At 49.8% G+C, this 280,461-nt stretch overlaps 9 protein-coding genes, 1 long non-coding RNA gene and 1 pseudogene across 19 annotated transcripts; 4 read left to right on the top strand and 7 right to left on the bottom strand.

Annotated features, from left to right (window-relative positions):
- Positions 1-5,727: 5,727 nt before the first annotated feature.
- LOC119536239 lies at positions 5,728-6,468 on the bottom strand. The gene is made up of 2 exons (XR_005217371.1): positions 6,205-6,468; positions 5,728-6,090 (listed from the first exon to the last, which is right to left on the bottom strand). It is a non-coding gene; the product is annotated as an uncharacterized LOC119536239 (long non-coding RNA).
- A 19,480-nt stretch (positions 6,469-25,948) lies between these two features.
- Positions 25,949-26,425, top strand: LOC119536238 (annotated as a pseudogene).
- A 19,009-nt stretch (positions 26,426-45,434) lies between these two features.
- Positions 45,435-88,976, bottom strand: CD6 (CD6 molecule). Of its 7 annotated transcripts, none has more exons than XM_037840448.1 (13): positions 88,790-88,976; positions 57,986-58,054; positions 56,677-57,024; positions 55,660-55,971; positions 54,640-54,942; positions 53,448-53,513; positions 51,128-51,268; positions 50,743-50,838; positions 49,549-49,671; positions 47,908-47,979; positions 47,436-47,630; positions 47,030-47,134; positions 45,435-46,458 (listed from the first exon to the last, which is right to left on the bottom strand). In XM_037840448.1, exons 1-13 carry the CDS (start codon positions 88,848-88,850, stop codon positions 46,391-46,393), a joined length of 1,959 nt encoding a protein of 652 aa, XP_037696376.1. In that variant the 5' UTR covers positions 88,851-88,976; the 3' UTR covers positions 45,435-46,390. The 7 variants fall into 7 exon arrangements, with proteins under 7 accessions (XP_037696376.1, XP_037696375.1, XP_037696374.1 ...); XM_037840447.1 differs by having other exon boundaries at positions 47,030-47,131; positions 47,436-47,690; XM_037840446.1 differs by having other exon boundaries at positions 47,436-47,690.
- Positions 88,977-103,427: 14,451 nt separating this feature from the next.
- SLC15A3 (solute carrier family 15 member 3) lies at positions 103,428-116,134 on the top strand. The gene is made up of 8 exons (XM_037838393.1): positions 103,428-104,040; positions 107,559-107,848; positions 109,680-109,827; positions 111,770-111,880; positions 112,564-112,732; positions 113,891-114,049; positions 115,183-115,338; positions 115,827-116,134. Exons 1-8 carry the CDS (start codon positions 103,510-103,512, stop codon positions 115,979-115,981), a joined length of 1,719 nt encoding a protein of 572 aa, XP_037694321.1. The 5' UTR covers positions 103,428-103,509; the 3' UTR covers positions 115,982-116,134.
- TMEM132A (transmembrane protein 132A) lies at positions 116,057-126,481 on the bottom strand. Of its 2 annotated transcripts, none has more exons than XM_037838392.1 (11): positions 126,242-126,481; positions 123,593-123,807; positions 123,188-123,406; positions 122,173-122,504; positions 121,829-121,978; positions 120,723-120,918; positions 120,475-120,618; positions 119,177-119,379; positions 118,384-118,657; positions 117,761-117,952; positions 116,057-117,357 (listed from the first exon to the last, which is right to left on the bottom strand). In XM_037838392.1, the coding sequence occupies exons 1-11, from the start codon at positions 126,339-126,341 to the stop codon at positions 116,308-116,310; spliced, it is 3,075 nt and encodes a 1,024-aa protein (XP_037694320.1). In that variant the 5' UTR covers positions 126,342-126,481; the 3' UTR covers positions 116,057-116,307. The 2 variants fall into 2 exon arrangements, with proteins under 2 accessions (XP_037694320.1, XP_037694318.1); XM_037838390.1 differs by having other exon boundaries at positions 120,723-120,921.
- Positions 126,482-127,522: 1,041 nt separating this feature from the next.
- On the bottom strand, positions 127,523-135,554 carry TMEM109 (transmembrane protein 109). Its single transcript, XM_037838394.1, has 4 exons — positions 135,409-135,554; positions 130,637-130,857; positions 129,608-129,710; positions 127,523-129,130 (listed from the first exon to the last, which is right to left on the bottom strand). Exons 2-4 carry the CDS (start codon positions 130,847-130,849, stop codon positions 128,739-128,741), a joined length of 708 nt encoding a protein of 235 aa, XP_037694322.1. The 5' UTR covers positions 130,850-130,857; positions 135,409-135,554; the 3' UTR covers positions 127,523-128,738.
- A 3,817-nt stretch (positions 135,555-139,371) lies between these two features.
- Positions 139,372-150,102, top strand: PRPF19 (pre-mRNA processing factor 19). 2 transcript variants are annotated; one of them, XM_037838669.1, is made up of 17 exons: positions 139,372-139,592; positions 139,832-140,025; positions 141,220-141,369; positions 141,564-141,640; positions 142,400-142,541; positions 142,624-142,697; positions 142,805-142,867; positions 144,576-144,617; positions 144,749-144,823; positions 145,227-145,302; positions 145,463-145,572; positions 146,866-147,021; positions 147,219-147,288; positions 147,515-147,600; positions 147,944-148,114; positions 148,238-148,343; positions 149,948-150,102. In XM_037838669.1, the coding sequence occupies exons 5-17, from the start codon at positions 142,409-142,411 to the stop codon at positions 150,043-150,045; spliced, it is 1,260 nt and encodes a 419-aa protein (XP_037694597.1). In that variant the 5' UTR covers positions 139,372-139,592; positions 139,832-140,025; positions 141,220-141,369; positions 141,564-141,640; positions 142,400-142,408; the 3' UTR covers positions 150,046-150,102. The 2 variants fall into 2 exon arrangements, with proteins under 2 accessions (XP_037694597.1, XP_037694596.1); XM_037838668.1 differs by lacking the exon at positions 139,832-140,025.
- An 8,664-nt stretch (positions 150,103-158,766) lies between these two features.
- On the bottom strand, positions 158,767-166,618 carry ZP1 (zona pellucida glycoprotein 1). Its single transcript, XM_037839442.1, has 12 exons — positions 166,387-166,618; positions 165,207-165,328; positions 164,548-164,911; positions 164,243-164,386; positions 163,156-163,343; positions 162,986-163,083; positions 161,207-161,334; positions 160,934-161,123; positions 160,696-160,840; positions 159,406-159,487; positions 159,198-159,317; positions 158,767-158,940 (listed from the first exon to the last, which is right to left on the bottom strand). The coding sequence occupies exons 1-12, from the start codon at positions 166,616-166,618 to the stop codon at positions 158,798-158,800; spliced, it is 1,956 nt and encodes a 651-aa protein (XP_037695370.1). The 3' UTR covers positions 158,767-158,797.
- Positions 166,619-185,674: 19,056 nt separating this feature from the next.
- On the top strand, positions 185,675-189,293 carry PTGDR2 (prostaglandin D2 receptor 2). Of its 2 annotated transcripts, none has more exons than XM_037841155.1 (2): positions 185,675-185,728; positions 187,938-189,293. In XM_037841155.1, the coding sequence occupies exon 2, from the start codon at positions 187,952-187,954 to the stop codon at positions 189,167-189,169; it is 1,218 nt and encodes a 405-aa protein (XP_037697083.1). In that variant the 5' UTR covers positions 185,675-185,728; positions 187,938-187,951; the 3' UTR covers positions 189,170-189,293. The 2 variants fall into 2 exon arrangements, with proteins under 2 accessions (XP_037697083.1, XP_037697084.1); XM_037841156.1 differs by having other exon boundaries at positions 185,678-185,728; positions 187,943-189,293.
- A 1,227-nt stretch (positions 189,294-190,520) lies between these two features.
- Positions 190,521-207,777, bottom strand: CCDC86 (coiled-coil domain containing 86). Its single transcript, XM_037841157.1, has 4 exons — positions 206,961-207,777; positions 193,640-193,769; positions 191,561-191,635; positions 190,521-191,350 (listed from the first exon to the last, which is right to left on the bottom strand). The coding sequence occupies exons 1-4, from the start codon at positions 207,695-207,697 to the stop codon at positions 191,231-191,233; spliced, it is 1,062 nt and encodes a 353-aa protein (XP_037697085.1). The 5' UTR covers positions 207,698-207,777; the 3' UTR covers positions 190,521-191,230.
- Positions 207,778-247,733: 39,956 nt separating this feature from the next.
- On the bottom strand, positions 247,734-264,989 carry MS4A10 (membrane spanning 4-domains A10). Its single transcript, XM_037841833.1, has 8 exons — positions 264,962-264,989; positions 259,738-259,964; positions 259,213-259,332; positions 258,217-258,273; positions 256,273-256,404; positions 255,075-255,185; positions 252,806-252,921; positions 247,734-247,788 (listed from the first exon to the last, which is right to left on the bottom strand). The coding sequence occupies exons 2-8, from the start codon at positions 259,933-259,935 to the stop codon at positions 247,785-247,787; spliced, it is 738 nt and encodes a 245-aa protein (XP_037697761.1). The 5' UTR covers positions 259,936-259,964; positions 264,962-264,989; the 3' UTR covers positions 247,734-247,784.
- Between the last annotated feature and the right edge of the window lie 15,472 nt (positions 264,990-280,461).

The following is a 280,461-nucleotide window of genomic DNA, read 5'->3' on the forward strand; positions in this document are numbered from 1 at the left end:
TTTTGCATCTGTAAATTGGAGGTAGTAATAACCCCTACGCAGTAGCCTTGGTTTGAGGATTCGGGAGAGAGTGCCTGGATGTGCTCAAGGCAGCGTGCAGCCTTGTCCGCTATCACCCCCGGTGAGATGGTGGGAGGTTGTTGGACCTGGGCCCTGGGGCCAGGCCAGAGGTCACCCTCCAGAACATTTGAGGACTTCACAGCTGGTTCCCTTAGTGACTGGCTGTGACTTGAGATGACCTGACCAGCTTCTGGGGTGCGCGCTCCAGTCTGCCCGGGCCTGGGAGCACTCGGTGGGGTTGGGGTGGGCCCCGCTGGGGTTCTTTGTGTCTGCACCCGTCTCCCCGAGAAGGTGGCCTGTGGTTGAGAGGCTGGAGCAGGATGGTGGCAGGTTGGCAGAGACTCCAGTTAAGGTGCGTTTTCCCGGGAAGTTCTGTGGCAAGAGAGGCTTGAAGCAGGTGAGTGTGCCAGGGGCACGGGGCCGCTCGGACAGGGAGGGTTTAGGGAGTTTCTGGTTAATCCAGGAAACTTCAGCTAGAAAAGGCCACGTGGTGGGCTTCACGGCAAAAGAGCCTGAAATGCAGCCTGGCTTTTCTTCAGGGTCCAGAAGCTCATGACCTTGCGTGTCCAGGCTGCACCCCAGACCTGTGAAGTCAGGATTCCTGGGCTGGGCTCGGACATCTGGAAATCTTGGAGCCTGAACCCCGGTTAACACCAGGGCTTTGGGCCAAACCGCATGCTCTGAGCTCAGCTCTCATTCTGATCAGAATTTGCAAACCCATTTGTTACTGTGACTTCTGGCTATTACTGTGACTCCAGGGGGCTCTTGCTAGGAAAGCACTTTGTAAGCCATTAGGGGCCAGGCCAGCAGAAGGTCACAGTCATAAATCCATCCTTCTGGTACCTCAGGGCAACGCTCTGCAGACAAGTGAATCCGGCCAAGCCGCTCCCACGCTGTGGCTATTTATTCTGGGTGGTTCATGGTTCCCTGCCTGGTCATATATGGGAATAACAGAGTATTGACTCGATGAGGACAAGCATCTTTGTAGTCTTCGGGGTGTGAGGTGGGGTCTGCACCGACCGGAACTTGCAGACAACGGTGTAGGGACCTGCCTCACGTCCCCAGCCCTGTCGCCTGCCGGCCACGTGCCCTCCCCTCTCCAGACCTCAATTTCCTCCTCTGTACATGGGGACAGGTGCGCCTGCCAATGCAAGCTTGCTGCGAGGAGTCCGTGCAAGGCTTCTGCCCACAAACGTGTTCTGCAAGTCCCCTGTGCAGCCTGGAAGCCTTAGCTTTCCATTTATTTTTTTATTACCATTTGACTCAGCAAACTCATGATCTTCCCTGGACATCTGCATTTCTATTCTCCAGCTGTTAATTGGGGTGGTGGTTCTCAAATTCAAAAGAATTCCCTAGAGGCACTTTTTGATATGCAGGTTCCAAGTTTCCAGGTCAGAGGCTCTGATCCAGTTGATCTGGCAGGTGGCTCCCGGGAACTGCACTTTCACAAGTTCCCCAGAGCAAATCTGTGGTCAACTAGGGGAGTCTTATCTGGATGACACCCTGGGAGATGGGGGTGTGGGGGGAGGAGCACCTGCCCCCATCCCCGCATTATCCCAGCCCCCTCACTTGACACACCTGCTTGGACCTTGGCTTCAGTAGATCAAGTTTGAATCCTGATCTGCAGCTGCGTGACTGAGCACAAGGTGTTTGTCTTTCTGAGCCTCAGTTTCCTCGACTGTAAAGCAGGGAGGAAGCTCAGACCTCAGCCTTATCACCTTTCCCAGTTCCAAGTTAGTCCACATGGCTACACGTGCTCTCTGCTACACCCTTGGCAATAACCAGGACCAGTGTTTCCACAGCATGTAGCAATTTATAAAACACGTTCACACTCTGACATACTGTATCTTAATTGAGTTTTACTGTGATACTATTCACCAGATACTCTTTTTCTGTTTATAGCTTTGCAGAGGTATTAATTATATACCATAAAGTCACTTGTTTTAAGTATACGATTTAATGATTTTTGGTAAATTTGCAAGGCTGTGTAACCGTCACAGCAATCCAGTTTTGCAACATTTCCGTAGACTCACGGGTTCTGCTTGGATTTGCCGTTACTCTCCATTCCTTCCCCCAGCCCTAGGCAACCACTGGTTCACTTTCTGTCTCTAAAGTTGTGCCTTTTCTGGACATTTCATATGAATGGAGTCATGCAATACATGGTCTTTGGGGACTGGCTTCTTTCACTCAGCATAGTGTTTTGGAGGTTCATCCGTGTCCTGAATGAAGACAGCATTCTTTTTTTCTTGCTAAGTAGCATTCCATTGCATGGAAATGCTAGTTTTTGTTTATTCATTCACCAGTTGATGGACACTTGGATTCTTTCCACTTTTAGGCTCTATTGAGTAATGCTGCCATAAACATTTGCGTACAAGTTTTTGGGTGGATATATGTTTTCATTTCTCTGGTGTATATACCGAGGCGTGGAATTAAACTATGATTTCACTTTCTTGCTGGTTTCTAGTTTTCCCCCGGGGTTCTTCTACCATGCCATTTTATAGCTGAAGAAAAGAGACTCGGTGATTATCACCGTCCCCGTTTTACAGCAGAACATTCTTGCTGGTTAACCTGCCACCAAGTGTCACAGCCAGACTCGAACCCAGTCAGCCTGACTCCAAACCCATTCCGTGATCCCTAAAGCCCCTGACTTCAGCTGAAAGCCTGGGCAGCCATTTCCCACTTTGCATTTTTTTTTTTTTGAAAAAAAAAAAAAATACTTTTTATTGGGTCATGTTAGATTTCATATATATATTTACATTTTTATTGTGAAATATAACGTATATACAGAAGGGTGATAACTTTCAAAGTATACTTTAACAAATAGCTACAGAGCAAATTTTGAAGCATGTTATACGTTACAGTTCCACCATGTCAGTTATTTCTTTCTAGCTATTCTACTACCCTAGAAACTCCAAAAAAAAAAAAAAAATTATATATAAAGATTCAGTGTTCGTAATCCTTTGCTAAGTCCTATCCAGTTTACTTTTGAGAGTCCTTTCTCCTTCCACTCTTGCAGCCTTCCCGGAGCTGCTGAGGCCTTGCAATCAATTTAAATGGAATAATTGACTCTCTCTGGAGAGGCAGAGGCTAAATTCCTGCAGGCGGATGGAGGACAGTGAAGTGTGGTTTGGGCTTGACCCAGCTCCCCCAGGTAGAGAGCTGGGAGTGCACTGAACCTCACAGCTCTCTGATGTTAATTAAAAACCTTCCCAGGGGCTGAGAATCTAGACCCAGAAGTAAACTGCTCTGGGGCACACAGACTGCATTTCCTGGTCTCTGTTTCCCCTCCACAGCATTGGGGAGACAGTGCTGGGGACTGTTCATTGCACTGCCCCTGGGGACACTGTGGTGTCCCCTGGTCTCCAGCCCCCAGGGCAGGACCCGACCAGTGTCCAGGGGTCAGGCCACAGTTGGGAGGTGGGGGCAAAGCAGGGGCCCCCCATCTGTGGCCTTCCACCAGATCAGCTCCCTGTGGTTGTGAGCGTGTGCTGGGGGCTCAGGGAGGCAGGGCCCGGTGGGAACTGCAGGCAGGGTTATGACCTGGGAGCCAACCTCGGGGGTGGGATCCCTGCTCAGGAACGGGAGTGGGAGTGTGATGGGGTCCCCCACCCCCTGACCTCCAAGCATTGGCTGCTCTGAGCTCCTGTCTCAAAGCTTCTCTCTCAGGAGGACTCTCATCTATGTCTCCTGGGGGGCAACATGGGGCTGGAAAGTGCATCTGTCAGGGACTCGGCCACAGCTGGTTGAACTAGCTTCACCTTTTGGAACTTCAGGGTCCCCATCTGGGGGATGGGGGAGGACCCCCGCCCCACCTCCTGCCGAGTTTACAGGGCAAGGGAAAATGCCCAGGTGTGCTGTCGGTGCGACCCGTGGGGCGTAGAAGCCTCTCATTTTTCTGGATTCCTTCCCAGCCTCCAGAGAGAGGAAACTGCCCCACAGCGGGGCCTGCAGGAGAGCAGTGGTTCGGTCCAAGAGCTTGGCCTTGGAACGCTCAGGTGATTTCCTCCAGAGGCCATTTGCTCCTTTTAGCTGGTGATGGTGATTATAAATCAAAAGCCCGAAGGCCCAGGAAGGCACTTTTATGCTGATTTAATGAAGCCGAAGCCCTGTGGGGATGGGAAACAGCCTTTTCAGGGGCTGGATCTGGGAATTCTCAATGATTCCCCCATCTTGGCTGTGCCTTTGGGGCAACAAGAGGAGCAGTTGGTCCCCTTAAAATAAAAGAAAGTGACACTGTGAGGCCTTCCTGTGGATTTACCGTGTCATCACCACTACAGCCTGTATTTTAAGGGGCAATTATGATACCTTTGCATTTTAAAAATTGATAAAATGCTAATTATAAATCATATATGAAAATATCATAATTTTAATTGATCAACTATTGGTTACTAATGTTTACTTACGAAAACAAATGTATAGATTCAAACGGTTACCACTTAGTGGGCATGTGCTGTGTGCCAGGCCCTGAAAACTGCCGTGGCTGTGCCTTACCTTCTAAACCCTCTCAACCCACAGATAAGGAAAGGGAGCCGAAGGTTAAATGATTTGCTCCAGGTTATATGACCCTGCAGTGGAATAGACAGGCTGCCCCTGGGGTCTGTGACCTGGTTCTCGGGCTCTTTGTGTTGTTGTATGTGTCTATGCAGAGGTGACAGGAACGAGCTGGAGGAGATTTAGGAAAAATGACCCCCAAATGGGAGCACTGATGTCTCAGGGGTGGAGATGCTGATGGAAGTTTTTATTTTTCATCTGCGCATTTTAAAAAATGTCAGTGGATGATCGTGTATGACATTTTTTTTTTAATCATCATTTTATTGAGATATATTCACATACCACGCAGTCATACAAAACAAATTGTACTTTCGATTGTTTACAGTACCATTACATAGTTGTACATTCTTCACCTAAATCAATCCCTGACACCTTCATTAGCACACACACAAAAATAACAAGAATAATAATTAGAGTGAAAAAGAGCAATTGAAGTAAAAAAGAACACTGGGTACCTTTGTCTGTTTGTTTCCTTCCCCTATTTTTCTACACATCCATCCATAAACTAGACAAAGTGGAGTGTGGTCCTTATGGCTTTCCCAATCCCATTGTCACCCCTCATAAGCTACATTTTTATACAACTGTCTTCGAGATTCATGGGTTCTGGGTTGTAGTTTAATAGTTTCAGGTATCCACCACCAGCTACCCCAATTCTTTAGAACCTAAAAAAAGTTGTCTAAAGTGTGTGTAAGAGTGCCCACCAGAGTGATCTCTCGGCTCGTTTTGGAATCTCTCTGCCACTGAAGCTTATTTCATTTCCTTTCACATCCCCCTTTTGGTCAAGAAGATGTTCTCCATCCCACGATGCCGGGTCTACATTCCTCCCCGGGAGTGTATGACATTTTAATCAGAGAAATCGTAATTATGTACTAACTTGAAGGACAGTTTAAAGGGAAAGGAGCTGTGTGTTTAAAACATCCACCGAGACCTTATCTATTGGATAGAAAGCTGATGTGCTACCCAACCAGGGACAGGAGAGCCACTTGGGTTAAGCCACCATTAAAAACAAAACCTATAAAAATAGACTCACGATCTATATACTAATCTATATTAGCCCTTTAAAGAACTCTCATATGCATCTTGCCGATAGTGAAGGAATACAAAGACAATTCGATGTGCGTTGCTCTTCCTTGATTTTATTAGTTTCAATTCACACATCACAAGTAAGCCCCGAGCAGATGCCTTTGCAAGTATTGAGATAATTGTGAATTAACCACAGGTGTGAAATAATGCATGTAAAAAATGCAAACAGTATCATTAAAGACTTTGCAACTAAAACCAAACCAAACATCAGGGTCGAGGGTGGTGGTGGTAGAGCGGCTCCGGGACGTCCTGCACGGTGACACGAGGCAGAGTCCAACGAGGCAGCCTGGGGACGCAGACTCACCTGGAGCAGGAAAGGGTCCTGGGTCAAGGGCAAAGATGGTCCACGGGGGACCCAGTGTACAGCTGCGGGCGGCTGCTCTCTGCTTTGGATTCCTGTGGCAGACAAGGTTTCATCTGTGCCATTTTCAAACACAGAGGACCAAAGTAAAAAAAAAATCAGTCAATTCATTTAACAAAGGAAAACAAAGAAAATCAGACTAAACCCACGATTTGCCATCACAAAGCATGGCCTCATTATGAAGTTAGAGAAGAAAAAACAAGTGAAGCGGTGGTGTTTGTACAAAGAAAACAGGATTCGGGCGAACGTGCTGTGACAGTGTGTGACAAAGAGACGTGGAAGGCTTGCGAGAGCCCGGCGGCCTCGGAGCTCGCATTTGCTGAGCAGTAGCGTGCACTGGCATCTTTCTGGGTCCTAGAGGTCACCCCATCACCTTGTCACAAGGATTTGATGGTGATGGCGATGATGCTGCTGTTTGGCCAGGTAAGAGTTAGAAGCTGAGGAAGGTGAGGTGGCTACGTCCAGGTCACAAGGACACACCCAGGAAATAACTGTGTCGCTCAGCACATGATGTACTTAGGAGCATTTATTTAGAACTGTTGTTTGGTGATGCTGGATTGGGTATTGGGGATGAATCTCAGTCTGAGCCACTTAGAGACCTTGCAGCATGCAGAATGAGCTGTCACCCTTTACTCAAGGCCAGGTCTAAGTTGCTTTGGCTGAAATTTAGTTTAAAAAAAAAAAAAAAAAAAAAAAGGATGATGTGCAGCCGAGCAGATAGCTTTCTGGGCTCTTTCTTGAAACCAGGATAGTATTGTGAGAACAGGCAGGTGTTTAGCTCCAACTGAGGGCAGCAGCCTGGATTGCATTTTGAGGAGGTGGATTCGAGGCAATTACCTGCTGAACTGAGCTGAGCTTGCACTAGGTGGATAGGGAGTAGAGGAAAATGAGGCTACCTCCCCATGCCCCCAAGGCCTGGTTGGGTCAGGGAGGGGACAGTGGCCCTGCCTGGTGGATGGCCCGGAGCTGGTAGGGCCTGCCAGGTAGGGGAGGTGGCCAGCACAAAGGTTGTGATGTTTCTGCAGCCTGGGGCAGGTGTGCATCTGATGTGGAATTTTTGCCTGTGCCTGGGTAGCAGCCTCGGGGTGATGTGGTACTTTGTAGATGGTGGAAAGTTTTTCTTTTTTGTCTTTAAATCGAGGCTTTCTCTGGTGTCATTTTAGCACTCATTAGACCTCCAATTAAGCGTCCAGAATGCACAGAAGATGGCCTTCCAAAGGTAATTTTTTTTTTTTATCATCATTTTATTGAGATATATTCACATACCACGCAGTCATACAAAACAAATTGTACTTTCGATTGTTTACAGTACCATTACATAGTTGTACACTCATCACCTAAATCAATCCCTGACACCTTCATTAGCACACACACAAAAATAACAAGAATAATAATTAGAGTGAAAAAGAGCAATTGAAGTAAAAAAGAACACTGGGTACCTTTGTCTGTTTGTTTCCTTCCCCTACTTTTCTACACATCCATCCATAAACTAGACAAAGTGGTGTTTGGTCCTTATGGCTTTCCCAATCCCATTGTCACCCCTCATAAGCTACATTTTTATACAACTGTCTTCGAGATTCATGGGTTCTGGGTTGTAGTTTGATAGTTTCAGGTATCCACCACCAGCTACCCCAATTCTTTAGAACCTAAAAAGGGTTGTCTAAAGTGTGCATAAGAGTGCCCACCAGAGTGACCTCTCGGCTCCTTTTGGAATCTCTCTGCCACTGAAGCTTATTTCATTTCCTTTCACATCCCCCTTTTGGTCAAGAAGATGTTCTCCGTCCCACGGTGCCAGGTCTACATTCCTCCCTGGGAGTCATATTCCACATTGCCAGGGAGATTCACTCCCCTGGGTGTCTGATCCCACGTAGGGGGGAGGGCAGTGATTTCACCTTTCAAGTTGGCTTAGCCAGAGAGAGAGGGCCACATCTGAGCAACAAAGAGGCATTCAGGAGGAGACTCTTAGGCACAAATACAGGGAGGCCTAGCCTCTCCTTTGCAGCAACCGTCTTCCCAAGGGTAAAACTTATGGTAGAGGGCTCAACCCATCAAACCACCAGTCCCCTATGTCTGTGGTCATGTTAGCAACCATGGAGGTGGGGTAGGCAAATACCCCTGCATTCTCCACAGGCTCCTCAAGGGGGCACTACATCTTTTTTTTTTTTTTTTCCCCTTGTTGTCTTTTTTCTTTTTTTCTTTTTTTTTTTTTTAACTTTCCCTTCTTTTTTCAAATCACCTGTATGAAAAAAAAAGTTAAAAAGAAAACAAACATACAATAAAAGAGCATTTCAAAGAGACCATAGCAAGGGAGTAAGAAAAAGACAACTAACCTAAGATAACTGCTTAACTTCCAACATGTTCCTACTTTACCCCAAGAAAGTTACATAATATAGCAACATTTCAGTGAACTTGTTCCTACTACAACCATCAGAAATTAACAGACCATAGTCATTTCTGGGCATCCCCAGAACGTTAAATAGCTTATCTGTTCTTCTTGGATTATTGTTCCCCCTTCCTTAATTGCTCTCTACTGCTAGTTCCCCTACATTCTACATTATAAACCATTTGTTTTACATTTTTCAAAATTCACATTAGTGGTAGCATATAATATTTCTCTTTTTGTGCCTGGCTTATTTCGCTCAGCATTATGTCTTCAAGGTTCATCCATGTTGTCATATGTTTCACCAGATCGTTCCTTCTTACTGCCGCGTAGTATTCCATCGTGTGTATATACCACATTTTATTTATCCACTCATCTGTTGAAGGACATTTGGGTTGTTTCCATCTCTTGGCAATTGTGAATAATGCTGCTATGAACATTGGCGTGCAGATATCTGTTCGTGTCACTGCTTTCCGATCTTCCGGGTATATACCGAGGAGTGCAATCGCTGGATCGAATGGTAGCTCTATATCTAGTTTTCTAAGGAACTGCCAGACTGACTTCCAGAGTGGCTGAACCATTATACAGTCCCACCAACAATGAATAAGAGTTCCAATTTCTCCACATCCCCTCCAGCATTTGTAGTTTCCTGTTTGTTTAATGGCAGCCATTCTAACCGGTGTTAGATGGTATCTCATTGTGGTCTTAATTTGCATCTCTCTAATAGCTAGTGAAGCTGAACATTTTTTCATGTGTTTCTTGGCCATTTGTATTTCCTCTTCAGAGAACTGTCTTTTCATATCTTTTGCCCATTTTATAATTGGGCTGTCTGTACTATTGTCATTGAGTTGTAGGATTTCTTTATATATGCAAGATATCAGTCTTTTGTCAGATACATGGTTTCCAAAATTTTTCCCATTGAGTTGGCTGCCTCTTTACCTTTTTGAGAAATTCCTTTGAGGTGCAGAAACTTCTAAGCTTGAGGAGTTCCCATTTATCTATTTTCTCTTTGTTGCTTGTGCTTTGGGTGTAAAGTCTAGGAAGTGGCCTCCTAATACAAGGTCTTGAAGATGTTTTCCTACATTATCTTCTAGGAGTTTTATGGTACTTTCTTTTATATTGAGATCTTTGGTCCATTTTGAGTTAATTTTTGTGTAGGGGGTGAGGTAGGGGTCCTCTTTCATTCTTTTGGATATGGATATCCAACTCTCCCAGCCCCATTTGTTGAAAAGACCATTATGGCTCAGTTCGGTGACTTGGGGGCCTTATCAAAGATCAGTCGGCCATAGATCTGAGGGTCTATCTCTGAATTCTCAATTCGATTCCATTGATCTATATGTCTATCTTTGTGCCAGTACCATGCTGTTTTGGCAACTGTGGCTTTATAATAAGCTTCAAAGTCAGGGAGTGTAAGTCCTCCCACTTCGTTTTTCTTTTTTAGAGTGTCTTTAGCAATTCGAGGCATCTTCCCTTTCCAAATAAATTTGATAACTAGCTTTTCCAAGTCTGCAAAGTAGGTTGTTGGAATTTTGATTGGGATTGCATTGAATCTGTAGATGAGTTTGGGTAGAATTGACATCTTAATGACATTTAGCCTTCCTATCCATGAACATGGAATATTTTTCCATCTTTTAAGGTCCCCTTCTATTTCTTTTAGTAGAGTTATGTAGTTTTCTTTGTATAGGTCTTTTACATCTTTGGTTAAGTTTATTCCTAGGTACTTGATTTTTTTAGTTGCTATTGAAAATGGTATCTTTTTCTTGAGTGTCTCTTCAGTTTGTTCATTTCTAGCATATAGAAACATTACTGACTTATGTGCATTAATCTTGTATCCCGCTACTTTGCTAAATTTGTTTATTAGCTCTAGTAGGTGTATCGTTGATTTCTCAGGGTTTTCTAGATATAAGATCATATCATCTGCAAACAATGACAGTTTTACTTCTTCTTTTCCAATTTGGATGCCTTTTATTTCTTTGTCTTGCCGGATTGCCCTGGCTAGCACTTCCAGCACAATGTTGAATAACAGTGGTGACAGCGGGCATCCTTGTCTTGTTCCTGATCTTAGAGGGAAGGCTTTCAGTCTCTCACCATTGAGTACTATGCTGGCTGTGGGTTTTTCATATATGCTCTTTATCATGTTGAGGAAGTTTCCTTCAATTCCTACCTTTTGAAGTGTTTTTATCAAAAAGGGATGTTGGATTTTGTCAAATGCTTTTTCAGCATCTATTGAGATGATCAATTGATTTTTCCCTTTCGAGTTTTTAATGTGTTGTAATACATTGATTGTTTTTCTGATGTTGAACCATCCTTGCATGCCTGGAATGAACCCCACTTGGTCATGGTGTATGATTTTTTTAATGTGTCTTTGGATTCGATTTGCAAGTATTTTGTTGAGGATTTTTGCATCTATATTCATTAGGGAGATTGGCCGGTAGTTTTCCTTTTTTGTAGCATCTTTGCCTGGTTTTGGTATTAGATTGATGTTAGCTTCATAAAATGAGTTAGGTAGTGTTCCATTTTTTTCAATGTTTTGAAAGAGTTTGAGTAAGATTGGTGTCAGTTCTTTCTGGAAAGTTTGGTAGAATTCCCCTGTGAAGCCATCTGGCCCTGGGCATTTATTTGTGGGAAGATTTTTGATGACTGATTGGATCTCTTTGCTTGTGATGGGTTGGTTGAGGTCTTCTATTTCTTCTCTGGTCAGTCTAGGTTGTTCATATGTTTCCAGGAAATTGTCCATTTCTTCTACATTATCCAGTTTGTTGCCATACAGTTGTTCATAATATCCTCTTATAATTTTTTTAATTTCTTCAGGATCTGCAGTTATGTCACCTTTTTCATTCATTATTTTGTTTATATGGGTCTTCTCTCTTTTTGATTTTGTCAGTGTAGCTAGGGGCTTGTCAATCTTGTTGATCTTCTCAAAGAACCAACTTTTGGTGATATTTATCCTTTCTATTGTTTTTTTGTTCTCTATGTCATTTATTTCTGCTTTAATCCTTGTTATTTCTTTTCTTGTACTTGGTTTAGGATTGGTTTGCTGTTCATTTTCTAGCTTCTTCAGTTGATCCATTAGTTCTTTGATTTTGGCTCTTTCTTCCTTTTTAATATATGCGTTTAGTGCTATAAATTTCCCCCTTAGCACTGCTTTTGCTGCATCCCATAGGTTTTGGTATGTTGTGTTCTCATTTTCATTCGTCTCTATATATTTAGCAATTTCTCTTGCTATTTCTTCTTTAACCCACTGATTGTTTAGGAGTGTGTTGTTTAACCTCCAGGTATTTGTGAATTTTCTAAGTCTCTGATGGTTATTGACTTCTAATTGTATTCCATTGTGGTCAGAGAATGTGCTTTGAATAATTTCAATCTTTTTAAATTTATTGAGGCTTGTTTTATGTCCCAGCATATGATCTATTCTGGAGAAAGTTCCGTGAGCACTAGAAAAGTATGTGTATCCTGGTGATTTGGGATGTAATGTCCTGTAGATGTCTGTTAAATCTAATTCATTTATCAGATTGTTTAGGTTTTCAATTTCCTTATTGGTCTTCTGTCTGGTTGATCTATCTATAGGAGAGAGTGATGTGTTGAAGTCTCCCACAATTATTGTGGAAACATCAATTGCTTCCTTTAGTTTTGCCAATGTTTCTCTCATGTATTTTGTGGCACCTTGATTGGGTGCATAGACATTTACGATTGTTATTTCTTCTTGCTGAATTGCCCCTTTTATTAGTATGTAGTGGCCTTCTTTGTCTCTCAAAACATCCCTGCATTTGAAGTCTATTTTATCTGAGATTAATATAGCTACACCTGCTTTCTTTTGGCTGTAGCTTGCATGAAATATTTTTTTCCATCCTTTCACTTTCAGTTTCTTTGTGTCCCTGTGTCTAAGATGAGTCTCTTGTATGCAACATATTGATGGTTCATTTTTTTTGATCCATTCTGCGAATCTATATCTTTTAATTGGGGAGTTTAATCCATTTACATTCAACGTTAAAACCGTGAAGGCATTTCTTGAATCGGCCATCTTATCCTTTGGATTATGTTTGCCATATTTTTCCCTCTCTCTATTAATATCCTTTATTGTACCCATACCGAGTCTCTTTAGTACTGAACCTTTCTCCAAGTCTCTCTGTCCTGTCTTTGTTTCTCTGTCTGTAGGGCTCCCTTTAGTATCTCCAGTAGGGCAGGTCTCTTGTTAGCAAATTCTCTCAGCATTCTTTGTCTGTGAAAAATTTAAGCTCTCCCTCAAATTTGAAGGAGAGCTTTGCTGGATAAAGTATTCTTGGCTGGAAATTCCTCTCTCTCAGAATTTTAAATATATCGTGCCACTGCCTTCTCGCCTCCATGGTGGCTGCTGAGTAGTCACTACTTAGTCTTATGCTGTTTCCTTTGTATGTGGTGAATTGCTTTTCTCTTGCTGCTTTCAGAACTTGCTCCTTCTCTTCTATGTTTGACAGTGTGATCAGTATATGTCTCGGAGTGGGTTTTTTTGGATTTATTCTATTTGGAGTTCGCTGAGCATTTATGATTTGTGTATTTATGTTGTTTAGAAGATTTGGGAAGTTTTTCCCAACAATTTCTTTGAATACTCTTCCTAGACCTTTACCCTTTTCTTCCCCTTCTGGGACACCAATGAGTCTTATATTCGGACGTTTCATATTATCTATCATATCCCTGAGGTCCATTTCGAGTTTTTCAATTTTTTTCCCCATTCTTTCTTTTATGCTTTCATTTTCCATTCTGTCATCTTCCAGGTCACTGATTCGTTGTTCAACTTCCTCTAGTCTTGTACTATGAGTGTCCAGAATCTTTTTAATTTGGTCAACAGTTTCTTTAATTTCCATAAGATCATCCATTTTTTTATTTAGTCTTGCAATGTCTTCTTTATGCTCTTCTAGGGTCTTCTTGATTTCCTTCATATCCCGTACTAGGGTCTCATTGTTCATCTTTAGTTCTTTGAGTAGCTGCTCTAGGTGTGTCTCTTCTGGTCTTTTGATTTGGGTGCTTGGGCTTGGGTTATCCATATCGTCTGGTTTTTTCATATGCTTTATAATTTTCTGTTGTTTTTGGCCTCGTGGCATTTGCTGACCTTGATAGGGTTCTTTTAGGGTTTGTAGACCAGTTGAAGTCCTTATCTCTAATTTATCAGATCTACAGCTTCGTGGAGTACACTTTCTCTAACTAACCAGCAGGTGGCGTCCACGAGCCACCTGTTCTCCACAAGCCCGATCTCCCCTGCTTAGCCTTTTTGGTGAGTGGGGGAGTGAGTCTTGTGGGGCCCAATTGGTGTCCCAAGCTTGCGTGTGTAGTTGGTGTTGCCTGCCCTGTATGTGGGGCGTGTTTCTGGGCAGTCGGGGAGGGGGGGTGGCCCTAACAATCAAATCTCCCTGATGATCCTAGAGTTTTAAAGCTACTGCAATAGTCTAATCCTTCAGTTCAGTCCTGCCACAGTTTGTCTCTGCCACTGACCCACAAGTCTTTGGTATTGGCGTATGGCTCCTGAGACTTGCAAGTGGGCCCCTCTTCCAGGCTGTGCACCCTGGGTCCTCTGTTGAGGGATGACTGTGCTATGTCACAGGTGAGTGCCGTCCCCCCAGGGCAGTTCTGGGCTGCTGGGCTGTGTTGGGAGGCTCCCAGTCTGCTCAAATGATGGCTGAATGGGGCTCTGTTAATTCACACTGCTCCCCCTTCCCAGCTCTGGGACATTCAGCTGAGGTTGCAGGGAAGGCTAATGTCCACGCCCAGTTTTGTGGTGTGTGCCTGTTATTTGAAGCACTTCCGTCACACTGGGTTGTCTGGGGCAGCTCTGGGCAATGGGGCTGGCGATGGGCAGGAGTGTTTCCTGTCCACCAGGATGGTGGCTGTGAGCGGACACCCCCCTTTTCTTGGGAAGTTGTGCTGTTTAGTGAATTTTCTCAGCCACTGGATTATTGCCTTTTGTCTCAGAGCTCTCTTAGTTCTGCTCTTGACTTGACGTGCCCAAATTTCAATTCTTTGAAGCTTTCTGTATTGAGCTTCTTAGAGTAATTGTTTTAGAAAAAGCAAAAAGGGTTTAAAAAAAAAAAACAAAAAAAAAAAAACGGCCCTCCTCAGAGATCTAATGGGTTATTGAAATGCTAATAGACAAAGCAACCAGGGCCATTAAGGAAAGGTGCCCAGGGCAGAGAGATCAGCCTTGCTTCGGGATTTGCATATGCGCCTCAAGGCCTGATCTCCGCCCTTCCCCTTTCTGTGTTCACCAGAACTCCAAAAATCCTCTGCTTTTACTTTGGAGCTTCTCGTGTTGTTTTCCTTCTATGCCCGTCTCCTCTCTGCTGGGCTGGCTGCTCTCAGAGTCTCTGGTGTCTGGCCTCAGTCTATCTATGGTTGGAGTTTGAATCAGTAGAATGAGTTTCCGATAAGAGCAGCCACTGCAATTCTCCCTTCTCCTTCCTGGAGCTGACAGCCCCTCCTCCCCCGGGACTGAGCCTGGCAGGGAGGGGCGCGGGTCCCCTGGCCGCAAAAACTTACAGATTTCGCTGATCTCAGCAGTTCCACGTTTTCATGAGTGTTGTATGAAGTATGCCCAAAGACAGATTGCTCTGTGGTGTCCAGTCCACGCAGTTCCTGGCTTTTTACCTACTTTCCTGGAGGAGTAACTAAAACATACAGCTCACCAGTCTGCCATCTTGCCCCGCCTCCCAAAGGTAATTTTAACTTATTGACCTTGTCACCTTTACCTGGTGAGCAAGGAGGAGAACAGGTCTGTTTTGATGGGTAAGAACAAAATGGGCAGTGGTCAAAGAAGACATGGAAAGGCATGGAAAGGGCCTGTGATTTGTTCTGAAGGTCGTAGGGATTGGGAATGACTCAGATCAGTCCATAAAGATGACTCCCTCTTAGGTGACCCAGTCCCCAAAGTGTGGAAGTTGCTGGGAGCCAGAGAACCAGTCCTCTGTCCTGTCTCTGAGTTTAACTTTTATCTCTTCCCTTTTCATTCCATCAAGAATCTGAGGCAGCAGCCAACGGTGTATCAAAGGGAACAGGATCAAAAATAAGGAGAAAAATCTGGGTGATAGGAAAACAGTGGCAGAAAATAAGATGGATTTAGTGGGAAAGTTGTCCACCCAGAGTGTCATGTCATTCTGGCCATTAGATAGGTGGTGGGGCACTAGTTTGCTTCTGAGCTTCCTGGTTGTCAAAGCAAAGAGGCAAACTGGGCCTGAGGGCCCTCTCCAATGTCTCAGAGGATGCTCCTGTCACCTCTAGGAGCAATAATCAGCAAGTTTCATGGGGCTGTTCCTTACACAATCCCTCAATGCCTGAAGGCCTGCCCCAAAATACAATTCAGTGAAAGCAGTTCTTCAGGGGCTAAAGCAAGGTAATGCTTGTGAAGAGATTTGAAAACTGCTAGCTGTAATTACTGATGTAGCAGGGATTTATGCACCAGGGCTCGAGGGTTGGACATTTCTAAGCCTATTTAAAGCTGAGATTCTCGATAAAGATTTTCCTTAACTGCTCTCAAGGACTGCCTTCTCCTCAGAGATGAAGCGGTACACGAAGTATATTTAGCACAGCGTCTGGCTCATAGTAGGTGCTCAATTAATGTCCGTTGTTGCGTTTTGTTTAGTTTCCCAGCTGCTAAAACAAATAGCATGCAATGTATTGGATTAAATGAAGGGAATTTATTGGCTCACGGTTTTGAGGCTAAGAGAAATCCAAAATCAAGATGTCAACAGGTGATGCTTTTTCCATGAAGACTGTGGCGTTCTGGGGCTGGCTGCCAGCAATCCCTGGTTGTTGGCTTTTCTGCTGCACGGCAATGCACGTGGTGGCATCTTCTCCTTTCTCTTCTCGATGCCCTTGACCTCTGGCTTCTTGCTGCTCCCTGTGGCTTCCTCTTTCCCTGCCCAGTTTCCTTGGCTTATAAAGACTGCAGCCATATTGGACTGAGGCCCATCTCATTTAGTTTGGGCACAATAATAACATCCTCGAAGTTCCTTTTTACAAATGGGTTCCCACCCACAGGACCATGGTTTAGAACCTGAACATGCTTTTTGTGGGGGGCATGATTCAATTGCCAGCACTGTTGTTGGGTTAAAACCAGTCTTCCTGGGTGAACCCCACTTGTGAACTTGCTATGTGGCCTCAAAAGCAGAGGCCCATTATAAGGAGCCTTGGGGGGGAAGGGCGGGATCGACGGCACATGGATTAGGGAAGAGGTTCACTGCAGAGTGAGCAGACACGAAGCTTTAGGCACCATAACGTGTGTGTGGTTGAGGTTCAAGGAAAGATGCAGGTAAACAAGAAGAGCAGGATACTGAAAGCAGCCTGTAGAAAAAGAGAACCAGGTGCCTGTGTGCACAGCCTGGACTTCTTCCAGAGATGCTGGCCTGGCCAAAGGCAAAGCTGCATTTCTCTATGCTGAAAGCACAAAGTGGCATCGCTGACCACCTTCTAATCACCCCCAGGTCGGGAAATATGTAGCATTCCAGGCTGGTTGTTATTTGAGGACTTTCGTAGTAGCATTTTAGAGAGAACATTATTCTCAGCTGTGCCATTTATTTTAAATGGCACTGAGCACTCCGTATTCATGAAAAATTGGCTGCCACCTTGAGAAATCAGAGAATGCTGCAGCTAGCAGGCATCTCAGGGATCACCCGGTTTGCCCTCATTATACAAAAGTGGAAACTGAGGCCCCTTCCAACCTGGATAGGGAATTATCAACAGATGCAATACTGGATAGGAGGCTGACTCCCAGTCCAACTTCCTTATTGATAATGGAAATTACCTAGTGGAATGGTGCAAGCAAACTCGATGTGCTTCAATAGGGGACTGGTTAAATAAATAATGGTGCATCCGTACAACAAGATGTATGTGTGGAAGTCTTTTCATGCTGACCATTAAAAAGGAATGAGGTAGACAGACATTTACTAATGTGGAATGTGGAAGGATGTCCATGACATATTGATGAGGAAAGGAGCAGGTTGCAAAACAACATGTACATCTCTTCGTGTGTGCATCTCTTTTGTTTACCACAAAATGTTAGAGGCAGTTTATCTCATCTCCGGTCATGGGATATCAGACGACTTTTGCTTTCTTCTTTTAGTTTTGTGCAATGTTTAGCCTTTTTTTTCCTTTTCAGTGAGCATGCATTTGTTGTAATACAAAGCTATATTGATTTCAAAAATGTTAATGACTCATTTAAAATGGCATTTTAAAAATTATCAAAGAAATACAAATTCCTGGTGGAAAACTTGGAAAACTATTTTTTCAAAACTAGGAAGAAAAATGAATCACATCAAATCCTACCATCCAGACCACTTTAGGCAGCTGTCAGGTTTGTTTGCTGCACTTCTTGCAGGAACTTAACAAAAAAAAAATCGCTTTGGAAAATTGCGTAAAAGTCTATCTGATTTATATGCCAGAATATACCTAATGGTTTTCCTACCTGCTAGACATCTGGGTCCAGTTTTTTCCTTAGGATGCAGGTGGGGAAGGATAACTCTGTGCACATCTGTGTGCCCACATGATTTCCTTAGGAGCTGGGAAACCCAGGTCTCCTGCTTGAAGAAACAAGCACTGTTAAATTGCATTTAAAACCAGCCTACATTCCAAACCTGAAGTATGGGAGAGTGCCTATTTGACCCCAAACTCATCAGCTTGGCAACTGTCTTTTAAAAGTATTTACGGAGGCGGGGCAAGATGGCAGACTGGTGAGCTGTATGTTTTAGTTACTCCTCCAGGAAAGTAGGTAAAAAGCCAGGAACTGCGTGGACTGGACACCACAGAGCAATCTGTCTTTGGGCATACTTCATACAACACTCATGAAAACGTGGAACTGCTGAGATCAGCGAAATCTGTAAGTTTTTGCGGCCAGGGGACCCGCGCCCCTCCCTGCCAGGCTCAGTCCCGGGGGAGGAGGGGCTGTCAGCTCCGGGAAGGAGAAGGGAGAATTGCAGTGGCTGCTCTTATCGGAAACTCATTCTACTGATTCAAACTCCAACCATAGATAGACTGAGACCAGACACCAGAGACTCTGAGAGCAGCCAGCCCAGCAGAGAGGAGACAGGCATAGGAAAAAAACAACACAAAAAACTCCAAAATAAAAGCAGAGGATTTTTGGAGTTCTGGTGAACACAGAAAGGGGAAGGGCGGAGATCAGGCCTTGAGGCGCATATGCAAATCCCGAAGCAAAGCTGATCTCTCTGCCCTGTGCACCTTTCCTTAATGGCCCTGGTTGCTTTGTCTATTAGCATTTCAATAACCCATTAGATCTCTGAGGAGGGCCGTTTTTTTTTTTTTTTTTTTTTTTAAATCCTTTTTGCTTTTTCTAAAACAATTACTCTAAGAAGCTCAATACAGAAAGCTTCAAAGAATTGAAATTTGGGCACGTCAAGTCAAGAGCAGAACTAAGAGAGCTCTAAGACAAAAGGCAATAATCCAGTGGCTGAGAAAATTCACTAAACAACACAACTTCCCAAGAAAAGGGGGGTGTCCGCTCACAGCCATCATCCTGGTGGACAGGAAACACTCCTGCCCATCGCCAGCCCAATAGCCCAGAGCTGCCCCAGACAACCCAGTGTGACGGAAGTGCTTCAAATAACAGGCACACACCACAAAACTGGGCGTGGACATTAGCCTTCCCTGCAACCTCAGCTGAATGTCCCAGAGCTGGGAAGGGGGAGCAGTGTGAATTAACAGAGCCCCATTCAGCCATCATTTGAGCAGACTGGGAGCCTCCCAACACAGCCCAGCAGCCCAGAACTGCCCTGGGGGGACGGCACTCACCTGTGACATAGCACAGTCATCCCTCAACAGAGGACCCGGGGTGCACAGCCTGGAAGAGGGGCCCACTTGCAAGTCTCAGGAGCCATACGCCAATACCAAAGACTTGTGGGTCAGTGGCAGAGACAAACTGTGGCAGGACTGAACTGAAGGATTAGACTATTGCAGCAGCTTTAAAACTCTAGGATCATCAGGGAGATTTGATTGTTAGGGCCACCCCCCCTCCCCGACTGCCCAGAAACACGCCCCACATACAGGGCAGGCAACACCAACTACACACGCAAGCTTGGTACACCAATTGGGCCCCACAAGACTCACTCCCCCACTCACCAAAAAGGCTAAGCAGGGGAGATCTGGCTTGTGGAGAACAGGTGGCTCGTGGACGCCACCTGCTGGTTAGTTAGAGAAAGTCTACTCCAGCAAGCTGTAGATCTGATAAATTAGAGATAAGGACTTCAACTGGTCTACAAACCCTAAAAGAACCCTATCAAGTTCAGCAAATGCCACGAGGCCAAAAACAACAGAAAATTATAAAGCATATGAGAAAACCAGACGATATGGATAACCCAAGCCCAAGCACCCAAATCAAAAGACCAGAAGAGACACAGCACCTAGAGCAGCTACTCAAAGAACTAAAGATGAACAATGAGACCATAGTACGGGATACAAAGGATATCAAGAAGACCCTAGAAGAGCATAAAGAAGACATTGCAAGACTAAATAAAAAAATGGATGATCTTATGGAAATTAAAGAAACTGTTGACCAAATTAAAAAGATTCTGGACACTCATAGTACAAGACTAGAGGAAGTTGAACAACGAATCAGTGACCTGGAAGATGACAGAATGGAAAATGAAAGCATAAAAGAAAGAATGGGGAAAAAAATTGAAAAACTCGAAATGGACCTCAGGGATATGATAGATAATATGAAACGTCCGAATATAAGACTCATTGGTGTCCCAGAAGGGGAAGAAAAGGGTAAAGGTCTAGGAAGAGTATTCAAAGAAATTGTTGGGGAAAACTTCCCAAATCTTCTAAACAACATAAATACACAAATCATAAATGCTCAGCGAACTCCAAATAGAATAAATCCAAAAAAACCCACTCCGAGACATATACTGATCACACTGTCAAACATAGAAGAGAAGGAGCAAGTTCTGAAAGCAGCAAGAGAAAAGCAATTCACCACATACAAAGGAAACAGCATAAGACTAAGTAGTGACTACTCAGCAGCCACCATGGAGGCGAGAAGGCAGTGGCACGATATATTTAAAATTCTGAGTGAGAGGAATTTCCAGCCAAGAATACTTTATCCAGCAAAGCTCTCCTTCAAATTTGAGGGAGAGCTTAAATTTTTCACAGACAAAGAAATGCTGAGAGAATTTGCTAACAAGAGACCTGCCCTACTGGAGATACTCAAGGGAGCCCTACAGACAGAGAAACAAAGACAGGACAGAGAGACTTGGAGAAAGGTTCAGTACTAAAGAGATTCGGTATGGGTACAATAAAGGATATTAATAGAGAGAGGGAAAAATATGGCAAACATAATCCAAAGGATAAGATGGCCGATTCAAGAAATGCCTTCACGGTTTTAACATTGAATGTAAATGGATTAAACTCCCCAATTAAAAGATATAGATTCGCAGAATGGATCAAAAAAAATGAACCATCAATATGTTGCATACAAGAGACTCATCTTAGACACAGGGACACAAAGAAACTGAAAGTGAAAGGATGGAAAAAATATTTCATGCAAGCTACAGCCAAAAGAAAGCAGGTGTAGCAATATTAATCTCAGATAAAATAGACTTCAAATGCAGGGATGTTTTGAGAGACAAAGAAGGCCACTACATACTAATAAAAGGGGCAATTCAGCAAGAAGAAATAACAATCGTAAATGTCTATGCACCCAATCAAGGTGCCACAAAATACATGAGAGAAACACTGGCAAAACTAAAGGAAGCAATTGATGTTTCCACAATAATTGTGGGAGACTTCAACACATCACTCTCTCCTATAGATAGATCAACCAGACAGAAAGACCAATAAGGAAATTGAAAACCTAAACAATCTGATAAATGAATTAGATTTAACAGACATCTACAGGACATTACATCCCAAATCACCAGGATACACATACTTTTCTAGTGCTCACGGAACTTTCTCCAGAATAGATCATATGCTGGGACATAAAACAAGCCTCAATAAATTTAAAAAGATTGAAATTATTCAAAGCACATTCTCTGACCACAATGGAATACAATTAGAAGTCAATAACCATCAGAGACTTAGAAAATTCACAAATACCTGGAGGTTAAACAACACACTCCTAAACAATCAGTGGGTTAAAGAAGAAATAGCAAGAGAAATTGCTAAATATATAGAGACGAATGAAAATGAGAACACAACATACCAAAACCTATGGGATGCAGCAAAAGCAGTGCTAAGGGGGAAATTTATAGCACTAAACGCATATATTAAAAAGGAAGAAAGAGCCAAAATCAAAGAACTAATGGATCAACTGAAGAAGCTAGAAAATGAACAGCAAACCAATCCTAAACCAAGTACAAGAAAAGAAATAACAAGGATTAAAGCAGAAATAAATGACATAGAGAACAAAAAAACAATAGAAAGGATAAATATCACCAAAAGTTGGTTCTTTGAGAAGATCAACAAGATTGACAAGCCCCTAGCTACACTGACAAAATCAAAAAGAGAGAAGACCCATATAAACAAAATAATGAATGAAAAAGGTGACATAACTGCAGATCCTGAAGAAATTAAAAAAATTATAAGAGGATATTATGAACAACTGTATGGCAACAAACTGGATAATGTAGAAGAAATGGACAATTTCCTGGAAACATATGAACAACCTAGACTGACCAGAGAAGAAATAGAAGACCTCAACCAACCCATCACAAGCAAAGAGATCCAATCAGTCATCAAAAATCTTCCCACAAATAAATGCCCAGGGCCAGATGGCTTCACAGGGGAATTCTACCAAACTTTCCAGAAAGAACTGACACCAATCTTACTCAAACTCTTTCAAAACATTGAAAAAAATGGAACACTAGCTAACTCATTTTATGAAGCTAACATCAATCTAACACCAAAACCAGGCAAAGATGCTACAAAAAAGGAAAACTACCAGCCAATCTCCCTAATGAATATAGATGCAAAAATCCTCAACAAAATACTTGCAAATCGAATCCAAAGACACATTAAAAAAATCATACACCATGACCAAGTGGGGTTCATTCCAGGCATGCAAGGATGGTTCAACATCAGAAAAACAATCAATATATTACAACACATTAAAAACTCGAAAGGGAAAAATCAATTGATCATCTCAATAGATGCTGAAAAAGCATTTGACAAAATCCAACATCCCTTTTTGATAAAAACACTTCAAAAGGTAGGAATTGAAGGAAACTTCCTCAACATGATAAAGAGCATATATGAAAAACCCACAGCCAGCATAGTACTCAATGGTGAGAGACTGAAAGCCTTCCCTCTAAGATCAGGAACAAGACAAGGATGCCCGCTGTCACCACTGTTATTCAACATTGTGCTGGAAGTGCTAGCCAGGGCAATCCGGCAAGACAAAGAAATAAAAGGCATCCAAATTGGAAAAGAAGAAGTAAAACTGTCATTGTTTGCAGATGATATGATCTTATATCTAGAAAACCCTGAGAAATCAACGATACACCTACTAGAGCTAATAAACAAATTTAGCAAAGTAGCGGGATACAAGATTAATGCACATAAGTCAGTAATGTTTCTATATGCTAGAAATGAACAAACTGAAGAGACACTCAAGAAAAAGATACCATTTTCAATAGCAACTAAAAAATCAAGTACCTAGGAATAAACTTAACCAAAGATGTAAAAGACCTATACAAAGAAAACTACATAACTCTACTAAAAGAAATAGAAGGGGACCTTAAAAGATGGAAAAATATTCCATGTTCATGGATAGGAAGGCTAAATGTCATTAAGATGTCAATTCTACCCAAACTCATCTACAGATTCAATGCAATCCCAATCAAAATTCCAACAACCTACTTTGCAGACTTGGAAAAGCTAGTTATCAAATTTATTTGGAAAGGGAAGATGCCTCGAATTGCTAAAGACACTCTAAAAAAGAAAAACGAAGTGGGAGGACTTACACTCCCTGACTTTGAAGCTTATTATAAAGCCACAGTTGCCAAAACAGCATGGTACTGGCACAAAGATAGACATATAGATCAATGGAATCGAATTGAGAATTCAGAGATAGACCCTCAGATCTATGGCCGACTGATCTTTGATAAGGCCCCCAAAGTCACCGAACTGAGCCATAATGGTCTTTTCAACAAATGGGGCTGGGAGAGTTGGATATCCATATCCAAAAGAATGAAAGAGGACCCCTACCTCACCCCCTACACAAAAATTAACTCAAAATGGACCAAAGATCTCAATATAAAAGAAAGTACCATAAAACTCCTAGAAGATAATGTAGGAAAACATCTTCAAGACCTTGTATTAGGAGGCCACTTCCTAGACTTTACACCCAAAGCACAAGCAACAAAAGAGAAAATAGATAAATGGGAACTCCTCAAGCTTAGAAGTTTCTGCACCTCAAAGGAATTTCTCAAAAAGGTAAAGAGGCAGCCAACTCAATGGGAAAAATTTTTGGAAACCATGTATCTGACAAAAGACTGATATCTTGCATATATAAAGAAATCCTACAACTCAATGACAATAGTACAGACAGCCCAATTATAAAATGGGCAAAGATATGAAAAGACAGTTCTCTGAAGAGGAAATACAAATGGCCAAGAAACACATGAAAAAATGTTCAGCTTCACTAGCTATTAGAGAGATGCAAATTAAGACCACAATGAGATACCATCTAACACCGGTTAGAATGGCTGCCATTAAACAAACAGGAAACTACAAATGCTGGAGGGGATGTGGAGAAATTGGAACTCTTATTCATTGTTGGTGGGACTGTATAATGGTTCAGCCACTCTGGAAGTCAGTCTGGCAGTTCCTTAGAAAACTAGATATAGAGCTACCATTCGATCCAGCGATTGCACTTCTCGGTATATACCCGGAAGATCGGAAAGCAGTGACACGAACAGATATCTGCACGCCAATGTTCATAGCAGCATTATTCACAATTGCCAAGAGATGGAAACAACCCAAATGTCCTTCAACAGATGAGTGGATAAATAAAATGTGGTATATACACACGATGGAATACTACGCGGCAGTAAGAAGGAACGATCTGGTGAAACATATGACAACATGGATGAACCTTGAAGACATAATGCTGAGCGAAATAAGCCAGGCACAAAAAGAGAAATATTATATGCTACCACTAATGTGAACTTTGAAAAATGTAAAGCAAATGGTTTATAATGTAGAATGTAGGGGAACTAGCAGTAGAGAGCAATTAAGGAAGGGGGAACAATAATCCAAGAAGAACAGATAAGCTATTTAACGTTCTGGGGATGCCCAGAAATGACTATGGTCTGTTAATTTCTGATGGATGTAGTAGGAACAAGTTCACTGAAATGTTGCTATATTATGTAACTTTCTTGGGGTAAAGTAGGAACATGTTGGAAGTTAAGCAGTTATCTTAGGTTAGTTGTCTTTTTCTTACTCCCTTGTCATGGTCTCTTTGAAATGTTCTTTTATTGTATGTTTGTTTTCTTTTTAACTTTTTTTTTCATACAGTTGATTTAAAAAAGAAGGGAAAGTTAAAAAAAAGAAAAAAAAGGAAAAAGACAAACAAGGAAAAAAAAAAAAAGATGTAGTGCCCCCTTGAGGAGCCTGTGGAGAATGCAGGGGTATTCGCCTACCCCACCTCCATGGTTGCTAACATGACCACAGACATAGGGGACTGGTGGTTTGATGGGTTGAGCCCTCTACCATAAGTTTTACCCTTGGGAAGACGGTTGCGGCAAAGGAGAGGCTAGGCCTCCCTGTATTTGTGCCTAAGAGTCTCCTCCTGAATGCCTCTTTGTTGCTCAGATGTGGCCCTCTCTCTCTGGCTAAGCCAACTTGAAAGGTGAAATCACTGCCCTCCCCCCTACGTGGGATCAGACACCCAGGGAAGTGAATCTCCCTGGCAACGTGGAATATGACTCCCGGGGAGGAATGTAGACCCGGCATCGTGGGATGGAGAACATCTTCTTGACCAAAAGGGGGATGTGAAAGGAAATGAAATAAGCTTCAGTGGCAGAGAGATTCCAAAACGAGCCGAGAGATCACTCTGGTGGGCACTCTTACGCACACTTTAGACAACCCTTTTTAGGTTCTAAAGAATTGGGGTAGCTGGTGGTGGATACCTGAAACTATTAAACTACAACCCAGAACCCATGAATCTCGAAGACAGTTGTATAAAAATGTAGCTTATGAGGGGTGACAGTGAGATTGGGAATGCCATAAGGACCAAACTCCACTTTGTCTAGTTTATGGATGGATGTGTAGAAAAGTAGGGGAAGCAAACAAACAGACAAAGGTACCCAGTGTTCTTTTTTACTTCAATTGCTCTTTTTCACTCTAATTATTATTCTTGTTATTTTTGTGTGTGTGCTAATGAAGGTGTCAGGGATTGATTTAGGTGATGAATGTACAAGTATGTAATGGTACTGTAAACAATCGAAAGTACAATTTGTTTTGTAAAAAAAAAAAAAATAAATAAAAAATAAAAGTATTTACGAGCTCACCCTCAGCCTCTCTTTGCTCCTGAGAAGATGGCAGCGCAGCTGCCCAAGTCGGTGCTCTTTGTATGTTCGGGTAACATTTGTTGATCACCCATTGCAGAAGCAGTTTTCAAAACACTTGTAACTGATCAAAATATTTCAGATAATTGGAGGATAGACAGTGCTGCAACATCCACTTATGAGATAGGAAACCCTCCTGATTATCGAGGGCAAAATTGCATGAAGAAGCACGATATTCCTATGAATCATGTGGCCTGGCAGGTTACCAAAGAAGACTTTGCCATATTTGATTATATACTATGTATGGATGAAAGCAATCTGAGAGATTTGAATAGAAAAGGTAGTGAAGTTAGAAACCGCAAAGCGAAAATCGAACTACTTGGGAGCTATGATCTACAAAAACAACTTATTATTGAAGATCCCTATTATGGGAATGACTCTCACTTTGAGACTGTTTACCAGCAGTGTGTTAGGTGCTGCAAAGCATTTTTGGAGAAGTCACAGTAAAGCTGCATCCATTCATTGCTGAAGGCCAACAATGATTCACATCTTAAACAGTGATGTTCTAGGTTTTTCAGTCAATCAGTGTGTTAAAAGTGTAATGCCAAAAAAAAGGCCACAATTTTTTTTTCAATTGACTTATTGTTTTTTATCTTAAAAAATTAATTGTAGATGGAAATCAATGCTGTGTTTGGCAGAAGAATTAATAAAAATCTTTGATTCAGACAGTTACCAAAAAAAAAAAAAAGTATTTACTAGTTATTCACCCATCTTTGAGCTATCCGAGACACATCAGGCTGAAAATCGGGGGGCTGTGCTGGGCTCTGGGGGGGCTGTGGGTGTCATCTGATATTGGCTTCATGACCCATTAAATTCCTTCCAATGCAATCCAGCAAAGATCCAAGGGACATGGAGGGAAGTTTGCTGCAGAGGCATCCTGAGGTCCTGGATGGAAAGGCAAATATCATGACCTAAATGTTGTTAAAGAAAATGCTCCTTTTGGCAGGGAAGGTGCTTAAATAATCGTAAATCCTACCTAAAAGGTAAACCGGCAAGAATTACTGAGAAATTTTTGAAAAATAGGAGCAGCAAAGGTTTGTTTTTCTCCTTCCAGATATTAAGATTTAAGTGTTTCACAAAATAGAGCTAGAAGATAATGTAGACCAAGGTTTAGCTGATTTAAGGATGACGTGAAGACTTACTAGACATAAGGCAAGGAAGGAAACTCTGAAAAGAAAACAAAAATAGATTTAAAAATTCTGTAAGTTGAAAAGCATTGTGAGCAAAAAATGTAAGCTGTTTGATTATTAAAAATAATTTGAAGCATGTAGGAAAAAGGATTAAGATCCCTAGTTTTAGTCATTCATTTGTCGTTTATTGAGTACTTATGGTGGTTGAGGTGCAGTTATAAGTGTTGGGGATTCATAAATATAATTAATAAATATATTAAGTGCTTTTATGTTACTGTAAGAAAAAGATAAACAGCCTGATGGAAAAATAGGTGAAAATAGAAACAATTTACAACAGAAAAGATAAAAATGGCCAATAAACATATAAAAAGTTCAACCTCACTAATAATCATATAAATGCAAATTAATTCAACAATGAGGAGTAATTTTTCACTCTAATAATTTTTCACTCTAAAATTTTAGAATAATTCAAATGAGTCTTGACCCATTGAAGGGTAAATTGGTTAAAATATTTTGGTGACAACTTGATAATCATTTAAAAATTTTTGAAAAATGAATGTAATTTGATCTAGAAATTCCAGCTTTAGGACTTTATCCTAAGCAATAAATCAGAGATGCAACCAAGGTTTACTGACAAACTTATCATAGCATCACTACACACACAAACACGCACACACAAACGGACTCAACCGAAGTGTTCAACAATTAAGTGTTCAATAAATTAAATTAGTATGCGTTTATACAATGGCATGTTACGTAGACATTATGAATCTTGTTTTCTATCACTATTTAATGACATTATTGGGTGAAAAGTTAGCATGTAAAACAATATGAATTTTAAAATTATACGTATTTAAAAGGGCACAATTTTTATATGCATGTATACATTTAAAGAACTGGATAGATGTGAAAAAATTTGGAAGGATACATGGCAGGTTGTCAGTTTCTGGGTAGGAAACTCTCTTATTCCTGTTTTATAATCTGATATTTTGTTTTTTAATTTTTGCTATGAGGAAGTATTGCTTTTGTAAATAAGGAGATATTTTAGGAAGTTAACATAAGAGAAAAAGTACAATGAATATCATTAAACACACAAATTCATCTTGCAAAAATGCATGGAAGGAAACAGCCTAAGTGTTAAGAAAACTCTGGCTGGAAAATATATTATGATGATCAGGGTTTTTTGACTGTATTTTTAATTCTCTTCTGTATTTTCTAAATTTCCAACAACAAACAAATGTAGCTTTTATAGCTGGGAAGGAAGTCTCAACTATTACTATAAAATTCCTAAAATCTCAAGGTGACACTTTTAGTCATTTTTCCACTGTGGGTGTCTTCAAATTGATGAAATATAGGATAAATTCATTTCAAAGCATTATGTTAGATCCAAACAGGTTTTCTTCAACCTCCAGACACCTTCTCAGGCAAGGCTTCTCTAACTTTAAAGCAAAAAGGGTCCAATTGTCGCTCAGCAAAAATTTCAATAAGGATTTGCTATTTACTCATGTTTCCAGACTTTCTGGACACTGCAATGTGTTTGTTGCATTGGAAGTAAAAGAAAAACGTATTGAGCAATGGTATTCAAAAATGTAACATGCTGGTTGAAAATGTTTAGCTGGTGGGACTAAAAACCACTGCTTTGGAAAACAGTTGGACAGTTTCTTATACCATTAAATGCACACTTACTCTACGACCTGGTAATTCCATTCCTGGGCATTCACCCCAGAGAAAGGAAAGCTGTGCTGTTCTTGATAGCCAAGATGTGGAAACCATCCAAACGTCCATCAGCAGGTGAAGGACCAATTCATATATTCATGCGTCTCAGCAGTAAAAAAGAACAAACTACTGATAACAAAACAATGTGATGATTCTCAGAAGATGACTCTGAGGGAAGAAGGCAGAAACGAAAGTGTGCATTTTGTATGAGTCCGTTGTTATCAATTCTGGAAATGACAAAACTCATCTATAATGACAGAAAACCGAGCAGTGGTTGTCTGGGGTTGGGGGGTAGGGGTGGCAGGGTGGGGAGTGGCCACGACCGCAGGGGCAAGAGAGAATTTGGGGGTGGTAGTGGCAATGTTCTCTATCTCAATTGTGGTGGGTCTTAGTGGGTGTACCTATACATTTGTCAAAACTCACCTAGCTGTCCACTTAAAATGGAAGCGTTTTATCGTATGTAAATTATACCTCAGAGGTGATTTTTTTAAAAAAGCAAGTTCAATCTATACAGAACCAGCCTCATAATTTGCAGGACCCAGTGTAAACTGAAAACGCGGGGTCCCTTGTTTAAAAATGAATTTCAAGATGGCGGCAGCAGAGCATTAGAGTGCGGGCTCTTCCAAGATGGAGTCCTGTGTTGTTGTGTAAGTCGCACACTTACAAGATACCTTGAGTGCCCGTGTACACATGCACGTATTACCCTGCCTTTCATACATGGGATCGTATTATAAATGTTATTTTTGAGTTCACTTTTTAACTCGATAACATGTTGGGGCCATCTCTCCAAGCCTGTAAGTGTTGCTCTTTACCATTCTCTGCAGTGTTCCACGGTGGGGGATGCCAAAACGGATGACCCAGTCTCCTTTTCAGAGAGTTTCAGGATGTTGTCCATTTTCACGATTATCAGCACCCAGCTCCCCTACACCCTAGAAATTCTTGGCCCTCTCCCGGTGGCGTGGGCACCTCCTCCCCCAGCCTGCTTCTCTGGGTGTTGCTTAGAGGTTGTTTGTCTTCAGTGCTTCCCTTCCCACCTTCTGTTTTTCTTGAGCTTAAAATAGCACAGTTAGTTTTCTATAATGATCAACTTTCTTCAGCAAAGCCACTTCTGCCACCTCTGCTTCTTGGGGGGCCAGCTGGACCTGACCCCTTCACCCAAATGAAACCTTGTCACTCAGAGGCTTTCCTTTCCTCAAAAGAAGTCCACGAGGCTGGAAAACAGGGCTGGAGCTGGGGTTCCTTGGGAGTCAAGAATTCCAGGCCCCTGACCTGTGTTGGGTTGTCACTAAGAGTTCCCAACAATTTCTGAGCCTGTGGATATCCAGAATCTACCACGAGAGAGGTTTATGTCCCCATAAGGGAGGGACACTGTGACAGTTCAAGAGAAGGGAAGTCTCAACCTATATTGTTATCATACCCAGCTCGATGTTGGTTTCCCAGGCCTGGAGCCATCTGTTGGGCCTCCTGCTGCAGGCTTTTAGGGTCTACTGAGGTGAAGTGATCTGTGCTGGGAGAAGGACTCGGGGTCAGCCGCCTCTGTCAATTAGGCATTTATCCGGGGCCTCAGCGCTCACATCTGTCAGGGTTGTTTAAAGACAGTGATGGCCTCTGACCAGCTTTGAGACCGTGGGAAGATCTCCTGATCTCCTGATTCTCTCTTGGAGGTAGAAAGTGTCAGGGTCCTGCCTCTCCTCCTGCACAGCAGGTGGCATTTTCATCAGCCTAGAAGGATTTAGAAAGGTCTGTCCTGCCAGTGATCTCCAATCTGGGCTCCCCAGAGGGCCACCAAACACATCCCTGGCAAAGAGCAGGGGCCCAAGGAGGAGGAGGCTTTGGGGAGAGGGTGGTCTCAGTGGGGCTCTTGAGGGCGGCCAAGCCCAAATGGGTGGAGTGGTGTACTCTTGGCCGTATCTGTGGTCAGTGTCAGCAGTGGCCTCCAGCTCTCCGGAGAAGCCTTCAGTCTCCAATAGACACTGGATCTCTTGGAAACAAGCTCTGTAATTGACCAGCGAGGGCTGCGGGCTGGAAGGGGTTATGGAAACAGAGTATCTGCCCTTCCTTAACTTAGCACCCATCTTTAGGCTAAGCTAGTGGTCCTTGGGGCAGGCACATAGTGGGAGAGAGGCATGGCTAGTCCCACGAGCTCTTCCTTCTGCTCTCCTCCCTAAAAGCTACCTCCCTGAGATCCAGGCCAGGTGTCACAGCAGCCTGCTTCTCCAGTCCCCCTTTGCACAATGGCTTTTCTTCCACTCCACTAAAAAGATATAGACTTAACCCATCCCGGAACCCACTGGGTGGAAAAACTTCTGAGCTACCAACGAAGGGACAATTTGAAATGTCAGTGTTGATGCCCAGGAAGCAACTGACTCTATGATGGGTGACGCAATATTTTGCAACTCAGATGGTTTCTAATTTTTATTTTCAACAAAATTTTAAAAATGAAAAAAATAATTTTATGCCAGATTCCTTTGTTATTTTTGGCTTCTAACTTGAACAGAGAGGTGAAAAAATTGAGTGGCACACTATAGCAAAATTCCTGCAAGATCAATCTACTCAGAGCTCATGTCTACAACAGTGAAATACGGGGTGCTAAATCCTGCCTTATTCTAGCAAAAAATTATCCATCCATAGATACATTAACTAAATGAGGGAAAAAACCCTAAACACTTCACTGAGAGATGCATTTCCAATAAAATTGAGCTTTTGTGGTTAATAATTATTATTACTTATTATAATAATGACTGTAACATATTATATGGTAATACATATGTTATTTGAATGTGTATGCTAATCATAACTGTAATGACTACATAAACTAGGGGAAGAATTTATTCAGAGCCTTATGATCACAGGAAATGATACAATTTTAACATTTTAATATATATACATTTTTTTCTCCGGAGATGAATAAGATTACCCTAAGACTTAAAAGTATGAAAACATATTAGATAAGATAATGTGGAAAGAGAGGAATAAGAGTTGAAGGAGAAAAAGGAATGATGTAAAAGTACTCACCATTAAAGAATAAATTATTCATATATTTTTAAAAAGATGATGATGGATATCAAAATTCTCTTTAGTGGTAAGGTTCCACTGGGTTCATTTCAAAGGATGATGTAACAGTTTTTTTGTAAAGGTGAATATTTAAAATATGACATTGAATATGAATTACATCCTGTCTCGTCAACTTTCAGTGAAACGTTTTAGAAAACAACTTAAAAATGGGCGAGGGCCCACAACACCGTTTTCTTGAAACCGTTCCGATAGAACAGGGATCAGCAAGCTATGGTCACTGGGGCAAATCTGGCCTGGGGTCTGGTTTGGTATAGCTCTGTAAGCTAAGAAGGGTATTTCTCATGTTTTAAAATGGTTGAAAAAAATAAAACTCAGACTATTTTGTGACACGTAAAAGTGACAGAAAATTCAACTTTCAGCATCCATAAACAGAGCTTTACTGGAACACAGCTACACTTGTTTATATGTTATCTGTGGCGACTTCATTCTGTAACAGCAGAGCTGAGTAGTTGCAATAGAGACGGCATGGCCTGCAAAGCCTGAAATCATCACTATTTGATCCTATACAGAAAAAGTTTACTGATCACTGCCCTAGACCATGGGCTCAGGAGAGCCAAACTGGATCTCCAGCTCCGCTCCTAACCATGGATAAATCAGTCATTTTACCTCTTGGGGTCTCAGGTTTCTTGTCTGAAAAAATGTAATTTTTTTGGACTAAGTGATCATTGAGTCTTTTCCCAGCTCTAAAAATTTGAGAAATCTAAGAAAGCAATTCGTATTAAAATATTAATGACTGATACCTCCCAGGAGTACCTGCCTTTAAAAATGACCCCTCAAGAGGCAACACCTTAACCCAAAGGGGGGAAGCATCAATAGCGCCATGAGTTGGCGGTCACGATTTTCACAAAGATCTCTTCTTGGCACTGCCCCATTTCTATGTTTATGGTGAACAGCGGTTTGTACAAATCAGCATGTCCAGTTACAAACACCAACCAACTTTGCTAGAGGCCGATCCTGGCCCGTCCCAAGCCCACAAACTTCCCAGGCCCTGCAGATGCCTCAGGGCAGGCCAGGCATGGAACAGACCGGAAACAGCACTTTGCTCAAGCCAGCCCCACCCCTGGTGCCAGGCTGGGCGGTGGTGGCAGGACGGGGGTGGCATGTCTGCTTTTCATCTCCTCTGACTTTAACTCTGAAGAGCTCCCCTCTTGTGGGGGGGCTCTAAGGCAGAGAGGGGGTGGAGGTGCCATGACAGTTAGAGGCAGACAGGGGACAGGAGAGGCCCCTGCAGGCCCTGGGGCTCCAGACCCTCTGGAAGGGTGCTGTGCAACACCACCCAGGCCAGTGGGCTGTGCACCCAGACAGGGGTGCAGAAAACAGAAGGGGAGGCCTAGGTGTTTAGGGTCTCCCTCTGCCTTCCCCCAGCTTACCTGGGCCAGGACACCAGCTGCACCCCGCTCCCCCAGGGGTCAAATATGTCTGAGCTGGCCTTTGGGGGGCACAGGTGGCAAGCCCAGGTACCACCAGGATCAACCCTCAGGTGATGGGTGGCCTTGCTCCATCTGACACCGTGACCTGTCCTTGCTCCAGCCCCAGCCGATAGTAGCCCATTGTCGAGGATCCAGGCCCAGGGTTGCCAAAGTTTCCAGTTTTTCAAAAGAAATCAGAAATCTGGAACTTTGTGTGACATCTCCTGATTTTCAAGTATTGCCGGTTGCTTCTAAAATAATTAAAAACACAGTGTCAGCCCCAGAAAGCTCATCTGGAGGAAGAAATTGGCTCCCAGCCTGCCAGTTTGCAACCTTTGAAAGAGTAAGGCCTCCACCATTTCAATTCTTTCCTTCTAGCTATTTCAATCCCCTAGCAACTAAGAAAAAGAAAATTATATGGAAATATAGTCTTCATAATCCTTTGTTAAGTTCCATCTTGTCTGTTGCTACCCCTTCCTCTAGTTTAATCACTTTCCCGATCCTCAGGGATGTCTAGGCAGTGACCACCCTAATCTGTTCATGTTGAAAAGGGGTGTCAACTTTATGAGCAAAGGGGACACATCTAGTTGATGTTCTTGAAGAGGCTATTGCCTCTGGGTTTGGGGACTTAGCTGGGCATAAGAACTCCCTAAAGAATTTCAAGGTATCTTCTTTTGGGGGACAGAATTCCACCCATCACCTCGCCTCTTCCCCCACAAATGGAGGGCTGGCTGTACCCAGGGAGAGCGTCAATCAGCAACCGCATTTGCCCTTGTAGATGCTGCCACGGGCCCCTCTTGCTGCCCCTCCACCCTCCGCCCACCCAAGGAAGCCTCTCAGACCCGAGAGGCTCTAGATGCCGCCTATCGAGAGACCCTGGGGAGGGGGCGGCTGCTGAGATGGCGCCGATAAAGCTGTCACCGTCGCCTTCCGCTTTTCGCGTGGGTGTACTCCTCCTAGATGGCCTTGCACCCATGTAAGAAATGAGTCCACGGTCGCTTCCTTTCTATACACGCCGCGATCATGAGGCCACCCCTGAGGGACGCCCGCAGCCCCTGGCACCAGGCCCTGGCCGGTCTGGAATTCCTCATTTGTTGTCCCGTTGGCTTCTATTTTTGCAACCATAGAAAGGGGGTAATAGCTTAGGACTGCCGTGGGGATTCCTAACGCAGAGCCAGTCTGCAGACGGGGAGCTGTTGGAGCAGGCGTGCGATAAACATTTGCAAATCTAATGACAGCAAAAATGAATGAATAAGGACCAACATTCATTCTAAACCCGGGATAATTAAAAAAGTCGTTGATCTCTGCCTTTGGAATATATTATGACACCCCTTCCACCACCCCCCACCTCCTCCCCTGCTTCCCCGCTTTCTAATTATGCTTCATCTTTTCATCTGGTTTAATTAAGAAGCATTATACCAGGGGACCCCAGTGTTCAGAGGTGCCACTGCCATCTCAGGCAGGTCTCCCAGCCCCCTTGGGCAGGTGTGGGCTCCTACAAGCAAAGAATGGAGAACTGTGTCTGGGACTTTCAGAAAACCTGGGCATGTCTGGCTAGGGGCTGGGAGGGTAGAAGAGCAAGGCTGCCCTGACCCTTTATGCTGTTTTAAACTGGGACAGAAATGAGGGATGACGGCAACATCCATTCAGAACTTCAAAAAACTTTTTGGGGACGCAGATGTTCAGGCTGCTGCATAATCTATTTATAGAAACCCATATCTCAAAGGAGCAAGCCAGCCTCCTCAGCAAAGAGGGACCGTTAACCAAAGACCTTTCCACGTGGGATAAAAGCTGTGGAATCTATTTCTGGAAGGGCTCATCTGCCTGGTGTACCAGACTCAGAAGCCGGTCCGGGCCTCTTCTCTCCAACCCTTCCCTGCAATAAGGACAAAGCACACCCCGGCCCTGACAAGGGAGCCTCAGGATGTTTCAGGGATTTTCTGGAGAGCCTCCCAGAATGAAAGGGCCAACGGGTTTCTACTTTGTCTTAACTACATTGGATTAATGAGAACTGCTCTTTCTTGCCCTGGAATTGGCCCTTTTCTGTTTTCATTTCGCATTCATCTTCACAGAGTAAGACTTTGTAAAGTAGTAACCTAACTGCATGAGCAAACACTGCTAGAAAGATGGGTGGCAGGCAACAGTAGCTCCAATGTACTTCGGCCTGCTGGTGGGGGTGATTCATATTTAGCCCAGAAAGGGACTTTTAGGGGTATCTATGTATAAGGAACAAATGTGCAAAGGGTTTGAAAGGCACTCACAAAAGTTGAGGTCTGCTTCTCTCTCCTTTCTTCTTTCCTTCCTTCCCCCCCTCCTCTTCTCTCCTTTCTTCCTTCTTTCCCTCTTTCTCTCCCTTCCTCGCTCAGATATTTATTGAGCATCTACTATGCTCCATTCTGTCCTGGATGTTGGGGATACAGCAGTGAAGAAAGCAGGTAAAAATCCCAACCCCCATGGAACCTTCCATTCTGATTCTCCACGTGTGATGTGTGTGTATTGTCACCCCAAGTTGGTGCAAGACTCTTTCGTGTTCAACAGAATACTTACTGGCACCTGGGGAGTCTGCACCAGGTCTTAACCCTTCTTTGTGCCCCTAGAGACGAGCAGAGAAAATGCATGGTGGATACTCAAAAATACCAGTTATATTGCATTGTAAAGACATTCTGCTAAACATTTCACTGGAGGAAATGAAGTAGCTCAGGCGCTGCCATTGAGAAACTTGGAGTCGTAACAGAGAAAGTATGAAAAATAGAAAATGGAAAAGTGATATATGGAATTGGACAATTAAGTAAATGAGGGAGGGTGGGGGTGGGAACCAGGTTTCTCCCTGTTGGAGTGGGAAGTCACAGACAGACAAGAGCAGAAGTTTAGAATGAACCAGGTGGTAATGGATTGGAGATGTCAGGATGGAGTCCTGTTTACTTTAATGTAGATGTACATGGTTACCTATAGGAATATTTATAGATGTTTTATATTCATGGGTTAGGACATATACCTATGTTTCCTCGCTCTGTCAGCCAAGAAGGCTGACATCCCCACAGCAACAAGCACACCTGTTATTTCTAGTATTTTCCAATAAAAGGAACCAGGGCTCCTTGGAGAAATGGCTGATTCCAGGATTGGGGAAATATATAAGATGAATCTGGCACATCTTGTAGGTCCAGAAATAAAGGAGTTGCTTTGTAAAGACAAAACAAAACAAAGCAAAACAAAACAAAAACATGTCGATGGGGGTATGACAAACGGACAGGGACACAGGAACATAAGCATCAACTGAAGGAGCTCTTGATGGCCAAAGATGTAACAATTCAAGCAACAAAATAAAGTGTTATTGGATTATAACCCAAAGTATAAAATAAATATTCATGAGTCCACACTGATGTAAACAAATGAAAGGATAAATAAATAAAAGGGGGAGAGGAGACAAATCTCCCAGGCAGCAGAATTCCAGATAATTTCTGTAGATACTGGGTCTTCTTGGAGTCAGAGCATAACTCCCCACCCCTGGGTTGTGGGCCAATGGCGACTTCCAAAGAGCACTGCACAGAAAGGGTGAGCAGAAGGAACTTGACATTGGACAGGCCTGACAAACGTGACCTCAGCCAGGTGGTCGGAGCTCACATTTGCAGTGACAGGTCATTTTGACAGCGTGTACCCTTGAGAGGATGTGATGAGAAGGGCACATTCACCCTGGGATTTTCCTCCCCCAAACTCAGACCCCCAGTGTAATCACGAGAAAAGCGTCAGGCACATTGCAATTGAGGGACATTTTACAAAATGCCTGAGCAGCACTCCTCAAAAGTGGCATCGTGATTAAACAAAGAAAGTCTGAGATGCTACGTCAGCCAAAAAGAGCCTAAGGAGACAGACAGATGTGATGAAAAATGTAATGTGGGATCCTGGAACGGAAAAAAGATGTTTGGTAAAAGTTAAGGAAATCTGAATGAAGTCTGGACTTCAGTTCATAATAATGTATCACCATCAGTTCATTAACTGTGATAAATGTACCTACTCATATAAGTCATTAGTGGGGGAAACTGGGGCGAGGCATAGGGGAACTCTCTGTGCTATCTTTGTAATTTTTCTTAAGCTATTCTACAATGATAACTTAATTTTTAATAATGAAATAGGCCCTAAGAAGATGGGGTGAAAGCCTCATTTGCAACCGGAGCCTGGGAGCAGCTGGTTTTCCCAGACGTGATAGGCTTTGGGGTGGGGTCTGCAGCCTCAGCTCTTACCCCTGATGATGTCCTCTTTTCTTCACCAGCTGACAGCTCTGAGCTCCTCCTGCTGAGCACCCACTCCTGGGGCCCCTGCTAGCCAGGGCCTGCACCTCTGGACCCCAGCAACCCCGGAAACATTGGGATTTGGAGAAGCCAGCGCTGCCCTGGACACTCATCCCAGCACCACCCGTGACTGCTTCTGCCCCCGCTGTCAGTGTCCAGAGGACAGAGCTCCCGTCCTCGCTGCACCAGGGCTCCCAAGGGTTGCCGCTAAACTTTCCTGAAATGAGTGACCCTGAGCTCATAGGCAACTGGGTGACTGGGCAGTTCCCTAGGGGCCCTGTCTCAGCCTTCTGCATTTAGAGATCAGGAATTTCAAACCAGAAGCTCAACTTCCCCCCAAATTTTTCTCCCCTGCTCTTGGCCCAGGAGATGTCAAGTTGTTCCAGGATAAGGGCTCTAAATATCACTGTCACACATCAGCGAGGATGCCCTCTCCAACTCTCCGCTGGTCCTCCTGGGACATCAAGGGGCACATCCCAGGCTGGTGCCTGGCGTTCTAACACCCCTCCCACCCATGCCCATCTCCAAGTACACCCAGGAACAGGCAGGTGGCAGGCTCAGACTTAGCCGACAAATGTATCTAGCCAAAGCAACAACCTTGCTTTATTTTAGAATTACCTTCAAGTCAAAGCAAGTGATAACAGGCTTTCCATTTGTAACAGCAGTAAAAATTCCCTTTATGTTTGTTTTAAATTTTAGTATCATTTCCAACTTACATAAAAGTTGCAAGAAAAATGCAGAGTTCCTGAATGTCTTTCATCCAGATTCCCCTGATGCTAACATTTTACAGTGTTTGCTTTGCTTTATTCCCTGCTCCCCCACCCCCTTGTCTCTCTCTCCCTGTCTCTCTCTCTGCACACACACAAACACACACAGATGTGGAAGGATGCTTTTTTTCTGAAACATTTAAAAGTAGGTTACCCCATTACCTCTAAATAATTTAATACTTCAGCATCTATTTCCTAAAAGCAAGGACATTTCCTTGCATAACCACAGCCCACTTATCAAAATCAGGGAATTAATATTCAAACAATATTATTATCTAATCGACAGACCTCATTCATTCATATTCCAGTGTTTGTTCCAGTAATATGCTTTATGGCAAAAGAAAATCCCAGGTCATGCCTTGCGTTCAATTGTCATGTCTCTAACTCCTTTGATCTGGATCAGTCCTTGAGTCTTTCTTGGTATTTCGGGACATTGGCATTTTTGAAAAGTGCAGGCTAGATATTTTGAAAAGAAAAGTCTAAAGCTTCCTTTTAAAATGAATTTAATTTTAAAAAGTGAGTCTTTTTAAAGAAAACCTATTAAATAACCAAGAGAACGAGTGGTCCACAGATACAGCAAAACCATCTGTGGATAACTGAGGCTGGAGCAGTGTTGATTTAAATCAACTTAATTCTGTCCCTGCGTCCTCATTCCTCTGGGGTGGGAAGGCCCCGGATGCCTGGTTAAGGGTCATTGAAAAGAGGTGCCACGACATTAGCAGGATGTCCTGGGTACTTTTATCCCAGGTGGCCCTGGGGACAGACAGCCGTGGTGGCCTGGCCTGGCCCTCAACTCCAGAAGGGCCTTCTGGAGGGTTGCTTGAGTTCTTGCCAGAGGGTGAGTGTGGGCGTGAGTGGGGTGGTGCTGCCGGGGCACAGACCCAGCCCCTCTGAGCCCAGTCTGGCCTACTGGGGCTGTTCTATGCTTCTGAAGGGGACTAAATCGCTCCTGCTTCTTGTTGAAGCTCTACCCATCAGCTCTTCAGGTTGCCAAGAAAGTGGGGAAAATGAGGGCGAGAGCAGGAAACACAGAGCAAACTGTGGAAGTCAGGACACCAGCCACATAAGGGGCCACGGGTTTGGGGGAGAATGGGGTAACCCTATGGTCATGAGACAAAAGGCATCACTGGGTCCCTGCCATGGACGACACCACCTCCTCCTTCTGCATTTGGGGGGTGGCTGCCAAGGAGGTGCCAGGGTGGGGGTTCCCACTTTTAGCCAGGATGGGGCCCGGGTCCTCTGGGGGTGGGGTGGGGCAATCTCCCCCGAGAAAGGAGGTGCTAATGTCCTCCCCCAGCTTCCAGCCCACCCCCTCTCCCCTTCCAGCCTCTCTTTCTGCCCCACGTTCTTTCTTCTCCTTCCTGCCTGCTGCCTGGGTGTGAACTTGGCTCCCCCAGTTCCTGGCTGGGTGACCTTGAACTAGATCATGACTTCTTACCTGGAAGAGGGGGGTGTTGGGACAGCCCCCCTGCCCTGGGAGGTTTGGGGATTAAGTGAGGCCACACGTGTAAGGGACAAAGGTGGCATCCTCTGTCTTTGGTCCTTGCCATCCTTGCATGTCAGCTCAGATGCACGGTCCCCTCCCCCTTACCCTCATTCTTTCCTCTCTTTGTGTCTCGATAATCTCCCCCTTCCCCCCCTTTTGTTCTCTCTCTTCTTTGTCTTCCTCTGTTGCTATTTCTGTCCTTCCTTGATGATGATGATGATGCTGGCGAGGGGTGAGCCTCTTTTCATGTCAGGATGCCAGAACGCCGTCAAACTGGTAAACAGCTGAAGGAAGTGGTGGGAGACGAACTTTCCACCGAGGCCACTTTGAACTCGTCCTTTCCTTGATGGGTCTTCCCTGCCCCTCCAGGCGTTGGAGACCCGGAAGCCAGGAGCGGGTCCTGGGGCCACGGCTGAGAAGTCCACCCCGGAGGGCACCTGGGCTCCTGCCATCTCTGCCCATCCCCAGAACTGTCACGAGCATGTTAGCACTGGTCAGAAGTGGAAACCGCGGGTGGGGAGAGAGGGAGGGATGAGGAGCTGAACTGTGGCTTGGCAGATATGCCTTGGCGGAACAGGTCAGGAGCCCAGGAGATGATGACTTACCAGGGAAGGGAAGCGGGAGCCTGTGCCCCCTGCACTGGCCTCGCCACCCCAGAGCCATGTCCAGCAGCCCCGAGAGCAGACGGGAGCTGGGGTGCTGGGGGGAATATCTGCCTGAGCCCCACTCGTCCAGGTCCTGTCCCCTTGAACTCTGCAGTTGTCTGGAGGATGCAGTGAGGCCAGAAGAACAGTATGTCTCTCCAGCTGAGCATTCAGATCCATCAGCCCAGAAGTGAGCATTTGGTGTGGACCTGACCCCCCTTGGGGGGCTCCATGGATGGGCAGGCAGGGCCCAGACTCTGGGTGCAAATCCCAGACACACACGATGAGCTGAGTGTCCTGCAAAACTCCAGACCTTTCCGAGCCTCAGTTTCCCCAATCGGAAGATGGGGATAATGAGAGTATGTGAGCTGTGAGTGTTAATGAATCAACCCCTGTTACTCCGCTGTGATCAGGATGTGGAAACTATTGTTATTCGTATCACATCATCATATCTTCCCTGGGGCTGGAGGCTGCTATGTTGGAGAATCACCACCCCTGTAGGTGGTCACTCCCTCTCCAAGCTCCTCCTCTTCTCCATCCCTCACTCCTGGCCACCAGCTCTCTGCAGCCACCTCCCGCTGGCCTCCCTCCCTCCAGGCTCTAGCTCCCCCAGCCCACTTCCACTTCATAGCAGTGATCTTCCTAGAACATCCAACTCCTCAGGTCACCTCCCTACCTTGAAAACCAGTCACGGCATCCCAGAGCCTCTAGGACAACGGCCAAATCCCTGGGCAAGTCACAAGACCCCCAGAGAGCCTCCTCCACAGTCACCCACCCCAGGCTACAGCCAAGGGGCACAAGCTCCTACTGGGAACAGCCTTCACTCTCTTCTCTGCCCGGCAAACTCCTACACATCCTTCAACGGCTGAATCAATTGTCCCCCATTTGTCACATTCGCTCCAACAGACCCTGGCAAAGTTGGTGGCTTTTCCCCCTCTGCCCTTGCAGCCCTCTGAAGCAATGTGGTTGGGTCACATATGAGGTGGGATAGAACTTGCCTGTCATCAGTGTCACCCTTGAAAATCCCTTGGGAAAGTTCCCTGGGATACCATGAGAAGTAAAGGAGCCGGGAACCTAAGGGTGCAGAATGACTTTTTTATATGTGAAAGGGGGGAAAACAAGAGGTATTCATATATGTTTATATTTACATCAGAGAAACAATAGTGTTTCCTAGGGGTGAGGTGGGGAAGGAGAAGGAGGGGGAAGTAACGTTTTAATGATAAGCACTGGAATGTTCTTTGGAGTTTTGAACCACGGGAATGTATTTGCTATTTGAGAAAAAAGGAAAGAAGGCAGGCAGGAAGGAAAGGAGGGAGGGACGGAGGGAGACAAGGAGAGAGAGAGAGGGAAGAAAATAAGGAGGGAGGGACGTGGGAAGGAAAGAAAAAACTCCCTCAGGAAGGCTCCCGATTCAAGCCTGCCCAGCGTTAGATCTAGCAGGTGGAGCAGGGCGGGTGTGCCGGGCCCACCACATATGAAGAATGTGTGTCTTTAATAACTAAAATCACATCCCGTGTAGCAAGATACCCAGAGGGTGTGCAGTTCTCAGAGTCTGAGGGAACAGTCCCCGGCACCTCCCTCCCTGCTGTTTGCTCACTGAGAGGAACAGTAGCTTCAGTTGCTCTTTTCTCTTTCATTTTTTGCTGCTGAGGAGATGCACTTAACGTGCACAGGTGCCCATGCTGCACCCCCACGTACAGTGTGAGGGTTCCACATCGGGGCTTTGGGATTGGTCAATTAGTGTCCTGTCTGCCAAGCTGTGTGACCTCTGGCTGGTCACCTAACCTCTCTGGGCCTTGGTTTCCTTCTTTATAAATTAGGAATGACAATATCTCCGCTGAGATCTCTTGCGAGGATGATACAAAATAACACACTCTCAGCACATGGCCCAGTTCAGTAAATGCTGCCGCTGACAGCAGCAGCAGCGTAATCACAATCGTGAGAGACTTAATAGACACGTGGACAACAATGACCCGCTATCAGCTGTAATAAACCAGGAAAATCTGACCCACTACTTGCAACAACTGGTCCAGGAAGCCGGCCGTGATCTATAGCACACATATCAGGAACTCAAACCACAATCCCTATAATTGCCCAAAGTAGCTAGGACTTGATTGGCAACCGACAGCTCCCCTAATTTTTGTCCCCACTTCCAACTTAACACCCACCAGAAAAAGCCAAAGATGCTCCCCTAATCACACAGGGTGTCCCGCTTCTGGTTGGCCTGCCCCCAGCTGCCCCAGGCTAACAGCCTCCACTCAGGGCACACTTGACGTCTTCCTTTTTTTCGCTATTAAGCTTTCCCCACTCCTCTGCCTGACTTTGAGTCTCTGCCAAACACAAGGCAGGGTGGCTGATGCCCTTGCTCTAGCGGGCTCTGAATAAATGGCCTTTGTTCTCACTGGGTGTTCTCTGATTATTTCCACAGTCGCCACCACCACCTGCACGGTGGCACCCATGAGGACGAACAGCAATTACTAGTCTCTGTGTTGGACTTGCCAAGGGAGCCACGTTGTGCTCCCCTCTGCATCTCCTGGACCCAGCACGGAGCCTGGCCCCACACGACTGCCCCAGCAGCGACTGACCTTGCTGAGCCCAGAATCCCCAACGTGCCTCTGGGGTCAGACAGGCTCGTGACTCCAGATCCCAGAGCCAGGCTAGGGTTCTGGCTGTGCCCAGCAGCAGTGTGGCTCCAGTGGGCACAGGGATGGGATCAGGTTTCCATTGGAAGTGCAGTGGTTCAGTGTGCAGACCCTGGAGCTGGGCGGCCTGCATTTAAATCCCAGCATGGTCGTTTTTTTAGCTGTTTGACTTTGGGCATTTTACTAACCCTCTCTGGGCCTCGGTTCCCTTGCCGACTAAATTGGGTTGGTGCAAGAATTGGCTGCCATCAGCCTCCTCTCTCACCTGGCTGGATTTACTTATACAGCAGCAGCACAAAAGCAGGCCCTCGCAAGCCATGCAGTTTCCTGCTGTCTTTGCTTGTGCCATCCCATCGACTTGCAGTGCCTTTGCCTCTCCACTCCCATGGCCAGCTCCTACTCATCCTTTACGACTCGGCCCAGACATCACCTCTCCAGCTGGGTCAGGGGCTCACCTGAGCCCCATAAACACCTTGTGCATCATTCTCCTGCTTTGCTTGCAGAGCTGTAATTCAGAAGTACGCCCCTTTCCGCAATCTGAAATTGGTCTTCGGTTGCTGTGTTCACTTAACCACTTTGGATTTCTTTTTCTCCCCTGGATCTTTGAGGTGTGTCGTAACTCAAGGTCTCCTAACAGTCACGGGTAAGAAGGCCGCCTGGGTTTGTGACTTCCCTACCACACTTGGAGCTCCTTCCAGTCAAAGCCTAATGTCACCCATCCAGGGGCCTGGCACACGCTGGCTCCGTAAGGAACCGGTTTGAGTCTCCCGGAGGCAGAGAGACAGTGAAGGACCCTCCAAGCAAGCAGCCCCCACCCCCTCCCCAGGAGGCCAGCCGTGGAAGGAGTTTTGCAGTCGCCCTTCTGGACACAAGTCCTCAGACAGTCCCCCTCTGTGGGTGGCACTGGTGCCCCCTGGCTGCCCAGGGGTTGTGAGGGGGGCGGGGAAGACATCTCAGAGTTTCCCAATTTCTCCTGGCGGCTATGGTGAGGCTGGAGAAGTGACGAGGACTCACAGGGCAGCGGGCAGCCCGGCCTTCCTGTCTGAGCCTGGGGCGGGGGCGGGGGTGGGGGCAGGTAGGATGGTGACTCAGTTTCTCTAAGTGGCAAGTCCTAGGTCTGTGTCCTCATCTGTAAAGGAGAGATGCCCTTTCTGTGTCCCCTCCAGCACCAGTGCTCTGAGACCCCATAAACTGAGTCTTTTTTCTCCCCGTTCTCCTTTTAAGAGTGTGGCTCTCTATTGATTAATCGACCAATGAGATAGAGCGTTTACTGCCAGGCCTCTAACCCTCACCACTCCCTGCGAGGTGCTTACTCCTGTTGTAAGCGCTTTACAGAGGCTCAGAGACAGGAAGTGGCCTGTCCAAGGTCACAGAGCCAGGACAGGTGGGAGCGGGGATTTGAACCCCAGCTATCTGACAAAAAAAAAAAAAAAAAAAAAAAAGCAGTGGCTCCTCCCCCCAGCTATCTGACAAAAAAAAAAGCAGTGGCTCCTCCCCCAGGAATCCCCCGCAGGGACCCGGGGGAGGGCTCACAGGGCCCGCCGAGGCGGCCCATCACTGCAGCAACCACATCCTGTGGCGGTTGCCCCTGGAGCGCCTGCTCTCTCGCTCCACCTCTGGGACAGGTGAACGGAAGACAGGCCCCGCCCAGCCCCTGGGGGTGGGGTGGGGGAGTCCTCAGCCCCGCCTCCCCACCTGCCCCCAGCCCCCAGCCCTGGCCCTGCCGGCTGAGCTGGGCAAGTGGAAGAAATGGCCGGATTGCTCTGTGTGAACCCCTGCCCCCCATCCCCTCCATATCCCTCAGTAGCTACCAGCTTCATTAGGACTCCCCTGGGACCAGTGAGCTCACTACCTCTGGAGGCCGCGGTTCCTTTAACAGGCAGCTCTGAGATAAACCCCACCGCACCAGCCTGCCTGGCTACCCTGGAAGTTTTCGGGGGTACAACCCCGGCCCCCTAGAGCCAGGGCTGGTTTGGAGCAGGAGAACAGGGAGCAGAGCAACTGCAGAACGCTCACAGGTTTCTGGCTCCCATGTCCGTCTGTCTGTTGCCTCCAGGGGGCCAGGCCCTGTGTCTTCTTGTCCCTGTAGCCCCTCCATCGTTCACAGAACCGGGGCCACAGGTTTTCCAGTTCGCTCTAGCATTTTCACCTCAATAGATAGAGCTGCGTGCTGTTGCCTCACCCAACACACACACACACACACACACATACACACACACACACACTCCCCAGTGCATGCACACACATGCACAGCAGCCTGGGTTCTTCAAGATTTCAAGGACTTGTCACTCCACACTCTGGTTTCATTCAGCAATTCAGTTTAATCTCTGGATACTCAGGACACGAAGCCTGGTCCGAGCCCTTGGGCTTCTCTCTGGATTCACCTGTCCGGCCACTGGCTCTGGGTGTGACACTGCACATTCACATGTTCACCGCGAGCTTCCCATCCAGCTTTGGGGATGATGGGATGCAGGGCTTCGTGCAGCCTCTGGGCCTGCTCTTGCAGACATCTCTGTGCTCCTGCCCCAACAGGGCCTGGGTCTCCACCTCTGGGATCCGTAGGGGGGCCTGGCCAGGCCGTCTTTGTAAATCTTAGGAAGCTCAGAATAAGGACCAGCTCTCCAGGGACAGTCACTGCAGTGCCCAGTGGGCTCAGAGGGTCTCTAGAGGCAGGGCTGGCCTCCTGCTTGCTGTCAGCTGGCTGTGCCTGGGGAAGGCTGTGCTCCCAGCCCGGGGGCAGCTGCTAACCTTGAGGGAAGGCCTGTGTCAGCCGGTGTGCCACCTGTGTCCCCAGCCTGCACTGTCCCTAGCACGTGGGGCCACCTGGGCAGTACTGGGACAGAGGCTTGTTTCTGCCCCTCTCTGTACCTCTGGGCCCTGAACTGTCTGACATACAGAGAAGAAAGCCCAGACACCCATGGATCATCAGAAGGGGCCTCAGGAGTCATCCAGCCAACCCCTGCTGAGAGGCAGCCCACATTCTGCTTGTTCATCTCTGAGACAGACAGCTTACTACCTCTCGGAAGCAGCCCCCTCCATCTTGGGGCTGCTGGTTGGGGTTGGGGGAACACTGTGTCAGCAGGTTCTGTTGGGTGTAGGAAGAGGGCATGTTGGATGGAGAATGAAGGGCACAGGGTGTGGAGTTTCGTTTCTTCTCTCCAGGAGACGCCCCTTGGCCCCAGGGAGGATAGTGTAGGAGGAAGGGGGACATGGGTGGACAAAAGGCCAAAGGAGCCACCGGGTCAATGAGGCTCAGCCTAGGCTGCTCCGATGTCGTCGTAGTCATCATCATCGTCAGTGGAGCCGGCCTGGGGGCTCAGGGACCCTGTGGGGCCGGGAGGCTCAGGTCAGAAGAGGTACAGCCATGGCCTCTGCTTGACTTACGTGTCCCATGGGACAGAGTTGAGTGGCGTCTGGTCCCCACCCCCTACCACCCCATGCCCCCATGATGCCATCTGAAACCATCTCACCAGCCTGTCTGCTGCCATCCTTCCTCTCTAGAATGCCAGCCACGGGGGCAGAGCCTTGTCTTTCTAGTTTGCAGCTGTATGTGATGGGTGATGGAATGCTGGGAGCCCCTCTGCTACAACACCCTCTCCCAAGGGGGTATCTGGGTGCTTCTGCTTGAATGCTTCCATTAATGGGGAGCTCATTTCCTCCCAAGGTAGCCTGTGTCCATCCTATCTTATCCACATCCACTTTCCCTACCTTCTCATATTCTTTTTTTGTTAAAAAAAAATCTGTCTCTATCTCTGTCTCTATCTCTGTCTGTATCTCTATCTCTCTCTCTCCCTTTCCTTCTCTCTTTTTTCCCTTCCATCCCTAGGGCTGATAGAGCCAATCAGTCCAAAGCTCCCCCACCTCCACTCCCAGGATCCCTCCCCAGCCACAGGCACCTGGACACTCAAACTGCTCCACCGAAGGGGGCTGGGGTGGCGGCTGGAAATTCTGGTACCACTCCCCGGATGAGGTGCTGGAGCTGTCATCAGCTGAGGGCCCTGCTGGAAACCCCAGAGTCAGTTACCCTCCGGCAGGAGACAGCTCACAAACTGCCAGAGGGCGAGGCCTTCATGGTTCAGGGAACCTGAGTCCCTTGCTTGACAAGTAAGGAGGTGAAGGCCCAGAGAAGGGAGGAGACTTGTCCGAGGTCACACAGCAAGTGGCTGCAGAGCTGGGACTAGAATCTGGAACCCAGCCTGCTCAAAGGTTTATGGGGCTTCCAGCTTAATGCCTCCCCCAGCCAGGCTGGCAGCAGGGTGAGGAGTTGGGAGAAGTATAAGAATTCTCCTAGGCCCAGCTTACTTGAAAGAGTTGTCTGGAAGCCAGCCAGCTCCAAGTTAGGAGGCTGCTCCAGGAGAGGACCCCTCTCTGAAGGAAACTCCTGGGGGGTCCACGGAGGTGGCTTGATGCTGGGACTGTTGCAGTAGTCCTCTCCAGAAGACGTGCTGGACCCACTGCTACTCCTTGGGTGGTGCTGAGGGCCCAGGGATGGAGGCTCTGCAATGCAGAGTCCAGGGGTTGGCAGGAGGGACATGGAGACATGGACCTCTTCAAGTCCTGGGCCAGGAGAGAGAGAATGGTGAGGACAGAAAAGCAATGCAGCAAAGGGGCTTTGAGTTAGACTTGAGAAAGAACTTACTGCCAATAGGAATGGTTAAAGTACCTGTTGGGGGAGGTTGCTTGTGGTGCTTCTCAAAGCGAGCTGAGCTACTAAGTCCATACACCACGCTGGCATTTAATCACCTCCCTCCATGCCCCTCCCAGCCTGACTCACCTTCCTCCAAGGGGGGCATCTGGAACCTGCTCTGCTGGACTTCCTGATCTGTGACCCGGTGCCGCTGGGAATCTACAAGCAGAGATGGCAAAGGGGAGGGGTGAAGGCTCAAAATCCCTGTTCCTGGAGCCTGTAGGAGGGGCTGGGGTTGGGGGGCTTGGACAACCCCAGGGGTATTTTGGAGGGGCCTGGCCTTTTCCATCAAATCCCAGCTCATGCTGGGCCAGACTCATGTTTCCCCTGAAACCAGCACAAGGACAGGCTGCAGCTGCCCCTCCCACTACGTGGGAAAATATTAAGAGTCTGGGTTCTTGCCTCATGTCCTGGCAGCTCCCCTTCAAGGAGCCTTCCCAGACCAGAAGACAGGTGATCTGGGATCTTGACATCACAAGGTTGGAGGCACCTTCAGTTTCAGAGTCAGAGAGACCTAGTGTCATAGGGTCTTCAGAATTTGAGTCTCTGGGGTCTTGAAGTCAATTCTTTCGAACTTTGGAGTGACTGATCTTTAGTGTCAATATCATAGTTTTGGACTTGGCATCTTTTGAATCTCACACTCGTAGACTCAGGATCTCAGATTCTAAGGACACCTCTCTCCTGTGGCTCCCAAATGCTGGTACATGGACCAGCTGAAATGGACTCATCTGTGGCTACCACCAGAGGCCCTGATTCAGCAGGTGGGGCAGAGACGAGTTCCCCAATATCCACTCTCCCCTCCTCCTGTCTGGATACATGACCGCCCGGGATAGAAGCTTCATTTCCCTGCCTCTCTTGTAGCGAGTGTGGTTAAGTTCTGGCCAGTGGAATGTGAGTGGCAGGGCCGTGGGCATCTCCAGGACCCCTTCTTCCCTTTCCCTTTTCCTTGGTTGGCACATGGACCTGGCGGTGAGTTATTCTGGGCCACGTGGACGAGGGTGACACCTTTGGGCTGGCAGAGCAGCCAGGAGGAAGGAGCCTGGGCCCCTGCCACCTTCTCAGGTCACTGTCATTCGGGGGTCTCTGTCACACACGGCCAAACTCTCACCCTAAGTTACAGAGCATCTGCAGGGTGGGGCTCAGGGATTGGAATTTCTGACCATCTTGTGGGCGATTTTCCAATGACTGTGGGATTCTCTGGTCTAGGCTGATGTCCCAGCAACCCCTGGGCCCTGCCTCCAGCACGGTCTTCCCTCTTCCTACCCCGTAGCAGGCAGGGAGAAGAGCAGGAAAGCTGGGTGAGGCGTGGGAGCTGGGAGAGAACAGCAGGGGTGGGGAGTGGTGGGGTGGGGGGGTTCCACAGGGCAGGAGGGGCGCAGGAGGGGCATGAGTGCATGAGAAACCATCAGCACTGCACCTCTTGCCTGCTCCTCCGGGTGACCCACCATTAGTGACTGTCAGGGTGGGCTTCTGGCTTAGGAGCCTGCACAGCCAGAGACCAACAGGGGCGGGAAGGAGGTGCAAGGGATGGAGCCATCTCTTAGAACCTTTGAGAACTTCGAGTAGGACCATCTCCAGGAGATCCAGTGGGTAACAAGAGGGGATTCTGCCCATGTCGTGGTGGGGTCACTGGGTGAGGGGCTCCTGAAGATCCCCCGGCCAGCTGGGCCTGCTCCCTGGGGTGGGGTGGGGGCAGGGGTCTCTTGGATCCCGGGCCCAGGCACTCACTGTAGAAGGTGGTCAGGGCCACGGGGGGCTGGGAGCTGAAGTCATAGTGCTCATAGTCCGAGTCCGAGCTGGAGTCTGGGTCCTTGGGGGGCAGGCCCTGGACCTGGATGGGCAACTTGGGAACTGGGGAGAGAACAGAACGGGAGGCATGGCAAAATGATGGGCTCAGAGGCACAGGGAGAAGTGGCAGGGGGTGTGGATGGTGGAGAAGGGAGGTAGAGCAGCAGGAGAGTGCCAGGGGAGCCCATCCCATGTAGCCAGGACTGTCTGGTTTGGATCTTCCACCCCCATTGCAATTATGGGGAACTAAATAACCTTTGTTTGCTTAACAAAGACTTACACGACATTCGCTATGCGCCAGGCACTATTCTAACACTGATGAATGTTGTCTCATTTAATCCTCATTAGAACTCTGTGAGTTCGGTCCAGCAGGACCCCCATTTTGCAGGTGGGGTAACTGAGGCACAGAGAATTAGCCACCTTGCCCAGAAAAGTGGGCAGTCTGGTCTTGACCTCTACACCAGGCTACTCAACAAGTAGCTGCTCTGTGCATGGTTTGTGCTGGATGCAGTGCTCATATTATCTTCTCAAATATACAGAGACTGTGTGCAAAGAGCGTTTCTAATATTTAGCTGAGCTTTGCATGGGTTTTCGTGTCCCTGAACTTCTTCACATAAAGGTGGCTTCATATATACATAATATGATATGACTAAATTTAGACTCATTTGCAAGACTTTCAAGAGGTATGAAGTCTTACAATTTTGTTTTTCACTCAGAAAAGATGATTAAAATTATGTTCCAGGAACATCTTGATAGCAGGGAGGTGAGGGGCTGACTGAGCCGGGGAGGCTGATCAAGCAGACAACTGAAAGAGGCTGTGATATCTCAAATCCACTAGCCAATTAGCAAAGCAGGGCCTTCCTCCCAGAACCAAGATCCGAAAGGCTGTTGGCTGATACTGGTCCAGAATAGAAAACCTCAAGCCCCAGGACAACTGAACTGGAAGGCCATCCGCCCACAGAGGCCCAGAGAGGGGATGTGACCTGCTCAAGGTCCCACAGCCACCAGTGGCCTGGTCTGGGTCTTATTTCCAGCTGGGGCAGTGCTTTGGCCTCAGCAGTCCTGAGCCTCCAGAAAGTACACCCTTCCTGTCCTCCCCTGCCCTCCCCACCCCCAGGACGGGTGACATCCTACCTTCTTTGGGGATGGTGATGGGGACCTCTTGATAGCTATTGACCCCTGCTGGGATGGTGGTGGGTAGGTGCTGTTGGTTCACCGTAATGGGGTAGGCTGAAGGAGGGGAGGCAGAGGGTCTACAAGTCGTTTTTGGCCCTCTCCCAGCCTAACTAGTTCTGTTCTCACCAACACCTCCCTCTTCACCCCAAACCCCACAAGTCCCTCCCTTGGGACCACTTGGATGGGGCCACCTCTGCCGGGCCTGCTGGGAAAATCCTCTCCATCAGGAGGTGTCACCTGGGGCGAGTGCTGGCTGGGCTCACAGGCCCCTGGGAGGTCCCACTGCAGGCCTGCTCCTTCCCAGCCCAGGCCCCCCTCGTGGCTCCCCGAACTCTGCACCTACCGTATTTCCCTTTAACTTTCAAGAGGGTGAAGGCCAAGGAAATGAGTGAGGCAAGGAGAAGAATTCCCAGAACAATACAGCAGATGAGAAGCATTAGCTCCTGAGATTCCTTGCCCTCCATTTTCACTGTCACAGAAGATTCTGGATAAAAGCAAGAAAGAAGAACAGGTTTAGATTTCTCCTTGCTCTTCTTGTCTCTCTATCCTCTTGGAGCAGAACCACTCTCCCTTTTGACTCTCCTCCCTTCCTTTTTTTCAAAATTTCCCATCTGTTTGTAGGTGCTTGGTATATAATAGGTACCAAATAAATGCGTATTGAATGAATGAGTGAGCGATTGAATGAATTCACTGCCTGAAACTTTCCCCTGGCCACCAGCCCACAGGGATTTCTCTCCACCTTAGACTCTTTGGTATTTAGTGCTGGTTCCATGGACAATTATTGAGCGCCTACTGTGTGCCAGGCACCAGGCCCTGAGGATACAAATATGACAACATCATCACAGGCCTTGAGGGGCCCTGTCTAGTGGACGGGCAGGGGTGCTGACAAGACAATCCACTCCAGTTTGGGCAGATCCTGCAGTGATGGTCAGCCCTTGGGGGCACAGAGCTGGACCAGGAGCCCCCAATTCTCCCTGGGGGAGGACAGAGGCTGCCTTTCCAGAGAAGGTGACTCTGAGCCACTCCTGGCAAGTGAGCACATCAGGAGAGCTGGGTCTCTTTTCCAGGACCAATTCTTCCTGCCTGCCACGGGCTCCGAGAGGGCAGGAGTGGGGTCCCTGATTGCAGCCCCTCAGCTCTGCAGCCCCTGCTCTCTCTGGTGTGTCTTCCTCCCTTCCCCTCCCTCTTGGCCCCACCCCTGCCAAAAAGAACCCAAAGCACAAAAATGGACAGAGGCTGCCGTGAGGGCATCTGGAGCTATGAGGTGCACCTCGTTGGACAAGGGATGGGAACCGTCTCCTGCCCGGTGGGTAAGGCCTGGGATGTGCAGACCACAGAGCTGGGTGAAGGGCAGTGCCGGCATCAGGAGAGGGGTGAGATCATCCTGACCCCCTGGGAGGGGTGCGGGAGGGCTGGGTAGTGTCTGCTTCCCCTGGGAGGTTACCCTCTCTCTGCTCTCATTTTCTCCCTTCCCCTCTCTGTCTGCAAAGGGGGCAGTTTGGGCCAGGGTAGGAATCTGGCAGCAGGAGGAGGTGGGTGTAAGGGAGAGGCTGGACTGAGGGATGACAGATGGGATGAGGGCCTAGAGGGGCAGGGGCCGAGGGAGGGGCTGACATTTGTGGGCTGGGGTATGGCCCTTGGAGGCTGGCTCTCTGTGCAGCTAGGAAGGTGCATGGCTCCTCACCCTGACTTCAGGACGAGCGGATTTCCTCTCTGGCCCTCATTTGTGGCCAGGGCCCCCACTGTGCTCTCCCCAAGCCCCTTTCTACCCTTCTCTGGCGAATGTCTGAGAGAGGGTGAGCGTTTCACCAGAAGGCAGGGGAAGAGTGCACAGCTCCATGAACCTGGGTGGTCCCAGTGGGGGAGAAGGAGGCTGGGGCTGTATGCCTGCACGAGCTCATCAGGACAATTACTGTTGTCCACCTAGAGCTTACAGCTGGTAAGAGGCAGAGCTGAGATTGGAACCCCAAGAGGCTGCCCCATTGCCAGCCAAACAGCACGCGGCCAGCCGGCAGTCCAGGACCCGGAGCCCAGAGCCTCGGCTGCACATTCCAGAGGCTGCCATCTCACCCTTTGAGCCGCAGCAACTTCCTCTGTGTAAGGGTTATAGTGACCCTCTGCCATCGGGCTGCTGGGAGGATTAACAGGTTGGGAAATGATGGCTATAAAGGGCTGGGCATGGTGCCCAGAACATTCTAAACATATTGGCTATTATCCTTGGCCCCCATCACCTGGCTGGGCCAGGATCACTCCCAGCCTGAGGAGGTATCAGACTGGGACTCGGAACAGCTCTGGCTCTCCCTCCAGCTCCCCTCCTCCCCAACAGGAGTTCACAGGAGAGCCGGGAGTGGACCCCCGTCCACAGAACATTAGGAAGTGGTGAGCTGTAGGGCTGCTGTGGGGAAGGGGGTGGGAGAAACGCAAGGCACTGGCAGAGCAGAGCCCCGGGGAGGCCAGGCCATCAGCTGGAGATGGGACACACACACACACACACACACACACACACACACACCAGCGGGCCCCTCCCAATCAGAGACATGCATGCACATGCATGCACACCCGCACACCCACAGGTATGCATACACACGCGTGCGTGCAAATACACACGTGTGCATGTGCCCACGCCCACACCTCTGAGAAGCTGTGCGCCCAACATCACTCACCTACAGTGACTGGCTGAAGGCTTGCAGGAACTTCAGGAGTGGACAGATTGTGCAAACGTCGGGAACCTATCAGAGAGCACAGCTCGTTCATTCTACTGTTTACTGAGCACCTACTGCATACCAGGCTTTGGGTTAGAGACTGAAAAATGACCTAGGACTGGGGGCTGAGTTCCCATCAGGGGCATGTGGCTAAGGAAACGGGCCTTTCCCACCCCGACAATGAGGAGGAGCTCAGGGATTAAATGCTGGGAAGGTCTTTGGTTAGAGGAAGGGGCTAATGAAAGAATTAGCCCTTCCATATGTATAACCTGCTACCAACTGCAAATCCCTCTCCCGCTCAGACATCTTTGCTTTTCGTGTCAGCCTCAGGAGGTGGGGAGCTATGCCAGTAACATAATCAGCATTCCCACTTGACCAGTACCAGATCAGGTGGTTCTTATCTGATCTCCCAGCAGCTCTGTGAGGTGCCTGGTATTAGCATCCACATCTTCCTGGAAGGCACGGGAAGGCCCAGAGCCACCCGCTGGTAAATGGCAGGGCTGTATTCATAACCAGATACCTGAACTCCATCGAGATGATAATACCAGGTTTTTTCAGTTCTCACCCTCTCTCTTTCCCACTTCTAATCACCTCTGACATCAGGATGAGGGTTATAACTGATGCCATGACCAGAGTTTATTTTTCCTTTCTTCATGGCACATCAAATAATGATGTGACATAATCACTGCCATCTTAGATTTGGTAAAATACAATAGAACCCATCTCCCACAGTAGGTCTGAGGCTCGGCTGAAATAAGATAAACCAGGTGCTTGTGATGCCTTGCAAGGATTTGCTGATGATAGCATTACTGTCCCCTAATATTATTTTACTATGAACGCCAGCCCTGGGACGGCAAGTTGGCTTCATCTCCCAAGCCCATCTCAGTCACCAGGGACCCCTGCTTCACATTAAGAATGCCTTAGTAGACGCTCGATTCACGATTCTGGGGCCGAGTTGAGGATCTGTGGGGAAGAGTGGCCCGATCAGTTAGCAATGGGTGCCTGGGCACTGCAAGGGCAGCGGTGATCCTTAACCCAGGATTTGCCATTCCTGGTCAAGTCCCAGCCATGGTCTTCAGGGCAGTGAAGTTTTTCGGGCAGAGATCCTGGTGGGAATCCTGATCTAAATCTGGGGGTGGGGAAGGGGGCATACCTGAGCAGAGGACTCTGGCTGCCCGAGACTGGCTGCAGAGGTTGGAGTTGTTGAACCGCCAGGAGCACTCGGAGAGGGTGGGCTCCCCTCCCGTGCACGAGTAGTACATCCTGCCCGACAGGGAGTGGGGCAGCCCCTTGGGCATTTCAGTCGGGGTCCCACAGCCCAAGGCCCGGCAGAGCACCTCGGCCTCCGGCTGGTACCACTCACTGTCACACACCGTGTTCCAGACCCCCTGGTAGTGGACCTCCACCTGCCCGTCGCAAGGGTCAGCGCCCCCCGTCAGACGCCAGGACTGGTGCTCTGCAGGGAGAGGCAGGGTGGGGGTGGGGAGGCAGAGTCAGGTCAGGATCTTTTGGGCCGAAACCCGCGGCAGCCCAGACCCATGGATGCTGTCACCCACTGCCATGGGACCCCAGAGCCTGTGCATCCTCCTTCCTGCATCTCCTCATCTGCCACATCTGCTCTGACCCTGCCGCGGTACCCTCGATCCCTGCTACTCAAAGTGTGGTCTAGGGAGTAGTAGCATCAGCATCACCTGAGGTCATGTTAGAGAAGCAGAATCTTAGTCCCACCCCAGATCTACTGAATCGGAATCTGTATTGTAACAAGACCCCCAGTGATTCCTGTGCATGTTAAAGAGAAGCACCGGGCTGGACTGCAAACTCATGGCCTCTTATTTGGACCATCGACAGCCTCCTCAGGGGCCTCCCTGCCTCCAGTCCCCCCTGGTGCTTGCTGCTGTGACCCTGTGACCAACTCCCACTGGACTCTTGTGTCACCACCTCCAGGAGGTGGACGGGCTTATCCCTTCTCTTCTGGATTGTCTGCGATGTCTAAGCTGGCCTTGGGCATTTGCCACTTTCTCCCCCGGATTATTCTCATCTGGGTCTCATCTCCCCTCCTCCACTGTGAACCCCACCCCCACCCCCAGGGCGGGGACCCTCTCTCCAGCACTAACTCCAGGCTGCACCCAGTAGATCCTCAGTAACTGTTGGTGGACGGCCGCGGCCCACTGACCTGAGCACACCACGCCCGCGTCCTCCTTGTGGCCGCAGTACTGGTTTCCGGGCAGCCCCGGGCAGTCCCACAGGTAGGCCTCGGTCCCGGAGCAGTTCACCGCGTCCCGGTGGACGGGCCCCTGGCCCGGGGCGAAGTGCAAGCCGGGCAGGGCCTGGACGGCCCAGCCGCAGAGCAACTGCCGGCACACCACGTGGGCGTCCTCCAGGCCCCACGCGTCGTCGCACACGGAGCCCCACTCGCCGCGCTCCAGCATCTCCACGCGGCCGGCGCACGGGCCGCCACCGTCCGCCAGCCGCAGCGCGCGGTTCTCTGGGGGTGGGGGTGGGGTACCAGGAGGGGAGGAGTTTGTGGATGGTGGGGCAGAGGGCGAGGTAAAGAAGGGGTGTGTGTGTGGGGGGGCGTTGGGACTGGGCAGGATAGTCGTGGTGAGGCTGTGGACCAGTGAGGACTGGGGATCTGATGGGCAGAGCTGGGGGACCAGTCAAGACTGGGGACCCGGGGGCGGGGCTGGATACCGGGTGGGCGGTAACCTGGTGGGCGGGACTAGGGCGAAGGGCGGAGCTAAGGCAGGTGGGAGGGATTGGAGAGGTGAGGGACCTCGTCAGGAGGAGGACCCTGGAGGGTAAAGCTGGGCACCCAGTAAGAGGGACTCGAGACCTGGTGGGCGGGGCCGGGAGCACAGGCGTGGGGCAGGGGAGCGACCTGGTTCCCAGGTAGGGGAAGGGGCGGTGGGTGAGACCAGTCAGTGGGGCTAGAGAACCGGTTTGGACTGGGGAGAAAGTGGGCAGATCTGGAGGTCAGATCTGGGAAAATGGAAGGTGCAATGCCGCGGTCCTCTGGGGTGGGGACCAGTTGTGGTTGTGTTTGGGGGTGGGAGGTGGGTTGGAGGTCCCCAGGGCGCGGTTTGGGTCCAGGGGCCAGGGATGGGGACAGGAGTGAGGGGCCGTGATTGAAGGTCTGGGGGGCGGCACAGACGGGGGCCCGGCGGCGGGCGCGCGGGGCAGCCGCTGGTACCTGCACAGGTGACCTGGGCCGGCCTCCCGTCGCTGCTGCACGCGTGGTCCACCACCTCGCAGAGGCTCCACTCCGCGCCGCTGCACCAGATTGCGGGCGCCGAGGTCCGCGTGGCGTTCGGGGCCCCGCTGTCGTTCCCCGCGACGGGCCAGGGCCACCATGGGGTGGACAAGGAGGGCTCGGCGGCTGCCTCCGCCCCTCCGCAGCCCAGGGCGCGGCACACGGCCTCGGCGGCGCGGTTGTCCCAGAGTGTCCCGCACGCGGGCTCCCAGGACGCCTGGAACCAGACCTCCACCGTCCCGCCGCAGCGGCTGCTCCCGTTCACCAGGCGGACCCCCAGCCGCTGCCCTGGAAGCGCCAGAGGCCGGCTGAGGCCTTTGAGGCGTCGACTCTGCCCAGCCCTGGGAGAGGGGGGTGCGCAGCTGCCCGGGGCCCTGCCGCTGACCCTCTGAGTGACCTTGCACAGTGCCCTCCCCATCTGTGGGTCTCAGCCTTTCCATCTGCAAACCGGGGCTGGGCTGACTCATCTCCCAGCCCCCTTTGATAGTTGACCCCCTCTGTTTCTCCTTAGAGTCAAGGAAAGGTGGGGTTCAGGAGTGACCCTAGAGGTTGGGTTGGGTTAGGCCTGGGGCAACAGAATCAGCAGTCCAGTTCCCAGAAACCCCTCTCTCCTGCCCCTGCCTCCAGCAGGCACCCTTGCATGAAAGAAGGGCGGAGTTCAGAGTTCAAGGGCCCTGGCACAGTGGGTGCCATGCTTCCCCTCCCAGGCCCCTCTGCAGCTCTGAATGGGTGCTGCCGTGGGAGCCGCTAAGGTGACGGGGGACCCTAGAGGATGGACTTGGGGGAGACAGCTGGGGTTGAAGGGCAGCTGCTTCTGCTCATGTCGGTTCTCCCTTCCCTGGAGCCCTGTCTTTGGGGACCACTTGCATCCCCAGAGCCTAGCACAGCCTTGCACAGAATGGGTCCTTATAAATATCTGTTGAGTCAATGAAGAGCACACCTGGCGGGACCCCACTATCCCCAAGGGTTCTCTAGCTTGTTCTAGACAAATTCCCTTAAAGTGCTTGCTGAATACCTTGCCCAGGTGACTGACATTTGATCAGCAGCCTCGGAAAGATGGTAATTCTAAGATCTCAAAAGGAAACTAATGGTGGAAGATCAGGCATTGTTGCCAGGAAGGAGACGTATTGTCTGAAGGAGGCCCCCCTGGCACCCAAAAGTCAATTTCCCTTTCCCATCACCCTTGGGGCAACCACCTACTTGATCTCAGGGAGCTGACCAGGGACCCCCAGAAAGATCATTTCCTCACCTGGCTCCAAGGGCTCGCTGTCTGCCCTGCTGGTGTTGAGCTGGCCAGATGGGGCTGGAGATGAGTGACCTGAAAGTAACCAGCAGTCGCCATGGTGGGTGAGTGAGCTCAGGCATGGGGGTGGGGTGGGGAGACAGAGTCAGCGTGGCAGGCAGGGGCATTTTCTGGAGCCCACATGGCTATGAGGGGTCCTGGGAAAGATGTAGACCTTGAATGCATTTGCCTCCTTTAGGGTGGGGGAAAATCCTCAAAACTTTGGCGTTACAGCATCCTCTGAATCTTCTAGTACAGTGGGAGGAATGATTGTAGATTTGGGGTCAAACCCACTTAACTTCCCTCAGCCAGGGTCCCAGTGTGTTGGTGATAACACTTAGGAAAGTACTATGAGGCCAAAATGACAGAATATCTGTAAAACACCCAATATACAGAGGAAGTTAAACAATGATAGCTGTTATTAGGATAAACAATTTCATTTGGAGATTTGTTTGAGCATTTCCCATCAGACTTTAGAATAATCCTCGCATTGCAGGTTGGGAACCCTTGGATTGCCAAGTGCTTCCAAACACTGAGAAACCATCATTTGGTGAGGGCTTTAATGTGCCAGATCTTTGCCTATTTTATTCTGTTTGTCTTCAACAACACAATAAGGTAGGCGTTTGCATTTCCATTTTACAGATGAGGAAACAGAGGTCCTAAGAATAGGAATCGACTGCCCATGCCAGATAGCATCCGTCTGTTGCTCCAGAGCCACTGTCTGCTCTGCCCCAGGAAGCCTGAGGCCACCCAGCTAGCCAGTGAAGGGCCAGTATTTAAACCGTTTTCAAAGAATCGGCTCCACCCTGGGCCAGGACGCAAAAGCACCAAGGCAGGCTGTGGCAGGGCCCGCTGTGCTCCCAAATTGGCTCCTCTAGATTTCCGGCCTCTGTGGTTAGGTTGGGGCCACTGAAATCCAGGCAGAAGGACGTGTCCACCACTGGGCCATGGCCCTTAAGGGCTAGTGAGCTCCTCCATCTCTTTCTTCCCTGTTGTCGAGATGTTAGAGGCCATGTATTCCAGATGCAACAGCCACAAGATGGAGCCGGATGTTGACCTAGTTTATATTTTTGTGTGAGCAACAAGTAAACCTTTACTGTGTCAAGCCTGACAAGTAGGGGTGTACTTGTTACCACAGCCTGGCCTGGCCTGACTAACACAGAGGCTGAAGACTTAGGCACGGCTGCTGTACGTTCTCATAGCCTCACCTGGGGAGACTCCATGGGCAGACTCAGTCCTCCTGCAAGCATCACCCAGGCAGAAAGCTGTTGGGGCCGTTTGTTGCCCATCCTCACTCACTCCCGCTTGGCTGCCCAGCCTGACCCCCGAGGGGAAAACGACAGAACCCAGAGCCCACACTCCACGGCCAATGTCATATTCAGAGCAAGAACTCAGACGCCCACGAGGTAGAGTTTCAGAATCCCAGTTCCCACAGCAACCGGCCAGGCCCCACTGCAGTTTTCACTACCTCTGCATGCCCCGGGGAAAGACTAGGATGCTGACTGCAGTAGATATGTGTGTGAGTGCATAAGTGTGACTGTGTGTATGTACGTGGCTGTGACCATCTGTGTGTATGTGTGTGGGTGTGATTATGTGTGTGCATGGCTGTGTGTAAGTGTGTCTGTGTGTGTGACTGTGTGTGTGGGGGGTGACTGAGAGGGGCTGTTCTAGGTGAATTCTGTATCACTGAGTCTGGATCAGTTCTGCATCGATGCTTATCCCTCTAATCTTGGAACCACCTTCTTATGCATAGAGACTCACATTCACTTTTAAAGAGCTGCTGGGCTTGCTCAACCTTGCATCCCCCAGGGTGCCCCCACAGGATCTGTGACTGAATGAATGAATGAATGAAAGAGTGAGCAGGAGCTGCCATCCCCAAGAACAGCTCTCACCAAGGCAGTTTATTGATAGCAGAGGTCCTCGAGAGCTTTGCTTCCTCTGCCACTGGCATTTACACCTCCCCTCTCCCAGGAAGAGAGCCAGGTGGTCTGTGCTGCAGGGACAAAGGCAGAAGTGCCCTCCCACCATCCTTCCACCCAGGCCTCAGGAGTTGGAGGGGCGGGTGGGTGCAGAATGTGTCTCCCCAGACGTGGCTGTCACTGGCCACTGCCGCACCTGGGCTCCACCCTGGTCTCTAAATTTTTTGCTGCAATAAGTTCATTTGAAAAGGAAACTTTACCCTTTTCTGTGAACTTGCTTTGCAGCATTCTGATGCCTGAGCATAACGGTGTCTGTTGCAGAGTCAGAAACGTGGTGAATGTCCACCCGTGGGGGACGGTGGAATAAACTGTGATCCATCCAAGAACGAAACAGACCCACACTAGTTGGAGGGATTTCCATGCTGTGTTGAGTGAGGAAAGCAAGATGCAGAGGAGAGTACATAGTATGGCATGACTTTTGTAAAACAATGGCCAAAAGTGTTCCAAAACCCACCCTCCTATGAACTGTTGGTATGATTATATGAAGATGGAAAAAGATATGGAACACACACCAGATTATTAAAACTGGTAAATTAAGGAGTGGCCTTCAGGGGAAGGGGAAGGACAGAGCAGTGACAGCTTCATGGGGTGCACAGAACAGAAAAGGGGGTAGGAGGAAGCAAGCAACTGAAGAAAAAGATTAAAAGGCTGTGCTTTAAAAAGTCAGGTGTGCATTTGTGTAACAATGTAGTTTACAAGGGGTGACAGTGTGATTGTGAAAGCCTTGTGGGTCACACTCCTTTTATCCAGTGTATGGATAGGTGAGTAGAAAAATGGGGACAAAAATTAAATAAAAAATAGGGTGGTGGTGGGGGGGATGATTTGGGTTTTCTTTTTTACTTTTATTTTTTATTCTTATTTTTACTTTTTCTGGTATAACGAAAATGTTCAAAAAAAATAGATTGGGGTGATGAGTGCACAACTATTTGATGGTACTGTGAACAGTTGATTGTATAGCATGGATGACTGTATGGTATGTGACTGTATCTCAATAAAACTGAATTTAAAAGAAAGTCAGGTGTGGCATGACTCCATTTATGTAAAATTAGGTACTCGTGCAGTGGTGCAAAAAATAAGAAACTATGAAAACACAACTTTTTGTATTGTTTGCCTAACAGAAGGTAACTGTAAAAATAAGCCTACTTAAGCCAACTTGAAAGGTGAAATCACTGCCCTCCCCCCTACGTGGGATCAGACACCCAGGGGAGTGAATCTCCCTGGCAACGTGGAATATGACTCCCGGGGAGGAATGTAGACCCGGCATCGTGGGACGGAGAACATCTTCTTGACCAAAAGGGGGATGTGAAAGGAAATGAAATAAGCTTCAGTGGCAGAGAGATTCCAAAACGAGCCGAAAGGTCACTCTGGTGGGCACTCTTACGCACACTTTAGACAACCCTTTTTAGGTTCTAAAGAATTGGGGTAGCTGGTGGTGGATACCTGAAACTATCAAACTACAACCCAGAACCCATGAATCTCGAAGACAGATGTATAAAAATGTAGCTTATGAGGGGTGATAATGGGATTGGGAAAGCCATAAGGACCACACTCCACTTTGTCTAGTTTATGGATGGATGAGTAGAAAAATAGGGGAAGGAAACAAACAGACAAAGGTACCCAGTGTTCTTTTTTACTTCAATTGCTCTTTTTCACTCTAATTATTATTCTTGTTATTTTTGTGTGTGTGCTAATGAAGGTGTCAGGGATTGATTTAGGTGATGAATGTACAACTATGTAATGGTACTGTAAACAATTGAAAGTACGATTTGTTTTGTATGACTGCGTGGTTTGTGAATATATCTCAATAAAATGATTAAAAAAAAAAAAGCCTACTAAAAATAAAGCCCTGTTAGCGATGTTAAAAGACACATCATCTCCTTGATAGGATCAGAAGGAATGCTAATTGAAAAGAAAATAATTAGTTTACTTTTCTCACCATGTGATTCAGTGTTATTTAATGCTAAGTTCATTTATCACCTGAAATTAAATCGTGTGCCCCTAAAACTCATCTTGAGTTGTACCCCACGTTCTGGAAATTAATGGACCAAGAAGGGGAAGGAAGGGAGGGGAGTGGATTCCGAGGTGGGGAGAGGGCTGGGAAGAGGCGGTGGGAGTGTGAGGCTGGGAGAGAGCCACCTCCAGCCCAGGCAGGACGCAGGTGTTTCAGGCCACCCCACCCCAGAGGGGCAGGTGCTCCGATAGGGTAGCCTGAGACTCCCAGGGAAGATGCAGCCAAGAAGACTGGGTGGGACTGAAAAAGAAGAGCCCTGAAGGGCCTCCTTGCACAGAGCCTGAGCAAATGGGAAGAGGCCCTTTTCGTCTGTCACCCAAGGTTTCTGGAAGTTGGGGGACTTGGGGAGGGAGGAGGCAGTGAGGGAAGGGGAGGTGTTTTCCCAGCTGAGGCCCCGGCTGGCCAGTCTGGTGTCCGAGCAAGCACCGTGAGGAAATGCTGAGGCCCTTCACTGGGGGTGAGGGGAGGGCACTTCCCAGGACTCCCACCCTGGGTGCACCCAGTGCAGGCATCTGGGAAACCCCAGCGACTCCTGAGGGCATCTGCTGCCCCTTGGCTCCATCAGATGAGCAGAGTAAACCACAGGTGCATAATAAATACTTAATAGTGGAAGACGGATGAAGAGATACTGGCTGGGGGGAATACAGGGCAGACAGAGGAGGGAGAGCAATAAAAACAAGGGCTGGGACTCAGAAAGAGTTGGCCTGGGAAATGTCACACGTCTTAGGGGCCAAGGGCATATTTTGAAAACATCAATGGAAAGCATATGTCAACAGTCTTAAAAACAACAACCCCCGCCCCCCCCCCCAAAAAAAAATCAAAAAAAAAAAAAAAAAAAGAAAGAAAAAAACAACTAAGGCTTTTGATCCAGTAATTCCATTTCTGGGAGCCTGCCCTAGAGAAATGATCCAGAAGACCATACGATACACAGATTAGAGACAAGCTCTGGTGTTGGGTGAGCTAGGTTCCTTTTTCCAGGGTAGCCTCCTTCTCTTTGTGTGATTCCAGCAAATTGTTTAACCTGTCAAGCCTCAGGCACCCCGTCTGTAAAAAGGGGCTCATAAGTGCCCATTTTGCAGGCTAGTCACAGAGGGTTAAATGAGGTGACATATGCCATGGCCACAGGGGAGTGCCCTGGGGGCTGCACTGTTACAGGAAACAGCAACACCAACAACAACCAAGCAAAAAGCTGGAGGCAGCTAGCTGAAATGTCCATAAATGATTGGAGGGATGGTGAGGAAAACGCAGTAGGAGACCTTGTTTTACATGAACTCAATACATGTGGATTTAGGCATGCACTGATGGCAATCGAAAAAAATAAAGTCAGAGAGAGAATTAAAATTAAAAAAAATTATTTCTATGATTAATTTTGTTTACTTATTGTTACTAGGCTGTTTATTTGCCTTATTTATTTAAAAATGTGTGATAGGAAGGTTTGCATCAGAAATACTTATTAAATAATGGGGTTCGCTATTAGGCGTGGTTTTCAACTTACACCAAGGGCCTCGGAACGTATCGGTCATAATACAATGAGGTTCTACTGTGAGGCATATTAAAAATATTTACAAAGAGTTTTTAAAGACATGGGGAAATACTTCTGATATATTAAGGACAGACACGGATTAGGCTCACCACCCCCTCCACTGCCTGGTTTTGAACGTCTGCAGACCTTCTGGGACCCCCCTGCCACCATTATTAAATCCTCTCGTTGCACCCTGGGCTTTTTCTTCATGGCCCCAGCCACAACATAATTACATAGTTGTTTGGGTCATGAGTTGTTTAGACTCAGCATGTTACGGCCAAGGACTGTTTCTGTTTTGTTCACCCCCATAAGCCTAGCACCTGGCACAGTGCCGGGCCAGAAGAAATGCTGAAAGTATAAAAATAAACGAATTTCAATCTCTTCTACAGAAAAGCACTCATAGGAAAAATGAAAACACATGAAGGAAACACACCCTGATAGTGAGTTTTGTTGTTTTCTCTCTGCTTTTTCTTATTCCAAATTTTCCAAATTTTCTACCAAAAAAAAAAAAAAGTTAAAATTAAAGGTCTCCAAATAAATAAGCGGGACTTTTTCCTGGAGGGCCACGAGGCTAGCTCGCAGTTCTGCACAGTCAGTTTTCATAGCAACTGCCCATTCTGCTCACCAGGGTCTGTGGGGAGGGCCTGTGCAGGTGGTGTGGCTGTGTCAGCCCAAAGCCACCCCTGCTCCTGGGGAAGAAATGAAGAGCGCCGGTGGCTGCTGGGTCAAGGATGTTTCTTCTCCTGAACATGTCAGCACTGTTGGGGGCCCAGCGAAGGGGTCACTGGGCCAAGCATTAGGAGATGGGGGTCCCAGTTAACTTCCATCATTAACTTGCTGTGTGACCTTGGGTGAATCCTTCACCCTCTCTGGACTTTTTTTTCAGTTGCAAAACAGATTGGAGTTGACGGACTTTCTGAACACTTCTAGCCTATAATCCTACATAATAATAAATAAGATATGTAACGAAAGACAGCATCTGTTATGTATTGAATGCTTACTGTATGCAAACAGCCCCATGGGTGATAGCTGTCATCAGTGTGCTCACAGGACATTGTTTGTGTTTGAATCCTCACAGTGACCCTATGCATAGATGCCGTCATCCAGAAAACTGTGGCACAGAGAGGTTAAGTAATGCATCCAGGGTCACCCAGCTGGTCAGTAATAAAGACGAGATTTGAACCTGGTAGCCCTGCTCTAGAAGCCACCCTTTTTTTTTTTAAACTTTATTTATCAAAAAATTAAAACAAACAAACAACAACAAAAAAACCCCACCACATTTCAAACACAACAAGGAAAAGGATTAAGAAAAACAACCTAAAATAACTACTTTGCTTCCAACATGTTCCTACCACACCCCAAGAAAATTAATAAACCCTATCCAAGCAAAGGAATAAGAAAAACAAATAATCTAAAATAACTACACTGTAGAAGCCACCCTTTTAACCATGACAGTGCACTGCTTCCCACATCCTATCAATGTAGATGCGAAATTTGTCCTACATCCTCATCTACTGTTATAAGGTAGACTCACATATACAAGAAAATCTCATACGCATAAATGCAGCAGAGGAGTATAAATCCTGAGAACTTAGGGATGGGTTTGACCATCTTAGAAGGAACATCGTGGAGAGCAGTGCCATGCACAACGGTAGCCACTGGCCATGCGAGGCCACCGAGCCCCTGAAATGTGGGTTCATGAGAATGAGGAACTTCTCATTCTCATTCATTCTCAGAAAAAGGAATTTCTCCTTTTATTTAATTCTGTTCCTTTCTATTTCAATTTAAAAACTGATACTCAATTCAGCTGTTGCAAAACTTTTCAGAATGTTGGAACAGCTTAGATATGTGAATCTGCTTTTTCAATTGTACATTTTATGACATTGGAATACAGATCAAGTGTTTCCAATGAAACGGTGTCCAAAGTGAGGTGTGCAAAGTACAAGCTGTATTTCAAAGACTTATTAAGAAAAAAAAGAATGTAACATATATCCTTAATAATTTTTTTATATAGATAGCATGTTGAAATAACATTTTGGGCCAAATAAATATTGGTGAATTACCTTCATTTATCTAATTTTACTTTTTAAAGTGTGGCCATTAGAAAATTTAATGTTATAACGTGGCTTGCATCATACTTCTATGAGACAACACTTTTTTTTAGAGGGGAAAGACTATCGGTCTTACATCTAAAGGCTTGGGCTCCAGGCCTGGCTCTGTCCCTTATTAACTGTGTGACCTTGGGTCAGTCACTTAGCCAGGCTGAGCCTTACCTTTGGGGGTTAAGAAGGTATCTTGCAGAAGATTGTTTGTGAGCAAGTGTTTTGTAAAGTATTGAGACCATGTGAAAGGGGTGGTTGTTACTGGCCAAGCCAACGTTCTTGCTGAATTGATGACAAATCTGAGGCCCCAGGAAGTGGAGCCCAAGGCACACCGAGTCAGACTCCCAATGCAGTGCTCTCTCCAGCTAGTCCAGCCGCTGCTGTGGTGCACTGATGGGCAGGGGAGTGCTGTGCCCCTCTCCAGGATGGGCTCTGGAGCTGCAGTGAACTGGGGCCTTAGGGGGGATTCCTAGAGACAACTGGAATCTTGTTTATTCAGCAACGATGCGTTCTGAGTAACAAGGTAGGGCCCGTGAATCCTGGCTGGCCTCCCCTGGGCCCCCAGGACCTGGCTCAGGCCCCAGATATTCAAAAGGAGCAGCTCTGGTTCAGAGAGCTGTCCCTGCTGTCCCTGGGTTTCAGTGCGTGTGCAGTTGGACTGGTGTTTCCTGTTAGCAGGTGGACACTGGGGGCAGCCAAATGGTTGTCTGGTGTTCCCCTTCCAAACTGGCAGCGATGCAAACGGTTACTGTGATGGTTGGGCTCATATGTCACCTTGGCCAGGTGATGGTGCCCAGGTGTCTGGTCAAGCAAGCACTGGCCTGTTACTGCAAGGGCATTTTGTGGACTTAAAACCTCAATAAGTTGATTGTATCTGTGGCTGATTATATCTGCAATCAACTAAGGAGAGTGTCTTTGGTAATGAGAGATGTTTAAGCCAATCAGTTGAAAGCTTTAAAAGGAGAAGTGATGACTTCAGCAGGCAAAAGAGAGAACTCTCCTCTCTACTCCAGCCAGCCAGCCTCTCCTGGGAAATTCATCAAAACCTTCATCGGAGTGCCAGCTTGCAGCCTGCCCTACAGAGTTTGGATTTGTGCATCCCCACAGTTGCGTGAGACACTTCTACAAAATCTCATGATAGTTACAGATATCTCCTGTCGGTTCTGTTTCCCTAGACCCTGACTGATACAGTTACCTATCTGGGGAGGCCCAGGTCTGAAATTCAGGGAGCTGAGGAAAGGGGGCTCTGATGCTCCTCATTGCTCTGAGGGTGGGAAGGGGGGGGCCCCACCCTTTAAGCACCACCACAAGCCTCCTGGCACAGCTCAGTAAAGGCAGCTGACATAGATCCAGCACTTTTTATACCCCAAGCCCGTTTTTGATGCTTTCAACGAACCAATCCATTTAATTCTTACAGCAAGCCCACAAGGTAGGGAAACGAGGCACAGAGCAGTTTAGTAATTTACCCAAGATTACGGAGCCAGAAAATGACAGGGATGAGATTTGAACCCTGCCTGTCTGGTTCCAGAGCTCACGCTGAACTGCTCCACTGCTCGTGGTCTGAATCCGGCACCCGGCTCTCTGCTCTGGTGGCCCATCAAGGGTGAGAGGCGGGGGTGCCGCACCTGGGTGGTCTCCCCAGCTCCTTCCAACTCTGCAAAGCTCGCCCAACCCCAAACTTAGAAATGGGAACGCTTCCGCCAATGGTGACGCAACTCAACACGAAAGCCCCGGTGACTGATTTCCAAAACGGTCCTTGACTATAAAGGTCAGAAATGAGGAGAACTTCTTTCCCAGGTTGGCTTTTGTCCCACTGCCCTCACAACAGGGAAAAGGTGAAGTCCCACAGTTGAGCCACGAGCTGTCCCACACCCCTTCCCCACGGGCTCTCGCACAAAGCCTCGAGGCTTTTGCTCCAAGACTGTCTGAAACCCCCTGGGTTTGTTTCTCCAGCCAGGGGACAGACAGGCCAATGGGAAAAGGACTAAGGTTAATGTTTTTATTTTAAAAATCCCCTTAATGCTGTCAATGGTGAGCAATCCATAAAACAACTGGAAAGAAGGAAAGAAAAAAATCCCCAAACCTTCCCATTTTACCTAGGAGGGACTTGGGGACAGAGAAAACTCAATGCACTAGACTTACAAAAGAAGGTAGGTGGAAGGCCTTCAAGTCCCAGCCTCAAAGGACTTTAGTCACTCGGGTCAGAGAAATTCAGCCGTTTTTGCTATTTTTTTGTCACCATGTCACACAACAGAGGATGTTACCTGCATGACAATCCTCCGTGCATACCCTGATTTTAATCCCCTCTCCCCCAGCTAAATCCAAGAGGAAGTAAAGGGCAACAATTTATAAGCTCAACTGTAAAGAAGTTTAAAGATACAATCGATGAAACACGGCAGGCTTTGGGGTATGTTTAATTTTGGGAACTCCCTCTCTTTCTCCCTTGCTTGAGAAAGTGAGGGTACATGAGCGACATTCTCGTGACAGCTGAGAAATGAGCCTCTTGCCAGCCTGAACTCAATTCCATTAACATTTGCAGAACTCGCCCCACGTGCTGGGAAGTGGAGCAGTATCAGGGAGATAAGCGTAAACGGGGATGATAAAAGTAGAGGGTCCACAACCTTCCCAGGTACCAGTTCATCTGCTGAACAACTTCTACTGTCAGGAAATTCCTTTCTGCTGGTTTAGAACAGGGACTTTGGGGACAGGCCCCTCTCTGTGGTCACTAGCTGTGTGATCTGCGGAAAGTCGCGTAGCCCTGCTAGATTTTGGATTTACCCTGACCCTGGGTATACTACGCGGGCCACATAGGATTGTTTTTTGAGGGGTGAATGGAGAATGTGTGTAAAATGCTTAAGATTTGGTGAGTGGCAGCTGTTGCTATCACTGTTCCCCATCCTGAGATTTCTTTCTCCTTGTTCTTGGCCAGTCCCGAGGGGGATCTCGGAGAGCAGCTGGCCATCAACTCTAACAGTCCATCCTAGGAAGGAAATGAACCCATCAGCCCTCCTCTCTGCAAAGGAACAGGCCAGTTCCCCAAAGGCTCCATTCTGTCCTCCTCTCTCCCTGTTTTCCTTAAGAATCTTATCAAAGCAGCCTCATGTGTGCACTGGGTGACTCTGGGCTGCTACCCGCCAGTGGTTCTGCAAACACTGTCACCCAGTGATCCTAAAGTTAAAAGTGCACGGCGGTTGCTATGGTGACAGGAGTGTCTGTGAAAGAAGAGGATCCTGTGGCCCTGGCCCCAAGGCTTGCTCAAGCTTCCCTACTGGACTCTACCTTCTTTGCAGCTACTGGATGGTAAGATGAGACGCGACCAAGCACAGAGGGTGATGAGCTGCTCCACTGAAAAACCCCTGGATAAGACGAAGGACTTGGCTCCAAGAGAGTCCAGCAGACCAGACCAGACACTAACCCCCAGAGGCCCCCCACTCCTGATCTCCCAAGAGAATTCCAACCGTTGAGTGAAGGAGAAGGAGTTCCCAGTCCCTCCTCTAGAATTCCAATTCAGCAGCCTTGGGGTGGGTGTGGGTGGGGGGGCTTTGAATTGGGGAGGTCTTGGGCGTCGGGGAAGAGCACTGGATTGGAATCAGACCTGCTGGGGTTTGAAACTCAGGCTCCTCCTTATTGTGGAGGAACTTGGACAAACCACCTCATATGCCAACCTGCCTCCCTCACCTCACAGGTGAGGAGGGTCACAAGGAAATCCCAGGGCTTGGCACCCAACAAGTGCCTAAGAAGTTCTTGTCGAATCAGTGGGTGCAAATGTGTGTATGTGACAGCTGTGTGTGTGTGTGTGCGTGTGTGCATGCGTGCACACACACACACACACACACACACACACACACATATATATATACATATATATATATTAGGCAGGAAAAGCAGATTACCAAACAAAATACACAGGATGCTTATATCCTTGGAAATATAGTGCATCGAGAATGGTCAACTATACCTCATAAAGTTGAAGCTACTCATACCTTGACATCCCAAATTACGCTCTACATATATATCTTAGAGAAGAGTCTCTGGTATGTGCCCACTGAGACATGTATGGGGTTCTTCACTGTAGCATTGTTTGTAATAGGAGAAAATTAAAAATAATCTACTCACTGGTAGGTTATGATTAAAGAGACTGTGTTATATTCATAGGATGGATTATTTAGTCAAAAGAATGAACTAGATCTATGTCTACCCACTGGACAGAGCTCGAAAACATAATGTATTGAGTGAGAAAAGTAACTTATATAATAATATGTTCAGTATGATCCCATGTGTATAAAACATAGTACATGTACCAGTGCCATCTATTGCTCATGGATTAATTTTTATGTACCAAAAGTTTAAAAAACATGGAAGAGAAGGATATAGACACCAAACTCTGAAGAGTGAGTGTCTCTGGGGAGGGAAGGATAAGGAAATATTTCAATAGTTATCTATATGCTTTCCTTTCTTTTAAAATAGAACTGAGCAGATATGGCAAAAATGTTAACATTTCTTAAATCTGGGTAGTGGGGGGGGGGGTACCTGGAAGTTTGCTAAAATAGTCAAAGTATATTTCTGTGTATTTGCAATATTTCTCTCTAAAATAATTTCTCAAAGATTCTATAGCAGGGTTGTAACAACAGTTATCTTTGAAGGAAGGACTACCAGTAATTTTTTTTCTCCTTTGCTTTGATTTTCTATATTTTCTAAATTATGTAACATTTTGACTGTATAGCATTTTAGTGATAAAAATAAAAGCAAAGTTTTTTTTTAAAAAAGTAGAAAAAAATCTTGTAAATTGCCCCATCATATGGATGCCATCTGACAATGATTCCCCAGTAAGAAAGCTTGGGGGTTGAGGGAGGGTTGAAGTTTTAAAAACTTTAACTTCTTGACAGTGCTCTGAGGTAGGTACTATTTTTATCCCACTTTCCAGATGATTGAGGAGGTTGAAGAGGTCAAGGAACTTTCTGGAACAACAGCGTTTGTAAGAGGCGAAGCAGGGATTTGAACAGAGAGAGGGGGACTCCTGGGCTCCCTTAATTACTGCCTGATAACCACCTCGGGGTGCACAGTAAATGCTCAACAAATCCTAATCACCAGCAGGTCTTAGGAGGCCTCTAAGACTGGCCTCTTCTCCGGGGGCATTTCCGGAGCTGAGCCTGTGGCTGGGCGGGAGCCTCGGGCCTGGGCCGGGAGATACCTGGTGTCCAGTGAGCTGGAGGAACCCAGGGGAGAGAGAGGCCCCCTCTGCCAGGGGTAAGGGTGGCGAGCGAGTCCAGAAAGTCACCGTAGGGGAGGTGACCTTCGGGCCTGGCTGTGCAGGTCAAGGGTCATTTCACTGGGCAGACCCACATTCACCGAGGACGGCCCCCTCGAGGTGCTCTTTATGGGCCTCACCATCTAAGACCCTCATGACAGCTCCGGGAGGAGGTGTTGTCATGAAACCCATTTTACTGACAAAGAAATCAAGGCCCAGAGAAATCAAATGGCCAGCCTGAGGTCACGCAGCTAGGAGGCGGCGGCTCCAGAATGCAAATCCAAGTTTGTTCCCCAGATTCTCTCTCCTAGCTCATCAGGCAGCCTCAGCAAGCAGGAGGAAGCAGAGGGGAATTCTGGGCAGGGGGCCTGGCCCGAGCACAGGCCTGGAGGCAGGCCAGGGGCTGGTGTGTGGAGCTCCAGAATGAGGTTCCTCAGAGTGCAGCCCCAAATGGCAGGGCTGGGCTCCTGTCTGCTTCCGGGGAGAGGAGGGCAGAGGCTTGAATCCTGCTCAGGATTCCCCTGGGCCTGCCCCCACCCACCGGCTCTCAGGAGGGGCCCTGGCTTGCAGTCTTCAAGAGCTGCTTAGACAGCAGTTTCTGGGTGAATGAAGCTTGAGTGTGGGCAAGGAATGAAAATCCACCCCCAGGGGTGCGGCTGAGACCTCTCTGGGGAGGTCTAGAGCCCCCTGCTTTGTTGAAAAGGACCCCCGTGATGTCAGACACCCAATGGCTGCCACAAGTCCTTGCATCCCTCCTGGGGAAGAGAACAGAGTCCTGCCCCCACACAGGAGGGAGATTAGGGCTGGGAGCATGGTGTTCAGCCTGACACTCCAGGGCCATCTTGTGTCGTTAACAGCTGGGGGCTGTGGCCACTTGGATCCGTGTGGCTCGGGGGTCCAAGAGGACCCCAGGGTTCAAATTCAGGGAAATAGATTCGGGTTCTCTGGAAGGAAGCAACATCTGAATGCCCACCGTTGGCTGCCTGCCTTATAGACATGGCATTCGCTCTCTTACTCTTCTCCACAAGGTCCTAGCAGGTCTCAGCTTTCCAGATGAAACCCGGAAATGACTTGCCCAAGGTCACAGTCATGAACAGGTGGAGTCGGGGTTCCACTTGGGGTCCAAGTCAGAGCCCACACTCCTGACCATCATGGCCTACTGTTGTCCCATACACCCCTCCACAAGGGCCATCTGGGATGCTTTGGGGGAGCTCAAAGTCCTTTCCACATTCCTGTATATCTTAACCATCAGTCAAGAAGTTTCCATTACTTCATCCTTCATTCATTCCTTACTCTTGGCCAGGCTCCGTGCCCCCTGCCCTGATGGAGAAAACGCAAGTATACTTGCAGCCAACTATAATTAGGTGTAAGTGCTATCCTGGGGGTCGGGACAGAGTGCTCTGGGGGAAATAGAAATGGGGGGGAGTAACTTTAACTCCACAGAGCAAGGGACAATTGTGAAGGGTCTTAGAGAATGAGTAGGAGTTCTCCAGGAAGAGGAAGTGGCAGAGAGGAAAAGACACCCAGTCCTTTGACAAACAACCTTCCCAGCCCCCACTCTGCCTCACCCTCCGGATCTTGGCTGCTGACTTTGTTTTCGAACTCCAGAGTCCCGGGGAGCAGAGAAACTGGCTCCCATGGGTTTGGGGCAACACAATAGAGTAGAAAGCACATGAGCTTTGCAGTCAGCCTGATGTGGGTTTGAAACCCCTCCTTTCCTCTTAATTCCAGTGCCTGGATTACTTGGCCTCTCTGAGCCTCCGTGACTTTATCAGTATATAATTAGCGGTATTAATACCAACCTCCTGGGGCTGTTGGGAATTTGAAGGAGAAGATGGATACCAGCTGTCAATAGCCATTCTTGTAACAGTCAAGCACAATCCCTTTTTGCAATTCTGAGGCCCTAGATGCCTCCCAATTATAAGTGCTTTCAGAACTGCTGGTGGCGAGACCTGACCTGAATTGATAAGAGGCTGGCTATAGTCTTAATTTATTCTACATGGTGTGAAAAATGATACGTTTTGCTGATGACAGTGTGCCGACAGGCCCTCCTGAGATGTGTCAATGATACATGATATTGCTTTTCTAAAATCCCAAACATTCTCAATTCTGAATGGCACCCGGCCCCAGAGACAGCTGGTTAGGAGTGGACCTGAAGTAGCTTCTTGCCGTTTCTCCAGGAGTAGCTGTGAGGCTCAATTCTCAATTCAAATTTAAGGCCAAAAACCTTGTCCTAACTCCCCTTTTCTCTCCCTTTCACCTCACTTTCCCTAACGGAAACCCTCTTCAGAAGTGACCTTTTTTACAAATCAATAAGGAAAAGGCAAACAACAAAAAAATGGGCAGAAGGCAGGAATAGGCACTTCCCAGAAGAGGGGACCCGCGGGGCCCGTGAACATGTGGGAAGGCATCCAGCCTCGTGGTGACTCCAGGGAAATGCCAAGGTGCTATTTACACCCATCAGCTTGGCGACGATTAAGCAGTGTGTTCCTACTGAGAACGGAGAGCCTCAGGAACTCAACATACTGCTGGGGGGAGTGAAGTTGCTACAACCCCTGGAGAAAATATTCCCATAATCACGGCCCAGCAAGCCCACTCCTGGGTGTGTTGGGGCTTTCTAACATTTTGTCTGAACCCACAGCAACAAATAGCCCAGTATACACACACACACACACACACACACAACTGCAACAGAAGTTTATCCGATACTTAAGTTCACAACTTACAATGCACTCTGCTATTTTCTCTTTTGTTCTAGGCTATTCTATTTCATTTTTTATAATTGCTGGCTGCCGTCCAGTAAAGTGATTTCATGATCCATTAGGGATCATGACCCAGGATTTGAAAAGCATTGCCCTAGAGAAACAATTGCAGGTGACACAAAGAGGCAGATGTTTCCAGCAGCAGCGCTGACAACAGCAGAAGCTCGAGAACAACCCAAATGCCCCTCAACAAGGGATTGGTGAATGGGATGATCACATAGCCAACTATTCCCCAGCAGTGGAAATGAATGGGCCACAGCTTGGATTTACTTAGAAAGCTAATATTGCGTGTAAAAAGCAAATCACAGATGAATACACATTGGGGAATGCCATTTTTGTAAGTTTCCCAAAATAACTGAAACAAAACAGTGAATTAGAAAAACTATTTTCATAAATAGGGTTGTATGTGTGTGATTAAACTATTTAAAAAAAGAAAGCAGCAGTAAACACAAAATTCAAGATGGTAGATACATCTGGGGAGAGAGGGAGGCAAGAGATGGGGATCATGATGGAGAACACAGGTTTGGGTAAGCTCTAATTTTTAAGTTGGGCAGTAGGTTCATGGGTCTTCATTTGGTTGTGCATCGTAACTTATATATAGGTGGATGAATTATTGGGGAATGGATAATGTATTACATAAATCTTCTTTTAAGCATATCTGTTCATGGGGCTCCAGGTAAGTCAATACTACAGCCTTATTGTACAGAGATGAAAACTGAACCTCAGAGAAGGGAAGGGACTTGCAGAAACTAGGCTATCGGGTGTGTGAGGACAAGAGCTAAAAGGCAACGTGGAAGATTGGCATTTGAAATCCCATTCATTCATTCATTCATTCAAACTTGAGCTCCGTGTGTGTAAAGAAAGATGCCATCCGTGGTGAAAGGGTTCAGGAATGAAGGACAGTCTCTACTATGGGAGAATAGTTTGGGGGTTAGGGGCAAGGGACTACTTTTGACCCCAAAATTATGAACCCTTGCGGGTGGTGCCTTAGGGTGAGAACACCTCAAAATTGAGCAGCTCGCCTGGTGGGCGTGGGAGGTGATGCTGTTCTAGTGGCCGCAGCAGCGATATCCCCTCAAATTACTGAGAACCGCTTGGGCCCAGAGGTTCACGGCCTGGAACCCTCAAAGCGCTTGAGTCTCGGACCAAATATGGGCAAAGCAACTGAATTTGTTGCCTTGGCTAAGTCCCTTTGTCTGTCTGTCTCTCTGTCTTTGCCCACCCCCCACCCTCCGTCTCTCCCTTAGTTTTCCCAACCTTGGAAGAGTATGGGACTAGCGGGAAGGTTTTTGAATTCTGGAGAGCCCTGGACCCCTTGGAGAACTTGAGTAACCTGGGTCCTGTCTCCTCACTTGCACGTTTGTGTAACATTTCCCTGGTTACACAAACCTAGGACACAGCCCCCTTGGACAGGCCTCCATCTCCCATGCCGGGTGGCTCCCGGGCCCTTCCATTTCCCTGGGGGATCTACAGGAGGGCTGGGCCTCTGACCCCCGGCTCCTCTAAGGGGCAGGAGCTGTGGAGAGCTGAGCTGCGCTGTGTGGTGGTTGGAAAATAATCCAGAGCTTCTAAGGCATTCTGAGAGGGAGGGCCACCTGGGGGGCCTGTGCTCCTCCTTCACTTCCAGATCTCCATAGAGTCTACCGGATCCAGGGGGCTTCACTAGAAAGGGTTTTTGTGCGTGTGTGTGGAAACCGGGAAGGGGCTGAGCTTCACGGCTCTGTTGACGTGGCTGGAGCTGAGACAGCTCCACCGAGGCAGGGGACAAAGACTTTTCCACAGATATCTTCAGGGAGAGCATGAGCGTCTACCTAGAGCTTAAGAGCTGAGGAGCTGGTATATGGGTTTTTTACTTCCATGAGGTTCAGGAACTAGCTCAAGGTCACAGAGGAAGTGGTGGAGCCGGGAACCAAACTCCTTCTCTCAGACCCCCGGGTACATGTTCTCACAGCCACCTGACCACTAACCAGCACGAAGCCCATCTACACCCTCCTGCAGCCTAAGACTAAATGCCTAGCGGGCACCAGAGCGTTAAAAATTCCCTCCTTCAAGAACAAAAGCCCGGGCTGTGTGAGGGTGCTGGGTGAGATTTCTTTTTTTTTCTTTTCATTTCTTTTAATGTGGTTGTCATAACATTTTTACAATAAAGGTGACTAATGTTTATACCGGGTCTGAATTTTCATTTGAAATCAGGTGGGAGTGACGAGGGGAGTTGACAGAATTGAGACTAGCTCTTAGTCTGACTTTGGGTAAGTCCCTGCCCTTTTTAGTGCCTCAGTTTCTCCATCTGTAAAATGGGTGGGTTGGGCTAGCGGGGGTCTGACTGCAGGGTCCTCTTCCGTATCTGACTGCTTCCAACTGCCTGTGATTGTAGGTTGTGGCCAGAACGTTCTCCCCTCCCTCACGGCACACAGCCCCCCACCCCACCACCGTCCCCACAGCCCCCACCCACCTAACTGTTTCACCGAACCAGGGGTGGGATCAGAGATGATTTAAGAGACAAGATTAAATACCATTGAATCAAATAGCCAGCAAATTATTACCAGTCCTCCTGCCGGGTTAAGGATCAAGTCTCTTTGAGGTACTACGTGCCTTTTAATATCTCACATTTGGTAATCTCCCTTTTAACAAAAGAGAGAGCCAACTCAAGCTTGGATGACAGGCTGTTTAATGACACTTTCGTTTTCAGCGTTTTATTTATGTATATGACTATATCCTATTTACTGCAAATGATATTAGCTCTAAACATATATATGATAGGATACAGGATTTCTAGGTTTAAATAAACTTACTTAGGTATAAAAAACCTGACTTTTTTTAAAAAAAATGTATATTTGTAAAATAATTATATAAATAGCAAATCAGGTCACATTCTTCTGTGCTTAAAACCCTCCATTGATTTCCCATTGCCCTTGGAGTACATCCAAGCCCCTATGTGGTCTGCTCCCCAACCTCTCCAGCTCCATCTCCCCCACTCTCCCCTCCCTCTGCAATCTCCTCCAGCATGACGACCTCTTTCCTGCTTCCAGGACTTTGCTCCTGCCGCCTGGGATGTCCTTCTCCCTGACCTCCACATTCCCAACTGGACTCGTCGTTCAGCTCTCTTTCCCTGGATCCTCTTCTTAGTGGCTTTCCGTGTACGTCACTTTGTTTCCCTCATTACACTGATTCCTCTTGGAAATGATACTATTTTAAAATGGGTTTACTTCTTTATTTTCCCCATTAGAACAAAAGCTCCTTGAAGGCTGGAGCTTTTTCCAGTATCTCCCGTGCCTGAAAACAACCCCCAGCACATAGTAGGTGCTTAACAAAAGAGTGGGAAAAATTTCACTGGCCCTGGTGGCGCAGAGTTGCAGAGCCAAACCCCACATCTGAGGTGAGGGAGTTTGGACCTGGGCCTCCTCTGCACCAGCCAATGGGCTCCCACCCTCCAAGCTAGCCAAGAAAGCCGAGTCACCAGCCATAAACGTGGACGGATGACACAGTTAGGAAACCACCATTGGGCGACCATCGCCCTAATGACGGGTTCAGGCGAGAACTGTTAAAGGATGCTGCAACGAGTCGGTAAAAGTCTGAGGGTGACCACAGTATTGACATAATCGTAAAGAATCTCCCCACAAGATACTTGTTAATTACATAGGAGAAAAGGGCAACTTTATAGGGGAGAACCTGGCAGATACAACCTTAGCCGACTGATCCAAGTTTACATCGCTAGTGATAGAACAACCCAGTCTCAGGAGCTTCCTGAGGTGATGCACTGAAAAGATCACGGCCCGACTTAAATCTAATTACGAGGAACCAGGCTATGTGGTTCTCACAGAAGAGCTGGCCCGTGCTCTTCAAAAACATCCGTGTCATGGAAGACAAAGAAAATCTAAGCTATTGTTCCAGATTCAAAGGAACTAAAGAGATGTAAGAATTAAATGCAATACATTAAAGTGAATTTTCTTTAACTTTAGAGCACATTATTGGGACAATTGGAAAAATCTGAATAAGGTCCGTAGATTACATAATACTGTATCAATATTAATTTCCTGATATTGGTAAGTATGCTGTGGTTATGTTATAGAATGTCCTTATTTAAAAAAAAAAGACACAGTGAAGTATTTAGATGGAAATGGACATTACGTCTGCAATCTATTCTTAAGTGGTTTAGAAAAAAGTAATGGAGAGACAGACAGATAGACAGTGGAAATGATAAAGCAAATTGGTAAAATATTAACGTGGGGAATCTGAGTGAAGGGCATATAAAAATTCTTTGCACTATTCTTGCAATCTCTCAGTAAGTCTGAAATTATGCTAAAATATATATATTTTTAAATGGGGGTAAAAGAAAGCTGAGCCTGAGGGCTGGGGGAGCTGAGAAGACAGGGCAGGCAGAGTGGCTGCAGAAGCCAGCTCCTGGCCTCAGCAAACCGGCCTCACATCTCAGAGACCTGCGGGCACCTGCCTTCCCCTCGGACCTGGCCCCACAGCTCTTGCTTGCAATCTCGCCATTGCAGTGGGGAGCTGGGGGTGCCTGCCAGGAGCTGGCACAGGGTCCTTGCCAAGCCCTTCTGGGCTATGGCAGTGGAGGGAGGGCCGGGCCAGGGCCCTCAGACTGGGTGGGAGCTTCTCCCCCGAGTTCCGTGGCCAGGAGCAGACCATGCTCTACCCAGCACCGCAGTTTCCTCCTCTGAAAGGTGAGAGCAGACAACTGGCTGCTCTCTGGGGTTTCTCCCCGTTCAGATACTGTCACGATATTTCTAGAATCCATTCGGACAGTGCAAAATGCATCTCTCCAAGGAGCTCATTTAGTAAGTGCGTTTCCTTTCATCAAGTGAAGGAAGAAGGGAAAAAGAAGGCTCATTGAGGAGAGGAAGGCACAGAGCTTTCCCAGTCCTGGGCAGGCTTCTCTCCCTGCTCTCCCACCCCTGCCCCCTCATTCAGGCCCAGGCACCCCTCCCGGTAGAGGTGAATACCTTAGTGAAAAAAAAATACACTGAAGTGCAGATAAAGCCTTCCCTCAAGCCCCATTTAGAAAGAGGCAGCTGGAGGGGGTGGGCCCAGCTCTGGGGCCAGCTGGCTGCAGCACTGGGGCTCTCTGAGCCTCAGTTTGTTCTGCTGTAAAATGGGCAGAGCCGTGCTTGCCTTTGACCGTGGTAGTGCTGACACAGCAACTTCACCACTGTGCTGGCCCTGGCACAGATCTCCATGGATGACTTCCAAATTGGAAGTGGGGGGCGCAGATGGGGATCCCCAAGGCACCCCAAGAAGCTCCCAGCCCTAAGGCTCCTACTCACTCCCCACACAGCCCTGGTCCCCAGCCCCACACACAGACTCCCTGGGCATCTCCTGGCACTGCCTGGAGTCCCTGGCCCAGCTCAGATCAGGATAGAGTCAGGGGCGATGTGAAAGCTTAAAGGCTGAACCTTCTAAGGTGCCTCCTGCTTCCCCGTAACGCATGATAGAGACCCAGGGGCACCCCCATGTGCAGGGGAAAGCAAGGGGATCACTTTCTCATTGTAGGGTCCCTGTCCATACCTCTTAGTAACCAGAGGCTCACCCCCCAGCCTCCTCCTCAGCCCACCACCCGGCCCCCTGCCCAGGCTGGCCTCTCGCTTGGCTGCCATTTTCAGGCAGAAGGCAGCCCAGGTGCCAGAGCCTACAAGACGGTGGGTGGCAACCCAGGCATGCCCTCTTCTATTCCCATGAGCTAATGCCTCACTTCCAGTGGCTCTCAAGGCACCTGATCTTTCCCCAACTACTTGACAGCCAACAGCTCATGGAGCCTTTTCCCAGCCCTGGGCTCTAAAGATGGCAATTGACCCTGCTTCACAGCTGGGGAAACTGAGGCTCGGAGTGACACTCAGCCAGGAAGGGGCTCAGCTCAGACTCTGCACGGTGCTTCTGACCCTCCCAACACCCTCCAGATTCTTCTCACCCAGGTTCCATGACAGCCCAGCTGAAGATGGGTATACCGAGTCCCCTGCCCAAACTCTGGCCATTTTCTGGGGCTGGGAGACAGCACTGGATGTGGAGTCATAAGGTCAAGCTGAAGATGTCTGCTCTACTCTCCCTGTGACCTGGTGGCTTCATCAGTAAAGTGGGGAAATGGCTCACACTTCATAGGGCTGTCATGAGGAGAAAAAGGATGTGTGCCCTTACAAAGCACCCCGTGTGAGGACTTTATCCTTGTGATCACCCATCTAGCATCTAGAAGTGTATATTTTGAGTGTGCACCTTCTAAGGGGCAAGTGCCATGCTTGGCATTTTCATGAGTCCTCACAACATACCAGTTTGGAATAACTGGGAGAAAGAAAAGAGCCTTGATCTCAGCTCCTTTGGGAATTGTGGCCACACACCAGGGCTGGACGGCCAGTGGCTGCCTACACCCCATCTCAGGGTTTTGCCCTGCCTGTCCCACCTCCAGGCATGTACCTTCTAGGTACTTCCGCCCAAAATGCTTTCTTTTTACCCACTTTTTTATTTTGAAATTATAGATTCACAAGAAGAAGTTGCAAAAATAGTAGAGAGAAGTCCCACATACGCATCATCTAGCCTCACCCGATCGTGTCATACGATATAACGACAGAACATGATCAAAACCAGGAAAATGAGCTTGGCATAACACAGTTAACTAACTACAGACCTGACTCCGGTTTCAACAGTTTTTGCAGACACTCTTTTATTTTTTTGTTTTTTAAGTGTTTTTGTGCCTAGCATGCTTTTGCTTTTCTTCTGTTTGCCACGAAATCTTTCTTGCCCTCAATGTCCAGCCCTTTGGAGACAGAGATGTCCCTCCTTCTAATCAGGAGACCCTCGGCTCCCTGGGGGCTCACTCTCCTTCCTCAGATGCCCAGCTCCCTGGGGGCAGCACCCCTGAGCGGTTGAGAATACGGGTTCTGGAGACTGACAGGTTTACATTCAGCCTCAGCAGCCACGTGCCAGGAAGAAAAATTCATAATTTTCTGAGCTTCCGTTTCCGCCACCCATAAAATGGGGGTGATTGCTCCAAGGTTGTTGTCAGCATGAGATGGGTTGAGCCTACCTGATACTGAGGGAACGGTAAGCACCCACCATGGACGGTGGCTCTAGTTATGATTGGATTGCACATGTTCCAAACTACCCCAGGCTGGTCCTATGTGCTTGGCTACAACACTTTAACGCTTTCAAGGGCAAACCCCACCAAAGCCGGCCCATGGTGGGGGACGTGGCCCCGCTTGACCCCATCTGTCCCTACGATGCCAGGACCTCAGAGGAACCCAGAGGGCAGACAGCCAGGAGACAGGCCAGGACACATTTTTTTTTGTCTGGTGGAAAGAGCCCTGGACTGCCAGTCAGGTGACATAAGCTCAAGTCCTGGCACTTAGCTAGTTTCCAACTCTGGACAAGTCTCGATCTCGCTAAACCTTGGTTCCCTCATCTATAAAATGGGGTTGTCTCATGGGTAAACGAGCTTGGTGTGCAAACAGCACCACATTAACTGGTAAATCCTATATTCACACACAAGGGATTATCTGGCTTTGCTGTGTAACATTTATAAATGTGCAGGCCTTTGCAGACGCATGATCTAATTTAATTTTCTCACCTCGGTGAGCAGGATGTTATCTCTAGTATGCAGGCACAGGGAGGCTAAGAAGCGTCCTGGGGTCCTGCAGAGCTGGGATTCCAACCTGAGCCAGCCAGATTCCAGGATCCATCATTCCCAAGCGCCAGGATGCTGGTGGGGTTATGATGTTGTGCTTGTGCTGGGTTAGTTTCCGAGAGCAGGAGCCTCTCTCCCCCCAGCCAGCTGCCTACAGGACAACCTGTAAAGTCTCAAACAACATAGACTACCAGGCTTTTAAGCTGGGTCCTCAGTTTCACCCCCTTTCCTGTGAGGAAGGGGGCCAGAGAAAGGAAGGAATGCACCCAAGATTATCCAGCAAATTAGAACCACAGCCAGTCCCCAAATTCTATCCCCACCCCAGCCCCCTCCCCAGGGCTCCAGACTCCCACACTAATGTTCTCCCTCCCCAGGTGGCAGGGGCTGAATCCAGGGACACAGGTTTGGCACCATCCCCAATTCCAAGGCTCAGCAGGGAAATCGAGGGGCTCCCTGGGGGATCCTAGGCTGGCCTGATATGGGGCCCTCACATCTGGGGTGACCCTGGGTGGCTGAGTGGGGGCTTCCCCACCTGCTGCCTGGGAGTGGAGGGTGGGTTGCCCACCACCCATTGTCCTTCCTCTGAATCAATGTTTCCCAAAGCGTGGGGCACATCCCCAAAGAGCCACAGAAGTGATTTACAGGGTCACGAAATACCACTGAATTTCGTGGTGAGGAAGTCGTGCTCCTTAATTTCCCTTTTGGTTCTCTTTTATTACTTGGAGAAGAAAGTCTCCCATGGGGTTGGTCATTAACGGCTCTGTGACACCTACAAATCTCCCTTTCGAGCAAAGGAGAACAGAGCCTGGCTAGAATTTAGTAACATTGTTTCATTTCCATTATGGTTATTTTCCCCATTCTCATTAAGGCGATTTACAGTGGCTTTCCATTTCAGGGGACATAGAAAGTTTCTTCTAAAAACAAATGCATTTTTAGCTTTAAAGCATCCATTAAGAAAGACCATTAAGTAGATTGTTAACTCATCACTGAGGATTAGATGAAGGGATGGAGATGGGGCCTGGGGATTCCACCTCAGTACGGGCTGAGCACCTGCCATGGGGGTTGATGTTGTCGGTGGTTTCACATCCCGTGTCTGGGCAGGACAGCTGGGTACTGGCCTTTTCCTACAAGGCTGTTCCCCAAGATCCGCCCCCATCCCCTGTCCCAAAGCCTCCATTGGGCCACCTGCTCGTTTCTCCTTGACCCAGGGAGAAGGCTCATTCTTCAGCCCCGGAACCTAACAGTGGAACCCCAATTTAACTCCTGAGCTTTCCTATCATGTCTCCAGGCTGACTGGCAGTTAGACCTCCATCAACATTCACTGAATGGGGAAGGCCCTGGATAACCCTTTCTCTGTTATCATCTGCATTTGGCTAAATGTGGCAGCTCCAATGCCCCAACAGCAGCCTCACCCCATCCCACCATTACTGGGACAGCCGTGTTTACTGTCCTCGCCTGTCACCAGAGAGCCCAACTAAGCCTGGAGAAACACACAGAAGCCTGCCATGAGTTATTCACATATCTATAGTTGTTGTCTCGCCAGCCAAGAAGAACATGACTAGAAATCAGAATGGACCAGTAAACAGGTTTGTTTAATTTAATCCGATCAGGTGGTAAAGCCCCCTGGGTGAGGGGACAGTCCAGGGGCCTCAAGTTAATGTAAGTTGGACCCAGAGGTTGTGGACAACCCCAAGTAGAGGGTGAGGGTTGTGCAAAAAGCTGCACTGATCTGTAATTCAATCCACAGAGATGGACACTCCAACACGCCAGGGATCACCCCAACGGCTTTCTCCGTGATCACTGGATGTTGACCCCAAGAAGAGAATTTATAAGTACAGATGATTATACGAACAAAAAATCATGGTTTTTGTACATTTGTGTGAAGCGTAAGGTAGGCCAAGTTCTATGTGTTGGTGTCTAAATGTCCTGTATTTGTGAAATTTGCAAACATTTGACCACTGGAGTTTCTCCCAAATGTGATTGAGTAACTGACTTCAGTTAAAATTTTAAGTTGGAATTTTAAGAGAATTTGACAATGTCTTTAAACATTACTAGACTATTTAAGAGAACTTGGCATTCACTTTGCTTACAAGTTTGCTTTTTGGATCTAAAACCCTTCTTTGAAGTCCTTGGGAAGGTTTTGTTTCTTAGAGATCTTTGAAACAATTATAAGAAAATGAAATTCATTAAATTCATAAACATTGTTTAGATTATCTAAGGCAGTGCTGGCCAATATAAATATAAACTGAGCTACATATGTAATGTTAAATTTTCTAGAAGCCACATTTTAAAAGTAAAAAGGAATAGGTAAAACTAACTGTATTAATTAAATATATTTAATTCTACATACTCAAAATAATGTTATTTCAACATGCAATCCATTTAAAAATGTATTAGTGAGATATTTTACATTCTTTTTTTGTGTACTAATTTTTGAAATGCACTGTATATTTTACATTTCTTACACATCTCTATTTGAACCACCACATTTCAAATGCATATCACTAGTGATTACCTTCTGGGCCAGCACAGATCTAAGGGAATTTAATTTGCTATATTTCTAAGTGGTATTTATTGTTTAAGGAAACCTACTCTGTTTAACTCGATTTGCTCAAATATTAATCAAAGGCCCCTTGAAAGTCATTGTTAAAAATGATGAGCTTAAAGTGTAAAGGACGATACTGACTATGTTATAAAACTTCAACTTCTGTGTGAAACCAAGGAAAGAGATGTTTATTTGGTGCAGGATCTATATTTTCTGTAGCACACTAAATAATTTAACTTGTCTGGTCAGATTATTCAAACACATGGAACTTTGAATAGGAAGTGAGATCTGGTAGGTTTGTACAGGTTAGTGTGAAATAGCGACACATCCCAAAGTAATTTAGGCAGAGAATAAAAATGTATTTGCAGGACCCCCATGAGGAACTGGGGAAAATGTGAAAGTGTTGGATTTCCCCACCAGGGCTACTGCTGATATTCTTGCAAGCATTGGGACTACCAGTTTAGTAGGCCAAGCCTCTATCGTGGGACTTGCCCTTATGAAGCTTGTTACTGCAAAGGAGAGGCTAAGCCCACTTATTATTGTGCCTAGGAGTCTCCCCCTGTGTGTCTCTTTGTTGCTCAGATGTGGCCCTCTTTCTCTAGCTAAGTCAACTTGGCGGGTGAACTCACTGCCCTTCCCCCTATGTGGGACCTGACTCCCGGGGTATAAATCTCCCTGGCAACACAGGATCTCTGGCAACACAGGACATGACGATTGTGTAACTATGTAGCTTACATGGTGTGACTATGATTGTGAAAACCTTGTGGCTCACACTCCCTTCATCCAGTGTATGGACAGATGAGTAGAAAAATGGGGACAAAAATTAAATAAAAATAGGGTGGAATGGGAGGATGGTATGTTTTAGGTGTTCTTTTTTACTTTTATTTTTATTTTTATTTTTTGAGTAAGGAAAATATTTAAAAATTGATTGTGGTGATGAATGCACAACTATATGATGATACTGTGTATGATTGTAGGGTACGTGAATATATCTCAATAAAACTGTATTTAAAAAATAAAAGCAATATATGTTCTCAAAAAAAAAAAAATGACTGGGCTTCAAGTGAACAGTAGTCCTGAAAACCCTAAAGAATACCTGGATCCCTATCTGAGATGCCATAAAAGTTTCACTCACTAAGTTTATTCTTCAGAAACTTAAATCCTCTAGAAAGCCCCTATGCAAGCTAAGTCCCCAAACCCAGAGCAACAGCCTCTTCAAGAACATCATCCAGTTGCATCCCCTTTTCCCATAATGTCGACACCCCTTTTCAACATGAACAAGTTAGGGTGGTCACTGCCTAGACATCCCTGAAGATGGGGAAAGTGATTAAACTAGAGGAAGGGGTAGCAACAGACAAGATGGAATTTAACAATGGATTATGAGTACTGAATCTCTACATAATTTTCTTTTTCTTAGTTGTTAGGGTATTAGAATAGCTAGAAGGAAAGAACTGAAATGGTGGAAATGTAACCCATAACATTCTTTGAAATTTCCTCTCTTAACTACTTGTTAGATTGCACTTGGAAAGTTATCATTTCTATGTAAATATGTTATATTCCACAATAAAAAAAAAAAAAAAGCAACACAGAAATGGGTAAAAAATGGCGACATACCAAAAAAAAAGTGTAAAGAAGCATTGGAAAAAAATCGTGTATAATCCCATCCCCCAAGGGTCAGTCACACTGTTAACATTTAGGCGTATTTCCTTGTCTCTTTTTTCATAGTTGAGCTCATACTAAAACATATAATTTCCTATCTTAGAAAGGTGTACTTTTAATTGATTCCTTAAAGTCTGCCCACTCACTAGAACCTCATGGGAAGGGGAGCTGGTGAGCAAGAGGAGAGCTGTTTCTGAAATTTAAAAAAATGCTACATTAAAAAAAAAAAAAATGGACCCATTAAAAAAAAAAATGACTGGCCTTACAAATAAAATGAGGTTTGTATATTGAACTTAAAGCTTAAGGAAAACCCAGACTTTAAAAATTTTTAATTGAAGAAACTAAATATTATTATTGTTTTAAATAACCACAAACAGCCTTCTTGGTACACAAAGGCAGCCCTTGAGGACGTCACCAGCTCCAGTGCAGATGGAATTAAAGTCACTGACCTCAGCTGTGCCCTGGCAGGAAAGCTTGGTACTTCATTATTGCCCCGTGGGGTATCAGATCTGGACGAGCCCTTGGGGATCATCTGCCCAAAGTGCCCCATTCCACTGATGGGCAAACTGAGGTCCAGAGAGGAAAAGGAGCCACATAGCAAACAACACTGGCCCCAGGTCTCTTGACCCCACCCCACCCCTCCCTAACCGAGGGCTTCTAGTTCATTCTCTCTGCCCCTTCATCCCCACCCAGTTGGCTGATGGGGAAACTGAGGCACAGAGTTGGAGAGTGGGTGGACAAACCAGACCTGGGCCCCAGCCTCCAGGGCAGCACCGGCAGAGAACTGGAGCACATGGCCCTCCAAGGCCTGCTCTCTGCCCTGCCATTCAGTAATGCACACCGGGGCTGGCAAGAGACTGGCAAAGACCTGGGTGAGGCTGGGCAGAGAAACAACCATACGAGGCCCAGGAGAGAGGGCCCTGGGCTGGGCCTGGGACGGGGAGCACGAGCAGAGGGGCCTGCCCGGGCTCCAGAGGCTACGGCCAGGTTGGCCAGGACCCAGGCGGGCCAGGGTCCACGGCCTGGGGTCCCCTGGGCATAGCCAGGCGTCCCCACCCAGGCTTCCACTGCAGCTCCCAAGAGCAGGCCCGGAGCATCCTCCTGAGCCTCACTCTTGCAGCAACTTTTCGTTGTCTCCTTGGAACCCCTCATCCCCTTTCCCCAGCCTGGCCTGCCCAACACACTGGTGGCGCCAAGGAGGGCCCCTGCAAACAGACCTGGGTCTATCTCGCCCTGCAAGGGAAAGGCCGTGCTGGAGTTTGGGTGTGTTGGACCAGGACAGAGGAAGGAAGATGGCGGCCCGGTCTACCTCACGTCGGTCTGTGTGGGGGTCGGGCCTGGTGGCTGCGGCCACACCAGAAGTCTCCCTCTGCCTCCCGCAAGAGCTCTGGCTCACAGTCCCCCCCTGGAATGCACTTCCTGCCAGGCCATACTTCTCAGCAGTAGGACACCCTGGAGAGGGCTTAGGGAAGCAGCCTTCGATGCATTAAATTGCACAGTGAAGAAACTCATCCCCATTCAAAGCGCTTTCAATCCTTCCGAAAAAGTCAAGAAGAAAATGGCAATTTGGAGCCAGGATGTTTTAGTACCTCCTTCAGCTCCCCTTTTAATGGTGAAGCCAGGCCACAGGCTTCAGGCCCAACGGCCTTTACGTTCATCGAACTTTTTGCTAGAACGTAATAGAAATTTTTTTACTGCTGTTTATTTTTATGGTTATCGTTAACCTTTTCATTTATGGCAAATGATATTGGTTTTCCATTTACGACAGTGACATCAAGTTTCCTTTCAAATCTAAACCTGTTTTAGTAACAGAAAGTGAGTCAAATATAAATGCAGCTTAACAAACGTTAGGTAAATAACGGCGCTGGGAACATTGGGCAGAAGTTGTCAGGAGGGACAAGAATGAATGACGTGTAAGAAGCTGCTCTAGACCCTTTCATTGCACCGTCCTGGGCCAGCCGGCCACTCGGGTTTAGCATAGAGGGCACCCAGTGTCCAGCTTAGCCCTTGGCCATCACTCCTGCCTGGAGGCCATGGAAGGAGCTGGGTCTGGAGCTCCGGAGTGGGCAGGGCGAGGGGCAGCCCAGCAGAGCCAAGGGCCCACCAGCAGGCCCTGCAAACCCAGCCTTAACCTTGAGCTCAGGCTCGTGGAGAACAGACAGGGTGGCCGCAATGGAGATAGGGAAGGAAGGAGCCACTCTGTGGGTCTCAGCTCAGGGACAGCAGGCAGCCGAGCCCCAGGCACAGCTCAGCCCTTGGTGGATCGAGAGGCAAAGCCGAGGACCCGACCCATCCAGGGCCACCAGGGCACACGGTCCTGCTCTCGTGAACTAAATTACTTCCCGTGAACCGGTTTGAGGTTGGGAGGCTCAGAGCAGGTGCCTGTAAATGAGGGCGGAGAGCAGAAGCCCCCCCATAGCTCCCCAAATCCTCCGAGTTCTCCAAGCCAGCTTGGAAACCCCCCTTCCCCCCACATGCTTCTCGACTGGGCCTTCCTGGGTCTCCCTCACATCAAACGGAAACGGAAAGCACTTGGCTTCTCCCCAGACCATTGGGGCCCAGAATTCTGTTTCCACATCAGTCTCCCCACCTCCCAGGTGTGAGCCCCAAAGGGGCAGGATGTCTTGCATCTCTGGGCATCCGCCCAGCTCAGGTCGGCTTGGACCTCACCAGCAGCAGGGGCACAGCCCCAGTGTCCCCCAACCCCGGGCCACCTGCTGCCCCAGGCCAGGCCGCCAGGGCGCTTGGCACCCCGGAGAAGCTGAGGATTGGGGGCAGGTGGGTTCCAGCGCCTTCCAGCTCATTTGTGCCCTGCACTCCCTCACGGGTTGTGCCGCAGCCCCAGAAACTGGCCAAGCTGCAGTTCTGTTTCTGGGACTGCTTCCCCATGAGGGATACGAGCCTGGTGAACCCAGAGCCTCAGGCCTGGGGATGAAAATAGGATGGCCAGTGGGCCTTTTGGGTTCCCTCCTGGGGAACAGGGCATGGGGGAGTTCCTGAGCCTGTGGGTGGGAGGGACCACCCTCCTCAGACCCTGGGAGCCCATTAGTGAGACACAACACAGGTACCCGAATATCTCACCCCCAGGAGGCCTCGGAGGGTGGCAGCACTCTCCAGGCACAGCCCGGCCCCTCTCAGAGCCCCAGATGCTCTTGGCCCAGCTGGAGGCCCCCGATTCTGGGGCACAGCCTTGGCTAAAAGTCTCCAGAAAGAAGACGGTGGGAGAACAACAAGGAAGGGGGTCAAGGGGGCAGGACCCAGGTCCTCAAGCCCAAGAGGCAGGCAAGGGTGGCAGGGGGTGACGGAAGGGGGGTACCTGAGAGGGTGGCCGTCAGCAAGCCCACGATCGCCAAGGAGAGCCACATGCCTGCTGCCATCCTGACTGCTAGGCGTGCCCACCGGCGCACGATGCCATCCTGGGGCTGGGAATTGGGCCTGGCCGCCGTCTGCCCCTCTGGTCGGCTCTGCCTTCTCTGTTCCTATGCGTGTCTTCCTCTCTTGCACGCGGGTGGCCCAGCCCAGCCTGTGTGTGACTCTCACGCCTCCGTGCTCGGCTTGTGGTTTCGGTCTCCAGGAAGCCAGGTTGGTGTTACAGGGGCTGCCTCTGCCGCGAGCCCACCAAACTCGGCTGAACCCGACAGAGAGACCAGAGAGAGATTTCCCAAGGAGGGGAAGGAGCAACGAAAGGAAAGAGAAGTGCAAGGACATGCCTCATTTTTGGAGGCCCAAAGAGGGAGGCCCGGCACATAGAATATGCTCAATAAATATCTGTTGCAAGAATGAATGAACGACCTGCTGTCTGTCCCATTCCACAGAATCTGGGCCTCATGAGATTAAATCCCAAGGTTTACCTTGACTCTGGGAGCAAAGACAGCTGAGAAGGAATGTGTGGTCTTAAGACACATTTGAGAGGGGAGAGCCCTCTGGGGGAGGTCAGAGGTCAGGCAGGGAAGCTGGAGCTAGAAGGATGGGCAGAGTTTTAGGAAGCAGGGATGGTGGGAGGGTCTCTGGGCCAGAGACAACAGCAGGGCGGGCTGGGAAATGCTGAGTTGTCCAGTTTGACTGAAGTGGACACTGAGGGAAGGAGGCAGGGACAAAGGGTGTTTAATTTGCCACTGTACTTCCAGTGCTGGGCAAAGAGTGGGTGCTTAATAAATGTTTGATGAGTGAACGAATGAGCAGATAACTTAATGTGGTTGTCCAGGTGGAACTCTGGAAGAGTTTGCATCCAGAAGTAGGAAAGTGGTTCCATCCTGGCCAGCCACTATGACGTTGCCTTAGGTTTATGGGTTCTGGCCCTACAGAGAGATTCTTTTACCTCATGCTCTCTTGTCTTCATTTCCTTGTGACGGATCCCCAGGGGGTACTTTATGTTGCAGGATTTGGAGCCCCAGGGAGCCAGGCCCCTCCCACCAGGGGGCCCTGCCCAGCCCTCTGGGTGGAACTGGGACCCGGTGCTGGCACTAGCTGAGGCTGCCCTCTTGTGGAAGGTCGTGGTAGCACAGGCTGGGGGATCACCTCCAGCTCTGGGTGATTCAATTCCATCCAACTGCTGTTTACAGAGACCGTGGTGTGCGGAAAGAGATGCGTGGAGGGTGAAGAGAGGAAACCACCTCCCTGCTCTCAGGAGCATGTAGTTCTCAAACACAAGTGGCCAAACCAACAGGTCACGGCAAGGTAAACTCGATGAGAGGTCTCATGCTGATGGTAGCTTCCTAAGAGAAATGCATTTGAACCAGGCTGTAATATGGGTGTCAGCGTATCCTGAAAAATTCTCCTGATACAAAATACAAAAAAAAGAAAATCGGGGTAAAAATATTTAGAATATCCTTTAAAATGTAGAGCTGAGGTAGCAAGAAATGAAGGGAAATCATCAGAGGTCAAAACTCGCAAGAAAGCACAAATCCAAAGAGATCCTAGAGAACGGAAGCCAGAGGTTTCCCTGCTGATCTCTGATGGCCAAGAACTTCATTTTAATGGGCCTGGAAAAAAACCTAGAGCCGGAGCAAAATGAGAAACAAAACCAGAACCCCCCCCCCACCCCCACCTAAAGTCAAGACCACGGAAATACAACACCCACGCTGGGTGAACTAGGAGAGAAAAACCTCTCAGCTGACATGGAACTTGCACGGCTCAGCACAGACTCTGGGTGGAAATTACAAAGAAGAAGAAGAAAAAAAGGGCTAATCTCAAATGCTCCTAACCACAAGTCAACCCTCTTAGGGGCTTGAGGATGTAATTCATGGGTCCCGTGTGGCAAAAAGAACACAACCAGAAATGAACAAAAATACAACAAGAGAATTTAAATTAAAGTAGGTAGAAGTTCTCTAGGCACTTGGCAGAAACAAATATGAAATTCCTCTCTGTAGTCACTTCACCTAAACTCGGATCTCAAAGAATTTCCATAGAAACATTTCCAAGGAACACAAGCTCACATGCAAAAAATAAATAAATAAATAAATAAATAAATAAATAAATAAATCATGAAACACAGAAGAGCACAAGATATTCTAAATGAGAGTTGCACAAAGCAGTGAACAATAGACCCAGACCTTCAAAAACTGCAGATATTAGAATTTTGTTATATATAATCTAAAATAAGGATATTGCATATATTTAAAGAAATAAAAGTTGGTAATTCAAAGTATAGATAAGGCAAAAGGACAATTAAAAGTGATATAGAAGTAGTATTTCTATAAATGAAGAGCACAATCTTTGAAACCAGAGGATCAATGGACAGATTGAACAGCACATTAACATAGCTGAAGAGAGAATTAGTGAGCTGGACAATGAATCTGAAGAACTTACCCAGGTTGTAGCACAGAGAGACAATGAGATGGGAAATATGAAACAGAGCCTAAGACGGAACAAGAAGGACTAGAATGTGTCTAATTAGAGTTCCAGAAGGAAACGGGAGAGATGGATGTTCAAAGAGATATGGCTGAGAATTTCCAGAATTGATAAAAGAGAAAATCCTTCAGGATCTGGCAGCTACACCAACTCAAGAATTATAAATAAAAAGAAATCTACATCAAACACTTAGAATAGCAAAAGCGCTGATTCCTAGAGAGAAGATGGATGAGCTATCAAGTAGACAGACAGCTAACTTCTCAATATCAACAATTAAAGTCAGAAGACAGTGGAATACCATCTTCGAAGAGCTAAGAGAAACCTGTCAACCTTGACTATCTTTCAGGAATGACGTTGAAATAGATACATTTCAGACAAAAACTAAGAGCATTTACAGTGAACAAGCACCCATCTAAGGAAATTTTAAAGGATGCTCTTTAGGAACCAGGAAAATGATCCCAGAAGGGAGGTCTAAGTTTCAAGTAGGAATGGTAAGTAAAGAAAGATGTAAACATGGAGGTAAATTCAGCATTAATTGTATAAAACAATTAATACAATAATGTCCAGAACATTATGGACTTCACAAAAAGGCGGCCCTGCCGACCCCTTGATTTTGGACCTCTAGCCTCCAAAACTATTAGACACTAAGTTCCTGTTGTTTAAGACAACCAGTCTGTGGTATTTGTGATAGCAGCCCTGGAAAACTAAAACATGGGGTTCAGAAAAAAACAAAATAAAACTAAAAAATAAGACAAGAATAACAAATGTATTGGGAAGGAGTGGTCAGATTAGAAAGGTCTATTATTTGGCAGGAGGGCAAAATACTGACTAACTTTGACTCTGAGTCAAACGTGCATGTTAAACTAGGAGAGCAATAAAGTGGAATGGGGTGTGTGTGCAGCTATAAAGCCAAAAGAAGGCGGGAAAGAAAAAGAAAAGAAATGGACACCTGTGGAGAACCCAGGCATTTTCCATCCAGACTCTATCTCTCTTGACCTTGACCCAGCAAAATGGAGTAAGCCCTGTTATTGAGAGAAGCCTGACTCTCTGATAAGAAGGGAGGGCCTTGAACTTCATCCCCCCACCATGTGGCGTAGGGAAAAGTTTAATGCTGACTGATATTTAGTGAGTGCTTCCTACTGTGCCAAACACTTTACAGAGAAGAGTTGTCCCCCCTCAATTATCAGAACAACCCAATTAAATAGGTGCTATCAGTAAATAGGTGCTCTGTAGATAAGGAAGCTGAAGTCAGAGAGGTGATGTTGTTTGCTCAAGATCACACAGCTGAGAAGAAGGAGGGCTGGGCTCTGGACTCAGGTCTGTCTGCCCTAAGACTCTGAGCTCTTAACCACAGGCAAGTCAACCTTTGAGGGTGGCGGTGGGGTGATCTAAGCATAAAGGTTTTGGCTGAAATCTGGCACCTCTGCCAGGAAAGGCTCTGGCTCTATGGGTCACCAAATGTTGCTCCAGCCCTGCCCCAAAACCAAACCCAGCGCACTCCTCAGTCTGTGGGGTCCTGAGACACCTCAGTCATGACCATAGTCCCCTTGTCTTTCCTGGGATCCAGAATTTTCTCTCAGGGTCTAAATACTCAGCACCTAAATATGCATACATTCTCTGTTCATTTATTCATCAGTTTAACCCAATTTTATCACGTGTTCTAGGTGCTGGGGACACAGCACTGAACAGAACAGACAAATATTCCTATTTTCATAGTGCTTACATTTTGGTGGGAGAGTCACATAACAACAAACATAATAAATGAGTAAATTGAATTGAGACTCAAAATAGAGCAGAGTGAGGGGATTAGGTATGTCAGGAGGGGCTTACAATTTTTTTAATAGGGTAGCATCTTAATCTGGCCACCCCCCCCAGAATAGAGCGGGGGACAAGGGCTTGCTGTCTGGGCCTTAGCACAAGGAGTAAAGAACTGCATGCTTTGTGCATTCTCCAATAGACATACACACATGTCTGTCTCCCCCATATCCTTGTGTCTGAGTTCCCTGTCTTGCTCCTTCCAAGTGCCTGCCCAGGAGCCCACATATATCCATACCTTAAGCCACATTTCCTTCCATTTACAGTGGATAACCAAATGTCAGCTCCTCTCCCCCTTGGGAGGACTTCCCTTCATCCTTTGCCCCTAGGGCCACCTTTGAGTGAGGCTGTAATGCAGCATCTGCCCATTTCTAGTCAGTACAGCATATTGTGCTTTCCCATTGTGAATCAAGCCCGAGTTTTCCCTTGATCAAGGGGAGCATCTTGGAGGCTACAAGTATGAGTTAAAAGAGAACTACTGATGCATCAGAGGCAGGTGCCCTGGGGTCTGGGCCATCTGTTCAGGTAACTTACTGGCAGCTTCTGGTTCTGTTTGAGCCTGATGATCTTGTCCAATGGACTTCTGCTGCCCTTCTTCCTGGCTCTCACAACCTGGGGTGTATGATAAGACCCAGCTCATGGTGGGCCCTTCAGGTCACCTGTTCACTCAGTGACCCATCCTCAGACATGAGTCCTGAGACCTGCAGCAAGCTAGGAGATGATTTGCAAATGGCAGGTGGTTCTCTGCTGCAGGTGTCAGGGTTTCCTCCAGAACTCTAAAGATTTGTGCCAAAATTTCTCTTCCATCAGAGCCTTCCAGAGACTCCACATGGCACCCGTATCCATCTTGGTATCTCTGGCATGATTGGGCCTTCTGCATCTCCTGGCTAGGGTGGCACAGCAGCTTGTACCCCTGCCTGGCCCTGCTACAGAGCCTCTCTTGCTCTGGGCCCCACTCAGAGCTGCTGATGCTCAAAGTCACATGATAAATGGGCCAGAGCAGAATTCCCACTGATGGAACGTGCTCCAAAATCCAAAGAGGCCCACCAGGTACTGTCCCTTGTCCTTGGGGATAAGGGATGCATGGTGCAAAAGCTTGTTCCTAACCCTAGAGGCAATATCCCACTATGCTCCAGACCTTTGCACCCCTAAAACTTCCCCCAATATGGCAGCTACCTAAATCTTTGTGGAATTTACCTCCCACCTTCTGGTAAAATGGGCAGCAGTTCTCAAACTTTTGGTCTCAAGGGCCCTTTTATATTCTTAGAAATTATCAAGGACCCTAAAGAACTTTCATTTATGTGCATTATATCTATTGATATTTACCAATATTAGAAATTAAAGCTGAGTAATAGAAAATATTTGTCTAGTTCATTTACAAATAATAATAATAAACTCATTACATGTCAATGTAAATAACACTTTTTATGAAAAATAACTATGCATTCCAAGGCCCCCCCCCAAAAAAAAATAGTGAGAAGAGTGACATTGTTTTATGTTTCTGCAAATCTCCTTAATGTCTGGCTTTATAGACGACACCTAGATTTTCACATCTGCTGCTTCATTCAATCTGCTGCAATACGTTCTTTTGGTTGAAGCACATGAAAATTGTCTGGCCTCACATAGATTTGTAGTTGCAACAGAAAGGAGTATTTTAGCAGCCTTTTAAGATAATCATGGCTATTTTTCTCTGATACTACAAACAAACTTGAAGAGTGGTAGTTTCTAAAGTTTAGTTTCAACATGGAATCGGAAATCATATCAACAAACATTTCAACTCTGTTAAATTAAAATCCATTGGTCTATCTAAGTAGAAAGCCCCCTTTCTTCTTAGCAATGGCATTTTGAATGGATCCTTTGTCCACAAATGATTTTGTAACAAGAAGCATTGGTCATTTTGGAAAATACTAGTTCATAGAGTTATACAGTTCTTCGAGGTGTTGGCATAGTCCGTTATTCAATATCAAAAAACCATATTCATTAATATCATCTCAGACCTCAGCAGAAAACTTCAAGTACTGGGAAATTGTCACGCTCATGGGGGCAGATATGAGTTTTCTAAAATCTGAATCTGCACTTAAATGTTCAAATTCCATCACTGGCAATAAATACTGTCAAGTGTTTCCCTTGAAGTGATAGGCTAACTTCGTTCATTTGGGAGGGGAAGAAGTCTGCCAAATACCACGTCGGAATAACCACAGTTATTGCAGGGAAGTTATTTGGGAATGTGACCCCAGGGAACAGAAGTGAGGAAAAGAAAGAGAGAAACAGGAAAAGTGGAAAGTCAATACAAGGACACATCATTGCGTTGGCCACACAATGGTCTCCTGGTGCTTGAGCTCGGCCTTATGAAATGGTTCTCAGAAGGGTCCACTCCAGGTACAGACTCTGCTCCCGCCATGCATGGCTCCAGCACCCATATGACCAAGGAGAGGAGCTGACAAACATCGGCAGGATAAGGCATTCTGTCCACTTGATTGTTGTGAGTCTCCCTCGTGGCAGACACCCTCCAGTACACAAGACAGCACTCCACAGCCGAGAACTAGCCGGCCCAAACTAGCCCTAGTGCTGAGCTTGAGAAACTCTGATTTAAATTAACAAGTCATTACTATATTATATACTATATAAAAAGCATTCACTATTATCTCCAGCTCCAACTTTATTTTCCTTTACAGCCTTTATTATATGTGACATTGAATACATCATAGTCAATATATCTTACAATCTATTCCATTCCATTTCATCATATTCTGTTCTATTCTGTTGTAATACATCATGTTATATTGCATTGTATATATTATATTATATTTATTTATATATCTATTGTTTATTGGTCTCTCCAAACACTAGAATGTCAGCTCAATGTGGTCAGATTATCTGTTTTGTTCACTGTTGTATCCTCAGCTCCTAGAACAGTGCCTGGCACATAGTAAGTAATCTATGGATATTTATTTTGTGTATTTATGAGTAAATTAAGGTGCTGACGTTCCTTGAGCCCTTACTATATGGCAGCCACAGTGCTGGGTTATCATCACTTGATACACACAGAAAGCCGATAAAGCAGGTGTATAGTAAGTTGAATTGTGTTCCCCCCAAAAGATATGCTGATGTCCCAATCCCCAGGGCCTAGAACATGACCTGATTTGGAAATAGGGTTGTTTCAGATGGATTAGCTAAGATGAGCTCATCCTGGGGTAGGCTGGTCCCTAATCCCATATGACTGGCATCCTTATCCGAAGAGGAAAGGACACAGTCAAGACAGAAGGACAGAGAAGACGACTAGGTGACGATGGAGGCAGGGAGTGACGTGCTGCAGCTGCAGGGCAAGGGACACCAGGAATGGCCAGGAATCCAGAAGTTGGAAAAGGCAAGGAAAGCTTCTCCCCCATGGGTTTCAGAGGGAGCACCATGCTGCCAACAATTTGGCTTCAGACTTCTAGTCTTCAGAACTGTGAGGCAGTAAGTTTCTGTTATTTCAAGCCATCGAGTTAGGGGAACTTCGTTACAGCCACCCTGGGAAAACAAAGCAGTGGGTATTGTTACCATTCTCTGCTTTTCAGATAAGGAAACTGAGGCCAAGTAACTTGTTCAAGATCACCAGCTCTAAAAAGGTCAAGACAGGACCCTTTCTCAGGTGATGTAACCCCAGAGTTTATTCTCTCGGAGAGGATGTGTCCACCACGTACCAGATGCAGCCCAAGGCCCTGGGACATGGTGATGAAGACGCAACCCCCATCCTCAGAAAGTGTCCAGTCCAGTGGGAGAAACAGGCAAGCAAGCGAGTGACTCATTGCAGGGGACAACCTCGGGGAATCAGGGAAGACTTCCCGGAAGAGGTGACTTCTGGGTCAAGTCCTGAAGGATGTGTATTTAGTAGGCACAGGAGGTTCTGGGCCCAGGAGCAAATGTGTGCCAGGCCCCAGATGAGAGACAGAGCTGGAAACTGCCTGCAGCTGCAGGGCAGGATGGGGACAGCGGGCATGGAGGAGTTGCTGCAAGAGATGAGTCTCTGGAGCTGGCAGTGGAGGAATTTGTTGGCGACGATTAAGGTAGCATGTATAAAATCCACCCTCAGCGATGCCGGAGATATGCAACATGGCCGCTAGGGCTGATGAAATAGCGGCTTAAGTTGCCCTCAGCCTTCTTTACGGAAGTGATAGCCGTTCGCGTCTAAGATTCGCGCCTAGAGTGCTAGCTTTACAATCTGCCTTCTACCCCAGCAACAGTAGCTACCAATCCTGTGCTAGCCTTACATCTGCCATCCGCCCTAGCAACAGCAGCCACCAATCCTAGACCGCCACCCGTCCTTGCTAGCCACTCCCCCTCTCTCCTAGAGTATATATACTCTGCCCCTTCAATAAAGATTTGCAGCTTGATCAGAATCTTTGTCTTGCTGTCATTCCTCGTGTCTCTTGTCCCATACCATTCCTCCCTCACAGGACTTGGAGCCTTCCGTTGAACGTCCCACCGGCTGTGACAGGAATTCATTCTGGAGGGCTCTCAAAGTTGGACCAAGGCAGTTTGGACTTTCTCCCTAAAGCAACAGGGGGGCCCTTGCAGGGTTTCAAGCACTCTGGCCACAGTGTCCAACGTGAGCTGTAAGGAGCTCCTACAGAGATCCAGGCAGGGAATGGAGGCTGGTGGGACAAGGAGAGCTCTGTGGGGCAGGGGAGAAGGGGCTGAATATGAGAGAGGGCTGCCAGGTGTTACATATTGAATCGTGTCCCCCAAAAGACATAAAGACAGTTCAAGCCCTAACCCCCAGTTCCCTGAATGTGACCTTATTTGGAAATAGGGTGTTTGAAGCCGTGATTAGTTAAGATGACACCTGTGCTGGTTTGAATCTATTATGTACCCCAGAAAAAGCCATGTTCTTTAATGCAGTCTTATGGGAGCAGACTTTTTGTGGCTGGGATCTTTTGATTAGATTGTTTCCATGGAGATGTGACCCACCCAACTGTAGATGAGATCTTCTCATTAGATTATTTCCATGGGGGTGTGACCCCGCTCATTCAAGGTGGGTCTTGATTAGTTTACTGGAGTCCTCAAGAGAGCTGAGAGCCCACACAGACCCAGACCCTTGGAGATGCTTGGAGAAAGACATTTGAAGATGTTGAGTTAAGAGATGAAGCCCAGAGTTCGCCCTGGAGAAGCTAAGAGAGGACCCCCAGATGCTTAGAGAGAAACACTCTGGGAGAACAAGCAAGGATGCACAGAAGCTGAGAGAGAGAAGTTAAGAGAGACAGAAGCCCAGAAACATTTTGGAGAAAGTCATTTTGAAACCAGAACCTGGGAGTAAAGGACCAGCAGATAACAGGACCACAGACATAGGGGACTGGTGGTTTGATGGGTTGAGCCCTCTACCACAGGTTTTACCCTTGGGAAGACGGTTGCTGCAAAGGAGAGGCTAGGCCTCCCTGTATTTGTGCCTAAGAGTCTCCTCCTGAATGCCTCTTTGTTGCTCAGATGTGGCCCTCTCTCTCTGGCTAAGCCAACTTGAAAGGTGAAATCACTGCCCTCCCCCCTACGTGGGATCAGACACCCAGGGAAGTGAATCTCCCTGGCAACGTGGAATATGACTCCCGGGGAGGAATGTAGACCCGGCATCGTGGGATGGAGAACATCTTCTTGACCAAAAGGGGGATGTGAAAGGAAATGAAATAAGCTTCAGTGGCAGAGAGATTCCAAAACGAGCCGAGAGATCACTCTGGTGGGCACTCTTACGCACACTTTAGACAACCTTTTTTAGGTTCTAAAGAATTGGGGTAGCTGGTGGTGGATACCTGAAACTATTAAACTACAACCCAGAACCCATGAATCTCGAAGACAGTTGTATAAAAATGTAGCTTATGAGGGGTGACAGTGGGATTGGGAATGCCATAAGGACCAAACTCCACTTTGTCTAGTTTATGGATGGATGAGTAGAAAAATAGGGGAAGGAAACAAACAGACAAAGGTACCCAGTGTTCTTTTTTACTTCAATTGCTCTTTTTCACTCTAATTATTATTCTTGTTATTTTTGTGTGTGTGCTAATGAAGGTGTCAGGGATTGATTTAGGTGATGAATGTGCAACTATGTAATGGTACTGTAAACAATCGAAAGTACAATTTGTTTTGTATGACTGCGTGGTATGTGAATATATCTCAATAAAATGATGATTAAAAAAAAAAAAAAAAAAGGACCAGCAGACACCAGCCATGTGCCTTCCCAGCTGACAGAGGTATTCTGGATGCCATCAGCCTTTCTTCAGTGAAGGTATCCTCTTGTCGATGCCTTAGTTTGGACACTTTCACGGCCGTAGAATTGCAAATTTGTAACCTAATAAACCCCCTTTATAAAACCAATCCACTTCTGGTATTTTGCATAACAGCAGCTCTAGCAAACCAGAACAACACCCAACTGAATTAGGTGAGCCCTGATCTGATATGACCTGGTCAAGGAAATCTGGACACAGACGAGGGGAGAGTGTGACAGCGGAGACAAGAGACTGAAGTGCTAAGGAACACCAAGGTGGGCCAGCCACCAGCAGAACCTGGAGAAGGCATGAGTTTCAGGGGGAGCCTGACCCTGCTGACACCTGGATTCTAGACTTCCAGGCTCCATAACTGTGCAAGAACAGATCTCTATTGTTTTAAGCCACCCATTTGTGGTCTATTCGTTACGGCAGGACCTGAGAATCTAAGACTCCGGGACACATCAGTGGAACTCGGAGCTGGTCAGTTGGGAATATCCGGAATGTGGGCAGGCACACTGTCCAATCTGTTTTCTAAACAGTTGGTGAGCATGGATATTTAATAAAAGGAAATCACATGGGACAACCATTGTCGGTAAAACGTGGTCGTCCCACCCAAATCCCAATCTGCAGGTGATCTTGCTCGTGGGTGCTAAGGGGGCAGGAAGACTCTGTGAGGTTGCCTCCCTGGATGCCATCTTCCCCACCGGGGGCCGTGGTCTTCCACAGGCCAGTGCACTATCTCCGTCCCACCCTTGGCTGTGGCCACCAGAGTGTCCTGCTCATTCTCTCCGACCTCGTGGGTTTAGGCGTCTGCTCCGTTCTACTCCTTTAGAGGCACCTGGCCCTCCAGGCGGTCACCACATGGCATGAGAGAGCAGTTCTCAACCTTGTCCTGCAACAACACAACTAAACATGGGCCCCTGGGGGCTGGCCACCGCCTCCATCGAGAATGGGAGAGCTGTGCGGACAATTCAGGCCACAGCTTATGTGCAATTCTTGGTGCATCTGCCATGCACCCGAGCTTGGCTCATGTAAGAAGCTGCTGTAGACACCTGCATAGGAGAGCAGGCATTTCCCGGGGCTGTCTTTTCCTCTGCTCTGCCCAGGCCTACTTGATGGCCATTGTCCTTTCAGCCAGGTGGCACTATGTTTTGGTTTCTATCTAGCCTCAACCTCAGGATTCCCTCCAGGTACAGGGAGTCGGTTGGGCAAGTGTGAGAGAAACCCAAATTGTTCTGGGCGTGGGTGGCAGGCCGTGGAGAGGCCTGGGAGATTACCATGCCTTTGCAGGGCTGCAATGAGGCTGTGCCTAATTGACAATCATTTGTGGCTATATAACTGAGGGCAAGGCAGCAAGTTACACTGGGCTCTACTAAGAAATCGTACCTGGAAGTTAGACCTAGGATATTTTTTCCAGCCATGTGAAGTATTCACGCTGGGTGTTAGAAGGTGGGGTAGGGGATCTAAGAGGCTGGGCCAGGCCCCCCCTCCCCATGGGGCTTCTTGTGACCCAACATCTCTCCCCCTGGACTGCCAGGGGACCATCGGGAGGAATTGGGAGAGTCAAGAAGCTGCTCCCAGGATACCCCCAGTCTCATCCCTCTAGTAACGCTTGCTGGCAGTGCACCCTTTGCGTTTCTCACAGTAAACGGAAGCTGTAGTTGGATGTATACGTGAAAAGGCTCATTTTCACCAGCTTCCAACCGAGTCATCACAGAGCCACTTCAGCGAATCGTTGCATGAGACGGGGCGGCTTAGCCACTCGGCTCCACGTGGGCCCAGAGGTGCCAGACCCCTGCAATTTCGCGAGAAATCAGAAATTGGGATTTTCCTGCGATTGCTTCTGATTTTTTAAAAAGATAACTAAATAACAAAACAACAAAAGCAAAAACAAAAACGGCCCTGGGGTTCAACACTGTGTGAGCCTAACCACAAATGTGTGGGGGTCATGGATATGGCCGGCAGCTCTAGGGGCTCCTCCAGTTCAAATATGCTGCTCTGCAGCCCCCTTACACTGGTAAACTCATGCCACTTTCCTGATCTGCAAAAGGCAGCTCAGCCTCCCTCCTCCCCAGCTAAGCATGCCCCTGGCATTCCCCAGTCAACCCACCCCAGTTCCTGCCCCCACGTATCTTGGGGACAGACACTCAGAAAGGGAGAAGCTACACTTCTCTTTGTCTCATGTCTTCCTTTTCCATTTTTTCTCTGCTGGCCACTTTGCCCTGTCTCGTTTTCAGGGGCCTGTCCTGCCATCCACGATCTCCCTGAAGGCCATGATGGCAAGCTGGTCCTCTCCTTTGCAAGGCTCGACCCGCTAGGATCAAGCTGTCACATCTGCCAGCCTAAAGACCCTGCCAAGAGAGGAAGGCGCCGAGTCTGACGGGACCTGCCGTCAGTTAACCCATCCTTGCGGCTGGCGATGCCAAGCTTCCTCCAGGGAGAGGTGGAGGCAGCTCTGTCAGAGAATTTTGGCCTCTCCTCCATTCTCCACCCAGCTGGGCTTTGGCTCCTCTGCCCACCTCATCACTGACCCTGAGCAAAGCCACTGAAAATGGAGCCCGAGGTGGAGAGACTGTGTGTGCTTGTCCTATGCACCAATGCTTGGCTTCTTCCTCAAGAGAAGACTCAAGAGACCCAGGTTTGGTGATTCCTACAGCTTCCGCGAGATTCAGTTTATTTTAGCATTCAGCCTTCCTGATGCTATTCTTTCCAGTCTAGCTTTGGGACACTCTTTCCAGTTATCCGGTCACGGGGTGATAAAACAGGGATAAGTCAGGCAAGGTCCTTGACCTGATGGAGCTCCTGTACAACTGAGGGAGACAAGAAACCCACAGGTGAACAAGCATGAGGTGCTCTGAAGAGATGAAAGCAGGACACAGTGTGAGAGAGAATCCAGGAGACAACTACTTAGATAGGATGATGAGGGAGCCACAGAGGAGAGACTAAATGGAGGAGGGAACGGTGCAAGGCAGGGGACTAGAAAGAAGGCGTGTGAGGCTGGGCTTGCGTGAACCTGGGCTCAGACAGGGTGGGGGAGGGTAGGGGCTGGATCCCATTTCGAGGTCGGGGTGAGAGATGGCCCTTAATGCGCATTGGTGAGTTCTCAGCAGGGGTGTGCTGAGGCACGGCTGTGATTTAATCTGAGTTCAGCGTCCCTCTCAATCTCAACTCACTTGTGGGCCCTCTGTGGTGCCACAGGCTTCTCGTAGGTGCCCCCACTTCCTTCCTCACAGTAGCATTTGCACAACATGAATTGCAGTCTGAGAACTTCCCCCCGTCACCCAGGAGCCAGGGCAGTAATTTACCCCTGAGCCTGCTCCCATGAACCAGTCACCTCCAAACACCCCCAACCCTGCTGAGCCTCAGTCTCTGCAACTACGAAATGGGCAGGTGAGACCAAATGATGCTCTTTCTGGACCTTTCTGGGTCTATCATTCTTGTGCTGGATCTGGCTTGGAAGAGCATGCAGCAGAGTGGGATGCAGGAGAGAAATGAAAGTGAAAGATGGAAAATATTCCTCCAGCCTCCAGGAAGGCTAGCAGAGGAGGGGGTAGGGGAGTAGAGGAAAGGAATTTGGGGGCAGGCAGGGGCCTTGTGACCCAGACTTTCACTTCTCCTAAACACCCCGTAGCACCATGTGACGCAGGCAGGCTGGCCGCAAGCTAGAGAAAGGGGAAGCCAGGATTCACCAAGTTTCTCAAGAAGCAGGGAAAGGGACAGGCTGAACTGTGGGGGAAGCAGTCAGAGCAGGGAGGAGGTGGAGGAGTGGGGGTAGAGGGAGAAGGGGTGTGGGGGCAGAGGTGGGGAGAGGGGCAGGAGGGCGGGCAGGTGCCACGGGAGAGGGGCCAACAGTTAAGAAAAGGCAACCAAGCCTGGAGATCAGCTAAAGAGGAGGGGGAAGGGCAGAGGGCGTCAAAGAGGGGGAGGACGAAGGACAGGGGAGAGGAGGGGAAGAAACAGTGAGGAAGGGGGAAGGAAAAGTTAGGGATGGGAGGAAGGGAGAGGAGAGAGAATTGAGAATCAGGGAGGCGGCCTGGCATCTGGGGAGTGCGCAGAGGGACTCCAGGGGGAGAGAAAGAAAGGGAGAGGGGATAAAAGGGAAGAGAAGGCCGGGGTGCAGGGCAGCGAGCCCACGATGCCCGTGGAGCGCAGGCCGCTGCTGGCGCGCGGGCCGCCGGGCCCCCGGCGGTGGAGGTGGCGGCGGGCGGCGGGCGCCGCGGTGCTGCTGGTGGAGATGCTGGAGCGCGCCGCCTTCTTCGGCGTGGCCGCCAACCTCGTGCTCTACCTGAACGGCGCCAACTTCCACTGGGCCGGGGAGCAGGCGTCGCGGGCCGCGCTCGTCTTCCTGGGCGCCTCCTACCTGCTGGCGCCCCTGGGCGGCTGGCTGGCCGACGTGTACCTGGGCCGCTTCCGCGCCGTGGCGCTCAGCCTGCTGCTCTACCTGGCGGCCTCCAGCCTGCTGCCCGCCACCGCCTTCCCCGACGGCCGCCGCTCCTTCTGCGGCGAGATGCCCGAGTTGCCGCTGGCGCCCAGCTGCTCCAAGACCCCCTGCCCGCGCGCCTCGCCCAGCCCCTACTGCGCGCCCACCCTCTACGTGGGGCTGCTGCTGCTCGCCCTGGCCGCCAGCTCCGTCAGGACCAACCTCACCTCCTTCGGCGCCGACCAGGTGGGTGGCAGGTGGGTGACAGGAGGGCTGGCCCAACCGGACTGGGGAGGGAGAGAGCAAAGGACGTGGGGCCTGACTTCCAGCGTGACCTCGGGCGAAACACTTCCCCTCTCTGTACCCAGTTTCCTTAATTGTAAGGTCAGGGGTGGGGTGAGGGGTGGGGTGCTGGACCTGACAACAACAGTGATGGCAATGGCAGTTGTAACCATAGCTGGTCTCCTTGGAGCTATGTGCCAGGCCCTAGAGCACTTTCCCAGGTGTTTAGGTTTGCTAAAGCTGCTGGAATGCAATATACCAGAAATGGGTTGGCTTTTAGCAATGGGATTAAGTTACACGTTACAGTTCTAAGGCCATGAAAATGTCCAAATTAAGGCATCAAGAGGAAGGTAACTTCTTGAGGAAAGGCTGCTGGCATCCGGGGTTCCTCTCTCTGTCACGTGGGAAGGCGCATGGCAACGTCTGCTGGTCCTTCTCTCCCGGGCCCTGGTTTCAAAATGGCCCTCAGTTTCTGTGGGTCCTTCTTGTTTCTCCCCGGGGTGTTTTCTCTCTAAGTGTCTGGGGGTCCTCTCTTAGCTTCTCTGGAGCAAACTCTGGATTTCATCTCTTAGCTTCTCTCCTGGTTCTGGTTTCAATGGTTGTCTCCAAAATGTCTCTCCAAAATGTCTCTCTCTGCTCTAGGTTTCTTCTTTTATCCTCCAGCAAGGGGATTAAGACCCACCTTGAATGGGTGGGGTCACATCTCTATGGAAACAACCGAATCAAAAGGTCTGACCCATAATAGGTCTGCTGCTACAAGAATGGATTAAAGGAACATGACTTTTCTGGGGTACATAACAGCTCCAAACTAGCACAAGCAGCTTAACTCAGTTAATCCTTTTAACTACCTGTGGAGTAGGTAGTATTATTGTGTCCATTTTACAGATTAGGAGACTAAAGTTTCACTGACGTTGATCGACATGTCCAAGATCCCATAGTGAGCAAGTCAAGAAGTGGGGTTCCCTGTGGCCAAGCTCCAGGCCCCCCGAGCCCTATCTTTATGTGTTACAGGAATCTAGGGAGCTAGGGAAGGACCCCTTCTCCTCCCAGCTCTGCCATTCATTAGTGAGGGGGGGCATTTGGGCAAATATCTTTATCTTGGAGCCTCCCTCTGTACCCCCTAGGACAGAACCCAAGCAGTATTTGCTGAATGAATGAACGGCAGGGCTATATTTAGGGACGATCATTTAAAATATGCTACAAGGGCTACGTAATAATGAAACAACCAAGTCAGACGTTAACAAACAAAAGCAGGATGCAGAACAGCACAAATGGGATGATTAAAACTGGGTGAAAAGATCAGGTATCAGTTAGAGGGGAAAACTGAAAAAAAAAAAAAACCAAAAAACATTTTTAATAGAAGTTTGATTGGGCCACTGGACTGACAGTACTTCCCCGCCCCCCCCCCCCGAATTTGTCTCTGTTTTTCAAATGTTCTTAAATTGCCTATATTATGATCACAAAGAGGACACTTTTAAAGGAATTATTTCATCAAGCCAGCAACACAGCCCAGTTTGCACTGTCCTTGCCTGGGAATCACTCGTCCAGCCTGTTTGGGATTCCTCTGATGATGGGGACTCGCTGCCCCTGGGGCAGCCCTGTTCATTTCTGGCTTGCCCCTGGATTTATGCAGTTCAGGAGTCCCCCAGCCCCTGCCATAATGCTACTCTTGCGTTGACATCCCACTCCACCCCAGGTGCCCTTGCCCTGTGCCCTTGACTCTGTTGACCTCCAGAGGCCGTCCAGTGGCCCCTGCTTCTTTCTCCCCCTGGTGGCAGGACTTGTCTCCCGCAGCATCGACAGGGACGAAACCTCCTGCACCCTCTCAATTCCTGAACAAAGGCTCCGGGGTGGGGGGCGGGATGGGGTGTGCCCAGGCTTGAAGGCTGCCTTATGGAGTCTGGACCTGGCTCCCAGGACGGTGAAGAATCACTGCAGTGGTTTGCAGTGGGGACGGACGTCACTGGGTTTGAGTTCTGAAAAAATGGCTCTGGCTACAGTGTAGAGAGCGGATGGAGGAACCAAGAGTGGGTGCACCAGAGCAGTGAGGGGGCTCTTCAGACATTCAGGGGGGACAGTCAGGTGGGGCTGTGGGGTGGGAGGGAGTAGCACCATCTGGCACGTATACACCCAGGAGCCATGTGTTTTGCACACTTGGTGATTTCAAAAAGGGCAATCCATGATTCTGGAGAAAGTGTCTGCTCATTCTGGGAGAACTCATTTATTTCCTGCACGGGCTTCCTGATCTTCCCCTTTGAGTTACAATTGTCATACTTATTTACTCCCAATTAATAAAGGGAAGTGGCTGTTCATAATGGAACGTATTCAATTTTTGGCTTGAATATCTAGAGCAGGGGTGGATATGTACCCTTCCATCCCCCCCACTCTCCATCACCAAGAGGAATCTTCAAGGGAATGCAGTTTTAAAAGCATCTATTTGGATAATAATTTTAAGTTTGGGAAAGGAACAGATTACCTGTCTTTTCCACAATGCAGCTCCAGAAAATAAAGTTTGACAAAATCTTCTCAGCTAGTGGAAATATATATCTCTGGATGAAGGACAATAGAGGATTCTGAGATTTTGGAGTTTATTAAAAGGGGGAATGGTTTAACAATGTAGAGAATCATTTATCTAGTGACGTGGCTCCCAGTCCTCGATGCTTTGTAGAAATGCAGATGCCTGGGCCCTGTCCCAGACCTGCTGAGTCGGAATCCGGGGCTAGGGCCTGGGAGAGGTGGGAGCTGCCAGTGCGGCTGATCTGAGCCAGCAGACTGGGAGGGCGCCTGAGCCCTGAGGCCTGCCTGTTGCAGATCGATCCAAATCCGGGGTAAAGATTTTCAGCCCATCTGCCCTTGCTGGGGCGAGCCTGGCATTTTTTCCCCCAGGCCAGAACCTGCTCGGGGGGCTGTGTCTGGGACAACCTCTGCTTCCCCTGATTATGCCAACCTTGTCTGATTGGATGTATATCATAGGGAGGCAAGTTGGGGGAAGAGAGGGGCCATAATAGAACATTCTGCAGCTTCGCAATCCGATTTCTAACCATGCTTTCAGTAATATGCATAGCTCATATTTAATAATGTGGAACAGAACTGAGATCTTTATTGGCTTTTTTTCTGCTTATAAAAACTAATGCATACTCTAGGTTGCTCCATCCAAGACAAAGGAATAAATCAACCAGAAACGAACAAAGTGACATCGGAAACATCTGTTGGGTGCAGTACTTGGTGACAATGAAAAAGCAGTATGTGTCATGGGGATGAAAAAACAGCTGTGCCAAAATGTCCTGATCGTTAACCAGTGACTGCCAAGACAAAGGTTTAGTCATTCACTCAACAAATATTTGTCAAGCATCTATTTAGTGATCAGAGGCCAGAAAAGTGCTCGAATGCCCTCACACTGACCAAGAGGCATCTCTGTGGGAGAGAGGGGGTGCAGACACAGAGAGCACGCCTTGGCCCTCACTCTCACCCCCACCCGACAGGTGATGGTTCTTGGCCGCGATGCCACCCGCCGCTTCTTCAACTGGTTTTATTGGAGCATCAATGTGGGTGCTGTGCTCTCGCTGCTGGTGGTGGCCTTTATCCAGCAGAACATCAACTTCCTGGTGGGCTACAGCATCCCCGTGGGCTGCCTTGGCCTGGCGTTCTTCGTCTTCCTCTTCGCCACCCCCATCTTCATCACCAAGCCCCCCACGGGCAGCCAAGTGTCCTCCATGCTGAAGCTCACATTCCGAAACTACTGCCCCCGGCTTTGGTGCCCGTGCTCTGCCAGGTGAGGCATGGTCCAGACTGGGGGTGCTCTGGTTCAGCCCTTTGCTCTGACCTCTCTCCAGCAGGCTGGCATTGCCCACGGCAACTGAGGATGGTGAGGGAGGTCAAGGTGATGGTGGTGGCAGTGTTATTAGTATTGGCCTATCTGTAGATGGTGATGGTCTTGGCATTGGTGATGGAGATAGAAGGAAGATGAAACTGATAATGGTGATGACAGTGTCAGTAGAGATGATGATGCTGGAGATGATGTTACTAGTGAAGGTTGCTGGGATATAACATGAATCATTTTACACTATCTTGATATTAAGTATAGAAAGTCTAAGAAAGTCTAAGAAATCAGGCAAACTTCTGCTCCCTTCCCCGCTCACTGACATCCAGGGCAAAAAGGTTCTGTATAGCCTTGCATATGCTGGGTAACTTCCTTTAGTCTCTCTCCTTCCCAGTTCATTGACTCCTTATGCTATCGGTGGAGCTAGCTACACCTTGGAACCAGTGACAGCGCCTGCCAACAGGGCCTAGATGGAAAAACAGAAGAACATGTCTTTACCCCAATCTCGTATATTGCCATAGTGTTTGTGAGGATAGCTCTCGGGTTCCAAGGAGCCTGGTTGTTTTAATTATCTCTTGCTGCCTGACAAATCTTTGTGGTTTATACATTGTTTTTATTAACTCTCACAATTCTGTGGGTGACAGGGCTCAGCCGGGCGGTTTTTCTGCACGTTATCATGCCATTTGGGGCTGCAGTTATTTGGGGGCTTGAATGACTGGAACATCCAAGAGGTTGGCTGGGAGCTCAGCTAGGGTTGTCCACTGGAGCACCCTGGTTCTCTTCATGTGGCCTCGCCATGCAGCTTGAGCTTCTCACAGCTTGGTATCTGGGTTGCAAGAGGGTGTGTTCCAAGAGTGAATGTTCGGAAGGGAAGGAGGTGGAAGCTGTCAGTCCTCCTCAGGGTTGGGTTAGGAAATCCCAGAGCATCACTTCTGCCACCTTCTGTGGTTTCAAAGCAGCCACAAGGCCAGCCCAGAATCCGGGGAGGGGGATAAACTCTGCCTGTTGATGGAGGAGTGGCAGCACACACTGGATAGGGAGGAACTGACGGCAGCTGTCTTTGGAGACTACCATGCTGGTATCAGCCCTTCTGCCATCCCCAAGGATGAAACCAGGCTCTTGGACAAGGAGGGAGCAGATACCTCTCAGGACAAAGGGCAAAGGGCAAAGGGCAGAGGTTGAAGCAGCAGTTGATGTAGCCAGTCCCCTGATAATGTTCCCTGCACCCGTACCTCCACACCTTAGCTACTTATCATGTTGACTGTTGAGGAGGGGGAGCTTGGTGGTGTCGGGCTGGGGAATTTGGGCCTTAGGAATCTGTGACAGCCCCTCTCTCCAAGGCAGGCTGGGAGTGGGACTTCTCTGGTTCCCATGGCAGTCTGATGCCATGAGCCTATAAAATGCCCCAAGGCCATGCTTGCCACAGCCACAGCTCTAGGGTGGAATGGGTCTTAATTGGAGACCCTTGTTTCAAAGATGATAGCGAAGGGATAACATTGACAGTGGTGGTGCCGCCACCAACAGAAATGACAGTGATCTTCATGGATGGCTCTGGGCGACCGGGACAATGGTAGGAGGCTGTAACAGTGATGACAGTCAGGATGCTGGCACGGATGACGGTGGTGCTGATGGCAAAGTGATGCTAACAGAGGCATGGAGGAGATGAGGGTGGCGATTTCAGAGATGACGGTTGTCATCCTGGTGATGTCAGGGGATCGTGGTGAAGGCGAACATGGTGGCGATGAGAGCCATAGTCTTGTCTGCTGCCTCCACGACCCCACAGAGACCCTCAAGACGCCCACCTGTTGCCTGACCAGAGGTCTCCCGGGTCTGGTGCTTCCCCCCAAGAGGATGTTGCCAACTTCCAGGTGCTGGTGAAGGTCTTGCCCGTCATGGTGACCCTGGTCCCCTACTGGATGGTGTACTTCCAGGTGAGCCTCTCTGCCCTTTAATCCTGGCTCTCCACTCTTCTCACCAGGCTCAGCTCTCATCGGACAAGCCTGGGACCTAGGGAGGGGATGGGAAGGGCAGGAACAGCATGAATGGCTGCTAGGGAGCAGCTGGCACAGAGCTGGGCCCAATAATTAAACTCCCTTGACAGGGAGAGGTGGGAGGTGAAGCCAGAGACGTCCCAGAGATGGGCCTGAGACCCGGCTCCTTGAGTAAATCACTTCTTGAGTAAATCACTCAGCTTTCCTGGGAGAAACAGGTGGCTCGGGCTAGGGGCTCTCCCAGCGCTAAAGTGCTCAGATTCTCTGATTCGGCATCTGAGGCCCAGAGAAGGTGTGTCGGTTGCCCGAGGCCCCCCCAGCAGGGTAGGGGCAAGCTCAGTGCATTGAGTACTTTACAGCAGTGGGTCCCCCACCTGTCTGTGCCTCACAGATACCTGTGGAGCCCAGATAACTGAATCAGAGTTGCTGGGGGAAGGCCTGGGAGTCTCAGGTTTAATTACCTTCCCTGATAACACCGATACTCAGCCAGGTTTGTAACAGTATCGCTTCCCAAGGGGAAGGCTGGAGGTGTGCGGTGTGTTTGTGTGGGTGTGTTTATGTTTGTGTGTTTGTATGTGTGTTTACGTTTGTGTGTATGTGTGTGTGCTGTTTGTTTGTATATATGGTTCTATGTATATGTATTTGTGTGTCTTTGTGTGTTTGCATGTTTATTTGCATGTTGTGTGTATGTGTCTGTATATGTGTGCTTATGTGTGTATGTATTTGTGTTTGTATTGTGTATTTGTGTGTTTACAGTTGTATGTGTATTTGTGTTTATGTTTGTATGTCGTGTTTATGTGTGTGTATGTTTGTATGTATCTATGCTTGTATGTGTTTGTGTGTATTTGTGTGTCTGTGTGCTTCTGTATTTGTGTCTGTGTGTGATTGTGTGTCTTTGTGAGTGTTTGCATGTTTGTGTGTTTGTGTATATGTTTATGTTTGTGTATGTGTGCTTATGTGTATATTTATTTGTGTTTGCTTCTGTCTGTGTGTATATTTGTGTGTATGACTTTGTATGTCTTTGTGTGTCTTTACGTGTATGTATTTGTATCTGTTTCTACGAGTATATTTGTGTGTTTACATTTGTGTGTGTGTTTACGTGTGTGTGTCAGGAAGCTCACCCCAGCTCCAGACCATAAGCTCCTTGCCTCCCACACCCCCTTTTTAGGAATCTCAGTTGGAGCTGCAGGAGACAGGGGTCCCGTGGGGCCAGCCTGCTACCTGGGGGTGGTTCAGCGATAGAGCACCTTGGTGATGGGACAGAGGCCGGGGGCGGGGAGGTGTCCCCTCGGTTGTCAGAATATCGACATGCTTCCATGCCGCTTGGAAAATGGCTGCTGCCCTGAGTGATCAAGTGCCCTCTGCCTGGATTGCCCCCCACCCCATGATCTAGCCACGAAAGGGGTGCTACCTGCCTGGCAGGGGGCCATGTGGCACCTGCTCCCGCAGCCGTGTCCACAGCCATTCGACAGCCCGTGTCTATGCAGCTCCTGCCTGTGTCAGCCTGTCTCAGCTTGGCCTCAGTGTCAGATGAGAACTCCCTGTGGGGACAGCCATCAGCTTCCTCATTTCAACAAACATTTATTTCTGTCTGCTCCATGCCAGGCTCTGGAGGCACAAAGATGAGTCAGACTCAGCTGTGCTCGCCAGGACCCCCTCCACCCCTGCTCTGCAGTAAGGGCTGGGAGCAGAAGGGAGAAGCTCCCCTGCCCGAGCCTGAGGATGAAGGAGAGTGGGAGGTTGCTTTTCCCCAGAGGCTGGGAGAGAGGGGCAGCTGCCCTGTGCCCTGCAGTGTGGCTGTGGAGTGCCAGCCTGGGAGCCTCCTGGGACTGGAGGCGAGGCAGCCAGCTCTGTTCCAGCTCACCTCCACCTCTCCTGGCAGATGCAGTCTACGTACGTCCTGCAGGGTCTTCACCTCCACATCCCGAACATTTTCCCCGCCAGCCCTACCAATGGCTCCGTGGCTCTCAGCAACCAGGGCAGCAACTACACGGTGAGAGAGAAAGTGTATGTTCAGCCCCCAGTTCCCTCTTCCCCCAGCTACAGGGTGTCCTCAGGATACAGGAAGGGCACCTGCAGGGTGGGCAAATTTGAGCCCAGGCATCTGCGAAGATGCCCACCTGTTTGAAAGAACACAGGCCAGTTTCCTTTCTACCCTCCACTGCTCTGAAACAGGCCTCACTGCCCAATTTGCACCCAGCCCTCAGATCAGGCATGGTCAGGTACCTATTCCACTCCACCCCTTTCCCTCCCTCTCTAGGACCCCTGGATTCCCAAATCTTTGCCTTTCATCAGGATTTTCCAAACCAGTTCCTTGGCATCTTAGAGACTCGTGAAATCAGAGATCTTCAGAATTGGCAGATAAATGACATGTGTGCCACTATACCCCCCTTCCTTGCCCATGGCAGACATCACTAATCAATCGTGACATTCATGCTGAGCCCATGAACGTTCCACACAGCCACTACCAATCAATGGCAGTTAGAATGCACGAGGAACCTATCTGCCATCCTTATCTCCCACCCCCTAATTACACAGCCAAGGGGTCTGAGTTCCGGAGAGAGGAAGGGGCTGACCAGGGTCACCTAGGGACAGACTGCAGCCTTGGTCTCCTGGCTCCAGCCCAGAGCTCCCTGCACTTGACCAGCCTGCCTCTCTTGGCTCCCTCCTGCCCAGATCCCGGAAGCCTGGCTGCTCCTGGCCAACGTGGTGGTGGTTCTGCTCCTGGTCCCCCTGAAGGATCACTTGATTGACCCTTTCCTGGTGCGGCGCAAGCTGCTTCCCTCAGCTCTGCAGAAGATGGCGCTGGGGATGTTCTTTGGTTTTACCTCCGTCATTGTGGCAGGTAGGTGGGCCTGAGTGGAGGGGCCTGGGGGGACGTGGAGAGGTTGGTCTGGTCTGGGGGTGGGGGCTGGATTTTATCTTTTTGGGGTGGGGGGGGGACAGGCCAGGGGTCTGCGCCAAGTACACCTTCCACCAGTGGGTGTCGCTCTTGGCTTGCGATGTACGCTCCTTGAAGACAGGGATTTTTTTATCTTTTTCATTTGCTGTTCTATCCCCAGAGCCTGCAGGCATTCAATGAATGTGCTGAATGAATGGATTTTCCAAAGACATGCAGCCACTCAATGGAAAAGGGGCTTTTTTTTTTTTTTTAAAGTATTGATTATTTATTCTCTCCCTTCTTCCGTTTCAAAAGGATTTGAAGACACTTATTAAAAAGGGCTCAGGTAAAGAAGACTGTCATGCTTTCACACACACCTGAGCCCTTTTTTGCTTAATAACTTCAGGACCCCGAAGTTACTTAATTCCTCTGAGCCTCCTCTTTGAAATGGGGCTGGTAATTCATTCAGACTCTGGGCTCGGGCCCTGACCCTCCCACAGTGTGGTCAAGCAGGGGTCTTTAAAGTCTGTAAAGAACTCAGCCACATACCTGCATCACAAGTAGGAACTGGAGAAATTAAAGCTCCTTTCAGATTGTGTTGAAAGGATGAAAACCAAATGAGATTCATTTTCAGCTATGAGTTTTAATGCCTTTTGGCCTATTTCATCTTCACAATAATCCTGGCATTTTTATTCCTGCTTCTTGGATAAGGGAGTTGGGTCTCAGAGAGGTTCAGTGATTTGCCTAAGGTCACACAGGTGGCTAATGGTAGAGCCAGGATTGGAACGCAAGTTCCCTAACTTCATGTCTAGTATCTGTTTCACTAGACACAGCTGTATCCCAAGCAGTGAAGGGGATGGAGATCAAAATAGTTGAAACTTGAAAGCCAGAGACACTACTGCAATAGTTGAGCACAAAGCCTAGCTCTGAGCTTCCTGGCAGCCAAGGCAAAAAGGAAAGACTTGGAACTCATCTGGATCCTCCCAGGCCTGTGTTCTTTCCTTATTTGATGTTCAGTCATTTATTGAGTACTTGGCGAGCATGCACCACATGCCAAGCTCTGCTGTGGGCTGAGCTGCCTGGGGTGGACCTGGCTGTAGCCCCTCCCTGGTCCTTCACCAGGTGTCCTGGAGATGGAGCGTCTACACTACATCCACCAAAACAAGACTGTGTCCCAGCAGATTGGAAGGGACGTGTACTATGCGGCACCCCTGTCCATCTCGTGGCAGATTCCTCAGTACCTGCTCATCGGGATCAGTGAGATTTTTGCCAGTATCCCAGGTACTCTGGATCCCTTCCCTGCCCTCACATCACACTAGCGACGAACGGGGCTCTGCAATGCCTCGAAGTCAGGAGTCCCAGGGGCATGGCCTTCCGAGGGCTCACCGGCAAGGAGAGAGGCACTGCTTTCTGAGCCGGCTGTGGGCAACCAGCAGGGATTTATTAGCTCCTGGATGTGCCAGGCCTTGTGCTAGGCCCTGGAGATTTGGAGGAGAATGACAATGTGTCTGTGCAGTTGCTGTTTCCTCGGCCTAGATTGAAAAACTCCAACCTACCGCTCCATTCTGAGTCGACATGCCTCGGGATGGATGGGGTTGCTCCCTCCCCTCCCCTCTGCTCATCCCTCTGTCCCTCTGCTGCAGCAGCAGCACACAGAACCCTGCCTTAATGTTGCATTTCTGTTTTCTCCCATCTCCTCCCCTGCTGAGCTATGTGCTAGAGCTGCAGGGCTGGGACCAGCTCTTCCATCAGCAAAGTAGCTCCAGCTAGTCACGCAAACAATTATGCAGTGGGGTGGAAGGGACTAGAGGCTGGTGGGAGCCTTGGGGTAAGGAGAGGAGGGGGCATGTGAGGTGGGTTTCAGAGGCAGAAACCCAGCAGGTGGGGGGAAGGGGCTTACAGGCTGGCGAACAGCAGGAATAAAGACTCAGAGGAGGGACGGTGCATTTGGTGGCCGGAGGGAGGCCTGCTGGGGAGTGGGGGATGGGCCGGAGAGCCACAGGTGAGCTGACCCCATCAGAGATGTTTTAGATGGACCCACCTAGCTGGGTGAGGAGGAGAATGGGAGGGGTATTTGCAAGGGCTTGGCAGGAAATGACTGAGCTGGGGGTTTGGCCTGGGGTGACGGGATCAGAGAGAAGGTCATAAATGTAGAAGAGGCTTCTGGAGTCGAATCAAAATGATTTGGTGCTGACACTGAAAGTGGGCAGAGAGGGAGAGGGTGAAGATGGTGCCATATTGGGGGTGCAGTCACTGAAATGGGAAACCCGGGAGGAGGGACAGAGGGGAGACGTGCGAGCTCTGTGGACGTTGTGTGGAGCACCCAGGTGGAGGAGTTCAGCCAGGAGGGGAGCAGGGCAGAGGCAGGGGTGCCGGTGCGTGGGGACAGCCGGGTCCTCCCTCCCTCTCTGCAGGCCTGGAGTTCGCCTACTCAGCGGCCCCCCGCTCCATGCAGGGCGCCATCGTGGGCATCTTCTTCTGCCTGTCGGGGGTGGGCTCGCTGTTGGGCTCTAGCCTGGTGGCCCTTCTGTCCCTGCCCGGGGGCTGGATGCACTGCCCCGAAGACTTCGGTGAGTGGAGGGCCCCCCCCGGGAGTGGGATGCAGGTGGAGGGGGGCCTGGAAAGGAAGGGGTGCCTGCTAAGCTGACCCTAGGCAGCTCGAAGTAGCAGCTGGGCTCAAGAGAACATGGTTCCCACCCAAGCCACTTACCCGTGGCATGGGCTCCAAGCCTCGGGCCTCAGTTTCCCCATCTGCCAAAACGGAGCCATTGAACTCACTGGGCCTCCAGGCCTCCTTCCTGCCTCTGAAACTGTCATTCTGGCTGAGGTCACCTCTCCCTGTGGTACTTGTGTTTCCAGAAGACTCTGAACAAAAGCTAGCTAAAGGTAGACACCTTGGGAGCCACCCAGGGGAGCCAGAGGAGTATCTGCCCAGGGTCTTCAAATCTCACCACTTCCCACACTGCCTCAGCTCCCAGCCCCGGGGCCCCAGGTCTGGCCGAGGGTGCACGGCAGGAGAGCCCTACCCTGACCCAGACACCAATCCTCCTTACTCCAGGGAACATCAACAATTGCCGGATGGACCTCTACTTCTTCCTGCTGGCTGGCATTCAGGCCGGCGCGGGCCTCCTGTTTGTCTGGATCGCTGGCCGCTACGAGCGGGCAGCACAGGCCCTGGCCTCCCAAAACGGTCCCAGCAGGGACAGGGGCTGACATGCCACCCACGCCTCACCTTTTGCCTCCCTCCTCCTCCCCCGGACACAGACAGCAGCAGTCCCGGCTGTGGTTTCCTTCCCAGTTTATTCTGTACCCAACATCGGGATGAAACGATTCCCATAAATAAGGGGCACGAGCTCTTCCTCACGACCATGGTCCAGGACATGGGGGTGGGGGGCGTGGGGGAGGGTGGTCCTGGGTGGGAGTCCTTGCAGGGGGACCGGGCGGTGGACGTGGATCCGCAAGCACCAGAGCATGAGCGGGAGGCTCGGTAGGACCCCCCCAAACCCCCACTGCCCAGGCCGGTGGCCCACGACGCTGGGTCAGGAGCTGCCCCGGATCCTCTCCATGTAGCTGCGCAGCTCCTCGGGGTCCTTCAGCCCCATGTCCTCACACACCCAGCGGATGTCCTCCTCGCCCGCCACCAGGATGGACTGCACGGCCGGGGCCCCTACGGGCTCCTCGGGCAGCTGGGCCGGGGGCGCTGGTGCGAACGTCACGAACTCCACGCGCTTCCGCCGCCCCCCGGCTTCCTTACGAGCCGGGGTGCTGGAGGAGCTGGCGGTGCCCCCCGCCGGGCTGGGGGCCGGGGCCGGGGCCTCCCCTCCACCCCCGCTCTCGCAGGGGCAGCCCCCCTCCCCCTTGGCCGGGCCGGGTGGCCGCTGGTCCAGCTGGCGGCTCAGTTCCTCCTGATCGGTGCCCAGCCAGACCCAGTTGTGGGGCTGGGGGGAGGCGGGGTCAGCGGCGCTGTCGGGGGGCTCCTTGCGCTGGTAGCGCAGCACGAAGACCACGCCGTTGACCAGGAAGATGAGGATGGCCAGACAGAAGATGCCCAGCAGGGCGTACATGCCCAGCTCTAGCTCGGTGACCCGCTGAGGGGCGGGAACCATCTCCTCCTCCTCCTCCTCCTCCTCCTCCTGCCTGGCCTCTGCCTCCTCCTTCCGGGCCTCCTCCTCTGCCTGCTCAAACTTGCCCCTCACACCCCCGCTGCCCCCCACGCTGCCCACCAACCGCCTTTCACCGCCCAGGCTGGCCTCGGTGGCCGGGGGGCTCCGGGCAGGGCTGGAGGGGGGGGCGGGGGCCGCGGTGGGAGCCGGGGGCAGCCCCAGCCAAGCAGTGCCAGAGGCCAGGGGCACGCGGTGGCGGCCCCGGCGGCAGGGCTCGGGCGGGTGCAGGGCCACGTACAGGGGCAGCCCCTCGGCACCCGCCCCACTCACCACCACCACCCCGAGCTGGGCACCCTGCTCCTCGGCCGGCAGGACGGCACTGGGCTCCTCGGCCGAGACGGACAATCCTAGGTCATGGCGGTCGTAGAGCTCGGCAGGGGCCAGGGTGTGGTCAGAGAAGGACAGCCAGAGGGAGAGGGCCACCTCCTGTGGGGCACACGGACACAGGCAGAGACACGCGAGGGGCACGCACGCATGCACACAGAGACCACTCCCACAGAGATGGAGAGACCAGAGAGAGAACAGAGACACAGGCGGAGGGACAAAACACAGGGAGAGAGGGGACGGGCTGTCAATCACCTGCCTGCCACCCAGCCCCAGGGTCTGAGTCATCAGGAGGGCCCTCAGAGCCATCTAATCAACCGCCCACTGCCACACTCCAGCGAGCCAATGCTTGATCCCCTTCAGCTGCAGAGAGCTCACTACCTTGAGGGGAAGTGAGTCCTCATTCTGAAAACCCTAGGGTGAGGGGTCAAGGTACCAGGGCCCTCTTCCTCCCAAGCCCCCACCTAGAGATGGTGACCTTCTCCCCCTGGCTCCCAGCTGTCACCTGCTTTGGGGCGGGGAGGGCTGACTGGGCCCAACATGTGGCTGTGACCTCCCCGGGGTGGGCAGTGCCCCGGCTCAGGGCCAGCGAGACGCCCATCACCGGCTGTACCCGCAGCTCCGTCACTGAGACCTTGTCATCTGTCACCGCCAGCTCCTGCTCCCCCAGGATGGTGTCAGACAGTGGGGAGCGCACCTGAGGGCGGGAGGGAACTGGAGGTGGGGGGCTAGTACACAGACAGCCCCTTCCCCTCTGTGAGACCCCAGAACCCACCCCAAAGGGATCTGGTTTCTGCTCCCGGAGTCCTCACAGGCTCCTCTTCTTCACTGTTTGTACCCCAATATGCCCTATAGGTACCCAGATCCCAATCCCACACCTAGGGGACAGTTCCCAATCCCAAACCCCCAACCCAGCCCCACACCCAGGCCCGCATACCTAGTGGCTACCCCTTATCACATAGCTGCTCCAGCCTCACCCAATCACCCTCCCCCAGTTCACCCCTGGCACCCCACTCTGCTGACAGCTAGACTGCACACCTCCCCGGACGCACCCTGCACTTTTGGCACCGCCCGTGAGCATTCTGGGGGTGCCTACTCCCTGCTCAGGGGGTGTCCTGACTCGCTCACCTCGATGGAGGTGACGCCGGGCTCCCGACCCACCAGGAAGCGGCCGCCCTCCAGCGAGGCCACGCGCGGGTCCTGCACACGGGCGTGCGGCGCCACCAGGTGGGACACGTCCAGCAGCCAGTCGGGGCCGAGCAGGTGGGTGAGGCGGCGGCCGCCGTCCAGCGGGTGGGCCGCGAAGGGGGCGAGGAAGCGCACGCCGGCGCGCTGGTACTGCAGGCGGCACCCGCGGGCACGCCGCTCCACCTCCTCGGCCGCCGGCTCGGCCTCCGCGGCCCTGCGGGGGTGGGGCGACCCGGGGGCGGGGCGTCGGCGCGGGCCCCGCCCACCCACGCCCCCACCCCATCCCCAGGCCAGTCCCTAACCTGCGCGGGCCTCTGCCAGGCGGGAGACACCCAGTGGCTTGGATTCCAGACCTCCTCGGGTTCTGGTTTATTCAGTATTTATTGAAATACTGAATTTATTTATTTGAGGACAGAGCCATGAACTGAATAGACAAATAAACCCTGCCTTCAGGGAACTGACATTCTTAGGAGGCATGTGGACAGGGTAGACAGACTATACCCAAAACTGATCAATAAATTATACAGCATATTAGGAAGTGATAAGTGCTATAGAGAAAAGAGGGAGTTTGGAGGTTGGAACTTTCTAATCAAGCAGCCAGAGGCCAGGCGGGGAAGGGCAGGAAGGAGCCGCAAGCAACTGGGCAATTTTTCAGACCCCAGATGGGGTCTGTGGCCGCATCTCCTGTGCCCCCCTGGCAGTCCAGAGCGATGCCGCCGAGGCCTGCACTCACCCTTCGGCCGGGCCGGGGACCTTCCAGCCACGGATCTGCTCGAGGGTGGCGTCGGTCAGCTCGATGTGCAGGGGCAGCAGTGGGGCCCACACGGTCAGCCACAGTGAGGCCCGCAGCCGGCGCCACCAGAAGTCCACCCGCACGCCCTGGGCGCCCCGGCTCTCCTTGCCAGTCACGAGCACGGAGTCACAGGCCTCCGACACCTGTGGGGAGGGAGAAAGGGCAGGGGGCGGGCTAAGCCACCGAAGACAGGTGTGGACAGAGGGCAGTCCAGACCCCAAGACGTGGGAAGGGGCACGGCCAGAGTTCACTCCTGTATTTCACTGTAAGACATGTCGTGCTGGGCTCATTGGTGAAGCCACTGGCCTGAGTTTTAAGATTTCACCTGTGCCCAAAATCTACTCCCTGCTAGAGGGTCAGGCCAACCTTGAGCTCCCCCAGGGCTGGGACGGGGAAACTGGCTATACTTCTCCAACAGTCTTCCTTCCTGGCAGAGCAGGGGCTTGAACCCACAAATTTGGCTCTTCCTTAGTGCTGACCTCCGACACTGGTGCAGAGGCTGAGGGGCAGGGCAGGGGGACTGTCCCATCCAAGAGCCCTCAGGTCAGAACCATGTGTGGGCAAAGTGCCACCACGAGTGGGGAAAGACACCTCCTCCAGTAAGGTGGCCAGGATTTATATAAATGCAGGCTCGGTGCTTCTCCTCTTGGAACTTCAAAAAATGAGAAAGTTGCCCTGAGCTTTTGTACCTCACGGTCAATATGAGGCTTCAATAAAAATAACAATTATTACTATATGATTGTTACATCACGTTATTATTAAAACAGCAATCACTGCCATTGTTTCAGCTCCCGGTGTCTGCTGGGTACTGTCTTTGTTTAATTCTTCAAAGAACCCTAAGACATACTCTCATTTTATAGTTTAGGAAACAGAGGCTCAGAGAGGTTAACACACTTGCCCCAAATCACACAGCCAGTAGATGATGAAGATGGGTTTCAAACTAAAGCCTTCTGATCCCAAAGTACATGCTCTTAACTCTCCCTTGTCAGCTCATTTGCCAGTGCAATAATGAATGTGAGAGTGACTAAATTTGGGGCCCTTGGAGTTCCTTACCTCCCATGACTCTGGGGAGAGGTGGTGGGAACAAAAGAAATTGCAACTAGGGTTCCCCCCATGAGGTTTCTGGTTTTGAGAAGATGCTGTTCTCTTAGGGACTTTAATGGGGAAGGAGGCGGGCTGTGTGTGCGTCATGTGCACGAACAAATGTATCCTCACATGGGGTTGGCACAGCCACTCACCTGCAGGACCTGTGGGCTGGCTGACTCGCAGCCGATGTGCTCCGTCACCTCCACCAGGGTCCCCCCACTATCCACGGTGACTAGGCGCACGGGGACATGCCGGGGTGCTCCGGTCAGCGGCGCTGTATTCACCAGCTCCTCAGCCTGTGGGTGCAGGAGGAGCTCAGCCCCTGGCCCCTTAGCTCGTGAGGTCCCTGGGAGTGGGCCCCTGGCCTGGCCTGGCTGGGCAGAGGTGGGAGCCCCCTTACCTTGGCCAGTGGGACGAGGGCTCTTATGTCCCTCTCCGACACCAGGATCTCCCACACCATTTTGTCCTTCTCTGCCTCGGGGGCCTGGCCTGGGTACTCCAGCTGCCACGTGACGGGGCGAGTGACCGCCACGGCCCCGCCAGTACCATTCTCCACGGCAAAGTCCACCCAGAGGAATTCGGACAGTTCAAGGGGGCTGCTGGCCAGGAGAGAGGAATTGAGTGCTTGCTAGATGCCAGGCACTGTCCGAAGCACTTCATGTATTCACAAGGTAGGGATTATGATTGTCCCCATTTCATGGATGAGGAAACCGAGGTACAGAGGTTATGTCACTCACCCAAGGTCACACACGTAGCAAGACAGTGGCAGGGCTGAGATCTAAAACCGAGCGTCCTGGCTCCAGAGCCCAAGCTCTTAGCCACTCTTGACCTCTACAAGAGCGATGCAATCACCTAACCACTTTCCAGAATACTCGCTGGCTCCCCTAAATAATAACCCTCATCACTTCCTTTGATCTAACACTTACTGTGTGCCAGGAAATGTCCTGGGGACTTGATATCCCATCTTATTTTCACAAACTCTAAAGAATGCATTATTATCTCCATTTTACAAGTGAGTAAACAGAGGCTTGGGGGATGGGGGAGCGGGGGGGTTAGCCGGCTTGCCCAGAACGATTCATCCCCAAAGTATCAGAACCAGAATTCAGTCAGGGGTGACAAAGCTCATGACCTTGGACCCATGGCCTTGACCCAGGCCCAGAGCACAAATAAGAAGCGTTTATAAATGTGAAGATCTGCAGGGAAATGTGGGCTTTATTAATGGCCATGAGAAAAAAGTCCACATGGTGGTGACAGGAGGAGGTTAGAGGAGGTGAGGGCTGAGCCTGGGTGGCCAGGAGAGGTTGACATCACCTGGAATAAGACTCGCAGACACTCACAATACCTGCCGTGTGGCTGGAGCTGGATAAATAGTGGCTGAATGAATGAATGAATGAATGAAATCCCTGCCTTCTGCTGCTTCCTTGAGTTTGTTATTGTGCCTGCTCACATGGGGATATGGAGGCAGTGTGGCAGCCACCTGCCCTTGGGCTCCCTAAATCTGCCCACCTGCTGTCCGGCCCCACAGGCCCAGTGCGGTGACAGGTGATGAGGGTGGTGTGGTGCTTGGAGCCCTTGAAGCGGTCCAGCTTGGCGGTCCAGAGGGCGGGCTGGGCCGGGTGGGCGGCCGTCACGTGCAGCCCCTTCTTCACCTTGATCCTGGGGGAGAGGACCCAGGCCCAGTTTGTCAAGGTGGGTGCTAAACTGTGGACCGGGTGGGTCTGAGCGGGAGGACAAGGGGCCTGAGACCAAAGGCTCCAGCCTCCTGTCTGGCATCCCTGGCTCCTGTCGCCAAAGGGCCCCAAGAGGAGTAGGGACATGCCCCGGCCCGTGCCCAGGGGCCCGGTGCTCACCGCAGGGTCAGGATGCTGGCTGTGAAGTTGTGCCGAAGCAGGAGGGTGGCTCTGAAGAGCTGGCCGGGCCGCACAGGCATGTCAGGCACCCGCAGTGTCACGGCCTCATCCAGGGGCACCTCCTGGTGCTGCGGGGGATCTGTAGGCCGCAGCTCCACGCTACCCACGGGGAAGGCCTGTGCCCCGGGGTCCTCCGCGCCACCAGGGCCACAGCCCCCAGGGCCCTTGGCCGCGGGCTCCAGTGTATAGGCCAGCTCGGCCCGCGTCGTGGAGCCCCGGGAGAACCAGTGCGAGGGGAGCTCCAGCTCCACCACGCAGGCGCCGAGGGACGGCTGCAAAGACACATGGCCCTGGTTGGCATGGGGAGTCGGGAGGGAGGGGACTCCCAGCGCTGGGGGCGTCTGTGGCATGCAGGCCCGGCGCATGTCCTGGTGACCCAGCAAAGCGGCGGGGACCTGAAACCAGGTCTGGGCCCCAGAACACGGCACCGGCCGCTCTTCTGTCTCATTCCAAAGGGATCCAGTCCCCACGCCTGAACCTAAGCATGCCCTAGGACAGTCCTGAATGTCACTCAGGCTTCTTCTCAGAATCCCAAAGCCCATGAAATACCTGTCTCCAACGGACTTCGGTGCCAAACTCCAAAATAGCAGAGAGAGCCAGTATACAGGTAATAGTAACAATCATTTGCTGAATGTTACTTTGTGCTACTCTTGCATCATCTCACTTACTCTTTACTCCAACCCTACACCAGATAGGAATTGAATTACTGCCCCATTTTACAGATGAGGAAACTGAGGCTCAGAGAGATTGTCACTTGCCCAATCACATACAAGGGACCGAACTCCCTGAGGGGCCCTAAATAACCCTTGCACAAGGCCCCTGTGAAAGCTCTCGGAGCAGGAATGGAGCCAGGTGGTCTGTGCCCCCAAACTTCCCAGGAATGGCGAGCCCTTTCCTCTCTGCCCCAGGACCACCCTGGTGGGCCCAGCAGCAGCAGCGGGGCCCACCCACTCACCTGGAAGCGGCAGGCTCGGTGAGTGGTGCCTGCGGGGTGTGTGGCATACAGCCGGGCACAGGGCAAGCTGCCAGGCCCCGGCGGCCAATCTTGCCCTTTGAGGTGGAAGAGGACGTGGGCGTGGGGCTCTGCCGGGGTCACGGCCGCCTCCACTGACACGGCCCGCACATCCCATGGGACTGGCCGTTGGTGGGGTTCAGTGACCCGGGGTGGGACCACCTGAGGGGAGAACGGGGAGGCTCGCCAAAGCAGGGGGCAAGGTGGGGGGGGTGCATCTGGGAAGAGGGGTGCCAGCCTTCCAATCCCAGGCCCTCATGCGTCTTGGATGCCCCCTCTGGCAAATGGGACTGTGGCGGGCGTGGGGCAGACCTGCTAGTCTGGGCGTGCCCAGTGCCCCCTCCTTACCTGCTGCGTGGTGAAGGGTGGGTAGGAGGCCCGCAGCAGAGGCTGAGCCCAGGGCCAGGGCTGCAGGAGCAGGAAGGTCTCAGATCGGGAGCCCAGAGAGGAGTTGGCGGGTGGGTAGCGGCCCACCTGCTGCACGCGGAAGTGCTCGGGGGCATCCAGGAGCTCCAGGGCTGCAGGCAGGTAGACTGGCTCCAGGAGGCCCTGCTCGCAGCCCACTGAAGAGGGAGAACGGGTGGGGATGGGGACAGCTCCAGAGCCCGGAGGGGCTGAGCTAGGCTCCGTCCTGGGGCACAGTGGGGGTGGGCAGTGGAGGAAGGGAGGAGCTGTAAATGCCCCATGCCCTGTGATGTTGGGGGAATCTCCCCATTTCACTGATGAGGCAACTGAGGCTCAAAGATTCTCATGTAGCTAGTATGTAACTGAGCCAGATTTGAATCTGAGTCTAGGACTTGCTCCATGACACCTCAATGACAGCTTCTGGGCCATTCCTTCTTTCCCCTTCCACAGACCCCTGGCCTTCCTCCTTCCAGAACCTTCTCAGTGTCCCCTCCTTCCCCATTCAGACCCCCTACCTACCTGTCTCTCATATCACGGTGGTATTTGTGGGGTAAAGCTCTCCCCAGACAACCAGATGAGTTTGTAGGGGTAGAGACCCTGCCTCTGCCCCTGGTCCTTGGCCGGATGTGGCACCACAGTCATCACCACGGCAACCCCGTGCCTCCCTCCCCAGCTTGCTCCCTTCCACCCTATCCTACTGGGTGTTGGAGGTCAAGAGTGGGATGGGGGGTTGGTGCTGAAGGGGTCTGTGAAGCCATGTGAGTGCCCTGGGGGTGGGGTGAAGGCCATGAACTCGGGAAGATGGTCAACAAATTCAGCAACCAGGAGGGCCAATGACCACTAAGGCCATTTTTGGTTCATACCGACTGGCTATTAGCTAGCCCTAATAATAATACCTCACATTTTATAACACTAACTATATGCCAGGTACTATTTTAAACACTTTACATGCATGAACTTGTTTAGTTTTTCCTCAGAACTCTATGAATCAGGTTCTGAGGGTCCCGCAGTTGGAGAAGAGTGGAGCTGGGAGTAGACTCCAGGCACTAATCTCCGGTCCACCCTGCCTGTCCACCCCATGCTGCTGGTAACGGTGAGCCCTGCGGGCGTTGCTCCCTGCACGCTGCTTCTCCCCCTCTCTCTGCTCTGTGGTACCTCCTTCCTCCTGGGCCAAGAGCAAGCAAACTTGCCTCCTCCTCAAGGAAGCCCTCCTTGATGACCCGTCCACCCCTCCATGAGTCCCTGGCAGCACTCACGGTTGACTTCTCAGAGTTATCTTCCTGGCTGTCACCCGGGGCCTTGTCTTACTCGTCCTGGAATCCCCCAACTTGGGGAGCCCTCCCTGGAAAGGACGCCCTAGGAGCTGGAGAACTCAGTGAAGCCTGGGCCACTCACTTAACAACTTGGAGCCTTGGCTCCCTCCACTGTAGAATGGACAGGAGCATTTGGTGACACTATGGACAGGGCAGGGCTTTGCAAACTGTGGAGTGCTGTCTGAGGGAGGGATTGCTGCTGTGCATAATGGATGTGACAAGGCTTTCCCTCCACCCCCACCCTCCATGTAAGAGGTTATTAGGGCTCCCACGGGGCGCCCCTGGGAGGGGAGCAGGTGGCTGAAAGCAGCCCACTGCCGGGCTGGGAGTGGGGAAGGGGACATGGTTTCACTCTCCTTCTGGGGCCTCCCGGCCAAGAAGCATGTGTGTGAGACGCCCCCACCCCCAGCCTGGCCCCAAGAGTAACAGGTGAGTGACTCCTGCTCCCCGGAGGAGGCCCCTGGCCTGCGGTCCTCCTCCCACTCCATTTGCTCGATACTTATAAGATGCTCTGTGGTCTGACTGCCGTGGAGTCCCCTGGCTCAGGGCTCAGCTCTCTCTGGAGGTGTGGGTGGGGTGTGGATGCCTCCCTATCCCGACTCCTCTGCCGTGGTATCCTCCACCTTGCGGCTACAGCCCCCCTCCCCAGCCCATACAAGGGGAGCCCGACCCCCGCCTCCGGGCACGGCGGAGTGGCTGCCCCTTCCTCCAGTGGTGCGGATCCCCACTGGGGCTCAGGAAGGCCCAGATGGGGCAATCCCTGGAGACTCCAAGGTCAGAGAGCTGCTTAGGGTAGGAAGAGGGTGTCCCAGGCAGAGGGGTTGCTCCCCGATCCTGAGGGGAGTGGGTACGATGGGGGACAGGGGCTAGAAGGCTCCGGAGTATAGCTCTAGGATGGCAGATTAGGGACAGAGGTGGGCATGCTGGTGCATCCGGATCGGGGGCAGGGGAAGCCAGGGACAGCCGGGTTAGACGCCCCGGGCTGGAGGGGGAGCTGGCAGAAGGTGTGGGGAGCGGGGAGGAAGAGCCCCCCTGGCTGGGCTGGTCCTGGGTCCGGAAGGGGTAGCCGGGTGGTGCGAGGTGGGGGGAGCAAGAGGGGCACGCCGCTGGGAGCAGGACTCCGGGGGTAAGACCCCTCCAGCCCTCGGGGCACGCTGGCGGCGACCCCGCTCTGGGCTCAGTCCGAGAAAGCGAAGGCTCCCCGCTCGGGAGCATCCCTCCCGCCCGGCCTCGGCCCAGCCCCGGCCCAGCCGCCCCGCCCCCCGCCCCTCCCGCTGACCTCTCACGACATCCAGGGCGAGGGCCACCAGGAAGAAGAGCCGAGGGCCGCAGGGACCCCCGGGGGCTGCGGCCGCGCGCCCCGCCAGCCCGGCGCACATCCTTCCGACGGGAGTGGGGGGACGAGGCGGGCGGCTCAGGTGGCCGCGGTTCGGCCCGGCCAGGCTGGGTCCCCGCCGCCGCCCGCCCCGCGGCCGCAGCTCCCAGACAATGGAGCGGGAGCTGGAGCGGGTGGGAGGGAAGGAGGCGCAGCACATGGGCTGCCCCTCAGCCCCGCCGGGTCCTAGTGCCCGGCGGATCCCGCACCCCAGAGGGTCCCCCGGGCCTCAGGACGGGAAGGAGGCCACTTCCCTGGGGACTGACCTACAAGTGGGACTGCCCCACATCTGCCAGAAGGGACACGGGGCGCTCAGCTCCCTCTCTGGAAGCTCCAGGCTGAGGAAGGTAAAACCACTTCCTCTTCCTTGCTCCACCCCACTGCCAGCAGCTCACCTGTAAAGGCATCTGACTCCTGAATCAGAACCAGAATTCAGGGACATAGGGGAACAGAGCTGAAGGAGCAGAGCCATAGAGAGAGGAGGGCCGGATGTGTGGGTGGGGGGGAAGGAACACGGGGCCAGGTGACAACCACCTGGGCCTGCCCTGACAAGCCCTGGTCTACACTGGTGGAGGAAAGGCCCCAGGTGCAGGCAGCTCCGAGATCCATGCCCAGCCCCACCCCACGGAGAGGCCTGTGAGAGGCTGGGTGAGGGTGTCTCTGCTCCTGAGGGAAGGCTTGGCTTAGGGGTCCTGGCCGGCTGGTAGGGCCTTGGCGGAGTTGGGAGAGGTCCAGAGCAGGGGATCTGGCTGCGCATTAGCATTCCCTGGGAGCTTATAAAGAAAAAAACCAACCTACCCCTCCACAAAACAACTGCCTAGCTGAGAACCGTGTGCAGCATCGGTGAAACCCAGAGGGCACTGAACTCCTCAGTCTGGTGGGGAGGCAGGAGGGCAGGGAAGTCTTCTGGCTGCTGCCCAGCCCTGGACATTCCTGCACACTGGGGACCCCTCCTCACCCCGACCAGGCTCACTATTCCAAAAGTGCTGGTGAGTTCCTGGAAGCTTTGTGCCTTCCTCATTCCCACGCGCCTGGAGGGAAGGGTAGCTGGTACCAGCCTTCCTTTCCTGCCCCTTCCCTCCCTCCCTTTCTTGCAGCTTCACACCACCCCAAGGGGGAGAAGTCAAGAAGGCTGGCAGCACTGCAGAAATGGGTTTAGCAGTCAAGGGAGAAACCAAAGCAATCCAGACTTTGAGTAAATATATTTTATATGGAACAAGATAATAAAATAGCATGCACTTCATTTAAAACCAACCGAGCACTGATAAAAATATCTATCATTGCAGCTGTGAGTCCACATCAAATCTTAACAGTAAGAATGGGGCATTTATTCTTCACATCAAGTGCCAGGCTTGGCGGAGAAGGACACTCGCCCCTACCAGAGCCTCAAGGGAAGAAGTGGCCCCTGGCCACCAAGAATGAGAGCCCTGGTGGAAGGATCAGCCGCAGGCTCACCCTGCCCCCCCTCCCACAGCATGGTACCCGTCTCCTGGTGCTCCTTCTAGGCTGCCAGGGTGGGCACAGATCGGCAACTCCTTGGTGGCAGTGAGAGGAGGGAGGGGGTAGAGAAGGGCCTGGAGCCGTGCAGACAAGGAGAAGGCCCCCTTCCTCCTTCAGGGTCTCTGAAATCCCCTGCAGGCTCCTACTGCAGGCACAGGCCTCCCAAGCAGCACCCTTTTTTACTTTGGCAAAAGGAGAGTCAAACGTCTGAGAGGGACCCTTCTCTCCCCGACATAAAGCAGCAGGTCCTACTGGCTGGGATTAAGGCACTTGTAACAGACTCAAGGTACATCTACATCCTCACCCCTAGCCCCACACCAGAATCTCCCCACAGGGGGACCCTGTTGTCCCCTCCCTTCTCCTCAGGCGTCATCTGTCCTGTTTCTTCCGCCATGCTGGGCAATGAAGGACAGAAGCATGCCTTGAGGGACTGTGGTTGGGTTGGAGGACAGGGCTGAAAGGAAAACCCGGCAAGCGAGTGGGGCCTTGGCAGAGGAGGCACTACAGAAGGACAGGGAAGCCAGAGCATCAGGAGGGAGGCAAGGCTGCCACCGAGGGAGCCGGCTGAGTGGCGGGAGACCAATGGCAGTGATGTTTGCTGCGGGCAGATGCAGAAGCAGGAGGTGAGGCCCCTCTAACCTGCCCTGGCTAAGGCAGGCTGGGTACAGCGAGAGGGTTAAGAGGACCAACCCCAGACAGAGAACCTCAGAAGACAGGGCCCCTGGGGACCAGCAAGGGACAGGGTGTCCTCTCTCTTGGCTAGGGGGTCAGGCACGGAGGCAAAGGTCTTGAAGGTTCAGACACAGGGCAAGAGAAAGGCAGGGGACTGGAGGGAGGGCTTGGTGACCCAGAAGCAGCTCAGCTCTTTGGTATGATGGTGGCGGCGTTGCTGGGTACATCCTCACTCCTCCTCCACGCTCCGGGGCCCCTTGCCCACCCGCTTCTGTCGCCAACGCAGCTCCTCCACCTGGCGCTCCAGCCCCCGCACCTTGGCCTCCAGGTGGGCCCCCGAGGCCCGGGTGCCAGTTAGCCGGCTCAGCAAGGCGTAGAGGGTCAGCAAGGCCAGGAGGAGCAGGGCCCGGGTGGAGGGGTCGGGCACCGACCTCACCAGGGCCACAAAGCCCACCAGGAAGATGACAAGCTTCAGGCCCCACAGGATGCGCCCCAGCAAGGTCAGGAGCAAGCTGAGGAGCAGCGATAGCAGCCAGTAGAGGACCAGGGCCCCCACTCCCCACAGCAGGAAGGTCTGGACCTGGCTTGGGCTGAGCTTCAGGCCCTGGGTGAGGTCATCACCTGGAAGGAAAGAGAGTCACAGGGTCAGTCAATCCGGAGAAGCAGTGAGGGTGGAGAGGGGCAAGAACCAAAACTGCACGGAGGAATGCATCCACCCCCTTGCAAAGGAGTAATCCTTTTCCACAGAGTCAAAGAGACGTGAGTTGGAATCTCAGCTGCGTTTCTCGCTGGCTATGGGACTTCGGGCAGATGACTTCCCTTTACTCAGTTTCATCTTTTAAATGGGAATAATTCTACCTGCCCCACTGGGTTGTGGTTTACAACCCACTGAGATACTCTAGCTTAGCACAGTGTCTGCCACGAAGCAGACACATGGTGCATGGTGGTAGTTATTCGCTGCTCTCACGCCACTCCTCTGGGGAGACCTGGGAAGTGCTGTGCAGCTTGGGATGTCAAGACCCCGAGGAAGATCAACTCCCATGAGAAGGAAAGTCAGGGCTGAGCTCTGGCTGACCTAACCAGCTCTCTGACACTCACCATCTAGTCCCAAGGCATTCAGAAGTTGTGTGGCGATCCCAGACAGAGCAAAGAAGGCCACCGAGATGGCCGATGAGATGGCCCACATCACCTGAGACAATGTCTGTGGAGAAAGCATGGGTGAGATGTGTCCATAATTAATGAGGCCCTTTTCCTCCAAGTACCATCACCACTGCCCAGGGAGGCCTGATAGGGATCTCTCTGACCTGCTTCGCAGCCAGTGGTGATGGGAGTTTTGTCAGCCTTGGGCCTGGCTGAGGGGTCCTTGCCTATCTACCTTGCAATGACCAGAGATAGAGAGCCAGCCATTTCTCTTTCCTGAGCTGGAAACCAGGGCATCTGAGGCCTAACACAACTGACTTGCTGGAAGACTTTGGTGGTTGTAGCGTGTGTACAATGGCGGAAGCAGGGACAAGGCAGGGGGTCATGATATGACTTTAGTAGTCACCTTGTAAAATGGGGTCCAGGGGACTCATGAAGGCATGTGAAATCACATCTGCAGAGGGCTAGGAACTTTTGACAAAAATGGAGTCAATCAGCTGTACTATATTATGGACTTTATAAATGACTGCCTCAGCCCTTCAGTACAACCTGTCAAAGTACGCAACACGCTTGGAATGCCACTGGGTAGAAGAGACAGCCCCCAAGTCAGCCTCAACCCTACCTCTACAGGTGAAGGGATGCATTCAAGTTTTGATATTTTGCCAAGTTAAGACTTTAGGTCAAAGTAGAACAAAGCTAGATTCATAGTCATGGGTGACATGGGTTTATAAAGATGGCTCATTTCCCAGCATTTTTGGCAAAGAAAGGGCAGGAGCCAGGGAAAGATGGGGGTGGAGTGAAAAGGCCCTAGGGTAGGAATCAATGAGAGCAAAAGGCAGGTACTGTCTGAATTCTTTTTGTGGAATTTGGGCTTCTCTGCACCAGGGATCGACACAGAGCGGAACACAGATGGGGTGGCCATTAACAGTGTCTCCTCCTTCATCCCCTCTTAGTGCATGCGGTCACACCTGGGACTGTTTTCCTTACCTCTGAAACCAGGTTCGTGGTCTCAAGTCCGATCCAGGCATCCAGTGTCCCCCGCAGAGATCGACCTATCTGGGTCAGGAGGTCAACTGGGGCTTCCTTCTTCTGCTGGCCTGGTGGTGCAAAGTCTCGCTGGGACTGGGACGAGGCTGAGTGGAGGAGGATGAGGGCCCCTAGGACCATCAGGATGGCTTTGAACAGAGGCTTGCCTGCCATGGCTGGGTCTGCCGGGAGAGAAGCACAGGGTGAACAGAGAGCCAGGACTGGGATAAAAACCCACTTTCCCACTACGATTTGTCCCAAGACCTTCCTCTACCCCTACCTCCCCAGCAAGCACCCAAACTGAAGCTAAAACGAAAGTGCTGTTAGCTGAGGAAGGAAGGACCATCTTAAGCTGGGCACAGCCATCTGATTCACAGGTTCCTCTTTCACGTTCCTTACCACTTGCATATTAACTAACCAGCAATTCTTATTCAAGGCCTTAGGGGCAGAGAGTTCTCTAAGGTTTGTTCCAGTTCTAAAAATCTGAAGGCCTATCTCTATGTCTTAGGTGCTACATAAAAGAATTATAAAACTGTAAGACTTTGTCCCCCAAGGAGTTTATATTCTACTTAAAATAAAGCTGCTACAAAAACAAAAACTTAAAAAAACAGTACACAAAGAGGAGTACCACCATATAATGATGTACAAAGAAGTCACTCAATGATGAGCTCTAATAAGAATAATAACTACACACATGGCATCGTGTGAGGTGGCTAGCCTCCTTATCCCCATTTGAATAGAGAAGAAACAAGGCTCTGAAGTTGAAGCTCAGCAATTTGCCCAAGGTCATGGGGCTAAGAAGTGAAGAGGGCAGCATTTGAACCCAGGCCTTCTGCTTCCGACTTGTTGGAAGTCAAGGCAATACAGTGGTTCTCAACTGTGGCTGCTCAATGGAATCATCGGGTTGCTTCATAAAGCACTGATGCCTGTGTCCCAAGCCCAGAAGAGGTTCTGAGGTCACTGTCAGGGTGTAGCCTAGGCATAGGGATGTAAAAAGCTGCAAAGGTGAGAACCACCAATACAGAATGTCCGCAACTCCTCACACCCCAGAGTGGGCAGAAGGCTAGGAAACAACGGTAAAAGAAAGACTGTATTATTATTAAGATAAAGCTAACATTTAGCTAGGTCTTGCTGTGTGCCACTTAGTTAATCTACACAACTTATCAGGTGGGTATTATTATCTCCTATTTCATGGGTGAGGAAATTTAGGCAAGATAAGTAGCAAGTGGGGAAACTGGGATTTAAATGCAGATGCATCAGATCAGAACCCTTGTGCACAACCACGTTGCTGTTCTGTCTCCACCTTAAGGCTCAGAAGTGACTTAGCCATACAATAGAATATTTGTGAACTAAAATAATCTTGGCATCAACCAATCATTTCAGTGAATTATGGGCGGAAATTCACCAAACCACTCTGTGCTCTCAGCTCTCTGTAACATGATGCTGTAGGCAAGTTAAGACCCAACAAGTACCAACTCATTGAACCCCCAGGAGAGGACTGGCCAAGAAAAAATGTTTGCAGATCTACCTTCTATTTGCCACCAGGTCTGAGAAGTGTCAAACAGCACCAACAAATCCCCTGTTCTCTCCCAGGCTCAGAAATGAACCTGTAGCTCCAGGGAGTTTCCATGATTCAGATTGAGGATCAGATGCTAAGCCATGTCCCTGGGGCAAGAGCAGCCAGGTTTTTGAAGTTTTCACAGTTCCCATGGCACTCAGGGAGTTGGCCAGAAATCCAGAGCCATGAGGAGGGAGGAGAGGGAAGAGAAGTATCTTCCTACTCTTGCTGGGTGGGAAGGAGGAGGGTCCGAGAACGGGTTCTAAAAATACTTCATTAGGGGGCACTTTCTGGCCCAGAAACAGCAATTCTAAGCCCATCCTGAGGCCTGCGGGATCACGCAAGGCTGCAAAACACCCAATTCATGTGGAAGCACCTCAGGCTGGGAGAGCCTTCTACTCTTCTTGGCAGGAATCAAGAGCCAGATGGCTTGCTCCTGCCTGCCAGTGGTCGGAGATGAAGAAAGCACCGGTCAGCTCCTGAGCTATCTGGGTCATAACTAGCCAGAGACTTAAAGAGCAGGATTGCTATCTTGGATTGGCTCCTACATCCAAGGACTTCCACCAGGAGGGTCAGATATCATCTCCCCTGCTCTAAAAGGTCAGGGTGAGCTGTTACCCCCAGGGCAACCTGCTGTGTTCTGTACCAGCCTCAAGTTTTCAGCTGCCATCTGCCCCAGTTGAGGGGACCCCGAGGACCTTGCCATAAACCCTCTACAGTGAAGCCAGCACCGCCGTGCCAGCTGACCCTCTGAAGTGCACTAGACACCCAAATCTAACAGAGTCCTGGAATGTTCCCTCTGGAGATACCAAGTGAGGCTGACAGGCTGGTTCACTTATTTAAATTGTTTTCTCTAACTAGATTCTTTTCATTTCTTCCAGGATAATCCCAGGCAGCAAGGATCTGTCCCACCACCGTGATACCTCCTCATTTTGGCCCGAATAATTTTCAAAAACGAAAAGAGGCCATGGGAGTTGAGAGCTGAAGCAGTCACAAGCTCTGAGAGGACTTAGCATGCCTTAAACCCCCTGGCCTCATACAATGCTTGGCTGGCCTCAGAGTAGGTAAGTGACCACAACAAAACTAAGCATTAGTATAGTTTTTGTGTGGTCCTTTATCATCTACAAAATGCTCATTATATCGCCATTTAACTCTTACAACCCTCTTATAAGGCTTACAATCCTCTTATAAGGTATTATTACTCTCCCCATTTTACTCAGAAAACTATGGCTTAGAGAAGTCAAGGGATTTGCCCAAGGTCACCCAACAGAACTGGGACTTGACTCCAGAACCCAGGATCTAAATCCTGCCCTTCTGCTTGTCCCATAACCCCACGCTGCCTTCCTGAAAGTAATGATGGCTAATGCACAAGACAAGCCTCTTAAGACATGGTCCCTAGCCTCAAGGAACTTTTAAATGCTGTCAGATACCAACAAGCTCAAAATGGGACGACAGTCATACTCCCAAGAGCAGACCACACACCAGGAGATGCTGGGTTTGCAAATCATGCTTTTATACCAAGAGGTATGAGAGGACAGCAAAAAAAAAAAAAAAAAAAATGGGGACAAGACCTGCCACTTCTGCTCAGGCAGCTGCAAAAAGCCTTGGACAGGGCCAGGAGAAGCCAGCCAGGTAGCGGAAACTGCTTCATTTACTTTGGTAGTGTGGAGGCCCTGTATGTTTAGCTGTGGTTTGCTAAGAGGACAGGGTGGGGCAGTCTGCAAGCCCCTGCCGAGGCTCCTTCCTCCTCTTTCTTTAGGTTAGTTTCCTTTCAGGCTATGAATCACCATGCGGCAGAAGGGGCAGCTGCCCTAGTGCCCTCTGCTGGCTCTGATTTCCCATCCATTGCTTGCTCATAGCTGCCTCTATGGAGCAGCGGTTCTCAACCCTGATTGCCTGTCAGAATTGCATGTGGAGCCTGTTTAAAGGATGGCTGCCCTACCCAGGTTCTACTTAATCAGAATTTCCCAGAGACCGGGTCAGGGCTTTGTTTTTAAAGCTCCCCAGGGATTTCTGGTGCATGGCCAGACAGCTGCCAGAATGATCGGCACTGTAGGAAAAAAAGTCAAGTGTACAAAGGAACCGTTCCAGGCTGAGTTCTATGACAAACTGGAAGCTACTACCCTTAAGCCAGCTACCTAACTTGTCTGTACTTCAGTCACTTCGGATATAAAATGGGGTTTGGCAGGGTTAAGAGTTGTTGCAAGCACTTAAGATGTTTCTGCAAGAACTTTGTAAGCAGCTACAGAAGTGTTGTGGCACACTGCCCTCCACTCCCCAATTCGCCAATACACCGCTAATTACATTAGTCCCCCGTTAGACTTTCAGCTCCTCGGGGTCAGAGTTGACATCTAACATCTTGGAATCTCCCGCGCGTAGTGCAGGAGGACCAATAAACGCTTGTTGAATGAATATCAGAGGCATGCCAGAAACCCCGTGAGGACAGAAATGGAGAAACGTGGGGAGAAGGAGGGTTCTTTTTACCGCTGATGCAAATCCGCAAGGCCACCCGAGAAGCACAGCTGCACTGAAAGGAAACTCGTAGACCGGGCAAAGCCGCCACTGAGGAGAATGCAGTCAGCGCCCTGACAGGTCGGGCGCAGCCCCGGCTAAGCCCCCGACAGCTGCTGCACAGCAACTGTCTGGGGGAGGATGACGGGCAAAGGGGCAGCTTCCCAGCCGCGCCGCGCCCTCCCCAGGGCCCAGCACTCCGAGGCAGGGTGTCAGTGGCATGTGCTATTTCGAACAGCTCGTCCCCTGCCAAGCCCGGCGGGGTGGCGTCGCTGGCAAGGGATGCGGCGCGGCTCATGGACTCCGGGTACCGACCCCGAGGGGGCTCGGACAAAGGCCGCGGGGGCTGGGGTCGGTGGCGAGGGGCTCGGCGCTAGCTTCGTCCCCTATCCTGGCAGTCGCCACGCCTCCGCCGGACCTCGAGCAGCGCTCGGAACCTTCTCTCCGGAAAGGCGCGCTTCCCGGGTTACCAAGTAACAACGCCCCCGGTTGCATAGCAACAAGGATTCCGGTCCTTAATTTGTTTCCCCCGCCCCAGGACGTCGGACCCCTTCCCACTCAGGCTTGCCAGGCCGCGAGGCTCGAGTCTGGTCCTTCCCGCAGCGGCTGCCGCCTTCCCGCCCCGTATGCTGCCCCTCTGGCCCCGGTCTCGGCTCGCACTTACTGGACTTCGGCCACCGTTACCCTTCACGTGCGACTTGGCTAAAACGCGCCACCAAATCCGCGCCTCAACTCCGGGGCGTTGGTTTACCGTCTGGGCATGCGCAAGGCGGGATGCGCTCGGAGCCGGGCCGGCCTCCCCGTGCGGCACAAGCCTGGTCCCGGGTGCGCATGCGCTCTATCACTCGATTACATTTTTTTTTTTTTCCCCAAGCATTCACGCCGAGAGAGGAATGGGATAGGAAGTCCGAGCTGGGAACGGAAGTCTCTGGCAGGAAAGGGGAAAGAAGTGACTATATCTGGGCTCTAGAGTAGGTGAACTGGATCTTTGAAATCACTGTGGAAGCCAATTTTCTGCTTCAACTTCTCGGAATTGTGGGAAATGTAGTTCATGGTGGTGGTGGTGGGGGTGTAACAATGCCTCCTGGGGCATCGTGGGAAATGTAGTTCTAACAAAGGCCCCGAGAGCACCTGGTCTTTGGAGAAACTTTTCGCGCTCCAGAGCGGAAATGGTGTGTGAGGGGCAATTAGAGGAACAGCAACACTGGGAAAATGCATCCGCTCCATCAGAGAGCTTGTCCACCCCTGAATCCTGCAGGAGGGGAACCAACACTCAGATTTGTTGTCCTCGGCCCGTGGCTTGATTTCTCTGGGCCTCAGATACTTCAACGTTTACTACGAAGCACCTTTTAGTACTGTAAGGTCCTAAAAATACCTAAAAGTCGGTGTGAAGACTCAATGAAGTAACGAGAGCGAATATTCTTTTGAAAACATCCATGTTGCTTCCCAAATGCTTTATCGCCATCACTGCTTTAGGACGGCTCCCCTCTGATGTTAAAACCTGTTCCTCAAACTCAAAACGGTTACATACAGGGGTGGCTCCCAACATGTCGTCTAGTCCAGCTGTTTCTTTCTCAGACCACTTATCTGCATTTAGGCCATAACTCATCACTTACAGCTTCAGCCAAGAGTCTCTCCTCTGGAACAGGCTCCGGTAGCATTTTAGGCCTCACCTTTGAGTTTTGTAACAGTTGCAGTTTTGCGTTTGCTGGTGAGATTTTTTTTTTTTTTTTTTTGATTTGTAGGACTACCAATCTCAGATAACAGACTTCTCCTGTGCAAGAAATGTAACTTTTTTCCTATGACAAGTTAATTGCTTTTTAACTCGGTTCTTTGCCCTTGGAGTGGTAGAAACAATTTCAAGACAATTCTGGGTTCTTCCTACCCCTGATTTTTCTGATGGTACATACTTTTGGGAAAATTAACGTAAGGCCAACAGGGAGGAAAGAAAGCTCATCTAATCTTCAGTGTTGTTTGTTTGAGTTGGCAACTCCTGAGGCTCCCATTGTCCTGCCTAATCTTCTGTCATTTGTCCTTGCAGGTTGCCAATAAATCTACCTGGCAAATGGAGCCCCGGATGCCTCTGGGTTATTGGTCAATGTGCTCCTTTGTTTCTCAAGCAACAGTAGCCTTGGCCTGAGGGAGTAGGGGAGAGGGTTCCTTTCTCCTGGGCTCACCAACAGCTAGGCAGCTATCTCTTCCCCTGTAAATATCTCCCTTCCCAGCCTAGGGAATCTCTGTCTCCTTTGTGGGGAGGGTGAGGTGGGGTGGGTTGAGGGGAGTGGGCAGAGGTCAAACTCCTACATGTCATATATACTCCAAAATCAATTTAATCCCTGCATCCTCTCTAGTCCCTTAGAGGCTGGCTTTTGAAACTCAGAAACCTTGAAGGGCCTCCCTTTTCCCGTGTTCTGCTGTCATAACCATAAGCCCCCAGTGGAGGGTCATCTCTGATTTTGCTCCTAGTGCAGTGCCTGCCTGGCACACAGTGGGAACTGTCCAATAACTGAATGAATGACTGGGTTTCTCTCCAGTCTGTCCCCCTCCAAACCTTCCAGTAACTGTCTTCCAGAGGAAACTTCTGGAAATGTGGTTATCTTTAGGTCACTCAGTGGCTCAAATGCAATCAAATGCTGTTTTGCTGTCAACCCAGTCAAGTCTAACCACTTCTGGTACAAGGCTCCACCTAAACTGATCCACTCTATTTCCTGTCACGTCCAAATACTTGAGTTACCTGATATGTCATGTGTCTGTCCATTCAACCAACAATATTTATGAAGCCCCATGTTAGACTCTGAGAGCAACAGTGACCAGGACATCTATGATTCATGCCATCACAGAGTTTACAGTCTAGCAGAGAATTCAGACAGCAGATGATTATAAACAATTAAATGATTATATGTAACCTGTGTGGCTTGGAGGAGAATTACAGGGACTAACTTCAGCCAGGAGTCAAGAAAAGGTCTCCCTATGAAGTGACACTTAAGGTGAGATGAAGTTTACATTGGAAGGTATGGGCGGAGAAGGGAAGAAGGGAGTGAGTTCAGGAAAGTCCTGGAATGGGCCAGAATGAGAAACTGAAAGGCTGGTGAGGAGATGAGACTTTTGAGGTGGGCATGGGCTGGATGGTGCAGGGCTTGGGGGAAGTTTACTCTCCCTCATTCGTGGTCTCGGGATTGACCCCTTTCCCTCATCCAGGTCTCAGCAAAAATGTCACCTCCTCAGAGACGCCCCCCCCCCCCCGCCGCCACAAATATGCTGCCTAGAAGAGCCCTCCCTCCAATCTCCAGCACCTCTCGTCACCTTAACTCTGTTTTGTTTTATTCATAGCACTTACCACTCTCTGGAATTTTCTTCTGTTTGTCAGTGTTTCCTCCAATAGAATGTAAGCTCCACAAGAGCAAGAAACATGTATTTGGCATGTAGGGGTGCCCAATAAATATTGTTGAATGAATGAAAGGCTTGGAGAGTAGTGTGAATAATTTTTCATTGAAAGTAGGCAGCTGTTCTGTGGAAAGTGGATTAGGGAGAGGCAAGGCTGGAAGCAAGGAGACAAGTTAGGAAGCTATTTTATCGGTCCAGGGGAGAGCTACCATTACGTAGTTTGGATGATCCACCTGGCTTTCTGGATAATGATGACAAACATGAATATTTATATTCTTACTACCTGTCAGGCTTACTTCAAAGCATTTTTTTGTATATTAACTCCTCACAACAACCCACTGAGTTAATTCTACCCTTGTTATCACTCCCCTTATTTCACAGATGAGGAAATTAAGGAATATGGAAGTTCATACAGCATACTAGCTGGGTGGAGCTGGGATATGAGTATGCACAGTCTGACTGCAGAGTCCTGCACCTGCCCACTACACTACTTCGTGCTGGAAACTTTCATTCTTCTCTCCAAGTCCTTGCTTATGTGGTTCCTCCACCTGAAATGCCCTTTATTTTCCTTCTCGCTCTGACTATTGCCCACTTGTCAAAGCCCAGCTCGTTCCTGGTAAACACTTCACTGACCACTCCTGTCTGTCTGCTGTCTCCCTCCTCTGGATCCCTTATAGCCCCATCACGATTTAGCATATGTTCTTTATGTGATTCCCAAGTGTGTCACAAAGGATCAACCACCATCAGAACTGGGACTTCGAAATCATGTGGGATACCAGCAGAGAAGTCAATGACTTGCCCAAGGTCACAGAGCAAATTAGTAGCAGATGCAGGACAATTTGTTAGCTAGGGTTAATTCCTTTATCCATCTGCATCTGTTTTCTTCACCTGTGCACCCAGCAGAATCTCACCTGCCTCAGAATCAGTTGGACGGTACTTAAAATGCAAATTCCCTAGAGCAGGCCCCAGAAATCTGCATTTTAACAAGCCTGTTAGGAAATTCTTGCTCACGCTAAAGTTTGGAAAACCGCTGTACTCGGGCCAGCGCAGCACGGGTCTCAAAAACGGTCTTGCTAAATTGCAGTGGCTTTAAATTCCCACGGCTTCGTGGGAAATGTAGGCTCGGCCCTCCTTTCCCCTAATTCCCAACAGCGCTTTACGGAAGGAGCCGAATCAATCCGGAAATAGCCGAGACTTCCATGGCGGACCCTTTCCTGCCCCGTTGCATGCTGGGAAGGCACAGTTTCCGTTAGGTACTGAAAAGCTGGGGCGCGCGACTGTCCTCAGTCCCACGTGAAGCGCAACGCGAGCATCGCTCGGCGGGGCCGCTCCACGCTCGCCGCCGAGGGCCCCGGAAGCGGTAGGATACCGGAAGTGGCCCGCGGCGGTTCAGAAGCTACTCCCGGAGCCCCGTGTGAGGCGCCTGGGATCACGGCGACGGCGCCATGTCCCTGATCTGCTCCAGTGAGTTGCGGCTGCGGCCGACCGCGGGTCGCAGGAGGCCGTGGAGAGGAACGAGAGAGTGCGCGGACTGCTGCGGCGCCGGGGTTGGGAACGGGGCGCCTGGGAGGCAGAGCGGCGGCATGTCAGCTTGGGGGGTCTTCCCCCAGCGCGGCGTGCATTTGCGCAGCGCTCCTCAGTTTACGTAGAGCGTCAGTTTTATTGCTCCAGGGGTCACTGAGGCTCTCATCCTCGATTGACAGGGTGAAAACTGAGGTCTGGACAGAGGAAGCTGGTGCTGGGAAACAGCTCTGGTTAGGAGTCGGGAGACCCACCTCGATTCACTGATCTTCTCTGGGCCTCAGTGTCCTCATCTGCAAAGCGAGAGCATTGCCCTGATGTTGTCCGAGTACCCGTTTGGGTAGTCCGAGCTTCTGCTATTTGCGAGGGTCCCACAGTGAGTTACAGGTGGAGACAGGGCTGGAAGCCAGGACGCTGGCTCCCAGCCTCGTACTGTCTGACTAATAAAAACAGCTCACGTTTATAAAACCCTAATTGGTTTACAGCGTGCTTCCAAGTCTATGATCTCATTTTATCCTCACAAGAATTTCCCAAAGCAGAAATAAATATCCAGATTTTACAGATGAGAATATGAGACTCGGGGAGGGTGTGGCTTAAGATTCGACAGCCAGTAATTGGTGGGGCTGGGTGACAGACTCTTTGACATTGAATCCCCGTTTTCTCCATACCTTTTACTGGCTTTCCTTTTGATGTTTTATTGTGACATGCACACATTTCTTCCTCTTGTTGTTTTATCAGGTTACCAGTTTTCTGTTCGTTTCTGTGTTTGTTTCCTATCTGTTAAGCCATTCTCTCTTCTTGGATCCTCTCCATTAATCCAAAGGGGAGAAATAAAGAAGGGACATGAACAGAAAAGAATTCCTCACATTGAAGAAATTAAGTCTTTTCTCATCCATTGTTTCCTTGGCAATCTTGAGGGAGCTCTGCTCTGTGTATTCCTAAGCACCATCCTTCCTGTCATGCATTAATTCATTCATCTGTTAGATATTTAGCGAGTGTCTGCTGAGCTTCTGCAGTGCACTGGGAGTCAGAGACCAGCTATCATCCCTGTTTTCGAGGAGTGTGCAGTCTACTAAGGGCAGACACATAAATGATACCTCTGTTGGGGGTTGTTGTGAGGATGAGGTCATCTACGTAAAGGGCTTTGAATCGTGCTTGGCACCTAGTAAACATCATGTAAGTGTTTTTTAATCATAGCACTTGCTGCATTCTTTTGTAATTTCTTTGTCTTTTAATCCATCTAGACCTCTAGCCTGAGGTGGGTGGCAGGAATTTCAGTGGCTCCGTGTCCTAGAGTATAGTGGGTACCTAGCCATCTTGTTCAAAAATCAGAAGGGCAGATTATTGTCTACTCTAGGTGCCAGGCACTTAGTAGTTACATAGTAAATATTTGTGGTCTGTTAGGAGACTGATGGAGAAGCTAGTTATGTACAAGAAAACTGGCTTGATGTCACATGTCTTGTTCCCTGTTCATTGAATATGAAGATACATGGTCTTGTTGGGGCTGAGGAGTCCCTTTGGCCCATGGTTCCCTTTCACCCCAAGCTCACTCCCTACCTTTTCTCCTCAGTCTCCAATGAAGTGCCGGAGCACCCGTGCGTGTCTCCTGTCTCCAATCATGTCTATGAGCGGCGGCTCATTGAGAAGTACATTGCAGAGAATGGCACAGACCCCATCAACAACCAGCCTCTGTCTGAGGAGCAGCTTATCGACATCAAAGGTGCCTACTGGCCGGCCTCAGTCCGGGGCCATCTTAGCTCAGAGCCTGAGAGGGTGGGAGGTGGTGCCAGTGCATTGGAGGGGGAGATGGTGGTCTGTACTACAGGCTATGGGAAAAGGGGTGGGGCGGGGTGGGGTTTGCAGAAGAGTTAGCTGGGTTATGGTTCTTCAGACCTGCTTTCCCTCTCTTGGCAGTTGCTCACCCAATCCGGCCCAAGCCTCCTTCAGCCACCAGCATCCCAGCCATTCTGAAAGCCTTGCAGGATGAATGGGTGAGTCCCATGAAGGGAACTTGCTCACTTGAAGAGAATGGATCATTGACTAGAACTTGGGAGTGGAAAGAATGGGCCATTTTTTTTTTTATTTTTTAATTTGAGGGGCAGGATGACAGTGTAGGAGGAACGTGGTGTTGAAATAATACAGATTTGGGTGTCACACTTAGCTCCATCACTTACCAGCCCTGTGACCTTGGGCAGGTTGCCCTCTGAGTCCTGATTTTCCTGACTATATGATGGGGGTTTTAGTATCTGTCTTTTGTGGTTCTATGAGGATTGGAATAAGATTAGAGTATAAACTTCAGGGATATGTTTTATTCATCACTGTATCCCCAGCGCCAAAGGCAGCACCTGGTACGTAGTAGGTGCCCTGTAAATAGGAATGAATGAATGAATACATTTGAAGGGACTGTCTGGTGCAGTGCCTGACGCAATGAGAGCAATTAATAAATAGCAGCAGTTATTCCATTTGGATGAGGTAATGGTTTGAGATCTGTGATTTGCCAGTAAATTAGAGAAGATGGAGGTGGGGAGGAGCTGGCTCCCACTCCTGTCTGTGTGCCCAGCGTTCTGCATGGAGTAGGAGCTTGGGAGTGTCTGCCAGCACATTCAGGGTCAATGAGATATTGCCTGGGTCACTGATACTGATCTAGGCTGTGAGATGAGACAGCATCCGCTGATAAAGGGTTGACGACTCTCCTGCAGGGTGCTCCCTGCCCCTCCCCTTCCCCTCACAACGGTTTTTCCCTCTCCCAGGATGCGGTCATGCTGCACAGCTTCACTCTGCGCCAGCAGCTGCAGACAACCCGCCAGGAGTTGTCTCACGCTCTGTACCAGCATGATGCCGCCTGCCGTGTCATAGCCCGTCTCACCAAGGAAGTCACTGCTGCCCGAGAAGGTGCACCGTCTTCCTTGTCACCCTCACTTTGTGTGGTCCTGCTTTGTGATATCCCATTTACTGACACTACCTTTTCTCTTAGCTCTGGCTACCTTGAAACCACAGGCTGGTCTCATTGTGCCCCAAGCTGTGCCAAGTTCACAGCCAAGTGTTGTGGTGAGTGTCTTGCCTCAGCCCATTATGTGCAGTGGCCCGCATAGCTCTTCTTGTGCGTGTGTCTTTGGCATTCTGTGGTCTCTGACTTACACCTTACTCCTTTTCAGGGTGCAGGCGAGCCAATGGATTTGGGCGAGCTGGTGGGAATGACCCCAGAGATTATCCAGAAGGTAAGTTGAGCTCTCACTTGGTGAGAATGTTGATGGCCCCTCACTTTTCATCATTTGCCTTGGATGCAGTTGTGAATAGAAGTCCTTTACATCTGGAAGTAAAGTGTAGTGGTGCCGAGCATGGACTCTGGGACCAGACTGCCTTGTCTTGTTCTTTGATGCCAACACTTAGCTATTGAGCTTGGGCTAACTTGACCAACCTTCTGTGTCTCATTTCCCTTTCTTTTAAATTCAGAAGGCTGGTTGTGGGAATTTAAAATATTTACCTCCCGAGAAGCACAACTTTTTTTTTTTTTATCTTCATTTGATTGAGATATATTCACATACCACGCAGTCATACAAAACAAATTGTACATTCAATTGTTCACAGTACCATTACATAGTTGTACATTCATCACCTAAATCAATCCCTGACACCTTCATTAGCACACACACAAAAATAACAAGAATAATAATTAAAGTGAAAAAGAGCAATTGAAGTAAAAAAGAACACTGGGTACCTTTGTCTGTTTGTTTGTTTGTTTGTTTCCCCTATTTTTCTACTCATCCATCCATAAACTAGACAAAGGGGAGTGTGGTCCTTATGGCTTTCCCAATCCCATTGTCACCCCTCATAAGCTACATTTTTATACAATTGTCTTCAAGATTCATGGGTTCTGGGTTGTAGTTTGATAGTTTCAGGTATCTATCACCAGCTACCCCAATTCTTTAGAACCTAAAAAGGGTTGTCTAAATTGTGCATAAGAGTGCCCACCAGAGTGACCTCTCGGCTCCTTTTGGAATCTCTCTGCCACTGAAGCTTATTTCATTTCCTTTCACATCCCCCTTTTGGTCAAGAAGATGTTCTCCATCCCACGATGCCAGGTCTGCATTCCTCCCCGGGAGTCATATTCCACGTTGCCAGGGAGATTCACTCCCCTGGGTGTCTGATCCCACGTAGTGGGGAGGGCAGTGATTTCACCTTTCAAGTTGGCTTAGCTAGAGAGAGAGGGCCACATCTGAGCAACAAAGAGGCATTCGGGAGGAGGCTCTTAGGCACAATTATAGGGAGGCCTAGCCTCTCCTTTGCAGCAACAGTGAGAAGCTCAGCTTTTAGCATTTATTGTTCTTGGGGTTCTTCGTAGATACTAAAGCTCTATGTTAAATGTTCTCATGTTTCTTTCTATGAGGGAGATAAGGTAGGAGTTATCTTTATTTTACAGATGAAGAATCTGGTATCTGAGTCTCAGGATGAGTGAGTTATCAAAAGCACAGAGCTCGTAAGAGGTGGAGTTGGGCTTCTGATTTTAGGTCCGGTGTTCTCTGTTATACTCACAGAATCTTCTTTTGTGAGGCTTGATAGTTAGTGTCTTTTGCAAGCAGTTCAGATTGTCACATGCATCTTGGCACTCATTTAGGAGTTTCATTCGTAGACCTGGTCTGGGAGCTCTGCAGACTTGGCCATTTATTGCCTGTGTGGCCTTGGGCAAGTGACTTTATTTCTCTGAGTCTCAGTTTCCTCATCTGTAAATTAAAGTCATCAACACCCACCTCATGAGGTTGGGATGAAAGTAAAAAGAGAGAATGCACATAAGTCTTTAGCACAGAACTTGGCAGATAAGTTCTTGGTGATGCTTGTGAAAACAGATGTGATCAGTCTCCGAGGTGGTGGTGTCCTGGCAAGGTAATTTGTCTCACATTAAGCTTGCTCCCCTCTCTCTCTTCCCAGCTTCAAGACAAGGCCACTGTGCTAACCACGGAGCGTAAGAAGGTGAGTCCTCTCCTAGAGCCAGGAGAGAGAGTTGGCCTGGTGGGAATAGGTTGACCCCCTGGGAGAAAGGGACATCGCTAAAGCCCACCTCAATGTCACTTTTCTCTGGGGGTGCTTTTTCATTTTCTCAGAGGGGGAAGACTGTGCCTGAGGAGTTGGTAAAGCCAGAAGAGCTCAGCAAATACCGGCAGGTGGCCTCCCATGTGGTGAGTGACTGGCTACCTGGTGACCTGGAGACAGGGCCCTCCCACGGTCTTTCTGAGGGCCAGCATGCATTCTGAGGGCCAGCATGGAGAGCAGGGATGGGGAAGTCATCTGGGGCCTCTGACCCTTTTTCTAACCTTGGACACTGAGTTGTCAAGATTTCTCTTCTGGGCTCTGAGTTTACCCAGAAGTCCAGTGAGGGAGTTACTGCATCCTGGCAGAAAGCCAGGTGGAATGGATAAGGAACAGAAGTGATTCTTGTTCCCCTGGGCTGGTGGTGAGGTGGGGTGGGGTGGGGGTGGGGGTGAGGGTGGGATGGTTAGGAGTGGGAACCAGGAGTTGTGTGGCTTTGGGGATGGCCTTGATTTGGCTGTGACTGGGTTTGGTTTGGCTCTCTATGCAAAGGGGTTGCACAGTGCCAGCATCCCAGGGATCCTCGCCCTGGACCTCTGTCCCTCCGACACCAACAAGATTCTCACTGGTAAGACTCAGCCTGAGCTGGTGGGCCAAAGTGGGGAGGGTGGCAGGGGATGGTACACTCTCCTTGTTCTCTTCATGTGCTCGGGACAAAAGGGCCTGTTTCTGCAGAGGGACCTCAGTGGGCCTAACTCATATTTTTGTCTAATTTGTACCCTTTCCAGGTGGGGCGGATAAAAATGTTGTCGTCTTTGACAAGACTTCTGAGCAAATCCTGGCCACTCTCAAAGGTCATACCAAGAAAGTCACCAGCGTGGTGTTTCACCCTTCCCAGGTAAGGGCTTCTCTTCACCCCTCAGTCCCTCATTGCTGAGCCCCATTTCAGTGATTTAGCGTTCCATGGCTAGTCACCCATCCATCACTGTCTCCTTGGGTAAAGCAAACGGGGCTGAGAAAGTTAGCATTTAGTGGCCCCTGTTTGGAGTCATGAAGTTTGCCCTGTACTTTTTGCAGGACCTCCTAAAAGCAGTGGTCTTCAGACAGGGGTGGGTGGTGGGGTAACATGTCATTTGAAAAAGCATTTGGTGAAATAATTTATATTGGGAGAAGGTGTTCATAACACAAACTACAGAAAACAAAGTTCAACAAAATCTTGACACACTGTCATCTGAGGAAGATAGATATATTTGCGTTACCGTGATTCACCAGGATGGGAGGCAAAAACTAGTTGACTTTCGAAGGGGTTGTGGGTTAAAATAGGTTGAGACCTGGTTCACAGGGTAAAGGTAACTCAGTTAGACCAGATTAATGAATGATGTTAATTACAGGATTTGAGTTTTTAAGTTTGGATCTGGGACTGCAGGACTTTGGCTGGATCGGTGCTTTTCAATTAGCCTTTTCCCTGGAGCATAGGGAAATGAGAAATATAAGACGAATGTGGTGAATTTTTCATAAAACAAAATTTATTCAAATTGAGAGCACTGTTTTCCTGCTTATTCAGTGTTAATATGTCCTTTCTCTAATGAAATAGCATTGATAAAAGATGGTCAGTTTTTATTTTATAACTTTTAATGTCTTAACTAATGGAAATAATTAATTGGTAACTCAATATAAGACTTCCCCTCCTCCCAATTTTTTTGAAAATTAACTTGCCCCTGAAATTCTTAAGCATGGAATGCCCTGGGTCATGACCTCAGAGTCTCTGTTCTAGAGGTATTACTGTTTAGGCTGTACCATCCAGTATGTCGCCATAAGCTACAAGTGGCTATTTAAATAAAATAAAGTAAAATAAAAAATGCAGTTCCTCAGTGGCACAAGCCACTTTGCTCTCTTTGGTTCTTGAAACAGGTAAGAAGTTGCTTTCTGTTGTAATTACCCTGTTTACCACTAGATGGCAAGATGGCCTCAGTATGGCGAAACGCTGATGGCTTTACATCTTAACGGCACTTGTGGTTGGCCTTCTTAGGCATTGTTGGGTGGATGGATGGTTCCAGGGCAGGGAAGGGTTGAAAGGAGAAGCAGTCCTTGGAAGGTGTGGCCAGCTCCGGTCCCCTTTTGTAAGATTGTTCTGGTCTGTCTTTCATCTGTCTCTGACGTTCTGCCTCTTTTTTTTTTTTTTTTTTTTTAGGATCTGGTATTTTCTGCCTCCCCAGATGCCACTATCAGAATTTGGTCCGTCCCAAACGCCTCTTGTGTACAGGTTGTTCGGGCCCATGAGAGTGCCGTGACAGGCCTCAGCCTCCATGCCACTGGTGACTATCTCCTGAGCTCCTCTGATGACCAGGTATGGTCCCAGCCAAGGAGGAGGGGACATCTTCCCAACCCTGGTCAGCTCCCCAGGGCCGGAGGAGAATGTTTCCTGTCTGTGGGGAGGAGCTAGCTCTGTCAGGGTTGGTCGAACCAGGAACTCTGCCTTCCTCAAGGGGCAGCCAGCACCTGGGACCCACTTTCTTACTGGCTGTATTTTCTTTGTGCTTTCAGTACTGGGCCTTCTCTGATATCCAGACTGGGCGTGTGCTCACCAAGGTGACTGATGAGACCTCTGGCTGCTGTAAGTTGCCCAGAGGCCCTTGGCTTTTACTGTTTGTTTGGTGTTTTGTCATTTATTCTTATACTTTACTTAGGCATTTGCTCATGTGTTCATCTACAAGTACATTTACTGCTAAGTGGCAGGCATAGTGCTGGACACAGTGAAGAATACGAAGAATGAGGAACCTGCTACTCTCAGTCTCATCCCAGTGGGCTCTGACCACAGGTCCATCTCCCCCTCTCTGCAGCTCTCACCTGTGCGCAGTTCCACCCTGACGGACTCATTTTTGGAACAGGAACCATGGACTCTCAGATCAAGATCTGGGACTTGAAGGTAGGACATGGCAGGCCTCCATTTGAGGCCTGGAGTTGGAGCGCCTGTGAATAAGCAGTGCTAATTAAGTGCTGGTGACATCTGGCTCTGGGGTTGTCCTGAGGGTGGAGGGACACGGGCTTTGCCTATGTGATGTGCTGGGTATGGTCCTGGGGATCCCTGTGCTGTGCCATCCACCCCTGATTTCCTACTGGTTGTTCTCCACTGAAGAATGGAGGAGAATGGCTCAGAGGTGGGAGTTTGGTGTGCCCCATTCTTTTCCTCTTGGAGACCAGGCCAGCAGGAGGGTCCTCTCATGGCCAGCCGCTGACATACTTTACTCCCCTCTCCTCCCCAACTGTAGGAGCGCACCAATGTGGCTAACTTCCCTGGCCACTCGGGCCCCATCACCAGCATTGCCTTCTCCGAGAACGGCTACTACCTGGCTACAGCAGCCGATGACTCCTCTGTCAAACTCTGGGATCTGCGCAAGCTTAAGAATTTTAAGACGTTGCAGCTGGATAACAACTTTGAGGTCTGGTTCCCCTCCCTGGTTCCCTCGCTGCCTCTCCTCATTTGTCGATTATTAACTGAATTAGTCAGAACTGTGTATCCTTCCCCAGTGGCTCCACATGTGACCTCCTCTCTTGTCCGGCAGGTGAAGTCACTGATCTTTGACCAGAGTGGTACGTACTTGGCCCTTGGGGGCACGGATGTCCAGATCTACATCTGCAAACAGTGGACGGAGATTCTTCACTTTACAGGTAGGGGCTGGCTCTGGGATCCTGAGGCCCGGAGGGATATGGGGAGCCTTACCTGTAGAGGCGTTTCTGGGCATAGGTCTGAATTTGCCTGGGTAGTTCTTAGTCACTACCTGAGGCAGGGGAGTACAGTGGCTAAGAAAACAGCCTCCAGAGTCAGTTTGCTGGGCTTCAAATGCTAGCTCCACTGCTTCCAAGCTGAGTGACGGTGGACAAGTTACTTCTCTGGGGGCCTCAGAAAAATGGAAATGATAATAGTACCTGCTCGGTGTGGTAGTTGTGAGGTTTAAATGAGTTACTGTATATAAAGTGGTCAGGAGAGTGGCACCTAGTAAGGCTGTGTAAGGGTTTGTTGTTGTCATTATTCAGTATTGTGTAGGGGTTTGTTGTTGGATTAGAGCAGTGTGTAAGACAGACCAAATCTTTGCACTAATGGAATTTATAGTCTATGAAAGCAGACATGGAATGACTTCACAAATAATTATTTGATTGTGATTATAAGTGCTAGAGAAAAATGTGTAAAATGATGAGACAGTGGATTACAGGATTTCTGACTTCCTAATAGTTGCTTGACCCTGAGTGCGTAACTTTCCCTTTCAGAGCTTCAGCTTCTTTATCTTTAAAGTGGGCATATTGGTACTGTTCGCAGATTGTGCCAGCTGGTGCTGTGGTGGTTACGTGCATGTAACAGGGTGCCTGGTGCACACTTGGGAGCAGAATGGGTGGTAGCTGCTGCTGTCTTTGTTGATGAAATTCTCATCTCATTAGCAGTTGTTGGCAGGATACAAGATTCTGCCCCACCCCCACCCTCAGTTCTCGCACTGAGTCTTCTCAGTGTGTCTGTTCCAGAGGTTTCCAGGCCTAGCTGTGTGCCCACCAGTTCTAACCCCTCACTGGGAGCCAGTGCTTTAATTTTTGATTTGGAGGCAACTATTAGGTGGGGTGGTGGGCTGAAAGCACAAGAAGGGCATCTAGTGAGGAGCTGGTTGACTCCAGTTGTGATCCTAAATCTAGAAGGAATTTGCGCTGAGGTTCATGAATTCCCTGAGACTCATGTGGAGTCTTGTGCAGCCGCATCTGCCCATGACCCAGCCCTGTCCTGTCCTAGGGGTCCGAGATCTCTGCAGTTGGAATCCCATGAGCTGGAACAAGCTAATGGGCTGTCCCAGTTAACAAGCAAAGAGTTAGAACTAAACCTATACCAACAAGCCAAGCCCTGAGGTTTGAAACTGAACTGAAAACTGCACTAGGTTGAGGGGTGGGAGAACAAGACTATTTTGTCTCTCAATGGCCCTTGCCTTGCTCACAGTAAGTTCTTAATAGTTGAACCAAATTATAGATGCCCAGAAACCTCAGGTGGGCGGGAGACTGAATTCCTCTATTTGTTTATTCCACTAACAAAAAATTTAGTGCCTAGCATGTGCCAGGCACTGGGCAAGGCCTTGGAGGTCCATGGTGAGCAGGTCCAACTAGGACCCTGCCCTCAGGAGTTTATGTTTGGGGAAAGCAGTCAGACTCGCAATAATGTGAAGTGTAGTGGGTGGATTGGGAGTCAGTACTCAGACCTAAAGGAGGAAAAGCTTCATGGTTGCCTCTTGTCTCCGCAGAGCACAGTGGCCTGACCACAGGGGTGGCCTTCGGGCACCACGCCAAGTTCATCGCTTCAACCGGCATGGACAGGAGCCTCAAGTTCTACAGCCTGTAGGCCCTGCCCCTTCTGAGGGAAGCTGAGCCTCATCTCATAGTGGGGTAGAGTTAGGGCTGGGGGGTGGGGGGCTGGGGAGGAAGGGGCAAGAGACTACGGGAGGGAGGGGGTCTGGGGGGTGGGACACTCGCATCATTTCACTCTGGTCTGAATGGTGGCCAAGCGCCATGCAACCTCCAGGTCCCCCAGGGACCGGCTGTGGAGGGGACAGCTGGCACCCTCTGTGAAAGCTCAGGGTCAGAGCCCAGGGCCTCTGCCCGCATGCTGGTCTGGAGTTGCTGTGGTTGGCCACTCCACACCCACTTTGTTTCCTTTCCTGGGAGACGGGGAGATGCGGAGCCAAGGGAACTGTGAAGGGATGGGCACGAGGGCTTGTGCAGGGTTTTGTAAGCGGTGATCTAGTTTCATTAAAAAAACCGAACAGTGAACATGACCACCTCCGTGTGTTTGTGTACAGCAGGAACACCCTGAGCTGCGAAGGTCAAGGGGAGGGAGACAGGGTGGGCCAGCTACTGGGAGGCCCTTCCTTCCTCTCCTTTCATAGCACTCTTGCTTCTTATTTTTTGATGGCACAACAGAAATAAAAGAACAAAAGCAAATCTGCAAGGCATTTGTCAGAATGAATCTTCCCTGTCCCTGCAGCTCTTGCCGTGTGCTTTATAGGGCTGTGGGTTGGCTGTCACACAGACCTGGGAAGGGGGGAGAAGTGCAGGGAAGACGAGCTTTATTTTGCTCGTGAGGACCTGGGAGCCTGTCCGCCAGAGTTTTTGGTTGTAGGTGACAGAAAACCTGTTCCAAACTGGCTTAAAATAAAAAAGAGATTTTGACTCTGGCTGTTGAAAAGTAAGAGTAGACCTAGTTCCAGGGCAGATAACCAGTAAACAGTAAATAAACAAATCAGATAACAGCCTTGCTCTGAACTCTCCCGGCACCCCCATGGGGCGTCCTGCCTCTTCCTTTGCAGGATGGGGTGGAAGGTCGGAGGAGCAGGGGTGGGGACCAGACTCTGGTTTGGAATCCCAGCTCTGCTGGGGCACGTCATTTAATCTCTCTGTACCTCAATTTCTTCACCCATAAAATGAGGATAAGGTCCCTTTTAAGGATATTATAAGGGTCAGGTGAACTAATGTGTGAAGAGCATGTAGAATGGTGCCTAAGCATAATAAATGCTATGTATTTTTTAGCCACTGCCGCTCCTACCATACTATTATGCTATTTCCTCTCCCTGGAGTCTCCCTCCTAAAACCAAAAGTAGGTGAGCTCCAGGAAGCCTTTTCCCCTCCCCTGCCAGGTAAGTGATCTCACTCTGAGCCCTTGGGTCATGCCTTTAGCAAAGCTCTAACCAATTGCTTTGAAGGTCTCAACTAGGTTTTTATTTTCTGTTTCCTTGGTACAGAAAAGTGGGATGGTTGACACTTGGTTGTTTTCACCCCTTGCCACACCTCTCTCCGAATTTTGGCTCAGCTACCTTGTAGAAGAACCTCTTGGAAGTGGGTCTTATTTGGCGGATCGATGGATTCTAAAGGGCTCACCTTTTCCAGACCCCTATTGTAGACTGACAAGTTTTATATCTAGGGTCCAGGAGCAGGCAGTAGTCCTGGGTGTCCAAAGGGAAGTCGTCCGGTGGTGTTATCAGTGCTCACTGCGTCCTCTGTGAACGTAGGCCCTTCGGGGAGCTGCACTTGGACCTGTGCCCCAGTGCCCAGATCTCCACACTGGAGGATGAAGGTTTGCAGTGTGCTTAGCCTTGGAACTCTGACCAAGGAGGCCACTTGGTGTGTGTGTGGAGGGGGTGACACTGGTCTCCCAAATGACACCGGACCTCATTATTGAGTGTTGGTACCACCCTCAACAACCTACCATTTTATGGACAAGGAAACAAGCTCAGAGAAGTGTTGGCTGAAGGCCACCCAGTAAGTTACAGAGCTGGGATTTTAAACCGTCTGACTTCAGAGACCAAGCTAAGTAGACCATCATCGGCTAAGACAGAAATGGGCAACTGGTGATCCACTCCACAGTCTTCTAGGAGTCTAGTGTGATGGTCAAGTGTGGACTTTGGAGTCAGAAGCCCAGGTTTAAATCCCAGCCCTTACGTTCTGATGTGTGACCGTGTCCCAGTTTCTGCATCTGGAAAATGGGCTAATGGTGCCTACTTCCTAGGACTGCTGAGCATTAAGCAGAGAGCTGATGGGCAGAGTTCAGTAAATGTTGGCTCCTATTTTCCCCTGCTTGTGTCAGCCCTGACATCCAGTGACACTGCTCGGGTTTGTGGTGGCCCTTGAAGCTTGAGTGCCTGTTAGAAATGTTTGGCCTGGCTGCCTCCTTTGTTTACCTAACATTTACTGTGGCCTTGATGGTACAAAGGTGGCTCGAACAGAATCCAGGCAGGGAAGGGGAGTATCCAGATGAACACAACCTTAAGACGAGTTCTGACAGAGGGGCCAGCACAGAAAGGGGTGTGCAAGGGCTTTGGAAGTCGAATGCATCTGGGAAGAGGTGACACAGGCAGTTTTTGGAAGGAGAAGTTCCCTAGATGACAGGGCAGAGGAACAGTAGGGGTGGCTGGTGTAAGAAGAGGGCCTGGCAGCCCCACTGCCCATGCCGAGATAAGGAGGGTGAGAGCAGGTGGAGAAGCCAGGAGGGGCATGGGCAGAGTGGGAGGCAGGGGATGGTGCGATGTTCAGGGAAATACTCGGGGACTGGACCAAGGCGAGTTAGGAGGCTGCTGCTCTTGAACCAGGAGTCCTGAAGTCCTGGCATCTCACCTCAAGACTTTGAAAATTGGAACGTCTTTAAAACCAACATTTTAATATTTTATTTTGAAACTTCATTCAGAAGTGTCTAAAACACACCTGTCCAAATTTAAAGAGTAGTGTAATATCTTTTGTCCACCACCCAGCCTAAGAAAAAACATCCAGGAATCCTCTGTTCTTCCAGGAATCCATTCCCCTTTCTTGCAGAGAGGACCACTCCCCTGAAATTTGTGTTGATCATTCCTTTGCTTTTCTTTACAGTTTCGCAACTACACTGTTTAGTTTTTACTGATTCTCTAACGTAATGTAAATGAAATCATTCAGTCGGTCTACTTTGACACATGAAGCTAGAGTTTATTCACTATTGTGCAAACCAAGGCAAATGGCCAACAACTCACACCAGACTGCTGGAGCAGTGTTCGTTGGCAGCAGGAGCAGTCACGGGCATGCAGGTCCTGAGTGACCCTCCTGTCCCCTGGCAGCGCTCCGGGAGAGGAATCTCTCCCTTCGGGCTGTGGTGCTCATCATCTGCATGATTAGGTGTGATCAGGGGCAGAATTCAATAGCAATATGTGACCTGGAAGAACCTTGGCTCCAAGGCTGTTCTCCCCTCTCAGCTTTTGTCTTTGGGGAGCTCCAGCTCTTTCCACTGGTATGACCAGGAATCTAGGGCCCAAGTTGTGCAGTTGCATTTAATTGACATGGCCAGTCTGCAACAGAATTCACTGCATCTGCATTCAATGGTGGCAAGCAAACCAGCTTCTCGAAGATAATTAGGGAGCTGGGGGCCACACCTTGTAACTGATCAGTACTTTAAGCACAGGCATAGCTTGGAGATATTGCAGGTTCAGTTGCAGATACTGCAATAATGCAAAAATCACAGTAAGCGAGTCACATGAATTTTTTGGTTTCCCAGTACATATAAAAGTTGTGTTTATGCTATACAGTAGTCTGTCTAAAAAATATAAATATTATATATATTTATAAAAATATATAAAAATGTCTGAAAGATAATGTACCTACCTGAATTAAAATGTGACACAGAGACACAAAGTGAGCACATGCTGTTGGAAAAATATGGATAGACTTGGTTGGTGCAGGGTTGCCACAAACCTTCAATTTGTAAAGAAAATGCAGCATCTGCGAAGTGCAGTAAAATGAGGAATGCCTGTACTTGGTAATGGCTGGGTCCTGTGGCCTTGTAAGAGGCTCCATTTCTGGGGGGTCAGCCTGGAAGGAATAAACTGATCAGGTAAACCCTTTCTTTTCATCCATTGTAGAATTCCATTATAGAAACACACTACAATTACATTTATGTATTCTGTTGTTATTCAAGGCATTTTTTGGGGGATATTTTATGAACGTTCTGGTGCAAGGGTTTTTTCTAGATATTAATCTGGGAGAGGATTTATGAGTGTCACAGATAATGTTATTAGGTAATGACAAACTGTTTTCAGCATGGTTGTTAAATATACTTTAACAGTTGAACGAGTGCTCCTGACTCCAGGCCCTCACCAACACTTTTCTGACTTTTTAATTTTTGCCTGGTCTATTGGGCATTATAATCACATAATTAGGTTTAATTTTCATACCTAAGAATTACTATTGAAGTTGATCATTTCTTCATGCACTTAGAGGCCATTTGAGTTATCTTTTGTGAAATGCCTGTTTGTGCCCTTTTGCCCATTTTTCTACTTTAAAACATACTTATCTAAAAATTTATACATACATACACACAGGATAGGATAGTAATTCTTCGTCAATAACATGTCACAACCATCTAACTATCTCTCATTTTGTGCCTGTCTTTTCACTCTTGGGGTCTTGTTATTTCTAACTGTGAAGTGCTCATTTTTTCTGTAACTTTATCAGTGAGTATTCTTGGAGATTTAGACTGCAACCACATTCTTCCAGACGGGATTTGTGTTTGATTTTGCTTAAAGCCTGAGGATCACTTTAAATTAATTATCACCCTTGTATTACTTTCAATTAAATTCAACTTGTGGGGGTTTTTCAGATTCAACCTGTGAGATTTTTTTCCCTCCTCTCAACTCAGACCAGAATTTCTCAGGGGAAATTTTTTTTTTCCCATCCATCCAGCACCAAGATCAAGAGTCAAGTTTCCTTGCTGCCCCTTCCCGTGCAGTGGGTTTATTCCTCATTCATTTTTTTTTTTTTTTAACCATTGTGATCTTATTTGTATTCCAGGGTTCTCAGATCTTGTTTTTTACGTCATCATATTGAATGCCACCCCATAAATTAAGCCCTTGCTCTCTCTCCTGCCAAACATAGCTCTGACTCACAAGGGGCAGGCCTCTCTGCTGCACTTTGTATTTTTCTAGCCCCAGGTAGGGTCCATAAAGTTTTGAAAGAACCAGAAAAAGTCTCTTTACAAAACATCTTGAAAGTATCAAGCTCTCTGCTCTTGGAAACCAAAAGCTTCTAAACCTGTAGTTTTGTTCTGTTTTGTTTTCTTTCCTTCTTTCTTTGCTGAGAATTTTTCCAACCGGAGGAGGGTAGTCCTGGCATATACTTTCTGCATCGCAGTAAGTGTTGGTCTAAACATTCTTTTCTGGTGTCGGTCATTCCGCTGATTTACCTGTGCCATGATTCATTCTACTTACTCTGAAGAGTGTGTGATCTCAGACGGCATTTGCTGCTCAGTTGCCTCCTGAGTTGAAAACCTCCTTCCCTCTGGCACTGAGGCTCTAGCCCCCTCGGGTCCCAGCTTTAATGGGAGACTTGTGTCGAGACTCCCCACCTTGGCAGGCCCTGGGCTAGATCTGCAGGTTCCTGTACTCAACAAAGCAGAAGGGCAGGTGCTCAGGTTTTATAGAAATCCCCAGGGTGGAAGCTGGTTTTGCTTCCCAGATTTTTTGCTTTTATTTTATTTTGGCCTCTGCATGCATTTTTATTCTTTTTCCTTGTCAACGCAGCAGTGATTAAATTGTTTTAAAAACATGCTTAAATCGGCATTTTAGTTGAATTCAGAAAATTGATCTGGGTATCTAGTTTATCCTGCTGGAAATAAAAGTGGAACTTTTTAAGAAATGACCCTACAGAAACGTCTGGGCATGGAGCCATACAAAGAAGTTAAATTGTATTTAAGCTAAATTAAGCTAAAGTAATGGGCTGTGGCATATTCTCACGCCTTAAGGCAAAGCAACATGAAATTGATTTGATCTCAATGCATAATGTAAGCATGAGACAGTCTAGGGGGAGATGGAGAGACAGGGGCTTCCTTTAGCCACAGGCCCTGCCCCCCCTCCCCAAAAGGGCAGGAAGAGACAAAAGCTGATAGTCTGTAGAGCAGCTCTGCTTCCTGCCACAGGTCAACAAAAGTGGTTTGTTACAATCCCATCAGGTCTGACTCAACCGTTCTCAGGGCTCAGGTATCTTCCCACACTATGAGATGGTGGTATTGGAAGAAGGTTTTAAATTGGGCAAGATGTAGGCTAGACTTTAATTCCTAGGAAAGTCAGAGCTTAGCTTGTTTCCCTCCTGAGATAGCACAGGGATCCTCGTACTCATATATTCATATATTTGTTTCTGTAAACAGAATCCTTTGATGTAGACATGCTGACAAGATCTACGTACAACTTCAATCTCAATGTGCTCAAGTTACCTGTCAAAAGTCATGCTCCAGAATACACCTGACTAGGAGAGAAGCATTTGCAGTGTCACGGGAGTGTCATAAGCAAGTAAATGGATACACGTATGATTATACAGGGAAGAGGAAGTTCAAAGATAAAAGTACGAGAGAACAAATACTATTACATAATCTTCTCAAACAGTAAGATTGTCAGAACCCCTCAGAAAAAGCCAGTGGCAAACTTGAAATTAAGGTGAGGGTGTTAAGCCATTGATTTGTGAAAGCTTTTTATAGACACAAATCTGGGGAATAGAAAAAAAGATATGAAGAGGCATCTTGTAAGATACAGGTGGTAATAATGCTTGGCCTCTAATGAAAGAAGTCCATTTTAAAACAGTGCGTTTGTCTTGTAACGCTCAGATAGGCAAGGACTTAGAATGATACTGGTCTGCGGGGACAAGGTTGTGAAGAGACAGGCACGCACACTCTCCCAGAGCCCAACAGTCATAAGGGACAGAGCTTTTGACTCAGAAGTTCTATTTAAGTACTTCCTCCGAGAAAATGGTATACAAAGAATTACATGCTTACATAGTTGTATTCTACACTTGTTATCCTTAACGAGAAATAAACTCAGCTCCCATCAAAAGGAAATCGAATGTGTCATATCTTAACCACAGTGTAGAGGGTAATGCATCTATCAAACACGATAGGAAGTGACCCAAGATGTCTACCCTTGTGTTCAAAAAAAAGTTAAGAGAAAAGTCAGTTGTGTAATGTTCTGATTTGTACTCACAGAGGAATGCTTTGTTTAAACAACATCAACTCCATCCATAAAGCCACCCTCGCGTGCAGTTTGTCATGCTTGTAACGAGAGTGTATGACGCAGACTGGGGTAAGAAGAGCTGACTCGATGGAATGGATGGAAGCAGAACCCTGGGCCTGGCAGGCCACTTGGCTCCTCCAGCCCACCAAGCTAAGAACCCTCACCTGCTTCACCCTAAACCTGAAGAATGTATCTGTGTCCCCCTGTACCAGCCAGGGAGCTAGGCAGGGGAGGACCGGCATCCCTGGTGAGGAGTTAACTGCCCTTCCCCACAGCAAGTATCTGGATCATCTTGCCTCAGTGTTCAATTCTCTTCAAAGTCTGAAGGCTAACCCCTCCCCTTTTCTCAACTTGGGCAGTAAACTTGACCTCATGGGGCTGGGGGAAGGGAGCATTACATTTGGAGCAGGAAGAAGAGAAATTCTAGTTAATAGTTAATGCCATTCAGTATGTGTTGGCCTCAAAGTACTATTCTAAGTGTTTTAGTCTACTAACTCATAAATCCAACACCCTTATGGGGTGAGGCATTATGCCCATTTTATGGATGAGAAAACTGAAGCCCAGGGAAGTTCAGTAACTCATGTGACATCACACAGCTAGTAAGAGGCAGAGCCGGGTTTGCACCTCAGGCAGCCTGGCTCTCGAGTCCCTGTATTTAACCAATACCTGGAGGATGGACAAGATCTGGTAGGTCAGAGCCAGGGGCCCACAAGGCCTAACTCGAGCACTTCAGCTCCCTATATGCCATCTCCACCACAGGCCCAGAAAGCTGCCTGAAACCAAGTTCAGTCTTCCCCTGTGGCTCCTTCTCCATGTTCCCCAGGGGCTGAACCCTACAGCCCACTCACCCCACCTCGACGGCTACTCCTGCCCAGCCTAGAAGATCCACATGTCCATCTGGGGTGGTCTTTGCTGTCACATCATAGATGAAGGTCAGTGTCATACCTGGGCAAACTGGTCAGCAGCAGGGTCAGCACCAGCACCCACCCACCAGGTGGCCACACGCTCTGGGGCAGGCAGCGTTGGGGCCGGCCGTTTCTGTACTGACTGGTCCTGGGAGGCCAGAAGCGGGGAGGGGAGGCCGATGGGCAGGATCCTTTAGTGGGTTCGGAGTGGGGATGGTGAAGAGCTCCTTCAACTCAGGTTTAGCTCTGTTGGCCCTGGGAACTCCGGGTCCCCCCTTTCCTGGGATGGCGGCCAAGTGGGGAACTTGAGGAGACAAAAACTTGTCTGGGGGAAGCAGACAAGCTTCACAGGCCATTAGCCCCTGCCAGGTTCCTGACTTCCAGCTAAGCCATGGCTGTTCTCTGACTGCCTTGGTTTACCCTCCTACCTGGGCCCATCCTGTCCTTACCACAAGGCCAAAGTTCTCAGATTCAGGCCCTGGGCTCTACCTAGGGGCTGGCAGACATTAAGTATTTGGGGGCCACAGTTTTCTACATAGCATACAAATGGCACCCTACATCTGAAAGGACAGAGCTGACATGGAGAAAAGTTTCTAAGATGACAAATAATTCTGTGCCAGTTATGCAAATAACCACACCCATTTTCAGTGAGTTTGAGATAATGGTTTATTGAGCCCATTCACCCTCTGTTGCCTTCCTGGAGCTTCCGGGCCCAGGTCTGGCTCAGGCCCAGAAAGACACTGACCACTAGGACCAGGGCAACGGCCAGCAGCAGAACGACCGCCCAGAGTGGAGGCTTCGGTTTCGAGTTCCCGGTGGGACCTGCCAGAGAGAAAGGATCTGAAGGACAGCAGGACAGGGTGTGGCCCTTGCCACGCGGCCCTCCACACCAGCCCTTCAGAGCCACAGGCCACAGCTGAAGCTGCCCTTCTGCAGAGAAGGTGGGCCGGGCATGTCTGTGCTCAGCTCCCCGCTGAATGCAGTTAAGCCATCTCTCCTCACACTGCCTGCAGCTCCCCTGTTTCATCAACATGCTCTTGGGCACCTGAGGCCTGAGGGGACCCCCGCAAGCCTCCTACCTGTGGGCCCCAGCGTGGGCTCCTGCCCGTAAGAATCCTCAAAGCCCACCGGCCCTGGAGAGCTCACAAGGTTCTGGGGCCCGGCAGCATTGTGGGGGTGACCCGAGAATCGTCGCAGTCCTGCTCAGGGGGAGAGGGGGGTCTTGGGCTGCCTGGGGAAGTAAAGAAGAACCAAGAACACCCCCCAGCCCAGCCCCACCGCACTCACTCGCAGTCCCAGTGCTACAGGTGGTGGAGCAGGTGTCGGGCCCTGAGGGGCGGCAGGCAGAAGCGCTGCAGAAGAAGTAAACCTGGAGGGGAGAGGTGGTGTCAATGGATGGGGCTGCCTCAGGGCCGCTGGGCAGGAAGCACCGGGGCGGGATCCAGGAGGGGGCTGAGGACATGCTGAGGCCGGCCAGGCAGGCAGGCAGGAGAAACAGTGTGCTGGCCAGGAGAGACAGGCTGACGCCCCGGGGCACCGCGCTCTAGAGCAGTATGTGTCGCTTCCCAGTCTGGAATCCCCGTCTCCCTCCTTCCCATCGTTCCCAGGCTGCAGTGGGCACCGTCGGGAACGCTGTACTTGGTGGAGCCCCAGCCCTCAGCCTGCTCCCCCAGCTGTGCTCTGGATTGCTTCCTTTTGCCCTGCCGACGAGAGAGGGAATTCTGAGGTGGTGGAGCTGGACCAGGCCTCAGGGAGCAGATGACAGCTCCCTGTTTTCTGGCTCCCCAGCTTGGCCACCAAGGCCTTGTTCACATGCTGGCAAGTCAGGCTCCCAGGCCACACCGACAGGCAAGGCCCACCAGGGACTGTGGGGAGAAGGAGAGGACAGGTTACCGCTGCTTCCAGAAACACCCGGCAGGGCAAGCTCCCAGAAGGCGAAGCAGGAGGGGTACCAGAGCTGGCCCCTTAGGCCAAACCAACAGATGCCCCCTCATCAAGCAGGTTAGCGTCTCTTGGCTCAGGAGGAGGCACACAGCGGAGATGAGAATTAAGGCACCCAACATGTACTAGCAAGTGAAATAAGTTTACATCTGAAACAGGTATCTTAAAAAATACCTAGTCTGTGTATATTAATGTGACTGACATATTATTCAGTAGAACAAAAGCTAGATGTAGGGAGCCATTTGTATGCTATTTAGAAAACCTAGATGAACATACCCTGATTTTATCCACGCTTATCTTATGGAGAAGTTGCTACGTTATAAAAGTTCAGCGCCGACTTAACAGTGAACGTGTTATCATTTCTGGAATCAAACGAGGCCACCCTTGAACACCGTGATGTGTGTCAGATTTAGGGCTGACTAAACCCACACTTGCATCCAGCACCTTCCATGCTTGCTCTCGAGCTGTTTATGGGCTGCCTCCCCACTAACCGAGGCCAGGACCCTCTGCTCACCACCGTCTTCAATTCTCAAGTGACACTTCATAAAATCCAGCCCATCCCAGGAGCTTTGTCAGCAGTGTCCCACGTTATCCCCATTTAACTTCTGGGGAGCAGGCAGGAGGGTGCTTCCTTACCAGTCCCCTGAGGGCCTGCTGGGAGCCGGGATCCAGAAAGGTGAAAGTGGAAGCCGTGAAGCGCTGGTAGGGGGACGGGAAGGGCAGGGCTGTCCCCTCCGAGGCTACCATTCGGGTCCTGTAACTGTCACCGTTGAAAGGACACCTGGGAAGGAGAGGAGTCACAGGGGCCTCCCAGTGGCGTGTGGGCAGGGAGGGAACCCACAGGGCGGCCTGAGCCCCCCACCCCGCCACTCACCCGTCTGCCAGGAGGGGCCACTGAGGCTGCTGGAAGGGGCTGGTGCTGGGAGTGGCCCAGCACTGGTGCAGCACCAGGCCCAGCTGGGGGTCCACCCTCTGCAGAAGCCGGACCTCCACGTGGAGCGGCTCGCGGAGCAGCCTCACGAGGGGGTAGTCCCCCTTCCCGTAGTAGGAGCTGAAATTCTCATCTGCAGGGAGAGGGGCATGGGGGTCTACAGCCAGCTGTGCACAGGGGAGCCTGGGACAAGACAAGCAAGTCTGGGGAACGTACCCTTGGCAATCCGCAGCTCGAGCCGCAGGGGGCCGGACTGGGTCACCGGGCCGGGCGAGGGGGGTGGGAAGATGGCCGCCTGGATGGGCAGGAAATCACTGGCATTGAAGATGCAGCGGACTTGAAGCCTGAAAGCCAAGGGCAAGAGGGTGGGAGGAAAAGACACAAATCAAGAGTCCCACTTAGTTGATAAACTGGGTACCAACGACGTGGATGCAGCACTGGATGGTGTACACTCAGGAGGGCAGCTGGGTGCTGTCCCAGCAAACACCAGGGTGCCACCATTGCCAGGTGGGCGGGGAAAGCTCACCCCTGCTCCTCTCTCCTGCTGAGCCTCGTCTTCCCAGCACGGCTCAGCAACCTCCCCTTCATTTGCTCTTCAAGTATACGAGCCTACTGTGCCAGGCCCGTGCTAGGTGCTGGGGCCCCCGTGAGGCTGCCCCCTTGTTGGACCTGCCGTGGCTACCCGTGGACATCTTCCCTGGTCCAGCGGTTGAGGCCCTCGGAGCCTGACAACCAAGCTGGTGCAGGCCTGGGAGCTCCAGCATCTGGCAGACCCGGGTTTGAATCTCCTTAGCATTTACCGGTGGTGGGATCACAAGCAAGTGGCTTAATCTCAGCCTCTTTGTAAGTGAGCGAAACCACTCCAAGAGCTGTGCCAAAGTCAAGCACCAGTGTCTTCACCATCCTTGCACTGTTGGAGTACACCTGCCATTGTGTCCTAACCTTTGCCAGCCTGAAGGCTACTCGGCCACACTCCGGGTGGGAGACCCATCCACCTTTATCTCCCAAAGACTCTACCTTCACCTGTCTTTGAGGCAGAGCTCTGGGTGGCAGGAGATCAGAGTCCGAGGCTGGGTGCCTTTGGGGAAGGTGTTCTACAGATGAGGCCTGTTGCCAACTAGCCATCGAGGAGGCCTCTGTAATGGCCTTTCCCGTCCTGCTCCTTCCTCGTGGGCTAGAGCCTGGCGCTCCTGGACTCGTACCTTCCTCCGAGACTCCCTGGCCCCTGTGGCGGGTTCTGCCTAGCCCCCCACCAAGTTCTTCAGTCCAAGAATCTAAAGCATGACAGGTTTGTCCCCCAACCTTGGATTCCCCATAGGTCAAACGTTGACACTTGCCCTGCCCTTGCACTGAGCAGGAGAAGAAACACCCCCATGCACCTGTCCAGTGCCAAGCATGGAATTTCTACAGCTTTCTGGTAGTATACACATGCCATCTGACCGGGTGAGCAGGCTGAGGCCGGGCTCCACGCCCCTGCTCCCACAGTCGCCCCGGGACCCTGGGGTGGTTTCGCCCACTGGGTCAGCAGGTCTGCTGGTCTCCCCCAGCTCCTCCCCCCACCACATCCCGAGGCGTGTGCTGCCTCCTCCATGGATCTATAGCCTCTGAGACCAGGAGGTGGTGACGGCCACAGCCTCAGCCCCTTCCTGTGCCTGGAAGGAGATGCTTTCAGCCACTTGAGTTTGGCCCTCGGAGGGATAAGGACTCCAGCCCTCTTGGGCCCTGCCATCAGCTTCCATTTGCACCCACATGCTAGGCCTGGGCAGATCTTTCGTAGCCCTCATACCAGCCCTGAGAGATGCGTGACCCCCATCCTAGCTGGAGAAGTGGAGGCGGCAAGATGCAAGTCATTTGTCGGAGGTCACGCAGCCAGGTGAGTGCAGAGGCTGAACTTGAACTCAGCTGACTCCAAAGCCATTCTAAGCCACCCTGGGCTGCACCCCCACGTCACGCCCAAGCCCACAGGCCCAGCCTGGTCGAGGGTCTCCCCCTCACCGGAAGGCACCATCCCGTGTTATGGACCCCTCCGGCCCCGAGCGGATGTCCACGTCAGACACCAGCTGGTTCTCATAGACGAGCTGGCTGCCAAGCACCTGCAGGGGGAGGAGCCGGGTGAGGGCCTCGGGGAGCTGCAGTGGACCCCGGCCCTTGGTCCCCTCTCCTACCTGGACCGTGGTGCCACAGCTGGTGAGGGGGAACCGGAAGACCACGAAGGCTTCTGTCTCCTGGGACGGGGAGCAGCTGGAGGGAGCGTAGGCTAGGCGGACGTTGCCCAGCGTGATCCTGTGTGCTGAGGCTGTCTCCCGGGACACCACCACGGCGGAGTGGCCGTCTCTGAAGCACTGGACGGTGGCTGGGACAGAGTCGCAGCAGAGAAGCAAATCAGGGACTTGGGGCTTAGTGACCAGCCAGCCAGCGGCAGGGGAACAGACTGGGTGGCAAGCAGGGTTTAAGCCTTGGCCTGGTGGCCGGGAGACACGGTCTCATCTTCTTCTCAACATGTTAGGAATTGGCTGGTGTGCCCCAAAAAGGTACGTCCAAGTCCTAAAACCTGGTGGTATTGAGTGTGACCTTATTTGGAAATAGGGTCTTTGGAGATGTGATTAGTAGGATGAGGCCAAGCTCGATTAGCGTGGGCCCTAATCCAACATGACTGGCATCCTTATAAGGGAAGAAATTTGGAGACAGACACACAGACAAGAAGAGGAGGTTATGCAACAGCTGAAGCAGAGCCCGAAGCCCAAGGATTACTGGCAAGTCACCAGGAACTAGAAAGAGGCAAGGAAAGATTCTCCCCTGCAGATTTCAGAACTTCTAGTCTCCGGAACCATAAGACAGTAAGTCTTATTTTAAGCCACGCAGCTTGTGGTGCTTTGTCACGGCTGGCCTAGGAAACAAAGCACCTCTTATGCCACTGTTAGCTTGAGCAAGCCCTTCCTGCTCTCAGTTTCTCTCAACCTTGGAAAAAGGTACTCTAAAGGCTGGGTCTCCACATAACTATTCATCCAAACCAGGTGTTTGAGATCTGAAGGGGATGCCATTGATAGTTCCCCTGTACAACTGTTCTAAGGCAAGCCATGTTGGGTAGTGACCCTGTGTCAGGGTCTTGGCTTGTGGTCCATCTGGGCCCCAGGCTCTCCTAGGATCAGGGCACTGGGCAGGGTGTCAGCCGGCCAGGGGAGGTGGAAGCTCACTCGCCCAGGCTTCAGGATCCAGGTGGTAGGGACTGAGGTTTGGGGTAGAGGGCTGTACCTGTGTTGCCATAGTAACACGGAACAGCTCTGCTGTTGTCATAGCAGCAGCCAGCCTGCTGACAGTCTTCCTTGGAGCTTCTTCTCACCATGCAGGGGATGCGCCCAGAAGCCACCTGGCACTGCTCCTGGGTCAGATGGGTGCCTAGGGTTGGTGACAGAGCGGGTAAGGGCATGAGCAGGAACCCGCCTGGGCAGCAGACTTCCAGAGAGATGGAGGGGGAGGGCCCGAGAGCCCAGTAAAGGGCTGTCAGGTGGGCTGCCCCTCCCCAGAAGGCCCCAGGTGCGTGGGGAAGCCCCATGTACCTGTGTGGGCTGTCTTACCAACTTCCCCTTGGTCCAAGGTGCTCCACTGGGGTGGAGCCAGGGTGGAGCGGGCAGGCTCAGGTCCAAGAGATGGTGAGGCCGGGCTCAGATGGACAGATCCGGACTCGAGGGCCAGCAGGCTGGGGAAGGTGTGGCCAGAGCCCAGGGAAGTGTGGCTGGAGGTGGGGCGGAAGGGAAGCCGACGAGGGGCAGACAGTGAGGAGGCCGTGGGAGGTTCCACGTGGGTGCCCAGAGTCCAGGTGTGGTCGGGCTTGGGACAGATCAGGGTGGCGTCTTGTGCCACGTCCACACGGCCATCAGGCAGCAGAGCCTCTATAAGCACCCTCAGGTGGGAATGTCTGACCTGCAGGTGAGGGCGATAGGGGAGCAGGCTAGGTGAGGCCGCCTAGCATCCCAGGCAGAGCAGGGGTCAGGGAGAGCCGAGCTGGGGGTCAGGGATGGGAGCTGCATTAGAGGATTGGGGCCCAGGAAGTACCTGCACCCGGGAGTCAGTCCCCCTCACCCACCAACCCACTGAGCATCCTGGCTCCAGATGATTCTCTGCTGGTGCCCAGGGCCTCGCTAGCCTGACACTATGGGGTTGGGAGGGGGTTCGTTCCAGCCTTGGGGCTCTGCCCAGAGCAGTGAACCATTTCTACCTTTCCCAGCACATGGCAGCCTTTGTAACCTGCAGAGAAGACGACAGGCTCATGCGGCTTGGAGGAAATCCAGTGGTAGCAGATGGAACAGTTGTTCATCGCAAACTGATCCCCAAATTCATCTGGGGAGGGGGCAGGAAAGGGAGAGAGGGAGGGGTCAGGGATGCAGAAGGGAAAGCCAGAGGCTCTCAGGGTACAGTGAGAAGACTCTCCACTCAGAGCCAGGGGATCCGGGTGCCAGCCTTTACTTTGCTACCAGCTTGCTGTGTGGCCTTGGGTAAGTTCCTTCCCCTCTCTGGGCTTGGTTCCCACCTCTGAAAAGGATAGTTGGCTTCAGCTGGGATCTTTCTAGCTAAGATTCCCTGTTGACAGCACACAGCAGCAGGCAGGAAAGACGATGTGGTGAAGAAAGAGTAAGGAGGATCTTGGGCACTTTGTTAGGCACTTTATTTGGTCCTTTTAAGCTTAGTTGGCCACATCTGTGGATGAGGCAGCTGAGGCTCAGAGAGAGCCAAGTAAGAGTTCTTGTGCAGATGGAGGATCTGAACCCAGGTTTTTGTAGAAAGAGCCAAGCCTGCCTGCAGGTTAATTGGCTGTTGCAGTCTCGGTGGCTCACCTGCTAGGCGTTTGCCCAACATGCCAGCCCAGGACAAGCAGGGCACCCCTCCCCCCCACCCCATATACTCCCGTTCAATGCTCAGGGTAGGGTTGGGGTCATCCTTCCCATTTTACAGATGAGGATAGGAGGCACAGAGAGGTCAGACCAGTTGCTCAAGATCACACAGCTGAGAAGCTGCAGATCCAAATGCCAATTCCAAACCCACACCCTTTTCTTCCACTAGGGCCTGGCCATGGAGTGTGGTTTGCAGAACGGCAGCCTTGGCAGCAACTGGGAGCAGTGAGGAATGCAGAATCTCGGCCCTGCCCCAGACCTGCTGAATCAGAACCTGCATTTCAGCAAGATGCCCAAGTGATTCCTGTGCATGCTGGAGGGGCTGCCCCAGTGACCAGGGAAATTAAGGTGGGCACCCCACCTCCCTCCCCTATCTTCTTAAAGGTGGCAAGGGGATGTGGGTAGCCATCCCAGGCCGAAAGAAGCTCCCTGCTTTCTCCTGCTCTAGGGGAAGGATCCCAGCTCCCTGCCAAGTGGAGAGGGGCCGGGGGTCCCACAGGCACTCACCCACCACCTTAAAGCAGAGAGTCTGGCCTGGCCTGGGGGATAGCAGCAGCTGCAGGCCCCTGATCCTGCAGACATAGGTGTTCCAAGGGCCTGGATGGCCAGGCTCCGGCTGTGGCCATTGCCCCAGCCCCAGCCCTAGGGTGGCTGCCACCGTCAGCAGCAGCGGCAAAGCCACACAGCGCTCCCAGGCCATGGCTGGGTCCCCTGCCCCCAGACACACCACGGTCCCCATGACAGCCCCCGACCTTCAGGCAGGGGCCCCGGCCTTATATGGTGGAGGTGCAGGTGCTTGCCTCTATGAGCAAAGGGGGCCCACCTGGGCAGGTGCCCTCCTGGCCGCCAGGGGCTTTGGTGAAACTCCTGCCCTGCAGGCAGGGGCAGGCAGGGGCAGGTGCTCTCCCATCCTGGGGCCCTAAGGGGCTGCTCAGAAACCTACTCTTGGTCTTTCTGCCTCACAGCTGGGGATGGGAAAATCTTGATGCTTGCTCAGCGGGAGTGATTCTGACTGGGAGGGGGTTGGGGGAGAGGCTGGTGGAAGCTTCTAGGAAAGGTGAGCTGAGACTACAGGTGGGCTCCTGCTGGCCTTGGGCCCATGCCCTGTCTCCCAAGCCCCTGATCACTTGCAATCTGCCCAGTGCTTGCACCTGGGCCTTGGGACCACGGGTCGGGTGGGGGGGGGGGGGTTGCTGTGGGGGAGGTGGTGGTGGGCAGCAGGCCACTCCTCAGGGGGGCTTTAGGGGCCGGCAGTACAGGACCATGGAGACACTGCCCGGCCCCCAAGATCCCAGCCAGATGGGGGAGGCAGGTGGGTGAACAGACTGGCACCACCTCCCCTGTGAGTTCCTCTGCTAACAATTGCTAAGAAAACCGACAAGAATGGACAACCCAATGTGATGTGGCCTCCTGCGTGGGATCCTCGGATGGAAAAAGAACACTAGGGCAAAGCCAAGGAAATCTGAAAGAGCCATGGGCATTATGCTTTATGACGTATCCACGTTGTAATGCAAGATATTAACAGTAGGGGAAACTGTGGGGTATATGGAAACTGCTAGCTTCTCAAATTTTCTGTAAACCTAAACTGTCCTAAGAAATAAAATCTATTTAAAAAACAAAACGGGAGAGGCTCCCAATCTGAAGGCTGGGCCCGCAGAGTTCCAGAGGCCTTGCTTGTCTTGGCTCGTCCTTGGAGGGAGACCCCTAAGTGCTCGGCCTGGGGGGCGGTGACTTGGGCCCCCACTGCTTTCCAGCCGTGACCTGGGGCACACGCTTTGCGCCTCTGAGCTCCGGGTTTTCCGACTGTAAATTGGGGATAACAGTAAGGCTTAACTCGCGGTGCCGGCAGGAAGGTCCAAGAGATGATAGTGTGTGTAAAAAAAAAAATTAGACGTGGTGATGCTTGAATGCTAAAGCTTGGTGAGATCACCTTTTGTTGGGGAGCTCTGGTGGGGAAAGCAGGCCGGGGAGAGAGAGCCCTAAGCCAGCACTGGAGGGTGGGAGCGGGGGGTCCTGCAAGTGCTTCTGGAGGAGAGGATGCCTGAGTAGGGGCACAAGGAGCCCGGGGCCGGGGCGTGGCATGCTGGGGGGTGTTCAATTGAGGCCTAAGGAATTGGGGAGCAGGGACCGGTGGAAGGAGATAGTGCAATGGGCAGAGGTCCAGGATTCTGTGGACTCTAGGCTGCTGGGGGTGCCGGGGAGGAAAAATTTGGGCAGGGAGGGGAGGAAGGGGATAGAGAGGTGGACTTCACTGAGGGAAAATGGGAGGTTTTATGCTTTTCTTTCTTTTTTGTTAACTCACTTGTATATAGGATGCATCTATGGTTAACCTCACTGTATCAATTTTGGACTAATCTAAAATCCTGAAGTCTCTTGTTTGATAAACCATCTCTCTCTGCATTATCTTTTTGTAGTAGATTTTTTGGACCAGACCTCATACTTTATATTTATTCATCTTATCAAATTTGACCTATGATTATAGTTAATGAGATAAAGAAAATTGTTTCATCTCCAAAAGGATTCGCTGTCCCTTAGTTTCATGCAAGCTTCCATCTAATCCATTAATCTATCTTAATGCAAGTCACTCAAATGCTGAGAAGAACAGGGTCTAGAACAGCCTCCAGGAAAATGTACTAGAATATTTTCTCCTGCTTAATGTACCACTCAGCACTCTTCTGATTTAACTAGTCAATCGGTCACAAATGTGTTATTTTTATTATACAGGAATTTTCACTCTATGTCCGTAGCTCATTAACTGTTGGCTGTTCTATTTTCTTTGTTCCTGTTCTAATATAGGTGCAGAGAGTAATTTTTGTGTGTGTGTGTGTAAACTTTTTCCCCAGGACTCAGATCATTCTGAGCTCTGATCATCCTAATCTAGTTCTGTAGTATTAGAGTAACCCCTGATATTCTCTTTTGCTTGTATGCCCTTATTTCTATCTGGTACCCAAGTCTTTTGAAATTTGATCTTACTTGAGGAAGCCAGTGTAACCAGCATGTTTTTTTTTCTTAAATTAAATTCAGTTTTATTGAAATATATTCACAAACCATACAAGCATCCATGGTGTACAATCAGCTGTTCACAGTACCATCATATATTTATGCATTCATCACCCCTATTTTTGGACATTTTCCTTATACCAGAAGACTCAGAATAAGTATAAAAAATAAAAGTAAAAAAGAACACCCAAATCATCCCCCCATCCCACCCTATTTTTCATTCAGTTTTTGTCCCCATTTTTCTACTCATCCATCCATACACTGGATAAAGGGAGTGCGATCCACAAGGTTTTCACAATCACACTGTCACCCCTTGTAAACTACACTGTTATACAATCGTCTTCAAGAATCCAGACTACTGAGTTGGAGTTTGATAGTTTCAGGTATTTACTTCTAGCTAATCCAATACATTAAAACCTAAGAGGTGTTATCTATATAGTGCGTAAGAATGTCCACCAGAGTGACCTCTCGACTCCATTTGAAATCTCTCAGCCACTGAAACTATTTCGTCTCATTTTGCATCCCCCTTTTGGTCAAGAAGATACTCTCAGTCCCACGATGCCAGGTACAGATTCATCCCCGGGAGTCATATCCTGCATTGCCAGGGAGATTTACACCCCTGGGAGTCAGGTCCCACGTAGTGAGGAGGGCAGTGAGTTCACCTGCTGAGCTGGCTTAGTTAGAGAGAGAGAAGGCCACATCTGAGCAACAAAGAAGCACTCAGGGGAGACTCTTAGGCACAATTATATGCAGATTTAGCCTCTCGCTTGCAGTGATGAGCTTCATAAGGGCAAGTCCCATGATAGAGGGCTCCACACATCAAACCACTAGTCCTCAATGTCTGTGACAACATCAGCATTTGTGAGGAAGTCCAGCTCTTCTGCATTTTCCCCCAGTTCCTCAGGAGGGCCCTGCAAATATATTTTTATTCTCTGCCCAAATTACGTTGGGATGTGTCACTGTTTCGCTCTAACTTATAAAAACCTACCATATCTCACTTCCTATAATCAGCATGTTTTGTTTTGTTTTTTAAATATATATATATATATACCCACCCACCCCCCATTTTCTCACTTACAATTATTAAATCAGAATCGAATTTGCAAGAACTTCCCAACTCTCTGAAATTGTCTCCCTATGGTCCCATAGATTCATGTCTTAAAGTCATCCCTACCTTTTTTCTTGGATTTTTTTGATGCCTATTTTTTGAAAATCTAGGACATGTGTTTCATTGGCCATCAAGGACTTTAAAATGAATCTTGGGTTGGGGGCGGAGGGAGCAGGAGAAGAAAAAGGGAGCATGTATGAGTCATTCCTGGTCTGGAAGGGGCAGGAGTTCAGTGTGTTTTGCTCATTACTGCCTTGTGCATGTATGTGTTTTCTCACCTCTGTTTTCTAAACTTACACTAAAAAGGATTCATTACATCATCTTGTTCAGATGGCTCAGGATTGTATTTCTTTTGCTTACCCTTTGCTCTTGGGTTCTATAGTTTTTCTATAATTATGTAACAAGAATAGTGTTGCACTGTAATCTATCATATAGAGCTATATGTATGGAAAATTTTGATCAGTTCTTTTTAAAAATGTATCCTGTTTGCAAAGGCACAATAAAGTTGCATCTTAGAAACTACAGGCAATAAAGCTAAGAATAAAACTTATTTCACACAACCCATATTCACATTCTCTGTTCATTTAATTTTTAAAAAAGCCTAGCATATCCAGTAGTTTCAGGGATTTCATTTAAACTTAAAAAAATTCCAATATTTAATTTATAAATTTCAGACTGATAAAATGGAGTTTTGGAAAACTTTAAGCAATGATTTGTTAATGTGTGTACTCCTATGTAAAACTCATGGCTTCTCCTGCATATATTTTTAAAAATTAAAGAAATGCAAATAAAGAAAATGTAATGAATCTTTTCTCCCAGGCCCCTACATTTCTTCTTCTTTCCTTCCTCCACCTCTTCCTCCTCCTCCTTCTTCATACTATTATTATTATCAGAGAAGTTGTGGATTTACAGAACAATCATGTATGAAGTACTGGATTCCCATACGCCATCAGTTTTAAGCTTTTTATTTTGAAATAATTTCAGACTTACAGAAAAGGATTTCCATATATCCTTTCTGGTTTCACCAAATGTGAACTGTTAACTTCTTTTTACATTTACTCTCTCTCACCCTTCCTCTCTCTGCATACATACACACACATACTATTTTTTCCATACCCCTGAGAGTTGGTTGCATACAAGATTCAATTAACCCCTAAATACTTCAGTATGCATTTCCTAAAATGTGAGACTCTCTTACATAATCACAGGAAAATTATCAAAATCTGAAAAATCAACTTTGGTACTTACTGTCTAATCTACACATCTTATTCAACATTCACCAATTTAATATATTTTATAGCAAAAGAGAATATTTTTTTTTCCCCATAGCCTCAAATCTAATTCAAATTGGTCACTTGTTTTGCCCCTTCAGCTGCCTCTGTTTTGGGACAGTTCCTGTGCCTTTCTTTGTCTTTCATGTCCTTGACACTTTCGAAGGCTACAGGCCAGTTATTTGCAGAATGGCCCTCAATTATCTGGCGTTTCCTCATGATTAGATTCATTCATTCTTTTGGCAAGAACATCCCAGGAGTGATATTGTGTCTTTCTCAGTGCATCCTATTGCTTTGTCCTATTACTGGTGATGTAACTTTGACCCCTTGCTTAAGATGGTGTCTGCAGATGTCTTCATTGTAAACTTACTGTTTCTCTTTGTAATTAATAAGCATTCGTGGATGGATACTTTGAGATGATGTAATTGTCCTAGTCCCCATCAGTCATTCACTAGCGTGGTGGTTGTCAAATGTGATTCTCTAACTTCATCATTCTTTCCACATTTATAAGCTGGCTTTCCACTGTAAGAGAGAGCTTTCCCTGAACGGGAGATTAAGGTCAACACACCTGGATCCTGTTCTGAGTTCACTGCTCATGAGCAGAGTGACCTTGGAAAGTCATTTCTCTGCTTTTTTCTTATATTTGGAAAATGGGGCTGAGAGTAATAAAGGTGGGGATGGAATTAGCTGGTACACAGAAAGGTGTTTTCTAACTGGTCATGGACCTTACCCACAGGGAGGGTGTGTCTCCCAAGGTTCTGGAAACAGGCAGGGAACGAGCAAAGGGTCTCAATCATGGCCAAGGGCAGAAGGATGCCTTTGAGAAAAAATGGTGCTGAACTGTCCTGCAGAGACAGACAGAGCTCTTAGTTATGTCTTGGTTATGGCCCCGGATTCTTGCAAAGACTCTCGGACCCAGGGCTCACAGCTTGGGAAAGATTCCCAACTCCTCTGCTCACCCGTGGGAGACCCTGGAAAATCCATGTAGGGGGCTGAATGGTGGCCTCCCAAAAGATATGTCCACCTCCTATTCCCTGGAACCTGTAAATGGTACCTTATTGGGGGGGGGGGCAGGGTAATCAACTTAAGGATCTTGAGATGAGAGGATCATCGTCTTGGATCCTTCAGGTAACCAGGAATGCCTGGAGCCACCAGAAGCTGGAAGGAGGAGGGACAGTTCTCTCCTGGAGCCCTTGTAGGGAGCATGGCCCTGCCAAAACCTTGATTTCAGACTTCTGCACTCCGGAGCTGTGCGAGAATACATTTCTGTTGTTTTAACCCCAGCTGTGGCAATTTTTTTTTTTTTTTTTTTTTTTTTTTTTTTTTTTTTTATGGCAGCCCTAGGAAATGAACATGCTATTCAGGTGGTTGTTTTAGCAATGGTTAACCGTCATATGCATGGGCCTGGTTCTGTGCTGGCTTCTTGCGTTCCTTCTTTCTTAATAGAAAGTTATTAGTCCCCAAGGTTGTACCCACCGCAGGTGTCAACAGAGCCAGGGAGAATTGGACCAGGCCATGGGTGACAATGGATCCAGAACGAGTCATCGTGAGGAACTGGGGGGCCTTTGGGGGTCCAATGTTGGAGATTCATTCTGTTTGGCAAACATTTATTGGCAATGTTCGCAGGTATCAGGACCTCTGCCCAGCTTTGTCCTCAAGTTGCTCACCGTGCGAGAGTGCAGAGCAGTTGTGTGAGAGTTACCACGAGGGGCAAGGGTGGCAATATGTAAAGCGAGGTGGGAGGGCTGGAAGGCCTGGGAGGTACGGTCTTCTGCAAGGATCAGCAAAGGCTTCCCAGAGGATGTGACCCCTGGCAAGGGTTTTGAAGGATGAATAGGAGTTCACCAGGCGGTTACTAAAAGGAATGGCATTCCAGAACAGGGAGCAAACAGCAGGAGCAAGGGCCCAGAAATCGTTTGGTGTGCATAGGGTGGGAGACGTGTGATAAATGCTTGACTGAGGATAGGGCGTCACTAGGGAGTAGCAGAAATGAAGGCAGGGGTACAGATAGGGCCAGACCACCAAGAGGCTTATCAGCCATGTGGGGAGCTGGGTTTCCTCCTGTGGATGGTGGTGGCACCAGGGAGCTCAACCAGGCCTCCCACAAGTTCCCCTCTGCTGATGTGGGCAACTCAAGGCCCTCTGGGGTCAGGGGCTGGAGACTTCTAGAAAGGCCTCACCTGCTTCCTGCCGTGCAGCTCACTTCTTGTTGACGGACTTCTTTAAAGAGGCCAGACATGTCACATATTCATTCATTTGTTCATGCATCCATCCACCCAACAAATATTTATAAAGCTCCTAACATGGGCAGGCAATATTTTAAGCATTGGGGATGATTACAATATGGTATACATACCATATTGCTTTGTTATTTAACAAAATTTAATTAACTATCTCCTTGGCCAAATTAGAGTTTTCCTTTACCTTCCTTTCTGTTTCCTTCATGCAATAAACAGAAACTGAATTGAAACAGTAAGAGAATTGTAATAAATCCCACAGCTCTCCAGGAAGACGATTAACCCTTGGATCTAAGAGGTAGATATGAAGTGTCACCAAGGGCAATAGGGAAAACTCCATATCCCAGTTCTTAAATTACTACCAGTACCAGTGTGTTGTCAATTGAAGGAAACACAGTGACTGGGTCTGGATGTTCTCTTTCAAAAATTCTCAGACACATACCCAGTCTTAGAAAAACCTGAGTCAACTGAATACCTGGGCCCCCCACATTTTCAGAACATCATGTTTCACTCCCTATTGAAATCCCCATAAGTATTAGGAAGAGATTGAAGCCTATGCTTTCCAGAGACTGTGGAGGAGGGAGGAGAGAGGAAGGTTGTTTAGCATCAACCAAATAGAGGGGGAGAAAAAGAGGAAAGAACATTCTTCTTAGTGTTTCTAAAAACAGCTCTAGTCAAGAGACCTCATTCAAAGTTTGAGTTCAGATAATGAAAATGAAAAAAAAAAAAAAAAAAAAGAGGCCAGAAAGGAACTGAAAACCCCCTTCCTAAGGCAGGGCAGAGGGAGAAAGCCCAGGGAGAAGCTGGCCTGTTCCCTTCACTGTCAGTGTTGGTTAAACCTAACTGCTAGCATGAGCATCCTCTTTGGGACTCAGAGACACTGGCTGTCTCTAACAGGGGTCTCAAAGGATGAGAAGGACTTTGCCCAGTGGATGGGGAGGGGAGAAAAGGTATTCCTGGTAGGGACAACAGCACGTGGGAAGGCAGAGAGGTGTTCGTGTCTTCCTGAGACAGTGAGGGACTGGGACAGCTTCTTGTGGACATGGGGAAGGTGGGTGCAGGTGCTGGGAGGAGGGGAGGTTGGGGCCTGATGGCTGAGGCCTTGAAGGCCATGGTCAGAAGTCCAGACAGACCTGTCAGGCTGCAGAGACCCAGTAGAGGTCTGTGTTCAGAAGACTACAATCTCAGAGTTACCTACTTCCGGGTATAGGGGAGGCCGAGGCAGAGATGGCCCTGACTTAGGCTCTTTCTGGTTGTGATATCTGGTTCCAAGCCCTGGAGAGGGCTGTGCTTTAGGGGACAAGGGCTTGTGCCTCAGAGGTGGCTGCCTCTCTCCCCAGCTCCTGGGGGTCAGGATGTGGAGCTGAGTCAGGGAACAGGGCCGGCCATGGCTGGGGCTGCACATCTCCCCCCACCCTTCCTCCCTGCCCAGCTACTCAGCACGGCTGCCCCAGGAATCCAAGCTGAAGGGGAGCGTTGGTGGGTGCCCAGCCCCAGGTCTCTGGAGGAGCAAGCCCTGGGCCCCTGGCCTCCCTCTCTCCTCTAATCTGCAACCCTTCCTCCAGGGAGGCTCCGGCTGCACCAGCAGGTGGGACAAAACACATCCTTCCTAGTCTCTGCTCCCCCAAATTCTGTCCGGTAAAGCCCAGCCCCAGTGACGGCCTCACAGCAGCAGCTGGCCCTTGCTGTGTCCCCATTCTGAGTCAGGTCCCCTAGCTAAGCCAAGTACTTTGCACATCATTTCCTTTAATCCTCACAGCTCTCGGAGAGGCAGAAGGGGCTCAAGGCTCCCCGCCGTCCCTCTGCTGAAAGCCCCTGCTCCCTACCACGCCCGCTGCTGCTGCTTCCTGCTCCCCGCACACCAGACCTGAGGACCTCCACAGTCTCAGATGCAGTGGTGCCCCAGTTCGCCACTTGCTAGAAATGCAGATTCTCAGGCCCCACCTCAGACCTGCTGGATCAGACAGCAATCTGGGTTTTAAGCAGCCCTCCAGGGGACTGTGATGCTCACTCTGTTGAGAATTGCTGGTCTACACAATTTGAAGCCCTTTCTAAAGAGCCACGTCCCCCACCCCAGCTCCGAGGTGTCACGCGTGCCTGTCCCCAGCTCAGGGCCCGACACATTGGAAGTCTCTGCAAAGTCCTCTCTGCTCTGCTCTTCTCCTTCTTTGACTCAGGCTGAGTTGTGCTTCCTGGAAGTTCCTGTCCTCTGCTTCCAGCCAGCGAGCCTGGCTCCCCAGTGTTAGCTCCAGGTCCCCAAACCCCGGGGAACAGGGACACATAGCATCCTTTCCCCCCACTTCCCTGCTGGGATCCTCTGGGTGGGGGTTGGGGGGCTCTGGGAGGACGTGCCAGGAGGCCCGTGTCTCCAGCATCTTTACCATGGGAATACAGCCCTGGTCCCCACAAGAACAAACAGTGTCTCCTTTTTCAGAAAAATGCCTCGGGGTAGCTTCCCCGGAGCTCTGTTTGTTTTATTAACTCTGTGTAGATTATCCTCAGTGGTGGGTTGGGAGCAGAACCAGGGCAATGATCAAAGAGTTGGAAACAGGGCTGGAGGGCTCAGAGGGGTGAGGGTTTTGGCTGGAAAAGAAGCATCTGAGCAGGGCTGCCCTGGAAGATTGCCCAGGATGGGCACTGCACAAGGCGCCTGGCGGGAGGACCAAGGGGACTGAAGCCAGGAGGGAGGAGCCCTGGTGCTGAGTTATGTCTGTGGGGGACAGGGGGTAATTATTTCTTTGCCCAAAGAGCAGAACCATGCACCAATCCCAGCACCTTTGAAAAACTCTTACCTTGTTCAGGGTGATGGAAAAGCTTTGGAATGGATGGTGTCGATGATAGCATGGCATTGTGAATTAATGCTGCTGGACTGTATACTTGAAAGTGGTTAAAACGGGAAATGTTACATTGTATGTTTGTGTGCTGGTTTGAATCTATTATGCTCCCCCCCACCCCCCCGCAAAGCCATGTTCTTTTAATCGACTCTGGTGGGGGCAGACTTATTATAGGTGGGATCTTTTGATTAGGTCGTTTCCATGGAGATGTGACCCACCCGACTGTGGGTGAGACTTTTGATTAGATTATTTCTATGGAGTGTGACCCTGCCCCTTTAAGGTGGGTCTTGATTTGTTTACTGGGGTCCTTAAAAGAGCTCAGGGGCTGATACAGACCCAGATGTTTGCAGATGTAGACAGAAAGATGTTTGGAGATGCTAAGCTAGTAGATGAAGCCCAGAGTTTGCTAAGCTGAAGCTAAGAGAGGACCCCCAGATGCTTAGAGAGCAACACGCTGGGAGAGCAAGCAAGGATGCACAGGAGTTGAAAGAGAGAAGCTAAGAGAGACTGAAGCCCAGAGACATTTTGGAGAAAGCCATTTTGAAGCCAGAACCCGGGAGCAAGAGACCAGCAGATGCCAGCCATGTGCCTTCCCAGCTGATAGAGATGTTCTGGACACCATTGGCCTTTCTTCAGTGAAGGTGTCCTCTTGTTGAAGCCTTTTAGTTTGGACACTTGTTTTTTTTTAAATTCAATTTTCTTGAGATATATTCTCATACCATGTAGTCATACGAAGCATACAATCAATTGTTCACAGTACCATTATATAGTTGTGCATTCATCACCAAAATTAATTTTTGAACATTTTCATTACCACACACACAAAAATAATAAGAATAAAAATTAAAGTGAAAAAGAACAATTAAAGTAAAAAAGAACACTGGGTGCCTTTTTTTTTTTTTTTTTTGCCCCCATTTTTTTACTCATCCATCCATCCACTGGACAAAGGGGAGTGTGGTCCATATGGCTTTCCCAAACACATTGTCACCCCTCATAAGCTACATTTTTATACAATCGTCTTGAAGATTCAGGGGTTCTGGGTTGTAGTTTGATAGTTTCAGGTATTTACTGCTAGCTATTCCAATTCATTAGAACCTAAAAAGGGTTATCTATATTGTGCGTAAGAGTGCCCACCAAAGTGACCTCTCAGCTCCTTTTGGAATCTCTTGGCCACTGAAACTTATTCCACTTCATTTCACATCCCCATTTTTGTCAAGGAGATGTTCTCCATCCCATGATGCTGGGTCTAGATTCCTCCCTGGGAGTCATATTCCATGTTGCCTGGGAGATTTACACCCCTGGGTGTCAGATCCCACGTTAGTGGGGAGGGCAGTAATTTCATCTACCAAGTTGGTTTATCTGGAGAGAAAGCGCCACATCCGAGCAACAAAGAGGCATTCGGGAGGAGGCTCTTAGGCACAATTACAAGCAGGCCTAGCCTCTCCTTTGCAGTAACAGAATTTGGACACTTTTATGACCTTAGAACTGTAACCCAATAAATCCTCTTTATATTAAAAAAAAGCCAATCCATTACTGGTATTTGGCATTCTGGCAGTTTAGTATAGTGGAATGGATTTTGGTACTGAGAGTGGGATGTTGCTAAGTTTGCATATACCAAATATATTGGAACGGCTTTTTAAATGGATAAGGGAAAGATTCTGGAAAAATTGTGATAAGCTTGATAGAAAAGGCCTAGATTGCTTTGAAGAGACTGTTGGTACAAATATGGACTCTAAAGATATGTCTGATGAGACCTTGAGCAGAAATGGTGAATGTTTCATTGCAAACTGGAAGGTAGGTGATTCTTGTTTTAAAGTGGCAGAGAATTTGGCAAAATTGAATCTTGGTGTCAGATGGAAGGCAGAATTTGAAAGTGATGAGCTGGGATATTTAGCTTCTGGGCTTCCAGAACATGAGACCCCAGAGGCTAGTGCTCCTCGTGAGGAAACAATGAAACATGGAACCAACAGCCATTTCAGTACAAGCCAGGATTGGAGATGGAGTTATCCAGAAAGGATCTGTGGAAAGTCCTATTGCCTGACAGTTCTAACCCCTGTATGCCGCATGCCAAGTCAACAATTTTTTTTTTGTCAGATCTGTATAAACAGAAGCACTGCTAGTCTGGGATAAAAGGGACAGAAAAGGGACAGATTGAGGGAAAAATTTCTTCAAAGACAGAACCATGAAAGCTGAGGTCTGGAGTTAAGAAATGTTGGTCTAGGAGAGCTGACCCACTCAAGCACGGGGCAGAGTGAGTTTAAGAGTGCCCAGAAAACTTATGGGATGCAGTGAAGGCAGTACTGAGTGGGAAACTGATAGCTCTAAATGCATACATTAAAAAGAAAGAAAGAGCTAAAATCAAAGAACTAATGGAACAGCTGAAGAAGCTAGAAAATGAACAACAATCTAATCCAAAACCAAGTAGAAGAAAAGAAATAACAAGGATTAAAGCAGAAATAAATGATATAAAGAACAAAAAAAAAAAGAGAGAGAGAGAATAAATAAAACCAAAAGTTGGTTCTTTGAGACAACCAATAAGATTGACAAGCCCCTAGCTAGACTGACAAAATCAAAATGAGAGAAGATGCAAATAAACAAAATAATAAATGAGAGAGGGGACATTACTGCAGATCCCAAATTAAAAAAAAAAAAAAAAAAGAGGATACTATGAACAACTGTACACCAACAAGCTAGATAATTTAGAGAAAATGGACAATTTCCTGGAAGCACATGAACAACCTAGACTGTCCAGAGAAGAAATAGAAGACCTCAACCAACCAATCACAAGTAAAGAGAGCCAATCAGTCATCAAAAAAGCTCCCCACAAATAAATGCCCAGGGCCAGATGGCTTCACAGGAGAATTCTACCAAACTTTCCAAAAAAGAACTGACACCAATCTTACTTAAACTCTTTCAAAAAACCGAAGAAAATGGAACACTACCTAACTCATTTTATGACACTAAAATCACTCTAATACCAAAACCAGGTAAAGATGCTACAAGAAAGTAAAACTACAGGCCAATCTCCCTAATGAACATAGATGCAAAAATTCTCAACAAAATACTTGCAAATCGAATCCAAAGACACGTTAAAAACACTATACACCATGACCAAGTGAGGTTCATTCCAGGCATGCAAGGATGGTTCAACATAAGAAAATCAATAAATGTAATACAACACATTAACAAATCAAAAGGGAAAAATCTAATGATCATCTCAGTAGATGCTGAAAAAGCATGTGACAAAATCCAGCATCCTTTTATGATAAAAACACTTCAAAAGGTAGGAATTGAAGGAAACTTCATCAATATGATAAAGGGCATATATGAAAAACCCACAGCCAGCATAGTACTTAATGGTGAGAGACTGAAAGCCTTCCGTCTAAGATCAGGAACGTTACTACTGTTATTCAATATTGTTCTAGAAGTGCTAGCCAGGGCAAGCCAGCAAGACAAAGAAATAAAAGGCATCCAAATTAGAAAGGAAGAAGTAAAACTGTCATTATTTGCAGATGATATGATCTTATATTTGGAAAACCCTGAGAAGTCGACAACACAGCCACTTGAACTAATAAACAAATTTAGCAAAGTAGCAGGATATAAGATTAATGCACATAAGTCAGTAATGTTCCCATACACCAGAAATGACCTAACTGAAGAAACACTTAAGAAAAAGATTTCATTTTCAAAATCAACTAAAAAAATCAATGTACCTAGGAATAAACTTAACCAAGGATGTAAAAGACCTGTACATAGAAAATTACATAACTTCACTAAAATAGAAGGGGAACGAAAAAGATGGAAAAATATTCCATGTTCATGGACAGGAAGGCTAAATGTTGTTAGTATTAGGAGGTCACTTCTTAGACCTTACACCCAAAGCACAAGCAATGAAAAAAAAAAATAGATAAATGGGAACTCCTCAAAATTAAAAGCTTCTGTACCTCAAAGGAATTTGTCAAAAGTTGAAGAGGCAGCCAACTCAATGGGAAAAAATTTTTGGAAATCATGTGTCTAACAAAAGACTGATATCTTCCATATATAAAGAAATCCTACAACTCAACGACAATAGTACAAACAACCCAATTATAAAATGGGCAAAAGATATGAAAAGACATTTCTCTGAAGCGGAAATACAAATGGCTAAAAAACACATGAAAAAATGTTCATCTTCACTAGCTATTAGGGAGATGCAAATTAAGACCACAATGAGATACCATCTCACACCAGTTAGAATGGCTGCCATTAAAGAAACAGGAAACTACAAATGCTGGAGAGGATGTGGAGAAATTGGAACTCTTATTCATTGTTGGTGGGACTGTATAATGGTTCAGCCACTCTGGAAGACAGTATAGCAGTTCCTTAGAAAACTAGATATTGAGTTATCCTTTGATCCAGCAATTGCACTTCTTGGTACATACCTTGAAGATCTGAAAGCAGTGACACAAACAGATATTTGCACACCGATGTTCATAGCAACATTGTTCACAATTGCCAAGAGATGGAAACAACCCAAATGTCCTTCAACAGATGGTTGGATAAACAAAGAAGGAACGTTGTGAAACATATGACAACATGGATGAACCCTGAAGACATGATACTGAGTGAAATAAGCCAGACACAAAAAGAGAGATATTGTACGTTGCCACTTACGTTAACTCGGTGAAAAATGTAAATTAAATGTTTTATATTGTAGAATGTGGGGGACCTAGAGATAGGCAGCAACTAGTGAAGGGGGGACGATAATCTAGTAAGAACAGATACGCTATTGAAGCTAATCTTAATGTTACGGGAATGGTAGGGAATGATTATGGTTTGTAAATTTTCTTGGAGTATGGTAGGAACATGTTGGAAGCAATGTTATTATTTTAGGTTGTGTTTCATATTCCTTTCTTTTGTTTGAAAAAAAATTTTTTTTAATTTTTTGATGTATAAAGTTAAAAAAAAAAAAAAAGAGTGCCCCGAGTTTAAGAGTGCTGCCACCTGAGGGCTAAGGGTTCTCAGATGCCTGGGGAATTGAGGGGAGCTTGGCTGCTCCATTGTTCAGAAAGTGTTGGTGCCCCAGGCCTCAGAGAGGGTGGAGCACATTTCTCTGGGATTGGGGGGAGTCTGGCTGCCACCCCACTGTTCTGAAGGGGTTAAGCGTGTGTCCTGGAGACGGCAAAGAGTCTGGGTGCCACCCAGATGTTTGAGAGGGTGGAGCTGAAAGCAAGGTGGTCTCCCCAGTGTGTGGATATGTTGGAGCATTCACCCCAGCTTTTGGAGAGAACAGGGCCACTACGCAAGCACTTGGAAAGGATGAGACTGCCACTTTCTCAAGCCCTGAGGATTAAACATCATTCTATAAATGACTCTCAAACTTTGAAATCTAATGGAGTTCGCTCCGTGGGTTTTGGAACTGTTTAGGTCCCATGACCCCTGTTTTCCTTCTGATTTCTCTTTATGGCAATGGGAATGTTTATCCTATGACTGTCCCTCCTTTGTATATTGGAAGTGGATAACTTGTTCTAAGTTTCAGAAGTCCACAGACAGAGGGGAATTTTGCCTTAGGACAATCCATGCCTGTAACTGAGTTTGATTAAGAGTTTGTACTTACCTGTTGTTACTGAAATGATTGAAGCTTTTGTGATATTGTGATGGAATGAATGTATTTTGCATATGGAAAGAGCATGTCTTTTTGGGATCCAGAGGGTGGAATGTGTTGATTTGAATCTCTTATGCCCCCACAAAAGCCATGTTCTTTTAATCTAATCTTGTGGGTACAGACTTATTGTGGGTGGGATCTTTTGATTAGGTTATTTCCAAGAAGATGTAACCCACCCATTCAAGGTAGGTCTTCATTAGTTTACTGGAGTCCTTAAGAGAGCTCAGAGCCAACAAAGACCCAGACACTTGGAGACACAGACAGAAAGACATTTAGAGATACTAAGAGATGAAGTCAAGTGTTTGCCCAGGAGAAGCAAGAGAGGACCCCCAGATGCTTAGCAAAAAATTCCCTGGGAGAGCAAGCAAGGATGCACAGGAGCTGAGAGTTCTGCTAACACAGACAGAAGGCCAGAGACATTTTGGAGAAAGCCATTTTGAAACCAGAGCCAGGGAGCAAAGGACCAGCAGACGCCAGCCACGTGCCTTCCCAGCTGACGGAGGTGTCCTGGAGGCCACCGGCCTTTCTTCAGTGAAGGTATCCTCTTGTTGATGCCTTAGTTTGAACACTTTTATGGGCATAGAACTGTATATTTGCAAACTAATAAATTCCTTTTATAAAGCCAATCCACTTCTGGCATTTTGCATTCTGGTGGCTTTAGCAAACCAGAACAGTATGTTATCACAATAAAAATTAAAGTAAAACCAAGACTTATATTTTACTGCTGCCAAGTTACTAGCCAGAGATCACACCGCTAGGGGAGGGGAGTTCCAGACTCAAACACCGGCAATCTGGCCCGAGTCCCAGGACTAAGTGGCTGCACCACGCTGTCTGCCCAGCCTTGGAAGATGTCCCTGGGTCAGCATGTGGCTGGGGATGGGGCGGCAAGGGGGGGAGTGAGGGGGCTTTCCCCAGGGTGGAATGGAAACAACCCTCTATCTTCTAGGGAGAGCTGCAGGAAGACAATCTCCCCCTGACCTAGAGGAAAGGAGAAACTTTTCTGGTTGCTATTGATTTGGATAATCATGGCTCTCCCTGATCTGCCATCTCAGGCTAGGGTGAGAAGAGAATTAGGGGTTCTGGTGTCGCAGGGTGAAGACAGTGGAGGAGGAAAAGACAAGGGGCAGTGCCCACCACAGGGCTTCCACACCTGGAGAGGTGTCTGAGGGAAGGGCTGTGTGAGGGGCCTGTGGGCCCAGGAGCCGTGGAGGTCACCCTGACTTCCCATGAGTGGGGCTACCCTCTGGGGGTCCTACTACACTACAAGACCCCCCTGGGCAGACCAGCTGGGACTCTTGATTGGGCTCAGGGTTGGGGCCCGGGGCTAAGGGACTCAGCTGGGAGGTGGCTTGATGAGTGTGTCTGGGCTGCTGTTTCGGGGCAAGCAGAGGGAACCTGGATATTGGTTGTGCATTCACGCTCTACCCCTACACCCAGCCAGTGCCTGCAGCAGCCATCACTGGATCATTCTCTCCGTGAGCAGGGCAGCCCGCCCCAGGTTGGAGTAGTTCTGTATTCCTGTTTTCTCTCCAGCTCTCTCCTGCATGCCATGCTGGCCGTCACCTCCCAGGCCTCCCCTGTTATTTCAACACCCCCTCCTTTGTTGCAGCTAGACTTCCTAACCTGTTACCCCCCTAGCTGCAGATTGCATTGCAATGAGTGGATGTGGGGACCTGCCTCTCAACCACAACATGGCTAAGCCTCCTGCAGATACACCCATTGTTTCTTGCACTGTTTACCTAGATATAAGCCAGGGCCCCAGGTGGTCCAGACTCTGCAAGGTGATCTCAGGGCAAGATGCCCAGGCCAGGAATCATACGTGATGTTAAAAGGATGCCAGTTCTTATCTGCAATTTGGGAGAATTTCAAAAGGGGTCCAATTCCCAACTCATACCCATGTTTTTCAAAAGCGTCTCTCCTTCCCTCTCCTTTCCCAAACTTGTCCCAACATCTGGCCTTGGAGACTTTTCGGTCTTTCTCCTTGCCTCCCCCACCCCGACCCTTCTCTCAGCTCTTTATTAGGTAGATCAACTTAGCCTCTGAGCTTTCTTTTTCCCCCTCTACCCTTTCTATAGAATCTGCAGACAGCTCCGGAACTGGTCTGGTCATGATCGCCCTGTCCTTAGAGGTTAGGGGAAAATCTGAGGGCAAAGATAACAACGTCTCTAGTGAGTAGCAGAGGGAGGGGGAGGAAGGAAAGGTAGAAAAGATAATGTCTTAGTTTCCTAACACTGCAGAAACAAGTTACCACAAACTTGGTGGCTTTAAAACAACAGAAACTTACTGTCTCACAGTTCTGGAGGCTAAAGGTCCAGAATCCAGTGTTGGTTGGGGCCGCGCTTCCTCTGAGACCCGTAGGGGAGAGCCCTTCCTTGCCCCTTCCTGGCTTCTGGGGTTCACTGGGCCTCCCCGGTGTTCCTCGGCCTGCAGCTGCAGCACTTCAATCTCTGCCCCCATCGTCACGTGACCTCCTCCCCTTGTCTGTCTGTCTGTCTCTTCTCATAAGGCCACTGGTTGCACTGGATGTGGACCCCACCCTAATCCAGTTTGGCCTCCTCTTAACTCATCACATCTTCAAAGCACCTATAGCCAAATCAGGTCCCACGTACGCAACTGGGGGATTGCAGCTGAACATATCTTTCTGGGGGGGCACACTACTACCGAGAGCAGATAGTAGCATGCCCCCCAAAATACATATTACTCCAACACACGGCCACAGCCTGTTATTCTTTCTTCACTCATGATCACTACCTCTCGGTGAGGGCTCATTCAGCACTGGGCCCTGTTTTTAAGCCTGTGTCTAAATGGGAGGTGCCTGTATTGTTAGCAGTGTGGGGTGCCCTTGCTTGGATGTGAGATGTTGAGTTCTGAATACGTTTTTATTGGGTATCTATGAGGGGCTGAGGTTGAAGGGAGGGGCCCTGACTTCAGGAAGTTCGGTTAGCAAAGGCGAGGACAGAATTAGGGAACATAAATGTGAACGATTAAATGTGAACTCAGGGAATAGTTCGATTGTCCCTGATCCTAGGGCTTGGAGCCGATGTCCATTCGTTCCCCAGAAGGGAAAGAAATGGACTTTTTATCAAGCACCTACTGCGCGCCAGGTGTGCTCTGTAACCAGGGCCTGGGGGGCGGGCCTGGTGCTCCTGTGTGCAGACGGGGAGGCCCCCGCTGAGCGGAGGGACGTGCCTTAGCTCCCGGCCCGGCTCTTCTTGCCACCGCACCCTGCCTTCCTGGCCGAGAGCCCGGGGCCCCTCCCGGACAGGCACTTGCACGGCCCCGGGAGCCTCTGGAGAGCCACGGGGGGTTCTTCTCCGAGGATCGTGGTGTCAGAGAGGGCCGCCTGGGACGGGGACGGACGTGCTTGTCTTAGGTACCAGTCACTCCCCAAAGCACACGTGTATGCACACTCAGTCTCACGCTTTCTTGCGCACACACACACACACACCTACTTCTCCCTGGGCGCAGGCACTGATGTCTGGGCTTTGGGAAAGTGGGGTGGGCAGGGGCAGCGGCAGTTATTTTCCTTCCCCGTTGATGGAAATTGATGACACTTGAGCACCAATGTGATAACTCACTCTCCGGGTGTCCCCGCCTTCCCCCCACCCCACCCCCAAACACACACACACACACACACCCCCTCTGTGGCGGACAGCTATTTCCTCCCTCAGCCTCCCTCCCCTGCCTCCGCCTGCCTCTGCTTCTTGTCCAGCTGCCACCAGGAGCCGGCGACCCAGTGCTCCCTCCGTGCTCAGGTAAGGAAGGTGGTGGCCCAGGGGCTGGGGTGGCCTCGCTGCCCTCTCTGGGCTCATGAAGGTGCGGATTTACCAGAAGAGACGGCTGTTATCAGCCAGGATGGCAGAGGTTTGAGTTCAACAAAACCCAGGGGGGCTCGCTGCTCAGAAGAGGGAAGGTAACTAAATTCGGGGGACATTAACTGGGTATCAGGCACAGGGGTAAACCATTTAAGCTTCTCTCTCAATACTCACCAGAGTGAGAAGGTGGGAAAGATTCCGCCAGCAGGCTCAGGGTTAACTGCCCCACGTTCACCCAGCCTAAGAAACAGAGGAGCTGGGATTCAAACCCAGGTCTCTGGCTCCAAAAGCTTGTGTTCTCTAACCCCCAACTCTCTGCCAAAGCAGGGGCCCTGGCTGCTGGGCTCCCCAGGAGTCCCGGGGACGGAGCAGATGGTTCCCAAGGGTTGCAGCAGGACTGAGCTCTCTGAGCGTCCCTGGGGACCTGGCCAGGCAGCCACCAGATGGAAGGGAATACATTGGTGCAGAGTGGGGATGGCACTCATCCGTCTGTTGGGAGTGGAGTCCCAGCTCCACCACTGCAGCTGGGAATGTTGGGCAAGTTGCTGTGCTTCTCTGAACCTCAGTTTCCTCTTCTGGAAAGTGGGTTCTCATAGGGTTACTGCGAGTGCAACTGCTCTGCAAAGTCTAAAGCTTAGGGAGTAGGACTATTCTTGGGGTGCTCCCTTCCCACCCACCTGCTGATGCCCTGCTCCAAGGGGCTCACTTGCCTGGGAAATTCTAGATAGATATCTCAGGACCCCACCCCAGAAAGGCCCACAGTCCCTGGAAAGGAGTGGATTTACTTCCCTAGCCAATGGGGTACCCCAAGGAAAGCCCCATACTGAAGACCACCCCCCTTCTTCCTTCTTCTCCTCTTGCTTAGAACAGGGACGGAGGAAAGTATACAGGCTAAGTGCAGAACTGTCGTTTGTTCCTACACAGGGCTGAGTTGGCCGGGTGGCTTTGGGCAAGTTAAACTCTCGAATGTTTCCTCATCTGAATGTGGAGAGAAGCACTAGAGCCTTCTCCCTAGGGCTGGGAAAGCAACACCTGTGGAAAGGACCTCCCACAGCACCTGGTGTGTCGTGAGTGATCAGGACAACCTGGGATCTGACCCCACTCCCCACAAACCCCTGCCTCCTGCAGGGACCCCCAGCCCCATTTCTGTAGCCCTCCACCAGGTTCAGATCAGCAGCCCTCTCGGGTTCTCGGGGGATGGGGTGGGGGGTGGGGGCAGGAGCTGTAAGCAGGCACGTCTGGGGCAGGATCCAGGACCAGCCTCAATCACAACCTTGGCAAAGGTGGGTGGGTGGGTGGCGGCTTCTCAAGCCCCTGCTCCAGAGCAGTCACCTAACAAATATCTGCTGGATGACTGAGTAAACGAATGAACAGGGTGGGGCAGGCAGGGCAGCTGAGAGGGGTCAGGCAGGGCAGAGGTCTGTGGGCCCCACCGGGCCTCCGGAGCCCCAATCAGGCAGTTCCCCTTCCCAGCCTCCCCACACCCCCACCCTCTTCTTATCTTATTTCCTTTCCAGCTATGGAAGCGGGGAGGCCCAGTACCTGGTCCACACCCCCATCCAGCCACCAGCGGCCACTGTGGGAGCGTGCCCTGCATGGAGGGGCTGCCCAGGGGCAAGGCCTGGGGGCTGTGGGTGGGCTGGGGCATAGTGTCCTCCCCTAGCTCCTCTTATCTGGGGCCTCACTCATTCCCCAGCACTCTGGGCACTGGGAAAAGGAGTTCCATTTCCTCCACGTACCCTTGGGTCATCTGCTTAATAAAGATCACGCTGACATTTATCTAGGGTTAGTAAGTGTCAGGCTGTGCTCTAAATGCTTCAGAAGATGAACTCGTTTCATTCTCCCAACAACCCTAGGAGTTAGGTACTGCTAGGACACTGCTATGGATGAGGAAACAGACCCAGGCAGGTAAAACGACTTGCCGGAGGTTGCTCAGTGGATAGGTGGTGGAGCTGGGACCTTACCTGCTTTCCTCCCTCTGCACCCATCTCTGCCGGGGCCCCCCAGACCCCTTGCTCAAACTTCCTAGTCCCCAGAGGCCTCATCCATAACATTCACAGGTCAGATTCTCATCTCCCGGCTCCCAGCCCAGCTCAGCCCTCTCTCCAGGTCCCCCCAACTGCTAACCTCAGCCCCTCCGTCCCCCCAGTGCAGGGCTCTGCGATGTGGGCCAACGCCACCCTGAAGCCGCTCTGCCCCATCCTGGAGCAGATGAGCCGCCTCCAAAGCCACAGCAACTCCACCATCCGCTACATGGACCACGTCTCGGTGGTGCTGCACGGGCTGCTGGCGCTGCTAGGCGTGGCGGAGAACGGACTCATCCTCTTCGTGGTGGGCTGCCGCATGCGCCAGACGGTCGTCACCACCTGGGTGCTGCACCTGGCGCTCTCCGACCTGCTGGCCACCGCCTCCCTGCCCTTCTTCACCTACTTCCTGGCCATGGGCCACACGTGGACGCTGGGCACCACCTTCTGCAAGCTGCACTCCTCCGTCTTCTTCCTCAACATGTTCGCCAGCGGCTTCCTGCTCAGCGCCATCAGCCTGGACCGCTGCCTGCGCGTGGTCCGGCCCGTGTGGGCGCAGAACCACCGCAACGTCGCCACGGCCCACAAGGTCTGCCTGGTGCTCTGGGCCCTGGCGCTGCTCAACACCGTGCCCTACTTCGTGTTCCGGGACACCATCCCGCGGCGGGACGGGCGCATCATGTGCTACTACAACGTGCTGCTCCTGAACCCGGGGCCTGACCCCGACGCCACGTGCCACTCGCGCCAGGCGGCCCTGGCCGTCAGCAAGTTCCTGCTGGCCTTCGTGCTGCCGCTGGCCATCATCGCCTCGAGCCACGCCGCCGTGAGCGTGCAGCTGCGGCACCGCGGCCGCCGCCGGCCCGGCCGCTTCGTGCGCCTGGTGGCGGCCGTCGTGGTGGCCTTCGCGCTCTGCTGGGGGCCCTACCACGTCTTCAGCCTGCTCGAGGCGCGGGCGCACGGCGCCGTGGCGCTGCGGCCGCTCGTGTGGCGCGGCCTGCCCTTCGTCACCAGCCTGGCCTTCATCAACAGCGTGGTCAACCCGCTACTCTATGTGTTCACCTGCCCCGACGTGCTGCGCAAGCTGCGGCGCTCGCTGCGCACCGTGCTGGAGAGCGTGCTGGTGGACGACAGCGAGCTGGGCGGCGCGGGGAGCAGCCGCCGCCGCCGCGCCTCCTCCACCACCACCACTTCGGCCGCCTCCTTCTCGCTTGGCGGCCGCCGCCCGCCCACGCTGGGGCCCGCGCGCCTCCTCCGCTGGCTGCGGGACGGCCGCGCCGCGCCCCCGCCGAGGGACCGGACCCGGTCCCAGGACGAGAGGGGCCCGCTGAATCGCGCGCTGAGCACCGCTTCCGACTAGGACGCGCGCCTCAGCCCCTCCTCCCCGGGAGGCAAAGGCCGGGCGGTGGGCACTTGCGGGCGCAGGAGCACCAGCGGGGTACGTACCCGGGCTCCAACTTCCAAGGTCCTAACCTGGATCTGGACCCAGGAATCTGCATTTTAAAGCGCCCTGGGTGCTTCACCAAAATAGTTAAGGCAGCGCTTCCCAAACTAATTTGCATTCGAATATGCCTAGGGGTCTAGTTAAAGTGCAGACTCGGATTCAGCAAGTGGCGGGGGTGGGGTGGGGCTGCTGAGATCCTGCCTTTCTAACAAGCTCCCAGGCGAGCTCGGTGCTTCCCTCCGCGGATCATACTTTGAGGAACACGGGTTAAAATCGTAACCGACTTTCTCCGACTAGGATGGTGGACTCGTCAAGGGCCCACAGGGCGCATCTCCCTGGAGCTCAAGTCTACCAGATGAAGGGGGATGGAGGGCAGTAAATTTTATATTAAACTAGGGATGTATTTCTGGAGTAGAAAGTGAGAGGAAAGGTTTGAGAAGCTGAGTTCCGTCTAGCCTCTTCCCGTTAGGCAATGTTTATTGAGCTGGACGCTCTATCTCACAATCTCAGGAGACAGCTCCTGTTAACTCCAGGTTTTACAGGAACGGGGAGGTTAAGTCACTCACCCAAAGTGTCATGGCTGGACTGACCGAGTCCACACTCTAACCTCTTAAACCTTGATGGCAAGTGAAAGCACACCCCATGACTTACCCAAGGACCCCATCTCTACCCTTCTAATCTGGCACTACCCAAAGTGTCTGTAAGGTGGAAAAGCAGGGGGGTACCACAGTCAAATCTCTGGGAAACCCTGGGCTAATCAAAGTCCAGCCGCAGCCCTGAGGACCGCACACCCAGCTTTGCCTCGCTAATCTGACCACAGCATCTGAGCCCTGAGCAGGCCTGGCACTTAGTGGGATGCCCAAGATCTTTGCAGCACTTGCCTCCCGACTGCACAGAGGCTGGGAAGGGCAGCCCTCACTCAAATTGCAGACTACAGGGGTAACTGGCATCTCTCCCAGGCACCATGACCTCATCTACTTATCCTCCACCTGCTGTGGACTTGAGGGCTGGGACACTGGATTTCAGCTCTGCATCCCAGGGACTGGCAGGGCTGGAAGCACATGGGGGTTGGGGGTTGGGTGAAACCTTACTGCAGAAGCTGGATGAGAAACTCTCTTCAGATCTTGGTCCAGTGCTTCTTGGGCCACCCCCGAGCTGGGCTGGGTAGCTCCCGGTGGGCTCCCAGCTGCAGCTGACCGAACAGGCAGCCCGCCCTGTGTTCCCTGCTTTGTTACTTCACAGCACTTGTCGCCATCTGACACACAACGTATTTTACTTGTTTATTGTCTGTTGTTCCCCCTCAGAATGAAAGCTCCTTAAGGGCGGGGACTTTTGTCTGTGGCCTGTATTCCCTGGTACCTGGAGAATTGTGCCTGTATACAGCAGGTATTCAATAAATATTTTTCTTGTTGCCTGGAATGGGTGTTGAGTTAATGAGATCTTTGGGGCTGCTGGAGAAGCTGGTACAGAAAGAGGATGATGGAGGGAAACCCTGTTCCCTGCATCCTCCCCATTTTACACTTGGAAGGGGGGGCGGATTCAGCTCACTGGGTGACAGGGTCAGCGGGGTGCAGAGGTACCCCAAGCAGCCTGGGTTGGACCTGGGACGCTGAAACAGGACATTTGGGGAGTCACCTTTGTCACCAGCTCACTGAGGAACTGGAGGAATTTACAGTTCTTGATCTGAAGGCACTTGGAGAAGGAGCCGGAAGGAGACAGGGAAGAGCTGACCCTCTTCCTGCCACTGGTCTCTGCCAGGCCCCCAGGTCCCCTCCAGGCCTCTGTCCCAGAAAGACTTGCCCAAGACCCCCCAAAGGCTCGGGAGCCCCATCGGGGATGGGGTGGGGTGAGGGAGTCCCTTGTTTAGGAGCCCAGGAATTGGAGTGCTGGACCCAGCAAGGCGTCTGACCACAGGCATGAGGGGTGCCATGTCTGACGTGGTGGCTGGCTGTGGAAGATCTCGGGGCTGTCCTGAACTCAGATCTTGGCTGCTGGCCTCTGGGGCGGCTGCTTCTGCAGCAGGGCCAAGGTGTCCCGCTTCTCGATGGAGCGCAGCTGCTTCTTCTTTGCCCGCTTGAGCTTGGTGGGGTTTCGGATCTGGGGGTGGTGTGAGGGAAGGGCATTCGAGTGGCTGGAGCCTCCGTCCCCATTCTCCGGGGAGAGGGAGGCCACCCCCGCAGAGGCCTGGGATCCCAGCCTAGGAGCAGGGGCGAGAGGCAGGGGAGCCGAGGCTTGTGGGACGCGCCGTCCAGCCTGGCTGGGGTTCTGACCCCCGAGGAGGGCAGGGAGGAGGACAAGGACACTCACCACTTGGACAATCTCTGCCTTCCGCTCATTCTCCAGGCGGCGCTTCAGGTTCTCAGCCCGGCGCTGTTTCTTCTCCTGGAGCAGGCCGCGGGGAGGAGGGGAATTTGAGTCAGGGAGCTGAGGCAGCTCTAACCTCTCAAGCCCGGAGGAGTGAGGGCTGACCCAGTTCCCAGGAAAGGAGGGGAAAAGGCTCTCTGACCCTAGCTCCGGATTGTTCCTGGTGAGTGGGAGCAGAGGCTGCAGGAACCTCTGGGGAGGGTCAGTAGGAATAATCCCTGTGCCCATGGGACCGGCGCTCAGAGGCTCCCTGTGGTGGAAAGTTCCTGACTCCACTCGCGAAGGGGGGTGTTTGGCCAGGCAGCTGAGGACCTGGACTTGTTCGGGGTGGGTGGCTAGACAGGGTGCTCTCACCCATAAACTCCTGCACGTGCAGACCGTAGCCCCTCCCAGCCATGGCCAGCGAAGGCAGCGTGGGCTGGCCCTTTCCCTCCTTCCCTCCCACCCGGCAGCCCGCTCGGAGTCTCCCTATCTCCTCTGCAGTCCACATGCCCCTAGGATGCCAGGCCAGGGGTGAGAGCTGCAGCTGCACGACGTCTTCCCAGGGCACGGGGCTGGGGAGGGCTAGAGGCTGCAGAAAGACGACCCCAGAGCTATCTGGCCTCGCTTCAAATCCTGGCTCTGCTACTTCGTGACTGAGTGAACTTGACCAAATTGTTTAACCTCTCTGTACCTCCAGTCCCACATCTTTAAGATGAGGACAATCAAGGCTCATCTTATCTCCTAAGACTGTTTGGAAGAATGAATGAATGGATACACGCAGGGGCCTTGAAAGAGTAACCAGCCCCCTGGGAATCCTCGGAAACTGAATCTGGACAGAGGAGTCCGTCCCGGGAGCGGGCAGTCCAGTGCTTTCTGCTGTCCCCGGGCAGGCTGTGCGCTGGCCTCAGGAGGGGGCAGGGCAGGGTGGAGCCGAGGCTCTGAGGCTGCCACGTGGTCAGGGGCCTCCCTGAGCTTTGCAAGCAGCGGGGGCCTGCTCCCCCCACCTCCCTGAGAAAGGAGAAGTAACACTTGGGCCCGCAGGTTCAGGGGAAGGTCTGCACAGAGGGCTGGGCAGGGACACCTCGGGGAGGATGGTGAGATGAAGGCTCTGCCTTGCTCAAGAGGGAGCCGGGGCCACACAGGACGTGAGATAAGGCTCGGCACACGGCAGTAGCCACCCAATACAGACCTCAGCCACAGGCCAGGCAGGGGCAGCTCAAAGCAGGGGACAGAGGACTGAGTCCTTACAGGCAAGGCCGGGACCACCGGCTAGGGAGACTCCTTGTGGAATGCTCCCCCTGCACCCCTGTAATCAAAAAGATGAACTATCATCCCCCGAGAATCCTGGTCCTGGGGGACAGAGATGCCAACACTACTGCCCCCCTCCGTGGGCGCCTGTTGAGTGCCCTCTTTTCTCCCCCCGATGTGGGTGAAGCTGCGTCCCTAGCAGGGGTGTGGACCTCTAGTGGGGCATTTTTGGCCTTCGGAGGGGCACCAGGGGAGAGAACTGGGGGGAGATACAGGGCCATGACATTGCTGATGCTGGGGAGCCACTTCTTGGAGAATGACGGCAACAACCCTGGTGGGGAAGCTTTCCAATCTGCAGACCTTTCCCGCCTGAGTGGGTCTCAGGGGTGGGGCCCCAGCCCCAACTGGCTGAGTGCCCCCAACACCAGCAAGGACCACCTGGTGTTTTTCCCCAGGGATCCCCACTCTGGGGATGTGAGGGCCTGGCGGGCAGGTCCCCCATCCCACTCCTGGGCCTTGGCCCTGTCCTCATGATTCCTGAGGACCCCCATGCTTCCCTGTGTGCCTCACTGGGCTTTGCAACCCCGGGGTCTCAGGCTGCAAGTCTACTTTGGGTCAGGTTCCCAGCTCACAGAGCCCTGGGGCTGTTGGGTGTGAGGATGTCTCTTGGCCAAGCCCGTCCCCTCCTGGGCACATCTTTGAGCTCCCTCCTGTCCCCTGAGGCCTGTTGAGAGCAGACCCCAGCTCAGCCAGCCGAGCTCCAGCCTCAGCCGGGCTGGCTGGCCCCCTCACCTGTCGGCGCTTCTCCTTCTCCTCCTCCAGGTGCCGGGCAAAGTCCTTGGCCAGCTTCCTCTCCTGTCGCTCCTTCATCTTCCGCTGCCAGGATGTGCGCAGGGGCTTGTCCTGAACCATCTGGGAGAACCTGCAAGAGGGAGAGAGCAGGCTGCTTGTGGGGCCTGCAGGGTGCTGCCATGTCCTCTCTGCTCTAGCTCTGGGTTCTGGGCCTTCTTCCCTGGGACTCAGTCAGAATCACCTCCCCCAGAGGTCTGCTTGCCTGACAGTCAACCCCAACACTCCGGGGGTGGCAAGTCAGGGCAGGAGAGGACCTTGATCATGAAGCGACCAATTCTCAAGCCCCGGTCATGGGACCCCGAGGTAGGGATATTGTTTTTTCCACCTCAGAGGAGCAAACCAAGGCTCAGAGAGGTCAAATAACTCAGCCAAGGGCACGCCGATGCTGAGCAGCAGTCACAACTTGAACCCACGCCTGTGACCCCTGAACCCAGGCCACACAGCCTCTGCCAAAGAGCTCCGGGGCTTTCACCGACTGCAGTAGGGCCTGGGCATCAAAGCCCCTGGAGGTGGGGCGCACCATCCCTACAGGACAGCTGCTTCATTTCCAAACAGCAGAAATGGTTTGAATTCTCTGTGATGATTCAGAATCTGTTTCCCCAGTGGGGGAAACATGAAAATGGAGTGAGCACTGGAGGCCATCAGGGAAGGCCTGATTTTCCTAGGAGTGACCGTGAAGTCGTAGCCATAGAAGTGTGGTCATCTCCATGCGATGCACAGTGCAAGGATTCGTGGGTGAAATGATATGTCCAGGATGTGGGTTAAAATACTCCAGGAAGGCACAGAAGATGGCAGACTGGTGAGCTGTATGTTTTAGTTACTCCTCCAGGAAAGTAGGTAGAAAGCCAGGAACTGCGTGGACTGGACACCACAGAGCAATCTGACTTTGGGCATACTTCATACAACACTCATGAAAACGTGGAACTGCTGAGATCAGCGAAATCTGTAAGTTTTTGCGGCCAGGGGACCCGCGCCCCTCCCTGCCAGGCTCAGTCCCGGGGGAGGAGGGGCCGTCAGCTCCGGGAAGGAGAAGGGAGAACTGCAGTGGCAGCCCTTATCGGAAACTCATTCTGCTGATCCAAACTCCAACCATAGATAGACTGAGACCGGACACCAGAGAATCTGAGAGCAGCCAGCCCAGCAGAGAGGAGACAGGCATAGAAAAAAAACAACACGAAAAACTCCAAAATAAAAGCGGAGGATTTTTGGAGTTCTGGTGAACATAGAAAGGGGAAGGGCAGAGCTCAGGCCCTGAGGCGCATATGCAAATCCCGAAGAAAAGCTGATCTCTCTGCCCTGTGGACCTTTCCTTAATGGCCCTGGTTGCTTTGTCTCTTAGCATTTCAATAACCCATTAGATCTCTGAGGAGGGCCCTTTTTTTTTTTTAATCCTGTTTTCTTTTTCTAAAACAATTACTCTAAGAAGCCCAATATAGAAAGCTTCAGAGACCTGCAATTTGGGCAGGTCAAGTCAAGAGCAGAACTAGGAGAGCTCTGAGACAAAACGGAATAATCCAGTGGCTGAGAAAATTCACTAAACACCACAACTTCCCAAGAAAAGGGGGGTGTCCGCTCACAGCCATCATCCTGGTGGACAGGAAACACTCCTGCCCATCGCCAGGCCCATAGCCCAGAACTGCCCCAGACAACCCAGTGTGACGGAAGTGCTTCAAATAACAGGCACACACCACAAAACTGGGCGTGGACATTAGCCTTCCCTGCAACCTCAGCTGATTGTCCCAGAGTTGGGAAGGTAGAGCAGTGTGAATTAACAAAGCCCCATTCAGCCATCATTTCAGCAGACTGGGAGCCTCCCTACACAGCCCAGCAGCCCAGAACTGCCCTGGGGGACGGCACTCACCTGTGACATAGCACAGTCATCCCTCAACAGAGGACCCGGGGTGCACGGCCTGGAAGAGGGGCCCACTTGCAAGTCTCAGGAGCCATACGCCAATACCAAGGACTTGTGGGTCAGTGGCAGAGACAAACTGTGGCAGGACTGAACTGAAGGATTAGACTATTGCAGCAGCTTTAAAACTCTAGGATCACCAGGGAGATTTGATTGTTAGAGCCACCCCCCCCTCCCTGACTGCCCAGAAACACGCCCCATATACAGGGCAGGCAACACCAACTACACACGCAAGCTTGGTACACCAATTGGACCCCACAAGACTCACTCCCCCACTCACCAAAAAGGCTAAGCAGGGGAGAACTGGCTTGTGGAGAACAGGTGGCTCGTGGACGCCACCTGCTGGTTAGTTAGAGAAAGTGTACTCCACGAAGCTGTAGATCTGATAAATTAGAGATAAGGACTTCAATTGGTCTACAAATCCTAAAAGAACCCTATCAAGTTCAGCAAATGCCATGAGGCCAAAAACAACAGAAAATTATAAAGCATATGAAAAAACCAGACGATATGGATAACCCAAGCCCAAGCACCCAAATCAAAAGATCAGAAGAGACACAGCACCTAGAGCAGCTACTCAAAGAACTAAAGATGAACAATGAGACCATAGTACGGGAGACGAAATCAAGAAGACCCTAGAAGAGTATAAAGAAGACATTGCAAGACTAAATAAAAAAATGGATGATCTTATGGAAATTAAAGAAACTGTGGACCAAATTAAAAAGATTCTGGACACTCATAGTACAAGACTAGAGGAAGTTGAACAACGAATCAGTGACCTGGAAGATGACAGAATGGAAAATGAAAGCATAAAAGAAAGAATGGGGAAAAAAATTGAAAAAATCGAAATGGACCTCAGGGATATGATAGATAATATGAAACGTCCAAATATAAGACTCATTGGTGTCCCAGAAGGGGAAGAAAAGGGTAAAAGTCTAGGAAGAGTATTCAAAGAAATTGTTGGGGAAAACTTCCCAAATCTTCTAAACAACATAAATACACAAATCATAAATGCTCAGCGAACCCCAAATAGAATAAATCCAAATAAACCCATTCCGAGACATATACTGATCACACTGTCAAACACAGAAGAGAAGGAGCAAGTTCTGAAAGCAGCAAGAGAAAAGAAATTCACCATGGTTGCTAACATGACCACAGACATAGGGGACTGGTGGTTTGATGGGTTGAGCCCTCTACCATAGGTTTTACCCTTGGGAAGACGGTTGCTGCAAAGGAGAGGTTAGGCCCCCCTATGGTTGTGCCTAAGAGCCTCCTTCCGAATGCCTCTTTGTTGCTCAGATGTGGCCCTGTCTCTCTAGCTAAGCCAACTTGAAAGGTGAAATCACTGCCCTCCCCCCTACGTGGGATCAGACACCCAGGGGAGTGAATCTCCCTGGCAACGTGGAATATGACTCCCGGGGAGGAATGTAGACCTGGCATCATGGGACGGAGAACATCTTCTTGACCAAAAGGGGGATGTGAAAGGAAATGAAATAAGCTTCAGTAGCAGACAGATTCCAAAAGGAGCCGAGAGGTCACTCTGGTGGGCACTCTTACTCACAATTTAGACAACCCTTTTTAGGTTCTAAAGAATTGGGGTAGCTGGTGGTGGATACCTGAAACTATCAAACTACAACCCAGAACCCATGAATCTCGAAGACAGTTGTATAAAAATGTAGCTTATGAGGGGTGACAATGGGATTGGGAAAGCCATAAGGACCACACTCCACTTTGTCTAGTTTAGGGATGGATGAGTAGAAAAATAGGGGAAGGAAACAAACAGACAAAGGTACCCAGTGTTCTTTTTTACTTCAATTGCTCTTTTTCACTCTAATTATTATTCTTGTTATTTTTGTGTGTGTGCTAATGAAGGTGTCAGGGATTGATTTGGGTGATGAATGTACCACTATGTAATGGTACTGTAAATAATCGAAAGTACGATTTGTTTTGTATGACTGCGTGGTATGTGAATGTATCTCAATAAAATGAAGATTAAAAAAAAAAAAAGTACATGTGACAATATCCTTTCATCTTTTTGATGTATGGTTCTAAGCGGACAAATTCTGAACACGTGTGTATACAAAAAGGACTGGAAGAAATAAATGACATAAAATGAAAAAATAAAATGGATTTATCATTATAAAAAAAAAAAAAAAGGGAGGCACAATTAAATTAATGATCCAACCTTTCATGTTCAGAATTTAGCATTTAAAAAATCCATAATAAATAAAGAAGTAAAATCATAAAGAAAATAGAAATCGATGAAATAGAAAATGAATAAACTAAGTAGTATAAAATTATAGTAATTAGATTTTTATTAGCTTTTATATTTGTTTTGACTATTTTGATAGTGTCAATGATGTTTCTAAGAAATTTGTATTTATTTTTACTCTGGACACATAAAATTTTCTCACTTTCATTTGTTATAAAGTTTTACAATAAAAAAAAAAATACTCCAGGAAAAAAAGAGAAACAAAGAAAAGAAAAGAAAAAATATGGAGGGGCGAGATGAAGCTAGACCGGTAACATGTTGAGAACCACTGGAGCTGGGGATAGGAATATGGGGGCTCACCAAACTAGTCTCTCTCCTTTTCTGTATGTTTGAAAATTTCCATAATAAAAGTAAAAGCCAGGACTTCTAGTCAAGCAAGACGGCAGAGTGAGACATTCCAGGGTGTTGTTCCCTCACAAAATCTTTGAACAACTGGTAAAAACTGGCAGAGCCATCTTCCTCAGAGCTCTGGAAAAAAAGTTCTAGTGTTGCAGTAACTAGGTAAGCAGTGAATCAAGAAAAAGGCAACTTAAAAATGGTAGGAAAAACGAATCAAAAGACAAAAAAAAAAAAAAAAAAAAAAAAAAAAGCCAAAAACCAAAAACCAAAAAAAAAAACCAACCCCACAAAAATAAAAAAAGATAAATATCCCCTACACCCCAGCTGTACTCTCAGTGGGGGTCCCTGGTCCTGGTCCTGGAGGGAGCAGAGGAACCCCTATGTGCATGCATGTCTGTGTCAGTCTGTCTGGTGGCAGCCTGAAGGACTGAACCAGGACACTCAACTCTGACTTGTTGTCCCATAACTTGCCCTCCATGCAGCTAAACTAGTTCAAGAAACAATCAAATTGCAATGGCCTGGGGCAAAGGATTACTGGCTTTAAGACATACACTAAAGCATGCAGGACAAGGAGGAAAGTCTGTTCATAGGGAGAAAGGGGTCATTTGGATCTCCGTAAACCTGGGGAGTTCCTAAGGCCAGGAGCACCTGCCCAGGACAAGACACAGGTTCAGAAAACACCACAGAGGAAAATGCGCTTTTGCCTTAGGCTGTTCTTCAGGTTCACAGGGAAGAAGGCTAAGCTCCCAAGGAGAGCACCAGCCAACACAGAGCCAACCTGCAAAGACGGGGACTGGTGGTTTTTTTTGTATTTTTTTGTTTATGTTAGCTCCTGGCAGTCAAGGAAACCTCTGTCATATCACTAGCTCAATACAAACTTAAGGAACAGACATCACAAAGACTAAAATCCAGAATTAACACATTAAAATGTACAGTGTGCAAAAAAAAAAAAACAAAAAAAAAAACTATAAGGCAAACAAAGAAACAGGAAATGATGGCCCATCCAAAGGAATAAGATAAAACACCAGAAACCATCAATGATGAATACTAGACTTTGGATATACTAGGCAGAGACTTTAAAAAGTACAGGCAATACCTCAGAGATACGGTGCGTTCAGTTCCAGACCAATGCAATAAAGCTAATATCCCAAGAAAGTGAGCCACATACATTTCTGGTTTCCCAGTGCATATAAAAGTTATATTTAAACTATACTGTAGTCTATTGAGTGTATAATGGCACTATGTCTTTAAAATAACATAAATCACTAGCTTGATACAAACTTAAGGAACAGACATCACAAAGACTAAAATCCAGAATTAACACATTAAAATATTAAAATGTTTTAAATTAACTAAAAAATACTTTATTGCTAAAAAAATGCTAACCATCATCTCAACTTTCAGCAAGTCGTAATCTTTTTGCTGGTGGAGGGTTCTGCCTTGACGTTGATGGCTGCTGACTGATCAGGGTAGTAGTTGCTGAAGGTTGGGGTGGCTGTGGTAATTTCTTAAAATAAGACAACAATGAAGTCTGCCACATCAATTAACTCTTTCATGAAAGATTTCTCTGTAGCATGTAATGTTGATAGAACTTACCCACAGTAAAACTTTTTTCAAGATTGGAGTCAATCCTTTCAAACCCTGCTGCTGCTTTATCAATTAAGATTATGTAATATCCTAAATCCTTTGTTGTCCTTATCTATTATTATGATGAGATTGCTGCAATTCAGTCACATCTTCAGGTTCCATTTCCAATTCTAGTTCTCTTGCTGTTTCCACCACATCTGCAGTTAGTTCCTCCACTGAAGTCTTGAACCCCTCAAAGTCAGCCATGAAGGTTAGAATCAACTTCTTCCAAACTCCTGTTAACACGAATGTTCTTAATGGCATCTATCGTGAATCCCTTCCAGGTTTTCAATTCACTTTGCCCAGCTCCATTAGAGGAATCACTAACTATGGCAGCTGAATCCCTAGGCTGCAGAATGGATGTTGTGTTAGCAGCCATGAAAACAACATTAATCTCACTGTACATCTCTATCAGAGCTCTTGGGTGACCAGATACATTGTCAATGAGCAGTAATACTTTGAAAGGAACCTTTTTTTCTGAGCATTAGTCTCAACAGTGGGCTTAAAATATTCAGTAGGCCATGTTGTGAACAAATGTGCTATCATCTAGGCTTTGTTTTTCCATTTGTAGAGCACAGGCAGAGTAGATCTGGCATAATGCTTAAGGGCTGTGGGATTTTTGGAATGGTAAATGAGCACTGGCTTCTACTTGAAGTTATCTGCTGTATTAGACCCTAACAAGAGAGTCAGCCTGTCCTTTGAAGCTTTGTAGCCAGGCATCTACTTCACCTCTCTAGCTATGAAAGTCCTAAATGGCATCTTCTTCCAAAATAAGGCTGTTTCATCTATATTGAAAATCTGTTTAGTGTAGCCATCTCCCTCAATGATCTTAGCTAGCTCTTCTGGATAACTTGCTGCAGCTTGTACATCAGCACTTGCCGCTTCACTTTCTACTTTTATGTTATGGACATGGCTTCTTTCCTTAAGCCTTATGAACCAACCTCTGCTAGCTTCAAACTTTTCTTCTGCAGCTTCCTCACCTGTCTCAGCCTTCAAAGAATTGACAAGAGTTTGGGCCTTGCTCTGGATTAGGCTTTGGTTTAAGAGAATGTTGTGGGCAGTCTGATCTTCTATCCAGACCACTAAAACTTTCTCCACATCAGCAATAAGGTTGTTTCACTTTGTCAATTGTGTGTTCATTGGAGTAGCATTTTTCCTTTCCTTCAAGAACTCTGCATTCAAACTTGGCTGTTTGGTGCAAGAGCCCAGCTTTTGGACTATCTTAGCTTTCAACATGCCTTCCTCACTAAGCTTAATGATTTCTAGCTTTTGATGTATGCCTCTTCCTTTCACTTGAAAACTCAGAGGCCATTGCAGGGTTATTAACTGGCCTAATTTCAATTGTTGTGTCTCAGGGAACAGGGAGGCCCAAGGAAGATGGGGGAATGGCCAGTCAGTGGAGCAGTCAGAACACATACAACATTTATCGATTAAATTCATCTTGTATGGGCACAGTTCATGGTGCCCTGAAACAATTACAATAGTAACATCAAAAATCACTGATCAGTTTAACAGGTATAATAATGAAAAAGTTTGGAATATTGCAAGAATTGCCATATGTGATACTGAGACACAAAGTGAGCACATTCTGTTGGAAACGGTGCTGACTGCCTTGTTCAATGCAGGGTTGCCACAAATCTTCAATTTGTAAGAAATGCAGTATCTGTGAAGTACAAGAAAGCGAAGCACAATAAAAAGAGGTATGCCTGTAGTCTTAAATATGTTCAAAGAACTAAAGGAAAACAAAGAAACAAAGAATGAAAGGATATCAAGATAATACTATATGAACAAAATCAGGATTTCAATAAAGAGAAATTATAAAAATGAGTTGAAGACCCAATAAATAAAATAGAAAAATTCCCTAGGGGTGTTCAACAGAAGATGTGAGCTGGTAGAAGAAAGAATCAGTGATCTCGAAGATAAAAGAGTTGAAATTATTCAGCCTGAGAACCAGAAAATAAAAAAGAACGAAGAAAAGTGAAAAGAGCTTAAGATACCTGTGGGACAAAAATCAAATGCACTAAAACACATTATGGGAGTCCCAGAAGGAGAAGAGAGAAACAGGCAGAAGGAATAGCTGAAGAAATAATGGCTGAAAACTTTCCAAATTTAAAGAAAGACATGAATATACACATCTAAGAAGCCCAACCAACTCCAAGTAGGATAAACTTGAAGAGATGCATGCCTAGACACATTATAACCAAACTGTTGAATGCAAAAGACAAAGAGAATCCCCAAAGACCTAAATATATGAAATAAAATGGTAAAACTCCTAGAAGAAAACATAGGGGAACATCTTCAGCACCTTGTGTTAGGCAATGGATTCTTCAAGACTTCACACCAAAGCGAGAGCAACAAAGGAAAATAGATAAATGGGACTTCATCAAAATTAAAAACTTTTGTGCATTAAAGAATACTAAAGAAAGTGAAAAGACAACCTACAGAATGAGAGAAAATACATGGGCTTAATATCCACAGTATACAAAGAACTCCTACAACTTAACAAAAAGACATTTTAAAAAAATGGACTTGAATAGACATTTCTGCAAAGAAATGGCCAATAAGCACATGAAAAGATGCTCAACATCATTAGCTATTAGAGAAATGCAAATCAAAACCACAGTGAGACACCATGTCACAAACATTAGAATGGCTATTGAAAAAGCAGAAAATAACAAGGGCTGGAGAAGATATGGGAAAATGTGAACACTCATCCATTGTTGGTGGGAATGTAAAAGTGCAGCCCCTGTGGAAAAGTCTGGCAGTTTTTCACAGTTAAGTATAGAATCACTATATGACCTGGCAATTCCACCTCTAGGTATATACCCAAAAGCATCGAAAGCAGGGACTTGAACAGATATTTGCACACCAATGTTTGTAGCAGCATTATTCACAACAGCCAAAAGGTGGATGCAGACCATGTGTCCATTAAATAACGAACAGATAAACAAAATGTGGTACTTACATAAAATAGAATATTATTCAGCTGCAAAAAGGAATGAAGATGAGGCTGATACATTGTACAACATAGATAAACTTGAAGACATCATGTGGAGTGAAATAAACCAGACACAAAAGGACAAATACTATATAATCTCACTTACATGAAATTAGAATATGCAAATTCAATGTCAGAAATTAGAGTTCAGGTTGCCAGGGGGCAGGGGTGGGGTGGAGGGATGGTACTTAACGTTTAATTGGTACAGAGTTTCTGTTCGGGGTGGTGGGTTCGTTTTGGTAATGGATGGTGTTGGCGGCAGTGCAACATTGTGACTGTAATTAACACCACTGAACTGTAAAGAAAGTGGTTTGAATGGGAAATTTTATGTTGTATGTATGTTACCACAATACAAGTAAAAATAAAAAAAGTAAAAATAAAACAAAATTAAACACTGTCTTGGATGGCCTCCACCTCCTGGTCTTCATTCTTTCTTTTCTGGCCTGTAGTGAGCAACTCTTTGAAGCCTGTTTGGGGGTCCTGTGAGCCTTCTTTTCTACTATTTAACTCCCCAGGTCTCTTCAGCAGCTCACACTGGCCTTTCTACTCTCCCCACCAATTTCATTACTTTGGAAGGAGCTCCTGTTGATGCATACCCACAAGGCAGCAGGCTCTGCCCCAGCTTCTGAAAGCCTGCTGCAGGCCTGGGGTTCTGGCTGGAGGAAGGCACACATAGCCCCGTCATGACCCCAAGGGTTCTGCCCCTCCCCACTGCACCCCTCCAGTGAGACCCCCATCCCCTCACCAAGGGCCTGCTCCTAAATACCTTGCTTCCTGACCACAAAAGAAGGGGGCTGCAACACAGATGTCTTCCCTATTCTTAAAGCTTGGCTTCTCAAACTGGGGTCTAGAAACCCCGAAGGGTCAAGGTCGTTGGGGACTGGAGCCACAAAGAGCTCCAGGACAAAATGCTCCCCTTTCCTAGAGCAATGCCGTCAAACAGAACTTTCTGTGATGATGGAAATGTTCGGCATCTACGCAGTCCAATATGGTAACCAGCCATCGGAAGCTACTGCACACTTGAAGTGTGCCAATGTGACAGAGGAAGTGAATTTTAAATTTTATACAATTGGAATGAATTTAAATGTAAATAGTCACATGTGGCTGACGGCTAGGTTGTTGGGGCAGTGCAGTTCTAGAGCATGGGTATTACTTGGAGACTTGAAGGAACACAGGCCTGGGTTCCACATCTCGAATCTACCACTCTCACCCTGTGTGACCCCAGGCAAGGGGGCCTCTCGGAGTCTTACATACCACCCTGTGTTAAATGGAGATGAGACCCACTCCAGTCCCAAAGGGTGGTGTGAGGGCTGATAGAGACAGGGCTTGAGAAGTACTTGGCACAGTACTCAGCACACAGTAGGTGCTCAGTAAACACCAGTGCTCAGAGAAGCAGGAAGCAACCCAAGGAGCGGGCACTAACGAGAAGGTAGCATGTGGCTCGAGCATGGAAAGTGGAGGCTGCAGCCAGGTCTTCCCCTCTCAGACACCTTCCTGGCTGTGGCCGCCTCCCGCCCTGCTGCATTTCCAGGAGCAGGTGCTGCCTCCACTCATCTCTTAAACCTCAGCCACCCATCTCTGAGCCTACTCAGCACCCACTAAAGCAGCTTCCGCAAAGATCTCAAACATCAATTCACAGGCCCCTCAAGATCGGCCTGTGGCATGGGGAAGGTGTTAGATTCTGCCAACAGCCTCCTCATTGACCTCCCTGCTTTCACCCCTGTGCCGCTATGGTCTATTCTTGGCAGACCACACTGATCCTTTGGAAAGTGAGATCATTGCTACTCCTTTGCTCAATGCCCTCTGTGGCTTCCGACCTCATTCAGGGAAGCCAGCATCCCTGCAAGGGCCCATGAGGCCCTGTGTGATCTGCTATCCCTTCTTCTCCTCTTTCTTCTACTCCACTCCAGCCATGAGGCCTCTAGGCTGTTTCTCAAATGCACAAGCATTGCTCCTGCCTCAGGGCCTCCGAACATTCTGTTCTCCTTGCCCGGATACTCTTTCCCCCATATAAGCCTTGGTTTCCCCTCTGACTTCATTCAGGCCTCTGCCCAAACGTCCCTTTATCAGCAAGGCCATCTCTGATCTTTGTAGCAATGCCCTGCTCCTCCCTGCTATGTTTTGGCCCCCATTCTGGTTTGTTATTTTTTTATAGTCTTTCTTACCACCTTACATATTATATATTTACTTTTCTTTAATAAAATCTGTTTTCCACAAATAGAATATATGCTCTAGGAGAGAAGAGGCTTTGTTTTGTTTATAGCTGTGTCTGTCCCTTGATTCTAGATTAGCACAACAGAAGTTGGTTGAATGGGTCAACTACGTTCTGTCCTCATTCATCTATTTGTTCAACCAAATGCTACCATGTGCTGGGCTTTGGGGTCTGGCCAGGACAGATGAGACCCCACTCTCATGGAACCTCTGGTCTAGAGGGTAAGACAGGCAGTTGACAAAACTCACACAAGTAAACAAGCATTTGTGAAAATGGGTATGTTACAAAAGGGAAGTACAAGGTACAGTGACAATGTATAGCACAGGACTTAAGCCTGGTTGGACTGGACAACTGAGGGGCTGACATTTGAACTGAGCCCTGAGGGATGAGAAAAGATTGGCCAGGGCAAGAGCCTTTCAAGCAGAGGGCACGGCATGAGTGATGGTCCTGAGCACAGTCTACTGGAGGAACACAGGGGTGGAGGGGTCAGAGTGGAAGAATCTAGAGATGGAAGAGGGGAGGAGAGTGGAGCTGCGGTGCTCAGGCGCCTTAAGGAGGAGTCCGGAGTGCATGCTCTGAGCAAGTCAGGAGGGTTTTCATCTGGGGTGGGGGAGCAGAGACAATACCCTCTTTCCCTTGTCTCTTGGTCCAGTGATCTGAGCCCTCATCCCCTGTTCTGGCTACTGCTCCTTGGTTTCTTCTGCAGACCCCTCCCTTCTCCCCAGCTGTACACGGGTCCATCCTTGTCTTGCTCAGTGATCTCATTTCTCAGCCAGATTTCCCCACTGTGCCTATAGCCTGAGCACGAGGCCCCCAGGCTCCCACATCCAACATGCTCATCACCCTCTCCTGCCTAAGCCAACCTCCTAGCCTGTTCTGTGTAGCCATTGGTGGCCTGCCATTCTCCCTGTGACCTGCTTGGAGTGCTGGAGCAAGGTGGAGCGGCAGTGCTACCATCTGCTTCTCCAACTTCCTCAGTCACTACAGCTTCCAAATCTCTCTCCAAATGAGGTGACTGGCAGCAAATTATTCCCTAAGCCTGTTTCTCCTCTGTTTAATGAGGGAAAATAATACCTATTGCCTAGGGTTGTGAGAGCTCAACATAATGATGCCTGCACAGGGCCTCACACAAAGCTCACCTAGTGTTTACTGAGCAGTTACTAGGCCCATGGCACAAAAAGACATGGAAGATCTCATGCCTGTCCTTAAGGAGGTTGAAATCTAAGTCAAGATGGATCCCAGGGAATGAGAAAAGGGATTTCATGTGCAGGCTTTAGGATCAGATCTGTGCTCGGGTCTTGCTTCTTCCACTCATTTAGCCTCCCTGAGCCTCGGTTTTCTCATATGTAAAATGGGAAAGAAAATAATACCTGTATCATAGGACTGAGTGTAGATTAAACACCCCAATGCATGCCATTCCCTCTGCAAAATTCTCCCCCTAGTCGATCTCTGCACCATGTCCTACATTGTCCATGCTCAATAGTCATTTTTATCATGAAAACAAAAACTGTAACAGGTAACAGTGGGTGAAGACCTTAATGCTTTTGGAAACCAACTGGCTAGTTTACTTGCTTCTGCTTCCCTCACCAGAAGGAGGGCAGACAATGGTAAATGTCTGTTGAATGAACCCACATAAGAGGTGCTATGGGAGAGGTTCACGGAGCCCCCAAGGAAGACAGGCATTATAGAAATGACCTCCCCATGCTTCCTCTCACACTCCCGGGATCCCAGGGAATTTGACCACATTCTGATTATCATCACCTGTCTGTGTAACACCCCCACTCTTATGAGTTCTCTCCAACCCTGGGGCTGTCGCCTCCTCCTAAAGGCCAGGCTGCACCAGGGCAAAGGCCGGACCCCAATACTACAGAGGACGCCACACCTGCCCATGCTATTTCCCCACTTCACCTCTTCTTGGAGCGATCCTTCCACACTCGCCCCGACTTAGGTTTCCCCTTTGGGATCATGGGAACCTCCTCCTCCTCCTTCTTCAGCTTCTTGGACGCTGGGGCCTGGGCTGAAGAACCTCCTCGCTTCTTTGCCCCGAGGTCGCCTGCCACGGCCTTCCCGAATGGAAATGGCTTGCTGGACTCGGGCTGACCACGGGGGGATTCGGGTGACTCAGGTGTCAGTTCCTGTGGTGGCCGCGAGGGCTCCGGACCTGGCGCTTGATGAGCGGGGTAAGGCTCTGGTGATCCTGGACCCGGCTGCAGCTGATGTCCGGGGGTCTCCGGGACTAGCTCTTCTTTACTCTGGGCCAGCTCAGGGTCCGGTTCTCCCTGGTCCTGGGAGAACTCTAGTGACTCCCGACTTGGCTTTAGCTGACTAAGGGGGGATTCAGGGCTCGGTTCTGGCTGTCTTTGGGACGATCCCAGGCCGAGATCTTGCTCCAGTTGCCTTCGGGGAGACTCCAGGCCTGCACTCTGCCGGAGACTGGGTGATCCGGGGCTGGTATCCGGCAGCCGTCCGGGGGAACCCAGGCCCGGCTGCGGCACACTCGGAGGAGACCCGGGCTCCCTTGTTTCCTCTGGCTGCGACTCAAACTCCACAAGGGCCCGTCGCGCTCGTAAAACTGAAGTGGGATTCTCGAGGGATTCAGGCATTAGGCCTTCCAGACGCCGGCTGCGTCTCAGCGGCGTATCCATTGCCCAACTTGAACGTTTCCAAGTCCAAACACACGTGCAGACACCGTCGTTTCTGGGACAACCGGCGCTCTCCTATGACGTCAGGAGCCGCTGCGTCAGCACGCGGGCGCGGAATACCTGCCGCGGGGGAAGCCATATTGGTGAGGGAGGAGAGGCGGGGCTGACGGCCTGGGGAGGCGGGGCTGGGTTGGGCTGTGCTTCTCTGACGCATGCGCGACAGGCTTTATGGTCCTTTCCCGGGTAGCTAGTGCGCAGAGCAGCGAAGCGGGGAGACGCTTTCCCGGAGACAAGCGGGTGGGGAAAGGGTCCCGGGAGCCCGCAAGCAGGACTGGATGGAAACTTGATGCCTAACTCACTTCCTGCAATTGGGCAGGGGTCCTACCCTCTTTGGGCCTGTTTTCTTATTTGTAATATGGCTGACGTTGCACTAGCTTAGTGCTTCTACAATGAGCCTGTGGGAGTTCTCCTACCTGCCGGGGTGAATACTACCCGGGGAGCCTTGGAAATGGGAACTCTCTAGTCTTGAGTTACATGTTAAATATGCACACACTTGCTTGCCGTCTGGCTCACATACGTGCTTATGTATAAAGTCTTGGGCTTTCCATTTTCAACATTGTCAGAATTTATGGGTGAAATTGAGGCTCCGTAGGATGAACCACCTTTGTCCTGAGGCAGACCTGGGCCCTCGGCCACACTGTGTACCCCTGGGGATCCGCTTCTGCCCCAGTTTGACGGACATGGGTTGGATCATCTCTAAGCTCAGTTTCCCCCCAGATGGTGGTTTTGCCCCTGTGTGTTAACCCTCTTCACCATCCTTTACCACTGTCTGGCTTCCCCTATAATCACGTGCAAAGGAACTTTTGTTCACAAAGCTCTTTGGGACCCCCATCAGTGGACAGACTTTGCCTTCTGGACCTCCTCCCGCCTAGAAGAGACTTTTCGAAAGGACCCATTGTATGAGACCCGGGAGGGTCTTTGTTCCACTCGGTTCTTCTTAGGAAGAACATCTTGGAAGTGTCCCAACTGCGTCCCAGCTCTTCCCCAGCATTATTCTCGGAACTGCCTGTGGGTGGCCATCAGGGATTTCAGGGCCCCAGCCTGTCTCTGGCCTCTTTGGAAGTCATTGTTTCTCAAGCCCAGGGGTTGTGAGAGGGACTGGGAAGTTGTCCAAGGAGACTCGGGGGCAGAGGAGGCAGGAGAGGGCTGATAGCCACGGGGCCACAGTGCTGAGCCCAACCCTTGCCCCGAGTCACTCTGCTGTCCTTGGAGCAGAAGTTGGATTGTCCACTGGGACCCAGGGTGTCTGGGGATGGGACGACCGCATCACGGAGGGGGCGTGGAGGAGGAAGACTCGGACAAAGGTTCCTGGGGGATGGAAAGGTGGATTGAGGATCATTTAACACCTCTCACCCCTCGGCCAGTGCTCTACAGTGTCCAAAATGCATCCTGCTGAGTTCAGCCCAACTCCCCCTTGTGTGAAGTGATGGCACAGTTTCTGCCTGGTTTCTCCAGGTCTTTGGAAGCAATTGCACACTTGTGCTGTAATTCGGTTGATCCTTGCCTTCTTGGCCCCACTCTGAGACTCCATCAGCAGGCTCGGGACCCTCATGTTCCAGAACCAAGGAGAACCCTGCAGGAGGTTTCAGCGATTTCCGTTCCCTGCTGCAGAAGCAGCTCAGACACCTCCTCGTCCAGCTCTTCCAGCCTCCAGCTGTTGGAGGAACCATTTCCATTCTGTTTGGCAAATTTCCTGCCTCTGGAGATTTGAATGATGGGTTGCACAAACCCCACCCGATGTGCATTACCAGGACCACTGGAGGAGACTGTGCTCCACCTCGCTGCTGCTTCCCTGCTCCCAGCCCCTCTTGGCAATCCCTGCCTCCTGGGCTCCCGTGTCCAGCTGGAGGGATTGCTTTCAAATACCAATTGGATTGGCTTCCAGTCCTGGTTAAAATAGTTCAGAGGGGAATCTTGGGTTCCCATTAGGATGATGAGAGAGAGGGAGATGTTTTTCAGACAGGAGCCCTTTGGGTGTCCCTTAAATCATGTGTAGAGTTGCTTAATCAATCTAGACATCAAGCCAAGCCTGGCCCAGAGCCCTCCACTCCGCAAACGAGCTCAGTGTGTCACAAGGCCCAGGGGAGCCGTGGATTTTCCAGAGAAGCCGGGTGTATCAGTTGGAGCCGTGGATTTTCCAGAGAAGCTTGGTGTGGCAGTTGTGGCGGGAACCTTGTTTCCTTATGCTGTTTGCTTTCTACTGTAAACGTCTCATGTTCTTGGCCCTTGGCTTGGGTCATGCTGAGAGGGTTGGCTACTGCTGGATTAAGCTTCAGTTGCTCACGAAAGTAATCAAGTCATTAATGAACCCCCTTTTTTTGGCCTCCTTTCCTTCCCCATCTCACTCCCCCCACTCCCTTATATGTGCTTTCTGGGATCCCTTTCTGAACAGACTGTTTGTACTAAAACCATAGTCTCGGAATAACCTTCTGGAGGAGCCCAGCCAAAAACGTGGGGTAAAGCTGCTGCTAACTAGCAGTAACTGAGCCAGGCACCTTTTAAGCATCTACATGCACAAATCCATTTAACCCTCCTAACCCTCCTACGAGGCCAGTGCTGTTTTTATGTCTCCTATTTTATTGAGGCACAGAGAGGCTGGGACACCTGGAAAGGTCACACAGCTAATAAGTGGGGGGCTGGAAGTAGGAGTGGGATCCCAACCTAGGCATTCTGACTTCAGAGCCACAACCTCTTAGGAGTAACCTCCCTTGCCCCCAACCCCCATTATCCAGGTAAGGGCATGGGGGCACTGAAGGTGAAGGTGGTTGCCCAAAGTCACCCAGCCAGCATGTTGAGGAGCTGGGATGACGTTTCTTGAGCCTGATGCTTAACTGCCTGGCAGAACTGCCCCTCAGATGGGCCTGGCTCGCTGCTCCTAACATGGACCTGGCCTGTGGCACCACGGGCCTGCTGGGACTCCGTGTGTGCTTGCCATGAGCCTGGCCTTTTTTATGTAACCTGAGATCTGCTGACTAAAGGAAACCCTGCACCCACACAGGGACCCAAGATACGCATCAGGCGGTTCTGCTCTGAGCCATTGGTCCTCCGCCCAGCCAAGGGGTGCTGTGGTGGAGAGGGTTTGCCAGACCCCAGGGGGCAGAGGCCTGCATCCCAGGGCCCCCCACTTAGCACCAAGGATCAGAGATAGGCCGGGGAAGGGCCCCCCACCTGTCACCAGCAACACTACATGAGCACTTACTATGTCCTGGGCCTGTCCCGGATGCTTGCCTTCATTACCCCATGTAACCTCCAGGCATGTCAGCTCCCCCAGAGTGATTGTCAGCACTGGTATTTGCTGAGCAGGTGAATAGATCCTCATTGCAACCCTATGAAGCCTGAAGAGGTTGAAGTTTGGTGCAAGGTGACCCACAGAGAGGGTGGCAGGATCAGGATTGGAACTCAGAGCTTCCCAACTCCAGAGCCCATGCTCTTAGCCTCCACCTCCATCAGGCTGAGGATCAGGAGATGGGGGCTGAGGACATGGAAGGAATTCCTCAGGCTGGGGTGGCTGGGGTGTCTCTGGGATGCAGCGGAGCATGGCTGCCGGCGAGGGCAGGGGTTGGGGCTGACAGCGGCCACTCTTCATTGGGCCCCTCAGAGCTCTCTGAAATAGTTGAAGACACTTTTCCTGTGGCTTCCAGAGGCTTGTCTGTTATCCAGGCTGAACGAACATCTCCTTCTCCTCCAGCTGTCCCTCCTGCCACATGACAAATCTTTGGAAAGACCCTCTCAGAATGTGGTTCCCAGGCTTGTCTGTCCTGCAGACAGCCAAGTGGATTTGTCACCGGCCCACTTGATGACCCCTAACAGTGTGGCCATGTCCTCTATCCTCTTCCAGGCAGCAGACCACCCTGGGGACATCCAGTTGAAGCATTCTGTCTCGGTCCAGCTGCTGCCAGGCTGTCCCTGACCCCCTTTGCCCCCGATCCTGGATGTAGGCGAGTGTCCTTTTTTTTGGGACAAAGGCAGGATTTTCCCTTTGCCCCTATTCTGTTCTGTTTTGAACTTTCTGGAGGTCCAGCCTCCTTCTCAGATACCTCCTGGCCCTTTCTCCTCTGCATGCCTGAGCAGCCACTTCGAATCATCCCAACTGAGAACGTGCACCAGGACAAGGGTTATCGTGCCAGTTCTTATCATGAAGGTTTATCTCGGAGGTTCATCATCTCTGCATGCTCCTTGCAGCTCATGGTGAGTTTCAGATCCTCCAGGGCAGGGGGGAGAGGCCTCGGCAGAGGGGGAGGGGGGATGGGAGCGGCACCCAGGATCCCATGGGTGAGGCTCTGCCAGGGTGCAGAGGAGCTGATGGGACCGAGAGGGGACCTCTTTGCCAAGCTCTCTTGTACCTGCTGCAGCTCAGGGCCGAGGAAACCAGAGCTTATCTCCTTGATCCTCTCGCGGTGTCTGCAGGTTTTGCCAAAACGGGAAGGGGCCAGCCCTGCTCCCCCGGGGAAGACAAGACCTCTCCCTCCTCCGGCCCTCAGCAGCCTCCAGGGTCTATTCTCCTGCCGAGGAAGGGGTGGGGGTGGGCTGGGAAATGAACCCCAATGATGGGAAATCAACACCTGGGAACACCTGTGCAACTGTGTGGCGGCTCAGGCCCCATCTCACCCTCACCCCCCAGCTGAACAGTGAGTGTTGCTCAGACTTTTAGTGAGCATCAGAATCACCATGCTGGGCTTGTGAAAATGCAGATTCCCGGGCCCATCCCCTGAAACTCTGATTCTGTCGGTCTGACGTGGGGCCATGAATTTACATGCCTAACAAGCTCCAGGGCAGTGCTGCTGCTGGTCTCCGAACCCCACTTTGAGTGGCAGTGTCCCACGGAAGGGAATGGAGCAGTGCGCAAAGAGCTTTCCATCTCGCCTTCTGTCCAGGCCCGGGGCTGGGTTCACCACCCTGCTGTCATACGTTTACTTGCTAAGTATTTATGGTATGTGTACTCTAAAGATACAGCAGGGGGTGGGGTAGCCGAGGTCCTGCATTAATGGAACTTGCATTTTTTGGGGGGCGGGGTGCAGATATTAAACATTTGAATCTCAAAACCCTCCTGTGAGGATGGCTGAGCAGGAATTATTTTCCGTATTTTACAGGTGAGGAAGTAGCTCTCGGAGAGAGGTTACACGACTTGCTGATGTAATTTGGGAAAGCCAGGACTAATTTCGGGCTCTGATCCCCAACCTTTAGCTGTGAGCCGTCTCAGCGTCCTGGGGTCAGATTTCGATGGGAGAGCTAGTGCCCCTGGAAACATGTTGCCAGTGGGTGACAGCTGGGGACCTCAGCCTTGTGCACTGCAGGAGAGCAAGACAAACAGACCAGGCACACCCATACATACCCACACACCCCACACCCACGGACTCTCAGTTCCTAAGACCTGGATAATTCGAGAGTTTCATAGTTGCTCGCTTCCCCTCCCTTCTTCTCCATTTACTTATCCCTCTCCTCTCATTTCCCCCAGCTTTTGACTTCCCTCTAGCTCCGTCCCTTCCACGGTGCAATCTCTGCTCTAGGGAGGGTTTTCACTGCCAACTAACATGGCAGCCTCATCTGCATGGAAACTGGGGAGACCGTGCCTTGGTGGCCTGGGAGGAGTGCATCAGGAACTAACTATGAGGCCCCTTCCCTGGAGCACGGGCCAGCTCAGTCCTTGGGTTGCGGGTGGGACTTGCTGACCCTCCAGTGGGAAATCTCTGCTTTCTGCCCCCATGCACACTCCGGCTGTGGCTTTGCCGCCAATCTGACTAAGCTTGGTCATAGGACATGGGTTGGTGAGATGAGGTTTCCCCCAGTTGATAGCCTTGCTTCTCTTTTCCTCTCATTTGTGGAGTCTCCAGAACCTCAGGCTTCCCAGATGCTGCCTTCAAACCCCCTGGATCCGTGAAGCCCCTTCTTCCAAGATCTCAAATGTCATGCGTGGTTCATTCTACCATGGATCATTTGTCCCCCAAAGGACCATGCATATGTTTACGTATAGCATACCATTTCTGCTCAGTTATAAAGGACATAAGAGTTACAGCAATATTGATGAGGATACAGTTTATTGCAGTGGATTAAAAAACCACACAGAAAATGCATTGATTCCACTGGTAGTTTAAATGGCAGAAATTCTGTTCTGAGTAGTAGCTACCAAGTGTGGGGTGTTTTTGTAGGTATTAGCTCATGAGGAAGTTATTACTGCTATCCCGTTTTTCAGAAGTGAAGAAACATGTTACAGGCAGCTGGTAAGTGGCAGAGAAGGGGATTCAATCTGGAACTCTGTGTCCAAACCACCTCCCTGCTTTTGTGGTTTAGGCATTTGACTTAAATCAAGAGTGAGTCCATTCTCTGTCCCAGGCCTAACTTTCTAGTCTTTTTAGCACTCAGCCTCAGGCAGAAATTTCAGACCACTGAGAGTGCTAGCGATTAATTATTCTGCTGCTTTTTTTCCTTTTTTTAATTTTCTGCTCAAAATAAAATGTTATGCAACATTCATATAGCATCACCCTCTGCTTGAGTGGTTTTAGTTTGTGCTGATGAGATAACCCTGGGTAGATCTAGATACCCCACCTTTTCTTTGGAAATTAGATACTCTAGAAGGTGTGGAAGATCGCATTTTTCAAAGCGGCCGCAATAGTGTCTCTCATTCACCTGCTCTTCATACAAAGTGACCTTGACACCCCTTGCATCCAGTAATGGGATCTGTGTCCCCTCCCCTCAAACTGGACGGGCCTTTGTGATTGACTCAACCAAAAGAGTGTGGGGGAACCATTGCTGTGTGACTTCTGAGGCCCGATCACAAAAGTCCACCCACTCTGCCTGGCTTTCTGCAGATGCTCACACTTGGAATCCAGCTGCTATATTGAGAGGAAACGCAGTCATTCCACTTGGAGAGGCTGGTGAAAATGTCCCAGCCGGCAGCCTGCATCATCCACCAGGCACGAGTGGAGATGCTTCCAGGTGGGTCTAGTCCCCCTGTGTCAGGTCAGTCCCGAATTCGAGTCTTCCCAGCAGAGGCTGCAGACAAGCTCTGCCTGTTAGGCCCTGTCCCCATGTCTGCCCCAAAGAATCTGCGAGCATAATAAAATGGTTGGTTTGTTACTTGTTTGTTACTCAGCAATAGAAACTGGGATAGAAGGGTTTTGCCCACAATCAGGTGTTTCTCTGTCAACGGGGAAGACTTTTGACCTTTTTTGCAACCTCCCCTGGAGTAGATATGTCAGGCAAGGATGATGCCCAAACTCCAGAGCAGATTCATTACAGCCCTTCCTTGTTCTTTAGCCACGATATATTTTATTGCTTACTTGTTTATTGTTTATCTCTCTCTGGTCCCCACTAGAATTGTCAGTTCTCTAAGGAAAGGGTTTTTTTTTTCTGTCTTTTAATTAGAGAAGTTGTAGATTTATAGAAAATACAGAGTTCCCATATAACCCCCTCTCACATGCAGTCTTCCCTATTTTTTTTTAGGGAAAACTAAAGGTGCATTAGTATAGCACCTTTGTTAAATTGGTGTTCCAGTTTGCTAAAGCTGCCATTATACAAAATACCAGAAATGGATTGGCTTTTATAAAGGGGATGTATTAGGTTACAAATAAGGCAATAAAATTGTCCAAACTAAGGCATAAAAAAGAGGATACCTTCACTGAAGGAAGGTCAATGGCTTCCAGAATACCTCTGTTAGCTGGGAAGGCATGTGGCTGGTGTCTACTAGTCCTTTGCTCCTGGGTTGCATTTCAAAGTGGCTTTCTCCAGAATGTCTCTGGGCTTCTGTCTCTCTTAGCTTCTCTCATCTCTCTGCTTGGTTCTCCTGGGTCATTTCTCTCTAAGCATCAGGGAGTCCTCTCAGCTTCTCTTGGGCAAACTCTGGGCTTCCTCTCTTAGCTTAGCATCTCCAAACATCATTCTGACTGCATCTCCCTGCATCTCCAATTGTCAGGGTTTGTGTGGGTTCTAGCTTTCTTAAGGACTCCTGCCAGTTTGTGTATTTATGTCCCCCAGAAAAAGACATATTCTTTAATGCATTCTTGTGGGGACAGATGTATTAGTGTGGATTGGGTTGGAACCTATTGGTTCAGTGTCCATGGGGATGTGACCCACCCAACTGTAGGTGATAACTCTGATTGGATAATGTTCCATGGACATTCAGCATGGGCCTGGTTTAGTTTACTGGAGCACTAAATAAGCTCAGGCAGAAGGAGCTCATAGCCAGCTGGGAGCTGAGAGACATTTGAAGATGGCCGTCGGAAGCTGATACAGATATTTTGGAGAACGCCATTTTGAAACACAACCTGGAAGCAAGCAGATGCCAGCCACATGCCTTCCTAGCTAACAGAGGTTTTCTGGATGCCAATGGCCTTTCTCCAGTGAAGGTACCCTTTGTTGATGGACACTTTATGGCCTTAAGACTGTAACCTTGTAACCAAATAAACCCCCTTTCATAAAAGCCAGTCCATTTCTGGTGTTTTGCATTCTGGTAGCATTAGCAAACCAGAACAGGACTCCAGTGATCTAATCAAGGGCCACCCTGAATGGGCGGGTTCACCCTTCTATGGAAATAATTTAATTAAAAGTCTTGTCTACAGTTGGGTGGGTCACATCTCCATGGAAACAACCTAATCAAAAAGTTCTACCATAATCAAAAGACTAATAAATCTGCCCCCACAAGATTGTGTTAAAGAACATGAATTTTCTGGGGAACATAATAGATCCAAACCAGCACAATTGGTGAAACAATATTATTATAATTATACTATTAACTACAGTCCATGTTTTACACTAGGGTTCATTGTTTGTGTTATACATTCCTATGGTTTAAAAGAAAATTTTATTCTCGTAACATATTTGCCACCTAAAACTTCCCCTTTTAACCACAAATATATGACTCAGTGATGGTAGTTACATTCACAATGTCATGCTACCATCACCAGCACCCATAACCAAAACTTTTCCATCACCCCAAACAGAAACTCTGAACCCATTAAGCAGTAACTACCCCCAAGATGGCCCCCGTTGTCCTGGATTCAGTTCTCTATGAATTTGCTTATTCTAATGATTTCATATCAGTGAGGTCATAGAAAATTTGTCCTTTGGTGTCTGGCTTATTTCACTTAACATGATGTTGTCAGGGTTCATCCATGTTGTCACATGTATCAGCTTCATCTTCGTTCCTTTTCACAGCTGAATAATTGTAATTATATGTGCTGGTTTGGATGTATTACATCCCCCAAAATGCCACTATCTTTGATACAATCTAGTGGGGGCATATGTATTTAGTGTTGATTAGATTGTAATTCTTCGAGCGTTTCAAATGGAGATGTGACCCACCCAACTGTAGGTGATGACTCTGACTGGATAATTTCCATGAACATGTGGCCCTGCCCATTCAGCATGGGCCTTGCTTAGTTTACTAGGGCACTATATAAGCTCAGACAGAAGAAGCGAGCTTGCTACAGCCAAGAGGGACACTTTGAAGAATGCACAGAAGCTGAGAGAGTAGCTACAGATGAGAGACAGTTTGAAGATGGCCGTTGAAAGCAGACTCTTGCTCTGGAGAAGCTAAGAGAGAACAAACACCCCAAGAGCAACTAAGAGTGATGTTTTTGAGGAGCTGAAGCCTCTAGGAACATCCTGGGAGAAAGCCATTTTGAAACCAGAACTTTGGAGCAGACGCCAGCCAGGTGCCTTCCCAGCTAACAAAGATTTTCCGGACACCATTGTCCATCCTCCATTGAAGGTACCTTTTGTTGATGGACACTTTATGGCCTTAAGACTGTGACTTTGTAACCAAATAAACCCCCTTCTATAAAAGCCAATCCATTTCTGGTGTTTTGCATTCTGGGAGCATTAGCAAACTAGAACAGTATATACCACATTTTGTTTATCCACTCGTCTGTTGGTGGGCACTTGGGTTGCTTCCATATTTTGGCAATTTTGAGTAAAGCCACTCTGAACATTGGTGTGCAAATATCTGTTCAAGTCCCTGCTTTCAGTTCTGTTGTGTGTATAGTTAGAAGTGGTATTGGCAGATCACATGGTAATTGTAGAATTAATTTTCTGATGAACTGCCAAACTGTTTTCCATAGCAGAAAGGACAGTTTTTTTTTTTTTTTTGAATCTGCTTTGTTTGTTGCTGTATTCCCAGAGCCTAAGTACTTGGTACTCAGTAGTTGCTCAAGAAATAGTTGTTGACTGACTGAATGAAGATCCAACATCAAGTGGGCACAATTTTTTTTTTTATAACAATTCCTCTGAAAATTTTGTTAACACTACCATGTTCTGATTATGATTATGTAAAATTATCTTTTGGACAAAGGTAAGCTCAGATTGTGGTGGGAATTTCTTGAGTATTATAGTTAAGTCCCAACTTTTTCTTGGAATTAAAAGAAAAAGAATCATTAAATGTATGATGAGTATTGAGGGACTTCAAGTCTAAACTGGGGAATTTGTTCAAGGAATTTGTTCCTGCATTAACTCTGAAAGGATTTAGGATCAGTCAATGAATAGGGATTTAGGATCAGTCAGTGTGTAAGAAGGGATTCAGGCAACTTTTCCATGTTGCCTGGCATGTGCTGGGTATCAGGGGGACCGCAAAGAAGTGTCAGATGCCAACATTGTCCTTGGGCTACGTTGAGTCTAGCTGGAAAGATGAGCCTGAAGTCTGTGATACAGCCAGCCTGATGAGGTAAGATAGGTCTGGTGGCAAAACCAATAGTGTTTCACAAGCTGAGGCTTCTAAGGGTGAGGGAGTGTCAAGGAGGACTTCCTGGAGGAGGTGGGCAGAGGGAAATGGAGGGGCTGGCCAGGTAGGCAGCCTCCCAAGGCACTGATACTGAGGAGCACTGAAACCCTATAAGGATTCATCAGAAATCTGCTGTCAGTTGACTCAGGTTTCTACCTGCGGATTCTCATGTAACTGGTGGAAAGGAAATTAGTGTCTCTTCTGCCAAAATAGCTAATGACTTTAAAAAGAAAGAAGAACTCTTCCTCTCCAGCCCCAGCCTACTGCTGTGGGCTATTTTTGTGATATGGATCGTAAGTTGCTGCCCAGACTGGCCTGGCCGGCCTTGAAACCTGTCAACTGGCAGCCCCTGGATTGTGCATTGCTGGCAACCCAGAATCTGAAACCAAATAATGCACCACCAAAGGGCAGTTTATCTAGAACACAATTTGCTATTGTCTCGTTGTGGGAGAGGGTGGGTGGACTGACAGAAGGAATAACATTTGCAGAAAAGTAAACTGTGATCCGCAGAAAAGCAAGTGTTAAACATTTTTAGTACAAGACTCATCCCTGTCCTTGTAAGTTACCTCTACCATCTGCAAATGAGGATGAGCAAATATCCTCGGTTATGAGTGGGGGAAAATCTGTGAAGGGAGAGACAATTCCAGATAAATTAGTTATATTTGATGCATGAAATACATCTTCATTTAGAACACAAAGAAAGAGGGTCACTATTTTTATTCACTGGAGAATAGCTTTTTTCCGTCCTCACCAAGTTAATATCAGACAAATACTGGCAGATGATCAGTTTGAAAGGATGCAGATTTTTAGTCTGTCCTGGGTACCCAGGTGTCTCTGACCTGTCCTGCAGGGGGTACTCATGCCAGGCCACCTGGTCCCATTGGTGCCTGTTAATACTAATAATACATGTGGGATAATTTTAGTTCTTCCCAGAGACTACAGTTAGTTCCTGGAGGAGTAGGCGTTGGTGGGCACCAGCTGGGTGTCTCTGTGCCATTACTTTCACGCTGTTCCCTTCTTGACCGACTCTGTTCCAGGTCATAAATATGCATTTTTTCTGGGTGCAGCCATGAGCAGAGCTGCCTTTACCAGGACCAGTAGCCTCAACCAGTGCCTTTGAATATCTGCGTCTGATCCCACCTGACCAGTGAGCCCATATCTTCTGCCAGCTCAGGGCAGGTGCCCAAGTTTGTTGCTTGAAGCCACACCACCACCTTGTGGCCTCTTGTCACATGTCCCTGGGGCTGCCTGGCTGTGGAGAGCGACTTTCCTGGGGTCTATGATGACCATATAGTTTATCATCCAAATGGAAGCTTTTGTCCAGGTGGGATGCTGGGACCAAAGGTGCAAACTAGGTTTGTGCCAGGGATGTCATATGATCCCTTGCTCTGGGTGCTTCTCAGCTACTGGGGTGTGCATTCTGCAATCTTCAGAGTGACAGAGTGGCAGAGGTGGGGACCAGGAAGTCCTGCTTTCCTGAATGTCCATCAGTAGATCCACAGCACTTTCTCCTCCAGGGTGAGGCATTTGGGTCTTGGGTCATTTGGAATCAGTGGTCCATGTTTACCATGTGAGACCTTGGGCAAAGTACTTAATAATAAAAGCCAGCACTTACAGAGTGCTTTCTAGAAGCAGTCACTCTTCTAAGGCAGCTCTTTATGTATATTAACCTATATAGCCCTCGCTATAACCCTACAAGGCAGGAACCATTGTTGTCCCCATTTTACAGATGAGGAAATGGAGGCATGGAGAGGTTAAGGAACTTGCCCAAGGTCACAGAACTGGGAAGGGAAGAGCTGGGAGTCAAACCCTGATAGTTTGGCCCCTGAGTCTGTGCTCTTAGCCACCAGGTGACCTTGTATCTCTGGGCCTCAGTTTCCTCATTTGTGCTGTGATAACAAATAACCTTGCAGAGTGTTACGGGTTGACCTGTGTCCTTTGAAATGACATGTGTGAGTCCCAGCTCCCTGGTCCTGTAAATGTGACTCTATTAGGAAATAGGGTCCTTGAAGATGTGATTAGTTAAGATGAGGCCAAACTGGATTAAGGTGGGCCCTGATCTAACACGACTGTTTTCCTTAGAAGAAGTGGGGAGACGGCCATGTGACAATGGAAGCCGAGATTTCGGTGCTGTGGCTGCAAGCCAAGGAATGCCAAGGATGGCTGGCAAACACCTGAAGCTGGAAGAAGCAGGGAAGGAGCCTCCCCTGGAGGTTTCAGACTTCCAGCCTCCATCAGCAGGAGAGAATAAATTCTCTATTTGCCACCCAGCTGGTGGTACTGCGTCTTGGCAGCTCTGGGCTCCTGTACGGACTGGAGGTAACGTTCCCAACTGGGCCTTGCAACTTGCCTGGTAAATGGCAGTTATGACCATCACCGTTGTCATCTCTGTGATCATTTATGGGCACCCTGAGAGCCATGGGTCCACGTGTGTAAGCCGGAGGGAAAACTGTCACCCAGGAGGCAGCAAGGCTGGGAAGGGCTCCCCTGGGCTCTGCTGCAGCCAGGGGCAAGCGTGAATCTCAGTGTTTTCCTGACTAGTGGGGTGTCCTTGGGTAAATCACTTAATCTGCCTTTCCTTAAGTGTCAAACGGGAAAAATAATACTTACATCAGGGTAGCTGTGAAGGTAAGTGACGAAGGTCTAGCTCTGTGCCAGGTGCAGTGCATGCCAGAGGAGGTGGGGCTGCTGCTCGGGTCCTCGCTGACTGTCCCTCCTGCAGAGACTGCAGTTGGCTTGGCAGGAAAAGAGATGCTGACCCCCGACCACCCCAGGGTCCCTGTCGGTGCTTGAACCTTTTGAGGGAGTGGGTGGTCCACTCCCTCAAAATGTAAACATCTTTAAGAGAAAGAGCAAAAGAAACTTTCTCTCCTGCAGAAAGGTGGGTTGTTGGGAAGAGGAAAAATTCGACCCAGCATCGGAACGTCTTGGTGGGTCCAGCCCTGCCGTGGCTTTGCTGTGGGCGTGGGTGAGTTTGTCAGTTTCCTTCCCACCTTGGTGGCTCATGTGGACTCACCTGCTCCTTTACCCACTCGCCATGCATCTTCGGGTAAATCATGTTACCTCGGCCCCAGGTACTTTATGAAACCGAGTGGTAGTACCACTTATGCTGTATTTCACAGCGTTGCGGAGAGGCTGTGATAAGATGACACATGTGCTCTGGGTGACCTGTAGATGCACGAGGTTTCTACCATGACCAAGGCGCAGTTGCCATTGGGGGTGGGTGGGGTGGGACTTGGCACGTATACCCCGTCTGCTCTCTCATCCCTCCTTTCAAGGACCCCTCTGCCTCCTACCTCAATGTGCCCAAGACCCCTGTCAAAGGAGGATAGCTTCAATGGCGGAATTCCAGGCGCTTTTGGGGACATAGTTTGTCCTTGGATTATGCAGGTACCCTTCTTTCTGGTTTCAGGTAAGGTGTGTTCTGATGGGGTCAGTTGACCATCCATGGCCTCAGGCCCCAGTCCAAAAGAGGAAGGGGCTTGTTGCAGAACTTTCCACGTGTGAGGCTCTTTTCGTCCTAGGCTAGCATCAGCCCCGTCTCAGAGATTCAGAAGAAACTGATGCTCAGAGATTTTAGTAACTAGCCTGATACCCCAGCTGGGTGGGTGGCAGCAGAGCTGAGGTTTTACACCAGGTCCCTCCACCCTCAGAGCTCTTTCTCGTACCTTCTGTCAGAAGACTCCTTCCTTAGCCCTTTGTGGTCCTGCCCCCTGCCCCAGGGTCTCTCCTACCTACACTGCTCTTTCTGGCTCATGGCCCCTGTCCCCACCAGGCCACACAAACATTTGGGCTCTGCCTATGGCATTTTGTCCTGTACTCTTGTGAGGAGGTATTTTGTTCCCCTCCCTTCTCCTCCCTGGGGCCAAAAGAGATGGTCCTTCCTTCCAGCCCTCAAAGCAACTCCCATGTGCCTCTTCCCAAGCTGATGGGGAAGGTGGCCCCAGGGACGTCCCTGGGGTGGGGGTGCCAGGGCTTTTGCCTACAGACCTTTGGAGCTGGAAGGGAGCCTGGTTTGATGTGCCACCCTCCTCCCTGCCTCGATTTGCTTCCTCGGGCAGGGAAGGGCTGGACAGAGAGGCCCAGGTGGAGTGGGCTGAGGCCAACTCTGCAGGAGCCACAGGCTGTGCATTGCAGAACTAACAGATGGACCCACGAGTGCCTTTTGAGCTGTAAATTTCCTAGATTAGGGGTCTGATTCCAGCACCAGGTAGGATGAGCAAGGCAAGAAGTGCCATGAAAAATTAATTCTGTAGCTGGTTCTGTAGTTTCCTTGGGGAGGCTCCTGCCTGATTTCCCCAGCTGGCTTCCCAGCACCAGGCAACTGAGCGAAGAGGGATGTCCTCTTTATTCAACACTTCTGAAGCTCTGTGGCTCCATTACAGGTGGGGACACCGAGCCTTCGTCATAGAGGCTCCAAAGCTGGGCCTGCCTGCTGTGAGTCATTGACCTTGGCTCCCAAGCTACCCTGCCTTCTCCATCTGGGCTCCAGAGTGGGAGCTGGAAGGGCAGGACCTGAAGTTGCCTTTGCCTCCTCCTGGCTGTGTGTGGCTTGGATGAGCCTCTCCACCTATCAAGATCTTAAAGGGCAAGTGGTTCAAGTGCTCACCCTAGCTGCTTTAGTTCTCTCTGGACTCAGTTTCCCCATCTAGAAAATGAAGATAAGGATATGCAGCTGTCACACCTCCCTGGGAGGTGTCAGGAGCAAATGGCAACATGCAGATTAAGGCTTGGGAACCTGGGAAGACTCGTGGGTGCTTGCTGTGAACCACCATCCCGATTTCACCATGAATCCAGGGTGCCCCTTGGAGAGACAAGGGGATCGGATCTGTCAGTGAACTCCAGAGAAACAGAACCAACCCCATAGGTGTGTGTGTGTGTGCATGTGTGTGTGTGTGTGTGTATAGAGAGAGTTTTTTTCCTTGAAAACCCCAACTTTTATTCTTGAAAGACTGGTGCATAAACTGGCAAAAGCCAAGGTGTTGAAATTTCAAGATGGTATAAAAATGCTTCCAGATTATAGTCAGCATATTTATATTCATTTCAGCTCCATTTAGAGATGGATTCCATGCGGTCGCAGTTGATTTATCTGGGGGGGGGGGGGGCGGCCGGTTGCTGAACCCTCGGCTCTCGGCGTTGCTCGGAGGGTACCGGCAGCGGGGGCTCTTTCCCGGAGGCGAGGGCGAGGCGGGGGACTGGGCCCGGTCCCCGGCGGAGGCATGCAAGGTGTGGAGGGCGGCGAGAAGGAACAGGCAGGACACGGTTCTTTGAGGGTGAAGAAGCCAAGAGAGTTTATTAGGGGTGAGCACAGGTTATATAGGCTGGCATAGAGGGCGGGGGTTGTTACAAGTCAATGCTGAGGGGATAAAGGCTAGGATTGGTTCTGAGAGGGTGCGGAGGTTAGGATTGGTTCTAAGAGAGCACGGAGGTTGTTTGAAAAGGGGCGGGAGTTGCTCTGGCAACGGTGTCTGGCAACAATGTATGCGCACTGGTGGTGATGGGAGTTGCACTGGCAACGGGGAGTGTCCGGGCAAGATAAGGGGGTGGGGAAAAGGCGGTTCCCTCCGGCAAGCCTCCCCTAACGGTGGTGTTTTGGGTGAGGAAATGGGGCCTGCCTCCGGCCTCACTTTCCCAGGCCTGGGGGGCTGTGGAGGGCGCTGTCGCCGGTGCCCACCACCCTCCCCAGGGGCGGATCCGGTCCCCTGGCCCAGGCCCGCCAAGTTGAAGCACGTAATCAGTGTCCCGCATTTCCCCCTTCTTTTCTAATTGAAGGAAGAAGCTTACCGGAGAGGTCCGCTAAGGGATGAGGGAAGGGGGAGGCCGGGGAGGGGAAAAGGGATTGACGGTGGCTCAGCGAGGCTGGAGCTCGGCGTTGGTGTGGCGCCCGGGCGCTCGACAGGGGCCTTGCTGCTTGCGGGATGGAGGAGGGTGGCGACGCTGAGGAGGGTTAGCTTCTTCAGTGGAGGCAAGTTGTTGATACTGGACTTGCACAAATGATGAGAGGACAGCATTGGTATTGGCCTGGCTTTTAGCAAGTTGGCGAAGTCTGCGGATAACCCAGGGTCCTAGGGTGAGAGCTAGAATAATCATTAGTAGGGGGCCTATGAGGGGGAGGAGGTAAGGGAGGAGGGAGGTAAAGATGTGGGACCAATAGTTGGCAGCTTCACGGTCCCTTTTGCGCTGTTCTAGTCCCTCTCGGACTTTCTTTAGGCTGTCTTCGGCGAGACCTGTGGAATTGGCATAGACACAGCATTCTTCTCCTAGAGCGGCGCAAAGGCCTCCTTCTTTGAGGAGAAGAAGGTCGAGACCTTGGCGGTTTTGGAGCACTACCTCAGAGAGGGAGTTAACAGAATTTTTAAGATGGGAAATAGCGTTTTGTAGGTGACGTATGTCCTCGTCAACAGCCGCCCGGAGGTGAGTTAGGGCGGAACCTTGACTGGCTAACGCAGCGATTCTGGTGCCAGCACCTGCAAGACCTAGGAGGGAGGCAATCGTGAGGACGGTGATGGGCTCTCGCTTTTGCAGAGGGGCAGGAGCTGCAGTTCTTTCCAGGCGGAGGAAGAAGTCTTCCTCGCTGTGGTATAGGACCCTAGGGATAAGGACAATTAGGAGGCAAGTTTCATTAGTTGTATTGAGGGTTTGCACGTTAAGGCAGGGGGTAAGTCCTGTAGAGGAGCAGAGCCATTGGGAGGAGTTGTGAGGAATAAGAAATTTGGCAGGGCTGCTGGGAGATGAGTAGTTGGCACAATCTGTGAGGTTGGGAGAGTTACTTGAGCGAGGGCGGATGCACTTTCCTGTAAAGGAGACTGAATGAAAGGTTAAGGGGACGGCAGAGGTATTCCAATTGCATTCCGAGGGGCTGTCCTCTGTGTTTTCTGAAAAGGAGAGGTTGGAGGCAATTGGTTCATACAGGGGGGAAGAAGTGGAGAGGCAAAGCCAACAAGAGGAGGTAAGATTGGGGTGGGAGGAATTTACCGAGGTGAAGGCTGCTTGGATAAAGTCGAGGAGGGGAGAGGAGTAACGAGAGGGGGGTAGGAAAGGTTGGGGTGGTGGGGTTGGCGATGCGTTGTTTGCAGCTGAGGTGCGGCTGGTTGGAGCTGAGGTGCGGCTGGAGGGCTGTGGAAAAAGGGGGTTCACTCGGACTGGGGTCCAGGCCCAGATGTACTGTTGTCATCTGGTGCACCAGGTTGCGGAGACGACGGCGTTCTCGTCTCGTTAGACGCGTGGTTGCTGGTGGCGGGCCGGATTGCCCTTCCTGGGATCCAGATTGGTTGTGCTGCATCATCTGGGAAAACACAAGCAAACCCGCGCCCCTGGGCGAGGAGTGGGGAGGGACCCTTCCAGGCATTAGTCTCTGGGTCCTTCCAGTAAACCATCGGGGCCTGGGTGGGCCTATACGAGGGCCCCCAATGTTTATGTAGGGGCGAAAGCCCATCTTTATTGAATGTGAGTAGATTAAGGTGAATAAGGGCTGCTATGATAAGGTCCCCTGGAGTTGCCTGGGGGAGCATTGCCCTTTCTTTTTCAATTTGTGTTTTTAAGCGGCGATGGACTGCTACCACAATGGCTTGCCCCTGTGGATTATAGGGGATGCCGAAATGATGGGTGATGTTATATAACTGAAGAAAGGCCGCAAAGGAGGCACTGCGATAGGCAGGCCCATTGTCCGTTTTTAGGTCCCAGGGGACTCCCATGAAGAGAATTCCCTGTCTTAGGGCCTTGATACAGTGTTTGGCCGTTTCCCCGACAAGGGGGACTGCATAATACATGGCCGAGAAGGTGTCAATTATTACATGCACATATTTGAGGCGCCTAAAGGACGGAACGTGAGTTACGTTCATTTGCCATTTAGAATTGGGTTTTAGGCCTCGTGGGTTGACTCCCTGAGGTTGCAGGGGGCCAAGCGGCGCGAAGGGTGCACAAGTTGCGCAATTGCGGACAAGATGTTTACAGGTGTCTAGGGGGAGGCCACATAGATGATGTAACGACGTAGCCGAAAAGTGAAACCTGGAATGCAATAACTTGGCCTGGTTAACAGCATCCCCCGGAGGGGCTGCCGTGTGAGTTAGCATAGCTTGGGTATTCTGAGGTGAGACCGCTTGGTCGACTATACTATTGCCATTAGCCAGGGGCCCCGGAAGGCCTGAGTGACTACGAATGTGGCTAATGAACCAAGGATCCTGTCGATGCTCCAGGATGCTCCTGAGGTCAGAAAGTGCTTTATCAATGGCCGAGTTTCCCGGGAAAAAGGTGGAAAACGTGAGGACTCGGCAGACCTGATACGTGTAGAGGCTGTCTGTGAAAATGTTTACTGGGTGGTTACAGTGGGTGTTTAGCGCGTAAGACACTGCCAAGATTTCCCCCACTTGGACTGAGTGAAGGTTGACATAGCTAAATAGGTGGGGTTTTGGGTGGCCTGGGGGATAAGAGAGGAAGGCGAAACGGGTCTTGGAGGCGTCAGTAAAGACGGTAGTAGCACCCGGGATGGGTGCAGAGGAGGGGAAAGGATGGAAGGGGCTGCGGAAGGGAAGCTTGGCGAGCCCCTGTAACAGTCGATGGCTAGGATAGTGGCAGCTGAATTCCCCCTGAAATCCTTCTAAGAGGATTTGCATGTCCGGGTTATCACGTATAAGCAGGCGGGTTTGGCCTGCGTCCAGGGGCCAAACAATTTTTTCCGGCGGCTCTCCAAATACATGAACAGCCAGGGTGACTAGATCTGAAGCTAGGCTGATCCAGAGCCGCACTGCGGGGCAGATTTTCCTAAGCCGGCTTTTAGCAGGGTGCACTCAAAGTAGAGGGCCTGGCACGGGAGTGGGGGTAGGGGCAGCGCTGTCCTAAGGGTTGCCTTGAGGTGTAGAAGGCAGCCAGGGGTTGTTAGTCGGCAGGGTGGGAGGGGCGGCAGCAGCTGCCGGTAGCGGCTCCGAGGGGGAGCTTGTCGAAGGGGGAGGCGGAAGTGGGAGGCCCCAAGCGTCGCAAGATGGCGGCGCGGTAGGCGTGGCTAAGACACAAGATGGCGGACTAGCTCCGCCCTGTGAAAGGGCGGGGCCTAAGGCATAAGATGGCGGACTAACTCCGCCCCGTGAAAGGGCGGGGCCTAAGGCATAAGATGGCGGACTAGCTCCACCCTGTGAAAGGGCGGGGTAAAGCGCATGCGGTTTCCGGCCCAGCTTAGGGCTGACGTCATCACTAGAGCACTTCCTCCCCTCAGTGGAAGAAGAAGGAGGAAGCTCGCCATTTGGGAGAGACTGAGTATTGCTTTGTTTCTGGGGGGTGACTTCGAGCGCGTTGTTAATTTGCTCGACTAAGGATTCTGTGTCCGAATCGTGGTCCGCATTAGTCTCGCTGTCTGAATCTGTGGACTGAGTTGATAGGGCCTCCTTGGATTTAATAGGGCCCTGATCAGGGGGGAGGGAGCCTTGAAGGCAGGAACGGACTGTTATTAAGGTGGGGAGCAAGCCAGGAGGGAAGCGCTTGCTCTCATGTTCCATGGCATTGGTGACCCGATCAATAAGGCGAGTGTAAGTAACAGGGTCCCAAAGATGGCAAGTGGTGAGCCATGGGTTAAAGGGCAGCAGGAGGTCCCAGTATACTTGCAGCTGCCGGACAGACACCTTACAGCGATATGTGTCTAGGAGACCCGCCAGAGTGCGAACTTGAGGTGCTTGGCGTGCAGACAGACGATTACCCATAGCGGAGGGGGAAGGAGGGGGGGGGTTGATTACCGAGTAAAGAAAATGAGGTAAACTGTGGCCGCGAGGCCGAAGGAGACGGCGAGAACAGAAAGCAGGACCCTGTGGCAGCGTGAGCAGTCTGGGGGGGCGGTTGTAAAGAGGCACAGGGCGCCAAACAAAGAGACAAAGACACAAAGGACCACAGCAAAGTAATGGAGGGGAAGAGGGAGAGTGTCAGGAGGAATGGGGGACATAGGAAGAGAAGACGAAAGGTAGTCGGGGGCAATAGCCGGGGTAATACAGGAAAGGAGGAGCGGCCCGGGCGCGGAGCGGCGAGGGAGAGGCGGCTCCGGACGTGGAGCGGCGAGGGAGAGGCGGCTCCGCGGGGCGGCGAGGGAGAGGTGGCCCTTACCTTGCAGGCGAGGAGAAGGGGAGTTGGAGAGGCGTCCGGGCGAGCGGGTGGTTTACTGGACTGCTGCGTGGAGAGGACCGGCCCCACGTTGGGCGCCAGTTGCGGTCGCAGTTGATTTGTCTGGGGGGGGGGGCGGCCGGTTGCTGAACCCTCGGCTCTCGGCGTTGCTCGGAGGGTACCGGCGGCGGGGGCTCTTTCCCGGAGGCGAGGGCGAGGCGGGGGACTGGGCCCGGTCCCCGGCGGAGGCGTGCAAGGTGTGGAGGGCGGCGAGAAGGAACAGGCAGGACACGGTTCTTTGAGGGTGAAGAAGCCAATAGAGTTTATTAGGGGTGAGCACAGGTTATATAGGCTGGCATAGAGGGCGGGGGTTGTTACAAGTCAATGCTGAGGGGATAAAGGCTAGGATTGGTTCTGAGAGGGTGCGGAGGTTAGGATTGGTTCTAAGAGAGCACGGAGGTTGTTTGAAAAGGGGCGGGAGTTGCTCTGGCAACGGTGTCTGGCAACAATGTATGCGCACTGGTGGTGATGGGAGTTGCACTGGCAACGGGGAGTGTCCGGGCAAGATAAGGGGGTGGGGAAAAGGCGGTTCCCTCCGGCAAGCCTCCCCTAACGGTGGTATTTTGGGTGAGGAAATGGGGCCTGCCTCCGGCCTCACTTTCCCAGGCCTGGGGGGCTGTGGAGGGCGCTGTCGCCCGTGCCCACCACCCTCCCCAGGGGCGGATCCGGTCCCCTGGCCCAGGCCCGCCAAGTTGAAGCACGTAATCAGTGTCCCGCAATTCCAGATCCTACCAAGTGTGCTGCTTTGAATAATTCATCCATCATTTGGCAATTTGATTGCAGGGTACTGATAAAATGGATCAAGTTCTTAAAAATTTATTCCAACAACCTACTTTGTAGACTTGGAAAAGCTAGTTATCAAATTTATTTGGAAAAGGAAGATGCCTAGAATTGCTAAAAACACTCTACAAAAGAAAAACAAAGTGGGAGGACTTACACTCCCTGACTTTGAAGCTTATTATAAAGCCACAGTTGCCAAAACAGCATGGTACTGGCACAAAGATAGACATATAGATCAATGGAATCGAATTGAGAATTCAGAGATAGACCCCCAGATCTATGGCCGACTGATCTTTGATAAGGCCCCCAAAGTCACTGAACTGGGTCATAATGGTCTTTTGAACAAATGGGGCTGGGAGAGTTGGATATTCATATCCAAAAGAATGAAAGAGGACCCCTACCTCACCCCCTACACAAAAATGAACTCAAAGTGGATCAAAGACCTCAATATAAAGGACAGTACCATAAAACTCCTACAAGATAATGTAGGGAAACATCTTCAAGACCTTGTATTAGGCGGCCACTTCCTAGACCTTGCACCCAAAGCACAAGCAACAAAAGAAAAAATAGATAAATGGGAACTCTTCAAGCTCAGAAGTTTCTGCACCTCAAAGGAATTTTTCAAAAAGGTGAAGAGGCAGCCAACTCAATGGGAAAAAATTTTTGGAAACCATGTATCTGACAAAAGACTGATATCTTGCATATATAAAGAAATCCTACAACTCAAATGACAATAGTACAGACAGCCCAATTATAAAATGGGCAAAAGATATGAAAAGACAGTTCTCTGAAGAGGAAATACAGATGGCCAAGAAACACATGAAAAAATGTTCAGCTTCACTAGCTATTAGAGAGATGCAAATTAAGACCACAGTGAGATACCATCTAACACCACTTAGAATGGCTGCCATTAAACAAACAGGAAACTACAAATGCTGGAGGGGATGTGGAGAAATTGGAACTCTTATTCACTGTTGGTGGGACTGTATAATGGTTCAGCCACTCTGGAAGTCAGTCTGGCAATTCCTTAGAAAACTAGATATAGAGTTACCCCTTGATCCAGCAATCGCACTTTTTGGTATATACCCAAGATCTGAAAGCAGTGACGCAAACAGATATCTGCATGCCAATGTTCATAGCAGCATTATTCACAATTGCCAAGAGATAGAAAATGTCCTTCAACAGATGAGTGGATAAATAAAATGTGGTATATTCGCATGATGGAATACTACACGGAAGTAAGAAGGAACGATGTTGTGAAACATATGACAACATGGATGAACTTTGAAGACATAATGCTGAGCGAAATAAGCCAGGAACAAAAAGAGAAATATTATATGCTACCACTAACATGAACAATGAAAAATGTAAAATAATGGTTTATAATGTAGAATTTAGGGGAACTAGTGATAGAGAGCAATTAATGAAGGGGGAACAATGACCCAATAAGAACAGATAAGCTATTGTGGGTAAATTTAACGTTCTGGGAATGTCCAGGAATGACTATGGTTTGTTAATTTCTGATGGGTATGGTAGGAACCAGTTCACAGAAATGTTGCTATATTAGGTTATTTTCTTGGGGTGGAGTAGGGACATACTGGAAGTGAAGTAGTTATTTTAGGTTAGCTGTCTTTTTCTTACTGCCTTGTTATGGTTTGTTTGAAATGTTTTTTTTATTGTAAGTTTAAAAAAATTTTTTTTGAGATAGTTAATAGTTAATTAAAAAAAAGAATTAATTAAAAAAACAAAAACATTAAAAAAAAACTTATTTTAAAAGAATACACAATGCTGGAATTCTGGACCTGAGGATTTTTAAGTAGTTGAACAAATCCACAGATTAAACTGAAGGCAAATGAAAACTTCAGTTTTGGTTGTTTCCAACTTTTCTGTGAGGACAAATAATTCTATGTAATGCTCCGGCTTGTAGCCATGCTGTTCCTTTTGTAGATATCATCACATTTTATGGTTGAAAATATAGCCAACCAGTGGTCAAAACTGCTGAATTATCCATAATTCACTGGTTCATTTGTTGCAGCCATAGTGTATTAGTTAGGGATCTCTGGGAAAACAGAATCAACAGAGATATCTATAAATTTAAGATTTTATAAAGGTGTCTCATGCAATTGTGGGGATGCACGAGTCCAAATTCTGTAGGGCAGGCAGCAAACTGGCAACTCTGATGAAGGTGTTCAGTGAACTCCTCAGGAAATTCTTCGCTGGCTAGCTGAAGAAGTGAAGGCCCTCTATCTGTCTTGCTTGAAAGTCTTCAACTGATTGGATTAAATCCAGCTGATTGACTTCTCTCATTGTGGAAGACACACCCTTTGTTGATATAATCAGTCACAGCTGCAGTCAATTGACTGATGATTTAATAAACCAGCCTTCTGATTTATTAACCAACCACAAATGTCCTTGCAGTAACAGGCCAGTGCTTGCTTGACCAGAGAACGGAACACCATCACCTAGCCAAGTTGACACCTGAACTTGACCATCACACATAGGAATCTGTCTCTCATTCACAACTTAAGCCATTTCTTTGTACTGACCTCCAAATTTGGAGATCAGGGGAAAAACTTTAGTGAGCAGCAACCAATCGACTCCTTGTTTTTCTTGTGCTTTACGCCTGATTTTTTTCTTATGCCTACCTTGGTGTAACCCCAGTGTAAAAGTGCTCCTTTATCTTTGAACATTTTTTGCCAACTTTAAACTATTTTAGTAATGGATTCTAGTTCACACATCTGAATCCATTTTCATCCTGGAAAACAATTCGTCAAAGACATGCACCTTGGTCTGGGTTCAATCCCAAACCCATGTTTTGTTTTTTTTTTTTTGATTTCTAGTTTCCAACTCATTTTTTTTTTTTTTAGCTTTGATTCTTTTTTTTTTTTTTATTAAATTCAGTTTTATTGAAATACATTCACACACCATACAGTCATCCATGGTATACAATCCACTGTCCACAGTATGATAACATAGTTATGCGTTCATCACCACAATCTATCTTTGAACATTTTCCTTACATCAGAAAGAACCAGAACAAGAATAAAAAATAAAAGTGAAAAAAAAAAACACCCAAATCATCCCCCCATCCCACCCCATTTGTCCTTTAGTTTTTATCCCCATTCCTCCACTCCTCCATACACTAGATAAAGGGGGTGTGATCTACAAGGTCTTCACAATCACACTGTCACCCCTTGTAATCTACATTATTATATAATTGTCTTCAGGAGTCCAGACTGCTGGGTTGGAGTTTGGTAGTTTCAGGTATTTACTTCCAGCTATTCCAATACATTAAAGCCTAAGAGGTGTTATCTATATAGTGCATAAGAATGTCCACCAGAGTGACCTCTCGACTCCATTTGGAATCTCTCAGCCACTGAAACTATTTCGTCTCATTTTGCATCCCCCTTTTGGTCAAGAAGATACTCTCAGTCCCACGATGCCGGGTCCACATTCATCCCCGGGAGTCATACTCTGCGTTGCCAGGGAGATTTACACCCCTGGGAGTCGGGTCCCACGTAGGCGGGAGGGCAGCGAGTTCACCTGTCGAGATGGCTCAGTTAGAGAGAGAGAGGGCCACATCTGAGCAACAAAGAGGTACTCAGGGGGAGACTCTTAGGCACCATTACATACAACTTTAGACTGTCCTTTGTGGTAATGAGCTTCATAAGGGCAAGTCCCATGCTTGAGGGCTCAGCACATCAAACCGCCAGTCCCAATGCCAAACCCATGTTTTAGATGGATCTGATTTGTTTCTGTACTTCCCAAGGGTTTTTTGGGTTCTTTTTCTGTCCTGACCACAATTATTCCAAGTTGTATTGCTTTTAATGAAACCGCTACCCTCAGAACTGGGTAACTGCAAAGGTCTATTTCTTCTCAAGGATTCCATGAAGATCTAGATCCAAACTGCTGATTTCAATGGAGGTGAATGGATAGATGCTGCCGCAATGAAGACTGGAGGGATTTTTAGACCCGATATCCCAGGTGCAATACAGATTCAATGGTCATCCATGGGTCTGGGTAACTCTGATGTGTTTCCTCACCCACCAGTGTGAGGCTCTGTCTCCTGAAGAGTTATCTCTGGTGGGTTTATAAACCTCAATTGGGAAAAAACCGGCTGAGACAATTTTGCTCAGGCGAGGAGAGGCTGTTCTTTTTGCAGGTTGTTGTCAGTTTCTCGGAACTTAACTTTTTTTCTAATTGTCCATGAACCTTCTCTTATGGTTATTTCTCTTAATTAGCTATATTATTTTTCACTTTGTTTCCCCGCTCTGGGGCCTCCTTTGATCTCCCTCTACTATCTCATCCCACGTGGGGATGAGCAGGAAGGAGTTCTCTAGCCAAGGGGATGTGGTGGGGTGGGGGAGGCCTCTAGGGGAAGCTGCCCTTTTCAGTCCTCATCTACCTCCTTAAGTGAGTTATTTCAAGGAATTGGCTTAATGCAGGGGTGAGGGCTTGCAAGTTTGAAATCCTTAGAGGAGACTGGCTGGCTGGAAATTCCGGTAAGAGTCAATGTTGAAGAGTCCAAAATCAGTAAGGGTGACCAGCTGGCTGGAATCTCAGAGAGGAGTAGATGGTGGATTCTGGAGGCAGAATTTCTTCTTCTGCAAAACACAGTTCTTGCTCTTACTCATAGGATGAGGCCCAGCCACAATATCCAGGGTAATTGCCTTTACTTAAAGTCAACTGACTGTAAATGCTCATCCCATCTACAAAATGTCTCTGCAGCTACGTTGTTGCATACAGTTCCAATCCCAGGACCCAAGCCGGGCAGCTCACAGGTGGCAGAGCTGTCCTGGTTTCCCATGAGCCTGTTTCTCACATGTGCTCAGGTACCTGAGATGCACATATGCCCACACATTCACTGACAAATTAAAATATCATCTCATGTGTTGGTTTTTGTGCCATAATGGCTCTTGAAATGCAAGTATAAAAAAAGTTTTACCCCCAAACATATTTAATAGACATAAGTAGTGATATACTGACTTTGCCTGAAACTGTCAAGATGCACTAAATGATATACTGGTTTCTAGGCAGAAATATATGACAAATTTGAATTGTGCACCACATTTGGATGTACTTAAAGGATCTTGCCTTGTGTGCACATGTCAACCAAGAGGGACAGGGGTTCTAAGATGAATTCTAAGACTCTCTTTACCCTTGGGTGCATGCACTACTTCCTGTGTGTTGAACAGCTCTTGTGTTTAGCCTTCATTTTGCTTTCAAGATGTTTGTGCTGTATTAGAGTTTCTTGAATAATGTGCCAGTTTGGATGTATTATGTCCCCCACAATGACATGTTCTTTGATGCAATCTTGTGGGGCAGACATGTTAATGTTGATTAGGTTGAAATCCTTTGAGTGTTTCCATGGAGATGTGACTCAATCAACTGTAGGCAAGAAATTTGATTGGATAATTTCCATGAAGGTGTTACCCCACCCATTCAGGGTAGGTCTTAGTTGAATCACTGGAGTCCTATAAAAGTGTTCACAGACAGAAGGAGGTGCTGCAGCCAAGAGAGACATTTTGAAGAATGCACAGGAGCTGAGAGTGGAGCTGGAACACAACCTGGGATCAGCAGATGCCAACCATGTCCTTCCCAGTTAACAGAGGTTTTCCAGATGCCATTGGCCTTCCTTCAGTGAAGGTATACTTGTGTTGATGCCTTCATTTGGACATTTTCATGGCCTTCAGATTGTAACTTTGTAACCAAATAAACCCCCTTTATAAAAGCCAATCCATTTCTGGTATTTTGCATAATGGCAGCATTAGCAAACTGGAACAAATACTAACTTCAAACCCCCCAGAGTTGAAAAATTGGCAGAGAATATAATGTAGAATGCACCTTCCATAGAAGGACTTTCTCTCACTACTTCTTCAACCATCATCCATTAGCAAACGTTCTTCCTTTGGCGAGTGTGATGGTTTATTTCATGTGTCAACTTGGCCAGGTTATAGGGTCCAGTTGTTTGGTCAAGCAAGCTCTAGCCTGATGGTTACTGTAAGGGTATTTTGTGGATGGATTTGCATCTATAGTCACTAGGTTGTATCTACAGTTGATTGCATCTACAGTCAACAAAGGAGATTGCTCTTAGCAATGAGGGGGATTTCATCATAAAATCAGTTGGTGGTCTTAAAGCCAGAACTGAGGATTTCAGAAGCCAGAAAGAATTTCTGTCTTTGCTTCAACCAGCCAGCATCTCCTGGGGAATTCAATGTCACCTTCATTGGGGTTTCCAACTTGTGGCTTCTCCTGGGGAATTTACCAGAGTTTCCAACTTGCAGCCTGCCCTACGGAATTCAGATTTGCCAATGTCCATGGTTGCATGAGCCAATTCCTGTAATAAATCTCTTAATATTCACATAATGCTGCTATGCTTGCAGAGGTGGGCTCTGGGGAGAGGCTGCCGCAGCCATGGACACATCCTCAGCTGGGTCCAGGTACTGGAGTCGGGAGAGGAAGGAGGAGCCAGGCTACCACCCTTGGTTTCACCCAATGTTGTTGTTCTTCCAACAGTCTTGTTGCTGCACGAAACGTGGTCATGCTGCCCAAGCACGTAACAGTCAATCCATGAAACCGGGGTTTCAAAGAGAGAAAGAGCTTTACTACAAAACACAGTGTAGGGAAAACAGGAGGCTTGCAAGCCTCAGAATTGTCTCCCCTAACTGGAAAGGCTCTGAAAGTTGAAAGCATTTTGGCAAAGGCAGGCTTATGATAATGAGTACAGTGGCTCAAGATGACAAGGTTAGAGATAGTCTGATTGTTGAGCACGTGCAGATGGTTTACATACTTGGTCATAGGAGGCAAGTAAGAAAATGGCAACCCTAACATGATAATGGGTATGATTTTCAGTATTATAATGAGTTACTATAGGTTGAAGTTTTAGGCTACTATGCACGTCAGGCGAGCCAATGGTTATACTGGCTTTATGTAGTGAGATAGACCAGGAATTAGGGTGGGTTGACCAGGTTTCTTCATCAATAAAGATTAAGGGCTGCTAGCAGGACCACAAGATTTCTAAGTCACAGAAGAAGAAAAGGGGTTAAGTACAGTGTCATGAGATTATTAGGAGGCTGCTCGGTTACAGTTACAAAGCAAGGCATCAGAGCATCTGGGTTATGGTTCAGAGCATTACAACAGTTACAAGTATTAGCTCTTTACAATCCCCGTTTGTCCATTCCTTAATCTTGAGGGATTTGGGCCATGACTGCTGTGGCTTCCTCATGATGAAAAGGGGCGTTGATGGCAAGGGTTGGGGGACTGGAGCTTCTTAGTTTGCAGTTGCACATGTTCTCCGACTTGAGGTTTGCTGGCTAGTAGTGTGCTTTTTCTACCAGTCTGTTTCAGCAAGGCTGGGATAGGAGGCAAAGACAAGTTTAAAAATAAGTATTCTTAAAATAATTACTAGTTGTATTATTAGTCCTGTTGGCAATTTAGAATGGAACTATGATCCTATCCCCACAGGGAGCCAACTGAATAAATCAAATATATTAAAGGAGGGTAGACAAGTGTCTATTGCATTAGCTTGGTTTCTCAGGTGGTTTAATATCTTGGCTGTATTATCAGATTTGTCAGGTATGGGTGCAACATTCAGTTTTTATTACAGCACATGCTCATCCTTGTGAAGTGGTTAAGATATTTAAAGCCATCTTTTGAAGTATAGCTTTTCACGTAAGGATCAGATCAGTGTTTAAGAAAGACATAATGTTAAGACCATCATTTAAAGCATGTTGTGTAAAGTTGTTTTAGGCCCCCATCCTCAGCATAACGTCTTCTATATCTGAAGAGAGTAGAAATATAGCAGCTAGATGGTCATACCAATGGAATATTGATCTGGCCCACTGAACTTTTAATAAAGGTTATTTGCTATCGATGGCAAGGTCTAATGTATACTCCCTTGAATCCAGGGTGGGCCTAGAGTGCAAGAGCCTATGCAGCCCGGAGACTTCCAGGGCCACACAGTTGTACCATGTATCCCTTGGGTCCCATTTGAAGTGGCCCAATAATGCCAGGTCTATTAAACCAATCTGTCCCCAACTAGTCACTTTCCTGTAATACTGTGGTTTGGAGGCATTGTTCTGGAAGTAACCATCCCATTCTCCTGGTGTTATAGGGATTATGTTTCTGGGAATGGTTTCTTTGTTCCCAATAATGGAGGGGCTTTGACTTAATCGTCCATACCCAGGAGTTAACCATCCCATCCCATCCGATAGATGTAAAAGTCCTTCCTTTCCTCTGGTTGTTAGATGTTTTGCTTTGTCTAATTGATTTGCTTGCTGAATGGCTTTTTCTACAGTTTCATTATAAGAAAAAGAAATTCCATGTCCTGGTGCTTTTAAATCTACTGGCTGTTGTCTTGGATCCACATTAGTCATGTCTGTGGTATCTAGGACCCCGTGTTGCTCTTGCTGCTTTTTTGATGATTAATTTTCTTAATTCTTTCCAATAGGTTCCTTGGAGGGGTGATATCCACCAAGGTAACCTGGAAGCACTAGATGTAGGTAATTGTCCACATACCCGGAAATCTGATTGATTTATAGGGTTAGCATAAGAGCATGCCCATTGTAAAAAAAGTTAGTGTTTGTCAGTACGACAGCTTCTTGTGTTAGATTATAGCAAGGGCATAAAATAAGTATATACTTCCAGAGATACAGGTTAGGAAAAGAGCAAAGGTTATGATTTTAAACTTGTAACTCACTGATGACAAGTGAAAGTATTCCACTCTTTGGGTAATACACACATGTCCATAAAAGTTTGCAGTATCTTTAATAGCACCCAAGGAAGAATAAAGGCTAAGATATATGGAATTTTAGATCTGTTAACGTTCATCATTTCTTATGCATCCTTTTGAAGACATGCCTTAAGTCTTCGAGGGGTTCACGTTGATATCTGATCATTGGGGTTTTTCCAGATTCTTCTGTTTCTTCAGTGAACCTGGTGATTTGATTCCTTTTTCTTGTCCTGTGAAGAGGTCTAAGAGAGAGGGAATGGATAGGGGTTACTACCTTTATTCTGCTGTGGTATAGCCATAGTTTTTCTCCCCTTAGATTGACAGACAGTGTGTGGTTAATAGGATTTCATAGGGACTTTCTCATTTTGCTTCTAATTGTTCTATTGGGTGCTGATGTTTCCATTTCTTTAGAAGGACCCAGTCCCCAGGTTTAAAGTGATGGAAGGAGACATCTGTAGGAAACGAGAGCCAACCTGAGGCACACTGGTGAACTGCATCTGATGTGGCTCCCAGCATTTGAATACATATTATAGTTTCTAGTTCTTGGACTGGTTCAGTCCAGGAATACTTACCTCCTTGCTTTAGAAACAGTCTTCTATATACCATTTTGAAGGGGCTCAAGAGGAGCTTCTGGATGCTACTCTTATCCACATCAAGGCCACCAGGAGGACCTTGTCCCATGAGAGATTCATTTCTTGACAGAGATTGGCTATGTTTTCTTCAAGGTATGGCTCATTTTCTCCATTTTTTCTGTATATTGAGGTCTCCGTGATGCATGTAGCTTCTAGTATATGCTTAAAGCTCCTGACAGCCCCTGTGAAATTTTTGCCCCACCATTATCACTTTGTACTGAGAATGGCATTCCAAACTGTGGAATTATCTCAGGGGTGCTCTGGCTACTTCTGAAGCTCGTTCTGTTCTGCAAGGAAAGGCTTCCACCCATCCCAAGGCCCTGTCTACCAATACAAGAAGATATTTGTAATTTCCACAAACTTTAGGCATAACAGTAAAGTCCACTTGCCAATCTGCACCTAGAGTTGGGCCTCTTGTTTGAACTACCTTGGAGGGGGAGGAGGTCCAGGCTTTGGATCATTCGTGGCACAAGTTAAACACTTTTGAGTTAGCTTCTGGATAGTCCTTTGCATTTTAAGTTCAATAATATAATTTTTCAGCTATTGATACATGACATCTCTTCCATGATGGGTGCTTTGGTTTAAGTAAGTAATAACTTTTTCATGAAATGTAATAAGAATGATTCCATCTTTGTTATAAATCCTTCCTTGGTTTCTTGGCATGGAGAGTTTGATAATCAGCATCTGTCTCTTCTAAGGCAAAGCTCCATTCCTTTGCTCTCAGCAAATCTAAAGTTGAGTACTGGGGGAAAATTTTCTTTAGTTTCATGTCTGGTATTAGAGAAGTGTCAGTGATGAGGTTGGGTCTTCTGATCTAGCTGCTGTTTTTGCTTCTAAATCTGCTATCCTATTATCTTTGATAGGGTCAGTTTCTCCTTTCTGAGGGCTATAACAATATATTATGGCAACTTCTTGAGGTAACATTATTGCTTCTAATAAGGCTAAAATTATGTCCACATGTGTGAGATCCTTTTTGCCAGAGGTTGAGTCCTCTTTCTTTCTAAATGGCTCCATGAGCTTGGACTATATTAAAAGCATATTTGGAGTCCTTTTGCATGTTTACTCTTTGTTCTTTTCCTAAATGTAATGCTCTGGTGCGTGCAATGAGTTCTGCTCGTTGTGCAGATGTACCTGGTGAGAGGACCTACTCTCTAGCATTCTTTGTAGGGTTACTACTGCATACCTGGCTTTCTGAAGTCCTTGGCCCATGAAGCTGTGTCCATCAGTGTACATCTCCATATGTGGATGTCTCTTAGAAGTTGATTGACTAAATCTGGATGGCTGGAATAAACTTCATTGATTATTTGTATACAATCATTCATAGGTTCTTCTTCTCTGCTCAGGAGTAAGGTAGCTGGATTCAGACTGGAGGAAGCTCGTAGGGTGATGTTTGGATTGTCTAACAGAAAAACTTGATATTTACCTACTCGTCCAGCCTTTCTGTTCTAACAACTGCCATATACAATGTGGTGTATACACAGTGCCGGGTTGTTCTAATGTGAATTTTTCCGCCTCTTTGAGAATATCACAAGTGGCTGCTGTAGCTCTCAGGGATACTGGCTATCCTTGTGTAGTATCATCTAACTGTTTGGAAAAGTAAGCTATGGGATGCTTGGCATTTCCTAATTTTTGGGTAAGTACACCCAGCCCAATTCCTTGCCTTTCATGACCAAAAAGATCAATTTTTTTTTAGTTTCCCAAAAGGCATTTTTGCATTCTGTGGTCCAATCTAAAGGTTCTTGTTCAGATCCTTTTAAAGCTTCATATAATGGTTTTGCTATGAGTCCAAAATTAGGGATCCAAATTCTGCAAAACTCTGCCATTCCTAGGAATCCCGAAAGCTGCCTTCTTGTAAGTAATTCTGCTACCCAGGCCAGAGCTTTCCTCCTATCTGGTAAAAGATTTCTCTGTCCTTTGGACAATTCAAAGCCCCAATACTTCGCTGAGGTTTGTGAAATTTGGGCCCTTGGAAACTTTATAACCTCAGTCTGCTAAGAAATTTAGAGTATGAGTTGTGTTTTTATCTGATGATTCTTTGGTAGAACTTGCAATTAGAATATCACCTACATATTGCAGCAGTACTCCCTTTTGTAAGTGTAATTCTCTTAAATCTCTGGCTAAGTCTTCTTCAAATATTGTGGGAGCATTTTAAAATCCTTGTAGAACAGTCCAACAGTAATGTTGTGATATATTAGCAACAGGGTGTTCCCATGCTAAAGCAAAGAGTTCCTGAGATTCTGGGTCAAGGGGTATGCAATAAAAAGCATCTTTTAAGTCTAACACTGTGAACCAACAAAGATCTCCAGATAATTTACTTTGTAGTAAGCAAAGTCTGTGGGTTTGGAAGTACAGAGTGGATGCCTTCTACAATTTGGTTAATAGCTCGGAGATCTTGTACAAACTGGTATGCATTTAAGGTGCCTGGTTTTCACACTGGCAGTATTGGAGCACTGTATGGAGATTGACAGGGTTGTATTAATTGATATTTAAAAATGCTTTAATTAACGGAGCAATTCCTTCTCTAGATTTTAACGTAAGTGGATATTGTTTCACGTGACAGACAGTACCTGGTTGTTGAAGTTTCCCCTGAACCTGTCTTGCTGTTTTTGCTCACCCGGATTTTCCATCAGCCCCTGCCCCTCCGTTCACAGCCTTTAAGATTTCTTCCGGGATAGGAATGATTTCCTTATCTTCTTCAGCAAACAGCAAAATGGCTTGTAATGCACCTGCTTGTTTCTTCTCTATAGACTGGAGTTTTGCTTTTCCAATTACAGAAATCTTATGTGGAAAATGGGGTGTGCACATACACGAATCCTCTGGGGCCTCCGGGTTCATCTACTCCTGTAGGTATTTGCTGGAGGGGAGGAAGTTTAGCCGGTGGCTTTGCTGTCAGGTTAAGAGAGCTCCTGGGCTGCACTGGCCCCCTTGAGGGTGTGGGAGGGGGCACCGTTTCCACTCCTGTCCCTTTATCTCCGGTAAAGGGGGGTGTAATGGAGAAGAGGGGGGAGACAGAGGAGAAGAAGTTGAGGGAGCAGCCCCCTCTCCCGGTCCCTCAGCCCCTTGGTTATGGGGTGGAGGTGGAGGAGCTGATCGGGGACTTAGTAAAGATTCCAATGGGCCTCTAGGTTTGGATCAGGGAGGACACTCTTTCCCTTTGCAGTTTTTACATATAAGAGGTTATATTTTCCCAGTAGCACCTGTCGTTGTGAGAGACAGATACAAGATCGAACATAAATCATTTTGTCCCCCCTTACCTCTCTTTTACAATATCATTCTTGTTGTAATATAGCACTTGTGTCTACAGAACCATTTTCAGGCCATTTTCCTCCTGATTCTAAATCACACGACGGCCAGACCATGTTATAGAAAAAGGACCATTCTTTGCTTTTTTTCATAGGTTCATAAGCAAATCTTTCCTAATTTTTCAAAATCCAGCCCAGTGGGCTACACTCAGGAATACTGCTGGAATTTCCTGTTTCAGAAGATTCTAGTAAACAAGTTAAGAACGACCCAACAGTACAAAATACAAACTATGATAAACACACAGACAAACTTTTGGTACTTGCTGTTGTATTTTAAGAGAATACGAGGAGGAGGCTGACGGGGGTCCTCACACAGCTGCAGAGATGACCCCTGAAAGGACTGCGGAGAGCAGACACTCGCTCCTCCAGGCTTCCCTGCAGCCCGCCCGGGAACTCCTTCTTCCTTCCCTCTCCTTGGGGCCCTGAAGCCCCAGACGAGAGGGAGGCCCTCAGGGATTTGTGTGGAAGCCAGAGCCTGGGAAAGAAGGAGTGGAGGCAGTGCCCCAGACATGACACGACCTGGGGGCAGGGTGAGGCTGACCCTGCAGGGACAGAAGCCAGTAGCCAGCGTGTCGGGGCGGGCAGTGGGGCCCGGCAGTGTCCACTGTCCCACACCCGCTGGCCAGGCCCCCACACAACCGCCCTAAACCTGCTGCGCCCTGTTTCTCTCGCCTCCAGCATGGAGTGACGGCCTCCCAGACTCACAGGACACGTCCCACACTGTCTGCTTGCTGCTCAGTGACCCTCTGCCTTCCAGGCCCTCCCAAATACAGCCCTGAACATGGGAGCAGGTGCCAGGAAGTCTCTAAAAGAGAAAGAAGAAAACAGGAAGGACACTCTGTGCCGGCTGCTGCTCCATGCTTGTGGGGAGAGGATAACCTGGTGGAGAAACTCCCCCCTTGAACTGCAGACTGTAGGCTTGTCCCTTCCCCTTTCTGGAAAGGATAGAACAATCTTCTGAGGTCTGGGGCCTGACATCTGGGTTCTTCTCATCTGAGGGAGTGAGGAGAGAAGAGGGAACGTAGCAGCATTTTCTGAGTTTCAAGGGCTGCCCTGAGTGTTTCCATGCAGATCTTTTTGGGAAGGCTGGGTGGAGTTGACAGAAGGGAGGTGAGGGTGGAAAGGAGAGGCCGGTGCTTGGCTAGGGAAAGACCCAATGGCCCTTCCTGGGGGAGGCGGGAGGCCTCGAGACCAGGGGGTGTTGTGGGGGTTCAACGTGATGGCGGATGGCCCCATGCCCCAGCCTCCAGGGCCAGCCCAGCCCACACTGAGGGGCAAGTTGCATCTCTGGGGCCAGCTGGAGCCACAGGGACAGCATCATGTAGCCAAAGGGACAGCGGGGAGCACCCTGGAGGAGGTCCAGCTCTCTCCCCCCATCCCAAGGGCAAAGCCCTGGGGTTTCTATAGGACCAACAGAGTGGGGACAGAGCCCCAGTAGTGACCAAGAAGAGACGTCTGTCAGCATGCTGATGGGGGATGCACAACCAGGAGTAAGTCAACTAAGGAAACCAAAGAAATCGATTATTTTACTTGCCCATGGTGCCCTTCTAATGCCACGCTAGAGTATCGCGTGGGTGGGCCCGTGGGTTTGCAGGTGAAATCATTCTCGGAGAAAGTGGGAAGGTGACTTTATGTAAGTACATGTCTGAATAAAGCAGGCTAGTGACATAGCAAGACACACACAGACACACACATCCATGCAGGCACACACACATATACAAGCACACACACAGACTCACTCATACCCATCCACACATGCACCCATGTAGGCACACAGAGACATCGACACACCCACATACACACTCACACACAGATACAGGATCCACATACTCTGACATGCTCACCAAGCACTCACCACCTTCACACAGGCACACACACACACAAATACAGGTATATTCAGACACAGACACACAAACAAAAACACAGCCACCTCGGACAAATTTTTGGGCTTCTTTTCCATAATAGTCTTCACCCCCGCAGCTTCTTTTGTTTCCCACAGGTACACCCCCTCCTTGCGTGTTTTGTGCATCCCTTCTCTTGTCACTATCCTTTCTGTCAGTCTTCTCCTCTCCGTGTCCCTCGCCTTTCCGTGTCCTCTTGCAGCCCAGCTGGGTCCTCATTCATTCAGGTGGTGGGGGGCTCCCGGTCTTTACTGGGGACACCTACAGCCCTTTCCCAGCTCGGCTGCTCATTGGCTGCTCCTCCGTAAGTAGCCTAACTTCTCTGTGCGAGTGTGTGAGAGTGTGTGTGAGTGTGCATCTGTGCACAGAGTGTGTCTGTCTGAGGGTGAGAACAGGGCAGGGGCTGACCAAAGGAGGGGTAGAGAGTGTGATGACACAGGCAAGAAGCCCCCCGACTCCCGGAAGCGTGGGTGCCAGGTACGGTGGCTAGCACCTGAGCTGACGAGCAAGAGGAGTGGTTGCCGGTGCCCATCCAGGTAGGAAATTCTCTGGATTTTCCACACCATGGTCCTGGAGAGATGTTTCCAGGACACAAATCAATGGCTCCCTTGGCCTATAGCACAAAACAGAAGCCCAGGCCTCACCCCAGGACAAGGTTTCCTATGCTTGGCACTTTTGACGTTTCTGGCCAGATAATCCTTTGCTGTGGGGGACCGTCTTCTGCATTGTAGGCTGTTTAGCAGCATCTCTCGTCTCTACCCACTAGAAGCCAGTGGCACCCACCCACCTACCCAGTTGTGACAACCAGAAATGTCTCAAGAATTGCTAATGAGAACCCCTGCATTAGACCAATTAAATGAGCTCCACTGGAGGTGTGGCCTGGGGGTCTGTAGATTTTACAGGCCCCGCACCCCCTCCCCCGTTGGTCCTTGCTTCATGCTTTTGTCCAGTCACCCCAACTCAGAGAAGACCTCCTAAACACCCCCACTCAACCTCTGCAGGTTTAGCTGTTTATGCTCTGCCCCCCGACCCTGCCCCAGGAGTTGGGGTGACAAATATCGGGTTTAAACAGCTAGGAGAGTCCCATCACCTTCCTCTCCAAGAGCCCACACCCCGGTCAGCTTACAGGGGAGCCAGAACGTGCTGCTTTCTCAGTTGACCTTGTACCTATTATTGAAACTTTTGAGTAATTTAAAGAATTTGCAAGGATGATGTTGACCCTGCATGATTTCTTATCTTAGGTATGGGTTTTTATCTCTGTTGTGGGTTGAACTGTGTCCCCTTAAAATACATGTTGAAGTCCCACCCCTAGTATCTCAGAATGTGGACTCATTTGGAAATAGGTCATCCTGGAGCAGGGTGGGTCCTTACTGTCATATGACTGGTGCCATAAGAGAGTAGGGGAGACCTGGAGCCAGAGACACGCATGGGGGAAGGCCACGTGGAGCCAGAAGCAGAGCCTGGGCGATGCAACCACAAGCCACAGACCACGGAGGATGGCCGGCCACCACCAGAAGCTGGAAGAGGCCAGGCGGGGTTCTTCCTAGAGCCATCGGAGAGACCATGCCCCCTCCTCAACACCTTGGTTTCAGATTTCTGGCCCCCACAATTTCGAGAGAATACATTTTGGTTGTTTTTAGCCATCAGGTTGGTGATACGGGTTACAGCAGCCTCAGGAAACTAAGGCAGACTCTATCGTTAGTGCAAGGAAGTTTTCCTGCATCTGGAGGCCATGCTCGCTTCGTGATTTCTCACCTCCCCAGCCTTTCCCCGTACTGCTCCCTCTGCCTGGAGCCCCAGTGCTCCCCTTGAGCTGCACCCCAGACAGCCACGCCTCCAGGAGCATCCCAGCCTGCATTATGGCTTCCTCCTGTGTTCCCCAGACACTCCGCCCCGATAGTCCCGCTTTCACTCCTTGGCACTGTGCTCACTTTTCACTCCCCAGAATGGCCCTGCTTTGAGCACAGAAGTGCTTGAGAGACTGAATATACAGATGGAAACTCTGACCCACTATCTATAGCAACCAGCCCTGTAAGTCAAACCACAGTCCCTGTAACAGTGGACCCCAAATAGCCAGGACTTGACCAATAACTGGCAGCTCCCCTAATTTTTGCCCTGGCTTCCATCGTAGGACCAACTGGAGAAAGCTGAAGGTGCCCCCTAAACAATCACACAGGGCGCCCCACTTCTAGTTAGCCCACCTGCAGCTGCCCCAGGCCAGCAGCCTCCAGTCAGGGCACAGCTGAAATCGTCCCCGTTTACCACCATTAAGCTTTCCCACCCCTCTGCCTGCCTTTGAGTCTCTGCCCAGTGCAGGTGATGGTGGCTGACTCCCTTGTTGTAGCAAGCTCAGAATAGATGGCCTTTGTTCATTCTCATTTGGCTGTTCTTCATTTATTTCCATGCAGCTTTCCACTTCTATTTCAGGGAGAATTCCTGGACTTTGTAGTTGGATGAAGGCCTGAGTCCTGTTTCTGCCACTGAGGAGCCGAGTTACAGAAACTCTTTAGGCCTCAGTTTCTTTACCTGTAAAATAGAGATAACCACAGCCCTTTCCTCAGAAGATTCTTGAGGATTAAGAGAGAATGCTGATAAACTGCTCAACATAACGCTAGCTCTGACATAAACGAATGAGCCAACACAGGCCACAGAGCAGTGGTCACGAGTTCAGGCCCTGGCGTCCAACTGTCTGAGAGCAAGTCCTGTGTGACTTTGGGCAAATGGCTTAGCTTCTCTGGGCCTCTGTTTCCTCAACCACAAAATGATTTTTTTGTGACACCTTCTGACGGAATTGTTTAAAACGGTGCCTGCCATAGAGTAAGGACTCAATAAGTATTAGCTACTGGAGCAGAATAAAATTGGTCAACATGGGAGTGTTTGTCAACTATGCCGCTTCATGCCTGCCAAAGGTAGTCCTATGAATGCCAGTCCTTCCTGCCCCTCCACCTGCAGCTTCATTTGCATCCAGCTGTCTCTGATGGTCTTTTGATGTGTCAAGCTAGGCTATGGTCCCCCTTATTCAATGAAATACTAATCCTGGTGTTGTGAAGGTATTTTGCAGATGTAATTGCAGTCCATAATCAGTTGTCTTTAAGTAAGGGGGATTATCCTCGATAATCTGGGTGGGCCTGATTCAATCAGTTGAAAGGCCTTAAGAGCAGAACAGATAATTCCCAGAGGAAGAAGAAATTATGCCCGTGGTCAGAGCTTCAGTCCGTGCCCTAGAATTCCAGCCTGCCCTTTCTGACAGCCTGCCCATGGATGCTGGGTATGTTGAGAGAGCCCCCACAACAGGATAAGCCAATTCCTTGCAATAACCCTCTTAATATATATGTATATTTTCCACTGGTTCTTTCTCTCTGCCTGACACTGAGCAGGGGGCCTGGCACACAGTAGGCAATTTGCTATTGAATGAATGCAAAGTATGGGACTGCTTGGAAGCAGGGAGGATGTGATCAGATTACAGCCTTCTGGGGGTGGGGAGGGGAGGGGAGGGGAGGGGGGTAGCCCGAGAAGAGCTAAGTTTGCACAGGAAGAAATGGCAGAGCTTGGGCTGCTCAGACACCAGAGCCTCAGGTTTCGGTGTTGCTCGCCCTGGCCATGCCCCCACCCCTTCATCTGGCTGGCTCAGGAAGCCCTCAGGTCTGTGTTAGCACAACTTGCACCCACCCCACATTCCAGGTTCGGTTCCCATGAGATGCTCTCAGAAGACCTCATCGCAGTTTCCAATTATAGTAGTTTATTTATGTGATTACTTGATTAGAGGCCAGGGACTGTGCTGGTTTTGGTCATGGTGGCCCAAGCCCAGATGTAGCTTCATGGGAACTCAACCTTTACCTGTGGAATGAATGAAGGAAGGAAGGAATGAGTGCAAGTCTGCCATGCCTCCAGGAGCCTGGCTGAGGACAGGGGTTCATGGAGGGTGAAGAGAAGAAGGGAAGGTGTGGCTGGAGGGTCTCTTGATGCTCCTAGGGTGCAGATGGGGTTAGAGTTTGCAGGATTGTTTTATAGACTGGAGGAGACAACAGATTTGGGGAGCCAGGAAGTTAGGGTGGGGGTAGGGTGCAAACAGGACTTGGCCTCGTTCCTGCACTCAGACTCCCAGGGAGGCAGGTAGGATAAGACTGGGGGTGCACGGCTGGGGCAGTGGGGTGACGCTACAAGGCTTGGGATTTACGTCATCTTGGTCATGGGCCTGCTGGTCAACCTTCAGTAAGCCTCTTCACCAGTCTGGGCCTCAGTTTCTCCATCTGTCACATGGGGATGGGGTGGGGTGGGTGAGGTGATCCGTAAAGATTCTCCCAGCACAGAAGTTCTATGAGATTCAGAGGTAGAATTTCAGGTTCAGGGGCCACAGTGAACTTTTAATCTGAACCACAGAGTGCAAATCCACTTCCTTGCTGTGAATGGCACGGGCGGAGGGAATCTACTTTCCTTATTTCCCAGACTTCAATCATTCAATTTTTATATATTTGTGCATGTCTTGTACCATTATTTACTTGATGGGTTTTTTTAAATGGGTCCTCTTTTTGAACACTTCAATGATTTTTATTATATTTATGGAATTGTACCACCATCACTGAAATTAATTTTAGAATATTTTCATCACCTGCCAAAGAAACAACACTTTTTAAAAAATGCGTATACCTGTATTATAAAAGAGCACTTTGTATCACTTCCATAAATGGAAACCCAATACCACCATAAACAGAAGGCAGCCATAAAAGTAAACCCAATGAAAGAAAGCAGTGTTGGTACAATCTGGCTAGATGCCATCGCCTCTGTGTGCCAGCTCTTCTCTCTCTCAGGAAAAAGAGAGATTAGCTAGTTCTAGGGGTATTAAAGATATGGGCAGCTCCAAATTGAGACTTTCCCCTTAAAGAAATCTGAGGGCTTGAAAGTGATTGAAGCAGATTGGAAAGGAAATACTAACATCATGTGCCTTGACAAGATGAGCATCTCACACTTTGGGGAATACTTAGTTGGTATCTTCATATGCATATCTCCTTTGACCCCCACTACAACTCTGGGAGGGAGGGGTCATCACTCCCATTTTACAGATGTAAAAACTGAGGCCCAGAGAAGTTATGTGTTTCACTTAGGGAATATAAAGAGCACCTGGGACTAAGAACTCCCTCTGTCTTCTAAGAATCTCTTTCCCTCTGGGCACACACACCTCTTGTGTGTTCATTACTCCTGGGGCCCACGACTCCCAAAGCCTGCCTTTAGGGCTAGGGCTGGTTGGGCAGTGTCTTAACTAAGGAGTTGAAACGCGCTATCTATGGGCACCCAGGAGCCTGAGCCTTCTGGTTTATTTGCCCCAAGGCCGTCGAACTGACATCTCTAGGCGAAAGTATTCAGATGTTTGCCTTGCTGTCTTCCTTCTTTTGGCTCATCGTTGTAGAGACCCAGAATGCTAAAGCTGCCTGGGAAACTGAAGATCACCTAGTTCAGCATCTCCCAACCTTCAGACTCAAAAATTCCCTTTACATCGCTGTGAGTTTTGTAATCGTGTGAGTCTCCTAGGAATATTTCCATTTATCCTGAATTTTAGTATGATATATGATAAAGAAGGATCTCTAAGTTAAAAAAAATGAGTTTAAGTCAGTTTAAGTCAGCTGAATACATTAAAAATATTTGTGTACCATTTTTCTGTTTACTACAGAAAGACAAAGCTCAACATTTTCCCATTTAACAAGTGATACATGTTGTTTCATTTTCTTCAAATAAGATCTGTTAGAAAAAGTAGTACTTAAAAATGTCACTGGCAGTGGAGAGACGTGGCAGTTTCCCCCGAGCCATGCTGTCTCCCATCGGCGGCACTAATAGAGGGATGCGCTGGTCCTGGGTGCCCCCGATGGGGTGCAGCGTGAAGGCCAAGCACCACTTCTAGAACATTCTCCCTGACAACATTTACCGTGTGCTGGACCACACCTCAGAGTCTAGACAGGTTGCCGGGTTACAGGAAAGAGGATGGAGGAGCAGGTTAAATGACATCACAAGAAACCAGACATTCTAGAAGACAACTCTGTTTTCAGAAAGCCCATGTTACTGAGAAAAGGTGGGAGGATTGTTCTAGATTAAAAGAAAAGAAAGTGGTCCAACAATCAGATACAAAACATGAAACTTGATTGGATGCAGGTTAAAAATAAATCATGAGAAAAGACCTGTTTTTGGTCCAGTGGGGGAATTTGAATATAGACAAGGAGTTAGTTAATATTATAGGGTGACAGTGGCATTGAGACAATGTCGGAGAAAGTCCTTATTCTTAGGAGATGCAGGCAAAAGAATTTAGGGATGACGGGTCATGTTGTCTTACTTTCAAATGGCTCAAAAAAAAAAGTATATAGAAGACGAAATAGAAGATGAAAGAGAGAATATGCAACACTTAACACTTTAATCTGGGTAGAGGGCATAGGGTGTAAATAATAATATTCTTTCAATTTTTCTGTTTTGTTTTTTTTTTTCCTAATAAAACACAGGGAAAACCATATTAGGTTTAGTGTAAGGATTGAATACATATAGAAACGTTGACTCAAATCCAAGTACAGCGCCAAGTCGGCTGTATTAGAAGTTCTGCCTTCCGGGCTGAGACTTCGGCTGTGAAATGGTGAAAACCACTCTAGCAGCAGGTGGTGTTGCCGAGCCCCAGGGTGACCCCGCAGTGAGAGACGCTTCTGAGGTCTGCTAACCCCGCAGGGGCTGCCACCGGCCATCAGGAGAGCTTATGCAACCATGCCCTTTTAAAAGGGAACACTGTTTTGATAAAAGTCTCTTTATTGTTTCTTAAACATCTAAATCAGAGCAAGCGCCATTTCCACATCTATTGAAGCAAACCCACCAGTCTAGCACAATGTCCCATTTTAAAATGAGGCAACTGAGGCCCGGAAGGAAGAAGGGGCTGAGTCAAGATTACATAAGTTCCCGGCCGAGTTGGACTTTGCACCTGCATCTCTGGATAGCCAAGCTGAGGTCCCTTCCTTTCCGTCACACCCTTTCTTCTTTTGAAAAACTTTATTCCTCCTGAACATTTGCGTGACTCTGTTGTCGACTTTACGTTCTATTCTAATACCAGCTGCAATCCACAGAGGGTTAAAGCAGCAGCTCACAGGTGGTGCTATGGGTACAGCTGGGAGGGACGGGGCAGCAGGGGAGGTGACAAAGCAGACAGGAGAATTCAAAGAACCTCAAAATCTGGGGCTATTCAGTGCAAGAACAAATAGTTCTGAGGGTGTCCTGTCACCGAGGGATGTTATAAGCAGTATAGACACGATTGCCATCCTGGACAGCTAATCACTGGAGGAGCTGCATGGGTTGAGCTTTCACCTGCGTGGGAGATGGTCTGTCTGGGAGCACTGGGCCCCCTGAGCTGCTGGGGCTGACTTTGCCACATAGACCAGAATGGTAGCCTCTCACACAGGCAAATCTCATCTGCATGGTAAAAGGGTAGCTTCAGGAGAGCAAGGGCTGTGCTCCACCCATTTTGGGTACCGGTGGAAGGCAGTTTGGAGCCAGACTGCCTGTGTCCAAATCTCAGCTCGGCCGTTTACTGGCTGTGTGCCCTTGGGCAAATTGCTTAACTTCTCTGAGCCTGTGTGAAAAGGGGATAGTGTCAGCCCCCAGGTCATAGCTTGATGGGAGATCAAATGAGATCAGATTTGGCGCAAGTCAGTGGCTCAGTAAAGACTCAAAGAGCAAACCCTCTTCCTGGGGGAAGAGAAAGAGTGAGAGCTCAGAGGCTGGTGTGCCTGGGGTGTCCGTGGAACCTGAAGGAAGCCAGGGTGGCTCTAGCAGAGTGAGCAAGAAAGAAAGAGAGAAAAAAAATAGGAGGTTGGGTGGGGGTGGGGCCACATTTTGATTTATGTTCCCTGTGTTTGCATTATTTTTGTGGTTAGCTTCTATTTATGGAAAGATATTGATCTCTTATTCATTACTGATACAAAGTGCCCTTTTACCATAACATTACGTAAGAAAAAAAAATCAATTTAAGGAAACCAAACGGGAATATAGTACAGTCTACAAATAAACAAAAATCACGAAGCCTGTCCCGGGATGGCTGGAATTTGGGAAGTGAGCCAGGTTGGCCCCTTCCCCTCACCTTGTTTACTCAGCACAGGTAGGTTTGCAGTTCTGAGGCTGAAGTTCACTGGCAACCTCAGATGTCACAACTGGAATCCTGAATTCGACTCCTGATCTCAGGGCTTCCCAGCTGGGAGCCTCCTGGATTGCCCCATCCACCCACCCGTCACAGATGGACACCCTGAGGCCCAGGCTGGCAGAGAACCACCAACGTTTACCCTGTAGGCCTGTGACACTGCTGAGCTCCCTAGGGCTCGTGCTGCCCAAGCATGAGCTCTGTCCACCACACCTTATCCTGCCACCCCAGGTTTGCCCCCTTTTCCCCGAGGAGCAGAGAACCCAGAAGAACCGGGAAGAACCATTGCACTTTCTCTCTGGCTTGATGCCCCTGCAGCTCTAACAAATCCAGGGAGAGCCGTGCCTTCCCTGGCTTGGAGGACCAGCTCCTTCTCCGGCTCCCGTCACAGCCCCACACGGACCAGCTCTCCATCACTGATGGAGAAAGCAGGCTGGGGTCTGCCCCGGAGGCTGGTGAGAGGGTGGGTAAGACCTGAGCATGTTTCCGGTTCAGGAGAGGCAGCTCCGGCCAAGCAAGCCAGGTGCTGGGATGTCGCCAAGGGCCAGGGGCCCTGGAGGTGCCACTTGTGCCTGAGGGGATGGGGCTGCCCCTACCCGGCCACCACTCCCTGACGGACGGTTTGATTGGTGCCAGGGAGAAGGGACCATGGGGATGGAATCTGAAGGGCCAGGGGAGCCCCAGGCCCAGCCTTGTCACCTCTGCTTTGGCTCATCTTTCTCATCGTCTTGAATTGCTTTCTCGTAGGATGGTGGAGGTGTCGACAGACCACTGAGCACAAACGGAGGGTCAGGAATAAGGGACAAGTCATCCTCCTGCAAAAGAGCAATGACCCCGGCTCCGCTGCTTATCTGTGTGATGCCAGTTGCTGTTGACGAAGCACTTCCCCCCTGCCCCCTGGGTTCACTGTTGAAGTCCCAGAATGGGGAAACTGAGGCTCAGAGAGATGAAGGGACCTCGTTGAGGGCAGTGTGTGGCACTCTCCACCTTCTCTGTTTTTTTGAGAGGGAATGGGAGAGCCATGGGACTGGGGCCCAGTTCTGGTCCTGCAACCAGTGAGCTGGTGACCCTGAAAAAGTTGGGTTCCCTTGGGGGAGCTGGACTGGGTGACATACTAAGGTCCCTTCTAGCCACAATGCGTTTGAGGAGCATCCCCAGTGCCGGCTGCTCCTCTTCATCCCTGACCTGTGACAAGAGTGGCACCAGCCCAGCCCCACAGAGCCTGTCCCTGGTCCCTCCTCTCAGATAGAGGAGGCCACAAGCACCTCAGACCAAGGCCACTCCTTGGCCCTGTGACCCTAGGAAAGCACTTAACCCTCTGAGCCTCATTTCCTCCTCCTTAAAATGGGAAAACAGAACCTGCCTTGCAGAGGAGCTGAGAATTAGAGGAGGTATGAGCCGCCATGGTTGGCAAAACCCGTCACCCACAAGAAGGTCCGTATCCTAATCCCTGAACCTCTGAGCATGCCAGGTACCTGGTGAGGGGGGAGTTAAGGTGCAGATGGAATTAAAACCCCTAACCAGGTGACCTGGAGATGGGAGAGTCTCCTGGATTACCTGGGTGGGTCCAAGGTCATCACGAGGGTCCTTGCAGGTGGAAGGGGAGGCAGAAGAGGGAGCTGGAGATTAAGGATGCTAGGATGTGGGCTTTCAAGAGGGAGAAAGGGGCTACAAGCCAAGGAATGCAGGTGTCCTCCAGAAGCTGGAGAAAGCTCGGAAATGGCTTCTGACCTGGAGTCTCCAGAAAGGAATGCAGCCCTGCTGACACCCCAACATTAGCCCGTTGAGACCCCCTTTAGATGTCTGACCTCCAGAGCCATGAGATAATAGATTTATGCCATTTTGTGCCACCAAGTTTGTGACCATTTGTTTCGGTAGCAATAGGAAACCAATGCAGCTGCCTACAGCCCTGAGCATGGCACTCAGCCTGTGGTGAATGCCAGCAAATAGGAAGAGTTATTGTTAATACCTGCAGCCAAGTATAGGCCTCAGTTTCCCCATCTGTAAAAGTGGGGTTAGATTCAGCAACTGAAGGCCCCATATAGCTCTCTGAGAACTTTGGTTTCCTGCCAGACAGCTAGGCATTAACAAAGACAATTTCTTTGCTTGGTGTTAAATAAAATTTGGGGGCCTCAAACTCACATCTGCATAAACATGAACATGAAAGCCATCCTAGCTTGTGGGATTATGGGGGACTTAGAACCTATGTCTATATAGTGTTCTAAAGTTGACGTTGTAACATGGATTTTTATTTTTTTTTTGTTGTTTAAAGAAATGAGCGTAGGGAATCACTTTGGTCAGTGTTGTTGGGGTGGGAAGAGACTAGTCTTCTATTGCAAAGTGTAGCTCATTAAAGCATCAACTCCTTCGCCTGGGATCTGCATGTTTAGATCTGGCCCCAGTCGGCCTTTTTCCTGTCCTCACTGGTGCGCAAGAGCTTGGTGGGAGGTTAGCCCACCTCAAATTGCGCCCTGGTTTCCTCATGACACCGTCGCACACCTACTCCCCCCACAGCTAAATGCCAGAGCCCGCCACAGCTCTCCCAGGGCCTTCCCTGTCCTGCCTCCAAGCCATCGGTCCTGCTGTTCCCTCTGCCTGGAAGTCCCTTCTCCCACCTGTACCTGTGTGTCCGAGTCCTGCCCAGTTTCCATGGGTCTCCCCAGTGAGCTCTCCCCTGGGCTTTTGGAGCTGGGCCTGTTGCTCTCAGCCCCGGAGGCAGCTTCTCCCAGGCAGCCCTGCATTTTCCCCCTTGAACTGGCAGCTCCCACCCCCCACACCTTGTCTCCCTGCTGGACTGGGGGCCGCCTCTATTTGTCACCCCACATAGGAAATGCTCAGCAGAAATGACAATTGCACGAGAGAGACGTGCTCCCCACATCACCCCCGCCTGCTGCCTCCCCTTTCTGAGCCATCTGCTGCCTTGGGTTCCCATCTCTTGAGGGTTTGTTGCTCCAGGCAGGGCCCTCACCTCCACAGGCAGGTGCTTGCTCTTCCAGGCCATGATGGCAGTGGACCACGGCAGGAAGAGCTCCAGGGAGGTGAAGCACAGCAGGGCCAGCTCCAGCCTCTGGATGTGGACCTAGGGGCAGGGGGAGAAGGAGGGGGAGAGAGAAATATATATAGACAAAGGACTCACTGGACATTGGCAAGGCAGAGGAGGACAGTGGGGGCTTTAGTTTCCAGGTGTGCATAGGATGGGGGGACAGGGCTCTGTGGGGTCTGTCTCATCACTGCTTTATGCCCAGTGCCTGGCACCTATGGGGCCTCGGTGAATATCTTCCCAAAGTTTGAGAGCCAGAGATTCTCATGAGTCCTGGTAGAACTGAAGGTGGCCTTAAGGGTTGTCTCACCCAACCCCACTTGATGATGGGGATACTGAGGTCCAGAGAGGAGGTGTGTCTTTTACCGGTGATGTGGGGAGCAGTTGAGCCGAGGACCACTGTGGACCTGGGGCATCTCCCAGGGCCATGAGCATTCAGCAGGGAAGTGTGTGCATGCATGTGGTGTGTACACATGCATTTGTGCACAAGTGTATGTGTGTGTGTAGATGTGTGTGCGTGAGTGGGGAGGGTGATAAGAAATAGCAGACACCCACGGTCAGAACCCTCAGAGCCTGGGCTCCTAGGCACCCTCGTGGAGTGACAGAGGAGTGGCAGCTCTGTGAAGTGGGAAGAGCACTGGACTTGGGGTCTAGACCTGGCGTTGAGCCCTCCCTGCACCCTTCACTTGCTGTGTGACCTGGGTCCACTGGTTTAGCCTCTCTGGACCTCAGGGTTCACTCCCAGAAATGGAGATTACTAAGTGGACCCGGTCAGCTCCGCAGAGCTGCTGTGAGGCTCACATGAGATAACGGGGTGATAGGGCTATGATGATTCAAGAGCCTTGGATGGGGAATCAGCAGCTCTAGGTTGTGGTCCTGGATTTGCTGCCAACTTGCTGCTTTAGCTCAATCAGGTCTCTTCCCCTCTCCGAGCCTAGCTCTCCCTTCTGTAAAAGTGGGTTTGGATTCAGTGACTTGAGGCCCTGTCCGGCACCCCGAACCTGGCCCAGTGAGAAGGCAGGCATCTCCCCTTCCATCTCGCCTTGGGAGGATTGGGCTGGGAACAGACTGGCCCAGGGGCAGGGAATTCCTCAGAGTCAAGGACCCCAGGGGCTTGGACACTCACCATGGGGCTGGGGTAAGTTCTCCAGATTGGGGACTCAAATGGACTCTCCAGAAAGAGATCCTTGATAATGACGTAGAAGCCGCACAGCACGCAAAAGAAGCTGATGAGGTTCATTGTGAGGCACAATGCTCTCTATAGGAAAAAAATAATTAAGTTAACAGGCATTATCTGAAGGTTAGAGACTAGGATGTAGGTCCCTCTCCCAGGTGTGCCACCAACTCACTCTGGGCCTGAGGCCTCTCCTCCAAACCCGAGGGAGCCAGGAGGACCAATCTGTTCTCCATTCTGCAGGACAGGGCTGGGGGAACCTGGGGCTGCCTCCAGGCCCTCGGAGCCTTTGATCCAGAAGGACGCTCCCATCCACCATTGTCTCCTGCCCAAACCGGCCCCATTCATCCCAACATCAGGTATGCCAGCTGATCAGGGACTTAACTTCCAGACGGCCCTGAAGGTGCCCTCTCTGCCCTCCTGCTCTACCTACTGCAGAGCTCCAGATGCCTCCATTCATCATGCTCTTGGGTTAAGCATTATTCTGAGAGCCTCTTGCCAAATGCAAAGCTCCCGTAATAGAGAAAGAGAAGGAACATTTGGAATTCTTAACCCTTTATACTAGTATGAGTTTCTTTGCAATAAGAGGGTTTCTATGATCAGGTAAAGGAAGATGGGGGCTTTTAGTTCTGAAAGAGTCCCAGTCCAGGAGTGTGAGGTCTGGAGAATGGGCAGGTCTTGGTTGAGCATTGCCTGACTTTGCTGGATAAACTATACAAATGCCCACCCTTTCTTCAAGCTACAACCCTGAGAAGGCAGGACCAGGCCAGGGCTTCTAGGACGGAGGTGCAGGAGAGCTGGGAGGAGCAGGCCATGGGCTAAGGGCATGAAATATGCTTTTAGGGATGACCCTTCCATTTGCTCCATCCATTTCCATCCCCCCAGTCTTGTGTGGCATGTCTACTTGGTGCCCATCTGGGCTTCCCTGGGCCACCAAGATGCTCAAACCCTGTGCCCACACAGATCTTCATGTGCAGGGGACACAGACGAGGAGACAAGGAAGGACAAGGAGCTGTGGGTCCTTGTGCACCATAGCAAGTCAGGGGAGACTTCCAGGAGGACAAGACGTGTAAGCCGAGTCTTGAAGAATGATCAGGACTAAGTCAAAGATGGGAAAGACAGAAACGGTGGGGAGAGGACAAGTTGCTCAGATAGGGGACAGCACAGGTAGAAAAGGGAGGGCAAGAGTTCAGTCTGGCTGGCACTTGGAGATGAGAGATGGATGGAAATCCAGTGGTGGGGCTTGCTAGCATGTTGGTTGCAAGCTGAGGACACCAGATACCAGGAGGGTTGAAAGCAGCAGAACGATGTGGTCAGACTAACTGAGGAGGATCACTTGGACTGCTGTACGGAGAACAATCTGGACACCTCCAGCCAGCGAGGACCGTGGCCAGAACTGCGGTCCAGGGAGGACAGTGAGATGGAGAGAAAGGCGTGGAGTCGAGAGATGTCTAGGAGATCAAAACTCCAGGGTTTAGAAAAGGGGAGAAGAGTCAGAGTGGTTCTCAGGCTTCTGGAATTGGGGTCTTTGGGCTTCTGGGTGGATGGCTGTGGAGTGACTGATACTAAAACTTGGTAAGTTTGGGAAGAAGGAAAGTTCCAATCTAGACTTGATGGGTTGAGGTGACTAGAAGCCATTTCCTTTCTCCACTGCATGCTGCATTGGGAAGACAGAAGCTTCTGATGGGGGCTCTTTTCCCTCCCAGAGTCAAAGCCAGCAGCTTGACTGGAGTGTCTGCACCCTTCAGCTTGCTTGGGTGTCCTCTGCTATGGGATGGTGCATGCCTGCTCTTAGAAAATCCCTGAGAGCTGCCACCCCAGTCACCACCACACACATGGCCCCAAAGTTACCCTCCAGGCTTGGGGTGGAAAGGAAGGATCTGGATTCCAACTTACCAGATACGATTTGGAAAATGTCTCCAATGCTATCGCCAAGATCCCAGAAATGAGGAACTGCAGGCCAGAATTGAAACAGTCACAGGAGAGAAATTGGGGCACCTTGAAACCCACACACTTCCTTCCTTTACCATATTCTCTAAGAAATCCAACCCCTGGTTCCTTCGACAGGACAGGAGAGCTACTGGAGTGTGTCCTGTCCACCCAGGGGCCATCCCAGGTCTGTTCTACCTTGCCAGCCTTCCCTGCCCCAGCCAGGCTGGGTTTCCCACACACACACAAGCCTCCACATGTGGTTCCGTCTCCACACAGTGGACACTGCACTTAGAATGTGCTCCCAGCTCCTCCTGCTACCCCCATTTTATAGGGCCTAACCCTCCTTCTGGTATTGGCTGCACTCTCCTCTCCATCTTGAACCTTTCTCTTTTTGGAACCCTGCAGCTTGGAGGATGTTAACCCTGGGTTCTAAGGTCCCTGGAATATTTCTCTGATCATTCTCCCAAATGTTCATAAAGCACCTACTACGTGCAGCCATAAGGACTACAGGAAGAGCCAAGCATTGCATGTGCAGATGGCCCCTTCACTGTGTGGTTCAAGTTTGGAACTGGGGGCAGTGGGATCAGAGGAGGGTGGTGACAGTGGGCTTGTCGGGATGCCTTCCCATGAGGGTGCCTGGGAGCTGGGACTCAGTGCACTGTGGGTGGGTGTGGGAGGGTGCTCGCGGTGACGGTTGCATGCGAAAGCTGCCGTGGAGACCTGGAAGGACCTGGCGCTCCTAAGAAAGGGTGACTTGTCTCATCTCCCATCTGCTGTTGGCCTTGGGAGGGCAGGGGCTGCATCTTACACCTTGTGTTGTTCCCGCAGACCGACCCTGGCAGAGACCACGGTGCCTGAGATATATTGCTTGTCTCCACCTTGCATCCAGTGCCAAATGCCAGGGCCTCCAGACCCACCCTGCCGACCCCCCGCACGCCCCGGGTTCGGACTCCTACTCACAGAGGCAGCTCCCCAGAATGGATACCAAGACCTCAGTGCTACCAGGTGCAGGTCCTTGACAGCTGAGAGCAGGTACGCCCCAAGGATCAAGTGCAGCAGAGCAACGACCACATGGAAGGCCTGGGCAGGAGAGGACAGGAAGCAGGTGAGCTGGCCAAGGTGGGGGCATTGGGCAACCGGCCTTGATAGAGACCTTTGGTGCCCAGGACCACCCCCTTCTGCCCCCTTAGGGATCCTGGTGGGCCTGCAAAGAAGCACCACAGTCCAGAGTTTCCTGCAGGGAGAGCCAAGGCTGTTAAGGCTCGTCACACCCACCAATGCGGGCCCCTCTCCCCGGCAGCTGGCCCCTCCTCTGCAAGAGGCTCTCCCCACCCCTCAAAAGCTGTTGCAATTTTAGGGTGTGTTAATTGGAGAAGCTGGAGACTTCCCCCTCTCTTTCTCTCCCCCCAGGGCTGCCCAGCACCCTCCCTGCTTACCTCCCTCCACTCCCCTCCCACCCCCAGGGCCCTAGAAAATGGGACTCACGCCCAGCTGCTTGAGGAGGCCGCTTCTCTTCTGGGGCCCTTTCTGGTGCCAGTCTGGAGGCAGGAACCCCGGGTCGGTCCCTTTCTGGAGTGAACTTGTCTGGCCAAGCTGGGTTGGGTCCAGGGGCAGCGATGGCAGGACACCCCCAGCTCTGGAGCCGGGAATATCTGCCGATGCTCCATTGGCTTCTGCGGCCATTGACTTGGGCCGAGGACGCTGGCCACACTCTAAGGAGAAAGGCCAAGTCAGAGCCCTTCTCGCCTCTGGGCTGGCGCTTGTGTGAGCCCGCCTGGGACTCGGTGCCTGTCACCTCTGCCCTCCGCACTGGGGCCTTCCGGTGACCTGCGGCCCCTGAGCTTGGTTTGACCTGGAGTCACCTGACCCCCTGGAGGGGGAGAAACTGCTACTCTCAGTCTTTGAAGGGTCACAGGGACATGGCTCCTTCCGGGGCAAAAAGGCAAGGACCAGACAAACTTCACAACCAGGACAAGACAGAACTCACCCAAACTGGCCCGACCGCAGGAGATGAGGGGAACTGGGCAGGTGAGGGGGACTTTGTGATGGTTCCCACCCACATGCCCAGGATGAGCCAGGACTGACAGCAGGTGGGAGTGAAATCATTGTCCTACCTGCGGCAATGCCAGTCGTGACTTCTGGGTTTGGAGGATGGAAAAGAGAAGGGTCAGAAATTTCCGCTGAGGACTTACTATGAGCCCGGAAGTCAGTATTTAACATTGACGATAATCAGTCGACATTTATAAGTACTTTCTCTGTGCAAGGTAATTTGACTTGCATCATCTGATTTTTATCCTCATCTCAGTGCTATGAAATGAACACGGGGGTTATGGCTTGAATTGTGTTCCCCCCAAACACATGTCAAGTCCTAACTCCCCATCCCATGGATGTGAGCTTATTTGTAAATGGGATCTTTGAAGATGTTATTAGTTATGATGAGGCCAAACTGGTTTAGGGTGGGCCCTCATCCCTTATGACCGTTGTCCTTAGGAAAGGAAATTGGACACAGAGGCAGAGAGACAGCGAGATGGCCGTGTGACAGTAGCGGAGATTGGGTTATGCTGCCACAAGCCAAGGACTGTCATGGGTGGCCGGCCACCCACTAGAAGCTGGGGAGGGGCACGGAACAGATTCTCTGCTTTAAGAGCAAGTACAGCCCTGCTGCCACCTTGGGTTTGGACTTGAGCCTCTGGGAAATGTGAGACAATAATTTCTGTGGTTTAAGCCAACGGGTCTGTGGTACTTTGTTTCCGCCGCCCCGGCAAACAAAGATGAGTGTCACTGTCTGCATTTTGCAGATGAGGCTCAGAGAGGTTGAGCCACTTGCCCAAGGTCACACAGCCAGACAAATGCTGGGCTGGGACTTGAAGCCTGGCGGGCTGGCTCCAGAGTTTATGTGCTTACACCCTCCTCTGTACTGTTGGCTCAGCAAAGGCAAATGAGTGTTCTGGGTGTTTTATGGGCACGAGAAAGGGCTGGAGGAAACTTTGCAAGGGGCTAAAAGTGCTGCTTGCTGACAGGGTCCTGATGGCGAATTGTCTGCCGATGCCTTGGGGCACGTTGGAGCTTTGGGGGGCTGGGGGGGCTGCCTGGTGAAGTTATGAGGAAAGCTGGAGTCTTTCTTGGGAAAGCAGAGAGCTGGGAGAGGAGAAGAAGGAAGCTGATTGTTGGGGGGGGGGATGCTCAGTGGGAGAGGGGCTCCCTCTGGGGCCGAGGCTTAAAAGGGAATGGGCTGTTCTCAGGGTCTTTCTCCTGAATTAAATAAGGGGCACATTCCCCTCAATTTTAGGTCTGATGGTGAATTCAGGAGGTTCTGTTGGAGGACCCAGACTTTTTGCAATTTTCCTGCCATGGATGGTGGTGATTGTGGGGGAGGGAAAGAGCCCTGGGAGGCCGGGAGGGACATGTCTCCAGGGCTACTAAATCCTGGATGGCGAGGAGAGGAAGGGACATTAACAGAGAGCCAGAGGGCAGACGGGTCCTCACGGGTGGCATGCACCCTGTCCCGCAAGGGCTCCGTGCAGGAGGCAGTTTGCATGTTGACTCTCCCTCAGTTCCCAGGAGATTGGCACTATTAAGTGGATGGGGAAACCAAGGCCGGGGAAGTCGGCACCATCGACACAGACAAGGAAACTGAGGCTCAGGGGGGTTGCCTTCCTCAGCCAAGGTCACGCGGTGGGGAGGTGCCTGGGATTGGAACAGTGCACAGTCTGCCTCCAGTGCCAGGACCCAGAGCCTGGGGTGCTGGGTGGGACTCCTTGATCGATAGCTCCCCTGGCCTGCACTGACAGCCCCTGATTTAGCAGGGGTTCAGGGGGAGCCCTGCCTCCCTCCTGCCTGGGTTTCGGAAGCTGAGCCCCTGGACACACTGTCACTGATTCTCTGTTCTGTGACATGACCACACCCTGCTTGGGAAACCGTCCGTCTCTCAATTCCCAGCTCTTCACGGGCCCGTCTGACATAGCTAGTTGCACTGAGGGGGTGAAGCTGGTGGCAGAGATCTGTCCTGGGTTAACCAGTGGCTGCAGGTACACTGCTCCTGGGCAGCTAGGAGGAATCTGGGCATGGAAGCACCACGAAGCATCAAAGAAAGAAGACTTTTTAGCAGAGGTGTCTCAGATGGAATGGTGGCCCAGGGAGATAGTGGCTGCCCGGTCACAGGAGGTGACCATTTGCCAGACTGCTCTGTGGCAGTGGGGACAGCTCAGATATCCAATGGATTCAAGAAGCCAGAGTAACCTTTCTCAAAGAATGTTCCCTGGAACCCCAGTTCTGGCAGATAATCTGCGGTAAAAGGGTTCCATGGTCAAGTGTGTTTGGAAAGCCTTGGATACCATTTTCCCCAACTCTAGCATATCATAGGCTCTGGGAATTCCTGTGGTGAAGAACTCTGTTTTAGATGTACCTTCATTTCCCAAATGTAATGAGAGATGGAACCGTTTTATCCTCATATCCAATGATTCCATGCAGTCTGTATTTGGTAGGATAGGCTTTGGGGCAAGGCGGCCTTAAACTTCCACACCTCTGGTTCCGGGATTTTTGGTCCTTTCTTTCTTTGCCCTCCTTTTGGTTTTCTGACGTGTGTATTGCAGTGGGGGCAGGGATTGGACTATGATCTCTAGAATTGCTTCCAAGGCCATATAATTCTCTCATGACGTGGAGAGCTGGGCCAAGGAACTTGACATAAACAGGAGGGGAAGGAATTGCAGAGGGTGGGACTTAGATAACCCTGGAGGGAAAAGTCTGTTTGTTGTGAAGCCGTGTTCCGCTTTCCAAGATAAAGGCTGTGGACTCCTAGGAACGTTTCTGCAGGGCCCTCCCTGTTGGCTCTGTCCATCGGACATGCTTTGTGGTCCTTGAGGCCAGGACGGGGGATCTGCTGCTTGGGGGTAGGGGTGGGGGGCTGACGGGGACTGGGGCAGTGCAAGGAAACATTTTAGCCTCGGGCCCTCCCCTAATCCTGCGGGCTAGCTCAGGATCTGTAGGCCCAGCCAGCCTGGCAGTGGGAGGGAAAATTCTGGAGGGCAGGGAGGGCAGAGATGGAGCTGGGTAGGGTCTTTCAGCCTCCCCATTCCCACCACCACCGAGTCCTGGGCGTGGATGAGTCTGGGCCAAATCCTGGCTCTGCTCCTTGGAGCCTTCACCTTGGCATGTTGTTCACTTCTCAGCGACTTAGTCTCCTCGCCTATCAATAGGGAGCCAGAGGTCTCTCCTTGGGAGGGGGTGGGTGGGGTGGGTGGGGGGAGGTTGTGAAGATTAAACAGAATGATGTCTGCAATGTGCAGGGCCCTGGGACACAGCAAATGCTCTATAAATGCCAGCCACTATTCTGGTTCCCGTTTAAGACCTACATCCAGTTCTTACCACCCAGAGGGGGCAGTTTATTAGCTCCCGCCAACCTCCTGCTCACAGGAGCAGAGGGGTGGGGTGGGAGGCAGGAAAATTCCAGGCTCCTGGGGGTGGGAGACCTGAAAACTGGGGAAGGGGGTGAGAAGGAAGAACTGCGAGGGAACTGAACCAGTGGGCTGAGGTGCAAAACCTCTGTTCACTGATTTATCCATAGAGTTCTGAGCTGGACACCCCAGGGACTCACTCAGGGTGAGCAAGACCTGTCCTGGGGGGATCATGGTCTGGGAGGCAGAGAAGACCTGGGCACGAATAATAGGACCCTCCTCAGACTGCTGTGGGCAAGATGACAGGGAGAGGTTCTGAAGGTGTGCTCGTGTGCATGTGTGCACGTGCATTTTGCAAGCGTGCATGCATGTGCGTGTTTGCTTGTGTACGTTTGGTGCATGCATGTGTGCATATATGTGTGCACGGGTGCACACTCAGAGAGGGTGAGGGATTGAGAAGTACTGAGTCACACCACAAGAGAGAGAAGCCGGTGGGGGAGACAAAGGGGCTTTAGGCTCATGGGCTGGGGCCACCCTTAGAAGACGGGGATTTCAGTGGATGCTAATTACAAAGCAGACCTTGAATGCACCAAAGCTAGCCTCCTCTTGGGGGATCTGGGTGGTGCACCTTTTTTAAAGAGGCTCACCTTCCAGGAGGCCTTTGCTCTGGGATGGAGTCAGGAGGCCTGGATTTCAGTCCTGGCCCCGAGACACCCCAGGAAGGTCCCTTCCCTTCTCTGGGCCTCTGTTTCCTCAAAACCATCTCTGTATGTGTGTATGAGTCTCGGCTGGAATGGAAGAGGCTGAGGCTCCTCCCAGCTCTAATGGTGAGTGACCCAGCAGGTGGACAGGGCTCTAAGTGGTGAATTCCGCCCTGGGAGGAAGCTGTAGGTGCCCCCACCCCCCAGATCCTCTTTACCAGATGGGGCACCCCTTCTCCAGCTGCCATAACTGTTGGTGTCTAAGGATGCACAGCTGTTCCCTTCTGGGAGTTTAAGTTACACCCCATCCCTGCAGCTAAGGACTGACTGTTGCAGGGAATAAGGCCAGCTCCCCCCTGCCTCAAGGTGGGACAGTTTTGGAGCAGACTGGGCTCCTGAGCAGGACCCCCTTCTGTGGGATCAGACTGAAGCTCGTCTGAAGCTGAGACCACATCTCTCCTGCCCGGTTCTGCTTCCCTCTCTCTTCTCCTGAGAGCACGCCCTCATAAATCAGTTGCACAAAATCCTCGTCTCAGGCTCTGCTTCTAGGAAACCTGAACGAAGACCCTCTGCTCTTTGTTTCCATCATGAGGGGGTGGGGGTGGTTGCACTCACCTGGCTCCTGAGACCTCTGCTCTGTGTGTCCGGTGGCACTGTGCCCTCCGGAGCGGCCTCAGCTCCCACGGAGACGGTGCCAGGGCAGCCCCAGACAATCAAAACATCTTTACAACAGCAGACTTTGGAGCTTCGTCCTCCTGGATCCACCCCTGCTTCATGCTCCAGCTGCATATGAGCTGACAAAGTCTCCTCTCGTCCCCGCCCCAAACCCCAGACAGATGAAAAGCTTGTTGCCCTTCTGTGCAGCTCTCTCTCTCTTGTTTTTTTGCTCTTTTTTTCATCTAAAAGTTGTATTGCTTCAACTTTTCATCAATTTTCTTTTCTTTTTCTTTTTTTAATTCAATTTCATTGAGATATATTCACAAGCCACACAATCATCCACGGTGCACAATCAACCATTCACAGCACCACCACACAGTTGTGCATTCATCACAACAACCAATCATTGCACACTTCCACCACCACACACAAAAAAGAGTAAAAGTCAAAGCAAAAAAGAACACCAAAAACATCTCATAACTCCCAACCCGCCCCACCATTTATCCACTTTTCATCCTCATTCTGCCACTCATCCATCCATACACTGGATAAAGGGAGTGGGAGCCACAAAGTTTTCTCAATCACACTGTCACAAAGTGTGAGTCACACAGCTACACAATCGTCTTCAAGAACAAAGGCCACCAGGTAGCAGTTCAACAGTTTCAGGTATTTCCTTCTAGCTAATCCAATACACTAAAAACCAAAAGGGATACCTATATAATGCATAAGAGTAACCTCCAGAATGATCTCTTGACTGTTTGAAATCTCTCAGTCACTGAAACTTTGTTTCATTTGTCTTCCCCCTTTTGGTCCAAGAAGGCTTTCTCAATCCTGCAATGCCAGGGCCAAGCTCATCCCCACAGGTCATGTCCCACATTGCCAGGGAGATTTACACCCCTTGGAGTCATGTCCCATGTAGGGAGAAGGGCAGTGAGTCCATCAGCAGAACTGGTTTAGAGAGAGGCCACATCTGAGCAACAAAAGAGGTTCTCTGCAGGTGACTCTTAGGCACCATTTTAAGTAGGCTTAACCTCCCCTTTGCAGCAACAAACTTCATAAGGGCACACCCCAAGAGCAAGGGCTCGGCCCTCCAAATTGGTAACCCCCAATGCTTGTGAGAATATCATCAATTCCCCAGGTGGGGAAATTTAATCTTCCCACATTTTCCCCAAGTCCCTCAAGGGGGCTTTGCAAATGTGCATCTCTCTTTGTTGTTGCAAATTTCCTTTGGTAAGTAAAATGTGGCAGTTAAACCTCTTTACAGGGCAGGACACATGGAGTGCAGGTGACTTATCTCCAGAGTCAGAGATTGAGCCTTTTAAAAGTTTTTTTTTTTTTTTTAATCTTGGAAAATTACAAACACTCACAAAAGTAGGGAATATGGTCTGAGGCAAAGATGCCAGTCCCCTCGAAAATGGCCATCGCTATTCAGGGGTGCATAACTGACATGGCTTCTAAGCCACGCTCTGGCAGTGCCCGACTGAGCACACTAACCAAATGGAAAGCTTACCTGCTACAACACAGTGTTTACAATACCAGCCCTCTGAATGCAGAAATGCACGAGATTCTCAGACCAGTGCCATATATAGAGGATTCAACAACTAAAGTTACTGCACCCGAGGTCGCTGTTGAACTAACAAGAATTGTAGAAAGACATCTGGGGCACCTGCCAACGACGAAAGGTAACTGTGGCCAGCAGCTAGCGGACATCACTGTAGAGTGCCCGTCATGCTCTCTGCGTCGACCACCAGGCTACCACACCAGATGGGACACGTCGACTCCATGGGTCCCCTTCTGCTCTCTAGGTGTGCTTTTACTGCTATGGACATGGCAACAGGACTTCTGTTAGCTTTCCTGGTGGGGAAGGTGAACCAGTGGCCACCGTCAGCTGTTTGGAAAGGGTGTGTGCTCTGCATGGCATACCTAAACAGATAGACAGCGATTGGGGAGCTCCTTTCACGGAACAAATGATCCCAGCATGGGCTATGGACTACAAATTCTCTACAACAGAGGGTTGTATCAGGTCCTATTCCACTTCTCCCCAACGGGAAGCAAATTTCAGACATTCTGCCATTTTATTTGTAAAATATTGATCTCTAAAAGATAAAGATAAAGGTTTCAGCTAAAAAATGAAAAATAACTCCATCGAACATCTAATAGGTGTTCAGATTTCTCCGAGTGTCCCGTAAATGTCTTACTACCTTTGATTTGAGTCAGGATCTAAGCAAGATCCTTAAATTGCACCAGGCTGATGGGCTGAGCCTTCGTACTCTGCCCTGGCACCTGTCGCTGCTCTGCCCCTATGTCAGCACCTGTCTCGGTAAGCTTTGTTGATCCTCCGTGAGGCCATCCTGTTGGAGGGGGCGTGGGGCAGGGTTTGACCATCCCAGCTGCTCCCCTGGGCTCCTCCTTCTCCCTCTGGCTTCAGCACCTTGTTACGCTGAGTGGGGCAGGGAGGCCATCTCAGCTAGTCCTCAAAGCCAGCACTTACTGTGCTTTCAGCTTGCTGAGCACAGCACAGCGCTGAGGAGCCAAGTCCGCGTCGGGGCTGCCCGAGTCCAACTCTTGATTCTACCGCTGCATAGCGGTGCAACCTTGGGAAAGTTATTTAACCACTCTGGGCCTCTCTTTTCCCCTCTGTAAATGGGGATAATAATACCCATGGAGTTGCTGGGGATTAAATGAGTTAGAATATGCAAAATGCACAAAGCAGCACCTGGCATGTGTTACGTCCTATGTAAAATTAACACAGTCCCTGTGCACTCCCAAGATCCCTCATCTCTGCCATCAAGGACGCCTGATGTCACGCACAGCCAGGTGTACAGCCCCCTCCCACACACTTACCTGGCATGCCCACTGAGCCATCACTCATCCCCTCTCAGGCCTGCTGGATGGGGCTGTCTTCCCAGTCGGCAGCTCTGGAAAATTCACTCCTCCTGGTGGCACTGCCCACCCACCCGGGGGATCTGCCGCAGCCATCAGACCTGTGTCCAGGGAGCTCCTACAGCCCTGACGCCCACCTGTGTCCAGTTGCTTTGCACCTCTTTATCACCCACACCTTCAGGAATGGGGTGAATGTTTTTCTGGGACCTGTGAGCTTTTGCTGGGTTAGAGGACTCTGCTTCCAACACTTTGAGACAGGCAACATACAACATACACACATATGTATACCACGCCCTGCTTCATTACCTTACCCGCTCACTCATAAAACGTGTGTTACCTCCTGCTGATACAGCAGCAGGACTCATCCCCAAGGAAGAAATAGGGGGAAACCCAGCTGGGATTGCCCCCAAACTGTCCCACAAAGAAGCCTCTTGAGATTCTGAAGAAAGAGGCAATAAATGCCAGGGTGATCAGTCCTTAAGCATTTATTAGGGGAACTTACCTACAGAGAGCTGCAGTTATCTTACAACAGTCAGCAAGACTTCAAGAAGTTCACTCGAGTATGTCCGTACCTATGGTAACTGCTCTTTAGGTTATATAGGGCTGGAGGACAAATGCGGATCAATGCCAGAGGCTTGAGTGCAAGTTTTGGGAAAACAACTGGGTATGTGCCCTTTTCTCAAAACAAGATGCACTTGGGCAGTGTTCTGGGTTATAGCAGCTAAAGCCTGGCATGCTTCCAAGGGGCTATGGAGAGGGCTGCCTGGGGTGGGGTGGGGTGGGGCAGGGGAGATGTCAATCCTCAGTTGGGTAGGAGACGCTCTATGTATCATACAGCATGTGATTAGCACTACAGCAGGCCAGGCCCTGTGTTACATGCAGGAGGTCCAGGATCGAAGCCCTCAAGGAGCCTGGAATTCCAGCCCCCAAAGATGCCCATGCCCTAATCCGGAAAATGTAAACATGTTCCCTTACATGGCAAAAGGGACTTTGCAGATTAAGTTAAGGATCTTCAGATGGGGAGATTATCCTGAATGATCTGGGGAACCCAATGTAATCTCGAGGGCCTCATAAAGGGAGGCAGGAGGGTCAGAAGCAATTGGAGAGTTTGCAAGCTGCTGCGCTGCAGGCTTTGAAGGAGGAGGATGGGGCCACGAGTCAAGGACTGCAGGTGACTCTTGAAGCTTGAAAAAGTGACGAAACAGATTCTCTCTTAGAGCTTCCAAAGGAACCCTGCCCTGCTGACACCTTGATTTAGGACTTCTGGCATCCAGAACTGGAAGATAATAAATTTGTGTTGCTTTAAGCCACTAAGTCTGTGTGGCTTTGTTACAGCAGCAGTAAGATACTAATACTACGTCCAACCGGGAAGATGGTCAGGGAGAGAGGTAACTGTGTTATGGAGGGGAAAGCAATGTGATAATGGAAGTGCAGGGTGCTGTAAGAACCCAGGAGGGGGCACCTAACATAGAAGGGGAAGATGAGGATGAGGTCAGGTAAGGCTTCCTAGAGGGAGTGGTTATCTAAACTGAGTTCTGAAGGGGAGCTGGGAGTTAAGCTGGGCAAATTGGGGGAACAGATAGCAGGCAGGGGGCAGCATCACAGGGAGAAGGTGAGGAGAGACAGGGCTGGAGAAGTGAGTGAGCCACATCTCCAGGGCTTTGGACACTTTGCTAGAGCATTTGGCCTTTATCCCGAGGGCAAAGGGGTGCCACTGTGTGACTTAAGGCAGAACAGTAACACGATTACTTTTGTACTTTAGAAAGATCCCTCTGGCTGTTATCCAACCCAGGGATGGGTGGGGTAAGCCTGGATCTGGGAGCACGCCTAGGATATTCAGAGGCTGATGTCATGGTGGGTGAGAGATAGAGCTGATTCCAAAGGTGCTGGGAGGGGGGCTGGGGAGACGCAGGCTGAGCTGAGAAATCTAGAGCAAGGAGAATCATTGGGGTTGGGGGATTTTAAATAGGAGGCTGAGATGGAGGAGAGGGCAGGACTGATACTGGGTTTCTGGTACAAGGCAGCAGCCAAGGCTACAGTGACATGGGGAACACAGGAAGGAAAATGGTTTGAGTTGGAAGCCATGAATTCCTTTTTAGGGAGGTTGAGTTTGAGGACATGGGAAAAGGATGCTGAAGCTCAGAGAAGATTGCTGGGTGGAAGACACAGATTTGGGAACTGCCTGGATGGTGACAGAAGCCCAATGTGAGCTCCATGAGAGCGGAACTTTGGCTAATATCTGGTGTGTCCCAGAGACTGGCCACACAGTGGGAACTCAATAAGCATTTGTTGGATAAAGGATTAAGTTGAAACCATAGTGGTAGATGAGATCACAGTGCATAGAGGAGAGTCTAGGGCAGGCAACATTTAAGCAATGGGGGGAGCTATTATTATTTAAATAAGGATTTTAAAAAGCTTATTGTTTTGGTGCCAAGGATGGTTAGTGAAAAGAATGTTTTTTCTCCAGCGAATTGCAGTGGGGCCTTTGTCGTAAATCAAGGGACCTGTATATGTGAGTATCTGTTGATGGACTCTATTCTACTCCATTGGTCTGTCTGCCTATACTTGCACTAATGCTATGCTGTCCCAGTTACTACCTTGAAAGTCTTACTATCTTTAAGCCTTCTGTTTTTTTTTTAAAGATTTCCTTGGATATTTTAAGGCTTTTGAATTTCTATATGAATTTTTAAATTAGGTTATCAACTTCCCCCAAAATAAGTGGCTGGAATTTTGAATGAGATGTTATCAGATTTGTAGATAAATTCTACAGAGAAATGACATTTTAACAAAATTGAGCTTTCCAATCCATGAACATAGTATACCCTTCATTTATTATAAGTTCATTAATTTCTCTTACTAACCTTTTGTAATTTTAGTGTCTTTTTTTTTTTTAATGTAAATAACCTCTGTAGCTTCCATTTCTTCTCAATAGTAGAAAACATAAAGTTGCCAGTTCAGGAGTACTTGTTCCTTTCTCTTGACTTTTGTCATAGCTTCCAATGGCTGCCATAAAAGAGAATTACAAACTAGGTGGTTCAAAGCAACAGTTGTGGAGTATGGAAGTCTGAAATCAAGGTGTCAGTAGGGCCACACACCCTCTGAAATCTGTAGGGAATAATCCTTCTTTGCCTCTTCCAGCTTTTGGTGTTGGCAGCAATTCTTGGTGTCCTTGGCTTGCAGCTGCAGCACTTGAATTTCTGCTTCCATCATCCCACGCCACTATCCGCTCTGTCTGTCTACCCCTGCATCCAAATTTCTCTCTTTCTATACGGACACACCAGCCTTATTGGATCAGGGCCACCCTAATGCAGTCTGGCCTCATCTTAATCAACGACATCTTCAGAGACCACATTTCCAAAGTCACAGGACTGGGAGTTAGGGCTTGAACACATCTTTTTATTTTTTTCTGGGGGGGAATACATGATTCAACCATCTTTCCTTGTCTCTCAGGGGTGGCCACTGTTCCCACTTGCGGTCGCAGTTGACTTGTCTGGGGGGGGGGTGGCGGCCGGTTGTTAAATCCTAGGCTCTCGGGATTGCTCGGAGAGTACCGGCGGCGGGGGCTCTTTCCCGGAGGCGAGGGCGAGGCGGGGGACTGGGCCCGGTCCCCGGCGGTGGCGTGCAAGGTGTGGAGGGCGGCGAGAAGGAACAGGCGGGACACGTTTCTTTTAGGGTGAGGAAGCCAAGAGAGTTTATTAGGGGAGAGTACAAGCTTATATCGGGCGGTTTAGAGGGCGGGGTAGCTGTAGGGGTTAAAGGCTTGGATTGGTTCTGAGAGGGCGCGGAGGTTGTTTGAAAAGGGGCGGGAGTTGCTTCGGTAACGAAGACGGTGGAGGGTGCGGGTAAGGCACGGGGGGGGGGTTTTCTCCGGCAAGCTCTCCCCAACGGTTGTACTTTGGGGTGAGGAAATGGGGCCTGCATTCGGCTCCACTTTCTCAGGCCCGGGGGGCCGTGGAGGGCGCTACCACCCGTGCCCCACTACCTTTCCTAGGGGCTGATCAGTTCCCCTGGCCCAGGCCCGCCAAGTCGGAACTCGATAACAGTGTCCCGCATTTCCCCCTTCTTTTCTAATTAGAGGAAGAAGCTTACCGGAGAGATCCGCCAAGGGATGAGGGAAAGGGGAGGTGGGGGAAGGGATAGGGGTAGATGGTAGTCAGAGAGGCTGGAGCTCGACGTTGGTGTGGCGCCCGGGCGTTCGAGAGGGGCCTCGCTGCTTGCGGGATGGACGAGGGTGGCGACGCTGCGGAGGGTGAGCTTCTTCAGTGGAGGCAAGTTGTTGATACTGGACTTGCACAAATGATGAAAAGACAGCATTGGCTTGGTTCTTAGCAAGCTGGACAATTCTGCGGATAATGCAGGGCCCTAGGGTGAGAGCTAGAATAATCATTAGTAGGGGGCCGATGAGAGGGAGGAGGTATGGGAGGAGGGGGGTAAAGATGTGGGACCAGTAGTTGGTGGCTTCACGGTTTCTTTTGCGTTGTTCTAGTCCCTCTCGGACTTTCTTTAGGCTGTCTTCGGCAAGACCTGTGGAATTGGCATAAACACAGCATTCTTCTCCTAGAGCGGCGCAAAGGCCTCCTTCTTTGAGGAGGAGAAGGTCGAGACCTCGGCGGTTTTGGAGCACTACCTCAGAGAGGGAGTTAACAGAATTTTTAAGATGGGAAATAGCGTTTTGTAGGTGACGAATGTCCTCGTCAACGGCCGCCCGGAGGTGAGTTAGGGCGGAACCTTGACTGGCTAACGCGGCGATTCCGGTGCCAGCGCCTGCAAGACCTAGGAGGGAGGCGATCGTGAGGGTGGTGATTGGCTCTCGCTTTTGTAGAGGGGCAGGAGCTGCAGTTCTTTCCAGACGGAGGAAGAAGTCTTCCTCGCTGTGGTATAGGACCCTAGGGATAAGGACAATTAGGAGGCAAGTTTCATTAGTTGTATTGAGGGTTTGCACATTAAGGCAGGGGGTAAGTCCTGTAGAGGAGCAGAGCCATTGGGAGGAGTTGTGAGGAATAAGAAACTTGGCAGAGCTGCTGGGAGATGAGTAGTTGGCACAAGCTGTGAGGTTGGGAGAGTTACTTGAGCGAGGGCGGATGCACTGTCCTGTAAAGGAGACTGAATGAAAGGTTAGGGGGACGGCAGAGGTATTCCAATTGCATTCTGAGGGGCTATTCTTTGTATTTTCTGAAAAGGAATGGTTGGAGGCGACGGGCTCATACAGGGAGGAGGAGGTGCAGAGGCAAAGCCAGCAGGAGGAGGTAAGATTGGGGTTGGAGGAATTCACTGAGGTGAAGGCTGCTTGGATAAGGCCGAGGAGGGGAGAGGAGTAACGAGAGGGGGGCAGAAAAGGTTGGGGTGGTGGGGTTGGCGATGTGCTGTTTGTAGCTGAGGTGCGGTTTCCGGATGCGCTGCTTGTAGTTGAGGTGCGGCTGGAGGGCTGTGGATTAAGGGGGTTAAGGACTTGGTTGGGACCTATGCCAGAGGGTGTTTTTAATGCAGTATTTTGTCATGGTTGGCTTACAGCCTCCTTTTTTATGAGAATAAGTGATCCTTGGTCGGCTCCTTTCTCATAGATTCTGAAGCCCCAAGTTCGACCGAGTAACCAGGAGGGATCAGTGGGGAGCTGCACTGTAAGATTAAGATGTGTGCAGGATCCCTCGCTTTTTTGGCCGAGCCAGTTAACTGTAGGGAGTTTGCACCCTGTAGGGGCCCACTTTAAGGTAAGGTACTGATCAGGAACAGGAGGCTTCCAATTAGTGGCTAATGTTTTACACCCCCAGTATGCACAGTAGTACTCGTTGGGGGAATTGCAGTACGATTTTCCAGGATTTGAGGATGGGCACATGTAATACTGGTCTAGATTTTTTTTACTGCGTACTCCAACTTGGCCTCCCCTTCTAGAACTACCAGAATCGCTATTGGCAGGGGCAAAGTTTTCGGGAAGAAACAGTTCAGAGGCATTAAAAGAAAAGGAGGGGGGTTGTGCAGTGATATTGCAAAAGACAATTTTTGAATCCTCCCAACGCACAAGGGTCCATTTCCAAGGCTGGTGTGGGTTGGCCTGGGTAGAAGAGGCGAGGGCAAGCATGATCATTAGAAGGGAAGCAATGCTTGGGTGGGGGTTATTTTTGCAATCGCGTGCCCAGTGATAGCCACGCTGACAGCGTGGACAAGGAGTGGGAGGGGGGCGCCCATTGCGCTGCATGAAAGGCGGGCGGTTGACCTCCGCATTGGGGCACTCCCGGGCAAAATGGCCGCTCTGCCCGCACTTAAAGCAACCGGTGGTGGCGGCTAAGGCGGCAGTGACAGCGCCAGAGACAGCCTGGGCTAGGGACACGGCAGCTGGGTCAAAGGCGCTGCAGGCAAGTACCCAATCGTGTAGGCTTTTCTCCCGCAAGGGAAGAATAGCCTGCTTGCAAGGGGGATTGGCTCTCTCGAGAATGAGTTCTTGAGCGAGAGCCAGTTGGGCCTGGGGATCACTAACCTTTCGAGCGCAGGTTTCTTCAACCCTAGAGACAAAGGTGGCGAAAGGCTCACTCGGCTCCTGGAGGAGCTTGGTGAATTTCGTAGGCCGACAGGCGGAACAGTTGGCAAACGCTCGCAAGGCGATTCCCCGAAGGATAGGCCAAAAGGTGGCGGGTGCATTGGTATAGGCGGATGCGTGTATAAACGCTCCTGTGCCCAAGTAGGCTTCGGGGTTATGATTGGCCCCAGTGGCTGCATCTTGCTCGCTTTGCCTAGCTGCTTCCGCCTGGAAGTGGGCACGCCAATCAACGAACTGGCCGGGGCCAAGGATGGTACGGGCAAGCGAGGCCCAGTCTTGGGGGAGGCAAAAGTCCATGGCGAGATCCTGCAGTAATTGGGAAGCGTATGGGCTACCCAACCCGTCCTCCTTGATGGCCCTGCGAAGCTGCTTGATAGTGTCTGAGTCAAAGGGATACCAGTCGTACGGTTTTTGCGGCGTGGGGGTAACATTAAGGGGAAAGCAGCGAAAAGCGCGAGGGAAAGGAGGATGCGCTTGCAGAGGGCCTGGCACAGGGGTGGGGGCAGGGGCAGCGTTGCCCCAAGGGTTGCCTTGAGGTGTAGAAGGCAGCCAGGGGTTGTTTACTGACGGGACGGGAGGGGCAGCGGCAGCCGCCGGCAGCGGCTCTAAGGGGGAGAGGAAGGCGGGCTGTGAGTGGGGGGTGGGTGTGGGTTGCGGCGGCGCAATCCAAGAGTCCGCCGAAGGGGGAAGTGGAAGCGGGAGGCCCCAAGTGTCGCAAGATGGCGGCGCGGTGGGCGTAGCTAAGGCGTAAGATGGCGGGCTAGCTCCGCCCTGTGGAAGGGCGGGGTAAAGCGCATGCGGTTTCCGGCCCGGCTTAGGGCTGACGTCATCGCTAGAGCACTTCCTCCCCTCAGTGGAAGAAGAAGGAGGAAGTTCGCCATTTTTGGAGAGACTCGGTATTGTTTCGTTTTTGGGGGGTGACTTCGAGCGCGTTGTTAATTTGCTCGACTAAGGATTCTGTGTCCGAATCGTGGTCCGCATTGGAATCACTGTCCGAATTTGCCGATTGAGTTGACAGGGCCTCCTTGGATTTAATAGGGCCCCGATCAGGGGGGAGGGAGCCTTGAAGGCAGGAGCGGACGGTTATTAAGGTGGGGAGCAAGCCAGGAGGGAAGCGCCCGCCCCCATGCTCCACGGCGCTGGAGACCCGACTAACAAGGCGATTATAAGTGACGGGGCCCCAAAGATGGCAAGTGGTGAGCCACGGGCCAAAGGGCAGCAGGAGGTCCCAGCACACCCGCAGCTGCCGGACAGACACCCCGCAACGACGTGCGTCCAGAAGACCCGCCAGAGCGCGAACCCGAGGCGCCCGGCGCGCGGACAGACGACCACCCACAGCGGAGGGGAAAAGAGGGGGGGGGGCGTCCACCGAGCAAGAAGAATGAGGCAAACCGCGGCCGCGAGGCCGAAGAAGACGACGAGAACAGAAAGCAGGACCCCCTGGCAACGGGAACAGTCCGGGGGGGGGGGGCGGCCACGGCGAGGCACACCGCGCCGAACAGAGAAACGAAGACACAGAGGACCACACCAAGGTAATGAAGGGGTAGAGGGAGAGTGTTAGGAGGAATGGGGGTCATAGAAAGAGAAGACGAAAGGTAGTCGGGGGCAATAGCCGGGTTAATTCGGGAAGGGAGAGGCGGCTCCGGACGTGGAGCGGCGAGGGAGAGGTGGCTCCGCGGAGCGGCGAGGGAGAGGCGGCTCCGGACGTGGAGCAGCGAGGGAGAGGCGGCTCCGGACGTGGAGCGGTGAGGGAGAGGCGGCTCCGGACGTGGAGCGGCGAGGGAGAGGCGGCCCTTACCTTGCAGGCGAGGAGAAGGGGAGTTGGAGAGACGTCCGGGTGAGCGGGCGACCTGCTAGACCGTCGTGTGGAGATTGGCCTCACACGGGGCTGCAGTCGTCGTTTATTTGTCTGGGGGGGGGGGGGCGGCCGGTTGCTGAACCCTTGGCTCTCGGCGTTGCTCGGAGGGTACCGGCGGCGGGGGCTCTTTCCCGGAGGCGAGGGCGAGGCGGGGGACTGGGCCCGGTCCCCGGCGGAGGTGTGCAAGGTGTGGAGGGCGGCGAGAAGGGAAAGACAAGACACTCTTCCTCCAGTAGGGGTAGAACAAAAGGAGGGTTTATTCAGGGGGGTAAAGCCAAGAGCGTTTATTAGGGGTGAGCACAGGTTATATAGGCTGGCATAGAGGGCGGGGGTTGTTACAAGCCAATGCTGAGGGGATAAAGGCTAGGATTGGTTCTGAGAGGGTGCGGAGGTTAGGATTGGTTCTAAGAGGGCACGGAGGTAGTTTGAAAAGGGGCGGGAGTTGCTCTGGCAATGGTGTCTGGCAACAATGTATGCGCACTGGTGGTGATGGGAGTTGCACTGGCAACGGGGAGTGTCCGGGCAAGATAAGGGGGTGGGGAAAAGGCGGTTCCCTCCGGCAAGCCTCCCCTAACGGTGGTATTTTGGGTGAGGAAATGGGGCCTGCCTCCGGCCTCACTTTCTCAGGCCTGGGGGGCTGTAGAGGGCGCTGTCGCCCGTGCCCACCACCCTCCCCAGGGGCTGATCAGGTCCCCCAGCCCAGGCCCGCCAAGTCGAAGCACGTAATCAGTATCCCGCACGGGGCACCAGTTGCGGTCGCGTCTTCTGCGTCGGGGGGCGGCCGGTTGCTGAACCCTCGGCTCTCGGCGTTGCTCGGAGGGTACCGGCGGCGGGGGCTCTTTCCCGGAGGCGAGGGCGAGGCGGGGGACTTGGCCAGGTCCCTGGCGGTGGCCTGCAAGGTATGGAGGGTGGCGAGAAGGAACAGGCGGGACACGTTTCTTTTAGGGTGAGGAAGCCAAGAGAGTTTATTAGGGGAGAGTACAAGCTTATATCGGGCGGTTTAGAGGGCGGGGTAGCTGTAGGGGTTAAAGGCTTGGATTGGTTCTGAGAGGGCGCGGAGGTTGTTTGAAAAGGGGCGGGAGTTGCTTCGGTAACGAAGACGGTGGAGGGTGCGGGTAAGGCACGGGGGGGGGTTTTCTCCGGCAAGCTCTCCCCAACGGTTGTACTTTGGGGTGAGGAAATGGGGCCTGCATTCGGCTCCACTTTCTCAGGCCCGGGGGGCCGTGGAGGGCGCTACCACCCGTGCCCCACTACCTTTCCTAGGGGCTGATCAGTTCCCCTGGCCCGGGCCCGCCAAGTCGGAACTCGATAACAGTGTCCCGCACCCACTCTTATTTGCTGTAAAGCTACAGTCTCCTACAGTCTGTGTTGCACCCACTGACTGCAGTCCTGCCTGGCCAGAGGCCCTTGCAGCCACTTGCTCCTCTCTAGGGAGCACGGGACACTTTCTGATGCTTTCCTTGCAGGGCTGTGTGCGGTCGCGGTTACTGCTTCTAGGGGGAGGGGCGGCCGGTAGCTGAGCCCTCAGCTCTCGGGGCTGCTTAAAGGGTACCGGCGGCGGGGGCTCTTTCCCGGAGGCGAGGGCGAGGCGGAGGACTTGGCCGGGTCCTCGGCGGGAGGCGTGCAAGGTGAGGAGGGCGGCGATAAGGACAAGACACTCTTCATCCAGTAGGAGTATGCGCCAAAGAGATTTATTCAGGGGTGATTACAGGTTATATAGGCTGGTAAGAAGGGCAGGGCTGGAAAGGAGGTGAAGCAGCCTTAAATGGCAATACTGGAGGGATAGGGGCTAGGATTGGTTCTGAGAGGACGCAGGAGCCGTTGCAGCGGGGCGGGGGTTGTTCTGGCCACGGTGCATGCGCGCTGGCGGTGGCAGGAGTGGCCTTGGCACCAGGGAGTGAGTGGGTAAGATAAGGAAGTGGGGAAAGGGCAGTTGGGAGAAAGGCGGTTTCCTCCGGCAAGCCTCCCCTGCCAGTGGCATTTTGGGTGAGGAAAAGGGAGCTGCCTTGACCTCGCTTCCCAGGCTCGGGGGGGCTGCAGAGGGCACTCACGCCCGTACCTACTACCCTCCCCAGAGGGTGATCAGGTCCCCTGGCCCAGGCCCGGCAAGCCGAGGTACAAGCTCAGTCACCCGCAATTCCCCTTTCTTTTCTAATTAGAGGAAGAGGCTTTACTGGAGAGGCCCACTACAGGTGAGGGAAGGGGGAGGTTAGGGAAGGGAAAAAGGGGTTGACGGTGGCTCAGCGAGGCTGGAGCTCAGTGTTGGTGTGGTGCCCGGGCGCTTGACAATGGCTTCGCTGCAGCGGGCTGGGCGAAGGTGAGGGGTTTAAAGTTCAGGGGTTCAGAGAAGCTGGAACTCGAGGTGAGAGCGATGTTCAGGTGATTGAGAAGAGCCTTGCGGTTGGCGAGTCGACTGGTGGCGTTGAGGTCGCGGAGGGTTGGCTGTTATCTTGGAGTGGGGGGCGTCAGAGGTGGCGAGTCGCTGATACTGGATTTGCACGAACGAGGAAAAAATGGCATCCGTTTGTTGCGGTCGCGGTTACTGCTTCTAGGGGGAGGGGCGGCCGGTAGCTGAGCCCTCAGCTCTCGGGGCTGCTTAAAGGGTACCGGCGGCGGGGGCTCTTTCCCGGAGGCGAGGGCGAGGCGGAGGACTTGGCCGGGTCCTCGGCGGGAGGCGTGCAAGGTGAGGAGGGCGGCGATAAGGACAAGACACTCTTCATCCAGTAGGAGTATGCGCCAAAGAGATTTATTCAGGGGTGATTACAGGTTATATAGGCTGGTAAGAAGGGCAGGGCTGGAAGGGAGGTGAAGCAGCCTTAAATGGCAATACTGAAGGGATAGGGGCTAGGATTGGTTCTGAGAGAACGCCGGAGCCGTTGCAGCGGGGCGGGGGTTGTTCTGGCCACGGTGCATGCGCGCTGGCGGTGGCAGGAGTGGCCTTGGCACCAGGGAGTGAGTGGGTAAGATAAGGAAGTGGGGAAAGGGCAGTTGGGAGAAAGGCGGTTTCCTCCGGCAAGCCTCCCCTGCCAGTGGCATTTTGGGTGAGGAAAAGGGAGCTGCCTTGACCTCGCTCCCCAGGCTCGGGGGGGCTGCAGAGGGCACTCACGCCCGTACCTACTACCCTCCCCAGGGGGTGATCAGGTCCCCTGGCCCAGGCCTGGCAAGCCGAGGTACAAGCTCAGTCACCCGCAATTCCCCTTTCTTTTCTAATTAGAGGAAGAGGCTTTACCGGAGAGGCCCACTACGGGTGAGGGAAGGGGGAGGTTAGGGAAGGGAAAAAGGGGTTGACGGTGGCTTAGCGAGGCTGGAGCTCAGTGTTGGTGTGGTGCCTGGGCGCTTGCCAATGGCTTCGCTGCAGCAGGCTGGGCGAAGGTGAGGGGTTTAAAGTTCAGGGGTTCAGAGAAGCTGGAACTCGAGGTGAGAGCGATGTTCAGGTGATTGAGAAGGGCCTCGCGGTTGGCGAGTCGACCGGTAGCGTTGAGGTCGCGGAGGGTTGGCTGTCATTTTGGAGTGGGGGGCGTCAGAGGTGGCGAGTCGCTGATACTGGATTTGCACGAACGAGGAAAAAATGGCATCCGTTTGTTTTCTTACAAGCTGGACAATTTTGCGAATGAGGCAGGGTCCTAAGATGAGAGCTAGAATAATTATTAATAAGGGGCCAAGAAAAGGAAGGATGTATGGGAGGATGGGAGTGAAAAAACTGGACCAATAACTGGTGGCTTCACGATCTCTTTTACGCTTTTCCAGTCCCTCTCGGACCCTTTTCAGGCTATCCTCGACGAGACCTGTGGAATTGGCATAAACACAGCACTCTTCTCCTAGGGCGGCGCAGAGGCCTCCTTCTTTGAGGAGGAGAAGGTCAAGACCTCGGCGGTTTTGGAGCACTACCTCAGAGAGGGAATCGACAGAATTTTTTAGATGGTAAATAGCGTTTTGTAAGTGATGAATGTCTTCGTCAACAGCCGCCCGGAGGTGAGTTAGGGCGGAGCCTTGACTGGCTAGTGCAGCGATTCCGGTGCCAGTGCCGGCAAGACCTAGGAGGGAGGCAATTGTGAGGACGGTGATGGGCTCTCGCTTTTGCAGAAGGGCAGGAGCTGCAGTTTTTTCCAGACGGAGGAAGAAGTCTTCTTCGCTGTGGTATAAGACCCTAGGGATAAGGACAATTAGGAGGCAAGTTTCTTTATA

Source organism: Choloepus didactylus, chromosome 6 (assembly GCF_015220235.1).
Source record: "Choloepus didactylus isolate mChoDid1 chromosome 6, mChoDid1.pri, whole genome shotgun sequence".
NCBI lineage: Eukaryota > Metazoa > Chordata > Mammalia > Pilosa > Megalonychidae > Choloepus > Choloepus didactylus.

What these genes read in the sequence shown, in the direction of transcription:
- CD6 (XM_037840446.1), bottom strand. Translation starts at nt 88,850, where the DNA reads ATGGCAGCAGGCATGTGGCTCTCCTTGGCGATCGTGGGCTTGCTGACG. An exon ending in CAGCGAGCCCTTGGAGCCAG is followed by an intron (nt 57,025 to 57,985) that starts GTGAGGAAATGA and finishes TGGCGCTTCCAG; the next exon opens with GGCAGCGGCTGGGGGTCCGC. An exon ending in CCTTCAGCCAGTCACTGTAG is followed by an intron (nt 51,269 to 53,447) that starts GTGAGTGATGTT and finishes GCTTTTATCCAG; the next exon opens with AATCTTCTGTGACAGTGAAA.
- SLC15A3 (XM_037838393.1), top strand. Translation starts at nt 103,510, where the DNA reads ATGCCCGTGGAGCGCAGGCCGCTGCTGGCGCGCGGGCCGCCGGGCCCC. An exon ending in ACCAGGGCAGCAACTACACG is followed by an intron (nt 111,881 to 112,563) that starts GTGAGAGAGAAA and finishes CCTCCTGCCCAG; the next exon opens with ATCCCGGAAGCCTGGCTGCT. An exon ending in GCACTGCCCCGAAGACTTCG is followed by an intron (nt 115,339 to 115,826) that starts GTGAGTGGAGGG and finishes TCCTTACTCCAG; the next exon opens with GGAACATCAACAATTGCCGG.
- TMEM132A (XM_037838390.1), bottom strand. Translation starts at nt 126,341, where the DNA reads ATGTGCGCCGGGCTGGCGGGGCGCGCGGCCGCAGCCCCCGGGGGTCCC. An exon ending in ACCGAGCCTGCCGCTTCCAG is followed by an intron (nt 122,505 to 123,187) that starts GTGAGTGGGTGG and finishes GTGTCTTTGCAG; the next exon opens with CCGTCCCTCGGCGCCTGCGT. An exon ending in GCCAGCATCCTGACCCTGCG is followed by an intron (nt 121,979 to 122,172) that starts GTGAGCACCGGG and finishes CCTCTCCCCCAG; the next exon opens with GATCAAGGTGAAGAAGGGGC.
- TMEM109 (XM_037838394.1), bottom strand. Translation starts at nt 130,849, where the DNA reads ATGGCAGGCAAGCCTCTGTTCAAAGCCATCCTGATGGTCCTAGGGGCC. An exon ending in CCACGAACCTGGTTTCAGAG is followed by an intron (nt 129,711 to 130,636) that starts GTAAGGAAAACA and finishes CTTTCTCCACAG; the next exon opens with ACATTGTCTCAGGTGATGTG. An exon ending in GAATGCCTTGGGACTAGATG is followed by an intron (nt 129,131 to 129,607) that starts GTGAGTGTCAGA and finishes CTTTCCTTCCAG; the next exon opens with GTGATGACCTCACCCAGGGC.
- PRPF19 (XM_037838668.1), top strand. An exon ending in GGCAGGTGGCCTCCCATGTG is followed by an intron (nt 144,824 to 145,226) that starts GTGAGTGACTGG and finishes CTCTATGCAAAG; the next exon opens with GGGTTGCACAGTGCCAGCAT. An exon ending in AGCTGGATAACAACTTTGAG is followed by an intron (nt 148,115 to 148,237) that starts GTCTGGTTCCCC and finishes CTTGTCCGGCAG; the next exon opens with GTGAAGTCACTGATCTTTGA.
- ZP1 (XM_037839442.1), bottom strand. Translation starts at nt 166,618, where the DNA reads ATGGGGACCGTGGTGTGTCTGGGGGCAGGGGACCCAGCCATGGCCTGG. An exon ending in GCTGCCATGTGCTGGGAAAG is followed by an intron (nt 164,912 to 165,206) that starts GTAGAAATGGTT and finishes CCTCACCTGCAG; the next exon opens with GTCAGACATTCCCACCTGAG. An exon ending in AGCAGGCCCTCAGGGGACTG is followed by an intron (nt 159,488 to 160,695) that starts GTAAGGAAGCAC and finishes TCTCCCCTCCAG; the next exon opens with GTTTACTTCTTCTGCAGCGC.
- PTGDR2 (XM_037841155.1), top strand. Translation starts at nt 187,952, where the DNA reads ATGTGGGCCAACGCCACCCTGAAGCCGCTCTGCCCCATCCTGGAGCAG.
- CCDC86 (XM_037841157.1), bottom strand. Translation starts at nt 207,697, where the DNA reads ATGGATACGCCGCTGAGACGCAGCCGGCGTCTGGAAGGCCTAATGCCT. An exon ending in AAGGATCGCTCCAAGAAGAG is followed by an intron (nt 193,770 to 206,960) that starts GTGAAGTGGGGA and finishes TCCCTCTTGCAG; the next exon opens with GTTCTCCCAGATGGTTCAGG. An exon ending in AGGCAGAGATTGTCCAAGTG is followed by an intron (nt 191,351 to 191,560) that starts GTGAGTGTCCTT and finishes CACCACCCCCAG; the next exon opens with ATCCGAAACCCCACCAAGCT.
- MS4A10 (XM_037841833.1), bottom strand. Translation starts at nt 259,935, where the DNA reads ATGGCCGCAGAAGCCAATGGAGCATCGGCAGATATTCCCGGCTCCAGA. An exon ending in CATTTTCCAAATCGTATCTG is followed by an intron (nt 256,405 to 258,216) that starts GTAAGTTGGAAT and finishes TTTTTCCTATAG; the next exon opens with AGAGCATTGTGCCTCACAAT. An exon ending in GCAAGCACCTGCCTGTGGAG is followed by an intron (nt 252,922 to 255,074) that starts GTGAGGGCCCTG and finishes GCTCTTTTGCAG; the next exon opens with GAGGATGACTTGTCCCTTAT.